Source organism: Cupressus sempervirens, chromosome 5 (genome assembly GCF_028749045.1).
Source record: "Cupressus sempervirens isolate cs-2001-9-10 chromosome 5, ASM2874904v1, whole genome shotgun sequence".
NCBI lineage: Eukaryota > Viridiplantae > Streptophyta > Pinopsida > Cupressales > Cupressaceae > Cupressus > Cupressus sempervirens.
This window is the reverse complement of record NC_143122.1, coordinates 866,090,804-866,379,161: the sequence shown is the minus strand read 5'-3', so window position 1 is coordinate 866,379,161 and position 288,358 is coordinate 866,090,804. Positions and strand designations below refer to the sequence as shown.

The 288,358-nt window shown below is 33.3% G+C and overlaps 1 protein-coding gene and 1 pseudogene across 1 annotated transcript; one reads left to right on the top strand and one right to left on the bottom strand.

Moving 5' to 3' along the window:
• Positions 1-14,731: 14,731 nt before the first annotated feature.
• LOC149558671 (L-type lectin-domain containing receptor kinase V.9-like) lies at positions 14,732-16,185 on the top strand (annotated as a pseudogene).
• Positions 16,186-53,219: 37,034 nt separating this feature from the next.
• Positions 53,220-53,765, bottom strand: LOC149558670 (uncharacterized). Its single transcript, XM_089830994.1, has one exon. The coding sequence runs from the start codon at positions 53,763-53,765 to the stop codon at positions 53,220-53,222; it is 546 nt and encodes a 181-aa protein (XP_089687120.1).
• Positions 53,766-288,358: the final 234,593 nt, after the last annotated feature.

Below are 288,358 nucleotides of genomic sequence, written 5' to 3'. Positions count from 1 at the left end.
CCTAGGACTACTAGGGACATATGTTGTGATGAAATCAGTTGAAAGGGGTCGTAGGTTATCCTAGGACCCCTTTCGAGCCATTTGATCGAACCAAATAGGTTCCTAGGTGCCCTAGGAACCCTAGGGAGGTATGTTTTCATGAAATACATTGAAAGGGGTTGTAGGTTATCCTATGAGCCATCTTGACACATTCAATCAAACCAAATAGATCTCTAGGGGTCTTAGGTCCCTAGAGGTCCAAGGACTCCCAGGGAAATATGTTGTCATGAAATGGGTCGAAAGGGGTTGTAGATTATCCTATGACCCCTTTATAAGTATTTGATTGAACGAAATAGGTCCCTAGAGACCCTAGGACCCCTAGGGATATATGTTGTCATGAAATGCATTGAAAGAGGTCATAGGTTATCCTATGACCCCTTTTGACCCATACGATCAAATGAGATAGGTCCCTAAGGGCCCTAGAATCCCTAGGGAAATATGTTGTGATGAAATGTATCAAAAGATGTTGTAAGTTATCCTATAACCCCTTTTGATGCATTCAAATGAACCAAATAGGTCTTAGAAGACCCCTAGGGACATATGTTGTCATGAAATACATTAAAAGGGTTCGTAGGTTATCCTATGACTCCTTTTGATACATTCAATTATGTTTTCATAAAATATGTTGAAAGGGGTCCTAGGTTATCCTATGACCCCTTCCAACCCATTTGATTGAACAAAATAGGTCACTAGGGGTCCTAGGACCCGTAGGGACATATGTAGTTATGAAATACGTCAAAAGGGGTCATAGGTTATCCTATGACCCCTTTTGACCAATTCGATTCAACCAAATAGGTCCCTATGTGTCCTAAAACCCTTCAGGGTATATGTTGTCATGAAATACATTGAAAGGGGTTGTAGGTTATCTTAGGAACCCTACAGAACTATTTTGTCATGAAATATGTCGAAAGGGATCATAAGTTATCCTATGACCCCTTTCGATGCAATCAATCAAGCCAAATTGGTCCCTAGGGGTCCTAGGACCCCTAGGGACATATGTTGTCATGACATGCATCAAAGAGGGTCATAGGTTGTCCTATGACCCTTTTCGACCTATTTAATTGAACTAAATATGTCCCTAGGGGTCCTAAGACTGCTAGTGATATATGTTGTCATGAAATATGTCAAAAGGGATCATAAGTTATCCTATGACATCTTTCAATGCATTTGTTCAAACCAAATAGGTCCCTAGGGGTCATAGGACCCCTACAAACATATGTTTGTCATGAAATGTGTTGAAAGGGGTCGTAGGTTATCGTATGACTGGGCTTTGGACCCATTCGATCGAAACAAATAGGTCCCTAGGGGTTCTATGACGCTTAGAGACATATGTTGTCATGAAATATGTTGAAAGGGGTCATAGGTTATCCTAGGACCCCTATCAAAGCATTCGATCAAACCAAATAGGTCCATAGGGGTCCTAGGACCCCTAAGAACATATGTTGTCATGAGATACATCAAGAGGGGTCATAGGTTATCCTATGACTCCTTGGACACAATCTATCAAACCAAATAGGTCCCTACGGGTCCTAGGATCCCTAGGGATATATGTTGCCATGAAATGCATCAAAATGTGTTGTAAGTTATCTTATGACCCCTTTCGATGGATTCAATTGAACCAAATAGGTTATTAGGGGTACTAGTACCCCTAGGAACATATGTTGTCATGAAATACATTGAAAGGGGTTGTAGGTTATCCTATGACCCATTTTGACACATTCAAATGAACCAAATAGGTCATATTTTATCATATATAATATAAAAATCATATATTTTAATGATATATAATAATAATCATATATATATTAATATATTATATTTATAGTTCATAATAATAATAATAATCATCATCATCATAATAATCATATATATTTTTATATTATATTTAATAATAATAATAATCATAATAATAATTTTATTATTATATTATATTTAGTAAAATACTAATATATAATAATATACAAATTTGTTACATTGCCCATAGTTTCTAAATTTTGATTTCCCTCCAAAATTTAGGCATCTATTTCGGGTAATCGATATCATATCTGGTATCTGATCTAGGATCAGATACCTGATATGGGATCAGGTACCTGATATGGGATCAGGTACCTAAAATAATGACATACTTTTTCCAAAATATTCTCTGCCACTACAAACCTAACAATCACATTTTTTGGCGCCATTTACATGGGTTTGGAGAAAAATGATTTCTTCAGGGCCATACGATCAAAAAAGTTTCTATAATGTGTGATCAGGTGTCCGATATTGTTTTCTGAGTGGGGAGTAGTAGTTGTCGAAAGGCTAAACGCAAAAGGAAGGTATCAAATGAAGATATTGTAGCATATGGGGAAAGAGATGAGGTAAATCATTGAGAGACAAGGTATCTTAAATGCAAGTCAAGTTGACGATATATTTATTGAAGGTTAAATCACAGAGTCAGATAATGAATATGTACATTTGGGGAATGAAAATGTACCAATTGATAATGATAATGTGAGGATTGAAAATTTAGAGAATGAAAATTTACTAGTTCATAATGTAAATTGCATGATTGACCATGTCAAAAATGAAAATGCATAAGAATGTTACATATGTCCTAATCATAATCGACATGAAGGTCCTAGAACACCAAAATGGATAATTAAAATTGATGAAATGATTATTGCCCATTTGGAAGGGAACAAATCACAAAGAGCCATTTAGTTATGGGCTTCAAAACTATATAAGATTTTTTCCAAAAACAAGACAATCATGGAGCAATGTCAACTTTTTATGCACTTATTAAAGATGCAAAAGATAAGACCTATGCTTTTGAAATTGAAGATTCGTGTCAATAAAAAATTGTAAAGAAATGACATTATTGGGAAGAATCTTTTCAGTGCTCTCAATAGCATTGGAAAAAATAGTAGGGAGAAGGATAAGAGATTTTCTCAAAGGGTTATTACAACCTCTTTGGTAAGTCATCACTTGATAAAGGGTAGATATATAAGACAAACTTGTATTCATTTGAACTTAAATCGTACTACTTTGAAACAAACACTTAGTAGACAAGAGAGAATTGATGATCCTCTTCAAAATAAAACATGGATTTTGGTGGGAGACTTCCACATTTTGATAAGAAGCTATTTAATGCTATGAAGGAATAAATTACATAGTTTTAGCACTCTAGCTCAAGAGTATCACCCAATGCTAAAGATGTGTTAAAGTTGAGGATTCAAATCAGAGACCGCATGCCACATCCTAAAAATTATTTCAACATAAGTCCAACTATGTTTTTCAAAAAATTTAGAGAGAGAGTCATCCAAGATTGCATATATCACAAAGGGCTTTTGAATATTTGAAGCCATTTAATTGTGTGCCACTTAAAATTTGAAATACATGTTGTTGCAAATATCATGTCGAGTCTTCTATGCATCATGAACTATTATGCTCCATCCATTCTACTTTTTATAGTAAAGAAATGTTGGAGAATTGTGGTGCTTGTTGGCATCCAAAATCATCAAGGGACTTTCTAGATCAATTTTTATGTTGTAGATTTGATGGTTGTTTCTTTTATCAAAATGCTTTCTTAAATGAGAAGTGTTCAAAATGTGGTGGCTTATCCAAGTTTGAAACATGTTTCCATTAGGGGTGCGAACAAAATCTTGGGAGGACAATAGTAAAAAAATTGGTATATGAAATAGTGAAATACACATTGAAGAGTGGTGGTAAGGGCTCTAGATGTGAATTGGTTGCAAAAGAAATCAGTGTGGCTAGTTTTATTTTAGATTTTAGGACAAATCTTTTCTACAAGTTTGCAAGACATAGTTATAGGTCTCAATGGTTGGATCAACAATTAGGAATGTGTAAGGAGACTTTTCCCATTGGCACTATTATATTAGTTGTTGACTTTGATGAGAGCTACACATTGCAGGCTCAAAATGAGACACAATCTGAATATTACAACACCATTTAGATTGTTATATTTGTCCACACAACATATAGACATGCCCTTGATAGTGCAAAAGATAATCAAAAGATTATTAGAGAGTACCATTTTTATATGAGTGATGATAGATCTCACTTTCATGAGTTTGTGCAATATTATTTCAAGAATTATTTTGATTTCTTACATGAGCATGAAATTGCCATCGATAGACATATCATTTGGTCAAATAATTGCACATGTCAATTTAAGAATGCTTGCATGTTTTATTGGTTGTGTAGGATGCGTGTAGAGAGGGTGGTGTCTCATATTTGGATTTTTTTTTGAGTCTGGCCATGGAAAAGGGGAACATAATGGATCAAGGGCATGTGTAAAGAGAGCTATAGTTAAAGAGCAATTGAAGATTTCAGGAGCAAAGCTTTTTGATGCTTGTAGCATTGTTGATTGGTGTAGTTTAGCATTATCACAAGGGGGACTCTTGATTTAGTAGTACATAGGTTCTTTTGGTTAGTTGATCAAGGGCCCATATGTGATAGATCAGATTGTGGTAGAGTTAGAGACTCATCAAAAGTGCATTCATTCCAGAGCTCTAACTCTAATACTCGTACTAAAGATTCTCCAAGGTGCTCTTAGTGTGTTTCGAGGTTGATCTTCTTAGGGTTGTAAATCGGAGCTCATGGGGGCTATCAATGAAATGTAAAATGCTAAAGGAAGGTCATGCTAAGGCCTACAATAACCTATCTCATTTTTGAGATATCACATTTTGTTTAGATTCAGCACATCGATCTAGCTCGATGCCAAAACTTGTAGTGTGCCTTAGTTCACAGGTGCATCATTGCATAACTTTGAAACTGTTGATCTTGGCATCAAATCATCAGTGCCATTATGTTTGGATGGGAAAGTGAGCCAAGTGACATGCTTGTTCTAGCCATGGAGAGCCTCCATCATTTGTCACCACCCTGTACTGAAGAGTCTCCAAGGCGCTCTAAGTGTATTTTGAGGTCAATCATCCAAGGGTCATAACTTGAAGCTTGTGCAGGCTATTGATGAAACATTTAATGCTACAAGATGGTCATCTCAAGGCCTAAAATAACCTATCTCATTTCTAAGAGATCACATTCCATTTAGATTCAACACAACGATCTTGGTCGATGCTAAAACTCACAGTGTGCTTTAGTTCATAGGTGCATCACTGTGTAACTTTGAAACTGCTAATCTTGGCATTGAATTGTCAGTGCCATTAGCTTCAAAGGGGTGGGTGAACCCTAGTGACACCCTTTTCTTAGCCCTAGAGAGCCTCCATCATTCACGGCCACCTTGTACTAAAGATTCTCCAAGGTGCTCTAAGTGCATTTCGAGGTTAATCTTCTGAGGGGCATAAATTGGAGCTCGTGGGGGCTATCAATAAAATGTCAAATAATAAAAGATGGTCATGTCAAGGCCTATAATAATCTATTTCATTTTTGAGAGATCACATTAGGTTTGGATTTAACATACTGATCTCGCTTATTGCCAAAACTCGCAATGTGCCTCAGTTCATAGGTGCATCACAGTGTAACTTTGAAACCACTGATCTTGGCATCCAATCATCAATTCCATTAGCTTTGGATTGGGGGGTGAACCCTAGTGACACTCTTGTTTTGGCTATGGAGAGACTCCATCATTTGTGGCCACCCCATAGTGAAGAGTTTGCAAGGTGCTCTAAGGGCATTTTGAGATTGATCTTCTGAGGGTCGCAACTCAGAGCTCATGGGGGCTATCGATGAAATGTTGAATGCTACTAGATGCTCATGTCGAGGCCTATAATAACTTATCTGATTTCCAAGGTGCTCCAAGTGCATTTGGGCAGGTGAACCATAGTGACATCTTAAGGGATTATAGAGATAATTTCAAATTAAACATATATGATAGCATTTCAAATTAAACATTGCATCAAAATTTGATAATAAAGGTTATTAAAATGTTATTCACAAATTATTGCATTTGAATCAAATGGAACAAACATGATCAAAATGAATGATATTCTATAAACATGAACAATAGACATGATCCGCAATAAATTGAACAATAATATACTCTATTAATATGTATATCATTGTGCACATAAATGAAGAAAAAAATATGACAAAATAAATGTATCCTTAGAAAAATTACACAAATATATATATCAAATTTCATGTATCCATGGAAAAATTATGCAAATATATATAAAAATACATAGATCCATATACAAAATGTGACTGATCATGCCATGAGAATGTGTATATTATCAATGTTTATGTATACAATGTGGCATATGCCATCTCAAAATGTCTCATGATGCATCCTATGACAACTATACTATCGTATGTTGTTGGTGGATGATCAAAATTTAGCATTTTCATTGCACTTGGTGGATTGGATGCCTCCTACATAAACAAAAAGGGAAATCCCAAAGACCACTAAATTTATATGATTATATGTATCTGACATTTAATTACTCAAATGCATAATGATCTTTTTTTAATGAATATTTATAGTATTAAACTTTCATCATAAATACCTCTCTCACTGACCTCTTGTGCTGGTCAAGAGTCCTCTCATATGTCCTCAACAATGGTTGAACGCCATTGATTGTGGCTTATGTATGTTCAAATATGTTTTTCAGATGAATCTACAACTTAAACGATAACATTATAATTCTTAGAATGCTAAATTTATAACATATAATCAAGAATTCAAACTATAACTTAGCTCTATCAATGAATCCTCTAGATATAATGGCTGCATCAACAAAGATACAAAACTCTGGCATCTAGCCTCCTATGCACTAGGTGTTTCCTATGAGATACAAAATACTAGTTGTTAATATCACAGAAATCAGTTTTGAATTTATTTATGAAAATAAGAAAAATAAAAAATAAATGATACTTATACATATGATGGGGCTCTCACTGCAAATAGAAATGCTAGAGGTTCTGCAACGTGGAATTTGCCTAGACTCATCACTAGTAGCTATACCCTGTACAATAAGAAATGTAATTAAATTTCATTACCACAAAAAGAATGCATTGTTATTTAATCACTTTAAAAGAACCTAATTACCTTTCCCTTGCAAATGTGTTGTGCCTCACCCCCTGCACTCTGCCCCCCACTAATAGGTGATACCTGCAAGAGAAAAGAAAGATTAGAAACCATATAGGCTCCAATATCAAATAGAAAAAATAATGAGAACACAACATAATGTACCATAGATGTCTCAAGGAAAAATGAAATAACCAAGAGTGTGACATTATCAAATTTTCTAAGCTCCTCCTCAGTCATCAAATAAACATGAATGGAGATCACATACATGTATAAGTCAATATGGGTTACAATTACTCTATTTTAAAGGTTAACTTTAAATCTCATATGTCATAACAAAAGAATGTATACATGTATCGACATAGAAGGATCCCATGCCTTTGCATACCCCTCCTCTCTCATGTTAGGGTGTGTAGCCTTTGTACATGCATCTGGTGTATCCTCCTCAAATACAAACTTATACTCAGAAAAATCACCTATGGGACCTAGAAAAATATTCTTGCACCTTATGCAAGTATGAGGCACACAAACATGTGATGAGCTCACCAATGATGAACTCCTACTAGCATCATCAATATGGGAGGAAAAAATAACCTAGCTTGGGATATCAATATGCTACTCAATCTATGGATGGCTCTAATGGTCTAAGAGCTAGCCTCTACAATGATATCAGGATATTGTACAAGAGGAGGGGGGGAGACATTAGTAGGCAAGAAAAAATTGCTAGCTTTCTTCCACTGGGCAAAGGGTCTATTCTAAGGAGCTCCTCCTCCTACACCCATGTTGCGCCTCATGCCCTAATAGTTCACCTTGAGGTGTAACATAAATTCAGCAAACAAATTTTTAATTAAATATAATGATACCTCTAAATTGTTGTGTGGAGGGTTGTCAAAAACCATCCACCAATGATCCCAAAAGTTTGCATGCATAGCCTCATTTGTGTACCATTTAATTGATAATTTGGGCTTTGTGCATTCTACTTGTTTACTAGTTTTTGGGTCTACAAAAAGGCTAACTATATCATCTTTAGTTATATCTAGGGTTGCAACCTCATCATATTTGGACCCATCATCAAACATGGCATGCATTTTTCTCATGCCAGTGAAGAGAAACATTTTGTTCATTGGTAAGTGTTTCAATATTATCCACTATGGTGTTTAATGTGGATAACATGAGAGCCAATGCAGGTATATTTTTATATGTGGTTTGCAAAACCCTCAATTCGGTGAGATTTTCAAATATCAAATCTTCAATTTGAGGAGGGTTTTGAGGGGGTAGGGAATCGTTTGGTGGATGGTTTTGAGGAGGTATTGGATCATTTGGTGGATGGTTTTGAGGGGGTATTGGATCATTTGGTTGAGGGTTGTGAGGAACATTGTTTCCTACCTTACTATCATCATTTGGGTTAGCCATACCTATTAATCTGCAAAACATAATCTCTATTAAAAATAACCTAAATTTTAACAATTTCTATTGAAAGGAACCTAATTTTTAACAAATTCTATTAAAAATAACTAATTTAATATAATTTTTATTCAAATTTTTTTTTTAAAAATTACCTTTATTTAATACCCATTCAGAAATTTGATACCCGAATGGAGCTCAGCAATAAAACAAAAGAAAATGCAATGCAAAATAGCTCTCAAGTTTTTTTTAAAAAAATCTGTCATAGGTTTCGGGTATCCAATATGATATCTGGTACCTAATTTGAAATCGGATACATGATTACCGATCAAATACCCAAAAAGGCTTGGTCCAAACTTTTTAGCCTTGGTATCAGGATGGGTGGAAAAAAATCAAAGTGGATTTTGAAATACTTTTAGATTTTTTCAAACTCCACTTTTTTCACATCACCACTTTTTGGCACACCATAATCCTACACATACCCTTATTCTACATTAGAATTGTACTTTGGTAGAGACATTTTTAATGTTTATCTATTTAGATTTTATTTATGACAATATATGTACATTTTAAAATTTTGACATAAATTTATGACAAAAAAATATTATTATTATTAAGTAATCATCATTCCAAAAACCTAAAATAGATATTTCAATACCCAAAATAAAGACGTGTGAGTTCATAGACTTCCCATCCTCTACACATTAATCATGTGATTGTGTGTAGCAATTATAATTTTTATTAAAAAAATAAAATATTTAAAGTAAAAAATTCTATATTAGTTTTACAAATCTATATGATAGTACATGTTTGAAATAATTTTATTAGATTTTGAATGATAGTATAATTTTTTTGTTATAATAGTACGAATTTATCTTATATATATATTGTATAGAAATTGTGCCAATATGGTTGAGAATGTTATTTTTTGTCTTTTTATAATACTAATAAGAAAGTGTCATATCATTGTAACCTTATTTAGATTTTATTAAATTATTCAATTATTAAACAAATTAAATAACTCAATTGAATACAACATACAAAAAAAAATAGTTAGTAAACTTTGATATTTTGTAAAATCATTAATAATCAATCAAATTTTCCAATAATCTTTCAAAATCAACATTTAGACATTGAAAAGTATCTTTACCTCTTACTCAAAGATATTAGGGCTATTTCAGGAGATGAAGTTTGGAAGATTCTAGTTCAACACTACATTTCTTCTGGCTTTCTTGTCAACATGCTTGCTTCGAAGGGGATTGGCTTCCAAACCCTTCTCATCATGTGTGAGCTCATGGTCATTTAGGGCTCATTCATCATCAAGAGCATCTGGAAAGCCTGGAAGGCTATTAAGCTTTGGCTTCAATGGGCTAGAGATGAATTCTGCAATGGCCTCCCCTTGAATTAGCAGAACATTTGGTGGTCTCCCTTGTTTTCCATTCAGGGTACTCCCATTGCCAAGACTCAAGGGGCCAATGCTCTGCATTTTTTTAGACGTGGCATCAAAACTCCTAAGGACCTCTTTTCAAGGGTCACGATGAGTTTCAAGACCTAGGAAGATATGCAAGTATAGTACCGCCTCATCCATTTAGACTGACATACTTTTGACCTACTGCTTTCTTCCATCCCTGTTCACTTAGTTCATAAAGTGGAGATTCAGTCTATTTTCCTTTGGTGACTTGATTGAAAGTGGTATCCTGCCACTCCTTTTTCTAATTACAAGCCAAGTTTGGGCTATAGATGGCTTTTGCCTCATCTTCCGATGGTGGATACACTAAACCACAGATGGCATTTGCAATCTTCTCTTTCTCAATGGAGAAAACACTTCAGTACCATATGGAATGTTATAACTAAATCCAAGATTACACATTTTACTTGGTGCCTGGCCTTCCAAGGTCTTCCCCTGAGGCCTTAGCTCAAACACATTGGGGTCCTTATCCTAGATGTTCCTTCTATGGACAACTAGAGTCTTTCTTGCATATTTTTTGGTTTTGTAAGTGTGCCCAGAATTATTGGCACTCAATTCATGATTTTTTTAAGCCATTCAGACCTGAGTCATTTTCTTGGCACATGATTTTATTGGGTGACTCTCCTAGACTTCCTCAAAAGTTCACCCAGATTTGGCATACCTTCAGGCTAGAGATTATGTTTTCTCTATGGAAAGATAGAAATGTTGTTCTTTTCACACAATTTTTTGGATGTTAACATTGCTATGTACACTAAGGCATGCATTTGTAATAATGTAATTATGTAGATTCAAGTGCAAGCTAACAAAGTTGCACTTGAGGTAGCTCACCTGGAGGAGCTACTGAATCACTGGGGCAATGCTCCATGCACTATTTCCAGAGTTCCTCCTGATGCTTCAGCGGAGACCTCGACACCTCATGGCCACCGTCCTTGGCGCCACTCCTCCGACCACCACTCGTACACCCTGCACTCTTAGGCTTCCCACCATCACTCTCCCAGTGGTGGTGATGGTAGATGGAGGTGCCACTCAACTTTCCCACCCCATGGTGGTTCTGGTTGGTCCCCAGCTCCTCCTCCTGGTACTCATCATGCACATTATGGGAAGTGGCCTCACCTGGACTTGATGATTTCTCCTCTGTGCCTAGAGGTTAAAGATGCGGAGGCTGCCACTATTACTGTTGTTGCTAATGATAGTTGGACTGTTCCCAGCCTGCCCCCCAATCCTAAAGATGATTGGAGTTTTCAAGACAAAGATGATCCACCACCCTTGGCTAGCACTGCTTTGGCAGCTTGAGGTTGCCTTATATATTTTTTTTGATGAATAGTTTCTATTTTCAGCTATGGCCGTGTTTTTAGTCCGATTTCGGTTGTGTGAACTCATTCATGGGGTGATCTTATATCCCTCAACCCTTTTTTTGTAAATTGTAATCTAAGTATATTTTATTAATAGAAAAGAGCACTATTCATCAAAAAAAAAAAAAAGATATTAATATAACTGAAACTGACATCTACCATAATCATCTTGACTCGGCCAAACTGAAGTAAGCAAGTTGCATAAGAAATGGGTAAGAACAGAATAAGTAGTTGATGAAGGGCCACACCACCCTTACTCACTCACAATCAAGAAAGCAACAATATGGAGACCAAAAAAAATGCTTCACAAGAATGCAACAATATAGAGATAGAGATGACAAAAATGCTTCACAAAACATCCATTAATACTTGAAAATTCACTACAAGAGCTTACACTTGAAAAGCTTCTATTTTTCGAACTTGATTACAAATGATAATAAGCCTTCCTTAAATAGGCACTTCTAACCCAAGACATTACAAACACAACCAATGTGGGATAAAAGGTAAATACAACTACCTTTAAATAAATATTAAATTCCCACCCAAATACAACTAAGCACCCAACAAATATTAAATACATGATTTATCCAAAATCTTCTAGAATTTCCACCTACACACCTCGATTAATGGAATGACAACTATTTTTATTATTTTCTATTTACGCCACCCATGCACCTTGAAAATAGAAATTCCTCTTTTCTCCTTTTTCCCTTATTTTATTTTTAAATTATTTTTCCTTCTATTTTCGTCACTTTCTCTCTCCTCCAGATTTTTTTTTTTTTTCTTTTTTTTTTCTTTTTTTATAATTTTAAATTTTACATTCAACATGTCTCCCCTTTATTTTGGATGCAAGATGCTCCTGCATCAGACTCCCCAGGTCCGAAAAGATGTTCTAATAGCTGGAAGAACATCTTTCAGGATTCAGTACATAAATCCCAAACTGGTTCTTCACATATATGTCCTCCAAATCTTCAACTTGCACACTCTTTCCCTTGTTTTTCTTCTTCTCCTTTACATCCACCATAGGTGTTCTATAGGTTTGCTTCCCATGTTGATTTTCAATCTTCTCAAAATTTGCCAACTCAACTCGACTGCCAACACTCAAGTTTCTCCTACCAAGTGCTTCATTCTGCAAAGGAATCAAGGAAAACTTCCTACCACCTTTCTCAATAGTAAACACATTCCTAACACAATCATGCATAGCCCTACAATCATACTGCCAAGGTCTACCAAGTAACACATGACAACTGTTCATATCCACAATATCGCACAATACTTGATCCTTATACTGCCCAATCTGAAAATCAACAAGACATTGCTCTCTCACTTCCAAAGCATGCTCACCTTGCAACCAGCCAATTCTATAAGGACAAGGATGTCTCAATCTCTTCAAACCAAGTTTTTGAACCATCTCCTCAGCAACAAGGTTATCAGTACTACCACTATCTATAATCACCTTGCAAACTTTCCCACCAGACTTACAACAAGCTTTGAACAAACTAGTCCTCTGACAAGAATCCAATGTCTTCTTACCCATTAGTACTCGCCGAGCCAACAAACTTTCTCCTTCCTCAGGCTGATTTTCCTGGACTTCAACCTCATTCACAATAGTAGCTGTCCTACCAATAGAACATTCAAAAGATCTATGCCCTTCTTGACCACACTTGAAACAATTACCTCTGAATACACCTCCACCTGTCCTTCTTCTTTGTTCAATAGGTTTTGGTTCACCTTCTACTTTTGGTTTAGCTTGTACCGAACTATCTTGCTTCTCCTTCCCTCAGGAACTACCTTGATTCTTCCTCTTTAGCTTCTCCTCTGCTCTCAAAGCATACTGATAAGCATCCTCAACTGTGGAAATATTCAGCATACCAACCTCATCTTGAATATTGAATCTCAAACCATTAATATACCGTGCTACCTTCTCCTTTGACAATTCTCTATGCCCAGACCGAATAGTCAACTTGTAGAACTCCTCAGTGTAATCCTTCACAGTCATATCCTTCTGTTTCAGATTCTGCAACCTCTTAAACAATTCAAGTTCATAATCAGCTGGAATGAACTTTGCCTTTAACTTGGTCACCATCAATTTCCATCTAATGATCTTCATTTCACCTTCCTCTTCTCTGTCTCTTTGCAGTTCCTTCCACCAAAGAGCAGCATGTCCCTTCAACTTAGTTTGTGCCAACCTTACTCTCAATGGATCTTCAATACCCTCAAGCTCAAAGTAGTCCTCTAATTCACCAATCCAATCAATTAGGTCTTCAGGATTCAAAGTACCTGAAAAATTAGAAACCTCCATCTTATGCTTCAACTTCAACTGAGATCTAGGTCGAGCAAATTGACTAGCCCTAATTCCAATAGGTCTCTCCTCATGATCACTTCTATCCTCACTAGTAGCTTCAAAGTCTTCAGCAACTTCGTGATATCTGTCTTCAGTACCCACATGCCTAGGTACACCACCCAAAGCACTCACAATTTCAGCAATCATGTCACTCTTTATCAATGCAATTTCTGATTTGACCTCTGCTCTTATCTTCTCTAAAATTCTTTCTTCCATCGCTTCACTAAGGTCATCATTTTCCTTGGGGTCCAATCTTCTTGGAGGCATCTTCCAAAAATTTAGCAAACCCTAAACAAATCCACCAATCTAAAAGATCAATCAACCACAAGATCAACCTTCTTTGCAAATCCTGGTGTAAACTGCCTCACGTTCGGCGATCTGTCCACACACTCAGGAACTCTCGCTCTGATACCACTTGATGAAGGGCCACACCACCCTTACTCACTCACAATCAAGAAAGCAACAATATGGAGACCAAAAAAAATGCTTCACAAGAATGCAACAATATAGAGATAGAGATGACAAAAATGCTTCACAAAACAGCCATTAATACTTGAAAATTCACTACAAGAGCTTACACTTGAAAAGCTTCTATTTTTCGAACTTGATTACAAATGATAATAAGCCTTCCTTAAATAGGCACTTCTAACCCAAGACATTACAAACACAACCAATGTGGGATAAAAGGTAAATACAACTACCTTTAAATAAATATTAAATTCCCACCCAAATACAACTAAGCACCCAACAAATATTAAATACATGATTTATCCAAAATCTTCTAGAATTTCCACCTACACACCTCGATTAATGGAATGACAACTATTTTTATTATTTTCTATTTACGCCACCCATGCACCTTGAAAATAGAAATTCCTCTTTTCTCCTTTTTCCCTTATTTTATTTTTAAATTATTTTTCCTTCTATTTTCGTCACTTTCTCTCTCCTCCAGATTTTTTTCTTTTCTTTTTTTTCTTTTTTTATAATTTTAAATTTTACATTCAACGTGTCTCCCCTTTATTTTGGATGCAAGATGCTCCTGCATCAGTAGTGAGTTAATTCAAGAGTGCATGCACAATATCCCTTATCCCTTAGAAGCTACATATGGATTGGAAGATTGTTTGTCTTAGAAGAAAAAAATGCTTGCCTTTTGCCAGCTATGCTCCTGGTGTATATTAATTTTGCCATGGTTATTGTCTAGCTCACACTTTGCCTAGCCAAGACATTCAGCTATGGGGAATTCAATGAACAAACATAATACTACTAATGGATGCTTCAATACACTCTCACCATGTGCTCACCCTAACCAATCAAACACGGGATTCAATGGGTCGTGTTTTGCATCCCAGCCCCATCAAAATAAAAGCCAACAATAATTCAATTTTACCCTTCACCACTACATTTGTTGTTTCCATTGCTGTTCCATCCAATTTCCATTGGTGTTCCATCCAAGGGCAAGAGCGCGAATGGGTTGGCCTTCATCATGGTTCCCAATAAGTCCATTGTGGGCGTCCAAGATTCCCAATACCTTGGACTCGCCTCTCCTAACACAAATGGTCTCCAATCCAATCATTTCCTAGCAGTAGAACTTGATACGGCATATGAACCTGATGTTGGCGACATAGATGGCAACCATGTTGGAGTTAACCTAAACGGCGTAAACTCATTTCAATATCAGCCGACAGCCTATTGGCTGGACGATGATGATTTTAACAACTTCAGTCTGAAAAATGGAGAGAAAATCCAAGCCCGGATTGAATATGATCATGTTGAGAGCCTGCTTAATGTGACTGTTGCAATGTATGGGATGGAGAAGCCTGTCCAGCCATTGATGTCTGTTGCAAAACTCAATCTCTCTGCAATTTTGGAAGAAGATGCTTATGTGGGATTTAGTGCCTCTACAGGATCTCAAGCTGTTGAAGACCATAATATTCTCGGCTGGAGCTTCAGTACTGAAGGTAATGTAAAATATAATATTGAAAAGGAGATTGGGGATACCCAAAAATCCTATGAAAGAGTTTAACCCTATAAAAGTTAAGATTGATGCTTTTATGTTTAATCCTATATGGCATCTTAAATTAATATAATCATATATCTTGTACTTCCAACTTCAAGTTGGATGTTTTTTTATCCTCTGTTGCTGTATTAATATGGGACATACCTTTAACCAGGTATATTGCTGCCGCTAGATCTCTCAGATCCCCCTTCATTGATCAGGAAAAAGCAGGCAACTAAATCCATAGCTTTCACAGCCGGTGTGACTACAGCATCTCTGGTTGTGCTCTTTGCTGTTGTTTCCTTTAATTTGCCTCACAAAATTCCCTACGAAGATCTGAAAGCTACCACACAAAACTTCAGCTACTCCTAGCTTGTGGGCTGCAGGGGTTTCGCAAGGGTTTACAAGGGAGTTCTGTCAAAAAGCGGGGATGAGGTAGCAGTGAAATGTATAACAAAGGGATCCACTGCAGGAATGAAGCAATTCATTTCAGAAGTCTCAACCATGGGTCGTCTTCAGCATAGAAACCATGTTTCAGCTGCTAGATTTGGTGAAGGATCTTTATCAAAATGGAAAACTCTTGCACGCAGCTAACCCGTGTCTTAACGGTTTGTTTGATGCAGAAGAAATGGAAAGATTACTGAAACTGGGATTGTTTTGTTCTCATCCTCAACCGGAAGAAAGACTTGGCATGAAAAGAGTAGCGGAAATACTCGAAGGACGGGCGCCACTTCCCTCTAATCAGTCTCTTTCCATCTCTTACGATGCGAGTTGCTTAGATTATGCGGCCACTACTTTTATTCATATCACAGATGAAGAAGTAGTTGCCGATCATTTGATTTCCGTTGGTGCAACCATGCCTCCAACAAGTCGTCCAACCACTTCAACAAGCGATGGTTTTGGGATTGATTCAGATTATGATGTAGCCAGATAGTTTTAGATGTCTCTTTCGGGTCATGTTTGTATGATAATTTTTGACACTGTGCTTTTGCTGTGGTAAGCAGCAATGGTTTTGGTTTGTTTCTCTGCTGGGAAGCCCTTCGCTTGAACCTCTGTACTCGTTCTACTTACTCTCTCTGTTACTGAGTAGGTTTAGAATTTGTTAACTGGTGAAGACGATAATATTTGGTCGAAGGACCACACGTTCAAATATCTAGACCAGGTTGGGGTGGGAAGTCACCGCATGTGCAAAAATTGATTAAGAAGACTTTAGTATTGACAGTGACACAACAACACTTCTGTAATGAATATTCTGTGATATTATTTTCACAAATTTCATTGTAGATTCATCAGTTTTGTTAAAAAATAATATATAAATCTTGATATTAATACTATAAGGAAATAAGTGTTATGTAGTGGGGGTAGTGGCCATTATAGTCCATTGTGTCGCAATCTAAGATGGAGGAAACTAAAGATAAAGTTATAAAATTATCATTTACAAAATAATTCATTGGACTAATAATGCAAGAGCGAAACAATGTACTAACTTACATAAATAAAATAACTAAATCCATTTTAAAGATTATCACTCTAATTTATAAGTTTGAAGCTTACAAACTTTGAAATTATCTTTTTTCATTTTTCAGGTTTGAAATATATATGGTTTTGTCAAATTTCCATATGTTAAATTTTAAATGTTAATTCATTCTTCCTATCTAGTTTAGGTTTTAAGAGTAAAGTTGTTAAAAAGATATATGGAATATCTTCTCCCTTTTTGTTTGACATAATTATATTTGGAACCTTCAATCAACTTATTTCTAATATGTGTTTTTATTTTCAAATAATAGCTTACATTCTAGTACAAAGTACAGCTAATACAAAAATTTAATAGCCTCCCTTTGGAGGCCATTTTGATGTTTGGTCAACTTTTTAATTAGTGGAATTTTTTTTTATTGTTAAAGATTAATAATTAATTGACAATCTATATTGAATGTGAAATATTAAAAATAAATTTTCTTTTATGTATAATCTTATTGACTTCCTTTTTAAGATTCAATAACATTAAAACAAAATGTTGACATGTCTTATCCTCTTTTATCGAAATTCCATCTATGCTAAGATTGTAGTAAGAGACAAGTGACTCAAGGTTCCTATCATGTTAGAGCATGATTGTGGAAACCTAATAACTAAAGTGATTTTGTGTTAATCACAAGGGGTATTACATTCCTATACTAAAGTTGAATTTAGGCTATACTAAATGTGGTAGCCATGGAAAGATATTACAACAAAGTACTTCTTTTTGAATTTCTCAAGTTAGACAAGAATGTTAATACCAAGGCCAAGTGTAGTTTAGAAAAGAGAGATGATGCCTAGTTTGTTCCCTCTCAAGCAAGCATTTTATATTTCTTTCTCCTCTAAAATCCATAGTATATAGTCCTAAAGGAAACCTTTAAATTAAATTGTAGTAAAAGGTGAACTTTCATTACCCTTTGCATTCTTGTTCTACCGACCTATAAAATATTATACGTGCCCATTAGTCCATGCTATGGTAATAGAATGATTTTATAGAAGCAACCTAAGAATCATAGAAACAAACAATGCAACAATTAAAAACCCAATTTTATATATTAACAACAATCCTCCTCTTATACGGTGAATCTTATAAAATATTAATATTCTCATTGTATCTAAAATGTAATTTCAGATCAATTTATTGTCAGTTGTAAGAAATGATAAAGAAGTGCATAATATCAAGGAAGACATGGCATGCTTTTAGTCAACAAATGTAATATGTTGTTAAGGAATCACTGGAATTCAAGGTTAAATTATGCATGCATAAGACCATTTTTTAGAGCAAAGATATGCACTTAATGTATATAAGTGCAATAAAACCATGAAGGATTTTCACTTACTGAGGAGACCACTTTTAGCATAAATGTTAATGGTATTTTTATGGGGGAGCATATTAGCATTGCTAGAGACATGATTCAATGGTTATGAGTTGTATTGATGACATTCTTTTTCATTGATGTCAACATATACCTTATCATGTGAAGATTATCAAAGTTTAAGACGATATTAGAAAATATAGTCCACTGATATAACTGGGGGGGTGTGAATCAATTATCCAACTAATATCATAATTATCAAACTTAAACAATCTTAACCATATGAGTAATATAAATAGAAACTACAATAAGATACTCATACACAATAACACCATATATGTTAACTAGGGAAACCCTTGATAAGAGGGAAAACCCCAATGGGGACGGTACCCAGAAGATGATGTACTAATATAAATATTCCTTGTTAGAGGATGGACCCTATTAGGAGTTTTTTAGGAGATTCCAACCCTTTTAGGAGTTGTGGAAGATAGCTAAACCCACTACCCAAATAGCTTCAAGGGCAAGATTAATGAACCCATTGTCCAAATGATCTCTATATTATTCCTCGTAGAATAATAAAATGGTGTTGTATTGTTGCTTCCTCTTTCTCTATCTTGTCAACTAGATCTCTGCTTCTTTTGATCTTGTAACTAGATTGCAAATATCGAATCCAATAATCCCTTCGATTGCTTACACATATTCAATAAGAACCCTGCTCCTTTTCACATTTCACACTTGAATACACATGTCATACTACTTACAATCAAGGAAAACATCTTTCCTTTATACCATATCTTCATAATAATTCCTTGAGCCGGCCTTGAGGCTTTCCCAATTAATTATAATAGGATAATTAATTAATTATAATTACAATAGCAATATCAACTCATAGTCTATATAAAACTTCATAGTGTGATAGTAGGTCTTGCACACTCGCTAATGTAATCAGTGGACTATCCTTTGTGACTACCTGAATGCACATCTCTTCATTACATCTAAGATGTAAGATATCCAAAAACCATTAGGATTTGGTTTCCTAATACTCTATCTTTGAACTGCTCTCTATAAATTAGGTACATGCTCGACTTAGACTCTACGCACTCACCCACATCATCAGGACACTATGTTGAACATGTTCATAACTACACATTACCAGACAATTAAACCATTGTCTATACCATCAAGATCTATGTCTTCTACTCAGCTAGTCCTTATAGAAATCATGCTATGTTGATATAAATGACAAACATAGTCATGAATGCAACATGTCAATACTCTCCAATCCTTAAGATTCTTCCCAAAGTACTATCATCAATATTCATGCTAAAAAGCTTCCCCTTTGGCATTCATGGAAACATAGATGAAAAACACCTAAATTCCAAGTGTTGGAATTACAATAGGAAAGGTAAATTTCTTTGGGGGGGGGGGGGTGGTGAATCAGTAGTTTAAACTTGGACCCATAAAATCTTTCACCACACATCCATCTCATACATTCAATGAGTAAACTAAAATAACATGTAAAGCATATACATCTAGATCATGTAAACACATAATCAATCATACACATATGACATGAGATATGATTAGCTAAAAATCATCCAATGAGAAGGTAAAACTTGGGTTAGGATGACACCCATGAATCTTCACTACTATAGTAATAAAGTGTATCTAATGAAGGTTAGAATGTTTTGACCATGAAATATGATCTACCTTGTGAAAGGCTTACAAAGATTATTAGGTCTCACCTTGTTAGAGGATTTTAACACCCTGTTAAAAGTGTGCCTTACTAAAAGATTTTAACTTACAACTACGTAAGCACCCTATTACAGGATTTCATATAGCCTATTAGGACTACTTTGTTAAGAGATTTTGACTAAAATCACCTCTTAAAATGTCTCAACTTTGATCCTGCGATTAGCACTTGCTTGCTTGATAACAGATCACCTCTAAACTAATGTCTTCTTAATCCATCTTGATCAGATGTCTCTTTTTTGTATCCTTTTCCTTTCCTTCATTTTTCTATAACTGATTATGTAATGTTGTTTCACTTCATAACTTCTAAGCTACCATGAATGCTCTATTTGCACATGCAAACTTGTCTCTTTGTTCCTTGAATTCCTTACACACTTGCTCATCTCTCTCTCTAAAGAGTTTAGGGCTTTTCCTCCTTATGAAGACTTAGGTGACTTAGGGTTAGGTGTGAATCTATGATTGAGATTCATCCAATTTTTTGCTTAATCCTTCCCATTTTTTGATTGGCTACATGTAATTGCATAGGAAATCCAACTAGAGATTCATCCTTATCTGCAAAATATCAAAATTTAATCTTAAGTAAACTTAAAAATGATTTACATAGTTGTTTGTGCATTTATAAAAAAATATGTCAAGATTGTCTTACTCTACATTTGAAGTGTTTGATGCTCAGCATACATTGTTCTCTCTGTTGTGACTCAACACTTGTATTACTTAGCATCCATTGTTTACTTGGCTCCAGTTTCACTTGGCATATACTATTTGCTCGACACTTGAGTGAATTAGCACATCAGTGAATCAGCACTCACTATAACTTGGCATGGTCTAATATATACATGTTGTGATCAGCATGCACAACTAGTTCGGCATGAACTAAGTAAATAACTTAAGTGTGTTGACACTCATTTGTCAAAACCCATCTAAGATCAACAATCTCCCCCTTTGACATGAGTGTCAAAAACACTTGAATATACATTAATATCCTTGATCTTACATGAATAACATATCTTAGCCCAACTTATATACAAAGCATCAAAATTTCAAAATTTTGTAATCACTTAGATACCTCAAAATTTGATAACTCCCCCTGAGTTGATATGGTTGTTCCATATCAAAAAATTTGTACTCTTGCTAAGTAAATGTGTCTCTACTAATACACTTTGATTTCATGTTATTCTTCTAATACTCTTTCATCTGATACTTCTGATATGTTTTGATGCTTTCTCCCCCTTAGCTAATTTTGGTGTTACTCTAGATTCCTCTCATTTCTTACTCTCCTTGTATCTCCCAAAAATTTTATCCTTTATTACTCCCAAAATTAATATCTCCCCCATTCTCTTATGCCATTCTCTCCCTTTTTTCTCTATTTCTCCCCTAAAAATACATCTCCCCCTTTTTTACACTTACGCCAATGGGCTATACGCTTATTGTGTTTTTGTCTAGAAAAGATTTATGGACATCTAATATCATCTTATGAGTTGCATCCCAGTTCTCACATGCTACATCCAATGACTTGATTTGGGTTGCTAGCTCAACAACAAGGTGGACTATACCATCTAAGGTAGAAATATTTGGGTTTTTCTTCATTGAGGTTTTTGCATAGCCTAACTCCTTGTGCAAAATTTTGATATGGGGAGTGACAGTTTCCTAGATGCTAGTTAGTTTGGCCCTTATGTTGGCCACACCTACTGCCAATATAGCTAATTGACTTTGTGTTGGAAGAAATTTCCTAAAATTCTTCTCACTCCAAGATAGATTCATTGGTATTATTGCATGTGGTGTAGTAATTTGGCTCTCTAGAGTCATAATGTGACTTATAGTTTCTTAGGTGAAGAGTGATAGATTGCACAATTTAGTGTACAATGAGAATATTTTCTCAAGTACCTTCTTCACATCCTCAACCTTAGTTACCAATGCAACTTGTGTTAGTGCTATATCACCTAATATTTTCTCATTCACTTTATTTTGAAACTTATTTTCTGACCATTCTAACAATTTTACATTAGTATCTAGGTCTTCATTATTGACCTTATCCACTATGTCTATTAGTTGTTCCATTAGTGGCTTGCTCTCATCAGGATTTGGCAAACTAAATTCATCTAAAAATATTATTTTAATATCCTATAATGCTTGCTTCTACCTGTGCTCCCTTCTAAGCATTTCCTAATGCTTTTTCCTTGCTAGGGCCTGCTACGATATGCCCATTTGTTCTATAGTCATGGTATCATAATCATACTTTGGAAAAATGATTTCTATATCAAGACTCAAATCTCCATATTGAATTACTTCTTCATCCTTTAATGAACTCGAGCTCGAAACTGAGATCTACAGTGGTGTAGCATATGTGCTCAACTTGTGAAGAGTATGACTTGATGGAGTGCTAGATACTTGTAAGGTTACCAGGGCTTGAATGGCAGTTTGCTCCTTTAGTTGTGGTGTCATCTCACTCTCTTCAGGCATACCTTGTTTTGCCACAATGACTTGACTTACACCTTATCCTTGTGTTGTAGGTGCAAATAAGTCTATCTAACCTATTTTGTGTTATTCTACAATAGCAACTTGCGTTTCCAGTATGCTTTTCTCTACACTATCAATCTTGGCAAGTGTCAACCTTGTTAGATGTATCTTCTATTATTTGGACCAAAGGTTGTACATTAGTGGCTAGAGGGATAATAGAAGTTGGTTCTTATGGATTCACATTTTTTCTTGCAACATTAGTCATAGACTTTTGTAGATCATCCACACTAACCAAAATAGGATTATCACAGAGCTTGGCCTATAGTGTAGACTGATCTAATATCTTCTTCAAATAATCCTCAGTAAGGGGATTGATGTTCTAAGCTAATAGACCAAAAAATCCTTGATAGTTACTATTCCAGTAGTCTCATTTGTGACATGTGGAGGACTGACACTCAAGAATTGTGTGTCTTGCACACTCTATTCTTCTGGCTACTTTGGCTCAATCATTGCCTTGTCATCTTCTTGCAATTCTCTTCCTCCTCCAATAGTGTCATTTTTATCATCATCTTCTTCATCATCTTTCACTTCAATGGGTTTTTTTTCTCCTTCCTTAACTATAGTCAACCCATAAGTGAGCTTTCACATCTATGTGGACTTCTTAATAACATCCTCAATATTGTTTTGCAAGATTCTAAAGGCTTTGTATTTAGGTGTGAACCTAACTAAATATTTCTTTACATCCTTAGTAGTCTATGCCTTAGTAAGTTCAGGCATCACTTGGGCTAGAGATGTTTCTCTAATTTTTTTCATCAAGTCTAGACAATAGTGACATTTTTGCTCAACTTTGTCACATAGACTCTTACGCATTGAGTTGGAAAGTTCTAGTGGAGTTGTCTTAAATTTTTCCACCATGGTATATATGGCCTTGTCCACTTGATTTTTCTCTACTTTACCCAAATTATCAAAATCAACATGACTAAATCTTGAAAGGTCAGGACTATTCTTAACATTTTCACATAAATTTTCAAGATCTCAAAGAGGATTATGACTCACCACCTTAAATTAGCTATTGTCAGCTATTGTCATTTGACTCTATTTTCTCTTTCATCAAACTCGACTTTTGCCACATATTTCTTTCTTGGTCTCTTCTACTCTTGGCCTTTTTTGTTTTTCTTGTTTTGTCTTTTCATTGGCCTTTTGGGTTATTTCATGTGTACTAGCTCTTGTAGTAGGTGGAGTAGGCTTGGGTTGGCTAGGCTTAGCTACCTTCTTAGCTTTAGTCATTGGTTGACCCTTAGCTTTCCTCTTCTTTGGCTTGGCAAGAGTAGGTGCTTCCTTGAAATCTTCTCCCTCGACACCTTTAGTCTCCTCCTCCTCTTGTTCTTCTCCCATACCCTAAGTTAATGCAAGTGGTGCTTGTGCTTGGGTTTCTTCTTCATCTTCATCCTCTTCTTCTTCTTCTTCTTCCTCCTCAGCACCCTCTCCAAACTTAGCTTTTAGTTTCTTCACTATCTTCTCCTTTTTCTTCATGGTAGAGATAGTCTTCAATTACATGGTAATTTTAGACATTACCATCTCATAATTTCCAAATACATTTGCAGTTTTATCTACCTCTTCTACTGGTAAAGTTGTTATAGCTGCATAGGCCTCATCCACATTTATTTCATAACTTAAGGGTCTCAACCATCTCACCCTTGGTGTAGCAGCTTGTACAAATGTATAATCAGCATCCACAAGAAAATATACATCATCATAGTGTTTCTCAACTAAGAATACTAGTATTCTCAATCTTTCCTTGATTGACTTCTTAAAGTCTTCAAAACAACTTGTCATCAAAGATTCAAAATTCTCTCCTAATTGCTCAATGTACTCACTAATATGTACTGCTACTAATCTATTTCTTTTCCATCCCATAGTGCCAAATGAGGGGAATGTGTATTTCACATAAAATAATATACAAATCAATATAGAACCAAATTTACATTGTGGACTCTTTGTCTTTCTAATTGATCTAATGTTCTCCATCAATTGTTTCAATTGTAGCTCTTCTAGATCATATGTCTGATCTTTCTTTACAATTTTGTATCCCACATCCATAGCTATACATGACACAATATTTATTCTACTAGATTGATAGAAATTGTGTGATATAACCCTTACAAAAAAGTCAATTAGTGGATTAGTAATTGTATCAATTGACATGCGTCTCTTGTTCCAAATAGCTCCAATATTCTTCTCAATCACATCATTTGAATCACTTTTTAGTGTCTTAGGCTAATCTAGAGTTGGGTCACTAGTAACCCTATGGATTAACTTCTTAGTAATTTTGATAGGTCCATTTTCTAGCCCTAATGAACCATCATGAATTCACCTAAGCACTATCCTAATCCACTCTATCTTGAATACATTTAGAAAATCTAGGGCTCGTGCTAATCCCTTCCTCTTAATGATTTTGAACTCTTCTTTCAAAACACCATTATCACAGAGTTTATTGTATGCTTCCCTAATTTCCATATCACCAATGCTACTAATTTCACAATTATAGCATTTTCTCACATCTTGCACCATTATCACATTTAGTGGAATCATTGACAATGCACTAAAAGGGTCTTGCTTGTATGCAATATTAAGAATAGCTTGGAAAATGGGTTACTTGACTTCATTACTTACTAACTAAACATTCAAAACTCCCTTTCCCTCTACATTCTTTGAACAAGATGCCATAATGTGAAACTAGGGTTTACAAAATTTAAATTGCACTGCTAAACTCTTGATAAATACCTTATGAAATCTATCAAATTGGTGTAGAATCACTACTAAAATCTTTTTTAACTGCTTGGAATCAATTTTAGATTGCCTTTCTCTTTTCTCTCTCTATCTCGAGTTTGAAATGATGAAAAATGAGCTAAAATAGATCAAATACACTTTGGAAACCCTGTAATAATTGTTGAGTGCTTACATAGTTGTAAGATTGGCATCAACCAATTTCAGGCTCACTTGGCATCCATTGAAATTTCAATCACTCGGCAACCACTATGAGCTCATCATCAACTAGCCAGACTATTAGCTTGGTGTCTTCTAGCATTTCACTGGGCACAAATAGGAAATATTTCATGCTTAGAAACAACATGAAAAACTTAAACATTTATCTCAGATATCTAATACCATATTGCATTTTTATTCATGTTAATGTAATCTTTTTAGTGCTAAGTCATTTTGGAATTGATGTATGATATAACCTTACAATATCAATCCCACATACCTCTTGACTGCCTAGTTTGATGAGGTGTGATCACCTAACCGATTGGGTGAAGTGATCCCTTCTCCATTTGATGTACTGCAATCATCCTTTATTTTCCATGTCTTATTCATTTCATCTCTGATGTATTCAGCATCCACCTTTCCTTTACCTTTATCAAATTCACAACTTGGTGCCTTTGACCTAGTTGGGCAATATCTACTGATGTGACTAGTCTTCAAATAGAAAAAAAATATGATTTGACTAACAAACTTTTGTAGTTACCACTGAAGTGTTTCCTAATACAATTCTTAGGAACATGTCTATATTCTTGACAATAATGACAACTATACCTTGTATTATAATCCTAGGTATAAGATTTTCCATTGTTCCTTACCTTTGCTTTCTTGTTTGATGACCATATGGGTTTGGATCTGTACTCAAAATCTCTATGTCCATACTTTTGATAGTTGTAGCTATATCCTTCAAATATTTGTGTATGCATGATCCTATTTCTGCATTCATGTGCCTAATGACCTAGTTGATTGTACTTATGGTAGTGAACCATGTTCTTAGGCTTGATATTTTGATTTACAATCTTACTCCTACACATATTAACAGTATGTCCTTTCTTACTATAATTATGACAACTAGGTTTTGAGTTCTTACCTTTGTTGTTCCTTTCTTCTACATGTTTGGTTGACTCTCCTTCTTTAGTGCTTGTATATCCCAGTCCAAATGTATGATTATTAGATCTAGAGAATATCAATAGTTCCTTAAAGTATTTGATGGCTTCATTTGGCTTGTTGAAACTTTCAACTAATTTCTTTTCTCTCTTTAGGCCACTCTACAATTGTTTGTTGTACAACTTCAATGTAGTTATCTCAATGTCCTTGACATTCAATTCATGGTTTGCATTCATCATTTTACTTAAAGTATCCAATTGTATGTTGGAAATCTTAGTTAATTCTGATGATTTCTCTTCCAGTCTATTGGCCAAAATTCTTTTGTCTTCTTCAATCATGGCTTTTTATTCTATGGCTTTCTTCTATTGTTCAATCACTTCACATAGCATTATAGTTTGTGATTCTTGCTGTAACTTGAGATTTTGAATTTCCTTAGCTTGGGCTCTATTCTTTTCCATTAGATCTGCAACTCTTGCATCAAATTCATTAGAGTGTCCATCTGCAAATAGCTTAGTAGTGTATATCTCTCTTTATTATGTGTCATTCTCTACAATAGAAGTTTCCTTTCTTATCTTCAAAGATCTCTTTAGTTGTTCTCTTGTTTCATCTAGTTAATGTAGAATGAGTTGTATTTCAATTCCCTAATTCTCAATAGTCTTTCCCAACTTGTAGACTTCCATTTCAAGATCTTTCCTCAAAGTTGCAAAGCTTGTCTTTCAAAGAAGAAAGATCTGATACCAATTGTTGGAATTACAATAGGAAAGGTAAACATCTCGAGGTGGGGGGCATGAACACATAAAAACTTTCACCAAACATCCATCTCATACATTCAATGAGTAAACTGAAATAACATGTAAAGCATATACATCTAAATCATGTAAACACATAAGTAATCATACACATATGACACCAGCTATGATTACCTAGAACCCATCTAATGAGAAGGTAATATTGGGGTGGGGATGACACCCACAAATCTTCACTACTGTAGTAATAAAGCATATCAAATTAAGGTTACAGTGTTTTGACCATGAAACATGGTCTACCCTATGAAAGGTCTACCCTAGTAAAAGCCTGCAAAGACTATTACGTCTCACTTTGTTAGAGGATTTTAACACACTATTAGAAGTGTGTCTTGCTAAAGGACTTTAACTTACAACTAAGCAAGCCTTGTTAAAGGATTTCATACAACCTGTTAGGACTACTTTGTTAACGTATTTTGACTAAAATCACCTATTAGAATGCCTCATGTTTGATCATGCAATTATCAATTCTTACTTGATATTAGATGAGCTCTAAAATTATTTCTTCTTGATCCTTCTTGATCCAATGTCTCTTTGTTGTATCCATGTCCTTTCCTTTGTTCTTCTCTAACTGATTCTACAATGTTGTTTCATTTCCTAAATTCTAATCCACCATCAATGCTCTACTTGCACATGCAAACTTCTCTCTTCACTCCTTCAATTCCTTACACATTGACTCATCTCTCTCTCTAAAGAGTTTAGGGTTTCTCTTCCTTATGAAGACATAGGTGACTTAGGGTTAGGTATGAATCTATGGCTAAGATCCACCAATTTTGTCACATAATCCTTCCCATTTTCTAATTGGCTGCATCTAATTGTATAGGGAATCCAACTAGAGATTTTTTCTTATCTCCAAAATATCAAAAGTTAATCTTAAGTCAGCTCAAAAATAGTTTACATCATTGTTTGTGCCTTTAAAATAAATATTTTAATATTGTCTTACTCGACATCTAAAGTCTTTGATGCTTTGCATACATTGTTCTCTCTATTGTGACATGAGACCTATATTTCTCGGTATCCACTATTTACTCAGCTCCTGTGTCACTCACCATATACTATCTTCTCAGCTCATGAGTGGCTTAGCACTCACTATGACTCAGCATGGTCTAACATATAGATGTTGTGCTTTGCATGTACTAATAGTTTGACATGAACTAAGTAAATAACTTAAGTGTATTGACACTCATTTTTTAAAACCAATCTAAGATCAACACACTATGTCATTAGGTAGCACAATCTACCTTGTCTCTAGGTTGTAATGATGTATACATTCATAGATTAACTCTAGGCCCTGAACTACAACTAGAAAACTAGCTGCCTTGAGTAACCCACATCGTCAAAGTTTCTCAGTGATGGGGTGAATTTGCTCATATTTTACCCTCTTTTGGAAATCTTCCATTTTGTAGAAGTGAACAAAAGTGTTAGTGAAATTCTACAATTGGGATTTGATCCCAGTCAATTTTTCAAAACCTACGAACCTAGTTGCCACGACTTTGAGAGTAAGATTTGAATTGAGAAAGTGAAAGGAAAGGTTAACGCAACAATTACTAGATTTTTCAAAACTTATGCACATTAACAAAATAGAAATTCAAAGAAAGAGATGTAGTTTTTTCAAATTTTTATGTTTCCATATATAAGGGAGCCTCAATTCACCCATAGATTTTCTGGATTTGTGCTACATGAATGAATTAAAGGAGATACCTATTGAATAGTAAATGCAAAGGTTTATTAGGCATCTAGGGTTATTTCCCTATTTAGTTGGGCTCAATGGTAACTTTCTATATCTTCATAACTTACTTTCTCATTTTCCTTTAAGTTTCATGGAGTTACCATTAGGGTACTCCATGGGAGACTGTCTACTAAGTCATGTATCCTGATCATTATCTCTTTTTCGCAATGGTTAGGTTTTATTTATCATCATTTTAAGATATTCTAAACATGTCTTGTGAACCCAATCTAATTGTTAACTTGATTCCCTTTGGAATTTGGGAAACTATCCTCATGGATTAAAAACTCATTGAGGAGAATATAGTTTCCATTTCCCCATTAATGTTCCCTTTCTTAATTTCACTTTTGGAAAATTGCCCCTCTTGAAGTCAAAAATGTCTAAATGAGGTGCGAAGAGCTTCTTGAGGAACACTTAATTTTCCTTTGCATTCCAAACTATCTTCATGGGTAGAAAACCCACCGAGGAGAAGACAATTTCCAAATTTCTAGAAGCATCAATTTTTAAAATAGTTGTAAATAGACATAACTTGTATTTGATCATTGAATGAGTAACATGAATCTCCATCAGACTAGGCACTAACATACCTATAAGATAACTCAAGAAAATGAAAAACCACCTAACTAGGAATGAGGAGAGGGAGAAAAGGGAAAATCCGATGGAGACCCACCTAACCTAAGATGACTTAGACCTAGACTCAAACAAAAGCAATAATTTTATCATTCATTTAAACACAAATATTTTCTTTTGTTAATCGGTTAGAGAATTAAAAGTGGGGCAACACAAACTAATCTTATAATAAATATATGTCCACAAACCATTATGATATCTTACAATTATTTCAATCTCATCATCCTCATGTTTAGAACTCATATCCAATCTATAGAATATTTTTGTGTACACCTTTACAATAGACTCTTTCTTCTTTAAATTTTCTATCTTCCCCAACAAACTAACTTGATAGTCATGGGACAAGAATTTACCTTTTACTTTGTATGCCATATTATCCCAAGAATTTATATTTTCCTTCCCTCTCCTCTATATGTAGGTTTTCAAATATTCTAAAAATAATGATGCATGTCCATTCAACTTAGTGCTAGCAATTTTTACCTTTCTATCTAAAAATTTGTGTACTAACATATTCAAAATAATTTCCCATCTCAGTAATCCAATCAAGAAATTCATATAAATCTAACTTACCATGATAATATTGTAAATTAAAATATGGTCTAGCATTTAATCTAGTTAGAGTTCTTAAGGATTATTCATCTCCTTATTCTAGTATAGGGTCAACATCTCCTAGAATTTATACTTCTTCAAGCCTAGCTATTATTTGTCTTAATATTTTCATTACTATTAGATCAAGATCTCTCCTTCCATAAATCATCCTTTAAACACTACATAATTCTAGGTAAAACACTACAACAAAATTCATTTAGGGATTTGTAACACATATTTGTATCAGAAATTGACAATAAAAAATACCTATTCTCCAATATCACTTGATAGAATCCCTACTTGGGCAGATCTCAAAGAGATCAATCCAAATGCGGAACAAGAACAATAAAATAGAAAATAAAAGTATTTGGAGAGAACTATGTAAGTTGAAATTTTACTCATACAAAATAATATGTACATATGTTTGTAAACTTTCCTTCTTATATGTTATTCCTCAATACATTCTTTATTGCTTCCAATCTCTATTTGATGACCTTGGATTTAATTCTACAAATATTCTTATGTATCTTATGACATTGACTACTAAATTGTTCTCATGAGCTACATTACATTAAACATTTAGGAATTATGACATGTAAGCCATCCTGAAGATCTAAAACATTCTCAAAGAGTAGGAAATATGTTACAACAAACAAATATTCTCACAACTTATAAGGAACACAAGATATGAACCATGTGAGAGGTTTCAATTCTAAATTTAGGTTCTTGCATGATCAACAATCATAGTTATAAGTTCTACCAAAGATCCATGATTGTAGATTTCTATTGTAAGATCAAAATATACCAACAATCATGATTCTTGCAATGATACATTACTTGAGAGACAATGAGTTATAGCTTAATAAATATGAAAATAGATTATGAACCTAGGAACATTGATGCAAGAGCATCCTAGGTGTAAGATAAATCCTGCATCACCCAAAAATATTTCCTTTTAGTTGTTTCAATAAGGGTTTTCTTAATGAAGAGTTGTTGTCTGTGAAGTCTTTCTACTTAGTAGGTCAATCATATGAGCTTAGAATGTTCTAATTTTAGAGGTGAAGGTTCATTTAAGATATATCAACTTGTCAATGCAGTTTCATAGCTAAATTATATGTATTTGTGAAGCTATCACAGATTTTTGGTGTGTAATTTTGGTATAAAAACTTTAGGCTCATTTTTTAAGGAATTAGAGGCCCCAAATGAGGTTTGAAAACTTGATGGATAGGTGCTTGCATTAATCTGAGAACTTAGATCACCATATGGGGTTTCTGAAAAGTGGTTATAATAGCCAATCAAACTAATGGTTCAAGAGTTATCGCTCTCTATAGTTGGGCTACCCAAAATCTCTAAAATAAATGTCAAAGGCATATTTGGTTGACTCTATATGTATTCTTAGGGTCCGTCGACCCTAGGTATTAAGTTTGAGTGTCTAGAACCTTCCCAAGTGGCATAAAATTGCCTATTTAAGAAATGCTTGGACATTGTCTAGGACAACTCTTGGTGATATTTTGCAACTTTGTCTTGCAGATTATTGTAATGAAGGCACCCATGTGGGTTACCATGTTGTAATTGTGAATTCTCTATTTCCATATTTGTAGTGATAATAAGAAGCCCATATTTCATTCTCACAAATTGTTGTTGTTTCTTTGTTTCTATTATGTGTTTTTTGTATTAATGGGAGCACCCTTCATCAAGTGGTATCAGAGCTAGAGTTCTTGAGAGTGTGGATAGATTTCCATCTATGAGGTAGTTAGCCTAAGGACCATGGTTTTTGCTAGGTGCATAGGTAGATTGTTTATTGTGAGGCAGTTTGCACTAGGGTTTCAGCAGAAGGGCAAGAATCCCTCCACGAAGAAAGCATGGCAAAAGAGTTGTAGGTGTTACATCTGAGGGTTTTAGAGAACTCCAAAGACAAATGCAAGCATTGGAAGAACAACTATGTAGAGGAATAAATATTTCCCTCAAAGATGAAAGCAATGATGATGAAGAAGAAGAAGAAAATACTGAAGTAGAGGAAGTTTTAAAACTAGAGGAAGAGAGGCTTTTTAAGGCCATCTTAAAGATTGGAAAAAGAGCTAAATTTGAGGTCCCCAAATTTTTGGAAAATCTTAACCCAGAGTAGCTAATCAATTGGATCAATGAATTGGAGGAGTACTTTGAGTATGAAAATATTGAGGATCCTAATAGGGTCAAGTTTTTGAAGGCAAAAGTGAATGGATACACAAAGATTTTGTGGTAGGAGATTCATTTGGAGTGAAATAGAAGAGGAAAGGATAAAATCACTAGATGGCATGGGATGATAGCTAAAATAAAGAAACAATTCATCCATGTGGATTATGAGCTTGACCTATTGAATAAAATGCAAGGGTTTAAGAAAGTGGGGAAAATTATTCATGAGTATACCAAATAGTTCTACCAAGTTCTTATTAGACCTAGTCATGCAAAAGATGATAAGGAGAAAGTGGTCCTCTATCTTAATGGGTTAAGGCCAAGCATTCTAGAGGAGATGAGTCTTGTTTGAGTGACCAATATTTATGAGGTGTACTAGTTTTCCCTAAGAGTTGAGGAGAACCTAACGAAAAAGTTTGGTAATAAGAGTAGGGGTAGAGGTTACGGTGGAAAACTTGGCAGATGATACTATGGAGGCCAAAATGATGATTAGAAGAACAATGATGAGGTTGGAAGTAGTAGTAAAAACTAGAGTATAAATAATTTCGATCATTTTCATGATCAAAATAATAGAGATCAGAGAAGAAGAGGAAGAGGGAAAGGATTTGGAAGAGGGAGTTTCTATGGAAAATGTTTTCATTGTGGAGAAGAAGGCCATAGAGCATTTGAATATTCCTAGTGCCAAGGAAGGATGAATGAAAGAATCCAATGCTAGGCCATAGTTGTACATGTTGAAAAAGATACCAAATCATCAAATTCTAAAGATGCAAAAAGAGGAGAAGTACTAGTTAATAGAAGAATCCTACTAAGTGGTGAGAATGAACTTTATCAAAGGAGAAGTTTGTTTCCCACCATGTGGAAATGTGAAGCTAAGTGTTGTGATGTGATCATTTACTGTGGAAGCATTGACAATCTAGTGTCAAAAATAATGGTCACAAAGTTGAAGCTAAAGAGGAAGAAACACTTGCATCTATACCATATTGCTTGGGTGCAAGATGAACATAAGGTTTTCATGTCCCGTTTTCAAATAATTAAAAATAACAATCTTTGCTAATGTAGGCAGGCCAAAAAATGTGAAGTTTCAGCAAAAGGGGATAATATTTGGAAACCAATGGACTAATAAATAAAAATTATTATTAAAATATGTTTTATTAACCCCTCTTGGACGTGAGTTAGGGTTATGGCCTCTTTTAAGGGATTTGGAGGCATTTTGGGCTCATTCCAGAAGTTGATTTTGCTCATTGCTTTGTTGTTCTTCAAAGGCTGCCAAACCTGTGGAGAAGGAGACCCAAGGATGGGAGTTTTCAGGTTTCTAGGAAGGCTAAGGATGAGAGTTTAAAGCCATTCCATGTGCAAGCTCATGCAGAGTTTTCCCTTGTGCTAAACAGTGCAGATTTGTCAATTTTCGGGTGTGTTTTTGTAAGAGTTTGGTGTTTTCGATTGAGCATTTCATATCACTTTGGGTTGCCACTATATTTCAGATATGTAGATGTTAAAATAGAGCTGAATATATGTATTGGGTCATGGTTATACTTATATGATAGATTATTAGTGTTTGTGTGGTGTTTCTGGGCTATTTGGTTTTATTTTTAGGAGCCCGATGAGCATTGTTTTTGTCCTCCATGGAGCTATTTTGTAAACTCTATAAAAATCTAGAAATTCCATTTTGTAGGTTTTTATGCTGGTGAAATTTCTATAAAAAATGTCCACTTTCAGATTTATTAATAATATGTGAAGCTGTGAAGTTTTTGGCACTATTTTGGGCATACCCAATTTGGGTTTATTTGAGAAATTGGTGGATCTTCGAAATATTGGTTTTTTGATTTTAAAAATCTGATTATAGACTTTACATATCATATAAAATTAAAAAGGAGACATTGTAGTGGTATCATAGCTATGATCTTGCCAACCTGAGGGTTTGTAGAAGTTTGCATGCAACTAAGTGAAAGAGAAAAGAGATATTTGCAGCGAGAAAAGAATAATTTTGATCAAACCTCTAGTTGAAAGTAAAAGTAAAAAATCCAAGGAAGGAAAAAGTATGGATGATCCAGATGAGACGGCAAAGAAATTCTTCCAAGACATCCAAAATACTCAAAAGCAAACAGTGGATAGTTTGGCAGAAACTAGAGAGGCTTTGTGAATATTGATAGAAAAACTACAAGGAGTTGCATATATTAATGAGAAAGGGAGCACTTCAAAGGAGCCAAGAAATCTGAAACCCACACCCTCTATTTCAAAAAAAACTACTTTCCTACCTACAGATGAGCCACCAGTTCCAAATCTAGCCCTTAATCCCGTGGAAGAGGTTATAGGTAACTTGATTGCATTAAGAGCTACTTACAATGGCTTAGATGATGACTTTCACAATTTGGTTCCTTTTAGAGAATATGTGAATATGATGAACACTTTGATGCCCAAGAAAGAGTACATGAGGGAGCATGACATAAGTGAAAGAGAGGTCAAAAATAAAATAAGCAAGTTTACAACACCTACTTTTGATGGAACAAATAAAATTTCTCTAGACCTTCTTCACACTTAACCCCATGAAGGAGAGTGATGCTGTTCGATTTGCAAGTCTACACTTGGAAGATGTAGCCTATGATTGGTGGTATCATGGAATGACTACTCAAGGTCATGATCACGTAACTACATTTGATGATTTCAATCAAAGAGTGATAGATAGATTTGACCTCAAGGATGATGAAGGGTATTTTAAAGAATTGTCAAAGTTGAAGCAAACCAAATCAGTTAATGAGTATATAGAAGAGTTTCAAAAAGTGGTTGTTATGGTACCTAATATGAGTGAAAAGAGGATTGTTTATCTTTTTTCTTGATAGTTTGGAAGATTCTGTTAAGGGTTTGGTTAAGACTTTCTCACCCTCAACCTTACAAGAATCTATCAAAAGAAGTTTGAAACTTGAAACTTGCCTGCCTATGAGACCAGTCACTAATCAAAAAGCCCCAAATGTTTGGAAACATAAGGGAAATTTTTAGAAAAAGAATTTTCCAACACCACCACCAAATGATGAGATAAATGTGGCAAAAAAGAAGGCAGATGAAGAGACTAGGAGAGAATTATGAAGGAAAAAGCTTTATTTCACTTGTAGAGAACCATGGGTTCTAGGACACAGATGTTTGGGGAAAGGTCAAGTGCACTATATTGAAGTTGCTTCAGAATCTAATTCAGATGAGCATAAGGAATTTCATGACACTAAGGAGGAGGAAGAAGAAGATAAAGAAAAAGAAATCAGCAAGGATGGCACTTTAGCAGCATTATCAGGAGTCCCAAGATACCATCCCTTTTAAATTCGAGGGGTACTAGCAGGGAAAAGGTTGACAATTCTTCTTGATAGTGGGGCAACTCACAATTTTATTGATGAGAGATTTGTCATGAAAAGAGGGCTTAAAGCAGAAGATTTTGAGGGATTCAATGTTAATATAGCTGATGGATTCACTATGCCTTGCACACGGGTGGTGAAACAACTCAATATGACCTTAGGAGATTATGAGTTATGTGATGACTTCTACGTTGTTGGCATTGGGGAGACAGATCTTGTATTGGGTGTTCAATGGTTGCACTCTATTGGAGGCTATTACATGAACCATCAAACTATGGAGTTTAAATTTTATTCCAATGGGAGAGAAGTCTTATTGAGAGGCTTATCAAATGGAGCACCTAAGGCGGTCTCTGCAAAGAGGATGGAGAGGACTTGTAGCATGGGAAGCAGGAGTCATAATCCATCTAACAAGCTCTCCAAAGAATCAAGGTAATTTCCATTTTTAAATTCAAAATATTCTTGATAAGCATAGTATAGTTTTCAATGACTTGCCTACAAGATTACCACCAAATAGAGGTTTCAAGCATGTTATAGAGTTAGAACAGGGTGCCAAACCAGTTATAACAACCCCATACCACCATCTAAGAGGTTATAAGGAAGAAATTGAAAAAACTATTAAGGAACTCCTAGACATGGGATTCATAAGGCCTAGCTCTAGTCCATTTGCATCATCTGTGGTACTTGTCAAGAAAAAGGATGGTACAATGAGAATGTGTATAGACTAAAAGGCTCTAAACAAGAAGACCATAAAAAATAGGTATCCCATACCACACATAGATGAACTCATTGATGAGTTACATGGTACTGTATACTTCTCAAAAATTGACTTAAGATCAAGGTAGCATCAAATCTGAATGAGGAGTGAAGATGTGGAAAAGATTGCTTTCAGATGTCACTATGGGCACTTTGAATTTCTTGCTATGCCATTTGGCCTCACTAATGCACCTGCAACATTCCAATCTTGTATGAATAAGGTATTTAGCCAGCATCTTCAAAAATTTGTTTTGGTATTTTTTGATGATATCTTGATTTACAGTAAAACATGGGAAGAGCATCTAAAGCACATAGACACTGTTTTGGGAATCTTGGAGCAGCAATCCTTCTATACTAAACTATCTAAATGTGATTTTTTTTTGACATAGATCCTATATTTGGGACATATTATAAGTTCTAAAAGAGTATAGGTTGATCAACAAAAAATCCAAGAAATTTTAGATTTGCCTCCACCCACTATTCTTACATAATTGAGAGGTTTCTTTGGGTTGTGTACCTACTATAGGAGATTTTCCAAGGGATTTTCTTAGCTTTCTGCCCCCTTGACTGATTTGACAAAGAAAGGAGCTTTTGTTTGGATAGAAGAGGCACAAAAAAAAATTGATAAGCTTAAGGAGGTAATGAGTTCACGCCCTGTGCTTGCAATTCCAGATTTCTCTTTACCTTTTGTTGTTGAATGTGATGCTTCTGGAGAAGGTATAGGGGCTGTCATAACTCAAAGGGGACATCCAATAGCATTTGAGAGTAGAAAACTAAATCAATCAGAGAAAGGTTACTCCATCTAAGATAAGGAAATGTTGGCAATCATGTATGCACGTCATAAGTTTAGACAATATTTGGTATGTGGAAAATTCATTGTAAAGACAGACCATAATAGCCTTAGGTTCTTCTTGAACCAAAGGGATTTGAATGATCATCAACAAAAATGGGTAAGAAAATTGCAACCTTATGATTTTGATATTGAATACATGAAAGGAAAGAATAATGTGGTTGTTGATGCTCTCTCAAGAAAGCCTAGTCTATGTTCCTTAACATCTATCTCTGCTTATTGGAAAGTCTCCATAATTTTAGAGTATGCTAAAGATTCCTTTGCCACCAAGATTTTGGATAAGTTAGTGGATGATAACAGGTATAAGGTTGTTGATGAATTGATTTATTACAAGAACATGATCTTCTTAGTGCCAAGATCAAAAACTAAGGAGAGGATATTGAGGGCCTTTCATGACACACCCTTGGCTAGTCATCAGGGATACTTCAAGACATACAAGAAAATTTGAGAGCAGTTTTCATGGAAGGGTATGAAGGAGGATGTCCTTAAACACATTAAGAAATGTATGGTATGCCAACAAAGCAAGAGTGAGAAAAATTTTCTTGCAGGGTTGTTGCAACCACTTCTTATTCCTAAACAAAAATGGAAAAATATTTCCATGGACTTCATCACTGGGTTGCCCAAGGTTCAAGGTAAGGATTGCATATATGTGGTGGTAGATAGACTAACTAAGTATGCACATTTCTTTCCTATCACATCTTATTTCAAGGCATCACAAGTGGCCGAATTGTTCTTCAAGGAAATTTTTAGATTACATGGCTTGCCTAGAAACATTGTCAATGACCGAGACAGTAGATTCCTCAACTCTTTTTGGAAGGAGCTCTTTCATTTGGCAAGAACTGAACTCACTCCCAATACTAGCTATCACCCTCAAACAAATGGACAAATAGAGATACTTAATAAATGGATAGAGGGATATTTGAGGAACTATGTTTCAAATCAACAACATGCTTGGGTGAAATGGTTGCACCTAGGGGAGTATTGTTACAATACATCTCATGACATGTCTATTGGTATGCTTCCTTTTCATGCTCTTTATGGTTATGATGCCCTTTCCTTTGTTGATCTAGTACTTTCAGATAGCAGAGTACCTACAACAAGTGATTTCGTCAAGCAAAGCCAAGACATAATAAGGTCCCTCAAGGATAATCTACAACATGCACAGAACCAACAGAAGTTGTATGCTGATAGGAAAAGGACCGAAAGATCTTTTGAGGTGGGAGATTTGGTATTTTTCAGGTTTTAGCCATATAAGAAAAGCACCTTGAAAAGGAGTGGGGCGGAGAAACTCAAGCCAAGGTTCTATGGGCCTTATAAGATCACCAAGAAGGTAGGAGAGGTAGCTTATGAATTGGAGCTCCCACCAAACTGAAAAATACATAATGTTTTCCATGTATCTTGCTTGAAGAAGGTTCTAGGCCAGAAAACCATAATATCTAAAGAATTACCACCTCTGGATGATGAAGGGAAATTAGTTTTGATACCAGAAGAGATTTTGGATACAAGAGAGAAAAGATTGAGAAATAGGAGCATCATAGAGCATTTGGTCAAATGGAAAGGATTACCACTAGAGGATGCAACTTGGGAAGGAGCGCATATTCTTGAGCATTCCAACCCTCGTTACTTGAGGACAAGAAATATTTGGCTAGGGAGGACTTGTCATGTCCCCTTTTCAAATAATTAAAAATAATAATCTTTGCTAAGGCAGGCAGGCCCAAAAAGGTGAAGTTTCAGAAAAAGGGGCTAAAATTTGGATACCAATGGACTAATAAATGAAAATTATTATTAAAATAATTTTTATCAACCCCTCTTGGACGTGAGTTAGGGTTATGGCCTCTTTTAAGGGATTTGGAGGCATTTTGGGCTCATTCGAGAACTTGATTTTGCTCATTGGTTTGTTGTTCTTCAGAGGCTGCCAAACCTATGGAGAAGGAGACCCAAGGATGGGAGTTTGAAGGTTTCTAGGAAGGCTAAGGATGGGAATTTAAAGCCATTCCATGTGCAAGCTCATGTAGAGTTTGCCCTTGTGCTAAACAGTGCAGATTTGTGGGTTTTCGAGTGTGTTTTTGTAAGAGTTTGTTGTTTTTGGTTGAGTATTTCATATCAGTTTGGTTTGCTGCTATATTTTAGATATTTAGATGCTAAAATAGATCTGAATATATGTATTGGGTCATGGTTATACTTCTTTGATAGATTATTAGTGTTTTTGTGATGTTTTTAGGCTGTTTGGTGTTATTTTTGGGAGCCTGATGAGCATTGTTTGTGTCCTCTGTTTGGGAGCTATTTTGTAAAGTGTATACAGATCTGAAATTTTCATTTTTTAGGCTTTTATTCTAGTGAAATTTCTGTAAAAAATCTCCACTTTCAGATTTATTAATAATATGTGAAGCTGTGAAGTTTTTGGCACTATTTCGAGCATACCCGATTTGGGGTTATTTGAGAAATTGGTAGATCTTTGAAATATTGGTTAGCCCAAAAGGCATGACTACCCTTGAATGGACCCAAAGAAAGTAAAGCCTACCATTGAATGGCCTACTCCTAATAGTGCTATAGAGGTAAGATCTTTTCATGGACTAGCCAGGTTTTACAAAAAGTTAATAAGAGGTTTTAGTAGTATTTGTGGACCCTTTATTGAAACAATGAGAGGGGATATGAAAGAATTTAAGTGGGTTGTAGGAGAAGATAAGAGTTTTAATTCATTGAAATAGAAAGTTATAGAGCAGCCTATTTTAGCACTTCTAGATTTTGACAAGGTGTTTCATGTAGATTGTGATGCTATTGGTACTATAATAGGAGCTATTTTGAGTCAAGAAGGTAGAATTTTTGCTAATTTGAGTGATAAATTGAATGATGCCAAAAGATAATATTCTATTTATGATCAAGAATTTTATGCTATACTTCAAGAATTAAAGAAGTGGAGACACTGTCTTCTTCCTAAGGATTTTATTTTGTATACTGATCATCAAGCTTTGCAATATTTCAATAGTCAAGGAAAATTAAACCAAAGGTATTTGAAGTGGGTTGATTTTTTTCAAAGTTATACATTTGTTTTGAAATACGAAAGTGGGAAGTCTAATAGAGTTTTAGATGATCTTAGTAGAAGAAAACTTTTGTTGACTGAAATGTAGATTTAGGTGGTTGGGTTTATGGAACTCAAAAATTTGTATCTAGAGGATCCTAATTTTGGTGAAGCATGGAAGGATTGTACATAACTTGTTACTCATGACAAGAGGAAGTGGTTGGATTTCATAATCCAAGATGGTATGTTGTTCAAAGGAAGTCAATTGTGTATCCCAAGAAGTTCAATAAGAGAAAATCTTATCAAGGAGAAGCATAGTGGAAGATTGGCTAGACATTTTGGTTGAGATAAAACCATTGCTTTGGTTACTAAGAACTATTATTGGCCATAATTACAACAAGATGTGAAGAAATTCGTAGAGAGTTGTAGAGTGTGTTAGATGGAAAAAGGAGTGAAGTAAAATATGGGGTTGTATCAGCCATTACTTGTACCAGAGAAACTATGGGAGGATGTTAGCATGGATTTTGTTCTTGGATTACCAAGGACTCAACGAAGGCATGATTTTATTTTTGTGGTGATTGACAGGTTTTCAAACATGGCACATTTCATTCCTTGAAAGAAGACTAGTGATGTTGTTCATGTGGCAAAGTTGTTTTTCAGAGAAGTTGTGAGACTACATGATCTACCAAAGAGTATAGTTATAGATTGAGATACCTAGTTGATTGAGTATTTTTTACATACATTGTGGAAGAAATTGAAGACATATTTGAAGTTCAGATCATCACATCATCCACAAACTGATGGGTGGATAGAAATTGTGAATCACAATTTTGGAAACTTGTTGAGATGTTTGGTTGGAGATAAACCAAAAGGTTGAGATTTGATTTTACCACAGGTAGAATTTGCATATAATAATTTTTTCAATAGAATTACTAGTAAATAATTGTTCTAGATTGTATATGGGAGTAGTCCTAGAAATGTTTCTAAATTGTAGTAGTTTGATAAAGGAGAGATAAGTAGCGGTAAAGCAGAAGATTTTTCTAAACATTTGAAGAATATCCATGAGGATGTGAGAAAGTATATTACAAAGATGAATAAATAGTACAAGGCTAAGGTAAATGTGAAAAGGAGGTATAAGGAATTTTATATTGGGGATGAAGTCATGGTTCATTTGAGAAAGGAGCATTTTCTAGTGGGCACTTACAATAAGTTGAAAATGAAGAAGTTTAGACTGTGCAAGATAGTAAAAAGTCATGACTCTAAAAATGCCTATGAAGTGGAGTTTCCTACTAAATTGAATATTTCAAATTTGATAGAGTTTTATGAAGGAGGTGATGGTGATGATGTTGCAAAAGAATAGTGGAGTATTTTAGCAGCTAGTTCGGCTACAAAGGAGATTAAGGAGATAATGGATAGTGGTGTTGGAAAAAGTACAAGAAACAAAACTTATGAAGAATACCTAGTCAAATGGAAACAGAGGCCAGTAGAAGATTTATTATGGCTAGCAAGAGAGGAGGTTAATTGTCTTTGTTTTCCTCTTAATACTTGGGATGTGATGGGTTCACTTCTCAAATTACCCTGTTCACTTCTCAAATTACCCTAGGTGTCTGATGTAGTAGCATCCTAGGTGTAAGAGAAATCTTGCATCACCTAAAAGTATTCCCTTTTAGTTGTTTCAATAAGGGTTGTCTTAATGAAGAGTTATTGTCTGTCGAGGTTTTCTACTTATTAAGTTAGTCATACGAGCTCAGAATGTTCTAATTTCAGAGGTGAAGGTTCATTTTAGATATATCAACTTGTCATTGGAGTTTTATGGCTAGATTTTATGTATTTGTGAAGTTATTATAGATTTTTGGTGTATAATTTTGGTATAAAAACTTAAAGCTTAGTTTTGAAAGCCTTAGAGCCCCAAGATGAGGTCCGAAAACTCAAAGAATGGGAACTTGCACAAATTTTTTCTTGTAGATCAAGAGTTGAGGTTTTTGAAAAGTGGTTATAATACCCAATCAGAGTAACGATTTGAGAGCTATGGCCTTCCAAGGGTAGGCTACCTAAAATTTTTAAAACAAATGTCAAAGGTGTATTTGGCTAACTCTATATGTATTTTTAGGGTCTGTTGGCCATAGGTATTAAGTTTTAGTGTCTAGAACTTTCTTGGGTGGCATAAAATTGCCTATTTAAGAAAGGCTCGAACATTTTCTAAGACAATTCTAGATGGTTATTTGGAGCTTTATCTTGCAGATTACTATAATGAAGGTGCCCATGTGGGTTAGCATATTGTAATTGTGAATTCTATAATTCTACATTTGCAACGATAATAAGAAGCCCATATTTTGTTCTCACAAATTGTTGTTGTTTTTTTTACTTTTGTTATGGAATTTTGGTATTAAGCGGAGCACCCCTCATCAAACATGAACAATACTAGGTTTAGATCATAGTTCAAAAATTACATATGATAACTTACACTTGAAAAATGATCACTAAGTTAACCAACAAACTAAATAAATTTGAGAACTAGCAAAACTAGAAGCATAATATCTTTTGGTTGATGCAAAATTGCTCCAAACCCAAGATGCTTGTACATCATTATATTCCTCATAAAACTTTATTAATGGAGAACATTAATTAGAAAGATGAAAGGATGACATAATTTAAGAAAGCATATGAACTATGATTACAACATGAAGTTGATAATGTAGAAGAATAAAGTTGATCCCGGTTGACTACGAGGCTTGATACTCTACTATAGAAAAATAATTCCTTTCTTTAGTGCTCATATCAAAAAAATGTAAGACATTACTTTATTTATGCATAAATATCAGGCTTCACCAAGCATCACTTGCTAAAACATTTATTTACCATTTAGATGACCTCTTAAGACAAATTGTAAAATGTGCAATATTTTTTTCTAGTTTGATCTTAAATTTTTAACTTATCTATGCATGAGGTAAGAGCCTATAATGGAATGGTTAAATGTGTGATTTTCATCTTGGAGATCTTGAATTTGATTCTATGTGAGATTGACACATAATAAAAACTAAATAGTATTAAATAATCTAGGCTTTCACCCATTACCCATTAGAAAAGTTTGGTAACTTAGATGTCATTAAATTTATAAATCAAGTAGATGCCATCAAATTTTGAATATTCATTAATAAAATTCAATAATCTGATACACAACAAGAAAATAAGTTATAGATAGATGTCATCAAATTTATGAGTTAGATAGTACATTCATGAAGGTTAACTGCATCACCAAAAAATCACAACATAACATTCATGGATTTGAATAACTTTCTTATATATATTGTCATGTCTAATTCCAATTTGGTAATAATTGGAATGAAGATAAGTTACAACCCCAATTACAAATCTATAGCTAATATAGAAATTCTCAATAGTGATAGAATCTATTGGTAATATGGTCAAATAGTTGTTCTGAGAGTTGTCATTTATGGCAACATATATTCAACATTTCATTTATGCATTTAGAGATAGAAAATAGTCTAAGTGTTAGATAGTTTGCAGCAAAAAAGAGAGAAGTTGTGATGTGTATGGATGACTCATTAAGAGTTATCTTATGTGTACTTGAGGAAAGCTCTATGATAGTTACATGATGACTTGTACCAATGCCTAGGTGTGTATAGATAGTATGACACAAGTTATGATTGAAATGTCGGTATGGGTATTTAACAGAGCAAAACATAGTGTAGCAGAGAATTGGATTGTAGACTTGAGGAAATATCTTGATGACAAAATAATTACTAAGTCATGATGAGTTGAATGTGTGGATATTATTCCATAAGTTATTTTATATTATTTCAAGCATGTGAAAGCATGTAGGCTGACTAAGCATGTGAGGTATAAGTAAAGATCCTATCTTGCAAAGATAAGTGTGCAACGTATGTATGATCTATGCAATATTTGTGATTGATGTGAAGTCAATGAGATGATATGTGAACTACATCTGATGTATGATTAGCACAATTGTGAAATACAATAGAGAGAAAGTATTGTGTGTATATCTATTCTTGTGAAGAACTGAATTGTATAATTGCATGTAAGGGAAGTGGGCTCTTCTTGCATACATTGTATTTGATCTACCAACTCTTAACAGGGTTCAAGCAACTCCTAATGGGATTGAGGCTTCTAGCAAGGCTTAGTCCTCTAACAATATGTATTTCATAGACTCCTAACATGGTCAATATCCTTAACAAGATCTTATTGTTTAGTGAATCATCTGATGGGTATAAGATTCCCCACTAGGGTTTTCCCTTGACCAAGGTTTCCCTAGTTAACAAATAATGCTGTTATGAGTTCTCTATGTGCATGTTTATGATTAATGGTTAGTATTGTTGGTTTACTTTCATATGCAACACTGTAAGAATTTGATTAAGGGCAAAATTCACCCAAGAACCAAGAACTCAAACACAAGCACACAGTAGACCAAAGAAGGATATGATCAATTAATCAGAGTATGTCCAAATACATTGCTTTGTTCAAAATGTGATTATAATACACTAGGAGTGCCTGATTATAAAGGCTACAGGAGAACTTCTAGAGTGCATAGAAGTTAGCACCATGAAGTGTCAAACAACCAAGCACATGTCCACAAGTTATGGATTATCCTTCATTAAGAACGGAAGTAAGTGCAGTGATGAGACGATAAGCCTACAAGGGTGGGACACAGAAAACAGTGTTGTAGACACCATGTGCTCAAATAAAGGTGCAGACTCCTGTGTTGTCAACATGACAAATCACAAGGTGGCACAAAATCCTAAGTGTTTCATAATAAAAATAATAAAAATAATGCAAAGTAATTAACTAATGCATTAACCTAAGTAAACTTAAGTAAGTGTAAATAGTGAAGTACTAATTTACACCAACACCCCCCCTTAAGTGCAAGTTAGGGGAATGCGCTTAAGCTTACGAGCTAGGATGAAGATGCAGAATGGGTCCCGACTACTAGGCCATGTTAGGTACCCATGTACATAATGAAAATGCAATGCAAATCTCCCATAAAGTGGGGAAAGAGGGAAAATCTCATGGGAAAAACCCTCCCCCAAAAAGAGAGATAAAGATGGATGCATCGATGGATGGAGTAATCAAGACCCCCCCATTACGACATACATCCAATATATACAAAAGAAAATGAAAGAAGGAAGAGAGACAGAAGAGGCTCCCCCACCCAAAAGAAGAAGGCCAATAGGTGAAGGCTCCTCTGATGAAGAAGCAGGTCTAGGAATGCAGAATGGTGTTCCTCCCCTTAGGAAGAAACAATTCCCAAAGTATAGTCCTGAAGATGTATGGTGGCCCTGAAACCTACTCAAGTATCCCTGTACTGATGCTAAAGTTCACCCTATCTAGCTGTGCTGAAAAGAATGAATGCAGATCTGTCAAGGATATCTGTTGAACCTATTCCACTAAACGATCTGTCTCCTCTATTGACAAAGAGACCTCCACTAATTGCTATTCATAAGGATCCACAATCACACCAACCTGTGAAGATTGATCATGTAGAGAATGGACATGAGGGTCAGAGTGAGCCCTCACAACAACTATAGAAGTATCATCATCAATGAGAAGATGTGTGTCCTCAAGTCTGTCTCCCAAGTCAAATGAAGCAGGAGCTGGAAGACGAGATGTACCATGCTGAGTTGGACCTTTCACTGTGGCAATATAAGCACGTGGACTAGACTGATGTGACCTCTCACTGCAACTGTCGACAGAACCCCACATATCTAAACCTATTGAAGAACTATCGCTGGTGTCACTATCAGTTTCCACTGTGTATGAAGTGCAGAGAGGAGTGGAGGACAAGCTCAGAGAACTTTCCTCAAAGTGAACATCCTTCTCCACAAAAATCTCATGTGTCTCTGGATCAAGAAGTCTGTAAGCCTTCACACTGTCTTCATAACCAATAAAGGTACAAGGCCTAGGTGTCTGTGCCTTGCAGCTCCTGGAAGAAAGGTTTGCCCATGCTAGACAACCGAAGACTTTAAGGTGACTCACAACTAGTTTTTTGCTGCACCAAACCTCAAAAGGAGTCTTTCCATCTAAGGCTGGATGAGGAGATTTGTTAAGTATGTGAGTTGCACTACTAATGGCTTCAACTTCAAGTGTAGGATCAAGAGACTTGGCCTTTATCATGCAACTTGCCATGGTCTTGAGAGTCCTAATCCTCATAGCTGCAACATCTGTCTTGTGCGGACTAAATGCTGGTGAGTTCTGAAGATCAATTCCCTCAATTTTACAAAAGTTCTTAAGTCTCCTGTCAACATATCTATTCTCATTGTCCACTCGTAATACTTTGATGGCTTTCCTTGACTTGTGTTCAACATGAGTCTTGAAGTCTTGAAGCTTATGAACTACTTCATTTTTATGATGAAGGAAGAAGACCCAAGTGAATCTTGAAAAGTCATCAACAAATGCAAGTATGTAGCGGCCTTGGCTGACTGAAGTCACTACAAAGGGTCCTGCTAATACCATGTGAACTAGCTGAAGAACAACTGGAGCTCGAGAAGACTTCCCTTTATCATACTTCTCCTTGAGATGCGTATCTACTAAACAAGATGAACACTCCCCCTTTGAAAAGTTGATGTTGGGTAGACCTTTAACCATGTGTTTTGAGCAAAGTTGCTGAAGGGAGTGGAAGTCAAGGTGACCAAACCGCTCACGCCATAAGTTGTTGTTTGAATTAGAGTGAGTTAACAAGGCTTGAGAAGAAATCTTAGGTACAAAATGGGAGAAGGAATAAAGCCTCCTGTCATCATTGACTTTCCCAACTGCTACCAATGAATCATCTTTTAGACTTCGCACCATCACTGAATCGGGAAGGAACTCAACCTTATGACCATCTCCAAGGTGAGTGATTTGGTAAATTGATAGTAGATTGAAACTTAGATTTGGAACATAGAGAACATCTTTGAACTCCCCATCTTCCATTTGAACATGTCCTTTCCCTTCAACTTCCATTTTTGCATCATCTCCCACGAAGATGTGTGGTACCTGTGACTGCTTCAATGAAGAAAAATCTTGCTTTGAAGAACCCATGTGGTAAGAGGCACTTGAGTCAAGTATCCATTCCAAAGAAGAAGTTGTGTTTGCCATAAGTGCTTGACCTTTACCCTTTGAAGAGTTAGGAGTAGAATCCTTGGAAGTACCTGGCACTTGAATTCTGTTCTTCTTGAGTAGATTTTCTAACTCATCAATTCTTTTTGTTTTGCAATGATGCTCATAATGATTTGGTTTTTTACAGTATGCACAAAAGAGTTTGTCCTTCTTGTCATTACTTCCCTTCTTATGTGAAGAAGAACCGCCTTGTTGAGAGGAATCATGTTGTGTCTCAGATTGTGGTTTTTGCTGCCACTGCTTCTTTTTGTTGTTTCTTTTTCCCCCTTGACTAGATTTTTGATCATCACGAGCTACTAAGGCTTTGGTCTTAGATGACTTGAGAAGACCACAATCCACCAAGTGAGATTGTTCAACAATCAACATGTCTGCAAATCCATCAAAGGAAGGCTTCTGGTAAGCAGATCCCATGGTTAACTTGTGAGTATTAAAACTCAAAACAAAGTTGGCATACTCTTGAGGTAGCTTTTTCAGGATGTGATGTATCAACCTTTCATCCTTCATGGGATTTCCACAATCTTTTAGAAGTGCCCTATACTCATTAACTTTGATGATATAATCCCGAATTATGTCATAATTCTTAGGATCTAAGAGAAGTAGATCATCCTCAATCTGAAATCCCTTTTCTTCATCCACTTTACCATACAACTGCTCAAGTTTATCCCAAGCTTCCTTAGATTCTGAACAATTTTTAATGTGGAAGAGAAGATTGCTATGGACACAATTCCTGATAACACTTAAAGCTTGTCGGTCTTGAAGCTGCCAAGTAATGAGTTCTTTAGCATCAGTAGGTTTAGTGATTGTACCATCAACATATAAACTATATCCTTTTTCCATTAATCTACTCCATGCAATATCTTTCCAAGTAGAATAGTTGCGTTAAGTTAGAGGAGGACATTTAAAAACCATGATTCAGAAATGAAGAGCACAAAATAGAGACACAAGAACACTGTACACACCCCCTGTTCACTCAATCAAAAGACCCCCCCAAAAGAGATGTTGTTGGCACTTTATAAGTAGTGCGTTACAAGGAGCCACTTGTCAAAAATGACAAAAGTGGACTTTTTCATTTGGCTTTTACAACTGCCTTATGAGGCTGAAATCTGTCACTTAAGCACTGTAGCTTAGTTTTACAACAGTTCTAAAAAAGAATGAAAGCGTACAATGCCAAAGAAGGCCTAATTTTGAAAGTGAGAAATTTGTCCACACAACCCTAGAATCTGACTTCAGATCTGAAAAGTAGATGAAAAAACATGCACTTTCAAAAAAAATAGAACCTAAAAAAGTGACCTGAGGTGCCCGTACGAAGCTTATGAACTTGCAAAAGGCAGGATTATGCAGGTACAGTCGCCAAAAAATGCAAATTCTGCAAAATCTATGAACCAAAACTAGAAAACAACACCACCTATGGAAAATTCAGGAAATTCTACCTGATTTCAAAAAAAATTGCACCTGAATCGGAGGTCGGATGCCCGAGTTATGACCTCGTGAAGACAGGCTGCCAAATTGAAAAGCAATATGGAGAGGGGTCTGGAGGAGAAACTGGGAAGTTAAATTTGACAGTCAAACAACCATCATCATAGTTATAAAATGCCCATAAATGACGTTCAGACGGGTGTCAAATTTAACACCATAAAGTGATGATGTCAGCAAAGAAAGAACACCATGTGCTGACATAGCTGTTGAGTCAACTGTCCGTACTGTACGGTTGTGTCCCGTGGCAAGTCAACTGTGTTCCACGGTTGACGTGGTAGTCGTGGTCTGTGTGGCAAGGATCTTTCCACGTGGCGCAGACAAGGCAAAACGAGTGTCGAAGCCGAGAAAAACGCGCGGGTGGGTGGGAAAACCAACACAGTACGACATCGGAATCAGTGCATGCGCTGTCAAAAAATGGTAAATCGCGCCCAAAAAATCTCTACGTGCGGGCGGGACTTTCCTTCGTAGCCAGAAAGAACAAGATGCGTGTTGCCGGAAAAGAAACAGCGACCAATGACGCAAGAGAACCTGTTGTGGGGGATGGAGAACCTGTTGCCGCCGGAAAACAAAAAGCTCGCACGGAAACCTTGACCCCGGAACTGTCTGCAGACTCCGAAAATGATGTCGGGTTTGTAGATTGCAGCCGGAGAACAGGATGCAGTGGGAGAGAGTTTTGAAAAGTCATCGCCGAAAATGTGTCTACGGGTGCCGGGGGTCGTGGATTGTGCCAAAAGCTGTTGCCAATGGGTTTGGTAAACCGCCTGGCCCGTAAAAGAATATCCTTCTGCAGCGAAATTGAATGTGGTACGGCCACGGGATAATGGAATTATACCCGGCAAATAATAGAAGGTACCTGTAATGTAATAATACCTTCCAAGTGGTAGATCCGGGGGTTGATAGCCCGGTCTGCTAAAAAAAATTTCTTTGCTGTGTGCCCATAGGGAAAAAAAGATTTTCGAAAATACTGACGAGAAAAAAATGGAAAGTACAGAGAAAATAAATGCAGATCAGAAAATCAATTAAATCTGCAAAAGATGATCATACCCATACTGCAAATCGGTACCTTCGGGTGCCGGTTTGCAAAAAATTTTTGCCTCACGATCAATTATGGGCCAAGGTAGGCGTGCTTATAGTCGATTTTCACTTGTTCAGCGTTCCAGACGCAATGGAGAGGTCAGATTTGATGTTGGACACTCTGAGTTTCTGTAGCACTCCGGATCCAGGCTGAGGTGATGAAGCAAGAGGTCTCGAATGACTTGTGAAGAGAAAGACTCCAAGCTCTGATACCATGTAAGAATTTGCTTATGGGAAAAATTCACCCAAGAACCAAGAACTCAAACACAAGCACACAGTAGACCAAAGAAGGATATGATCAATTAATTAGAGTATGTCCGAATACATTGCTCTGTTCAGAATGTGATTATAATACACTAGGAGTGCCTGATTATAGAGGCTACAGGAGAACTTCTAGAGTGCATAGAAGTTAGCACCATGAAGTGTCAAACAACCAAGCACATGTCCACAAGTTATGGATTATCCTTCATTAAGCACGGAAGTAAATGCGGTGATAAGAGGATAAGCCTACAAGGGTGGGACACACAAAACAGTGTTGTGGACACCATGTGCTCAAATAAAGGTGTAGACTCTTATGTTGTCAACATAACAAATCACAAGGTGGCACAAAATCCTAAGTGTTTCATAATAAAAATAATAAAAATAATGCAAAGTAATTAACTAATGCATTAACCTAAGTAAACTTAAGTAAGTGTAAATAGTGAAGTACTAATTTACACCAACAAACACTTTTCACTTCTACACCATGTGCAAAGTAATAGATAGAGAGGATATTAATTGATAAAAATGACACATAAAATACAGAGATGATCAATAATCAATGTTAATAGATCATTTTACACACACACACATAGAGGTTGTCTATAAAGATGTAAATTGATGAACATGACTCAATTCAAATCAAATCATAACAAATAAGACATGAGGATATAGGGTGACTAGGGCTCTCAAAAAAATGATATATTTTGTAATGTATTCAAAAATAAATCACACTTTAAAAGGATCCCATATAATCCCTAAAAATGATGAAATTTTCATGACATTATTTGTCATTCAATGGATATTCTTAGAAAATAATAAAATGGCCAAGGAACCACATTTTAAATTATATTCATACAAAAAAATTCACATCTCCTAATGAGAGGCTACAAAAGAAGAGCATAGCATATTGTTATTAATTTTTTTTTTATCTTTGATGAAAATGAGGAATAATAAAATATTAAACGATTCTAATAACATGATAAATTTACAAATCAAGAAAACCTACAAGAATTCATTGACAATAACAAGACATAAAAGAAAAACTATACATGATAATTAAACACTAAAAGACAAGGAAATTTCTGAATTAAAAAAATAAATAAATAAAGATTACTTTCGTTTGTTGATCAATATTTTTTTAGTTTTTAGTTTCCAATATAATTTTACTTTGGAATTTATAATGACCATTTTCCCACATTAAAAAAGTATAGCAATACATTTCAAACTATATTGATAGATTGATTAGAACTCGACAATAGTTAAATAAAAAATATATTACATAAAATGTTCTTTTTCCCGAATAATATGACTTTATTGCTCTTTCAAATTTTCTTATCACTGCACACTAATCTCTTATTTGAGAGGGACTAAAAATATACACCTCCTCAATTAGATATGGCACTAGGCGATAGCCTAAGCGCACCACAATCATGAAAAAAATCAATATTAACAAATGGAGGACAGAATAAAAATGGGGTAAAGAGTTGGATGGAAGAGAGCAGTAGCAAATAAGAACAGATTTAGTTTTGACGTATGCATTGTAGCGATCGCTTGGAAGTACGTCAAATTTCTTGGTATAAGCTCCGTAAGAGACGGAATGCAGATAGTCTATGAATTTTTAACCTTCGTGACGTCGAGGAGGATTATCTTGTATAGAATGTGCCCATCTCTTCAATTAAATGTTCTAAGAAGTGTGAATGGCGCTCGAACATATCTCCAATGAAATCTCGCAAGAAGTTGCACTGGGGTCCATTATATCTCTAATAAATCAAAAGAAGTTGCAGTGTTGATCCCATATATCTCGATTAAATCTACTCTCACAAGAATACGACTATTACACTCTAAAAATTGGATTGGATTGAATGGAAATGCACCGCAAAACAAAAAGGCAAAGGCAATGACATTGTTTTTCATTTTCATTGTCAGGATTTTCATTTTCGATTTGTGAATCTCTTTAATGGCTCAAAGGTCATACAGTTTGACCTTCTCAAAATAAATAATTGGACAGATGCCAACACTATTATCATAGTATAACTAGCACTTGTACCGGCTAGTACAAGGTTGTAGCCGATGTCATTTATCATACATACTCACAATATGAAGGAGCAACTGCATTTTATAATACAATTAAAATAAACATTTTTTTAAAGGATCATTCATTTGTGCCTTGGAAAAGCCAAATGCAATTTCTGCTATGTAAGACAAGCAAAAAACTGTCAATAATGAAAGCAAAAGGAGTTGAGATGCCATAGCATTCATATTACAAGCTCATAGAGTAATATTAAAAACAAATAACCAAATTCACAAGGTACATGCAACAAAACTATCATGATAACCTCAAGAACTATCTACAAGATCAGAGAGATTTCAATAATGAAAGGAATGTAGGGCAATAAGGGAGATAGATTTCATTAAGAGCTTTATAGTTTTAGTTAGGTAATAAACATGAAAGTATTGAAATATCCATATTGAAAAAATGAGAACATGTATGTGATTGCATATTTTAGAAACTCTGAGTACATTGATTTTTGCTCTAGCATGACATATAGAGGATATAGTGCAAAAATGATAAATTAATTAAAGCAAAATATGATGGAAGCATGTCTTAAAGAGTGGAACATTGTTTTATAAGTTGTGGAGACTTGCAGAAAAGATTCCCATAGTAAAAAAAAGTTTAGGAACAGTTGCCGGGAAGACCTGCACAAATCATGATAAATTTCATATCCTAAGAAAATTGTTGTGTTGTATTGTGGACCTTAGCAAACATATGAGGAGAATGTATATATATGTAGCATTGAGTGGCATGAGAAAATCATTGTGTTGAGTAATCTACCTTAGATTTGTTAGATAGACCATTGTTGCAATCGAGCTTCCTCTTTTTTCCTTGAGATTGTCTGTAAGTTGTCTTGCATTTTGGAGTATCTCTCATAGGAGAACATTGGTTGAATGCGAAGGTCATTCAATGTTCTAACTTTGGACATAGATGTGAATTTTAACCCCTGCCTTCCTGTCTTCCCAATGCCAATTGTTGCCTTTTGTAATGTTAGACGTTGAGATTTGTGTATGTTTATAGCCCATGTCATTGTGAGTGGTATTTGCCTTCGACTACCCAGTGACACATGACTTATGGGTACAATCTTTGGGTCATCTTTGTTCCATGGTGGTCCAGTATAATTATCGATCCTTGCAATAACATACATTGAAATATCAGGTGGTTTGGAACCAGGACTATACACAATATCAACTACCTCACCAAGAGATCCATTTACAAGACCTGCTTGTGTCCATATGTTTGTTGTGAGCATTATGTGTTGACCTTTACAAAGTAGCACTTGTTTCTCAAGTTTTTCATCACCAAATGCACTGTCCATTTTGTTCTTGGTGTTCATCGTGATACTTATTGCAATAGGGTAGTTCAATAATTTCAGCATTTTTTTGTTGTGTAGACTAACCAAAGAATTGGTGGAAAATAGGGGCATTGAGCAGTCAAATTCTTCTCTTTTAGATGACGTTACTTGTTTGTCTCTTTGGGTCATCAACAATTGCCAATTTTCTTGCCTTGGCTCTGCATTTTGTATGTTCTCTAACATTTGACAGAATTGTGTCTAGGTTGTGCTTTCACCTTGTTGTTGAAAAATTTTTTCTAAAGTGACAATTGTTGTGAACTGCTCCCATAGAAACCTAGCGCTAGTGTGTTGTGTAGATAGGTTTGTCCATCACAGTTGGAAATTGCACAAGGTCTCCAACTAAGATTATGGAGATTCCTCTAAAGCACAGGGGTTCATTGTAGGGGAATGCTTGCCACAGTCGACTATCTATTTTTAATAGTAGTTTTTCCACTATAAAACTCATTTCATCAATAAGAATGTATTTTATGTCCCTTAATGCTTCTTGGAATGTTATCAAAGCCTGCCCTTGCAATAGATGCATTTCTCTAATAGGTATTTTCAACACTGAATGTATTGTCAAAGCATGTATGTTGAATGCAGCAACTCCTGTAGGAGCTAGTGTGAGTAATTGGCTTCCTTGTTCTAGTGTCTCACTCTTGAGTGCATTTTGTAAATAGGTAATTAAGTAGGATTCTCCTGTACCAGCTATCCCTTCAATGATCATGTGAAGTGGTTTGGCACTTGAGCGATTCTTGTGGTTTGTAATCATTTTAAAAGTAATTTCTTGCTTTGTTGACAATGCATAGCTTGGGATGTCAAAGTTAGACAACATGCCTTCCTCTTGCCAGTTTTTTTTCTTTTCATTTATGAATTGTGTTGCAATTACATGTAAAGGTTTCAGTATCATAACCAAATCCCATCTATTGTTTTGATCAAACTCCCGTCTACTGAGCATGTCAAGTTCACTTACACTGACACTACTTGACGGCCCCATTTTTAAAAATAGTTGCCATTCATTTAGCTCTATTGTGTTGTCCATGTTGGTGTTACTGTTGCTTTCATCTTCTTCTAAGGTTGGTTCGTTCTAGGTGATGTGATTAACATGCCATACAAAATATCCTATTGCATTTATTTTCTTCCAATTTGTAATAAATTGATTCTTTGTAAGCCTTATTTCGATCTCTATATGATGGAAATGTTTATATAAGAGTAGCTCACTCCAGCAGAATATTTCAAATTACTCTGACTCCTCATCTGGGATGTTGTAGAACTTTGGGTAGACATTGACTATGGCTTTTACCTATCTCTTTTTCGGCTTGCTTTGTTTACGATTGGCAAAATAGATCTACGATCTTGCAGATTCAAGAAGTTTTAGTGTTTCAAGCTCTAGGGGTCGTTCAATGTAGGTATGCAAGTAGGTAGACTGCACTTGACTTTCACCCTTTTCCTTTGTGATCCATTGGAATACTTTTCGTCCAACATTCAAGGATGCAAAAGTACAACTACATACGACAAGTGGCAATTTTTGGAGCATCTAACATGTTTCTTGTGCCCCTATATCATGCTCTGCAACAATATCTATTATGAACTTTTGGTATGCAGTGAGGGCTAGCATGTCTTCTTATTGTAGTGTTGATATTCTTCTTAGCATATTTGTACAAGTATCAGATGCTTTCCTTGCTTTAGATGCATATTTGGTGATGTACTTGAGAACAAGGGCTCGTGACCTAACCAGTTGACAATCTATATTTGCTCTCTAGATCTTTCACATATCTTTGTTGTGTATGTTTATCCTACCATCGTTTCGTGCAAGTGCATATTTTTTAATGCCATCACTATCATATGATAGAATGGATACATCTTGTTCTTTCCATGGAGCTTTGTATTGACACTTTATTATTTTACCCTTCTTTCACAAACATGTTCCCTCTTTACATTTTGTGTCTCTAGACATGGTTAATAATTTCTTCATAGTCATGTACATGATCTGTAGTGAATATCTCAGTTGTGTTGAGCCTAAAATACTATATTGCTTCAATGAGCTGCATCTCGAGGGTTCCAAGTGCATACATACATGTCAAAAAAATTGTGTGCTTTTTCAACCTCTACATCAGTTTTTGTATCAATTTTTTCCATATCCGATGCATTTTTTTAGCCAAATAAATCCATGTATGTGTGCAATCCCTCTATGTTGCCATTCATATCTATACTAATAGTCCTTTGCACCAAGAAGTTTTCCAATCACCTCTTCACAAAATATTGTGAATCACTGATGCAAGTACAATGATGTGGTGTGGGGATTGTTTATTATGTTGTCCAAATGTTGTTTTCTTGACCACATTTTGATAGGTGTGTCATGTGCAAACAAACATTGTAGATCTGGCCACTTTGTGCCTATTGCACTTAATGTGAAAAATAAGGTTGGTGCTCCTAGTTGATTGATCATGTTTGTTAATTCTAATTGATACTTTTTCCAGTATGGTCTTGTGCCTCTGATTGAAGATTCAAAATGTATGAGTTTCTTGGCAAGTTTTGAGTCTAGAAGGTTTTCTAGATAATTGTGAAGACTTTTGATGGTGATTGGTATCTTCTCTTCAATGTTTCTCTTTGTGAAAACTACTACAAGGGCTTGACTACAATGTCGCAACATAAGATTGTAGATAAAATATCAGAACCGAGGGTGCCTTCCAAACCTATTGTCATGAAACCTCATCAAGTGCAATACATACTCATAGAATTGTACCTCTCGTAGTCATGGTTGCATGTGTTGTGCAAAACCTATTGGGAAGAGGGTAGGAAAGGCCATATCCAACAACCCCTCAGTGTTGCATTCATTTATTGGAGAAGGATCTATTTCAGGCCAGTTGATGACATCATCAATATTGTCCTCCAATTCCAATGTTTTCTTAATAATTTCTAGCTCGTGACATTTATTTGGCAATTTAGACATGAATGATGATGTGCATGGAACACTATTTTTAGTCAGATCTCCATCAATTTCCATCTCGTTATTTGGTATCACCATCTCTTCCTCTGTTTCAATGCTATGAAGCATGCTTGAAACATCTATTCTTATTTCTAGGATTTCCGCTAAGCATTCAACATCTATGGTGACATCACTATAATATGGGTCATGTTTGACTTTGTATTGTAGTGCATCTATGACATGACTTCTACTCACATAACAATCATAATGATGTCCTTGTGTATGTACTCTTCGAATAATGAGCATATCTAATTTGTATATTCTTCATGGAAGTACTTTTGCAATGTTTTTTGTGTGTCCACTGTATTTATATTGTCCCCCAAAACTATGGTTGACTTGCAGTACTAGATTGATTCTGGCAATAAGCATCTCTTCAACTTGGGTTAGTCTTTTCAACACCAAAGGTTGCTCTCCTGGGTCCATGTTGTTCATTGGTGAGAATTGATGTACCACTTTCTCATTGAAGCATCTCCTGCAAGATGGTTTGGAGCTTGATGACTGCAAAAGCATGCTTGGATAACATTCTTTGCATGTGGTACATATTCATAAGTTTGCCAGGGAGTCTATTCGGTGACGAAATCTTTTTAATGCTTTCATAAAGTTAGCATTTCCATCTGTTGGTGTTGTGATTTCTGACTCCTTTTGTTTTCGGGCTTCTCTATGTGACGCATAGTACTATTGATTGTAATCCTTTTGTCTCTATCTATCTATGCCTTTTGCACGTCTATGACTAACTATTTCATCTTTATGGCATGCATAGTATTCCTATTTTCCTTTGCGAGCTTTCTCTCTTTGGATTTCTATCCATTTAGAATCAATTTCAATCTTCTCATTGCAAGATTCCATCATTTGCATTTCGGAACTACATGTTATGCTCGATTTTCATCATAAGTAGATAAAGAATTAAGAAGCCAATTGTTATAGACTATGTATATTGTTATTTAATTATTATATCAATCTTATGTTAGGTAAATTAAAAATAGACATGTAAATTTCAAGTCCAATACTATATATGTAATTTAATCCACTATCAATAGAGAAAACCTAATTTTGTTTAATCTAATATATAATTCACCATCAAGCCTATATAAATTAGAAAATAGTGTAAGACATTTATATTACTAACATAGGTTTTTTTCATATATATTTATCTTATAATTCAAAGATAAGTAAATAAAGTATGATAATGTAATATTTTAAACCTATTTATACCCATCAAAAAATATGTTAAACCTATCTATAAAACTTTGATAAATTTTCATCATTGAAACAAGATACTCTATTAATGTTCTAAAAATAACATTTAATTTTCAAACCTACTTTATTATCGAGGCAATCACCCCTATGATATCCGATTCTCATTTACTCAGAGGCCCAGGCTATATAGTTTACTTAGAGAGTTCAATGCTACATGTATGGTAGTAGCCTATTTTCAACCCACTTAAAAAATAACATACAGGAAGTATGATAATTTAATATATTAAACCTATTAATACCAATCAAAAAATAAATTAAACCTATCTATAAACTTCCATGTCCATACCTTGTTCCAAAGCTCCTTATTTTAGAATGGACGGATTACAACACCAAATATGAACCCCTTGTAGGTAGAAATCTACAACACAAATCAAATAGATTACTTACATTGAAGAAGTATTAAATTTTATGGATAAAAATAGAAATATCTTTTTGATAAGATGGCTTAAGAAATTCCCAGCCAACAAAACAAGAGGTTTGTACTTAACAGGCGAAAGATGTGGAGGTAATAATAATTGGAAGATAATGTACTTAGAAATTCAAATCAGAGTAATGTAAAAGTAGAACCTTTTAATCATTGTGTACATTGGTACTCAATTGTTTCCTGTTCAATATAACGATTGTTTCATATATAATTATCTTATAATTCAAAGATAAGTAAATAAAGTATGATAATTTAATACGTTAAACCTATTCATACCGATCAAAAAATATATTAAACTTATCTATAAAACATTGATAAAATTCTTACTCGATTAATATTCTTAAAATAATATTTAATTTTCATACCTAATTTAGAATAAAACACAGCCTGAATTACATGCTCAATAGAATGCTGTTATGTCTATATCTTGTGAAGTACAGGTTACCAAAACCTATTAATCTCTCTTTTCTATTGAATGAAAAGGTAATATGAAAAACGGTAGGCTACTGTTACATTACATAGTCTCTGAGGTTTAATATATTACTGTAGGCAATCCTTTAAAAATTATAGGGTTCTCTGATCAAACAAATAGCGTTCTTTCAAATTATTCAGAGAGCTAATAAATCCAATGTTCAGTAATAGGTGTACTGGAAAGAATTCATGAGAATACTGTAGTTGCGCCATGGGTAAGAGCTGAATCTAAAAGTTTTAGAATGAGGCAGAAGCAATAAATACTACCAGCAAAATGATCTGGATATACAAGATGTTCTTTTCATAATTATGAACAATACCCGTTCGAGAGAATCCTTCTAAAAGATAACACGGTCAATGAATTATTTAAGAAAAACAAGCAAGTGCTTTCACATCAATTTGGTAGTGGACTGCAACAATTAAGCCTTACTTACATTATCTAGATATTCAAACCCCCACAAAAAAATCACAGTTCCCATGTAAACCGACTTAATGTACAGAAATCTATTGAGTTTAATGAACATTGAAGAATCTTAATTTAGATTTTAGGTTGAGTATTTTGTATGCAAGAATTAATCTACGTTGGACTGTAACAGGAATGGAAGAAAGGAATAGGCAGTATAATTGTTTCCTATAGTTCTTTATAGTTCTTTCGTTCTCATTATAGATGGTTAGTGTGCTCTGAAATGTAACGTCAGTATAATAAGAAATCTAATCTCCTAATAGAGTTTATGTGCCAAAATTCATCATAGATCCTACATTGTTATCTAGGAATGTTAATGCAACAAATATTTCGCAGTTGAATTCAGAAGTAAAAATACTAATCATAATATGCTCTCAAAATCCAATCAATCTGATGAAATGAACGATGTTTAGAAATTTTGTTTGTCTTCTCTGACAGTAGAGTTTATGTGTCAATTCTGATGATAGATCACAGAATATTATCTAGAATGTTAATAAAATAAAATAAACTCTCTCACAGTTGAATTCCAAAGTAAAAATACTAATCATAATATAAATCGAAAATCTACAATCACTCTAATGTCATGAATAATATCTAGAAACGTATGTTATCTAGAATGTTAATAAAAACCTCTTTCAAAATTGAATCTGAAAATAGAAGTACTGATCATAGTATACGCTGAAAATCTAATCACTCTAATGAAATGAAAACAATCTAATCACTGTGATGAAATGAACTACCAAGATCATAGAAACAGAAGCGTTTTTTCCCTTAATCTGTCAACATGGCTACTGAATCAGGTAATTTAGACTTACTCAGATTTCTCTTCATGAGCAAGTTTAGATTATTACCAGTACTTCACCCAATTTATATTGAAGCCAAAATAATTGTAGCCAAAATATAAGTAGAAGAAACAACGAAAGAACTGAGCCAAATAAAATGCAGTTTTCAAATTTGCTTTTGGATTGTTAATAGAATACTGCATTCAAACGCAAGCCTAAATTAATAAGGTTGCATAAGAAAGAATAAAATTTTACGAATGGTTAAAGGAAATCGAACTACCTGTGTCGATCACGACCGAACAAAGCTCTAATACTTCTAATTCGGTGACGAAAATGAAGCAGAGGCATAGGAAATGGGACGAGGATCTGAATGAAAGATACCTCCGTTCAAATGACACGTTCCAATATCGTGGCCGGCTGTCCCGTCTGCACATGCCAATTGTGTGGCCGGCCGTCTCTTCTCCACGTGCCAATCGTAGTCTCCTTCTTTCGTATTCTCAATGTTTATCGGCTAAAATAAATGCTTAAATGTGTTTAGCCGCTTGTCTAAAGTCTTCCTATCCTATCGGCTAAAAATCCGGCAGCCCACATGGCATTTACCAGCACAAGTAGCCGGCGTCTAACATTCAAAACCGGCGAGCGTCCTCGCACAAGGTAGCCCATCGGCTAATAATTATGTTTTATTTTAATTTGATTGTGAAAACTATGATGCATGCAATGATACCGAGAACTTAATAAACTATTGAATCTTTGTGTAGTACAAGTCATTTATATTAAATAGTCTATCTTTCACAAATTGTTCAAATTAGAGGAAAATCAAAATTTGATAATTATAAATGTATGATATTTTTTTACTAGAAGGATGTGTGGATATCTAGATAGAACAAATGCCACATAGTGGCATTTACTTGCCTTTATCTTATTAATTGTATTTATAAGTATGGAATACAGATTGTAGTTTGTAATAAATTTCTAATTAATTTTATTATGCAATGAAGTTGGTTCAAGGACAAGGATAGACAAAGATGATAGCTGATAAAGAAATCAATAATGATAATGAAATAAAATTTGATGATGAAATCAACACAGACAATCAATAAAAGATCATAGTGTCTCAAGTGGATATTGATCAAGGAATAATCATAGATGTACGGTGTCAAGATATTGTCTACTATCTTTTGCATAATCAATACACTAACTAGATGAATAGTTCCCAATGCAGAGGACTCAAGATGAAAAGTGAATCCTATATGCTTCAAGATAGAAAACTTTATAATAGAAACTATGAGGGAATTTATTTGAAGTATTTGGGACGTACAAAAGAAAAAAAGGTTTTCAAACAGTTTCAGGATAAGTATGGCATAGGACATGGATCAGAAGAGTCTACAACCCATATGATTTTGAGATCAGTTTCCTTTTCGTACAATATTTAAAGATACATTTGAACTTGTACGTTCTTTCCATGTTTGTCAAACAAGTGCCAACTGAGTGAGACATTCAGTTATGCCTCTACAACTAGTATTTGAGGTAACCCCATTTTCTATGTTGGGGCTAGACTTTATTGGTCCAATAACCCCACAATCATCAAGACATATGTTCATTTTCACAACTACTAACTATTGCACATGTCGGATAGAAGCTAAGACTTTCAAAAATTGCATAGCCAAAGTATTGATTGATTTCTTAGAAGAGCATATTTTTACTAGTTTTGGGACACCGTACTTCCTCATCGGTGATAATGGATCATCTTTTGCGTCAATATTCCTTATCTAGTTGGCATTGGATAATCAGGTTATAATAAATTTCTCCTCAAATTACTATCTGCTCAGTAATGGTGTGGTCGAGTCCACTAATAAGAACTCGATCATAGTGATAAAGTGCTTGCTGAAGGAAAACCCAAAAGTTTTGTACACTCAACTAAAATATGCATTGTGGATAGACTGAGTCAAGATCAAAAACACTTTGGGAACATCCCCATATCTACTCGGCTATGGATAGGAGCACATCCCCATATCTACTCAGCTATGGATAGGAGCCAATATTCACACTAAATCTCAAAATTCCAAGTTTGAAATTCATGAGCGAATATGCTAAAGATGGTAACAAAGTCCAAATCATATTAGTGAATTTCTTGGAATTGGATGAGAAAAGGAGAGAAGCTTTAGACCACATATCAAAACATCAGGCTATCATCAAACAATGGTTCGACAAGAGGGCCACAATCAAATCTTTTAGAATATTTGACCTTGTTCTCTTATAAGACAAGGCAAAAGAAAAGGTGGGCAGTCACACTAAGTTTCAATGCTTGTGGATTGGCCTTTACAAATTTGTTGAAATTTGGGAGAAAATACTTTTAGGCTAAGTTCTCTACAAGAGGAATTGGTTCCATTTCTAATCAATGGCCATTTTTTGAAATGTTACTTCGAGATTTAAAAGCCAAAAACATATCAATGTTTTTTTCTTTTTTAAGTAAATAAAAAATTGCAAGTGTGTTTGCTTTCCAGTTGTGTGTTTTCTTTCAGTTGTGTGTTTGCTTTGAAGTTGTGTCTACCTTTTCTTGTTAGTCTAGGGGTTAGGTGCAATCAAGAATCTTTCTTGATGCATCCAATAGATCACTCCCTTTGGTTTCGACTTTAGAGAATAGGCATTTCTTTGTCAAAGAATTTAGATGGTTATGTTTCTTATACCAACTAAAAAATTGATGTTACTTGTAGTTGTAAAGGACTTTTAGTTTTGAGAGTTTGCAAATTTAAAAATTAAGGATTGAAAATTAAGAATGTTCAAAATTGTTGTTATTTTGAGAGTTTAAAACTCTCAACACTTTACAAATTCAATGATTGACTATCTTGGTGATTTTTTAATCTATGTTGATAGTAGAGAGGGATTATCCAAACCTATTAGTTCAGACAAAGGGTCTTCTCAAAGAACTACTAGGATCATTGTTTGGCATGCGAGTTTTGCAAAGTTCAATAAAAGAGGAACACACGAGTTATCAAAATGAACAAAAATGACACCAATGCCTTGGCCACACAGTCTAAGCGTGATTAAGGTATAGAGAAAAAAAAAAAATTATAGATAGTGTTAAATTTAAAGATTCTAGAAGACCCTAAAAGGTAATTAGACAAAGCGGATATGTACTCCAAAATGGCTATCCATGATCTATACAAATCACTTCATGGATGAATCAGGTAGAAACATGTGAGCTCTGTGAATAAAATCAAAGAAGATTACTAAGGAACCAAAATGCAAAATTGATAACTTGTCAAGAGCCCTTTGGATGGATTATCTCATCTAGTTAGATAGTGATTGACAAATAAGTTTTACGAGGATTCCTAATGAATGAATCGATGGAGTAAAATTTTGTTTTTGAGTTTCTACAAGCTTATGATAGACTACACCTTGAGATGTCAAAGGAAATGAAAACACTAGGAACACATTGAGCTTGAAGATTTGAGATTCTAAAATTTTGACAATCAAAGAACTTGAAACTTTCTTGAAGTGTTCAGAATTCAGTTGTCATTTGAAAAATGGTGGAAGGATGCTTATAGATGAAGAAATGCCTTTGTCGTTTCTTCCCTTTTGTTGGGGCTATTTTTTGTGGTCTCACAATGCATACCCCATTTCTCCTAGAAATGGGGACCCCCTAGAAATTATTTTGTCTACTAGACTCCTGGTCCATAGTCTAGGTCACTTTTAAACTCCCCTAGGAGTCTAGGTCAAGCCCTAGTACCTAACTAGAGGTTTGAGGAATAGAGATTGGAACAAAAGATAAGTTTTTTTAAACTTACATTTGTGCGCTAGGCCTAGGGTCTATAGAAGACCCCTTGGCCCCTTAAAGCTTTTCACCTTTCTCTTACCTCTTCCTTTGCATGTACCTCCCCATTCCTAGTCCCTCTGCTCCCCATCTTCCATCAACAAGTTAAAAAGGTCAACATCCTCTTGTGAAGGTGGGCACATGTACACCTCCCTAAAGTACGCATGTGCACACCTTTCAACCTCAGCTAATACCTAAACCTAAAGCTAACTTAAAAGAACTAAGTAGCTAAGGAAGGTGTGTTAATGCCCACCTCAACAAGGTGCACATCTACACACCTTGCCTTACAAACTCAAGCAACAAAAGATAGTCAAATGCACATAACTATTAAGGCATTAGAGGTTGGCACATGCACACCTCCTCAATGTGTGCATGCGCACACCTCTATGATCATAAAAAAAATTAAAAACAAAGTCTTCCCCAATAGCACTACATAGCTACACACATGCACACACAAGGTCATTCAGAGGCTAAAGTGATGCAAAAGCATCTTGGGCTGGCTGACAATCCTACATGTTGGAGGGATTTTAGTGTGGAGTTGTGGTGCTTGGTCATTATTGGGCATAGCTTTGGCTGAGGAGCTCGACATACATTGTGGAGCTCGATATGCTATATGGAGCTCAACATGTTCTATGGAGCTCGTCATTCTCTATGGAGCTTGGCTTGCTCTATGGAGATCGACATGCCCTGGGAGCTTGGCATGCTCTAGGAGCATGACACTGCTTATGGTTTGGTTGATGCTCAACTTGGTCTTTCAGATGCTTGACTTGGTCTTGGCTACTATTAGTGCCAAGTTGTCTGTAAAATGACTTTTTTCATTCAATTTATGTATGGGTATTTAATTGTGTTGAAGCTAACTTGTGGCTCAATGTATATTTAATGTAAGGGATTTAATTTAATTTGTAAAGAACTAGGCCAACTTGTGGCTTAGTTGGGTATAATTAGGGGTCTTTTAGAGTCTTCATGAATTGTAATCATTTAAATTAGAGGAGAGGATGAAGGGTAGATGTGAACTTTGAATAGCTAGTAGTTGCAGCTTGAGAACCAGAGGATTGCTTGGTTGACCTGAGAGTAAAATTATGGATTCTTCATGGTGTTCTTATCTAGTTGTGGATCTAGAATAGCTGGGGTTGGGATTGTAAGTTGGATCTTGTGAGATTATCAAAATTGATATTGTAATTTTTGTTTGTATTTGACCCTAACCTGGAAGGCCTTATAGCTAGGCATATTGCATGTAATTAGTTACTTAATGAATAAAGAGTTGTGATTTAGTATTAGATCTTTCCCTTAATTTTTTGTTGTTGTGTTTCCAATGTATGGTTATATGCTGGCGGTTTGGACATCTCCTTTTGGGGATTCTCCTTCTTTGTGTTGCATCATAAAGCAATGCACATGCACACATCTAAGGGTGCACTAAGCATGCTAAAGTGCATAGTAGCACATTTTGGGGGGACTTGACTTTTTTGATTGCATTCTAATTGATTTTAACATATTGTGGAGTCAATTAGTTTTTTTATTATTATTGAAATTTGAGCTTTTTGATTAATGTTTCCTTTGTCTTGTGTAGATAAGATGGCATCATCATCATCTTCAATGGTAGAGAAGATATCTCCAAAATTAGTAACCTTCAAGTACCAAGGGGCACCAAGGAAATCTCGATTTCAAGATGGACTTACTGAGATTAGAGACAAAAAACTTGGGCATATAGACTAGAACACATTCCTCACAATTTGTATAAACTTAAACAAATATCTGCAATGGTGTCGGTAATCATCTGATCATGCCTTGTTAATGCAATATCACATCCAACATTAGTCCAATCTAAAGAACTCATAATGACTCTTGCACAACACTATGTGACCAAAGAGAAGGTCATTAAGAGTGTGAGGGGAGAGATAGTCCTAGACCTCCAACCTAGGAACATTGAGAAAGTATTCCATCTCCTAACAGTAGATCAGTATATACTGGTTTCCTATCATGGGTTAGAATGATGGTATAAGGATAATTTGAAAGAAGCACATGAGATAGTACCATCCTCCTTACTAATAGATAGAACACCAGTAGCCCATAGAGTTAGTAAAGTGGACATGACAAGGGAGTATATGAAGGATGACATCAGATATGCAATTGTGCTTTTGAGTAGAGTTATGGCACTTCCTACAAAGGGACACCATCAAATCTAGATGGTCCACTTTATAGAAACCATCAAAAGGGAAAAAATGCCAATTGATTGGGGTGCCATCCTAATTTACAGCTTGGATGAGTAAATTGTAGCCATCAAAGCCGATCTATGATTCTATATGACATCATACATGGTGTATCTACTAGTGGCTAGAATGACAGACTACCCAGGCCTCTACAAAAAGGGAATCATGCAAGATACAAATGCTTAGCCCTATGTGTTATATCCATAATTGGTGAAGAAGAAAATTTGACTACAAAGTATGGGATACAGGGTGGTAAATGATGGGTTCATCTTCACAATCACAAGGTAAATCAAAGGTGATGAAAAAAAAATAATGTGAGTAGAAGAAACTTCTAGGATCATAGAAATCAACACCTACAACATTCAGTTAAAAATGCTCACCTATCTTAGGGTAGATGCTACTCTACTATACGCAAAGAATCTCACAAGATACCCATATGATAGACTCATTCTACTAGAGATTGCATGCCAACTCATTTCTACATACGACAGAGTGAGAAGACAACATAAGAAGACATAGGTTTGGCCCATCACAATTGGCACTTTCGAGGTGAAACAAAAGAAAAATATTGTCACCTTTGATTCTTAGTCTAGGATCAATATTTCTTGGAAGAATACAACTCCCCTCACCCATACTTTGACAACATTGGAATGGTACAACACCTGGTAGGGAAAGAGTTTCTACATTAAGAAGCTTTGGAAGATCATTAGATGAATGATGTAGATGACTATGATTTTTGTATAAGGGACTATTGTAGAATGAATCTATACTTAGATAAGAAAAAGTGCTAAAGATGAAGATCCCCCTCAGGGTTGTGGAGAAGGATAATGAAGATGTAATGGATCCACTATACAATAGGGATAAAATCTATGACCGACCATTAATGAATGTCAAAATAGAGAGGGATGAGAATGTAGATATAAATCATTGGGCTAGGCATATAGTAAAATTGACAAAGGAATGGATCTTGTTCCTTAGACTATACCCTTATAGGCTACTACAAGGCCAATCAAAGGTAAAGGTTCAAAAGTCACAGTGCAAACCTTCTCTGATCAATCTATAGTAAGGCTAGAAATGGTACATTAGCATGAGAGGGTGGTTAAGTAGTTTGAAGCTGATAGGAGTAATAAGAGGAAAATAATATCTTTAAAGGCTATGAGGAAAAAAAACTAGGCCCAAGTGCCTCAAAAAGAATAGATCCAACCTAAACAAGCTGAGCCTACAGCTCAAGAGCCCATAGAAGAGCCACAAGCACCTTCATAGCTAGAATAGGTGGAGGAAGAAAATGAAAAAGAGTAGTGGGTACCACTAGTGGCTACATAAGAGAAAGAAGCCTTTCCCTAGGCTCCCAAAAGGGAATAGATTGAATCAAGTTTGGTGGGAACACAAAGGAGAAGATTAAAGAACAAGAACACTCCATCTACACAAGTGCCCAAGATAATCCTAGAAATGAAGGTAGAAGAAGAAGAAGGGGGCTAGATTGAATATGTCCCCTTAAGCCAAAGAACCTACTTGGCTAGGGAAACAAAGGAAGAGAGGAGAAGAAGTTCAATAGTGACACATCCATTTACTTCAAGGAGCCTATCCAAGTATCAACATTAGAGGATTAGTAGAAAAAATGGATAGCTAAGATGGAGGGTCAAGAAACTAATGTCTTCAACCTCTCTGACTTTGACTTTATGCCAATGGGTACCAAGATGGTGGGAGAGAAAATAAGTAACACTCCCATGAGTGAATCCTAAGGAGACGACTATAATTAATTACTACCTCTACCTCAAGGACCTCTAGGCATTTTTGGACAAGGGATCACTGACTCCACTTCCTTGGGCTACAAAACAAGAAGAACAAACAACTAAGGAAGCAGAACCCCAAAAACTACATGTTGATGAAGTATCTGGGGAAGGGAAAATACTTGAAGTGCCTCAAAAAATCCTCAAGATATAGAGGCTTGAACCATAGACTAACCAAATATATAGACTCCAATGGTAGATCTTTCTCAATGGGAAAAGGCTCTACAAAGGATTGATAAGGGAAAGGAGCCTACAATAGAAACAACCTCTTCATTTAAATACATGTCTCCCATGGGTACCACACTAACATGGCTAAAGAGAGAAGTCATGTTTCACCAAAAAAGGCAAGTAGACCTAATAGGTGAGGAGGGAATGAGAAAATTAGTGAAAGCAATCAAGAATCATGAACCACCTACTAGTGATGCGTGAACATTGGCCTTCATAATGAAGAACCAAAATTAGGACTTACTTGCACATATATCCATTCCTCCTCTACATGCTGAAACCAAAAACTTGACTCCTAAGGATTAAAAAATCAAGGAGGCAATGTTGGGGAGACCCATGGTAGACAATGAAAAAGTGATGATCACTATAGGGATGGAAGAAGTGTTTAGACACATGGACCAAGATGAGTCTAAATTTATAGCATTGTGGAAACAAAACTAGCTATTAAGAGGCTATTTGCATGAAGTTTTGGGCCCTACTGACCTTGATAATCTAGAGATCACTCTTGCAAAAACATTAGAGATAAAATGCATGGGAAAAACTCAATTAGACCCATTTTTGGAAGTATGTCAGTAGTCACGGGACAATTTTGAAGAGAAAGGTGTGCAAATAGTACATGGTAATTTGAATGTATTGTACCACATCCATTCAAGTGTCGACAAGTTGTTTTCTATAGTGAACCAATATTTTGTGCTAATGGATGAAGTACATACCTAAGATAGTTAACTACAAGCATTGACATCAATAAAGGGCTAAAGGTTCATACACTTGATGGAGGTACACACTACTAAGGAGCTAGACAATCTCAATGATTGGATTGAGAAGATATTAGTGGGAAATAAAGTAATGGAAGGATTATATGTAGAGGTCTAGAGGATCAAAGACGGGACTCAAGAGAAATTTTTGGAAGTGAAAAGGTACTATAACACTGCTTGGTTTGAGATTTTTTAAGACAAGTCTAAGACCAAGCTCATTGAGACACAATTACTGGTCCAACAATTCTTAGGAACATTCAAAGATGCTTAGTTAGATGAAAACATAAGACAAGTGTTTATGACTTAAGATGTATTGTTAGAGTTGGATATAAAGCTTGATGATTTTGTGGCTACTGAGGTTGAAGTATGTAATTATCAACTACCATTAAAGGAAATATATGGAGCTTTGAATTTTTCAGAGGCTACTCTAGAGGTAGAAATAATAGGGATGTTTTAAGAGAAAATATAGATACATCCTTTTGGTCTAAAAGGGAAGAAAACCTAGATGATGGAAATGTCATTTTAACACTTAGAAAAAAAATTATTTTTGGAACCTGTCACCAAGGTGTGCAAGTGTGTTTTTCACATAAGTACATAGATAGATTTGAAAAAGTAGCATTGCGCTGATGGTTAACTCTTAATTCCTAATTTAGAGCATTCCATACACCAAAAATGTATTTTGATGATAGTTCAAAACCAAGAAATTCCTAGAGAAGGCCGAGCTTCCATTTTTAGAACTTTCAAAGACTCCTAGATCATCTGCTAGTTGCATTCTTATCATCTTCTCATTCTACTTTTGCTTTTGTGTCATGTAAAGGCTCGTGCACCAATTAGTGAATATAAAAAAGGGTGGAGACTTACTTAGCACTATTTAGAGAGTCAGTTTGTATATAATTAGATTTTTTTAATAAATTTTTAGTACGAGTTTGCATTTTAAGAAGTCTCACTCCTAACACAAAGGGAGGAGGTGATTTCTTATAAATACATGGATGTTATATGTACACAAGACTATTATTTTGATGTAATAATATATGTTATTTTTCTTGCATAGCATTTTATCTCGCATGAGCACAATTTTCATTTCATTGTGATTTGATGAAATGTCAAACATCTTTTAGTTATGATTGAGTTCCCATCAACGATTGCATCAGTGGAGTTTAGGAAGTATTGCTTGTAATTTAATTGACTTCCTATGTGATCTTTTTGATGATTTAATTCCCATATGTCTTGTTACCATGGTTTATCTATGTTAGGAATTTATTTTTTAAAGTTATTTTCTTTAATCTCTTATCACTCTATCTTTTTTATTTTCTTTTCTAACACTCGGTTAAAATAAGAATTTATATAGCTGCATTGACAAATTGCATTCATCATTAAAAAAAAAAAACCAAAAATATATCTCTTTTGTGGTTACTTGTCAAAGAGCAAATAGATCAAACATCTTATCTAAAAAAATTTCAAACCAAAAAATGCCTCCTCATGAACATGTACGTTTATCTTCAATTGAGCAGATTTTAGTAGGTTGCAAGATCGTGTGGAGCCTTGGAGTTTATCATCAATTATCTTTTTAAGAGAGGAGTTTGAAACGATTTCTATCATTCAATATCATGCAAAATGATAGCTCAACACAACCCACATAGCATCTTTTCATTTAACTAGTCCTTGGATCAACCCTTGACCTTTCATTCCTTGCCTCTCTTTAGGCCTAAGAATGTTACTTTTGGCATACCCTTAAACTAATATCTAATACTAAACCCCCAATACCATCCTTACTTTGTCAAATAGATGATAGTCAATTGAACAGGTGGAAAAGTCACCTATCAAAGTACAAAATGTATTCTCCCACTCAGAAATCAATAGGGACACTTAATCCCCATAGAACAAAAATTGCCTTACCTTGGATGACCAAAAAAATAGGATTATCATGATTTTATTTTCATTAAAAACCAAGGCTATTGTTGAAGTTTTAATGACCATTAGTCAATCTATGGACGTTAGTTATCATCGATGACATGGCAACATCATCAAAATCTCATAGGATTTTGATGATATTTTGTCGATATTCCTACAAGGCCTATCATCAATGGCATGGAAAACTCATCAATAACCACTCCTAATCATCAAAGTTTCAACATTTTCTAGTCATGGTCTAATGCCACCTCCTGACAAAGATCGAGCTCATTTTTTATGGGTTTTCTGCTAATAAATAGATAGGCCTAGCTTTAATCAAAATTTCAACAAAATTACAACAATGGAATATTTCAACCATTAATAGTCGAAGAATCGACCAACCCTCGTTGAAAAATATTTCCAAATTTACTAGTTCCTTTAATAGGGTTCTCTCTTAACCAAGCTCACTTTAGAAGAGAAAAAACAGGTAGCATGTTACTTGGTGATTTTTTTCCCAAATTAGGGTTTTACATTAAATACTAGTGTCATATATGTGTGATGAATTCTATTTACTATTATTATTTTACTGTTGGTCAACATATACTAAATATAGAGTTCAGTATTGAACATAATATTAGGTTGTTGACGAGTTTCTATATGGACAAAGTTGTTTAATGTGATTGTTTAAGTTGTTTGAACTAGATAATGAAAGTTAAATTGGTACATTTGGACATGAGGATAACTAATTCAACCACCTCTCAGGTATTCTAAATATTCTAACAAATATTTCTATTGATTTTGAACCTTGTCCTTGTGTAGGTTTCTTTCTATACTCTTATTAGGATTGATACCCTTATTCATTTCACCAACTTATTGATTTGGATTTTTTTTTATTCTATCTTAGAACCTTCTTTGTGGTTACCACTTTATGGGTTCTTGGATTCTTTCTTAGTTGAAAAGACTTCTTTTCCTAATGCCAAGATTTATTACACAGAGAAAAATATATGGAAAAACTCCAAATTCTATGGGTCAGACCCATTTCCTCATCTTGGAAACAATATCTATAAAGTGATGAAGATTTTTTGTATTGACGAGTACTAACAAAGATTCTACCAAACTATTCCATTTTTAGTAGGTATCATGAAATCTATTGATAAAATCTAACAAAAAGTACTTGTTATTCTTCTAAATATGCTTCAGTATAAGTAGTGTAGTTGTAAGCCATGGAACCTAGTCAATAAAGAAGAACATGCAAACATAGAATTAGTCATATCAAGATTAAAGGACCTTTTCTTAAGAACTATAAATGATTTTCCAATCACCCATGGTCCACTTCACAATGTATCAAGTATATCTTCTCCACACAAAAGGATGAAAATGAAAGTTTTCCTTTTAGAAAAGCTAAAATCTCAACTTGCACCTTCAAGAACTACTTATTCCTTGTGAAATATCTAGTAATATTAATGTTGGTTCAAAGACCCATTAACTTTTAGACTAGTAAAACAGCCATATGGTATCCTATCTCCTTCCACATAGTTCCCAAGTACACTCCTATTTCAAATTTATTTGTACCATGTCCTATCTGATACTATCTTGTAACCCTTCCAACTTTTAGTTATAAGGTTTTAACATTAAATGCTCCAAAAAAAAAACTTTTATGAAGTTTATTTTTTTATGTTTTTGTGTTCTCTAGGGGGGCTTTTCTTAGTTACTACTAATTGGTAAAGATGTGTGTCTTATTATAGATGGTAGGTATTGTTCAATTTGACAATTTTCATCATTCTATGAATCATATATATGTGACATCTCTCTAAATTTATCAAAACAAATTAATGAATATATGTTTTCATGCTATATTCTCTATTATATAATATTTAATTCTTATCTACCTACTCCCAAATATCAACCTTCTATCTAGAAATATTAGAAAATCTAATATGAAGTGATACTTAATCTTATTAGATGAATACTTGATCTTGTTTGTCATGAAATTATTGTTAAAAGTAATATATTGCATAAATTTTCTATTTTCTTATGAATTTCATTTGAAGAAATTCAACATGTTAAAAAAATAAGTAAGATGAAGTCTCCATAGTTATTTTTAAGGTCAATCTATAAGGATTATCTTGTCATGATTGGGAGTAGGCCTAGAATTTGACAGTTGCCACTACTTGTCATATGATTTTTTTTTTTTTATAATAGTTTAATCATTTTAATAATGCATTTTATTTTACGTCTAATGAAAAATATTGATTTTTAGTTTTTTTCTTAATGAAAATACTTTAAATAAATTTAAAAATCTTATAAATAAGTAAAATAAATATTTATTATTAAATATTTGAAAGCAATTAAAGCTAAAATATAAACATAAATTAATAATATTTGTAAAATTATCAAATTCATTCAAAATAGTTTGAACTTTATATGTATTATTTGAGTTGGTGTAAATAATATTCACTATTTACACTTAAGTTTTACTTAGGTTAATGCATTATTTTATTATATTGCATTATTTTATTATTTATTTAGGTGAGACACTTAGGAGTTTGTGTACTATCATGAGTTTTCATGTTGATGACACAGAAGTATGCGACTCTAATTCAGCACATGGTGTCTACAACACTAGAGTTTGCATCATTTTTTGAGTTGTCATGTAGACAACATAGTTATTCGTACTCTCATTTTAGCACATGTTCTCTACCACATTATTTTGCATGCTACACCATTGTAGGCTTATCCTCACAGCATCAGACTTACTCCTGTGCTTAATGGACGATAACCCATATCTGGTGGACATGTGCTTGATTGTATGACTTATCATGTTGCTGACTTCTATGCATTCTAGATACATCTTAGAGGCCTTTATATACAAGCACTCGTAGTGTTTACAATCATCTGATCACATAGTGATGTATTAGGACACGCTATGATATATTGATCATAATCTTTTGGTCTACAATTGTGCTTGTGTTCGAGTTCTTTGATCTTGGGTGAATTTGTCCTAAGACAAATTCTTACATGGTATTAGAGCTATACCAAATTTTTATATGGTATTAGAGCTCTTGGAGAACTTCTCTTCACATAGCCATTCAAGACCATCTTCTTGCTTCAGCACCTTGGCCTGAATCTAGAGTATCATAGTCACTAGGAGTGTCTAGAGCTAGATCTAACCTCACCATTGCATTTGGAATGTAGATTCGGTGAAAATTAGCTATAAAGTTGCCTGCCCTAGGCCAAAGTTGATCGTGAGCAATATTTTTTTTGTAAACTGGCAACCTAAAGGGCCGATTTATGAAATTGTTATGATCATTTTAAACCTATACATTTAATTTTTAGAGCTATATTTTTATTCATCTACATCTCTACATTTTTTAAAGATTTGAGTAATTTTTTCTAGAAAAATTGGCCATTAGGCCTATAGGAGAGATTTTTTGCAAGTGAAGATTGAAGCTTGCTAGTGCAAATTAGATATTTGCATCACATTTAGAAGGTCAAAAAACTCCCAAATCGGATTTTTTTAAAATCCAAATCAGACATCTGAGGCAAAATCTAGAGCCATTTGATTTTTGGAGGTGCGATGGTAGCGATTCAGGAAAGATAATTACAATAGTGATTTTCAAATAGTGACATCTCCCTCATATGGACTCCTTTATGTGAGTAAGTTTTTGTTTTGTTTTGGGGGTAGAATTTCATGATATACACATTGGTGCAGGTGGTTTGAGATCTATGTTCCTAATTTTTTCTGCAACTCACAAATCCTAATTTTTTAAGTGCATTTTTTTTGTCTACTTTCAAAATATGTAATCAGATTAAAGATTTGGTGGATAGAAATACTACTTTCAGAAATAGGCTCTAAATTGGCAAGCAGTTATCAAGCATCGAATCATTCATTGGTGGGGCGGGCTTCTTTGATTTGTTTTGCATCTTTGGGGGTTACATTAGTCCATCATGGAAGAGGAAGATTTAATTATCTTTACACTAGACAACTATCAGGAATGGAGTCAATTGGTTATCCCATATATTAGTTAGTATAATGCACTACCATATGATATTTGGTGCACTCTTTCTCTATATGGATATGGAGGTTATGGATTCACTTGATGACTTGATGTCAAAATATTTATATAATATTTGAATCCATCTTTGATCGACGTATGGAGATTCACACATTCCTCCATTCCCCAAAGATCATTTATCTCTAGTTGCAGCTGTATCCTCTCTAGATCAGATCACACCTACAAATGCTCATGTTGCTCCTACTAATCTTGTTTTAGCCAAAGATGCTTTGGATTCAGTGCAATAGGACACTCCATGTCTTCCTACTTTATCTTCATGCAATAACTTCCTTCCGGACATCGCAGACATATTTGTAGAGTCTCACATTGAAGATGTGGGAGACATCCTTGATGATATTTATCTTCTCTTTGAGCTGAATTATTCATCCATTGCCATAGTGACTGATTCATGTACTTTGGCATGGCAGGATACACTTTTTCTTTTAGTTCCAGCCTTAGGTGATGACTTCTTGGTATAAATTTCAAGTTTTTTCATAGAGTCACACATAGCCAATTTGGGAGACTTCTTTGATGATATATCACTTCTCTTTGATGAGGATAATCCTTCTATAGTTGTTGCAAGGGCTCAATCTGACCCTCATGTTCATTCTTTACATGATTAGTCTTTACAAGCTAATGTGATTGTGGATCCTTATGTAGAGTAGTTGTAGGAGGTCTATCATTTGAAGAGACTATTGGTTCTTTGAAATAGGTTATAAAGCAATCCTTGCACTTCTTCTTAGCAATTTTGGAATGAGCCACCATCAACATTGACACAAGGATAGTTGAGCAAGTTTTAGAGATACCTTTGGTCATCGAGATTCTTTCCACACCTAGGGGAAGAATCTCACTAGTACCTTTGCCATTGTTTGTTCCAAAGGGGAGGAACATCATTCAACAGCCATGGATCAACTTCTTCCTTGGAGCATTTCTCATTGATTGACACACTACATTGTGGGGGGAGGGCTACATTGTCTCCTTCTTCTTCTCTTTCATGGGGGGGACTTTTTCCTATTACGGGGTTTTGTCCTTCTCATTCTTCACTCTTGTATATACTTGATGTATGTCATAATGGGGGGATCTTGATTACTCCATCCATTCATGCATTTTGTCTTTTCATCTCTCTTTTTGTGGGAGGGTTTTTCCCATGAGCTTTTCCCTCTTTCTCCACTTTATGAGAGATTTCATTTTCATTATGTACATGGGTACCTAACATGGCTTAGTAGCTAGGACGCCTTATGCATTTTATCCTAGCTTTTGTGAACTTAAGTGCATTCCCCTAAGTTGCACTTAAGGGGGGGTGTTGGTGTAAATAATTATTCACTATTTACACTTACTTAAGTTTTACTTAGGTTAATGCATTATTTTATTATTTATTTAGGTGAGACACTCAGGATTTTGTGTACTCTCATGAGTTTTCATGTTGACAACACAAAATTACGCAACTCTTATTCAACACATGGTGTCTACAACACTAGAATTTGCATCACTCACTAAGTTGTCATGTAGACAACCCAGTTATTTGCACTCCCATTTTAGCACATGTTGTCTACCAAATTATTTTTCATGATACACCATTGTAGGCTTATCCTCACATCATCATACTTACTCTCATGCTTAATGGAGGATAACCCATATATAGTACAGAGCAATACATAAGCACATACTCTAATATATTGATCATACTCCTTTTTGGTCTATAATATGTATTGTGTTCGAGTTCTTTGATCTTGGATGAATCTTTCCCTAAGGAAAATTCTTACAATTTGGAAAAAGATTCCAAATACATGATATTATGTAATACAATATCATATGATATATATAAAATTAAAACATAGATATAAATTAGTATATATACGAAAATCTATAAACATATGTTTAAATGATAAGTAGGAGATAATTTCCACAGCTAGTCAAATTGTGATATGAATATCAGGATTTAACTGTGTGATTTTTGAGTCAAAATCGATGACCCATATTTCATGAGTAGTGATTCAACATGAATCCATCTCTCATGAGAATAAATGGAACACTTAGCACTCATTGGATCTAGGTGATGCTCACAGGGGTGAAGCACCGGGACTTCCCGGGAGGTCACCCATCCCAGTACTACTCCAACCTGAGCGCGCTTAACTACAGAGTTTCCTCCATAGTTAAACCCAAAGCTTGCAACCCCATTTGCAAAACCTTCACCAAATGTTGTGCCTTATGCACCATTCATTAGAAAGCCCCTTAAGCTCATCAATTGATAAGTAGGAAATAATTTCCAGTCATCGAGTTTGACTCAAAAATCACACAGTTAAATCCTGATATTCATATCACAATTTGACTAGCTGTGGAAATTATCTCCTACTTATCAATTGATGAGCTTAAGGGGCTTTCTAATGAATGGTTCATAAGGCACAACATTTGGTGAAGGTTTTGCAAATGGGGTTGCAAGCTTTGGGTTTAACTATGGAGGAAACTCTGTAGTTAAGCGGGCTCAGGCTGGAGTAGTACTAGGATGGGTGACCTCCCGGGAAGTCCCGGTGCTTCACCCCTGTGAGCATCACCTAGATCCAATGAGTGCTAAGTGTTCCATTTATTCTCATGAGAGATGGATTCATGTTGAATCACTACTCATGAAATATGGGTCATCGAGTTTGACTCAAAAATCACACAGTTAAATCTTGATATTCATATCACAATTTGACTAGCTGTGGAAATTATCTCCTACTTATCAATTGATGAGCTTAAGGGGCTTTCTAATGAATGGTTCATAAGGCAAAACATTTGGTGAAGGTTTTGCAAATGGGGTTGCAAGCTTTGGGTTTAAGTATGGAGGAAACTCCATAGGTAAGCGCGCTCAGGCTGGAGTAGTACTGGGATGGGTGACCTCCCGGGAAGTCCCGGTGCTTCACCCCTGTGAGCATCACCTAGATCCAATGAGTGCTAAGTGTTCCATTTATTCTCATGAGAGATGGATTCATGTTGAATCACTACTCATGAAATATGGGTCATCGAGTTTGACTCAAAAATCAAACAGTTAAATCTTGATATTCATATCACAATTTGACTACCTGTGGAAATTATCTCCTACTTATCAATTGATGAGCTTAAGGGGCTTTCTAATGAATGGTTCATAAGGCACAACATTTGGGGTTGCAAGCTTTGGGTTTAACTATGGAGGAAACTCCATAGTTAAGCGCGCTCAGACTGGAGTAGTACTGGGATGGGTGACCTCCCGAGAAGTCTCGGTGCTTCACCCCTGTGAGCATCACCTAGATCCAATGAGTGCTAAGTGTTCCATTTATTCTCATGAGAGATGGATTCATGTTGAATCACTACTCATGAAATATGGGTCATCAAGTTTGACTCAAAAATCACACAGTTAAATCCTGATATTCATATCACAATATGTTTAAATGTTTCTAAATTTGTATGGATAAATAATTATAAATTAGTAATTTATACCAAAATATCAAAGCTGCAAGTTTATAATTTCATAATTTAATTTATTTTTATGTTAAAAATATTCTAAATTTTTATAAATATAACTTGATACATAAGATGAAAATATATAAAATAAAGACACACATTATATAAATAACATATATTTTTCGTAAATATACATCACACGGTGTACATGGGTCAGTGCAAGAAGTTGGGTCTCACTTTTGGCCAAAAAGTGGAAGTGTTTTTCCTATTTTTGAAATATTTTATCAATTGATGCGAAAATTTGAGCCATTTAGAGATTAAATATAAAAAAAACTTCAGAATAAAAATTGTAGTGCCTCGAATCTTCTTTCTGAATATGTAATTTATTTGTATACCCATATGATGAATTATTTTTTTGATATGGATCTTCAAAAACTACTTTTTTAAAATGTTTGTTTTAGGACCATACCACGCTCATGTACGGACACCATAATTTCATCAAAATTTCACTTTTCTCAAATTTTCTTTTTTTTTAACTTCAAAAGAATTGAATGTAGATTGATGACATATAAATTAAGTTAAGAAAAATTATAAAATAAAAAAGTTATTAAAGTTTTAATGAACATTGTTATTTTACATTTAGGTACCACCTTTCATTAAAAAATAATACAAAAATAGTAAATAAAATCATAACACTATAAAATTTATATTTATGAAATCAGGACAATGAAAGCTCTAATGAATTTTTATTTCGTAAAAAAATTTGATCGAGAAGACCCTCTAAAAATTATGCCAAGGCATGAATTTGTCAGTTCAATGTCTTAGCCAAATCTTGAGAGGCCAAGGCATAGGCTTGGTCTCACCAAGCTTGTCCCAAACAAAAAATCAAGGCAAGAAAAAAAAATCCTGCCTCATGTTGTAAGAAACGGGCACCCGTTATTTGAATTTCAAAAAATGGGTACCTGTTTTGAAAATCTAAAAGTGGCATGTAAAATCTACCAAACACTTAAAAAATTAAATTTTTAAGAAATGGGTGCCCATTTTTTATTTTTAAAAAATAGGTACCCATTTCTTAAAAATTCAAATTTTTAATTTTTTTAGAAACGGGTGCCCATTTTTTGAAAATAAAAAATGGGTACCCGATTTTTAAAAATAACAAGTGCCCATTTTTTAAATTTAGGGTCAGGCACCCGAGCCGAAAATGGGTGCCCATTTTTTAAAATCAGGTACTCGTTTCTAAGAGGTCTCATTCCGCGGATTTGACTTTTGTGAAATTGCAACCAAACTTTGTGCATTCACCCATACTTATATTATTGACTAGATATTATATTGTATATAATAAAATTTGAGAATATATTAATAAATTTTAGTGTCATATTTACCTTTTCTAAAAATTTAACATGTCAACTTATACAATCCAACATTTTTTTAGGTGTAATATTTAGCTAAAAAGTGCATAATGACCAATACATCTATCAAATCATAGGCATCATGGGAGAAGGTACTCTACAACCTAGATCAAATGGTTATGGTAAGGCAACAAATTGAATTTGAAATTCCAACTATTCTTTAAAAATTGTAACTCTTACCAAGGGCAAATCAACTAGCTTGTTGTTTATTATCAAAAATTCTGATAGTTGGATATGTATAGGATCATGGTTAACCAAACTATGCTCTTAAGTAGCAATAAAAAATCAAAAAATTAGGGTTATGTCAATTTGATGTGCAATTTTCCACTTGTTATTAACTTTATATCAAAAAGTTGAGAGAAAAGAATCTCTAGAAAATTGAATCTAGTTTCTAAACTACTAGGACTTATCTCAAAAAAATAAAAATTGATTGGTCAAAATTTTAAATTTTAATGCAATATTACAAAAATTTCAGAACAAAAATAACAAGTAGATGTATGTCTGAACACCTTAATCAAAATCAAATGATAATATTTTTAAATAATATTCTAGATATAAGTAGTAGACTCATGGTTGGATGTGACACATATCTATGGGTATTTTTATTCTAAATAAATAATTAATAATTAATTTTTGAATTTAGTATTTTTGGAATAAAAAACTCTAGTATTTGACCACCTTAACTAAGGGTAAGTGCACTAGGTTGTGGTGCCAAAAAGATGACACCTTTTTTTTTTTGAAAAGTGCGTACATGCTAAAATGTGTACGTGCTATAGCATGCATACACTATGGCTTGGGTATCCCAAGACATAGCGCGTACATGCTTTTCAAAAAAAATTATAAAGCACGTACGTGCTATTAAGAATTAAATTTAAAAAGCTTTAAATAGTGCATACGTGCTATAGTGTGTACTCACTATAGCGCATACGTGCTTTTCAAAAAAAAATTATAAAGTGCGTATGTGCTATTAAAAATTAAATTTAAAATGCTTTCAATAGCACGTGTGTGCGATAGCGCACACACTATAGGGTGCACACACTATTTAAAGCTTTTCATTCTACCAAGCCTAAGGTTTGGTTTTTCCTTGGGGATCGAACCCAAAGGTTTGGAGTTTGTAAACTGGTATGAGATGTGTTTTGCTGCAAACAGATAAAAAATGATTGATTTTTCTTATGTGCTCTCTTTCAAGTTTCCTCATGGTTGAACATCGATAAAATTAGGTTACATGACATTGTAGGTCTCTATATTAGCTATATAACCATATAATTTATTTTTTATTTGAAATATTTCAAGCCTTTCATCTATAAATTTTTAAAATGTATGTCCATTTTTTGTCAAAAATAAACATGTACTAATTGGGTTGTAGATTTTAGCTCATTCATTGAATTTTGCAAATACTTAGTTTTTTAGAAACTAAACTCCATTCTACACACTTTGAAAAAAAGAAGTTTTGATTTTAGATTAGATGTCAATCATTTCTAGAGGGAGCACATAGATATTTCATATTTTTGGGATGTGTCTAATTAAAAAATTCATTAAAAAAATACACATTATAAAATTACCCAAAAAATTTGGGACAAACTACATAGTGTTAGGTAACTTTTGACCAGAGCGATTAAGGAATTTCAAAAAAAAGTTAAAATTTTAGGGGGGCCACACTTTGTACTATGTTATATTTTTTTGGAACAAACATTACTGCTTTTTGTGGCCCCCTTTTTTGAGGACCTAAAACTAAACCATTTTGAAAAAAAATTAATAATTTAGAAACTAGATTCAAAGGACTACTACTTTTGTTTTTGTTATATCTTAAAATTTTGAGCATAGCTATCTTCAAATTCTTGTTGAAGTTCAAAACTTACTAATTTCAGAAAAAAGGTGTCCACTTATACCCCTCTTTTGGCACCACAACTTGGTACAGTTACCCCAAATTCAAAACTCTGCAAAATTCATTTTTTCATTTTTTTCCCCTTATAGTAGAAGAAACATAGAATGTGATGCATCTTTTGGATTTTAAAAATGTTGTACTAGTTATTTGAAAGTTATAGTTATTTTTCAAGTAGTGTGTGAGTCAGCACTTTATATGTAAATCCATTAGAAAATAAGTAATAATTACTTACTAAACTCATAATTTGACAAACCTTACATTTTTTAAAAGATAAGAACATTCTTAAAATACCTTTTCATTTCATCAAATTTTGGTGAAAAAATAGTCGTCAGCTACATGTCTAAAGTAAACGTCACATAAAAATAGGCCAAAAGCACATTTTTAGGATGTTTTTAAAGTTGACCATATAGGTTTGGTATCAAAAGATATAGTAGACCTTATAAAGATATTAATTGTTTTCATTTACTATCAGGGTGGGTGGGAAAAAAGTTGGAATATATTTTGAAATGGTTTGAGATATTTCAAAACTACATATTTTTTAGATCGCCACTTTTTGGCACACCATGATTCTGCACATGCCCAATTTTATGGAAATTGTAATGATTATATGAATTTTGAACATTTTTCATGACTCCCATACTTTTTGTTATAAAAACATGACACTTCTATAATAGTATTTTAACAACATGTCTTATATATTACAATTAATATGAAATATTTTGCTAGGTAGGGGTGAGCTTGAATTCTAGTCAATGACTATCCATTCAATTCATATGACTAGCTAGATGCCCATAACATGGATCACATCATGCACTATCAAATCCTCACCTATAGTTCCTTTGACATAATTGTTTCTACCCTATTCGCAAAAAGTTTTCCCTTATTTTGCATTAACTATAGGAAGTGACATGGAAAGAAAGGTTCATGTGAAGACTACTTGTTTTCTTTCTAATCCTTGTCTTCATGTCAAGTGCCTAATGATAAATATGTAACATTAGAAATACATTTTATTCCACACACCCACTTCTGATTCTACTAAAATTGCCTTTGCCATCTAAACAACTATACTGATTATTATTTTACTACTACATTCATAATATATATGAGTGGTCTCAACCTCTTCCATAGTCAATTTGGGCTCTTTAATATGTGTGTAGTAGTAAGAGGTGCATAATTTCACTATATTTATTGTGGGTAAAACATTTTTTTCAAATAAAGATCATATTTCATTTTTTAGTACTAGGTTCTTTCTTATGTGAAATTTTTTTTCTATTCTTTTTAAAACTTTGAGCTATTAAATTTTCTTACATTTAACATAATATCTTCTTTCTAGTACTGAGGTGTCAACATTTTGAGAGATTGCAATTTTCTTGTGTAATTCTTGTATCATTTTTATTGTATTTTTGCTTATTTTAGTCTACAATTATAAAATGTGAACACTTAGATTATAAATTTTAGAAATTTTTTTTTCGGTAAAATTAAACATAGAACACACATACCTGAGCTTCCATTCACTTTTCCCTCTCTTTCCACAATATTTTATTTCCTGTATAATATATGGGGGAAATTATATAGGCTTAAGACTAATATATGCACATGCTTAGCAAAAATCCCTCAATTGATCCTTAAATGCTGATTCCTCCACTTTCCATAAAAAGACTACTACACTAAAGCATATTCAATTTGAGGACCTAATCTCCCTGATATCAACTTTTTTGTTTGTTCCATTTTAGTAAGCATGTAACAAGTAGTTGTAACGGATAATTTTTAGATTAATTTAATAGCAATTTTAAATATTAAAAAATATATTTTGAAAATATACATCAACATTCCTGGATTTATAAAAATCATTTTTTATTTTCTACATAATAATAAAATAAATTGATAAACACTCTATCATCAAATAAAACTTAGCTCTAAAAATGTATAATTGTCTTCCACACTTTTTTATAAAAATATATATTCAACAACTTATTATAATAATATAGTTGTCTAAATTTAAAAACCTAACATTAAAAAATATTAAATTAGAAAATAAATAAACATTAAAAAAAAAATAGGACTTTACAAAGTGATTTTAGTTTAAAGTATATTTTACTAATTTATATTTTAAAAAATAATCACCTATATCACATCTCCACAAAATGCTAGGGGCCTAAATTCCCCTAGCAAGAAATTCTTGAAAAAGTGTAACCTAACTTTATTTGAATCAGAATTAATATTAATTCAAGAGACTAAACCAAGTAAAGATGAAGGAAGTAGATTAGATAAGAAATGGGGTAATTGGAAAACTACACTAGTTGAATCAAACAAGGCATCAGGTGGAATAGGTTTCATTTTGAATCCACAAAAAATATACTTGAAAATGATTACATCTAATACAAACTAGATGGGATGTAGAATTAAAAGCTATATATATAATCTTCAAGTAATCCTAATTAATGTTTATGGACCTACCCAAACAACAACAAAATTATGGCATGAGATTAGTTTCTTAATGAAAACCAATCACAGACAAGAATTTATTATTGGAGGTGACTTTAGTGCAATCTGAAACTGGAAAGAAAAGTATGGGGGATCTCGGTTGATAACATAGGCAATGTCAGATTTTAGAGAATGGGCTGGGAAAAATAGTTTATTGGACATAACGACTAGTAATGGAATTTATACTTGGAATAACAGAAGAAAAGGATTTTTTCACATAGTAGAAAATCTAGATAGGCGAACTTCTTCAAAGGAAAACAAAGTAATATTTATTTGGAACTTTAGTCATCGATTCTACCATACATAGGTTTAGATCATTACCTAGTTAGAATAGAACTAGTAGAACATGTTAAACCATCTATGAAGCCATTTAAATGTGAAAAATGTTTTTTTAAGATAATAAGTTCATGCAAAACATTAATCAATGGTGGAAACAACATAAATTTCAAGAGTAAAAAAATGTACAGCTTTGTTTCCAAACATAAAATGCTTAAAGAAAAGATCTTAAAATGGAATAAAACCCACTTTGATAACATATTTAAAGAAAAATTAAATAATGAGGACAAGTTTAAGAAACTAAACGAAGAAGTTATAGAAGAAGGTATGGATAACACAAAATTTAACAAACAAAAATAAATGTTAGCAAAACATGAAAATATTTTGACAAAAGAGGAGATTTTATGGAGATGAAAGTCTAGGGAAAAATAGTTAGTAGAAGTGAACCGAAATTTAAAAAAAAATTCATAACAACACTATTAAGAATCAATCAATAAATAAAATTACTAAAATAAAAAATAAGGGAATATAGAAGAAGTCCTACTAATATAGTAGAGATGCATGTAGATTATTATACTAATATCTTAAATAACTTTTATTTTTCTAATCGGATAGTGCAAGACAAGATACTAAAAGAAATTCCAAAACTAGTAACAATAGTGGATAATCATTTCCACAATAAACCCTTCACTATTAAGGAAATTAAAATGACCCTCTACAATCTTAACACAAATAAATCACTAGGATCAGATAGTTTTCAAGCATTCTTCTTTCATAAATGTTGGGAAAACTTAGGGGAATACCTTTGTAAGGAAATAGAAGCATCAAGAAATGTAGGATCACTAATGATAGAGATAAATCATAGTTTGTTAACTGTTATACCTAAAAAGACAAACTCTAAAGAACTTAGAGATTTTAGACCAATTGTATTATGTAATACAATATACAATATTCTAGCAAAAGCTTTAGGCTCACAACTTAAAAGTATCCTACCTAAACTTATCTCACAAGAAAAAATTAGTATTGTTCCTGGTGGGTCTATTTTAGATGGAATTTTGATTATACAAGAAACTATTCATTCAGCTTCTATGAACAAAGATGCATGTATGCTCATGAAACTGGATACACAAAAATCTTATGATATGGTGGATTGGAGATTTTTATGTAAAACACTAGAAGCATTTGGGTTTTCTCACCAATGAATTAATATCATATTTAAGTGTATATCGACACCAAAAATTTCACTCCTTATAAATGGTACTCCATAAGGATTTTTTAGTATCTCTACAGGGATACGACAAGGGGACCCTATATCACCCTTTTTATTCATAATCATGGCTGAAGCAATTGGCAGAACAATTAAAAAAGGTTATATAGACGAAAAAAGCATAGGAATAATTGTAGCAAAAAAATCCCAAACATTATTCAACAACAATTTACTAAAGACACAATACTACCAAGAGAAAGTATAATAGAAGAGGCCCAAAACTAGAAACAAATCATAAAAGAATATACAGAAGCATTAGGGAAAAGATTGAATGCATAGAAGTTAGAATTATTTTCCTCAATACACCATCAAAAATGGAATATCTCATAAGCAACAGTATGGGGTTCAGAAGGGGTGCTTCTTGTGTCAGTATCTAAGCATCCACTTAGAAAAAGGGGTAGGGAAAATGAAAGTTTGGAACAATATCTTAGATAGAATAGATAAGCAGAATGAAAGATGGAAAAAAACATGGTTAACTAAGGGTGGTAGAAGTATGAAAATCATAGCTATTCTTTTAGCTATACCTACTTATCAAATGTTGTGTCTCCCATTACCAAAAAAATATGAACATAAAACTAGAAGGAAAAATAAAAAATTTGTTTTGGAAAGGAACATAAGACAAAAAGAAAGCTCCATTGATTAAATGGGATAATATATCTAGACCAAAAGAGTAAGGAGGTTTAAGTATCAAAAATTTCAACTACCAAAACGAAGCCTTAGGGGGTAAACTAGTCTAGCGAATGTATAAAGAGAGAGATAGTTAGTTAGCCAAAACTCTATCTAATAACTATTTTTATGAGGCAAATCAAACATCATTACTTAGAATTAGGAATCCACCAAAAGGATTTGATGCTTGGAATTTGATGACAAATTTTGATTCAATGATCAGTAAATATGTTACTTGGGATATAGGGAAAGGAGAAGAAGCACTATTTTTGGAGGATTCTTGGGATGGATATCCTACTTTAGATAGTCTCAATATTCCTTTAAATATTCAAAACACTCTAGTTAATGTAAGGGGTAAATAGGTAGCTAATTATAAGAAACTAAAAAGGGTGAATGGGAAGGATATTTTGGTATGGAAATCTTTAGAAGGTATAGAACTAACTTCTAAAGAAAAGGAGACTTTTGAGAAAATACTTATTTAGCAACAGGACAATCATAAAAATAGAGAAGATAAACTCATCTCGGGGGCTTCAAAGGATGGGTTATACAGTGTGAAGAAAGAATACAACCTAATTTAATCAATTTAGAAAGACAAGAAACTATTAACATGTCTCTTGAGCTATGTTGGGATCTAGTATGCTTGTCAAAGGAAGGAAAATTCTTATGGGTTGCAGCTCAAAAGAGAATTGTAATAGTGCATAGATTTAGGAAGATGGGGTTCCAAGGCCATTCGATATGTAGTTTGTGTAAATAAAATGATGAAACAATAGAACATCTACTTTATCAATGCCCCTATGCTAAGGAATGTTGGTATTGGCTCTATCAAAAGTTAAAATGGATCTCTCCCCTTTTTTAGGATCTTGAGAGTCATCTAACTAGTTGGCCCAATAATATTAATTTTAAAATATATAATAGATTATGGAAAATATCTCCATCCATTCTTATATGGGAAATCTAGAAAGAAAGGAATATGTGTATATTTTGTGCTGTAGAACTCAACATCCTTTTTTTTGTAATAAAGTAAAAGCAAGCATAACATAAGTTATGAATAATTATTTAAGAAAATCAATTAAAGGAAAAGGGACTTATATTGAATGGTATGAAGAAATGAAAATCAATTGGGTGAGCCTAACCAACCATCCATTAGTTTACCATAAGAAAAATTAGAAATAAAGGGAAGAATGTAGATGGGAACCAACACCAATTGAATGGACCAAACTAAAATTTGATGGAGCATCTTGGGGAAAGCCAAGGAAAGTAGGCATAGGTTGTATAATATGCTCATATTCTAGAAATTAAATTATTAAGAGAGCTAAAGCATTGGGTATCACAAAAAACAATATAGTGGAATTAGAAGCTCTATTGGAGGGGCTTAGTTGGAGTGTACAATTGGGTATAAAGATATTATTTGTCAAAGGGGATCCCAAAGTTATTTTGAATTCTTTACGGAAAAGGAAGACTCAAAATTAGATTATGAACTCTAAGCTTGAGATAGTTCTAAACCTTATAGATAAGTTTGAGGAAACTAGATTACTCCATATATATCAAGAAGGGAATACAAAAGAAGACCTTTTAGCAAATAGGGGAGAGGAAAGTGAGGACATTACACTACAAGTAGTTGACAGACTTCTATGATGTGGGTAGTTAATAACAATTAAGTTGAGCCCATAGTCTATTTTATTTTCTTATTTATAGTTCTAATTTGTATTCCTTCATTCTTTATTTAAATTTTTCATTAAATCATATCTTCAAATCTTCGAATTCATAAGGGTAACTATCTTTTAATTAATCAATTTAACAACCAAAATTTAGGATTAAAAGTAAACTCAAAATTAGGAGTGTTTTCTAATAATTTTAGTAATCATTACTTAATCTTGTCAAGGGCTTTAGGTGAGAATGCTTTTAATTATGATTATACTTTGCACACCAATGAATCTGTTATAGGCTCTTTCATAATGTTTCTAGTAAGGGCCTATGTTGGCTAGTGGGAGATAATCTGCTTATGCCAAAATATCTTTGACTCCATCCGGTTAGAGGGTTTGGAACATGCAGTGCTTAGTATTAATTAACATATGAAAATTCCACTTGTAGAAGTTTATATGTCAAACCCTCTAAGAATATTAGGGCAAGCTAATGCTCCTATGCATCCAATTTTATATGTTAGAGATAACACTCAATTTTGTTGGGAAAGGCCTAAGATGGAGTCCAGTATCAGCTTTTCCGTTTAGTGGAGGGGAATTATGTTAGACCACAATATAGAATAGCTCCTCAATATCTATGTATATTTGATGCCTATATTAAACTAGGGGTGGAATTCGATGAGCTAGACAAATTGGTCCTTTCCCTTCCAAATTTGTATAAATCGCTTAGTGAAAAAATGACTTATGTCTTAGTTTAGGCTCCATGGTATATTGGAAAGAAGAGGAGGAAGCTTAAATTTGCTACCCTATATATTCCTTTTCTCCTCCCTAATTTATTTTGGTTGGTGAATGGGGACTATAGAATTCTTTTGGCAACTAATAATGATGAACTAGGAATATCAGGGACCTACACTCAAGAAAGGATCCTTTTTGTTCATAAGTGTCAAATTAGGGAATTTTTTGATAGGTAAGGATGTAACTAAAGAGTTAGATGAATTCATGAGAGAATTCCTATTGCTTGCAAGCCCTACTATGATGTGTGATCCCAATGATATGGTTAGGCATGGCCGAAGATAGATGAGAAAATTTAACTTGCCCAATAGAAAACCAAATTGGGAAGAAGATGTGATCATGAATTTCCTCAAGACAAAGGAATGCAAAGATAGATCACTAAAATTGAAAGAAATCATGAAGATTGAAGAGGAGATGAAGAAAAAGGATCCCTCCTTTAAAGGTTTCTATCATGAGGAGAGGCATGTAGACATATTTAATAAATGCCTAAATAATTTTGGAAATAAAATGTCTTAGGCACCCCCAAAGATTAAAGAAAAAATACCTCTTGAATCTCATGAGCAAGATGATATCATAGAGATTGATGATGAAGAGGAGAAACTAGAAAGTTCTTCATGGGCCCAAGGTGGTAAAAAAAAGAAGAAATTGTTAGAAATAATAGACATGGAAAGGGAGAAGGCCCTACAAATTATTCTTAGGGGAAGTACATAATTTCATTATATTATGCATAACTTCTTGATAAAGCAAGTAAATAAGAATGAATGAATCCCACATGAAATAGTTTCAAAAGTAGTGCAAAAGTTACAAGAGTATGATCAAAATAGTGAGACCCTCACTATAGAGGATGCTAGAGAGCTGGTCAAAAGAAGTGGAACATTGCTCTTCCCTAGATTAGAGCTAAGCTCATCTTTCATGTTCAATCAGGTAGGAGACAAACTATATCTATCTCATTTGAGTAGACTAACATTGCTGAATAATTGTAAGGGTTTGGGTTTAATATTGATACAAAGACAATGGCAATATGGAGCATGACACATGAATCTGAAAAGCCAACATTGATGGAAGTCAGAGACTCTCCCCAAGGAAATGTGATATTTTGGAATGTCACTACTACATCATGTGACCAGATACACAATATGATGAACACAATTTCACTCATGGGTAAGAGAAATATAAATATGTTGAAATAACAAATAATTCAAACCTATAGCATATCTATTGAAACAAGAAATAATATAACTAGGCCTATTACAAAGGTAAAAGATAAAGAGACCCAAATAGATGTTGATGCATCGAATATGGGTATGGATCAACAATTAGAGGTGAAAAATATGGAAGTAGGGAAAGAAGTAGAAGTCACAAGAATGGAGAGTATGCTCTCTCATAAAATTAATGTCCTCAAATAGGCTTCCCAAAATCTCCACAAAAATTCCAGTGCTTTGTAGGGAGCTAAGTATCAATACTCTAAAGCATTATCCATTCTTTCTCCACTATTTACTAAGGGGGGGCCATACATTCCATTTTTTGACTTGTTAATCCTAATTTTGACTCAAAAGAAAATTTCCCAAGGCGACCATCATTTCCACAAGGAAAATGTTAAATAGGGTCAAAGAATTGAAAGCATTATCTTCTAGTATGTTTCAATTAATAGATAATAAAATGAAGACCATTTCCAAGGGGACACTTTGTTTCATCCAAAATATTATTGATGATGAACATAAGTTTAGTGAATGGAAAGAATGGTTAGATTCTTTTGACAATATCTTGAAGAATGAAAGAATCATTGCATATAGCAATGGTGAAATAGGCATAGTAACAATTTTTAATATTTTTTATATTTTTTATAAGTTGGAGGCAAATATAAATAAAATAGTTGTAGTGGTTAGAGAAGTAACATATGCTAAATAGAATAAGTGTCTAAATGAGATGAATACAATTAGAGTAGACACCTAGCAAGAAGGGGAATCATATATTATGATCTAACAGGTTATAGTAGACATAAAGGCAATTCCATCTAGAGATAGTGACCAGATGAGTTGGGAAAAGTGAAAATAACATGAAGAGGGAGGACAACTATTTGATAGAGATGCACTATCTTTGCAGTTTACCTGCTTTGGGTATGCTCTCATTATAGTACACAACAAAGTTGATCTGTAACATCCTAATTGACAATTGTTCACTTTTAGCTATCTCCAACATTCTCAAGATTATGTAATTTTTTTTTGTCTTATATGGGTAAGTATGTTAAAAAATGATTGATACAAGTAAGAGAATGTGTTTCAATCATTATTTTGTCACTAATGTCAAAACTACTACCTGTTGGTAAGACAACTGCTTAGTTGATTTGAGTACTATCATTTGTTTGATTAATGAAGAGGATATTTTCAAATGTGATAAAATGAGAATCTATAGGAAAGGTTGAGATATGGTATATAAAAAGAGTACAAATATTAGTTGAGATAGTGATGATATAGTGTATTGATTATCTAATTAAGGCTACAAAGGATGGATACATTGATTAAGTCTAGAAGAACGAGTAAGAAGAATTGTGTCTACTAAGCTTGACCGAGTCCATAGTAGGTGCAGAGGAAACTTAGTGCAAGTCAAGCAGAAAATCAGTTGGAGCCAAGAAAAGTGAAGATTCAATGTATGTTGAGTGAACATAGTGTAAGCCAGGAAAAGTTTAGTTGGTGCTGAGCATTAGTATATTTTAGTATGTGCCAAGTGAATTGCTAGTGGATGTTGAGGAACAAATTGTGTACCAAGCATTAGAAGTTAGTTAATATTGAGTGCTAGCATTATGAGTTAGATCATGAATTCGATGAATCTAAGCTAACAAGGTTGACTTCTTGGATTGTGTAAACTATGTGGAAGATAAGCTTGACAAGCTGGTGGGATATAATTCAATTTAAACCATTTTGAGGTGAATTCATGGAGAATTCAAAAGGAAGTTTCTAGAGGGAGTTAAATGGAAAAGTGGGAAAATTCAATGAATCTGACCTAATCCTAGAATGGATGATCATGATTAAGCAGAAAAAGATCTAAATTCTTTTTATAAGTTGATATAAGGCATGAATCAAATGGTGAGATAGTTGGCTAGGTTGGCATGTACAAAAACCCAAGGTAGACAAGGAGTCTAGGGTATTGCTTCATATGGAGGTCAAAGTATAGACTTTTCAATTGGCATGCAAATCAAGAAGGGTTAAGGGGATGAATGGTTGAAGGGTGAACAAGCTATTACAACTGAAGTGAATGAAGCCAAGAATAATGGAGGATTGAAACAGTGATCTATAATCTGTATGTGATTTTTAATTTGTTATCAAATCAAGCCTTACATTTACTCTCTAATTATTTTATTAGTTTACGATAAAATCCTTTAGATTAAGGTTGACATAATAGTCATTTTAAAATTATTTAACCTAGTGGCATTCTAATAGAATGGCCTAAAGTCGTCTAACAAGGCTCACAACTAATAGGGTGAATGGAATCCTTTAACCAAGTCACATTTAAAAGTGTGTGTTGTAACCTTTGACATGGTTGAACTTTTATAGGGGATCACTTCAGAAGAGAGAGAATTAGTAGCATGTTACTAGTGGTTTTTGACAAATTGGGTTTCCATGTATAATCCTTGTGTCATATGTGTGAATGATTCTGTTATGTTTCATGTTTACATTTATGCAAAGTGATTTTGACCTAGGATAGTAACCTACAAGTTTGTGTTTTGAATGTTATGATGGATGCATGCAAGATATATGATAAGGAGATATATGTATAAGTTTTGTTAAGCATTGAAAAGTTTAATTGGGAGTTTTGGACCTTGGATAATTGATTCATGCCCCCCTCTCAGTTATTCTAAATCATTCCAACAATCGGTATTATAGCATTGGTTTCTTGTGAGATATAGTTTCAAGGTACTACAAATCAAACATCAAAATTCCTAAGAGAGAGGTATCCAAGCTTAATAAGGAGAACTTTCCTCAATGGAAAAGTTTTATGAAGCTACACCTAGGAGAACTTGGTGACCATGTGCAAACTACTATTATTGTTGAACATGTTGACCCTATTGGAGCCCTTACTACTGAAGATTTGAAAAAGAAGAAAGAGAACAATCAAGAAATGTTGGGGATTACATATTCCCTAAGTTATTCAAAATTGTGATATTGCAAAGAAGATGTGGGATGGTCTTCAGACCATCTATGGATGAGATGCAAATTTTTTAAGAGACAAATTTAAAATTCTTATAGGTAAGTTCGATGACATGAGAATGGAAGAAGGTGAGCACATTGTTTAATATTTCTTTAGAGTAAAAGTTGTAAATGTTATAAGAGGATCAACCAATAAGATTGATGATGATAATGTATTGAGAAAAGTATTGATGACACTTTTTCCCATCTATGTTATTAGTGTTTCTTCCATACAAGATCTAAGATATATACTTGGCACTAATCTAACTCATGATGGTTTTTTAGTTAGGCTTACTACCTTTGAACTCTCTAATTATGATAACTTCAAATACAAGAATGTTGAATATTCTTTTAAAGCTAAGATTTCATTGAAAACCCTAATGAAAAGAAAAAGAAAAAGAAAAAAAGAAAACATATTTTTAGTGACAGAGATACAGATGAGGAACATGTTGATCAACTTGAAGCATTTTTGGCTAGGATATTTCATAGAGGCAAAGGAGAATACAAAGATAATATGCCTATCATATGTTTCAATTGCAATAAAGTTGGTCATATTGCTACTAGATGTCTAAAGAAGAAGAACAATAGAAGTGGAGAAAAAATTAGAAACAAAAGAGATGAGAACAACAAAGACTACAAGGACAAAGGAAAGAAATTATACTACATTTCTGAAGAGGAATCCAAAGAAGAATATGATGATCAGGAGGATGACATTGTCTATGTTGCAATGAAGGATGAATCTAATGAATATGAGACGATTGCAATTGTATTTTATGCAAATAAGAGTGACAAATGGATCATTGACACTGTACATTCCAATCACATGATTGGAGATAAAAGTAAGTTCAATTCCCTTGTGCATTATTGTAGAAATAGTGTTAGATTTGGGAATGATGCATCATGTCTTATCAAAGGAAAAGGATCAATTAAGTTGACAGTTAAGAGGCAAGGGAAAATACAAAGGTAAGATGCCTATCACATGTTTCAATTGCAAAAAAGTTGGTCATATTGCTGTTAGATATCTAGAGAAGAAGAACAATAAAAGTGGAGATAAAATTAGAAACAAAAGAGATGAGAACAACAAAGAATACAAGGACAAAGGAAAGAAATCCTACTACACTGCTAGGGAGGAATCCAAAGAAGAATATGATGATCATGAGGATGAAGTTGTCTATGTTGTAATGAAGGATGAATCTGATGAATATGAGACAATTACACTTGTATTTTATGTGAATAAGAGTGAAAAATGGATCATTGACATTGGACATTCCAATCACATGACTGGAGATAAAAGTAAGTTCAATTCCCTTGTGCATTATGATGGAAATAGTGTTAGATTTTGGAACAATGCATCATGTCTTATCAAAGGAAAAGGATCAATTAAGTTGAGAAATAAGATCATTTGTGATAATGCTTATTATGTGGAAGGACCTAATTACAATTTTCTAAGTGTATCACAATTGAATAGTGTTGGTTGTAAGGTTGAATTTGGTCTAATGGGCAATAGTGATCAGACTAAAGGTAATATAAATTCTATCTCAACATGAATGATGCTAGTTGTCTAGTTGTACAATTTGATGATGTGTGGCTATAGCATTAAAGACTATGTCATGATAATTTTGATAATTTGGTCTATATTAGTAAGATAAAGAGAGTTAGAGGTTTGCCGAAATCGAAGAAACTAGATAATCTAATATGTAAACAATGTCAATTAGGCAAGATGACTAAATCATTTCTTTAAAGCAAGATTCACACTACAAAAGGAAATCTTGAGTTAGTTCATACTAATTTATGTGGACCAATCAATGTGCAAAGCTATAAAGGTGACAAGTAAATTATCCTATTTATTGTTGACTATTCTAGGATGATGATAGTTATGTTTTTGAAGCAAAAACCTAATGCATTTCCAATGTTTAAGTGATACTTGGCTAAAGTGGAAACAAAAATTGGCAAAAGCTCAGAATTTATGAGATTTTATAGAGGTGGAGATTTTGCATCAAATGAATTTGAGACATTTTGTAATGGTATAGGAATCAAAAGACAAACTTTTGCACCTAGAACCACTCCACAAATTGGGATTTTTGAAAGCAAAAAAATATATGTGATAGATTGTGCTAGAACATTGATGATGGAGAAGAATCTTGCTTTGAAATACTAGAAAAAAGTTGTAAGAACAACTATCTATACCTTGAACCATGTACAAGTCAAGAAAGGTACTCATTCAACACCTTTTGAATTATCATATGGATACTCACCCAATGTAAAATATTTTAAGGTATTTGGAAGGAAGTGCTATATTCTTAAGGACAATAGGAATGGAAAATTTGATGCTAAAAGTGAAGAAGGTATATTCCTAGGCTATTACATAAGGAGTAAAGATTATAAGTTTTTGAATACTAACACTGACAAAGTTGTGGAAAGTGCAAATGTGAAATTTGATGAATATACATAAGTACATGATGCTAAACCTGCAAAAGAACATTAAGATTAAAAATCTTTTGTGTATTTCTATGATGACATGATTGACAATGATGTTAAGAATCAAGTTGCAAATCAACAACAACAAGTTTTAGTGACTATCAAGTCATGTAAAATTAATGTTGAGCTGCATTTAGGAGCCGAGTTGCAAAATGAAGCTAAGGTACATTCTAATAATGAGATTAGTTCCCATGATAGAGATGTTGAGCTACTTGATAGAGAAGCACACAATGATTTTGAAGTTGAAAGACCTATTGAAGAAAATAGAACAGAACCAAGATTGTCAAAGTATGTTAAGGGACATCACCCTACTACACAAATTGTTAGAGATAAATAGGCTAGACCTATGACAAGAAACAAGTTGAGAAATGATCCATGTCTACTAAGCATACATGAACCTAAATCAGTTAAGAATGCATTGGAAAATGATGACTGGAGAAAATCCATGAGAAAAGAGATTGACAAAATTGAGAAGAACAAGACTTGGTCACTTGTCCCTAGACCACAGAACAAGAACGTTATTAGTACCAAGTGAGTGTTCATAAACATATTAGATGAAAATTGTGGAGTCATAAGAAATAAAGGAAGAATAGTTTGAAAATGGTATGCTTAAGAAGAAGGAATATACTATGGAGAAACATTTTCCCCTGTTGCAAGACTAGAACGAGTAAGAACTTTTCTTGCTTACTCTACATACAATGGTTTCAAAGTTTACCAAATGGATGTGAAATCTACATTTCTGAATGGTATATTAGAGGAAGAGGTTTAAATTCAACAACCTAAAGGATTTTTTGATGCTAACAATAGGAATATGGTATGTAGACTACAAAAAGCTTTATATGGTTTAAAGAATGCACCTAGAGAATTGTATGAGAGACTTCATAGTTATCTTGTGAAGATTGGTTTTGAGAGAACTGATTGCAAGACCAATTTATAATTGAAGACTGAAGGTGGTAGAGGTATTTTACTAGCTGGAATTTTTGTTGACGATATCATATTTGTGTTGGAAATATAAATGATAGGCTAAGTTATTGAGAGGGAAGGGGTCAATCAATAACCAATAAAACTTAATCTTTATTTAACAATTAATTCTTCATGTGAATTCTGATCTAATTCCATGCATAAGAAACTAAAAGCATTAAAATTTTCATAACACTTTGACAAACAACATGGTTAACTAGAAAGATTCCAAATAGAAAGTAAAACTAGGGTGGGGATAATACCCATAAGCTTTAGTATTGCAATATAAAGTTGGCCTGTTAAGGCTTACAATGATCACTTCCGATGATCTACCCTATTAGGAGCAATAAGGACTGCTAGGTCCACCTTGCAAAAGGATTTACAAACATAAAATGAAGTATGCACTCAGTAAAGAGATTTACAAAAGACTATTAAGTCTACCTTGTGAAAGGATTTAACTGATCCACCTATTAGGATGAAACAGTGGCTGATCTTTGATCTGTAACTTGGTTTGTTGAATGAGATTCCTTTGAGTGTAATGATCACCTTCTTATGATAGATAAATATTTACTACTCCTTATACTACTATAGAATTTTTACTTCACTCTTCTACTCTTTGAATTCACATTAAACTTATCTCATATATTATGTTTGGATGTGATACAATACATTACATATATATCAATCCAAATTACAATGCAACAAATTCAGCTATAATACAGGTTTACACAAAATACACAAAATTGGCCCCACTCCAGGAACTCAAGTTCTAAAGACTAACTCAGTGAGGTTTTGATACTTGGCATCCACTGTCAATGCTCAGCATCATCATGCATTCATAAGATGTAGAAGCTTGGTCCATACTAATCACTTCCAAGTAGTTTGAACTCGGTCTGCACTAATGATTTGGTGAATACTACAAAATTCAATATATAAATTGAGTCACTTGATTCACACTATGTAACTTGGTTAATGCTATCACTATGAGCTTGGTATAAACTAAATCACTTGGTTAACATTGAGTGACTCGGTCAACACTAGATTCACATCACTAAAACTGCAAACTCAGTAAGCATTGCACAACTCGGTTTGCACTAAGAAACTTGGTAAATACTAAGAAGCTCATTTTACACTGCTAATCATCATCATGGTAGAAACTACTTGATGCAAACTGAATACTATTCCTTGAACTTAGTAGCAATTGTAAAACTTGATAATGCCCTAAATGCTTGGCTAACACTATTAATTGTACAATAAGCTTGATAGTTACTTATTATCTAAATAAGTGTGTGTCACTAATAAAAAAATTGACTATAATGTTAACAATCTCCCCCTTTGTCATTACTGACAAAAACACTTATCAATCAAAACTAGATTTTCAAAAATTGAAAACAATCTTTATTCTCGAACTTGTATCTCTAACTTGGTAAAGTATTCTATTTTTTGAGATTTTTTCAAAATTTGTTTTTGTAAGAAATGTTTCTTTGAATATCTATACACATGTATAATATGATAGTGCTCCCTCATATATATATATATATATATATATATATAATATTCTTTATATCTTCTTACATATCCTCCTCTTTATGTAGTATACCTTATATACATCATCTCCTCCTTTACATATGCTATATATATCTTCTCCCCCTTTTTGACATAAATGCCAAAGGTGTATACTATACTATAATACTGAAATGTGACAAGAAATTAGAATGTACCTTTAGAATTAGTGTCATTGTCTTGTCCCAGTTTTCTTGCAACACCTTGCATGTATGCAATGCAATCTAAACTTCTACTGATAATTCTATCATGTGGTCAACAATGGAGAAGTTATTATCATGGATGAGCATTTTAGCATGTGCAATATGTTTCTACAATGCATCCATGTTTGGGAGAATCATGCCCTATATGTCTACCAGTGTAGCTCTTATCCTGGCTTCTCCTCTTAGCAATTCTATTTGCAAATTAGTTAGAATTATAATCTTTGTATAGTGGGTAGAGTTCTAACTTGGATCAAGTTGCAACTCATGTGTGCTTGACTTCAAATATTCATCAATCTTTGAAAGTTTATCTCTAATTTCTTTGGTTAAATTGCAAGTATCATAGTCTTTACCAAATAAAGAAGTTACATTGATGCAAGAGGTTTCCAAAGAGCCTAGAGTAGTACACAAATGTACTTTATGGATTATAATATTTTGTGAAATTATCTCCAAAACTTTATTCTAAAATTTCTTCTCCACTCTTTGCAATAATTTCTCCTATCCATTCAAATCTTCATTGAATTTCTAGACTACTTCTGCCAACTGAGCCAAAATTGGTTGAGAAGTATCCACCTCAGTGCTGAGTGCCTCAGCAAGAGTATTCTTAGCATCTTCAAGAACTTGAAATTCTTTATTCCTTTCATCTCTAAGCCTTTTCTTCTTAGCTTTCTTCTATAGAAGTTCTCCAATGATGTGTATTTGATCAAGATTAAGATTAGAGTTATCCTAATTTGGGATAACTATCTCCTCATCAAGATCAATTTCTTCTTCCTTACCATTGCCTTTACTCAAAAATATTGTACTTGATTGAGGCTTGGTCTCAATTTTCCTTATACCTATTAATTGCATGCTTGTAATGGAAACAATGGTAGAAAATAGTAGGATTGGCAAAAAAAGTAGATAGTGCACTTATTGAAGAAATACCTTGTATGACCAAAACTAATGGAGGAGTAGTATTGAATGCTTGGTAGATGAAGTTATTGTCACTTTTGTCAATGAAGTTCTAAGTTGAATAGGTACAAATATTGATTGAGTTCTTGTACTTGCAATGTTTGACACAATCAATTTTGTAGTAGCTTTCTCCAAGCTTGATGTTTTCAATGTTTTTCTTGTGGTTGGTCTCCTTAATTTCTGAACCTCAAGTAGATCTTCCTCAATAGCTTCCTATTTCTATTCCTCATCATCTATACTGTCATTATTTTTTTTCACTTCATCATTATTTTCTTCTTCTTCCTTGTCATCATCATCAACATCATCATCATCATCCTTGTCACTGACATTAACAACAAAATCACTTTGTTTATGAAGATTATAAATGTTTTTCCATGTGTTGGTAGCATTCTTTGCTACATGTTCAATGTCATTGATTAATATCAAACAAGTGTTAAACTTCAAGGTAAGTTTCTCTTCATTCTTCTTGATGGACTCATTAACTTCTCTATCACTCAAGCTTGACATGAGTTGCCTCAGGATCTGCTCATATATGTCTTTAGTAGTTTTCTTGGCCTATTCCCATCTTGGCTTAACTTTCTCCATCAATTCACTTAGAATCTATTGAACAAGGTGGTTAGGAGAGTATTTCCATTTTCCCATCTTAGACATAACCATATCTTCAATTTTCTTCTGCTCCTCTATAGTTCTTATCTCACACCTTAGTGATTTGAAACTTGCCATACTAGCTCTAGTGTCAATTTCCTTCAAATTTTACTTGGAATGAGGGTGGTGGCCTTTTGAAGATTACATCTCCTCCTTGTTTCTTCCTAGATGCCCTCCTTGTGAACACTGCAGCAGATGGTTTTGTAGGTTTGGTTATAATAACCTTAGATTTCTTCTTTACTGGCTCTTCTTCTTCTAACTTCTCTTCATCTTTTGCATCATCTTCCTCAATGTCATCTCCTTTTCCTTTAGTCAACAGAAGAGTGGAGCTAGTTTTCAATTTTACAATTCTCTTCTTTCCTTTATTGACCACTAGAGGGAGTTTTATTTCAAGTTCTATTCTTGCTTTTGCTTCATCATAAGTGCCGAAGTATACAGCTTTTGGGTTAAAAGGATCATTTAATAGTGCTTTAATAATTTCCTTAGTCTCATCAATGTTAACTCCATATCCTAAAGGTTTGACCCATACATTTATTGGTCTTACTACTTGTATATACACTTTATCACAATCAACCATGAAAAAAATATCATCTTTGTAGTCATCAAGAAGTTTTTTAGTGATTTTGAATCTATTATTCATCTTGTCTTTAAATACATAAAAATAGTTATCTAATATACTGACATAATTTTCTCCCATTTCAGCTATATATTCATTTATTTGATAGAGAATATGTACATATTTCCTCCACACAACTATACCTTTTGATGGGAAAAACTTTTGCACATAGAAAAATAGACAAGTTAAGAATGCGCTAAACTTACAAGGATTGTTCTTTGAAGTTCTTATGCTCTCCATGTTTTTGTTGAATTGATTCAACATCAACTCAGCTAGGTCAAATGACATATTATTCTTGACCACTTTGTATGTGAGATCCATAGCTTCATAGCATACACTATTTAGAAGAGTCAAGATGTATATCTTATGTGCGATGACATGTATACTGAATTTCAATTCCATATCCATGACACAACTAATCTACATTCCCCTTCTATCCCATTTGGCAAGGGTTTTCTACTATAATTCCACCCAACTTAGGGTTTCAATCATTTTAGCCTTTGCTAGCATTGGAAGCCCTATGATTTGATGGATCATTTTCTTTGTTATCACATTAGGTTGCTCCAACCACCACTTACCATTATGTGCATGGCTAAGAATAAATCTCATCCACTTAATCTAAAAATCTCGTGGCAATTGCAAAATGTTAATCAACCACTTCACTTCAAGGAGTTGATGCTCCAGTTTTAACACACCATTCACACACAATTCTCTCAAATATTAATCCATTTCAAGATTTCCTATGTCTTGAATCAAACATCAAATATGTGTGCAGATATCATTAATCAATAGTATCTCAGATGGAATCTAAGATTGAGTTCCAGTTGGATCTATTAATTTGTGGTGACTGATCAGGGAAGTACTATACATACTTCATAAGTACCCTACACACTTCATAGATCTGTTATGTTTCATGTTTAAATTTTTGCAAAGTTATTTTGACCTAAGAAAATTACCTACAAGTTTAATTTTTGAATAAGTTTTGTTAAGCACTAAAAAGTTTAATTGGGAGTTTTGGACCTTAGATAATTGATTCACCTATTGACATTCAGTCAACTTTGTTATAGTGACAAGACTTATTCAAATTTTGTATGGCTACTGAGATCATTGAATAGTCTACAATGTTTGCCATCTATTTTAGTAGCCACTAAGCAGTATAGGTCTTATCAAGGATTTTAGTGTTTACCAAGTGAATTTAGTTAGCATGAAGTCTAGCAGTTCAACCCAAGCACTCCAGTGGTTATCAAGCTTTTCATTTTCCACCAAGCTAGGAGTTCATGTAAAGAGAAATTAGTGTTAACCGAGCTATATAGATATTAGTCTTTACTAAGTATAGTTATGGTAAACAAGTAATTTAGTTTATACCAAATTGCACAGTATCTACATAGTTACCAATGCAGACCGAGTTCAAGATTACATTGAAGTGATTAGTATGGACCGTGCTTCTATTTCTACTAAGTGCATGGTGATGTCGAGTAATGATAGTGGACACCAAGTATCATAACTTCACCAAGTTAGTCTTTAGAACCCAAGTATCTACATATGGGTCAACTTTTTAATATTGGTGTTAACTTGTATGATGGTCGACTTTGTAATTATGTAAATTGGATTGACATATATATATATATATATTTATATAATGTATTGTATCATATCAAAGTGTGACAATAATGTGAAAAAGAAGCATGAAAATGTGAATCAACAATAGACAAAGTGTATTATAAGGCCATATCAGAAAAGGAGTAGCAGAGTCATATCTATCACATAAAGGTGGTCAGTACTTCAAAGAATCTCTATCAAAAATTTAGTTGTAAGTCAGAGATCAACTATTTCATCCTAATAGGTGGAACCAATCCAAATCCTTTCACAAGGTAGACTTAATAGCCTTTCTTAAATCTCTTAACAAAGTACATACTTTATTGTGTGTTTTTAAAACATCTAACAAGGTGGACCTAGCAGTCGTAATTGCTCCTAACAAGGAAGATCATCAGAATTGATCAATCTAAGCCTTAATTGGCCAACTTTATGTTGTAGTATTGAAGTTTTTTGGGTATCATCCCTACTCCAATTTTACTTTCTATTTGGAACGTTTCTAGGTCACCAAATTATTGTGTTCAAGTGTTATGAATGTTTTATGTTTCTCATGTATGCAAGTAGATCATATTTGATGAACTAAATAGTAATTGGATTATTATAATTAAGATCTAAATCTAATAAAGTTTTTCAGGTTACTAAGTCACCCCTCCCCTCTCAGTAACCTAGCTAGTCTTGAATATTTCAAATAATTGGTATCAGAGCTTTGTGGTTCTCAGGAGAAAGTTTAACAACTTGAGCAAAGATCAAGAATATGGAGATATTTAGACTTGATAAGGCAATTGACAATGAAAATTTGGATCTAGAAATGGCCATTACACAACTCAAGAAAGCTAAGGAGCAACTTTCCCAATCCCTAAAAACTTGAAGGAACTTGTAAATCAAATGAATGATCATTAGTACATTGAAGAAATAATTAAAGACTTTTTCCCTTCAAGAAGTTTAGATGAATCAAATGATGCAATCAAAGAACTCTTAGAGAATAATGGTTCCCTGCAAGAAGAAGTAAGAAAGCTTAAAAGAGAACAAGAAATTTAGTCAGTAAGGTTATGTGAAATCTTGGAATAGAGGAACAAGATGAAAGAAGAAATGCATGGAAGAAACAATGAGATCTAGAACCATTCCCTTGAACATGCAGATCTTATGGATGAAATCTCCAATGCAAATGAGGAAATCATGAGCCTACGATAGATCAATGAAAGATTAAGAAATGATCTAAATTTGGAAAGACAAATCAATGAAAGAATATGAAATGAGCTGAGATCTAAAAAGAAAATCAATGAAAGATTGAAAATTGGCCTAAACATTGAAAAGAAAATCAATGAAAGAATGATGAAATCCCAAGAAGACATGAATCAATTAAATCAACTGAATGAGTAAAATCTCTATAGAAAAAAAGGTAAAGTAGGAATTGGATACAAAGAAGAAGGTGAATCTTTCAAAAAATGTGCTCAAAGGAATCAAAGACCTACTTGCAATCACTATGGTAAGATAGGTCATACATAAAGAAAATGTTGGAGTGATGGTAAAGAAAAATTCAATAGTAAATGCTACAATTGCAATCAACATGGTCATAGGGCTAATGAATGCAAAGAGAAATCAAAATTTGAGGGCAAGTGTCACAAATGCAAGAAACAAGGTCACAAGGCATCTAAATGCATATCTAGGTCATTCAATCTAGCAAAAAAAATTATGAAAGCAATATTCGATTGGGACTACAACACTTGGTGTAGATGTCATTACTATGGAGAATATGGACACATTAGCATGAACTATATTAACCATCACACAAGGAGGAGTAATACCACCGTAAGATGTTTCACTTGTATCGAACTTGTTCATCTAGCCAAGAATTGCATGAATATAGCTAAAGTTGAAGATGAGAAGAAAGAAAAAGCAGATAACATTTGAAAGTAGATGAAGTAGCAATGGATTATTAAATCTACTGAGCATGTTATTTCAAGCAATGATGGTCATGTCACTCAAGAAGTGGGTGACTCCATCATTTCCAACTAAGTTCTTAAGGAAGAACGGGAATTGTGTTGTCAAGATCAAATCCAAATAGTTCCAATTAAAAGAAAGCAAAGATCCAAATCAGTATTCAAGATACAAAAGGATCATCAAGTGAGATCAGTATTAATTATCACCGAGTTAACTTCTCTACCAAGCAAGTTTGGGTCATGGACTCTACCGAGAAAAGTCAGGAGTAACAAGAACATGTTTTGTTACTGAGTTATGAAACCTTCACGGAGTAATCAATTGACTAGTGGATGAAAGGTTCTTGAGCATATTGGCAAGCATGATGTCAACCTAGCTACCTTTTCACTAAGCATTAATGGTGAAAGTTTTAACAAAAGGTCTAGGAAATTGAATTCATTTTCACCAAGAATTCTAAGTGTTATTGGGAAGTAGTGAATTGCAGAGAGACCAAGTGACTCCAAGAAAAATTTGTAGTTAAGTTATTCAAAAATTTTCATAGCTTACTGAGTAGCCATGACATCAAGCAGTAGCAAAAAAGAAAGGAAAAGGTTAGAGATGTTGGTCTAAGGAGTAGAATGGAAAGCACCCAATTTCAAACTTGTGTCGATGATTGCTGAAATCCTCAACCCAAATAGAGTGCAATCATAGATTCCTCCAAAGGTAATTCTCATTCATAATATCCAAATTCATTTCAAGTGTGCAATTTAGGAAATTAGAACCCTAGAAATGGATGATGCCCTAGAAGAATTGTGTGTTAATGGGATTCTTAAACTTGAGCATAAACATTTGGAAGACAAGGGTTTAACCCACATTCCTCACCTAACCCAAAGTTTCCAAATAAAATGGATCAGATACATCCCAAGCCGAGTTCACAATGGTCAGTTATGGCTTGAGCAACTAGTTTTGATTACCAAGAAAATGATTCATAATATCATCGGCCTCCCCATGCTCACTAAAGCCAAAACCACCAAAACCCTAGTTCGTGTGAAGTTGGAAAAGAAAACCCTAGTCGAGTTGGATGACAAAGATATGAAAATTAGTAGTGTAACTAATGCAAAACTGAAATTTGGTATACATGTGATAGCCCACAAGATTTATAGTTTAAGCTACTTTAATAGTGTGTCATTTTAAGCTGTTGACTTGGCATACAAGGTTATGAAGAACAATCTATCATATGACCTTGCAAATCTGTTGTTGAAGCAATTCAACAAAAACATGGAAAGTATTAGAACTTCCAAGAACAACCCTTACAAATTTGGCTTTCTATTAACTTGTTTATTTTTCTATGTTCTAAAGTTTTTCCCTTAAAAAGGCATGGTAGTATGGAGAAAAGATGTGCTAGTATTATATCAGATTAATGAACATATTTATGAAATGAGGGAGAATTTTGTTAGTACTATGGATAACTATTTTGATGTCTTCAAGGATAAAATGAATAATAGATTCAGGATACCCAAGAAATTGGTAGAAGATTATAAAAAAGTTGTTTGTTTCATGGTAGACTATGACAAAGTCTACATTTAGGCAGTAAAACTTTGAATTGTATGGGTAAAACCTCTTCCCTATGAGGTAAGCATTGATGAAACCGAAGACATTATTGAAGCTTTGATTAATGAGCCTATTGATCCAAAGGTATCACACTTTGGAACATATGATGAGGCAAAAGCAAGGATAGAGCAAGAGATTAAGCTTCCATAGGTGGTTAACAAAGGTAAGAGGAAGATAGCCAAACTAAAATCAAGCACACCTCTTATGTTGATCGAGGGTAAAGGAGAAGATATAGATGAAGAAGTAGAGGATGAGTTTGAAAAGGAAGAAGAAATAGTGGAGAAGAAAGGCAAGGTGATCATCACCAAGCCACCAAAGCCATCCACTATAGTTTTTACAAGGAGGTCCAGGAAGAAATGTACTAAAATTTTCTTTAGAAAACCTCCTCCCACCTTCTAAGAAAATTAAAACAATTGGAAGAAGGTGTAGGTATAGAAAACTTCAAATCCTTGAAGTATGAAACAAGATTAGAGGTAGAAAAGAAACAAATTGAAGAACTAGTGTTAACCAAAATGGGAAAATGGAAGTATTTGCCAGAACAAATAGCCTCCCAAATCTCTAATGAATTATTAGAGAAAATTAAGCCAAGATGGGACTTTTCTATGTAAATAGCAAAAGATATTTATGCAAAAACCCTGAGGCAGTTGCTTATTAACATGACAGATGTTGGGGTAAAAGAGTTCTTAAAGAAAAATGAAGATAAGATGAATTTTAGATTTAATACTTGTTTAATTTTGATCAAGAATATAGAGCATTTGGTTAAGAATTCCACAAGCATGTGGAAGAATGATTATCTTTTTTATAAAAAAAGTGACTTCCCAATAGATGTTAAGGATGATGATAGTGATGATGAGGAAGAAGAAACTTACACTGAGCCCACACATTTTGACAATGAGGAAGTTGAATAAGATAAAGAGGAAGAAGCTACCAAGGAAGACAAAGAAGATGATGAGGAGACTAGTCCTATGAAGATAGCAACCATAGTCATTGCCTTACTTCCTCACTCTCCCAGCAAACCAGCAACCATATCAACCTCAGAGATAGCTTCAACAAGTTTGATTGTGATCACATCAGATTCATCAAATGTCCAATCACTCTTTGCTCCCTCAAAACTTAGCACATCACTAATAGAAGTGTCTACTACTTCATCTACTAAGCTGCAACATCCCTCTTCTTCAACCACTAAGTCAACATCATCACCAATGAGTACAATATGTTCTACAATTTTGTGCTCTTATGCAGTGAGTACTACAATTTTGGATTCTACAATTGTGGCTACTATAGTTTTGGATACTTCTATAAGTACTTCAATTTTGGATTCAATAAGCATATCGGTTAGTATTCCATCTGTTGGCACTATACAAATTTTCACTGCTAGTCCTAATATCTCTACTATTATTTCCATTCTGGATTAAAATGCATTAAGTATAAGGAAAATTGAAGCCAAGGTTCAACCGAGTACAATATTGAGGAGATAGAAATTCCCAAATGGGACTTTGATAATCTCACTATAGATCAAATGCATATAGCTAATGAACTCCTTCAAAAGAAAGAAAAGAAACATAAATTGAGAGAGGAAAGAGATAGGGAATAAAAAATTATTGATGATGACAAGAAAATTTTGTCAGGGACAATAGGTATTGAGATAGATTCTTCTCAACCTATTTTATCGCAATTAGAAGAGGCAGTCCAAAAGTTTAATGAGGATACTAGCAGTCAAGATAAATTGATCGAGAAAGTAGAAAATAAATTTGATAATAAAATACCTGAGCACATTGCTCAAAAAATAGATATCCAAAAAGTGGAGCTTTAATAAATTCTAACCAATCTTGAAACCTCTTGCACAAATGTAACATCGGTTTTTGTGAAGTTGTTTGATGTTACCGAGTTCACAAAGGAGATAAAGAGAAAACTGACAAAGATTGATGAACATCTGAAGGCTAGTGCACAATAGTTGCAACTTGACTCTAGTTCAAGATCTTCACATCATATGAAAATTAGATTCTTGTTAGATATGCAAGTAGAGTTATTGAGAGAAGAAGCAAGGATCCATTCTACACTGATAGATATTTAGAATATGATACTTCCCATCATAGATACAATGTAGAAACACATTGTTTATTCAAAAAAACTGATCCATGACAATAATTTCTCTTTTTCATATCACATGATAGAACTCTCTATAGAAGCGCAAATTGCTCTCTATACATGCCATATTTTGCAAGAAAATTGGGATAAAACTCTAGTGCTTATTCTTAAGGTACATTCTGAGTTTCTATCTCATATTGGTTTCTCCATGTAAATAAGTTCTAAATAAATCTTTGGCATTATTGTCAAAAAGGGGAAGAGGCACTTAGTATGCTATATATGGGGAGAGATACTTGTTATGCTATGTATATTGTATGGGGGAGAATCATGTAAAGGGAGAAGATGTATATAGTAGAGGAGAATTTTGCAGATATAGTATACTATATATACTTACAAAGATAAATTTTGAAAAATCTTAGAACAATATACCTTACCAAGCTAGTATCACATTGTGATGTATACATGTTTTGGTTGATAAGTGTGTTTGTCACTAATGCCAAAGGGGGAGATTTTTGACATTCAATCAAGTTTGTTACTAGTGACAACACTTATTCAAATTTTATATGGCTACTGAGATCATGGAATAGTCTACAATGTTTTCCGTGCATTTCAGTAGCCACTGAGCATTATAGTTCCTACTGAGCATTTCAGTGGTTACCAAGTGAATTCAATAAGCATGAAGTCTCGTAGTCCAAACCTGAGCATTCCAATGGTTATCGAGCTTTGTAGTTTCTACCGAGCTAGCAGTTCATGTAAAGTGAAGTTAATGTTATCCGAGCTATATGGAGATTAGTGTTTACCAAATGCAGTCATGGTAAACAAGTAATTTAGTTTATACCAAGTTACATAGTATCTACTGAGTCACCAATGCAAACCAAGTTCAAGACTATATTGAAGTGATTAGTATGGACTGAGCTTCTACTTTTATCGAGTGCATGACAATGCCAAGTAATGGAAGTTGACGTCGAGTATCAAAACTTCACCAAGTCAGTCTTTAGAACTTGATTATCTACATATGGGCCAACTTTGTAATATTGGTGTTAACTTGTATGATGGCCAACTTTTTAATTATGTAAATTGGATCGATATATATGTAATGTATTTTATCATATCTAAGTGTGACAATAATGTGAGAAAGAAGCATGCGAATGTGAATCAGCAACAAAAAAAGTGTATTATAAGTCCATATCAAAAAAGGAGTAGCAGAGTCATATCTATCACATAAAGTTAATTAGTACTTCAAATAATCTCTATTAGAAATTTAGTTATAAGTTAGAGATCAACTATTTCATCCTAACAGGTGAAACCAATCCAAATCATTTCACAAGGTAGACTTAATAGTCTTTCTTAAATCTCTTAATAGAGTACATACTTTATTGTGTGCTTGTAAAATCTCTAACAAGGTGGATCTTGTAGTCCTAATTGCTCCTAACAAAGTGGATCATTAGAAGTGATCATTGTAAGCCTTAACCGGCCAACTTTACGTTATAGTATTGAAGTTTTGTGGGTACCATCTCGACCCCAATTTTACTTTCTATTTGGAAGGTTTTTGGGTCACCAAATTATTGTGTTCAAGTGTTATGAATATTTTATGTTTCTCATGCATACAAGTAGATTGGATTTGATTAACTAAATGGTAATTGGATTATTACAATTAAGGTCTAAATTTGATAAAGTTTTTGAAGTTACTAATTCACCCCTCCTCTTTTAGTTACCTTGTTAGTCTTGAATATTTCCAACAATGGGGGGGTTAATTAGTTACCACTAAAATAAATCCCAGATCCCTTAGATGTCAATAATAGAATTTAGACTAAGAAAACTGATTGTTGATGTCACTCGGTAAACACATAGAGAATGTAGTAACTTGGTATGTGTAGAGTGTGAATTACTTTTGGTAGATCTTAAAATATTAATAGTAATTAATTTACAAGAATAAGAGAAATAACATGAACACATGAGACATGAGGATTTAATGTGGAAACCCAATTTGGAAAAAACCACCAATGTAACTAGTTACTATTTTTTACTCTTCTAAAGTAAGCCCTATTAGGAGCCAACCCTGTTAAAGGTTATAAAACACACTGTTAGGTGTGACCTTGTTAGAGGGATTAATCACCTATTAGCAGTGGTCTTGCAAGAGGTCTTAAAACAATTCAATGGAATTTCCACCTTGTTATAGGATTTACAACTAATTGTTAAACTAACTTTGTTAAGAGATTTTAGATCACTGCTACAATAGTTAGAAAGTAACAATGAAATGACCTGATTGTGATGCAACTAAATTGTTGAATCCAAATCTCTTTTATTTTTATACTTGATCCTTCCTAATCAAATATTACTTTTCTACTCCACAAGGATACTTGCTTATCCTTCAAGTCTGCTCTCTCTCTTTTCTTTTCAATTCAATCAACACACATGCATACACACTTGAAAATCACAACTTGACCTTATATTTATATCATCCAAATTGTGAAGTCAGGTCATTACAAATTAGAATGACCTATAATCATTGCCATAGTCAGTTATAACCAATACTTGAAATAGTTAAGCTTCATTTTACAAAATAACAAAATCTTTCATTAGCTAACCCTACTTGGTAAATATTGGTTTTGATATAATTTCCTATGTTAACCAAAAAAAGCTCGGTTAACACTATGAACTTCTAAAAAATCTTTAGTAACTAAGTGAACTCAGTTAGCACTAACTCTACCCAACTTTCCTTTGTTAACCATGTGAACTTAGTTAACACTATTTTTTCCATAATTTCCTTCGATGCTTGAGTGAGCTTGGTAGACAATGTCTTCGTAAACTTTAGGAATGCTCGATAGACAAGAAAAACTATTTTACTGACCAAGTGAGCTTGGTAAACACTACTTAACAACTGATATGACATTTGTGTGACATTAAAGACAACACACAATTAGACAATTGTATCCAACAATCTCCCTCTTTGGAATTGATGACAACACAACCTATCATAGCACAATGAAATTTGAGAACAAGATTCTTTTGACAGAACATTTCTCCTTCCTTGATTTTACACAAGAACTTCTTCTTTTATGCAATAATGTCCCTCTATTAAGGAATTACATAACTTCTCCCTCCTTAAATGACACTTTCTTTTTTTAGAAAGATATGATAGTAATCTTCTCCCTCTTTAACAACACAAGCCAAATACAACACATGCCAAAATTTTATCAATGTACCTTGAGTATTGATTCATATGCAATATTCTCTTGACTATGCTACATCAACTAATTGATCTCCAACTTGGTTCTTGTTGATGCATCACTAATAGTTCATTTAATGAGCTTCAGATAGGGGAATGACCCCTAGCTTACCTCTTAGATATAGGAATGCATCCTTAGTAGTGGCTTGGTAAATATGTTTGCAATCTATTCTTTTGTATGGACATATTCCACTCTAATTTCTTCATCCTACATCAATTCTCTAACAAAGTGGTATTTTATATTAATGTGCTTAGTTTTGGAGTGCATCACTGGGTTCTTTGATATGTTAATTTCATTGGTGTTATCACAAAACATGATTACTGGCTCTTTGATTTCAACCTTCATTCCTTCTAGCAATTGTTTAAACCAAACAATGTTAGAACAATTCATTGTTGCTGCTACATACTTTGCTTCTTGCTTGTCCAAGATACCAACCTTTTTCCAAGAAAGAAAGCTCCACCACTTGTGTTTTTTTTATCATCAAGATTTCCTACCCAATCAGCATCAATGAATACCTTTAGGTCAAGGTTTCCTCCAAATTTGTACCATAAGCCATAGTCCTCAGTACCTTTCAGATATCTCAAGATTCTTTTGATTGTCATCATATGATTTTCTCTAAGTTTAGCTAAGAATCTTGCCACTATCCCAACTGCTAAGGCTATGTCAAGCCTTATGTGAATTACATATTGTAATTTTCCAATCATTGATTTGTAAAAGGTCTGATCTACTTCTTTGGAATCATCATCTTTGGTAAGCTTGAGTCTAGTACACATAGGGGTACAAACTAGTTTAGAATCTTCCATACCAAACATGGACATCTCAAACTCTTTATTCATTTTTTTTGAAAATGCATTGCATAGATCATCATTTGGACCTATAAATAGAGTATCATCCAAAAATATCTCTACCAACACAACTTTGTTATTTGGTCCTTCCTTGATGTACAAACTATTGTTATCATTTGTTCTCTAGAAACTAATCTGTATTAGGTAGTTATGTAGTCTTTCATACCATGCTCTAGGAGCTTTTTTGAGACCATATAGTGCTTTGTGTAATTTACAAACCATGTCCCTTTTTTTGGGATCAACAAAACCTTCTGGCTATTCAATGCAGACTTCTTCATCAAGAATTCCATTCAAAAATGTAGATTTAACATCCATTTGATATACTTTGAATCGTCTATGAATTGCATATGCAAGTAGGGTCCTAACACCATCTAATCTTTCAACAAGAACAAAAGCCTCACCATAATCAATTCCTTCTTCTGGAGAATAGAATTTACATATTAATTTGGCTTTGTTTCTTGATACTTGTCCATCTTCATCTAGCTTATTTCTAAATACCCATTTTGTTCCAATCATATTTTTATCTTTAGGCCTGGGAACAAGAGTCCAAGTCTTGTTCTTTTCTATCTATTCTATTTATTTGTTGATTATTTTCACAGTACCTTCTAATTTATCTCCAATAATTTGATCACGTGCATGATGCCTTCTAACATCTTTGGTCAATACAAGTTTTATTTTCCTTTTGAATGAATTGTACTATCTTCATTTTCAATTTCATCTTCAGGCTCAAGTCATTCAGACTTGGTAGGCATTGGCTTGGTAGCTTCAAAAAGTGACTTAGGTCCCTGAGACTCAGTTTGTACTTCTTGCAACTTGATAGCTATGGAGGACTTGGGAGGTGAAGTTTCCTTATTTTTAGATGTGCCTGACAATGTATCAGGTTCAAAGTAAACAAACCTTTTGTAATCTTTTGGTTCCCTTTTTCTTTCTTCTTCAATTTTTTCTACAAACTCATCAATTCTCACATGTGCATTTTCTATGATTTTATGAGTAGACAAATTCAAGCATTTATACACCTAACTTCTAGAGGAGTATTCTAAGAATATACCTTCATCACCTTTTACATCAAACTTGCCCTTTCTAGACTCTTTCGAGATATAACATTTACTACCAAATACTTTCAAGTAACTTACATTGGGTTTGTAGCCATACCATAATTCATAAGGAGTTTTATGTAAGTCCATCTTCAACTAAACTTGGTTCAAAGTATGAAATGTAGTGCTGATGGCTTCCTTCCAGTATTCGATACCAACATTCTTTTAAATCCTTAGAGTCCTTGCATAATCCATGATGGATCTATTTCTTCTTTTAGCTATTCAATTTTTCTCAAGAGTACAGGGGGCTAATACTTGCCTTTTGATTCCTCTTTCAATGCAAAAAGTATTGAATTCATTGAAGATGAATTCACCACATCTGTATGACCTTAAGAATTTCAATATTTTTCTTGTCTTTTTCTACTCTTGCTAGATACCATTTGAATTTCTCAAATGCTCTGAGTTTTCTCTAAGATACATAATAGTCATCATTCTTGAATAGTCATCAACAAAAAGAATAAAGAATTTTTCTCTACTATAACTTTTTATTCCAATGGGTCCATATAGGTCAGTATACACAATTTCCAAAACATCTTCAGGTTGATAGTTTTTGTTCTTAATACTAGTCTTTCCCATTTTGCTAATCTAACAATTTTTGCATAATCCAACATCTAGTTTCTTCAAACTAAGGATACCTCTTACATTTTTGAATTTTCTTATCTTGACCATATTATCAAAGTTTACATGACATAGTCTTCTATTCCATAACCAACTTTCTTCCATTTGAGCAATAAAACATGAGAAATCACTAAGATCAAGATACAATAGGTTACCTCTTGTTTGTTTACCTAATCCAATCAGATTCCCTTAGTCATCTAGCAGTCTTGTCTTTCCATGCATGAATTCTACCTTAAATCCAATGTTGATTAGTTCTGCTACACTTAGTAGGTTATGTTTTAGTCCCTCAACTCAATAGGCATTGTCACATACAAGTTCATTGGTTAATGATATGCGACCTTTCCCTTTTATGCAACAAGGTTCATTATTTCCAAACCTTACACTACCTCCATCATAGTTTTCAAAGTGTTCAAATTTTGTTTTGTCTCCAATCATATGATGTGAACATCCATTATCTATGATACATGTGTCATTTTTACTAACATGAGAGATAAGTTCCATCTAATCTCCTTCATCATCAAATTCATCTTTTACAACAATCTACACTATTTCATCTTCACTGTTATCAGAATCTTTAGCCATAAAACAAGTCTTCTTAACTTTTTCTTTGAAGGATTTGTGACTTTTGGATTCCTTCTTGCCTTTGTACTTGGCGCTCTTCTTCTCATCCTTTCCTTCTCTATTTGGGCACCTGGCAGTAATATGACCAATTTATTCACATGAAAAGTAGATTAAAGGAACTTTTCCATTGTACTTTCCTCTATAAGGAGATGCATGTATAAGTTTTGTTAAGCAATAGAAATATTAATTGGGAATTTTGGACCTTAGATAACTAATTCACCACCCCCCTCCCCCCCTATTGAGATTTAATTAAAAAGACCATTTTTGAGATATTGTCAAAACTAGATTGAGAGAGGGAGATTGTTGAAGAAAATTGTTTGTTTTAATTTCATTGTTTTGTCACTGATGTCAAACCTAATAATTTTTTGGTAAGACAACTACTTATAAGATTCAAGTACTATCACTTAGTTAATTGATGAAGATGATTTTATCAAAAGATGTAACAATTTAACACCTAGAGTAAAGGTTGAGTTATGATTATGTAATGCAGTATAAGAATAAGTTAAGATAGTGATGACATGATGTATTGATAATATACCTAAGGTTACAGAGGCTGTTTACATTAAGAAATATTAGAAGAAAAAGTTACATAGAGTTTGTCTACCAAGTTTGACCGAGCGGATAGTAGGTGCAGAGAAAAGTCAATGCAAGCTGAGAAAAAAATTAGCTGGAGCTGAAGGAAATTTTATTCTAGTGTATGCTAGGAATAATAGTGGATGTTGAGTAAAGTTTAGTTGATGTCAAGCACCAATAAAATTGAGTTCATGTCGAGTGATTTCACAGTGGATCCCAAGAAATGCAGTATATGCCGAGAATCTGAAGGTTGATAATGTTGAGCTACTGCATTATTTAAAAGATCATGAATTTGATGAATCTGAGAAATTTTATTTGATTTGATTATGTGAACCAGGTGGAAGATAAGGTTGATGAACTAGCAGCATATATTTCAAGGTAAACTATTTTTAGGCAAATTTAAAGTGAATTCTAGGAGAAGTTTCTAGAAGAGATATGGAATGTGGGATAGATACATTGTATCCTAATTGATACATACAAACCCTAATTTGGATGATGGAGAATGAGCGAAAAAAAGATATTAATTTCCTATTTATAGGAATGGCTAGTCATGAAGCAAGGTTGTCATGTGTAAGAACCTAAGGGAGACAATGAGTCAGGGATTTTTCTTCATCAAGTGACCTAAGAAAAGAGTCTGCAATGGCATGTTAAGAAAGAAGGCTTAAAGAGATGGATGGTTGAAGGGTGAAAAAACTATCAGAGTTGCAAAGTATGAAGGTCAAGAAAAATTGAGGACTCAATAGAGATTTGTAATCTGCAAGTGAAGTTGTAAGTTATATCAAATCAAAGCCTTACTGTTAATCTCTAACAATTGTATCTATCTATGCTAAATTATTTTGATTAAGGTTGACCTAACATTCATTTGTAAATCCTTTAACTAGGTGACATTCCAAGTGAATGGTCTAAAGTCCTCTCAACGCTCACTCCTAATAGGGTGATTGAAATCCTTCAATAGGCTCACATTTAACAGTGTGTATTGTAACCTTTAACAAGGTTGGTCTTTCATAATGCATCACTTTAGAAGAGTGAAAAGAGTAGCATGTTACTTGTGTTTTTTCCCAAATTAGATTTGTAAATCCTTTAACTAGGTGACATTCCAAGTGAATGGTCTAAAGTCCTCTCAATGCTCACTCCTAACAGGGTGATTGAAATCCTTCAATAGGCTCACATTTAACAGTGTGTATTGTAACCTTTAACAAGGTTGGTCTTTCATAATGCATCACTTTAGAAGAGTGAAAAGAGTAGCATGTTACTTGTGTTTTTTTCCAAATTAGATTTCCACATAAATCATTGTGTCAAGTGTGTTTATGAATCTATTTTGTTTCATGCTTTACATTTCTCCAAGTTGATTTGATAGTAACCTACAAGTTTTAAGTGATTGCATAATCTTACGGACGCATGCATGAGTATAAATGATTTATGGGCACACTAAGATGTGAAAAGTTTTATTGATACATCTACACCTTGGATAATTGATTCACCCCTCCCCCCTCTCGGTTATTCTAAAATATTCCAACAATTGGTATTAGAGCCATCTACTTGAGAGAACTAGTTTGAAGGTACTAGAAGCACAAAGATTGAGATGTCTAAAAGAGAAGTACCCAAGCTCAATAGAGATAACTTTCTTGCATGGAAAATTTTGATGAAGATACACCTTGGAGGACTTGGAGATCATGCATAATCTACCATTTTTGTGGATCATGTTGATCCTACTGGTGCCTCAACTGTTGAAGATATGAAGAAGAAGAAATAACACAACTAGACAATGCTAGAGATTGCCTCTACCCTAAGTTATGTCAAATTTGATGATATCAAAGGTCTTGATAGTGCAAAGAAAATGTGGGATACCCTAACCAATATCTATGGAGGAGATGCAAATGTTCTTCAAGTCAAAGCTGAAATTCTTGGAGGTAAGTTTGATGATATGGGAATGGAATAATGTGAGAATATTGCTCAATATGTTGAAAGGATAAAAGAATTTTTCAATGCAATCAAAGGAGCTACTAGTAATATAAATGATGATACTATTTTAAGAAAAAAATTTAGAGTACTGAACTACCTATATATGCTATTAGAGATTGTACAATTCAAGAACTAATATGTATTCCATGGAATAAACTATCACTTGAAGGTTTGGTAGGTAGACTCACTTCTTTTGAGCTATCTAACTTTGATAATTACAAACTTGAAAAGATTGAATCTACTTCCAAAGCTAAAGTGTCATTAAAGGAACCTGATGAAAAGAAAAAGAAGAAAAAAAAAAGTATGTGTGTAGTGACAGTGATACAAATGAGGAGGATATTGAATAGCTTGAAGCACTACTATCGATAAGATTCCACAAAGGTAAAGGAAAGTTCAAAGGTAAGTTATGTATCATTTTTTTCAATTGCAATGAGGTTGGTCATATTGCTACTAGATGTCTAGAGAAGAAGAACTACAAAGGTGGTGACAAATACAAGAGTAGAAGAGATGAAGACAATAAGGAATACAAAGAAAAAGGCAAGAAGTCTTGCTACATTACTAAAGAGGAAACAAAGAATGATTCTAACAAACATGATGATGAAGTGATGTATGTTGCAATGAAGGATGAATCTAATGAAGATGATGCAACTGCACTTGTGACTTGTGCAAACAAGAATGATAGATGGATCATTGACAATGTGTGTTCACATCACATGACTAGAGACAAAAGTAAGTTTATTACCCTAAATTGTTATGATGGAAATAGTGTAAGATTTGGTAATGATGCACCATGTTTGATAAAAGAAAAAGGTTATGTCAAGCTCACAGACAAGATTTTATGTGACAATGCTTACTATGTTGAAGGACTCAACTATAATTTGTTGAGTGTGTCACAACTAAATAATTTGGGATGTAAGGTTGAGTTTAAAAATAAGATTGCTAAGATATATGACACTGATGGGAAACTGATTGGAAAGGGTGATCAAACTAGAAGTAATCTATTCTATCTTGACATAGAGAATGCTACTTGTTTTGTTGTAAAATTTGATGATGTATTGCAATGGAAAAAGAGGTTATGTCATGTTAATTTTGATAGCTTAGTTAGTATCAATAACATGAAGAAAGTTAGAGGTTTTCCTAAGTTGTAGAAGCTAGATAATGTAATGTGAAAATAATGTTAGTTTGGCAAAATGATAAAGTCAAGTTTTAAGAGTAAAACATATATCTCTAAAGAAATACTAGAGATTTTTCATACTAACTTGTGTGGACCAATTGACATGCAAAGCTACAAGGGAGATAAGTACATAATGTTATTTGTTGATGACTATTCTAGGATGATGACAACTATATTTCTAAAACAAAAATATGATGCTTTCCAAATGTTTAAGTGGTACTTAACAAGAGTTGAGAAGGAAATAGGTAAAATTATGAAGTGTTTGAGATATAATAGGAGAGGAGAATTCATATCAAATGAATTTTAGATTTTCTATAATGACGGAGGAATCGAAAGACAAATATCTACCCCTAGAACCCCTCCACAAAATGGAATTGCTGAAAGGAGGAACAGATCTATAAAGGACTGTAATAGAACACTCATGATGGTGAAGAATGTTTCTTTGAAATACTAGAAAGAAGTTGTAAGTACAGCTCTCTATACCTTGAATCATGTACAATTCAAGAAAGGTGCTCATTCAACACTTTTTGAACTATGGTATGGATACTCACGCAATGTAAAATATTTTAAGTTATTTAGAAGTGTTACCTTCTTAAAGACTCAAGGAATGGTAAACTTGATGCAAAAAGTGAAGAAGGTATATTCCTAGGATACTCCACAAGAAGAAAAGCTTATAAGTGTTTGAATATTAACGCTTACAAAATTGTAGAAAGTACAAATGTGAATTTTGATGAATATATAGAAGTGTATGAGGCTGAACCTATGAAAGAACTTGAAGAATCCAAATAATTTGTATACTTTTATGAAGGAATGCCTACTAAGGAAGATGCTACAAATTAAGTTAGAATCCAACAACAAGTTTTAATGAATGTCGTGTCATACCCCATGAATGTTGAGATGCATTTAGGAAGAGAGCTACATTTAGATGTTGAGTTATAGAATGAAGTGGGAGTGCATTCTGATTTTGAGATTAGTGTACATGAAAGAGAAGCTAGACTACATGACAAAGGTGAACACAATGATTTTGAAGTTGAAAGACAAAATGAGGAAACTAGAGCTAGGTCAAGATTGTCCAAATATGTCAAAAGACATCATCCTATTACTCAAATAATTGGAGACAAAGATGCTAGACCAATGATAGGAAACAACTTGAGAAGTGAAACATGTTTGTTGATCATTAAGGAGCCCAGATCAGTAAGAGATGCATTAGAAGATGTTGAGTGGAATAAATCCATGGAAGAAGAGATTGAACAAGTAGAGAAGAACAAAATATGGAGTCTAGTTCCTAGACTAGAATAGAAAAATGTGATTGGCACCAAGAGGGTATTTAGAAACAAGCTAGATGGAAATGGTAAAGTCATAAGTAATAAGTAAAGATTAGTTTGAAAGGGATATGCACAAGAAGAAGGAATTGATTATGGAGAGACATTTGCCCCTATTGCAAGATTGGAAGGAGGAAGAACTCTACTTGCTTATTTTTCATACAAAGGTTTCAAAGTTTATCAAATGGATGTAGAATCTACATTTTTGAATGGCATATTAGAGGAATAAGTTTATATAGAATAACCAGAAGGATGTGTTGATGTTAACAATAAGAACATGGTATGTAGATTACAAAAAGATCTTTATGGTTTAATGCAAGCACTAATAGTATGGTATGAGAGACTTCATAATTATCTTGTGAAGATTGGATTTGAAAGGATTGATGATAACATCAATATGTACATGAAGATAGAGAAAGGAAAAGGTATTTTGTCATCTGAAATATTTTTTGATGATATCATATTTTCTAGTCAAGATTCTTTATGTAAAGATTTTGCAAATCAGATGAAGCAAGAATTTGAAATGTCTATGTTTGGAGAGATCAAACTTTTTGTGGGTTTACAAGTATATCAGATGAAATATTTTATAAACATCACTTAGTCAAAGTATGTCAAAGAAATATTGAACACTTTTGGATTGGAGGATTCCAAACTAGCAAGTACATCTATGGTGAGAGGACACAATTTGTCATAGAATGATGATTCTGTTGAGGTGAATCAAACATTGTATAGGTCTATGATTGAAATATTGCAATATGTAGTACATAGAAAAATTGACATAGCATTATCTATAGGGATAGCTACAAGATTCTTTGCAAATCCTAGGGAGAATTATTTAATGGTTGTGAAGAGAATAATGAGATATCTGAAAGGAACAAAAGATTTTGGTCTATACTATAAGAAGAATAAGAAATTTGAATTAATAGCCTACACTGATGCTGATTAGGATGGAAACATTGATGATAGAAAGAGAACTAGTGGAGGAGCATTTTTCTTAGGCAAGAGACTAGTTACATGGACTAACAAGAAACAAAATTACACCTCACAATGTACTACTAAAGCTGAATATGTTGTTTTTGTTGTAAATTATATGAACATTGTGCGGATCAAATAGCTACTCAAAGGAATGAAGGAAGAGATCACATAACTAGGGATACTATATTGTGATAATACAAGTGATCAAAGAATTTGGTGATGCACACAAAGACTAAGCATATTGCAATCATGATCATTACTTGAGAGAGTTAGTTCAAGATAAAAAGGTGAAGATGGAATATGTTCACACAAAGGTGTAAATTTTTGATATCTTCACAAAAGCATTACCTAAGGATGCTCATGAGTATCTAAGAGGTAAATTAGTGGTGATACCCCTATCAAAGGTTATCTAAGAAACAAGAAGAGTGCCCTGCATCAAACAAGCTGATTTTCATATGTTATAAATTGATGTAGATGATATTACTTTAGGAGTTGCCTAAAGTAATCAAAGATTTAAAATTCTAAAACAATCACTAGGAAGGTGATAGAGGGAGAAACTAAAAAAACTAAAAAAATCCTATATCTACATGTTTAAGATAACAAGTTTTTGGCATTTTTGTCAAAGAGGGAGATGATATTACTAATCAAGAGGGAGATTCTCTTAACCTAGTTAGTTTGGTTGAACAAGATGTTTGTCATTTGGGTGATTTGGTTGATTAGTTTGGTTTTCCATCAATGCTAAAGAGGGAGATTGTTGAAAAAGATTGTTTGTTTCAATCATTGTTTTGTCACTGATGTCAAACCTACTATTTTCTGGTAAGAGAACTACCTATAAGATTCAAGTACTATCACTTAGTTGATTGATGAAAAGGATTTTATCAAAAAATGTCACAATAGCACCTAGAGGAAATGTTGAGTTATGGATATGTAATGAAGTAAAATAATCAATTAAGATAGTGATGTCATGATGTATTGATAATATACCTAATGTTACAAAGGTTGGTTACACTAAGAAGGATTAGAAGAACAAGTTAAATAGAGTTTGTCTACCAAGCTTGACCAGGTGGATAGTAGGTGTCGAGCAAAGTCAATGCAAGCCAAGAATAAAATTAGTTGGAGCCAAGTAATAGTTCATTCTAGTGTATGCCGAGTAGAATAGTGGATGCATAGTAAAGTTTAGTCCATGCTAAGTGATTTCACAGTGGATGTCGAGCAATGTAGTATGTGTCGAGCATCAGAAGGTTGATAATGCTAAGCTGCTACATTATTTCAAAGATCATGAATTCAATTAATCTTAGTTGGCAAGTTTGTTTTCTTAGATTATGTGAATGAAAGTGAAAGATAAGGTTGATGAGTTGATGGCACAAATTTCAAGTTGAATCATTTTTAGGAAAATTCAAAGTGGATTGTAGGAGAAGTTTCTAGAAGAGATATGTAATGCGGTATAGATACATTGCACCCTACCTAATCCATCCAAACTCTAATTTGGATGATGGAAAATGAGGGAAAAAATATCTTAATTTTCTATTTATAGGAAAGGATAGTCATGAAGCAAGGTTGTCATGTGTGAGAACCTAAGGGAGATAAGGAGTCAAAGGTTTTTCTTCATCAAGTGACCTAAGAGAAGAGTCTACAATGGAATGTTAAGTAAGAAGGCTTAAAGAGATGGATTCTTGAAGGGTGAACAAGCTATTAGAGCTGCAAAGTATGAAAGCCAAGAAGAATTGAGGATTGAATAGAGATCTGTAATCTGCAAGTGAAGTTGTAAGTTGTATTAGATCAAAACCTTATTGTTACTCTCTATAATTTGTATCAGTAGAGGGTAAATCCTTTGGATTAAGGTTTACCTAACAGTCATTTGTAAATCATTTAATTGGGTGACATTCCAAGTGAATGGTCAAAAGCCCTCTAACAAGGCTCAGTCCTAACAGGGTGATTGAAATCCTTTTATAGGGTCACATTTAACAGTGTGCATTGTAACTAGTGGTTTTTTCCAAATTGGTTTTCCACATAAATTATTATGTCAAGTGTGTCCATAAATATATTACGTTTCATGCTTTTCATTTATGCAAGTTGATTTGATAGTAACCTACAAGTTTTAAGTGATAACATAATCCTATGAATTCATTCATAAGTATAAATGTTTTATGGGTTCACTAAGCTGTGAAATTTTTTATTTATACATCTAGAACTTGGATAACTAATTCACCCCCTAGCTTAGTTATTCTAAAGTATTCCAACACCCCCCTCAGTTATTCTAAATCACTCCAACAAAGTATTGTCGTATCTAGTTTTTGAACTTGTCTCCTCTGATATGAAGCTTGTTGCAATCCTTATTCTATAAAATGATATCCAAGATGTGGAGTGAGGGTTCGATAATTATTAGTTTGAATAAAGTCTTGTTCATTTATGAGTTGGTTCATATGTACCATAGATGCATTTTTCAAAGATGGAATGAAAAAAGACATCAATTGTTGATCTAATTGATTTTTCTTCTAATAGGAATTTGCATTCAATTATATCTACGTTTGTAAGAAATTAATGTAAAATGCAAAAAGTTGGTTGTTCATTTTAGATATTCTCTCTTCTTTTGTTTTCCATTTAATTCTCTGAGATCTAATAATAAAAAGTTCATTAAATTTCAATTATAATTCATTCAGAATTATATTTAGGTTTTATTTTGTTGATAGTCTAATGGCTTATGTAGATTCTTAATGTAAATTGAAAGAATTATTTGGCTTTCATTGAAGATTTTGATAAGAATTAGATCTAGAAATGAATATTGATATGCTTCTTTGTCATGCCCAAAAGTAAGGACAAAAAAACACACACAATTTTTTTTTTTGTGTTAAAACTTAAAACTATTATAAGCTTGATATGCTTATGCTCATAATATAAGAAAAGGTTCTGTACACTTCATCTAAGTTTTATAATCTTCACGCGTGGAATTTAACATTAATTTAACTTTCATAAAAAATGATCTTGAGCTAACTTCCAATTTCAACAATCCTCAATCATAAATTGAATTAGTACAACTACCTGAGAGATAATTTTAAGTTAAATTTGAATGAAATAAATCTAAACTAAGCATAATATGATGATTAATATTTAACGTATCCATTAACTTTCCTTACCAATGAGCACTAGAGTTATGCTAATTAATTAAACCTTTACTAACCACTTAACACTAATTCTAGGTTTATTAGAAAGTTAACTCCTACATACTCATAACAATCCAACTTACATTAATCTATCATTACAATTAAGATTGAAGACTAGGGTAATTCAATTAGGTCTAAGAGTCAAACTAAACGTTATTTAAAACTACTATAATTTTAGGTTCAACTTTTAAGTGCCAGTGTAGGGTTCCATCTAACTCTTCTCGCAATCTATAAAACCAATTATTAAACATTAAAATCATTCTAATTAAGATATTCAAATTTCCAAGTTAAAACCTTTAAAATAATTAATTTAATATTAACATCATTTGTTAACAAAACACATTACTTCCTAATGCCATCAAATTTCAAATCTAGTTTATCGATTAATGCCATCCTTGATTTAGAATATAACAGTCTATGACTTAACTAAACATCTAATACACTAACATGGAATACTACTGATCTAAATAATAATAACAACTAATCAACATTTATATTAACATACACCTGCAACTAACAAAACATAAAACATTAACTAGAACGAACCTTGATTTCTAAGATTAAATTAACTTAAATTAAATTTTAAACTATCCTAATTAAATATTAAGCTATAGATATATCAACTAAATTAAATTCAATTTTTAAATAATACTATCCTAACTAAACTTAAGATTGAAACAAACTTAATCTAATCTTAAATAATATCTATAACTAGTAAACAAAAATAAACTAAACCAAATACTAATAATATAGTATTGACCTAACATCTAAGCAAAACTAACATACTAACTAAAAAACTAACAATCTAATATCAATGAAATAATCCCTACCCTATCCTAGACTCAACCTATCGTCACTCTAACTAACCCACATCAACAATTCAACAATTACCCCTAGCCATAGGCTTACCCTCCCTCCCATGACACACATCAAGTGGGCTTGCCCCATAGTATGGTATGCTAACCAATGGACCTGCTCACTAACATAGGACTGTCAGCGCAGGTCTGCCCTCATCTCACGTAATGAGTGGAGGTTGGGGGAGTCAATGCTAGGGGGAAAAGGTCGAGGTATTAAGGGGATTATGCCCCACTTTAAAATGCTAATTTCCCCCTTGTTTAAACTTTCCTTGCATGACATGGAAAGGATTTCCATTGCCTCCCTGACATGAGTGGAGGTCATCCGTATGCCCGTGATGCGTGAGGATGGAACAGACTGATGCCAATGCAGGGTAAAGGAATGTGGGTGGGTGGATTAATGTTCATGCAGGGATTGGTGTTAATGTTTTTCCTCCATACACCCCACACTGACATGACCACTGTACTACGCGTAGGTGGCAAGGAGGGGGTGTGATTGTGTTAGTTAATGCATAAAGTTTTATAGTTGAGGGATGAAATTTTAAAAGCATTAACAAATATATATATATATATATATATATATATATATAAATGCTTTATATTCCATCCAATTAAAGTTGTATTGTTAAAAAATAAAATAACAATAATTTTAAATTGCAATGTAAAGAGGAATGTTTCAGGGAATATTCTCTGTAACATGGAGAATTTTAAGGCTTCTTCATACATTTTCCAGAGAGCCTTTTTGGCCTGGAGGTGCACATTTTTTTGGAAGCCAATTTTGGCTAAGTGCTGACATGTTTTCTTGTTAAAATTTTTTGATAAACAAGATGAGTTAAACATTCCTAGAGGCAATATGGAGTTATAAACTTCTAAATCAAATTTACACACAAGCATGCGAAGAATATAATCCTCTTAATCAAATTGATTTTATTCTTTATGAAGCTTAGCAAGGAATTATGATCTTATATTCAGAATTCAAAAAGGTGATGAATTAATCCTTATCAAATTTAATTGTATCACTATTGTAACTTAACAATGAAAGTGCTAGCTTAGTGATCACAATATAGGATTGATATTTTAACATGTTAATGTTCAAAACATTGAATTGAAACTTCAATACATCCATTTGCCTTTCATTATCATAATTGAAACTCAAAATTTCCCAATTCAAGACACTTACTATCATTCTAATTTCTCACATACGTATGCCAAAGTTTGGAAACACATGAGGGCATTGCAAGAAGAATTTCATAATCTTTTTTGTTTCCTTTATTATTCATCCTGGTTCAAGGCTCCATCGGGAAAGAACTAGTAAGAAAACCTGGTGTCTTTGCCACTACATCAAAATCAATTACAACTTACAAAATATTACAATTAAATGAGATTTATTCAAGGATTCCACAAGAGAACTTTTATCAAATGTCTACATTGCATCAAGGGTAAACATGGAAGAGACAAGAACCAACATGGAGATAACAACACAAGGAGATAAGAAAATTGAACATGCATTCCCACTCGGTTGCACAATAGGTCCAACAATGGACCAATATAGGGGAAAGGTGGATTTTCTCAATAGGAGAAGTCAATCACCATACCTTCACTTACCCTTTCGGGGCTAAAACTTCAAGAACTTCCATTCTTTCACAAGGCCCTTTCGAGGCTATATCCACAAGGATTTTCATTCTATTCCACATTCAAGAATTTTCAATAACAACAAGGTATGTGATGACAAGTAGGGGCCCATACACCCTACCCTTTCTCCCTCCTCTCACCATGAGAGGAGACTCTACACCATTGAGGTCCAACTAAGGCCCTTTCCCCAACATGGCCACTTCTTCCCTACCCAAGGGTAAGTGTTGCCAAAAATATCCCCATGAAAACTTCTCAAAAACAAACAAACATCAAGAAGGCATAACAATAACATCCAAGTAAAACAAGATAAAATCCCTCCCAAATCCAACCCCAACACACAAGAAAGAAATGCATAACTACACAATGTCTCCAACATGATTCAAGCAAGATTCAAAACATGAACACACATAAAGAACCATTCATGGAGTGAAGAACTCCTACCTTCATAAAAGAGTTATGGCAATGGTGGTTTGAGAAGAGCTTCCCTTTCTTCCTTCAATCTTCAAGACTTCCTCCAAAACAAGAGGATTGGGTGACAAAAACTAAACTCCCACAAAAATGCCTCTAAGTATGGTCCTTAACTCCACTAAGCTTCAAGTAACTCAAGATGGGGATTTGGTTTCACTAACCCAAGTAAAGAGCAACCCATTTTCGAAATCAACCTATAATAGGGTTTTTAAGAGACCCTAAGAGTCAACCTAGGAGGCTAAAGGGTTGGAAAGTACCCCAACCCATACCCTTACCCATAGGGGTACTTAAATTTAATGTTTCTAAGCCTTTAAAGGCTTATTTGGAACAATTAAAGGTTAGGATAATAGTAAGATCAAATTAAAACCTTTAAAGAATTACAATATAAAGTTAGCACAAAATTAACAAGTAGTTTAGCTCCGCTTTTTAGTTGAGTTGTCTTGGTTAATTTTCTTGCACACTCATTGCACACATCAGTAGGTCCAAAACCGCATGCATAATGTGAATTACATATTAGAGGAATTATATGAATAAAACATCCATTTCTTAATAAATAGTTGTTTATCTAATTCTACTCATATTTTTAACCTTTCGACTCGCATAACCAAATGTGTTAGTGTTGCATACATTTTCTTCATCATTATGCATATATATAAGCATTAAATGACAAAATCAAATAACTGAAGTAAACATCACACATCATAAAAATAGCTTAGCAATGTTCAATGTATCCAATAATGTTCTAACATAACGAGCATGAGTATCAAAATAACAATGTATCATCGGTGCTAGGATGGGTCAGGGCGAGGCCTCACATTCTTACAAAGTATTAAGATAGATCTGATAAATAAATGTCAAATTCTTGTGACATAATAGCCCAATAGATACTTGGTATTGATCATCTATTGAAGTTTGTCTATTTTGGAATATCTGTATGGTATAATTCTTATAAATAAATCCTTTTATGTTCTACTATTGTATATCTAAAAAGAAAGGCTATGCTTGATTCATGGATTTTTAGGGTTTGATAGATTAGTCATTCATTATCTCTCTTAGAGTCCTAGAAAATGAAGAAATAAGGAAATCATCTATTATATTAGATTTCATCTTGAGAGCTTGAATGTTACATGGATAAAGAGTGAATTCCTAAGTATACTTGCCTAAATTTTGCAAATTTCATAGTAGAGAAGAAAGTTCACAGTCTTGTTAGTTGGTCCATTTAATTTATGCCCCAGAATGGCCACCATGGTCTCTAGCTAACTCCTAGGTTTTTTCTTTTCCTTTAGAAGGTTCTTAAAATTCTGTCAAATCGGAAGCCAACACATCCAATGGAAGGAAATGTTATTATAAATTTTATTTTCAATGATTCCAATGCTTGTAGGGATCCGAGTGATATTTTGATGCTGATGTAACAAGAGAAATTGGAAGTTTTTTGTTTTAGTCAAGGAAGCGAAAACAAATTTGAGAAGTTGCCATGTACAAGCCATAGAAAAGAATTAATAAGTGTTCCATGGGCATGGAAATGTGTGGGGACCATGAGGATACCATCCTAAAGTGTTAAATAATTCATATGATCAAAGGAAAGAGTGGAAAATATGACTATCCTAAGTATGTTGCAGACTATCTAGAGAAGGAAGCAATAACAATGGTAAGATTTTTTTTTTTGGAGTCCTTAAAAATGTTTTGCATGGTAAATGATCCATAATTGGATGAGTTTTAGATTCCCTAAAAGTGTATGGAAAAATAAAAGGTTCCCTATGCACATTTTTTCCAAACTTGTTGATTGAATGTGACATGACTATGTAGATTTAAGTGAGGATAGTCATTGCGAACATTTTGTGTAATGGATCAATGCCATCAGTTTGTATCAAATAGTGTAAAGAACCAAATGGTCATATTAGAAATCACAATTCATGCCCTATTTACTATTCTCATAAGAGAGAAGAGAAGGATTATTACTACACAAACAATAGACCTCAAACAACTCACTTAAGGGTTACAACTTTAGAGGGAAGTGTAAAGAAAATTTAGCCTCTAGGAAGAGTGCTCTCAAAATATGACTAATTCATCCATAGAATTGAATTATAATATGATAATACATGTCTAGAACACTTAAATGGTATCCCAGGGAAATTTCTAGTGGTATTTTTTTCTAAAGGCATCATAGCTACAAATGTGTAGGGTCATTTTAAACCATTCCTGCCAAGCCCAGTAAATTCCATTACCTCAAGTTGGAACTTAGGATATATCTTATTTGAGTCATCAAAGGTCCCTTTTCCATCTTCAATTCTATTGAGTCTAATTGATATAAATTATCCCAATAGGTTATGGATGTAATGTATTTCATATAAGCTATCAAATTTCAATTAGCTATTAATGGAAGTAATAATTGAATAGAGTATTTTTATTTGATAACAATAGAGAAGAAAACTAGCAACAATAAAATGTCCAACATAGATGTATATAGTTGAAAATGTGAGATAGGAGACTTTAAAAACCTTTAGTGTTAGCTAGCACAACCTTGTAAGGACTGATAAATTTCTACAATCACCTACAAAATCACCTTCAAAGATTACTATCAACATCAAATGATCAACAACTAGGTATATGGCTGGGGTGGCATCTAATTATCTATGCTTCCTACAAGGAAGGATAGGAACCCACTATACAAATAGAAATGAAATTTAACATTGAATTATCCACTAAATATTAGGTTAATAGATATATAATTCTCAAATTGGAACTCAAACAAGAGCCTGCAATAAGTGTAGTGACATTCTAAGAATGAAGCATTGATTGTAAGATAGGTTATAAGCCCTTTTTTCATTTGTTCTAGAGTTTAATACATAGGAAACAACTATAAGATCAATTTTCCTTGCAAATAAATGTTGAACAACCTTGTAACAACAATAAAATTGTACCAAATGCAAGAATTCAAATCATACTTAGATTTTATTACAAAAAAAAATGATCCTTAAAATGGAATTTCAGCTATGATGATATTTGTTCCTAGATCCTCTAGGATGCTATTGGGATTTTCACCATCTAGAAATTGCTACAAAGAGGTTTCATCCTTTGGAAATTGCAACCATGGGATTGTTTCCTTTTTGGACTAATTTGAAATTTGAAATTTTTGCAAATGTTAGTTTTTCCTTTGCATGCATTTTCTATCAAATATAAGTTAGCCACATTACATCGAGTGTTCATGACCAAGGAATTTCAAGCCCAAAAATGCTTTTATATCCTATGTATATACACATCTAAAATATTGTTAGCAAAATTCTTGTAACAAATATAAACAACTTAGGTTAGCTTATACAAAACAAAGAGAGAACTTGGTAAAATAGTCTAATAGCTATAGAAGGACCATGAAATATTTTTCAAGTGATTTGGAAAAATGAAAGGGTAGCAATAACTTTCTTTGGGATATTAGCATTGTGACAAAGAAGTTTCGTTGGACATTGCTCACTTTGGAGAGTTGAGAAATGGTTGAATAGTGTTGTGTTAAATATGATTAAAAGTTTACAATGTGTTAAGATCATGCATGGACAAGAGAGTCCAAGGAAGGGGAATGTGGAAAAAAACCACATAGATATCATTAAGGGTGGAATTTTTTTTGGATACATGACCAGTAAATATCATATAATCAACCACTACAATCAAGGAGGAGTCTCAACGTACATTAGTGAACAACATTTAGTAATAAATTGAATGTGATATGCATCAATTTTTAAAAAAAAACTATCACAAAATTCATCTAATTAGCATCAATGTACATCTGACACAGAGAGGAGTCAAACCACATCAGAGCTCAACTCAAGGGATTGAACATTCAAGGGTACTCAATAATGGACAAGTTGACTAAACCAAACCATACACTCAACATCTCTTCTTGGTAGTAAACATATTTTTGAGGCATCTTACTCTTCCATCATTCAACATAAAAATTCATTAGAGGAATTCTTATTCAAACCAACTCTCCTTGTCAAGAAATCAACTAATGAACTCATTTCAACTCTCTTTACAATAGAAACTCTTCAAGCAATCAATGCAATCTATACAATGTTCATCAAGCCACATCAAACTTTCAAAATAACCCTGATCACAACTCAGGTTCATCTTTACTACACCTAAAATTTCACTTTATAGTTTGAACTCAAAGAAATTATATCTAGCATAAGACCAGTGACTTAAACTTAAATATTATTTATCCTTTCATTCAAATGTAGGTGATAGACCTCATATTGTGGTACAATCTATATGGTAATTTTCCAATCTACCTTGGGGATCCTTCAAACACACATCTATCTTAATCAAACATAATAACAATCAAACTAAATTTAATTCACAATGCTATCATCTACAAGATACTTCAACCACTGATTTCTACCAATGATTTAGTTTAAACCCATTCCCATAATGAAATTTTCTATTTTAATTCATTTTCTCATATTTTAGAGGATGTCAATTTTTATTCAACATTATATTGGTTATGGTTATAACTAATAACTATTTATAGAGATTGAATGTACCTGGTTTGGGATTCGATAATTCCAAAAACATTGATTAAACCAATGTGAATGGAGTACAAAATGATGGATTCCCTTGCTTGAATAGAGTGTGAAATATTGGTACCTTGGTACAAACACTACGTTGATGCTTGGAAATTGCTTGGCAGGACAATTTTCACTAATAACTATAGGTTCTATGCGTTACTACTTTGGGGAAAAAATTTTAGTTTTTTTTCCATTTTATATTCACACAATGTTTTTTTGAAATACCTTTAAAGCTCACTAAATGATAATAGGAGAACTATTCATAATCTATTAATTAAATTAAAAATTATATGGTAACTGATTTATAAATTTTATTATTGATTTGTAATTTAAATTTAATCAAAATTAGTGTATAAATGAGAATCCTATAGGATGTATTACCATTTCATCCACCGTCATTATAATTACTAATTATTTAATTAGTTAAATAATATATTTTATACAATTTAATCTATTAGGATATATATATATATATATATATATATATATATATATATATATATATATATATGTTTGTAAATAGCCTAAGCCTTGATTATATTGATTAAATAAACAAACTACATCAGAATACCTCCATTCAAACGGGCACTGGTAGGAAAGAACAAAGAAGAAAACCTCTAGTCTAGCCCAAGATCATGGTCCTTTATTATTACAACATAAAAGGGGCATACCCCAGTTAAATTACAACAAATTTTATTATTACAATAAAGTGGATTGTAGTCCACTGAATTCAAATAATCTATTGACTCTTATATCAAATAGAGACCTGTTGCCAGAGAACCATACTAGCCACTACAATATGCACTCATCCATTGTTGAAAGCTAAACTTACCACTATCTTACTATCTTAACAATTGGATTGGTTAGTAATAGCAATGAAATTAACTACTTGATCAGATATGAAAAATAAGATAACCTCAAAGGGATAAAATAGTATACCTTTTCTTTTAGACTTATTAGTTACTACATCCTACAATAATTTAAACAAAACCATCTATCTCATTAAATATTAACTATCTTACCATTCTTCATTTAATGAATCCATCAGGTCATCTACAGATTATTAGTAGGTTATGCCTTCCAAAAAATAATTTCACTTTGGGGTTGTAATTGAATTCAATACTTTCTTAAATAACCTTTCCCAGTATAGTGAGAAGTGTCTAAATTATCCCATTACAACATCTCAATTCCTATGATGTCCAAAGACAAAAGCTAAACCCCATCTTCCTCTAAAGAACACAATATATCAATCTCTTCCTACCAAGCTGCCAAAGAAACATAACTAAAACCTTGTGCTATAGACATAACAAAAAATGTTCAAGAAGGCCAAATAGAGCTAGTTGAGATAAACTTAAGCCAAAAGGGAAGAGCTAAGCTATATTTAAATCAATTCCCCGTATAACTATCTAATAAGACTTAAGACTAATACATTAAGCTTGATTAGGTAAATCAATGAACAATTGAATTGGATTGAAGAAGGAATACATCAAAATAAACCATGCAATTTAGGTTTTTAATAATAGAGTACTCTTTTGAGTGTAGATATTTCACCTTGCTATGATTAACAATGGTTATTAAATCTTGGATGCAAATAATTAATCTACTCAACTAAGAATCAGAATGCAACTTCTTAATTTTTCATAACAACTCAAATCAATCAAAGATAGATACTTTTGTCAAAATAACCAAATCATAATGAAGATCATGATAAACATTACAAAAAAGATTGTAAGTATCAAATGTCATAGCAATAAAACCTAAAGTATAACATACTATTCATTAATATCGACATACATATAATGATTACAATTAATTACAAGTATGTAAAGGCATCTTTAGAACAAAAGGAAACTAGTCTACCCATCCTCTAGATACATTTTGATATAGTATTACAAAAAAATTATAACCAAAACAAAAACCCTATTCAGGGATAGTAGATAGCCAACTAGAACAATTGGAACAAGAACTAATGATACTCATGAACTTATTGGAACTATAGAACTTATGAATATAAAAAAAACCAACCAAAGACTCTTGACCAAAGAAGGAAACGATAAACCAAGACCCAATCATCATATTGGAACAAGGCAGACCAAGAAGACTAGCCAAAGTTGGAATAGATTAAGACTCCCGACGCACCTTACTTCTTACAAAAAACCATGATGACTTTTGGAATGTTATTCCAATTCTCTGACTAAAAATGGGGAGGAAATTTGAAGGAGGACCTTTCCCTGCTAGACTTCTCGATATTGGGTGTACAAAAGTTCAGATTATCCAGATTACCAAATCCCACCCCCAAGTGGTATAAGCCTTAAAAAGGTTGATGTAATTACTAAGCCATTTGTATCCAATATGCTCCATGATCCTTCTCCATCATAGGAGGAAGTGAAAACAACATTACATTCTTGGCCACACCTTATTGAAGGCTACCAAATCCCTTATTGTTAATGCAGGCCGCCTATGTACAATTGCCACATCAAGGCTCCCTAATGGATGGTCCATGTAGATCTTAGGGAGGGGCACTCTTAACTTCTCATCCAAGATCATGATAGCTTCTACTAGTCCTTCACCCCAAATGGGATGAAAAATATTCAAATAGAGTCTCGCCATGTTCCATTTGTTAATCCCGACTCTAGCCATACATCTGATAAATATGCCTATGATGTTGTTGTTCATCCTCCAAGTTAATTCATAATTGAAGAAGCCTTCACCTATTTCCCCACTAGCCACAATGCAAGTCATCCCATCAACTAACTTGAGAATTTGATTCCAACTTTCTAGCTTAATTATGCCTCAAAAGGCCATTGTGTGGACCTCTGCTATGTGAAAAGTGTAGATTAACATGTCTATATCTAGGAAATGATTTTCTGGATGAAAAAGATAGGGAGACTTGTCAGCAAAAAGGAAGAAATCAACTCTGCAAAGGCTCTAGAAACACCTAGAGTCAGCCTACACTATATTAGAAGCTTGACGTCACCTAGAAATCATGATGCAAACAAACCCCAGTTAAGGGACATGCAGACATCATTGAAAGGAATAATGGTAAAACCTAAATATACTTTCCAAAGCTTACCATAAAATCTATCACTTCAAATTTGATAACAAATTAAAAAGTACCATAAAGTTAAACTAAATGAAGAAGTGTCTTAGAAGATACAAACCATTAACCTCCACCCACTCGCCTAACTACTATGTAACCAATGGTAAAATTATAAAGTAAGATGTATTATGAGCTACTCATACCCCTATATTACAACTAACCTTATATAGGGGCTACACAATCTTACTATCCTATATAAAATCTATAGCGTCTTAATGGGGTCACCCCAAATATAGAAGAGACTTAAAGCTTAAGGAAAAAACTATGGCTAGAAATTCATATCACATCTTTGTATTCCATGAAGTTTTCACCATCAGCTCCTTTATTTGTCAAATGGTCTTCCTTCTTATTACCTTCTTGAAAGATGCGATAGATCCTAATTTCTGCAAACCAATCTAGCAGTCTAAGAACTTCTTCTAACTTAGAATTGAGGACCTAGTTGAGAGTTTCTCGTTACCTTATTGCATTTAAGACAATTTGAGAATCACCTTCAATGATGATATTCAAAAATCCTAAATTTTGACATAGCTATAAACCTTCTTCTAGTGCTTCGAGCTCTGTCAGGTTATTGGAAGTTTGATTAATAGATTTGGCTTTTTTAGCAATCCACTGACCTATATCATCATTAATGATGCATCCAATACATGTTTTCCTTAGGTTGCATCTAGTTGCCCCATCAAATTTAAGCTTTTCCTAGCCCTTTCGAGCGGGAGTCCATTTACACCTTTCCCTTGCTTCCTTGCTCTTCTTAAAATATATGAGAGGAGGATTAATTAAGTTAGGCCACTTATTTTTAGTGTGACCATCCCAAATAGAAAAGGAGAATTCTACTTTTCTAAAATTCTTGAGATGGGAATTAGTTGTTTCGACTAAGCTAGCTTCTATTTTTTGGACTAACTCTTTTGGCTTCAACTCTATATCACAAAAAATTCTTATATTCCTTTCTTTCCAAACTTCCCACACATGGATGGAATGGAAAATGTTCCACAATTTACTATAGATGTGCTTACACAGGTTGTGGGCCAACCTTTGAGAAGATTGGTTAATGATTTAGGCAACAGGGAAGACCAACCTAAAATATGTATGAACCAATCCCAACAAACTTGAGAGTAAGGGTAGTTGTATAATATATTATTAGTATCCTTTTTGTTTTTCTTACATAACACACACCTTGAAGGGCCTTCAAAACCTAATTTACAGAATCTGTCTGTCGTCATAATCCTATTTGGAAATGCTAGCCATAAGAAAAATCTTGCCTTTGGTAGACAAGTGGGGTCCAACAAATTTTAAGTGGAATTTCCACTTCATCCCATCTTTGTGAGTGCAATAGAACTTTGTATCCATTTTTCAACACTATACTTTCCATCATTTGATGCCACCCAAATGAGCTTTTCATTCCTCTCAAGCTACTTAAATTTCCTATCTTGTGTGATCTTTTTGTATGCCTTTATTGCAGCTAGATCCACCTCTATTTCTTTTAGAGGTTTCCATATCCATTTATAAATTCCTTCCATAGTGATCTTTGTAATTTAGTTATTGATTTTACTACCCCTAAGATTGACTAATTTTTCTTTGAGATCCCTAGGGATTTGACTGATGTCTATTAGTGGGCACCCATCCCAAAAGTATTCCCAAAATAGGGCTTCATCACCCTTACCAAAATCCCAAGTTAGGTATTTTCTGACGAGGTGGCAGCACTTTACCATAAAGTTCCAACTCTCTAACCCTTTAGGAAGGGTCTTCATTCTAAAAATCAATAAAGGGTCATCTGCATTAAGGTACTTATTATACACAATCTTAGCCCATTTATGCTCTCTTTCCACAAAGAGGTACCATATTAATTTAGCCCCTAATGCTTCATTTTTCTAATGTAAATTCTTAATTCCTAATCCTTAAACATCCTAAGGTTTGCATATATTTTCCCATTTTATGAGAGCTATTTTTTTGGATTCTTCACAATCATTCCAAAGGAAATTTCTAAGTTTTACCTCAAACTTATGATGAAGATGCTTGGGTAATGGGAGGCAAGAAAGTAGGTAAGTTAGGATGGCTGATAAAATAGAACGTATCTTAATGCTCTTTCTAGCTTTCCTAATTCTTAATTCCTAATTCTTAATTCTTAATTCTTAGAAAGTGGTAACTACATATATTATTCAAGTATAATTCTCATTTATTCCTCCAATGCACTCACAACTATTATCAATAGCTATTCAACTACATTCTCAAATCTCCAAATGATCTATTCTCCACCTTCATTTTGACTTTTCATTTTCCTAACTTACAAGACTTCAACAACTATACATATGAGGAACTTTAGCACTTTCCCTCATTATATTTTCATTTAATTCTATAACCTTTTCTAAATAACTATTATTTAAAAAATGCCCCATTAATAATATATTTAACATGTGGGAGGAAATAATAGTATGATGCGTTCTATGGAGATAGGTATGGGTATCCAACCATGGAGAATTAATTCGAACATTTTTATGAATATTATAAAGATTATCTAGATTTTTTACATTTGGGATGAATCCATTTCTTTTTATTATCAAAAATTCTGACAATTCTCGAATAATTGTTTAACAAGCTATCTTTGATATGACATCTTAGCATTTGTGAGTAAGAAAATACATATTTAATGTTGACGTGTGCATTGTGGAGACCACTTGTAAGTACATAAAATTTCTTGATTCTATCTCCTATAGTGGCAATATGTATGAAAATGCAAATAGAATTTAATGAATTTTTAGGATTTGTCATGAATTGGGCGAGGATTCTCTTCTATTAAATCTATGGCGAAGGAGGATTGTGGTTGGACATATATCGATTAAATCTCCAAGGAAGTTTTAGTATATATTTATGTGGCATTCCATGTGAATGGTCTAAAGTCTTCTAACAAGGCTCAGTTCTAACAAGGTGATTGAAATCCTTTAACAGATCACATTTAACAGTGTGTATTGTAACCTTTAATAGGGTTGGCCTTTCACATGGAATCAATTCAAAGGAGTTAAAAGAGTAGCATTTTACTTGTGGTTTTTCCCAAATTGGGTTTCCATATAAATCATTATGTTAACTGTGTCAATAAATATGTTATGTTTCATGCTTTTCATTTATGCAAGTTGATTTGATAGTAACCTACATGTTTTAAGTGATTGCATAATCTTATGGATTCATGCATGAGTATAAATGTTTTATGGTTTCAGTAAGCTATGAAAAGTTTTATTTATACATCTAGACCTTGGATAACTGATTCACCCCTCGACTAAGTTATTCTAAATCACTCCAAAAAAGTATTGTTGTATCTAGTTTTTGAACTTGTGTCCTCTGATATAAAGCTTGTTGTAATCCTTATTCTATAAAATGATATCCAAGATGTGGAGTGAGGGTTCAATAATTATTAGTCTGAATAGAGTCTTGTTCATTTATGAGTTGGTTTGCATGTACTTTAGATGCATTTTCCAAAGATGGAATGAAAAAAGACAACAATTGTTGGTCTAATTGATATTTTGTCTGATAAGAATTTACATTCAATTATCATTTCTAAGAAATTAATGAAAAATGCAAAAAGTTGGTTGTTCATTTTAGATCTTCTCTCTTCTTCTTTTTTCCATTTAATTCTCTGAGATCTATTAAAAAAAGTTCATTAAATTTCAGTTGTAATTCATTCATAATTATATTTCAGTTTACTTTTGTTAATAGTCTAATGGGTTATGTAGATTCTTAATGTAAATTGAAAGAATTCTTTGGTTTTCATTGAAGATTTTGATAAGACTGAGATTTGGAAATGAATATTGATATGCTTCTCACAAAGTATTAAGATAGATTTGATAAATAAATGTCAAATTCTTGTGAGATAATAGCCAAGTAGATAAGGTATTGATCATCCATTGAAGTTGATCTATTTTGGAATATATATATGTTATAATTCTTATAAATAAATGCTTTTATGTTTTACTATTGTAGATCTGAAAACAAAGCCCATGCTTGATTCATGGATTTTTAGGGTTTGATAGATTAGCCATTCATTATCTCTCTTAGAGTCCTAGAATATGAAGAAATAAGGAAATCATCTATTATATTAGATTTCATATTGAGAGTTTGAATGTTACATGGATAAAGAGTGAATTCCTAGGTACACTCACCTAAATTTTGCGAATTCTATAGTGGAGAAGAAAGTTCAAAGTCTTGTTAGTTACAAATTCCTAGGTTTTTTCTTTGCCTTTAAGAGGTTCTTAAAATTTTGCTAAATCAGAATCCAACACATCCAATGGAGGGAACTGTTATTATAGATTTTATTTTCAATGTTTCCAATTCTTGTACAGATTAGAGTGAGATTTTGATGCTGATGTAACAAGAGAAATTGGAAGTTTTTTGTTTTAGTCAAGGAAGCAACAACAAAATTGAGAAGTGGCCATGTACAAGCCATAGAAAAGAATTAATAAGTGTTCTAGGGGCAAGGAAATGTGTGGGGGCCATGAGGATAACATCCTAAAGTGTTAATAAATTCATATGATCAAAGGAAAGAGTGGAAAATATGTCTATCCTAAGTATGTTGTAGACTATCTAGACAAGGAAGCAATAATTGTGCTAAGATTAAATTGTTTGGAGTACTTACAAATGTTGTACATGGTAAATGATCTATAATTGCATGAGTTTTAGATTCCTTAAAAGTGTATGGAACAATAAAAGGTTCCCTATGTACATTTTTTCCAAACTTGGTGATTGAATGTGAGATGATTGTGTATGTTTAAGTGAGGATAGTCATTGGCAACATTTTGTGTAATCAATCAATGTCATCAATTGGTATCAAATAGTGTAAAGAAACCAATGGTTAGATTAGAAATAATAATTCATTATCTATTTACTATTCTCATAAGAGAGAAGAGAAAGATTATTATCACACAAACAATAGACCTCAAACAACTCCCTTAAGGGTTACAACTTTAGAGGGAAGTGTAAGGAATATTCAGCCTATAGGAAGAGTGCTCACAAAAGGTGACTCATTCATCCATAGAATTGAATTTTTAATATGATAATACATGATTGGAACACTTAAAGGGTATCCTAGGGACATTTCTAGTGGTAATTTTTTCTAGACGCATGATAGCTACAAATGTGCAAGGTCATTTTAAACCATTCTTGCCAAGCCTAGTAAATTCCATTACCTCAAGTTGGAGCTTAGGACAAATCTTATTTGAATCATCAGAGGTTCCTTTTCAATCTTCAAGTTTATTGAGTCTAATTGATATAAATTATCCCAATAGGTTATGGATGCAATGTATTTGATATAAGCTATCAAAGTTCAATTAGTTATTAATGGAAGTAATAATTAAATAGAGTATTTTGATTTGATAACGATACATAAGAAAACTAGCAACAATAAAATGTCCAACATAGATGTATATAGTTGAAAATGTGAGATATGAGACTTTAAAAACCTCTGGTGTGAGCTAGCACAACCTTGTAAGGATTGATAAATTTCTACAATCACCTACAAAATCACCTTTAAAGATTACTATCAACATCAAATGATCAACAACTAGGTATACGGCTCGTTTGGCATTTGATTATCTATGGTTCCTACAAGGAAAGATAGTGAACCCACTATACAAATAGAAATGAAATTTAACATTGAAATATCTACTGAATATTAGGTTAATATATATATAATTCTCAAATCATATGATCAGCCTAGCCAAAAGACCATTGGTCCTATTGGAACTCAAACAAGAGCCTGCAATAAGTGCAATGACATTCTAAGAATGAAGCATTTATTGTAAGATAGGTTATAAGCCCCTTTTTCATTTGTTCTAGAGTTTAGGACATAGGCAATAGCTATAAGATCAATTTTCCTTGCAAATAAATGTTGAACAACCCTTTAACAATAGTTAAATTGTACCATATGCAAGAATTCAAATCATACTTAGATTTTATTATGAATAATAAATGATCCTTAAAATGGAATTGCAGCTATGAGGATTTTTGCTCCTAAATCCTCTAAGATGCTATGGAGATTTTCATCATTTTGAAATTACTATGAAGATGTTTCATCCTTTGGAAATTGCATCCATGGGATTTTTTCCTTTTTGCACTAATTTGAACTTTGAAATTTTTGCAAATGCTTTTTTTCCTTTGCATGCATTTTCTATCAAATATAAGTTAGAAACATTATATCGAGTGTTCAGGACCAAGGACTTTTAGGCCCAAAAATGCTTTTATATCCTATCTATATGTACACCTAAAATATTGTTAGCGAAATTCCTATAATAATTATAAACAACTTAGGTTACCTTATACAAAACAAAGAGAGAACTTGGTAAAAGAGTCTAATAGCTATAGAAGGACCATGAACTATTTTTCAAGTGATTTGAAAAATGAAAGGGTTGCAATAACTTTCTTTGGGATACTAACGCTGCGACAAAGAAGTTTCATTGGACACTGCTTAGTTTGGAGAGTACAGGAATGGTTAAAGAGTGTTGTGTTAAATAGGATTCAAAGTTTACAATGTGTTAAGTTCATGCAAGGAAAAGAGTGTCCAAGGAAGGGGAATGTGGAAAAAAACCACATAGATATCATTAGGGGTGAATTTTTTTTTGGATACATGATCAGTCAATATCATATAAACAACCACTACAATCAAGGAGGAGTCTCAACGTACATCAGTGAACAACATTTAGTGATAAATTGATTCTAATATGCATCAAAATATTTAAAACAACTATCACATAATTCATCTCATTAGCATCAAATGTACAACTGATGCACAAAGGAGTCAAACCACATCGGAGCTCAACTCAAGGGATTGTGCATTCAAAGGTACTCAACAATGGACAAGTTCACTAAACCAATCCATACACTTAACATCTCTTCTTGGTAGTAAACATATTTTTGAGGCATCTTACTCTTCCATCATTCAACATAAAAATTCATTATAGGAATTCTTATTCAAACCAACTCTCCTTGTCAAGAAATCAACTAATGAACTCATTTCAACTATCTTTACAATAGAAACTCTTCAAGCAATCAATGCAATCTATATAATGTTCATCAAGCCACATCAAACTTTCAAAATAACCCTGATCGCATCTAAGGTTCATCTTTACTCCACCTACAAATGAACTTTATAGTTTGAACTCAAAGAAATCATATCTAGCATAATACTAGCAACTTACACTTAAATCTTATTTATCGGGTATGTGCAGGATCATGGTGTACCAAACTATGGCCTTAAGTGGTAGTGAAAAACTAGCAAATCAGGGTTATGTCAACTTGACACATAATTTTAAAGTGGTTCTGGACTTTATATCAAAAAGTTGTAAGAAAATAATCTGTAGGAAATTGAATCTAGTTTCTAAACTACAAGGCCTTATCTGGAGAAAAAGTTATTTGATTTGTCAAAAGTTTGGATTTTAATGCAGTACTACAAAAATTTCAGGGCAAAAATAAAAGGTAGGTGTATGTCTAACCACCTTAATCATAATCAAATGATAATATTTTTAAATATAATTTTAGATATAAAAAGTAGACTTATGCCTGGATGTGACGCATATTTTTGGCAATTTGAATTCCAAATAAATAATTAATTATGAATTTTCTACTATACTATTTTCAGAATTAAAAAACTCCCGTGTCTAACCACCTTAACTACTTCAAAAAAAATCAAAATTAAGTTTTTCTTTTTTTTTCTTATACTAGTCAAAGCATAGAATGTGATGCATTTTTTGAATTTCACAAATCTTATACGGTTTGAAAGTTATAGCTATTTTTCAACCAGTATGTCAATCAACACTTTGTAGCTAACTCCATTAGAAAATAAGTAATAATTACTTACTGAACTTGTAATTTGACAAAACTTACATTTATGAAAAGATAATAACATTCTTAAGAAACCCTTTTCATTACATCAAATTTTGGTTAAAAAAAAGTCGTCAGCTACATGCTTGAAGTTAAAAACACATAAGAACATGCCAAAAACACATTTTCAGGATGTTTTAAAGATGACCATATAAGGTTGGTATTGAAAGATATAGTAGGAATTATAAAGATATTAATTGTTTTCATTTAGTATCAGGATGGGTGGGAAAAAAATGGGAATGGATTTTGAAATTCTTTGAGGCATTTCAGAACTACATATTTTTCAGATCGCCACTTTTTGGCACACCATGATCCTGCGCATACCCTATCCTTTCATTCAAATGTAAGTGACAGACCTCATATTGGCATACAATCTATATGGTAATTTTTCAATCTACATTGGGGATCCTTCAAACACACATTTATCTTAATCAAACATAATAACAATCAAATTGAATTTAATTCATAATGCTATCATCTACAAGATACTTCAACCAAAGATTTCTAATAGTGATTTAGTTTGAACCCATTCCCCCAATGAAACTTTGTGTTTTAACTCATATTCTGATGTTTTAGAAGACATCAATTTTTATTCAACATTATATTGGTTAGGTTTATAACTAATAACTATTTATAGAGATTTAATGTACCTAGTTTGGGATTCGATCACTCCGAAAACATTGATTGAACCAATGTGAACAAAGTGCAAAATGACGAATTCCCTTGCTTGAACAAAGTGTGAAATATTGGGTACCTTGGTACAAACCCTATGTTAATGCTTGGAAACTGCTTAGCAGGACAATTTTCACTAATAACTATAGGTTCTATGTGTTACTACTTTGTGGAAGATTTTTTTTCATTTTTTTTGGTATTTTATATGCACACAATGGTTTTTTGGAATACCTATCAAGCTGACTAAATGATAATAGGAGAACTATTCATAATCTATTAATTAAATTAAAAATTATATGGTAACTAATTTGTAAATTTTGTTATTGATTTGTAATTTAAATCTAATCAAAATTAGTGTATAAATGAGAATCCTATTGGATGTATTACCATTTCATCCACCTTCATTATAATTACTAATTATTTAATTAATTAAATAATATATTTTGTACAATTTAATCTATTATGATATATATATATATATATATATATATTGGTAAATGGCCTAAGCCTTGGTTATATTGATTAAATAAATAAATAAACTACATCAAAGTAGCTCCATTCAAATAGGCACTGGTAGGAAAGAATAGAGAAGAAAACCTCAAGTCTAGCCCAGGACCATGGTCCTCTATTATTACAACATAAAAGGGGCATACCCAAGTTAAATTACTAAAAATGTTATTATTACAATAAAGTGGATCATAGTCCACTAAATTTGAATAATCTGTTGACTCTTATATCGAACAGAGACCTATTTCCAGAGAACCATACCAGCCACTACACTATGCACCCATCCATTGCTGAAAGCTAAACTCACCACTACCTTACTACCTTGACAATTGGATTGGTTAGTAATAGCAATGAAATTAACTACCTGATCAGATATGAAAAATAAGATAATCTCAAAGGGATAAAATAGTATACCTTTTCTTTTAGACTAATTAGTTACTACATCCTACAATAATTTAAACAAAGCCATCTACCTCATTAAATATTATTTATCTTATCATTCTTCATTTAATGAATCCATAAGGTCATCATCAGATTATTAGTAGGCTATGCCTTCAAAAAAATAATTACACTCTAGGGCTGTAATTGAATTCAATACTTTCTTAAATAACCTTTTCTAGCATAGTGATAAGTGTCTAAATTATCATATTACCACATCTCGATTCCTATGTTGTCCAAAGACTAAAGCTAGACCCCATCTTCCTCTAGGGCCTATTTGGTTGTTGGAATAGGATTGGAATAGGAAGAGAAAATTAGAATATGTTTTATATTTGTTGTTTGGTATGCTCAATCAGAATTTGGAATAGGAAGACATATATCAATTTTGCCCCTAAAATGAGCATATGTCTATGCCAAAAAATAGTTGGAATTGGAATAGCCATTCTTATTCCCAATCTAACATTTTTATTAAAAAAGAAAAAATTAATAATTATTTTTTTATAAAAAAATTTTAAAAAATTTTTGAACTTTTTTTCAACATTGTTTTTAATATCTATTTGTTTAAAAAAATGAAATAAATAAGGAAAAATGAAAATAAATTAACCTTTTTATCATTATTGAAAAAATTAACCAAAAAATAATAAATAATAAATTAAAAAAATTAAGCGAAATATTTTTTATAATACAAAACTTAACCTTATTCCTATTCCATTTTTGTACAACCAAACAACAGATTAACATATTCTCAATCAAATTCCAAGTGAACCAAACTAGATTGGAATTTCCCTTTTCTATTCCTATTCACTATTTCCATTCCCATTCCATTTTTTAATTCTAATATTCAATTCCTATGCTAGCAACCAAATGGGCCCCTAAAGAACATAATATATTAATCTCTTCCTACCAAGCTACCAGAGAAACATAACTAAAACCTCATGCTGCAGACAAAGTAAAAAATGTTCAAGAAGGCCAAATAGAGCTAGCTGAGATAGACTTAAGCCAAAAGTAAATAGCTAAGCTATATTTAAATCAATTCCCCATATAACTATCTCATAAGACTTAAAACTAATACACTAAGATCAATTAGGTAAATCAACAAATAATTGAATTGGATCGAAGAAGGAATACATCAAAACAAACTATGCACTTTAGAGTTTTAATAACAGAGTACTCTTCTGAGTGCAGATATTTCACCTTGCTGTGATTAACACTGGTTCTTAAATCTTGGATGCAAATAATTAATCTACTCAACTAAGAATCAAAATACTACTTTTGAATTTTTCAAAACAACTCCAATCAATCAAAGATAGATAATTTATTCAGAATAACCAAATCATAATAGAGATCATGATAAACATTACACAGAAGATTGTAAGTATCAAATATCATAGAAGACAAACCAAAAGTATAACATACTATTCATTAATATCGACATACATATAGTGAGTACAGTTAATTACAAGTATGCAAAGGCATCTTCAGAACAAAAGGCAACTAGTCTACCCATCCTTTGGATACATTCTAATATAGTATTATAGAAAATTTATAGCTAAAACAAAAACCCTAGTAAGGGCTAGCAGATAGATAATTGGAACAATTAGAACAAGAACTAATGATACTTATGAACTTATTGGAACTATAGAACTTATGAATATAACAAAAACCAACCAAAGACTCCTGGCCAATGAAGGAGATGACAAACCATGACCTAACCATCATATTGGAACAAGGTACACTAAGAAGACTAACAAAAATTGGAATAGATGAAGACTCCCAACACACCTTACTTCTTCCAAAAATCCATGATGACTTCTAGAATGTTATTCATGTTCTCCAACTGAAAATGGGGAGAGAATTTGAAGGAGGACCTTTCCCTGCTAGACTTCTCGATATTGGGTGTACAGAAGTCTAGATTGTCCAAATTACTAAATCCCACTCCAGGGTGGTATAAGCCTTAAAAAGGCTGAGGTAATTACTGAGCCATTCATATCCAATATCCACCATGATCCTTCTCCATCGTAGGAGGAAGTGAAAACAAGATTCCATTCTTGGCCATACCTTATTAAAGGCTACAAAATCCCTTATTATTAATGGAGGCTACCTACGTACAATTGCCACATTGAGGCTCCCTGATGGATGTTCCATGTACATCTTAAGTTTTCATCCAAGCTCATGATAGCTTCTACTAGTCCTTGACGCCAAATGTGATAAAAAATATTCAAATAGAGTCTCACCATGTCCCATTTGTTATTCCTGACTCTAGCCATACATCTGATAAATATGCCTATGATGTTGTTTTTCATCCTCCAAGTTAATTCATAATTGAAGAAGCCTTCACCTATCACCCTACAAACCACAATGCAAGTCATCCCATCAATTGGCTTGAGAATCTGATTCAACCTTTTTGGCTTAATTATGCCTTGAAAGGTCATTGTGTAGACTTCTGCTCTATGAAAAGTGGAGATGAACATATCCATATCTAGGAAATGATGTGCTAGATGACAAATATAGGGAGTCTTATCAACAAAAAGGAACAAATCAACTCTGCAAAGGCTCTAGAAACACCTAGAGACAGCCCACACTATCTTAGAAGCTTGATGTCACCTAGAAATCATGATGTAGACAAACTCTAGTTAAGAGACATGCATACATCATTAAAAGGAATAATGATAAAACCTAAATATACTCTACAAAGCTTACCATAAAATCTATCACTTCAAAGTCGATAACAAATTAAAGAGTACCATAAATTTAAATTAAATGAAGAAGTATCTTAGAAGATACAAACCATTAACCTCCACCCACTCACCTAACTACTATGTAACCAATGGGAACTTTATAAAGTAAGATGTTATATTATGAGCCGCTCATACCCCTATATTAAAACTAACCTTATATAGGGACTACACAATCTCACTATCTTATATAAAACCTATAGCATCTTACTAGGGTCACCCCAAATATAGAAGAGAGTTAAAGCTTAAGGTAAAAACTATGACTAGAAATTCATATCACATCTTTGTATACCATGAAGTTTTCACCACTAGATCCTTTAATTGTAAATTGTCTTCCATTTGATTACCTTCTCAAAAGATGTGATAGATCCTAATTTTTGCAAACCAGTCTAGTAGTCTAAGAACTTCTTCTAACTTAGAATTGAGGACCCAGTTGAGAGCTTCTCTTTTCCTTATTGTGTTTAAGACAATTTGAGAATCACCTTAAATGATGATATTTGATAATCCTAAATTTTGACATAGAGATAGACCTTCTTCTAGTGCTTTGATCTTTTTCAGGTGATTGGAAGTGGGACTAATAGACTTGGCTTTATTAGCAATCCACTGACCTGTATCATCATTAATGATGCATCCAATACATGTTATCCTTGGGATTCCTCTAGCTGCCCCATCAAAGTTAAGCTTTGCCCAACCCTTCGAAGGGGGAATCCATTTACACCTTTCCCTTGCCTCCTTGCTCTTCTTAAAATAGATGAGAGGAGGATTAATCAAGTTAGGCCATTTCTTTTTAGTGTAACCATCCCAAATAGAAAAGGAGCATTCTTCTTTTCTAGAATTCTTGAGATGGGAATTAGCTATTTTGACTATGCTAGCTTCTATTTTTTGGACTAACTCTTTTGACTTCAACTCTATATCACAGAAAATTCTTCTATTCCTTTCTTTCCAAACTTCCCACACAAGGACGGAAGGGAAAATGTTCCACAATTTACTATAGATTCCCTTACACAGGTTATGGGCTAGCCTTTGAGAAGATCAGTTAATGATTTAAGCAACAAGGAAAACCAACCTAAAATATGTCTCAACCAATCCCAACAGACTTGAGAGTAAGGGCAGTTGTATAATAGATGATTAGTATCCTTGCTGTTTTTCTTACATAGCACACACCTTGAAGGGCTTTCAAAACCTAATTTACAGAATTGGTTTTTCATCATAATATTATTTTGAAATGCTAGCCAAAAGAAAAATCCTGCCTTCAACAGACAAGCAGGGTTTGGCAGAGTTTAAGTGGAATTTCCACTTCATCCCATCTTTGTGAGTGTAATAGAGCTTTGTATCCATTTTTCACACTATACTTTCCATCATTTGATGCCAACCAAATGAGCTTGTCATTCCTCTCGAGCTATTGAACATTCCTATCTTGTGTGATCTTTTTTTATGCCTTTATTGCAGTTGGATCCACCTCTATGTCTTCTAGAGGTTTCCATATCCATCTAGAAATTCCTTCCATGGTGATCTTTTTTTTTTAGTTATTGACTTTACTACCCCAAAGATTGACTAATTTTTGTTTGAGAATCCTAGGGATTTGACTGTTGTCTATCAATGGACACCCATCCCAAGAATCTTCCCAAAATAGGGCTTCATCACCCTTACCAACATCCCAAGTTAGGTATTCTCTAACGAGGTTGGCGACACTTAACCATAAAGTTCCAACTCTTTGACCCTTTAGGAAAGGTCTTCATTCTAAAAATCAATAAAGGGTCATCTGCATTAAGGTACTTACTATACATAATCTTAGCCCATTTATGCTCTCTTACCACAAAGAGGCACCATGTTAATTTAGCCCCTAATGCTTCATTTTTTTAGTGTAAATTCTTAATTCCTAATCCTCCAGCATCCTAAGGTTTACATATATTTTCCCATTTTATGAGAGCTATTTTTTTGGATTCTTCGCGATCATTCCAAAGGAAATTTTTGAGTTTTTCCTCAAACTGATGATGAAGATGCTTGGGTAATGGGAGGCAAGAAAGTAGGTAAGTCAGGTTGGCTAATGAAATAGAGTGTATCTTGATGCTCTTTCTAGCTTTTGAGAGCCATTTATCTTTCTAGCTACCAATCCTAGCCTCCAATTTCTCCATAGTACTATACCATACCTTACTAGACTTAACTCAAAGCCAAGGTACTTGCATGGGAACAAACCTTTTTTGTATCGCATAATATGGGAGATCTATTTTTCCACCTTTGGTTCTATATTAATAAAATATATCTCAGATTTCAATTCATTCACTTTCTATCCAGATGCATTCATGTATTGCTCTATGATGGATTTTAAAACTAGCACCTCTTTCACTATGCTTTTGCCAGGTAGAATCATGTCATTTGCATATTGTTGATGAGTAATGTAAGGAATATTCCTTGTGATAGTAATACCTTTAATCTCTTGGTTGTTATAAGCCTTAGTGAGAGATCTCCCAAAGGCTTCAGCCAAAAATTATATAAAGAGACAGAGATAGAGGATCTCCTTGTGTAATGCCTCTAGAAGTTTCAAAAAATCCTTTGGGGGTCCTGTTAATGAGAACTGAAATTTTTGTAAAGAAGATGCATTTATAAATAAGGTTGAGCTTCTAGAGTTTTTTAAAGGAACTACCAATCAACCATATTATAGGCTTTTTGGATGTCAAGCTTCACAAACATGCATGCCTCTTTGTTCTTATAGGCAGAGTGAATAGTTTCTTGGATGGTAAGAATGCCATCAAGAATGGATCTACCCAGTATGAAGCCTATTTGTTCTTCGAATACAATCTTTGGAAGGATGATTTTTAATTTGTTTGCTAATATCTTGAATAAAAATTTATAAATAGTATTACATAGCGTGATGGGCCTAAAGTCTCCTAGACTCTCAAGCTCTACCTTTTTAGGAATCAAAGTGAGAAAGGAATAGTTGATTTTGGATAGCAATGATCCACACTACAAATTTTAAGTTTGAATTTCAGTCTAATCATCAATTAAATAATTAGAATATCCTTATTAAATATTATTTATTAAAAAATATATAGATATTCTATTAATTCTCATGAGAGATGAGTATGTGTATACCAATATTAGCCATGAAACATTGGTCAATGAGATGATCATCTCAAAAAACTACACAGTTGAATCATTATAGCAGTAGAAAAAATGAAAAAATATGGAAAACTAGTTCACATATTTTTATTTTTAATTTATTTTTGTTCTTATTAGATCTAAGTGGTGTTTATCAATATTAAATTTTAAAATCACAAGAAATTCAATTTTTTCATGTTAGCGAGGTGTAGATGGATTTCTCATGCAACAATCCTATTAGTGAATAGTCATTTCTAGTGAAATGAAACTTCTAATTTATATTTTTTTTTATGACATGTTATTATAAATAAGTAATAATATTGTATTCATTCATTTTTTTAAGTAATTGATTATTTGTAACTAACTATTTGGTCATTTATATAGTAGGTTTCATTTAGGTGACTAATTATTAGAGACTAATTTTTCAGTCATCTATTTAGTCATTTATTTGATAGTTTATTCAGTCACTTTCATTTGGATGATTTGTTATTGTATTTGATGACTAATTTAGTCACTTATACAATCACCTATTATTTTCAACTACAGAGAAATAGTAGAATGTGATCAATTTTGGTCATGTGACTAAATATTTAAGTGGTGTGACTAAAATATTTAGTCACTTAGTCACATATTTGCCAAAATGTACTAGTGACAAGACTAAAGACTCAAGAGAAAGTTGTAAACAATATCACTCATTTTAGCCCTATTAATTCTACATGGTTGGATACCTTTCAAACATACAATCGGATTTAATTGCTACAATTATAGGAAAGGAAGTTTTAAAATGATAATTGTTTCCTGCAAATGACTATAAAACTAATTATAGATACAATAATAAAAAGTGATAACTATCCTTTGGGTGGATCTTTCCTACTATACTTCTATACATTTTACTTTACCCTTCTATTTATTACTATTTAAACTTCCAATTTTACTTACATTCTAAATTGTGAAGTGTGTAGTTGGAAAAATAAATTATTATAGTATTTATATATTTAATGTTTGTCATGATTCTATTATATTTATATATTTAATCTTTATCATTATTCTAATGTATAGTTTCAAATAAATTTTATTCACTTTTGTTTGATGAGTAGTAGTTTCATACATTTTAATTTTTTTCCTTTTAATTAAATTATAAAATAATAGATTAATAAAAGTACTAAGTTTAATAATATTTATATATTTAATTTTTATTACTAATTATTCTTTAAATATGTATAAAATTTACATATGATATATAGTTTAAAATTAGTTAAAATATAATAGTACAACTATTATTAAAATAAAATATTAAAAAGACTAATAAAATAGTAATTCAAATTTCTAAAAACATATATTTATTGAATGTTTTCTTAATCTAAAATAAGAATTATTTGTCAAAATGCACAAATTAGGATTTAGAATGTAAGTAAATATTATTAAAAATTAAAATTTTTGAAGTTTGAATTTTTTTAAGTAGAGCAACAAACTAAAACCTAAAACGTGCATAAACATTCTAGTGAGAAGGATTCAAGGAGGATAGTTACTAATCTTGTAAGATTTCTTTACTATTAGGTCCTTAAACGAAGGTAACAATTAGAATCATAAGATGCCACTTTATGTTTTGAAAACCAAGCAAATTTATAGATATTTTATTCTTTCTTATGTTTTCTAAAGTTCCATAATTTCAATAATTCTTTTAAATTTAAATAATATTATTTCTTGGGAATCCTATTGACCATGATTAAAATAGGCAATGAAAAAATGAAATTTAATTTGAAATTAAGAGTTCCAAAAATAGAAAGGGTTAGAATATCATTTAATATTGATATTAAAAAATGTGAAACAAATTCCCTCCTATCTAGTCTGTTTCAAAACATCTAATCTTTATGTTCTCATGATGTCAAATAAATCTTACAATATAAATTGAATTGTTTTTAAAATTAATTGCAGTTATAAGAGCTATGCTATGTATATCTTCTCTTTAAACTAATATTTTAAATTATCAATCTTTTTCTATATACAACCCTTCCTTATTTATAATATTTAATTATATAAAACATAGATTTCACTGAGTGTATTGTTTCCCAAAAATGTTTGCTCACTTTTTTATTTATAATTAATATAGAATTCTTAGCTACTAAGGTTTTAAGTTAAGGATGAAACTAGTTAGCTTATGAATAAATAGAAAAAGTTCTATTATTTTATTAAATTAATTTCAATTTATTTAATAAGAAACAAAACTATTATTATTTATAAAAATATATTTTGTAAATCTTTCGCTATTGAAAACAAAATACATTTTTAACATAAAGTCTCTTAATTCATGATTTGAATTAGGTCTTCTTTTAGGGTTCGTTTGGTTCGTAGAATTTAAAAAACCTAGATTTCCAAAAACCTTGGTTTAGCCAAATCAAGGTTTTGTATATCTTCATTCCAATTTTTGGGATTTTACTGAGAGTGTTTGTTTCACTCAGAAGATGCGTGTAAAGACACATTTTTATGCATAAGCTTGGAGTTGAAGGCAAATTTCAAAAAGTACTCCAATCTATTGTTTTTATACTCCTTAAAAAACAAAACCAGATTTTGATTTTCAATTAATACTTTTTTTAGGAAGTTGGAAAACCTAGTTTTGAGGAAAAATTGGAAGTCTCGTATGCTAATTCCATTTTTCAAATCTGGGTTTCAAAAAAACCAATTGTTGTCATCTTCTAGAAACCAAATGGACCCTTATGTAAGAGTTTTCTCTCTCTCTCTCTCTCTCTCTCTCTCTCTCTCTCTCTCTCTCTCTCTGTGTATGTGTGTGTGTGTGTGTGTGTGTGTGTGTGTGTGTGTGTGTGTGTGTGTGTGTGTGTGTGTGTGTGTGTGTGTGTAATAAGAAGTTGTGTATTTACTTTATTAAAGTGATGGATTTACTTAAACGTACCTGATCAATTATTTATAAAACTTTCTGTAGCTAGTAAGTTTAAATATTATTATTTCTAAATAGTGAATAAATAAGTTGATTATTCAATTTCCTTGGGTATAGTTAACTAAGTTGTTTCATGCATAAAAGTCCTTAATTAATTGTTCATTCTACATTTGTTTGATTTCAAAATTTTAAAAAATATGTACTTCTATAAATCGTGTTGAAGTTAAAAGCAATTTCCACATACATACACACAATTGTGGGTCTTTTGTCAAATATGATAGAAAGGAGTTCAAGAAGGTGAAGTAAATATGGAAGTGAAGCAACAATAGGTTAAAAATACTTCTGCCAGCTATTAAACCAAAGGAAACTATTTTGTCTAGTTTATATCGTTATGCCTATTATCTATTGGATGTATTAACTCTACTTGAAAATTAATTTGTCAAAGAAATTACCATTAGCCATTATTTTAGTGTATTTCTATGCAACTTAAATACTATTAGCCATTATTCTGGTTTTCTGGTAGTCAAAAGTGCAGTTTGATTCACTATGTATACATAGGTTAGAAAGTGGTAACTACATATATTATTCAAGTATAATTCTCATTTATTGCATTTATTCCTAACTTACAACACTTCAAAAACTATATATATGAGGAACTTTAGCACTTGCCCTCATTATATTTTCATTTAATTCTATAACCTTTTCTAAATAACTATTATTTTAAAAATGCCCCATTAATAATATATTTAACATGTGGGAGGAGATAATAGTACGATGGGTTCTATGGAGATAGGTATGGGTATCCAACCATGGAGAATTAATTCGGACATTTTTATGAAAATTCTAAAGATTATCTAAATTTTGTACATTGGGATGAATCCATTGCTTTTTATTATCGAAAATTTTGACAGCTCTTGAATAATTGTTAGTCCCTGCTTATATACAGGTAGGGTATTAATGTTTTTGTTTTACACCCCCCCCCCCCCCCCTCTGCTAATTTGTGCAACCCAAAAAAAAATACTAAGTTCTAAAGTTCAACAAACTTTATATTTTTAAATTAATTTATATTGATTTATTACCTTTTTCTAATTGGTCTGTTGCATTTTTGGTGGGGTTTATTTTATTTTCCCACTTCAAAAAATAAAATACTTTCTAACATGCATTAATGATTTCATTAATTATAACTCTATCTTTTACATATTTGTGACAAGTTCATTATTAATTACAACTTTATCTTTTGCATATTTGTCACAAGTTCATTAGATTTCTAAAAAAGTCATGTTTTTATCTTCCACAACAAAAATAATGTCTTATCAATATTAATATGACAATTTTTAGTTTTCAAAATAGTTTTGAAAAATGTTAATATATTTTAAATTATTTTTAAATTTAGTTTTATATAAATCAATAATTATTAAATTTATTTTTTTATTAAAATATATTATTGCTATTAAGAGTTGCATTGCTTTATATATACACACTTTAGTATAGATTAATTAAAAAAAATTTAAAAAATTAATTTCTAAATATAACTTATGTAATAAAACTCTAAAAAAATTAAATTTCTTGGTTAAAAATCTATTAATTCAAATCTTGTGATTTTACAATGCATTACGTTAAGTTGTATATTTTTAGACAATGGCTAGTTGCCACATTATTGTATAAAACTAACATTTAAAATATAAATTAAAAATCTAAATTAAATTTGCTAAAATTTATAACTTCTCTTTTCAAAACCATAATTTTAAATATTACATCCAATTTGTTTCAATAGAAACAGGGACTCTAGCTTTCAAAGAGCTCTTGTCTAACAATTTTTCTTCGATATGATGTCTTGGCATTTGTTAGTAAGCAAATACATAAGAACGTCAAATTTCTCGATTCAATCTTCGGTGGCGGCAATATGTATGGAAATGCAAACAGAATTTAATGGATTTTTAGGATTGGTCATGAACTGGGCGAGGATTCTCCTCTATGAAATCTACAGCGGAGGAGGAATGTGATCGGACATATATCAATTAAATATACCTCGAAGTTGGTCTTGGTTGCATATATCTCACAAGAAGAGACAAAATGGTGATTAGTAATTAAGTCAGAAAAATTGGATAGGTTTGGGATTTCTCAAGAATAGAAAACAAAACGGCAGGTCAACTATATATTCGTCAAATCTCAAAGTAAGTTGGAATGTTAGTCCCTCACATCTGGACTAAATGTAATGTCACAAGAAGACGGAATGTGTGGGACTGCGATTACACTCTATAAATGGGATTGGATTGGACTGGAATTGCAACACAAGTACACAAGACAAAATGGCAAAGGCGATGACGTTGTTTTGGGTGCTGGTAATAATCGCAATGGCATTGGTAGTGGACACGGCAGGTAATGAAAGGATCTTCATTACTTACTTCACTGTGACCATTTTGGTTCTGATTTCGATTTTGGTTGTGCAGCTTTGGACGCTCGCTGCAATAATCCCTGCCTCACGGATGGTGATTGTAGCACTGACGAGTCAAGTGTGTGCTGCAAGATCGGAGATTGTCCTCCTGACAATTCAAGGGGATGGTGCACGGATTTCTATTGCCACACGACTGACGACTGTGGCGATGGTTTTACATGCCAGGAGATCGGACAGTGTGGTGACGACCGAGGATATTGCGCATAAGTTTCTCTATTTGCTGCAGGGGGACTCTGCTCATCTTGACAAACGCTTATGAACTCTTTTTTTAAAAAATAATTACTTTATTATGCTCTTCGGACATATGACGATACTATTATTATAGTTTATACTTTATTATGCCTTTCAGACTTATGCCAACACTCTTATCATAGTTTAATTACGTTTTACTTTATTACCCAGTGAAAAATATGATGCATGTGTGTTGGATGTTGTTACAGAACTTTTAAACTATAGATTTTCGTCTTCTTTGGGTATAGGTGTTTGCAGAATATTATTATTATCAATTATTTTTTTTTTTGTAGTTCTACTATTTCTTTTTTATTATTTATTAGTTTTAAATTATTTTGTTTTAATCTTAATTCAATTTTTATTATTATTATTACTATTATTTTTGTTTATTATTATTATCTTGATTATACTTTTATTTACTCATTTATTAAGTTATCAATTCTTATTATTTCTAAATCATTATTTATTTATTTTTATTTGTTTGGACTTATTAGTTCCGATTTTTTTTGTAGGAATGGTTTTCAATCAATTTTTTATATATTTGTAAGATTAGAGTCATGTCTTGTCACCTTTGTACTTTTTTCTCTCTCCTCACCCAAATTACCCGCCTTCCTTGTTCCTTTTAGTGGTCTACTAAATTATAACACAAATCTTTTTCATCAATCAAACAAATGATAGTACTCAAATTTTCTAAGTAATTATCTTACTAGCGAGTGACAAGTTTGACATCAGTGACAGAACAATGATTGAAGTTACACATTATCATACTTGCGTCAGTATATTTTCAACAATCTCCCTCTTTGGCATTGATGGAAAACCAAATTTAATCAGTACAACCAACAAAATAACAAAAAGAAAATAATTCTCTGTATTGAAATTTCTCCCTCTATCAACAACTTTTATCTTCTAAATAGGTTACAAAATTATGTTTTGATCAACAAACAATCAATTAACTCATCCTTATGACTCCCTCTAGATCATTTCTTATATCTCCTTTGATATTAACTACCTCTTACTAGTTATTCCATGTTTCTTTTGTATTTTATTTCATCTCCCTCTTTGACAACAATATCTCCCTCAGTAGTCAAGATTTCTCCCTATTTAACAACAATGCCAAAGACTTGTCATCTTAATATGTAGATATGAACATTTTTAGTTTCTCCCTCTATCACCTAGCTTGTGACTAATTTGTAGCTCCAACTCTTTGATTACTTTAGGCAACTCCTAAAGTAAGATCTACTGCATCAATGTGTAACATATATGAATCAACTTTTTTGATGCAGGGCACTTCTCATGCTTCTTAGATAGCCTTTGATAGAGGTATCAACCCTAGTTTACCTCTTAGATACTCATGAGAATCCTTAGGTAATGTTTTTGTGAAGATATTAGCTATTTTCTCTTTTGTGTTGACATATTCCATCTTCACCTCTTTATCTTGTACTAACTCTCTCAAGTAATGATACTTGATTGAAATGTGCTTAGTCTTTGTGTGCATCACATGATTCTTTGATACAATTATAGCACTTTTATTATCACAATAAAGTATCATAGGTTCAATGATTTCCTCCTTCATACCTTTAAGTAGTTGTTTAATCCATACAATATTTGTACAATTTACTGTAGCAACAACATATTCAACTTCAATAGTAGATTGAGAGATGAACTTTTATTTCTTTCTAGTCCATGTAACTAGCCTTTTTCTTAAGAAAAATACTCCTCCACTAGTGCTTTTTTTGTCATCAATATTTCTACTTAATCAACATCAATGTAGGGTCTTAATTCAAATTTCTCATTTTTCTTATGGTGTAGACCATAGTCTTTTTTTCCTTTCATACATCTCATTATTCTCTTAACAACCATCACATTATTTTCCCTAGGATTAGCAGAGAATCTTGCAACTATCCCAATAGATAACACAATATAAGGTCTATTGTGTACTACATAATTGTAATTTTCCAATCATGGACCTATACAATGTTTGATTCACCTTAGCTAAATCATCATTCTTTGAGAATTTATTTCCTATTACCATAGGTGTGCTTACTAGCTTGGAATCTCCATATCCAAAAGTTTTCAATATCTCCTTTACATACCTTGATTGTGTGATGTATATAACATATTTCATCTAACGTACTTGCAAACCCACAAAGAACTTGTCTCCAAACATAAACATCTCAAATTCATTCTTCATTTCATTTGCAAAAGCCTTACATAAATTATCTTGACCTTCAAATATGATATCATCAACAACAAATTTAGATCGTAAAATACCTTTTCTTTTCTACATCTTCAAGTACAAATTGGTGTTATCATCAGTCCTCTCAAATCCAATCTTCACAAGATAATTATGAAGCCTTTCATACAATGCTCTCAGTGCTTGCCTCAAACCATATAAAGCTTCGTGTAGTCTACATACCATGTTTTTGTTGTTAGCATCAATAAATACTTCTAGCTATTCTATATAAACCTCTTCCTCCAATATATCATTTAGAAATGCAGACTTAATGTCCATTTGATAAACTTTGAAACCTTTGTATGCAGAGTAAGAAAATAGAGTTCTTATCCCTTCTAATCTTTAAAAAGGAGTGAATGTTTTTGCATAGTCTATCACTTCTTCTTGTGCATATCCTTTATAAACCATGCTTGCATTTTTTCTTGCGACTTCACCATTTTCATCTAATGTGTTTCTATACATCCACTTGGTACCAATCACATTTTTATCTTTTGGTCTAGGAACTAGAGTCCATGTCTTATTTTTCTCAATTTGTTCAATCTCTTCTTTCATGGCTTTACTCCAGTCCACACCTTCTAAGGCATATTTCACTATTTTAGGTTCATTCATGGTAAGAAAACATGTATCATTTCTCAACTTATTCTTTATCACTAGTCTAGCATATTTATCTTCAATCATTTGTGGATTAGAGTGATGTCTCTTGACATACTTAGATAGTCTTGGCTCTGCTCTATTTTCTTCATTTGGTCTTTCAACATCTGAATCACTATGTACATCTCTATTAGGTAGCTCAACATCTCTTTCATGTGCACTAATCTCAAAATCAGAATGTACCTCAATTTCATTCTATAACTCAACTCCTAAATGTAGCTCGGTTCATGAATGCAACTCGACATTCATAGTATATGATTCGACACACAGTTAAACTTGATGTTTATTTAGAACTTGATTTAAAACATCTTTATCAAAAGGAATACCTTCATAAAAGTATACAAATGATTTGTATTCTTATGGTTCCTTCATAGGTTCAACCTCATGTACTTTTGTATGTTTGCACTTTCCACAACTTTCTTAGTGTTAGTATTTAAACGCTTATAAGCTTTACTTCTTTTGGAATAACCAAGCAATATACCTTCTTCACTTTTTGCATCTAATTTACCATTCCTAAAATCCTTGAGAATATAGCACTTAATTCCAAATACCTTAAAATATTTTACATTGGTTGGGTATCCATACCATAGTTCAAAAGTTGTTGAGTGAGTACCTTTCTTCACTTGCAAACAGTTCAAGGTATAGACAGTTGTACTTATAACTCCTCTCTAGTATTTCAAAGCAATATTTTTCTCCATAATGAGTTTCCTAGCATAGTCCATTACAAATTTGTTCCTCCTTTCAGAAATTCCATTTTGTGGAGGGGTCTTAGGGGCAGATGTTTGTCTTTTGATTCCTTTGTCATTACAAAATATCTCAAACTTATTTGATGTAAATTCTCCTCCTCTGTCAAATCTAAAGTATTTTAGACCTTTACCTATTTCCTTCTGAACTCTTGCCAAGTACCACTTAAACATTTGGAAAGCATCAACCTTCTATTTTAGAAACATAGTTCAGTAATCATTCTAGAATAATCATCAACAAATAGCATAATGTACTTATCTCCTTTGTAGCTTTGCACATCAATTGGACCCAACAAGTCAATATGAACAATCTCTAATATTCCTTTAGAGGTATGAGTCTTACTCTTAAAACTTAACTTTGTCATTTTTCCTAACTGACATTGTTTGCAAATTATATTGTTAGGTTTCTTCAACTTAGGCAATCCTCTGACTCTTCTCATATTATTGATACTAACCAAGTTATCAAAATTAACATGACATAACTATTGCAAGCATGAATGATGATGATATTCCTATGGGGGAGTATTGTAGATATGTTGCTATGATGGTATTTTATATTCATGACTGAGTTTTTTATTGATATCAACATAATAGTTTTTTGTGGTATCTAACAGAAGAACAATGAAAAGTTATTCAATTTTCAAGGAAAAAGATTAATGTTATCACTAAGGGTAACATGTTCTTATTATGGTCCTATAATGATTAATTGAGAAGGTCTAACAACTGACTCAAGGCATTTTTTTATGGACTAGGTATAAGAGAAGGACATTTTCCTTTATCTAGCATGGATGAGAAGGTATAGTTTTGATTGATGATAAGAAGCAGTAATAGCAGAATGAAAAGTTGAACAAAGTAGTGTGGACGTGAAGAAAACTTCATTGTCAAGGTTTTGCTAAGTCATCTGAGGTTTGATATTTGGATCTAAGATTTGTGACCTAGTCTACAATGTTTGACAATGATTGGTTTGGTTAATAGAATAATGGAAAGAAGAACATAATAGTAAATTACTTGTTTGAGAAATGAGCTCTTCTTGTAGTTGAAATTGATTGTTTGGGCAGTGGGCTCTTCTTGCATACATTATACTACAACTCCTAACAAGGTTGAAATCTCCCAACAAGGACTTAAAGTCTTCTAATAGAGACTCTATGTACTTAATTTTGTAATAGACTCCTAACAGGGTCCATCCTCTAACAAAAAATATTTATTTTAGTACATAATCTTGTGGACATCGTTCCCACCAAGGTTTTCCCTATGATCAAGGGTTTGCCTAGTTAGCATATCTAGTGTAATTGTCTATGTCCATCTTATTATGGTTGTTGTTTATTTTGGCTAAATGGTTAAATTTTTTTAAAGAAGATAAATTTTTTAATTGTTGGATAACTGATTCACCCTCTCCCCCCCCCCCCCCCCCTCCCTTCTCTCAATTATCTTGGTGGACTATTGTTTCTAACAATTGGTATCAGAGCACGAGGTCCTTTAAGATAAAGTTTAACAAATTTGGGAGATCTATTGTGAGCATGTTCAAGAAACATGGTCTTACATTTGACAAAAGAAATTTTGACACCCGAATGGTTGAAATTCTTGGTGAGTTATCAGATTTGTGTAAATAGTAGAGTATTGAGTTTTGAGATCTAGAATCCTTCTATTGTATAAAAGGGAACAAAAGTACAAGCATAGATAGATCCAGATCCAAAGAAGACATAAAGATAGAGGAAGATATTGATTTACTTACAAAGAGAGAACTAGGAGGTACACATTTTTGGGCAAGTGCAAGAAGTTGGGTCTCACTTTAAAAGTGGAAGTGTTTTTCCTATTTTAAAATTTTTTTGTCAATTGACGTCAAAATTTGAAGCATTTAGAGATTGAATATAAAAAAACTTCAGAATAATTTTTTTTGTGTTCGGAATCTAGTTTTTGAATATATAATTTATTTGTATACCCATATGATAGATTTTATTTTTGGTATGGATCTTTAAAAACCACTTTTTCAAAATTTCTGTTTCAGGACCATACCACACTCATGTACGGACACCATAATTTGACACAAATAAATAAATTTTCATAAATCCTTTTAAAGGGAGTTACCTAATACACTGAAAATTGATGACAATATTTTTCATTAATTTTTTATTGAATAATTTTTTTATTATTAATTATTAATTGGCTATAAAGGTAAATTTTAAAACCTCTCGTGTACGGACACCATAATTTGATAAAAATTTCACTTTTTTCAAAAAAAAAAAAATTTTAACGTCAAAAGAATTGTATGTAGATTGATGACATATAAATTAATTTAAGAAAAATTATAAAATAAAAAAATTATTAAAGTTTTAGTGAAATTCACTATTTTACATTTAGGTACCATCTTTCATTAAAAAATAATGTAAAAATAGTAAATAAAATCATAGCACTATAAGATTTATATTTCTAGAATCACGACAGTGAGAGCTCTAATGGGTTTGAAGACCCTCTAAAAATTATGGCAAGGCATGAATTTGTTAGTTTCATGCCTTAGCCAAATCTTGAGAGGTCAAGGCATAGGCTTGGTCTCACCAAGCCTATCCCAAACCAAAATCTAAGGTAGGAGAAAAAAATCCCGCCCAATGTTGTAAGAAATGGGTACCCATTATTTAAATTCAAAAAATGGGTACCTATTTTGAAAAAGTCAAATCGGCATGTAAGATCGCCCCAAAAAATAAAATTTTAAATTTTTAGAAATAGGTACCTATTTTTTACTTTTAAAAAATGGGTACTCGTTTCTTAAAATATAAATTTTTTATATTTTCAAAAATGGGTACCCGATTTTTTTAAAAACGGGTGCCTATTTTTTATATTTTGGATCAGGTGCTCGAGCCTAAAATAGGTACCTATTTCTAAAAGAGTACGATCTCAATCCACAGACTTCCACGGAATTGAGACCCAACTCCTTGCTTCTACCCTTTTGTTTTTTGTTAGACATGTACAGAATTTGGTCATTTTTCATCAAGATGTCCTAACAGAGTAAGGAAAACTAGAAAGAGTTTACTTTCTAGTCAAGTTGAAGAATTAGAGAATGTATGGAAAGATCCTTGAAAGATTATGATAATGAGGCTAAATTGATTAATGAGAAGAAATTAATAGAAGAGAACTTTAGTGACTATTATGGGAAGTCCAAATGTAAGAATTGATGAGAAATTCAAGATACAAGAAAGAATAGTTGATTATAATTCAGATGATGATGTTGTTGCTAAGATAAGGAATGATGAAGTATTTCTTGAGACTAACAATGATTTGCAAAATGAAGGAGAGCCAAGGTGGGAACAAAGCTTGAAACCTTTAGTAGAACCAAGAGTTGAGTTATCAACTCATGCTTCAAGAAAGAACATGATAAAGAATCACCCATCCAAGTAGATCATCAAAAGTAGAGATAAAGGTGTAATGATGAGAAGAAAAGTGAATGAAGAACTATGTTTGATATCTCAAGTTGAACCTAAGAATGCAGACAAAGCATGTAAAGATGATTATTAGAAACAAGCTATGAAAGAGGAATTGGATCAAATAGTAAAGAACGAGACATGGGAATTTTTCCCCAGACCAAAAGACAAGAATGTGATAGGAACTAAATGGGTATTCAGGAATAGGATGAATGACCAAGAAGAAGTTGTAAGGAACAAAGCAAGACTGGTATGTAAAGGTGACTCATAGCAAGAAGGAATAGATTATGATGAGACCTATGCTCTAGTGGCTAGAATAGAAGTACTAAGATTATTCTTAGCCTATACATCACAAAAGAACTTCAAAGTATATTTGATGGATGTCAAGTCAGCATTTCTAAATGGAGAACTTGAAGAAGAGGTATACATTGAATAGCCTGAAAGATGTCCTTTGACAGATGATAAGAACATATTATAAAAATTGAAGAAAGTAGTATATGGCTTGAAACAAGCACTGAGAACCTGGTATGTGAGGTTGGACAAGCATTTGACAAAGATTGGATAAAGCAAAGAGATGGCAGACTATAGTCTATATTGGAAAGAAATTGATAATGGTTTGATGATTTTAGTAATATTTGTTGATGATGTCATATTTGGAGGAAATGATGAGTAATGTGAGAAGTTTGTAGAAGAAATGAAGAAAGGATTTGAGATGAGTATGATAGGAGAAATGAAATATTTTATAGGATTATAGATTGTACAAAATAAAGAAGAAACTTTTATTTCTCATAATAAGTACTTGATAGATTTGTTGAAAAGGTTTGGTTTGGAAGCATGTAAACCCATTGGAACACCTATGGTAATAGGATACAAGTTATCTACAAAGGATGAGACACCTATTGTTGAGTAGAAGAAGTATAGATCTATGATAAGAGGATTTTAATATTTGACTCACACAAGGCCAGATATAGAAAATGTAGCTAGAATTATTCCAAGATTCCAAGATGATCCTAAAGAAGCTCATTGTGTAGCAGTTAAAAGGTATTTAGGTATCTAAAGGGAACATCTGAGTTTGGATTATGGTATGACAAGTCTAATGATTTTACTCTAAGTGCTTATGCTAATGTAGATTGGGCAAGCAATATGGATGATAGAAAGAGCATAGTGGTGGAGCCTTCTTTCTTGGAGGAAGATTGGTTTCTTGGTTTAGAAAGAAGCAAGATTGTATATCACAAAGTACAACAGAAGCAGGATATGTTGTAGTAACAAAAAATTGTAATCAAGTTGTTTGGATGAAGTAGATGCTGAACGATATAAGGATTTAAAATTAGTGAGCCCATTGTCATACATTGTGACAACACAAGCCCGATAAATATGAATAAGAATCCAGTGTTGCATTCAAAGACTAAGCACATTTCTATTAAGTATCACATGTTGTAGATAAGTAAATTAGATTGGAGTATGTGAGCACTAAAGAGCAGATTGCAGATATATTCACTATGACTCTTCCCAAAGAGACTTCTAAGTATTTTTGAGGTATGTTTGGTCTTATGCCCCTTCCTATATTAGAGTAGAAGACGCAAGGAGTGCATCAGTCTAGTGTAACAGAGCACCATTGTTGTCTAGACTAAATGTTGATGCTTCCTATATGGGGTAGTATTTTTTGATGGACAGAGTCATCTAGGACTCTTGTTGGATATTGTTGTGAATAGTGTCTTTTGGCACTTGAGCTAAGTAAGAATGAGTTGTTGTACAGCTTTGATGTAGAAAAGTTGGTTGTTGAAACCTTTGACATTGATGTCAATGGGGGAGAAGTATTACATGAAAAAACATCATGGGGAAGAACCAAAATTTTTTTTTTTTTGGAAAAACATCATGTTGGCGAGAAGGAAAATAGTATGTACAATATGATGATTGGAGAAGTTTGGCATGAGTACAATAAGTTTAGAAGAAGAATAGCATGGAATGATAGTTTGACAGAAAGCACATTGAGGTATACCAATGGGGGAGAATGATTGTGAAGAGGCTTTGAAAAGTAAGATGAATAGTTTTTTGTTGGTATTCTTGGAACTAGATATTTTTCATCTATGTTGCAATCAATGCTAGAGGGGAAGATTGTTGCAAGCACGAATGTTGATGATATTCCTATGGGAGAGTATTTTAGATATGTTACTATGATGGTATGTTACATTCATGACCGAGTTTGTCATTGATATCAACATAATAGTTTTCTGTGGTATTTGATAGAAGAATAATAGAATGTTATTCAAGTTGAAAGGTGGAAGATTAATCTTATTTCTAAGTGTAACATGTTCTTAGTATGGTCCTATAATGATTAATTGACAATGTTAACCTCATAATGGTTTTTGACACTTGAGTGCCAATACACTTACCTACTTTCTATATTGGAGCCGAGTACACCATGCATGCTGAGCCACAAGAAATGCCGAGTTAGGAAAGACTTCAGGTGCCAAGTGATCTTCATGTGCCGAGTGATCTTCATGTGTCGAGTAGTTTTCAGATGCTAAGTGAAGATGAGATACCAAGTGTTAACAAGTGCCAAGTAACATCAGATGCCGAGTGTTAACAAGTTTCGAGTAACATAAGGTGCCAAGTGATACAGTTTTGTTTAGGTGCCGAGCTATCCAGGAAACAACATGTGCTGAGTATCAGCAATACTTCAGGAGCCGAGTAACTCAGAATATCAGCATAAGAGTTTGTAATTGCACAAACTATGATGCAAACACTTTTTTCAACCGACATAAGGTAAATCTCGAAGGATTTAATGATAAGATCGAATCTTTTATTTTTCCTATGCAATCTACATGCATCCAATAAGAAAAATGATGAAGGCATGCAACCAATAGAAAAAGTGCAAATAATAAGAGAAAAATGAAGATTGAATATGGATCGTAGATCCATACCTAAACCTAAATTCTCAAATGTCTTTATAAGGAAGACGAAATTTCATTGTAAAAAAAAAAAAAAAAGTGAGTGGACATACAAGGGTGCACAAGGAATTCTATTTTCAGAAGCAAGGGTTATCATATCACAAAAGGATCAAGATTAGAGAAAGCGGAATAGGTGCCTGCATTCAGCAATCAAGGATTGTAATCTATCAGGTTCATTATACCTAATACTTTCTAGCAATTGTATTAGAATGAAAATCCTATGGTGGTAGGTTAGCTTAACAGCTACTTCGTAGATCCTTTAATTAGGCGATTAAATCCTTTAATAGGGTGACACTTCATGTAAAGTGTTTGTAAAGCCTCTAAATAGGTCACTATTAATACAGTGTAAAGCCTTTAATAGGGTATGCCTTTAACAGGGCAAACCATCAGAAGTGGTTGAACAATATTGCTACAGTAATTTTTGTGGGTATCATCCCCACCCCAGTTTTACCTTCTTATTCCTAGAGGGTTTCTGGGTTACCAAATTCTAGTTTTATGATTTTTTGATGCATGTCTTAGTTTCATGTTTACTTGATGTATTTACATGCATGCAATTTACTTTCAGTTAAAATTTTTATTGGTTAAAGTGTGATACTTCTGATTCACCCCCCTCTCTCATAAGTATTCTTTCCATATTTGAATATTCCAACAAACAAGGTCTCATAGCTCACTAAAGGAATTTTTTTATGGACTCGATATAAAGTAAGCACATTTTCCTTTATCTAGCATGGATGGGATGGTATGGTTTTGATTGATGATGAGTAGTAGTAAGAGCAGAATGCAAAGTTGAGAAGAGCAGTGCAAAAGTGAAGGAAACTTCATTGTTGAGGTTTTTCTAAGTGATTTGAGGCTTGATATTTGGATATGAGGTTCTCGACCTTGTCTACAAGGTTTGATAATGATCTGTTCAGTTAATAAAACAAAGGAAAGAAGAACATAACAATAAATTACTTGTTTGAGAAATAAGCTCTACTAGCAGTTAAAATTGCATATTTGGGAAGTGGTCTCTATTTGCATACATTGTACTACAACTCCTAATAGGGTTGGCACAACCCCTAATAGGGTTGGAATCTCCTAACAAGTATTCAAAGTCTCCTAATAGGGATTCTATGTACTGAGTGTTGCAATAGACTCCTAATAGGATCCATCCTCTAATAAGAACTATTTATATTATTACATCATCTTTTGGGCATCATTCCCACCGAGGTTTTCTCTCTGATCAAGGGTTTCCCTAGTTAACATATCTAGTGTACTTGTCTATGTCCACTTATTATGATTGTTGTTTACTTTGGCTAAATGGTTAAGTTTTTTTAAAAAATGTAAATATTTTAATTATTAGATAATTTATTCACCCCCCCCCCCCCCCCCCCCCCCCCCCCTCCCTCCCCTTGCCCTACCCTCAGTTATCATGGTGGACTATTGTTTCTAACAATAACCACTTTTTCCATAGCCACACATCATCAAATTCTACAACTAAAAAAGTAGCATCCTCTATATCAAGGTAGATAGATTACCTCTAGTTTGATCACCTTTTCCAATTAGTTTTCCATTAGTATCATATATCTTAGCAATCTTGTTCTCAAACTCAACCTTACAACTTGAATTGTTCATTTGTGACACACTCAACAAATTATAGTTAAGTCTTTCAACATAATAAACATTTTCACATTAAATATTTTTTATGAGTTTGATATAACCTTTTCCTTTTATCATATAGGGTGTATCATTACCAAACCTTACACTATTTCCATCATAACAATTCAAGGTAATAAACTTACTTTTATCTCCATTTGTGTGATGTGAACACCCATTATCAATGATCCATCTATCATTCTTGTTTACACAAGATACTAGTGCAGTTGTCTCATCCTTATCAAATTCATCCTTCATTACAACATAAATCACTTCATCATCGTGATCATCATATCCATCTTTTGTTTCCTCGTCAACAATGTACCGGGACTTCTTTCCTTTGTCTTTGTAATCTTTGTTGTCTTCATCTCTCCTACTTTTTTACTTGTCTCCACCTCTGCAATTCTTCTTCTCTAGAAATCTAGCAACAATATGACCAACCTCATTTCAATTGAAACACATGATAGGTAACTTACCTTTGAATTTTCCTTTACCTCTATGAAATTGCCTTGCTAGTATTGCTTCAAGTTATTCTACATCCTCCTCTTTTGTATCGATGTCACTGGACACATATTCTACCTTTTTCTTCTTCTTCTGATTAGGTTCCTTCAATGATAGCTTGGCTTTTAAAGTAGTTTCAACAATGTCAAGTTTGAAATTATCAAAATTAAATAGCTCAAAAGTAGTGAATCTACCTACTAGACCTTCAAGAGTCAGATTAGAACCTAGTACACATCTTAGTTATTGTATTATAGAAACAGTAATAGCATTAATGGGTAGCAATGTCCTCAAAATATTTCTTAGTACAGTGTCATCATCTATCATACCAAAAGATCCCCTTATTACATTAACAACATCCTTTATCCTAGAGCAATATAGGGAAATATTGTCACCTTCTTGCATTCTCATATCATTGAACTTACCTCTAAGACTTACAGATTTAGATCTTAGAACATTTACATCACCTCTACAAATGATGTGTAGAGCATCCCTTTGAATAGTTACAACCTTTCATGTCATCAAACTCAGCATAACGTAGTGTAGACATAGTCTCCAACATTGCCTAGTTGTGTTCTTTCTTCTTTTTAAGATCTTCAATAGCTAGGGCTCTAGAAGGATCAACATGCTCATTAGAAATGGTAGATTGTGAATGATCTCCAAGACCTCCTAGGCATAGCTTCATCATACTTTTCCATGTAGGAAAGGTATCTCTATTAAGCTTGGGTACCTGTCTTTTTGACATCTTGATCTTTTTGCTTCTAGTACCTTCAAACTAGTCCTCTTAAGTACATGGCTCTGATACCAATTGTTGAAATTATTTAGAATAACCAAGAGGTGTGGTGAATAATTTATCCAAGGTCCATATATAAAAATTATTTTTTTCAAAAATTAGTGAACCCATATCAATAAAACATTGTCTTCATGCATGCATCCACTAGATCATATAGTCACTTAAACTTGTAGGTTACTATCAAATCATCTATACAAAAATGTAAGCATGAAACATAATAAATTCAATAACACATTTGACATAATAATTTAATGTGGAAATCCAATTTGGGATAAACCACCAATAACATGCTACTAATTCTCACTCTTCTTAAGTGATGCCCTATGAAAGGCGAACCTTGTTAAAGGTTACAATGTACACTGTTAAACATGACCTATTTAAAGGATTTTAATCACCCTATTAGTAGTGAGATTTGTTAGAGGACTTTAGATCATTCACTTGGTATGTCGCCCGATTAAAGGATTTACCCTAGACTGGTACAACAATTAAAAATTAATAATAAGGCTTGATCTGATAACAACTTACAATACACTTGCAGATTACAGATCTCTATTTTAGTCCTCCATTCTACTTAGCTTTCACACACTTTAACTCTAATAACTTGTCCACCCTTCAAGCATCCATATCCTTAAGCTTTCTTGCTTTTCTTACCAATGGAATCTCTTCTCTTAGGTAACTGAATGAAGCAATGCCCTAGACTCCTTGTTTCCCTTAGGTTCCTGAACATGACAACCTTTTCTTCTATAAATAGAAAATTAAGATCATTTTCCATTCAACCTCCATTGTCCATTTTAGGGTTAGGTTATATTAGATAGGATTTAATGAATCTACCCATCATTTAATTTTATTCCCTTCTAGAAACTTCTCCTTCAATTATCTTTGAATTTGCCTCAAAATGGTTCATATTGAATTTTGTGCCACCATCTCATTAAGCTTATCTTCCATATGGTTCGCACAATCCAAGAAATTGAACTTGTTGGCTTAGATTCATGAAATTCATGATCTTTCTCATAATGTTGACACTTGGCATAAACTTTCTTCTAATACTTGACAGACATTGTGTTACTCGATATCCATTATCAAAACACTCGGTACGAATTAAAATTTACTGATGCTCAATAGCAAATAAAGTTTACTCGGCATACACTAAAATCAGCTTTGCTTGCCTTAGACTAAGTTTTCTCAACACATACTATGCTGATTGTTAAGCTTGGAAAACACAATTTGTTTAACTTGTTCTTCTGAACTTAATTAGTGTATCCATCCTTTGCAACATTAGGTAGATTATCAATGCACTATAATATCACCGTCTTAACTGATCCTTGTACTCCTTTTCCATATCATAACTCAACCTTTCCTCTAGGTGCTATTGTTACATTATTTGATCAATTCCTCTTCATCAATCAAACAAATGATAGTACTCAAATCTTCTAAGCAATTATCTTACCAGCAAGTGATATGTTTGACATCAGTGACAAAAGAATGATTGAAGCTCATTATCATACTTGTATCAATCTATTTTCGAAAAAGTAACCTATTATTGTAAAGTTAATTTGTGCATTTTCCTTTTTCCAAAATTTCAATCTCATGGCCAATTCCGAAGTTAGAGGTTAACCAAAGGAAACCCACCATCAACAAAATAAAAGAATTTTTACTATAGTTTGCAAATCTTGAAAGTCAAAATACAATACATAATCATATACCCTTTTTGTAGAGATTTAGATATTCATAAAACAAGTTTACCTTTATAAGTTTACCTTTAGGTGAAAAAGGTTAGGGATATAGTAATACCTTGACCTTTTCGATCAACCCTAACTCTGAGGTGAGAGATTTTTCGGTTCTTGAAACTTCACTTTTTAAGTTTCCTTTATAGATTTGTTTCCTATTTGTTGACAAGATGTTTTATGCATCCAACCCTTAGAGTAAGAATTGTCATTTTACTAGAATGTTTAGCCAATATCATGTGAAAAAATAGGAAGCAAATACTCTCCAGTCCCAAGCTCCCTAATGACTAGGTCTCAGTTGTGTAAGAATCGATAAAGTTGGATGAGAAGCTGACTGATTTATAATAAGGTGAGCAATAGCTTCATCGCTTCCCTTCGTGTTTGGTCAAGAATTGGATTAATTAATAGTGCTAGGAAAATATCTCATAATTGAACCATGGAGAACAAGGAAAGAAAATAAATATAAAGTAAAGATCCTAGAAAGTTAGATATTTAATCTATCTATAGTCAACTTTTTCCACTATTATTATCAATAATAGAAGATTGAATGATAGGACTAGTTAAACATTAGCTCAATTAACCAATATAACATACGTAAGTATTGTACATGAAACCAATAAAAAAGTAAACAAAGTGATTTAGTTTTAACCTAAACAAGGAAGATAATCACGAAAAAATAGAAAGATCTAACTATTTTCAAATGTAAATTATGAATCCCATTGAATGTACTCCAAGATCCTACTCAAAACTTAACTCTTATAAATACTAGCAATAACTAGTTGATACAAATGATTTCTAAAAAGATGATATTGCTTCCATTAATAAAGTTTTTTGTTATATTAGGATGGATGATAAATATTACCTTTACTAGCCCTTGAACAATCATTATTTCTTCTTATTTGTAGATAAGTATATACATTTAGGGTGGGAAAATAATTTTCAATCTTGAGTAACTCACCTACAACCTTAATTATAACTATTTAGTGTTATCTATACATAGAAATATCCATAGAATAAAATAAAATTACACCAAAGCCATGAAATGGGAAAAAAGAAGCAAGGAAGTGAAAATGGGGAATTCTTGAAGGAAATTTGATGCAAATTGTAATATTTACATTCTTTTTTCTTCAAGTCCCTCCTAGATATCTCCATGAGACACCCAATAATTAATAAGAGAACTCCACTTCTCTAACAATGTTAAATGTATTGTGTACATGGGGAGAAGCGTAAGATTTAACAATAAATAAAAATTATCTACCATCATTTTCTGCCTACTTGCATCAATAATAAGTTTTCTAGCCAACAATAGTGGAATATAGTTGGCATCTAAAGTAATTATAGCACAAATGGTTGTGTTATAGAATGGCTTTATTTTCAAGACCTTCAGGTCTAGATTTTGGAGTGATGAATATTAAAAAATCCAATCTCACCCAATCAAGTTATAGGAAAGAAGGAATCCCAGACATAGAGATTCATCATGTAGATTCATGGTGGTTTTGAATGTATGTGAATCTCCTAATAAGGTAGTGAATTAAATCAAGAGGACACATTGATGCTGATTTTTTTTTCTTGTAGTGGGGCATTCTTTCTGCATTGTTCTACATTATGATGTGAGGTGTATCAGACATAGAAGGGGAAGCTTCACTTGCCTTATAAGATAAATGTTTTGGACTACATCTCATGCTTTTCTTAACATATGACCATCCTTCCTTTCATTAACTAACCACTTTACTAGCTTAATTTTCCTTGACATCTCTCATCCTATGTTGGCAACTGGTTCTTCCATGATTGGGATCTCAAGACCCAGCTAATGTAGAATCCTTGGGAAATTATCTTATTGTCTTTTCACAAAGATGCTTATCTTACAACGTAAAAACTATCTTCTCAAATTTACATTAGTTCATAGAATCCTATGATGCATGAACATCTTTTGTGGTCCTCTAAAGGCAGTAGCCATTAACACCTATGAGGATCGAACATTAGTTAATATCATGACCCTTTTGAAATAATTAATTTTAGGAGGATTAAGATTTATGGTTCCCGAGATCTTGTGTCCTTCGATCATTTCTAGAAGATGAATATGCTATATAGGAGAAGACACAAGACTTGAGAACCAAAAATAAGTAAGATAGTTTTTCATAAAATAGAAAATTGGTATTTAGAAACCATAGATTAGAACCACAAAAAAATACATCTTACCATAAATAAAAAATGGGATCTCTAAACCCTAAGAACATGTAACATTTTTAACTTATTGATGGAAACTTATAGTTAGAATAATTTTTTTTCTCCATTGATGTCAAATATATTTATAAGACATATTTCTACCTAATCTAAATGTCATATCTATTTTGATTGATGAAGAGGATTTGAGAAGTTTATCATAACAATAGCACCTAGAGGAAATGTTGAGTTGTGGAAAGGTAGTTACGAAGGACATTCGATTAGATAGACCTTGATAAAGAAAAGTGATTGTTTATATCATTAAAGCTAAGGTAAGATAATAAATAGAGAAAATAGACAAGGAATGTCAAGTAATGCTAGTATAAATTGACTTATAATTAGTGCTAAGCAATCCTAGTGTTGACCGAGCATTAGCATCAATCAAGGCCGATAGTTGATGCCTAGGTAGAAAGATCTACATCAACTGAGTAATCTATTGATGAATGATTGACAATATGAGAATGAATTCAAGGAAATTGTGAGATCAAGATGACACAATTGATTTTGTGGCAGATGTAAACTATGTTGAAGAGAAGATTGATGAATTGGGTCATTAAATTTAAGGCGGGGATTAGGTGAAGACCTAACAAGTGGATTCTAGAGAAGTTTCTAGTAGATGATTAAGAAGATGTATAAATACAATGAATCATATTGATCCTGGTCATAAACCCTATGATCTATGGTGATCTTGAAAAATAGTAAAGCAAGAATAAATGGCGATGTGTGTGCATGTATGTGTGAGTAATGCATATGAGAAAGAAATAGAGACAAAAGTGGATCATAGGCACACAAAAGTGAACAAAAGAGTGTGTTAGTGAATGCAAAGATCAAGAAGTAAGCTTGCATAAATGTTGCAAATATCGATAAGTGAATGACTTAAGAGTTGGTGAAGTGAGAAGGATGATGACTTAAAGGGCTTCCAAGTGAACTAGAAACAAAGATGATTGAGAACATATTAGCAAATTAGCACAAGGACTGAATAGAGATCTGAACTTTCAAAAGTGAGTTGTAATGACATAGACCAAACCTACTATCTATTTTCTAGTCATTGTAAATAGTTTGTATTGAAATTTTTTAACAAAGGTTGACCTAATAGTCATTTGAAGACTTAACAATCTATGTAAATCCTTTAACTAGGTGACATTCTAAATGGAATGATCAAAGTCCTATAACAAGGCCACTCCTTTGGGATGATTAAATCCTTTTAAAATGTTACATTTAATTTTCTATTGTGTAAACCTTTAACAAGAATGGATCCTAATAGGGTTGACTTTGAAAGAGTGAAAAAGTGGTGACACGTTGTTGGTAGCTTTTCCCAAATTGGGCGTCCACATTAAGTCCCAATGCCAAACTATGTTGAAGGCTTTATATTTTTTTTAATATTTGATAATATTTTCAACAAGCAAAGAAATTCATGTTTTAGACCATATGTTTACACTAGAGACCAAGCAACAATAGGATACGAAGAATAGTGAGTGTTTGTGTTTTAATGTTCAAATGGTATATATGGACCTTTTGTATTTGATTCACCACCCCTGTTAGTTATTGTAAACATTTATAACAATTGTTATTAGAGCTTAGTTCTTACAAGGAAAATTTTGAAGGTACCTAATGCCAAAGATCATGAATCATAAGATAGATTTACCTAAGTTCAACGAGGAGAACTTTCCTATGTGGAAGACCTTGACGAGGTTGCATATATCAAGTATGATTGATGGTGCTATCAAATTTGAAGAAAATGAATATGTAAAGGTAAAAACTACTCCTCTAACACATGAACAACTAAAGCATATTAAAGAACAAAGTCAAGCAATGTTAGAGATTTCCTGAGCCCTAAGCTATGTTGAGTTTGATGGCCTAAAATAATGTGACAATGCAAAGGAGATGTACGACAAATTGGAAACCATATATGTAGGCAATGATAATGTCTTGAGAGACAAATCAAAGAGCTTAAGAGGTAAATTTGATGACATGAGAATGATGGAAGGTGAGAACATAGTGCAATACTATGCAAGAGTCAAAGAGGTGGTCAAATCCATTCAAGGTGCAAATGGATAAATCAAAGATGAAACAATAATAAGAAAGGTATTTAGAACTCTAATTCCTATATATGCTAGTAGAGTTTATGCAATCAAAGTACTAAGATGCACACCAAGTAACACTTTGACCTTAGAAGGTGTAATTGGTAGACTTGTTACTTTTGAAATGTCTAACTTTGATAGCTACACACATGCTACTATTACATCTACTTTCAAGTCACAACTAGTTCTTAGAAAAAGAAAAGGTAAACATGTGAAGAATAAAAATGATAGTTTTGATGATGAGATTGATGAACTTGACACCCTTATTTGAAAAAGATTTGGAAGAAGTAGAGGTAAATACAAAGGTAAATTACCTATTTTTTCTATGCAACAAGGCTAGTCATATTGCTTCTAGATGTCTTGATAGAGAGGATAAGGATGAAAGAAAGGAAAGCAAGTACAAAGGAAGCAAACATGAAAAAGACTACAAGAGAAAAAAGGATGAAGAAGGTAAGAAATCTTGCTATATTATTGAACAAGGAATAGATAATGAATCTTATCTAGAGTAATGATGATGAATTTTTCTAACTTGATATGAAAGAAGACTCTAATGAAGATGTGAAAATTGCACTAATCTCATATGTGAACAAAAGTGGCAAATGTCCATAATTGACAGTGCATGCTCCAATCATATCATTGGTGATAAAGTTAAATTTTAAGATATTGGTCTATACAAAGGTAGATGTGCTAAATTTGGTAATGATATCCCATGTGTTTTGAAAGGTAAAGACATCATTCAACTAAGTGACAAGATATCATGTGACAATGTTTACTGGGTTAAAGGACTTAACTATTATTTGTGAGTGTTTCACAGCTGAATAGATCAAGTTATAAAGTTAAAATTCTAAATAGGAAGGCCAAGATACATGATGTTGATGGTAAGCTTATTGGAACTAGTGAGCAAACAAGAGGTAACTTATTCTATCTAGATTTATCAAATGAGACATGTTTGTTTGCACAACAAGAAGATGTTTGGTTATGGAACAAGAGATTATGTCATGTGAACTTTGACAATTTGGTGAATATTAGTAAGATGAAGAAAGTAAGAGGGTTTCCTAAACTAAAGAATCCTAACAATGCTATGTGTAAATAGTATCAATTTGGAAAAATGACCAAGTTGAGTTTTAAGAGTAAAGCATATACACCAAGTGATATTTTGGAATTGGTTGATACTGACCTATGTGGACCCATTGATGTTCAAAGATATTGTGGAGATAAGTATTTCATTATATTTCTTGATGAATTCTCTAGGATGATGTATGTGATGTTTCTTAAAACTAAATCTGATGTTTTTTAGTTATGTAAATGGTACTAGCTAGAGTTGAAATAGAAATAGGGAAAATTTTGAAGTGCTTGATATCTAACTAAGGTGGTGAATTCATTTCAAATGAGTTTGATACATTATGAAATGATAGAGTAATCAAAAGATAGATGAAAGTACCAATGACCCCTCCTCGAAATGAAATAGCTAAAAGGAGAAACAAATCAATGATAGATAGTGCAAGGACATTAATGATGGAGAAGAGTGTATCAAAGAACTATTAGAGACAACAAGTCAGTACAATTTTCTATACCCTAAATAGAGTACAAATCATGAAAGGTACAAATGCTACACCTTTTGAACTATGTCATAGTTTCCCAACAGATAGGAAATGATAGAATGCAAATAAAATTTTTTGAGTAGGAGAGAGTGGGTGTCAAGAAATAGACTAAAGATGTTGAGTCATAGATAGGCAATGTTAACCATTAGATAGCAAGTGTCAAGCATGCAAAACATAAACCAAAACCTAAAGAAGAAAGAGAAAATGAGCTTGAGATTAATTTTCATGATGAACCTATAGAAGAACAAAGAAGGAAACTACCTGTGCTAGCAAAACATGAAAGAATATATCATAAACTTGAACAAATTATTGGTAACGCTAAATCAAGCATTACAACAAGGAAAAAGACTCAAGGATGAAACATGCTTATTTTTTGACTTTGAGTCCAAATCAACAAAAGATGCTTCAAAAAATGAAGATTGGATCCAGACAATGACTGAGGAAATTGACTAGATTCAGAAGAGCAATACTTGGATTTTAGTGCCAAGACATAAAAACAAAAATGTTATTGGGAAAAAAAGGATTTTCAGGAACAAACTCAATGAACATGGAGAAGTAACAAGGAAGAAAGAAAGACTAGCATGCAAGGGTTATACACAAGAAGGAGTTGATTATGGATAAACATTTTCTCCTATGGAAAGACTTGAAGGAGTTAGACTTCTACCCACATATTCAGCCTAAAGAGATTTTCAAGGTATATCAAATGGTTGTCATATCTTCATTTTTGAATGTAATACTTGAGGAAGTGTACATTGAACAACCTTAAGGATTTGTGGATCTAAACAAGATGAACATGGTATGTAAACTAAACAAAGCTCTTTATGGATTGAGGCAAGCTCCAACAACATGGTATGAAAGATTACAACTTTTTGGTGAGTAAAAGTATAAAGTTCTATCAGCTTTCAAGTCAATTTATTATAACAACTAAATTTGAGTATTTCTATCTAAAAGTAAATTCAATTCAAACATATGATCTAGAAAAATTTATTCTAGGTAAGTTATATATGGTGTCACACTTTTCCAATTGGAAATGTCTACTAAATGAATGTTTTATACTAGTTTTTATCCAATTACTAAGGAAATAAAATTATTTCAAAAGATTGTCATTTCAATAACTCTTACTATTTTATATGATATATTTTTAATAACATATAAATACCATTTTATAGAGCTCAAAGTCAAGAATATTCTCATATAGACTTTATAGTATTTTAATTAGATATAGTATATTTTAATTAAAAAATTCTATAAGTACATATTTTAACACTTGGGAATATATCAATTTTGACAAAGGAAAAAAAATTAAAACATATAAAAAAAATTTAAAATAACATGACGTTTTATAGGAGAGAGTCCTCTTCAAGAATGTATAATTTTTCTTTTGGTTAGAATAGATTTGTTTTGAACAATGTGGTGGGAGATGAAAACTATCAATTTCATGTGAGTTGGAATTTGAATCGTTATAAAAGAAAAAATATAGGTCTAAAGCCAATTTTTATTTTTGATTGTTCTAGCTATATATGTTATCTATAACATAATATATGATCGAAGTGAAATAAGTTTATTTCTATACAGTTTTGTGGTGGGAACTACATCCCTAACTTTCAGCATATTCCAGAAAGTAAAAAAATTCTTTAAAAATTAGGAAAATATGTCAATTCTTATTCCAAATAATTACTAAAAATTATAATCCTAAACTTCATACATTTCTACACATTCCTTTAGTTCACTTCATAATCAAAGTCTAAATAATACTACTAGTTTTATGTCATCCAAGATGAGGAGTTATACCTTTGTTAGCCTTTTCCTTTATAAAAGGGTGACACATGTTTGTGCTTTTACCTTGGTAAAGATTGGTTTTGAAAGGAAAGATGATAACAATAATCTATAATTGAAGAATGGCAAGAACAATGAAGTACCATTATCTAAAATATTTGCTGATGATATTATATTTAGAGGAAGAGAAGCATTATGCAAATCATTTACTGATGAAATGAAGAAGGAATTTGAAATATCTATGTATGGTGAAATCAAATTCTTTTTTGGATTACAAGAATGTCAAATGCAGCATGGAATTTTAATTACTCAATCTGAATACCGCAAGGAGATACTATAGAATTTTGGTATGGAGGACCATGGGCCAGGGAATACACATATGTCTACAAGACATAAGCTATCTAGGATTGATGATCTAGATGAAGTGAACTAGACCTTATACAGCTCCATGATTGGAAAACTATAATATTTTGTTTAGATCAGACAAGATATTGTTGTAGCAATTGTGATAGTTGCTAGATTTTAAGAAAATCCTAAAGAGAATCACATGATGACAGTTAAAAGGATAATAAGAGATCTAAAATGTATATAAGACTATGGATTGTAGTACAGGAAGATTGATAGATTTGAACTGATGGTTTTTACTGACTTAGATTGGGCAGGAAATATTGATGATAGAAAAAGGACTATTGGAGGTGCCATCTTTTTAAGAAAGAGATTGATGTCATGGAAACGAAAGAAGTAGAATTGTATTTTTGAATCAATAGTTGAAGTTGAGTATGTGGAAGCTACAACGAACTATTCAAATATAATGTGGATTAAGTAATTATTGAAAGGTATGAAAGAAGAAATTATAGATCTAGTTTTTATCTATTGTGATAACACAAGTGCTATCAACATTTCAAAGAATCTAGTGATGCACACTAAGACAAACCACATTTCTAGCAAGTATCACTACTTGAGGAAATTAGTTCAAGACAAAAAAAATGAAGCTAGAATTTTTGAATGCTAAGGAATAGATTGATGACATATTTACAAAACCCTTACCTAAAGATTCTCATGAATATCTTAGAGGTAAATTAGGGGTAATTCCTCTACACAAAGCTACTTAAGGAGATAAGGTGAATTGCATCAAATTTGCTAATCAAAATATCTTACACATTGGTATGATACAACTCTACTTTGGGAAATGCCCAAGGTAGGTAGTCAAAGACCAATATATATATGATCAATCATAGAGATAAGACAATGAATAAGGTAAAAATGGATGTATAACAATGACGTAGGATGTTCACCACTATTAATTTATTTTTTTAGAGTTAATATGAAATAAGTAATAGAATATACTTAAAATTTGATAGGATAAGATACATACCTCAAAATGGAATCAATATGAAATTGCGTATTTTATGATGCCCGTGCATAGTTTCTAGAAAATCTACAATTGGTTTCAGACTGGAAATATCAAAACAAAGAAAACTAAGAAACATTTTATCTGTTTGAAGGGAGATTAAGCTTCACCTTGTTGGTGAGGTAAACTTGTGCCCTAAAAAGTTGACCTAGATCTTTTCTACTCTAATGAAAATTTCATTCACAAATTTTGGAAGTTTTCCAAAAAGGGTATCCAAATCTACACTTTGATCTTCAAGAAAACACCTGCATATATCTAAAAATAGGGTTTTGTGGTGACTATATATGGTTTTGCCTTAGTCACACCCCTATTTTGGTGATTTCCACTTCCACAAATAGTCGAATATAATAGAATGTGCATGTGTATGGAATGTGTAATGCAAAGATTTAATCTACTAGATTGAAACCCTAGCATGAATATATGTATATGTATGAGAAAGTAATAGATGTATTTGAATAAGATTAGAAATAAATGCCAATAATATCTCATTATAGATAATTTATTAACCAAATATTTTCCACCAAAATGCCCTCCAAAAGAACCAGAATGAGCTTCTCCTAAAAGCTACCAAAATTTCAGTTCTGTTGAGACATCTTAATAACAATCCTTCATAAGAGAGATTGTAAAGCATATCTCCTAAAATGATGTAATGTGCTACAAGTTTCCTAATATAGCTATGTGTATTTCTCATTGTCGATACAAGAAAAGAGCCATCTTTCAAAAAATGAAAAATGTGATAATACCATTCATCCAAATGCAAGTTAAAACAATTAAAGATAATCCTTTTAGAAATTGTAGGGTTTTAAGAGTTTGTATAGTAAATTGAAAGTTCTTTACAATATTTTCATGACATATGAAAGAAGTTGCACTTTCGATGGTGTTTGTATGTTGATTATCTTTTATAGGTAAGATTTGAATAGTATACAATGAGAATTGTGAAAGCACATCAAGAACCAAATCTCTATATGGTGGCATTTTATCATTCTTAGTTTTATAACCTCCTTTAACTTGTTCAACAATCAATTGTTAATCTCCATATACTTGCAAGTGTTTTATGTTAAGGAATGAATTTTCTTGTAAACTAGCTATAAGAGCTTCATACTCCATGATGTTATTAGTACAAGGAAAATTTGATTTGTATGATAAAGGGATTGGCATTTTCATAGGAGGAATTATGATTATAGCAACAACAAATCATGTCTTATATTTAGATCTATCAAAATATAATTCCCAAATGTCATGTTGTTAATAGTGAGAATATTATCATCAAAAAATTCTATTGAATTAGAACATTCTTCTGAATGATGACAAGGAGCTTCAACTAAATAATCCTTTAAAGCTTTTCCCTTAATAGATTTTTGAAAAATGAAATTAAGATCAAATTTTGTAAGTAACATTACCCACTTTGCCAAATGGCTAGAGAGATTAGCTTGTGAGAAAAGATGCTTCAAAGGATCAAATTGAACAATCACATGGGCTTCAATATTTATAAGATAATGCCAGAGTTTTTGACATGCATAAACTATAGTGAGATATTGTCTTTCCAAATCCACGTATCTTTTTTCATAGTCAAGTGAAGTCTGAGTAATGTAATACATAGGTCTTTCCTTACCATCATCATCATTTTGAGCTAAGGAGGCACTTACCACATTCAAAGTCACTGAAGTACATAAGTAAAATGCCTTATCAACTTTAGTTGGTTACAAGATAGGAGGATTTTAAAGATACTACTTAAATTTATCAAAAATTTGTTTACACTCATCATTCCAAGAGAAAGTGGTATCCTTTCTAAGCAAGGAAGTAAAAAGAATTGTTCAATCAACTAACTTAGAAAAAAAGCAATGAATAGTTTGTATCTTTCACTATAAATTACATAACTTAGATATATTCTTAGTAGGAGGAATATTAATAATAACATCAATCTTTTTAATATCAACTTGTATCCCTTTCTTAGAGATTAAATCCTAATAATTTACTAGAGTCAACTCCAAAAACACATCTCTTAGGATTCAATCTCATGTTGTAACTTCTAATCTGTTCAAATATTTTTTGTAAAATAGTAACATGCCCTTTTATTTGTATGTAATTTTCTAAAATATCATCCACATAGTCTTCAAGAATCATATGGATGTAATCATGAAAAATCAAAGTCATATAGCATTGATAAGTTCTTCGTGCATTCTTTCATCCAAAAGGCATCATGACCCAAGAAAATGTTCCCCAAGGTGTTATCAATGCAATTTTAAATTGATCTTCTAGAGGAATAATTATTTGATTATTTCTAGAAAAAAGCGATCCACAAAAGATAACAAAGCATGACTCATTGTTGAATCCACAATTAGATCAATATTGGGTAATGGGAAATGATTTTTTAAGGATGCTAAGTTTAAATCTTTAAAATTGAATGAATAAATCCAAAATCCAATAAATTTTTAGTTTCAATTTTGAAAAATAAATAAATCTAAGGATTCATCTTTTGAATTTTCTACTTTATAAGTTTCATATTTGGTTTTGAAACAATATTATGAGTAACAATCTTAGAATCAATACTTGACATATCCAAATATGTCCAATCAAAAATATGTTGGAAATCTGATTGAAAAGCTCATTGATGAAGATCAAAGAGGGAGGTTGTTGGAAAGAAGGAAGATTGTTATTTTCAATCATTTTTTTGTCATTGATGTCAAACTTTCTATTTGTAGGAATGACATTTGCTTATAAGATCCAAGTACTATCACTTAGTTGATTGATGAAGAGGATTTGATAAACAAGATGTAATAAGACTACCTAAGGGAAAGGTTGAGTTATGATGCTGTAATTAAGTGCAAGGATTAGTTAAGATAATGGTTAAATGATGTATTAATAACATACCCAAAGATACAGAGGTTGGTCACACTTAGAAACATTGAAGGAACAAGTTGTAACAAGGTTTACTGCAAAGCTTAAACTAAGATCATTAGTAGGTGCCGAGAAAGTTAGTTGAAGCCAAGAAAATTCTTAGTTGGAGCCAAGTAATAGGAAATTCTAGTGTGTGTGGAGTGAAGTTCAGGCATTAAGCATCAGAAAATCTTAGTTGGTGCCAAGTGATCTTCAGATGCCAAGCATTAGGAAAAACACGGTATGTATCGAGCACGAGTATTTCAATAGTGCCAAGCTATTGCATTATTTTAAATAATGAAGATTTTCCAAATCTGAGCTAACAAAGTGGTTACCTTGAATTTTGTGAACTAGTCGGAGGATAAGGATGATGAGTTGGTGGTACAGAATTCTATGTAAACTATTTTTAGATGAATTCAAAAGGATTATTCAAGAAGTTTATAAAGAAAAAAAATATGGGTTAGATGCAATTAATCCTACATTATCCATATGAATCGAAATTAAAGAATAGAAGAATCAAGTGGGAAAAAGGAACTCCAAGACTTCTATTTAAGAATTCATAGACCAAGAAGTAAATGTTGCTGATGCTACTGTTGCCAAAGAGCCAAAATTGCAAAGTGGTTAGAAGGTTGTCAAGGAGAAGACATCTAGAAGAAGGAAGAGCATAGAGTCTTTTCTTTTACAAGTGGTCAAAAAGAGATGATTGCATTGGTACATTGAGAATGGAGACTCAAGGAGACTAAGATTGAAAGGAAGCCAAGCTATCAAAGTTGCAAAGGTTGAAGGCCAGACAATGGTATGAGCTAAGAAGTGATTTGAGATCTATAAGTTAAGTTGTGTGTTGTAGTCAAGTCAAAGATTTTCTAATACTCTTTAGCAATTGTATTAGATATGAAAATCTTATGGACTTAGGTTGGTCTAATAGCCATTTGTAAATCCTTTAACAGGGTGTCATTTCAAGTGAATGTTCTAAAGTCCTCTAACTAGGCCCACTTCTAATAGGGTGGTTAAATCCTCTAACAAGGTCACATTTAACAGTGTGTTGTAAGCCTTTAATAGGGTAGGCCTTTCACAAGGCATCACTTCAAAAGAGTGAGAATTGAGTAACATGTTACTAGTGGTTTTTCCAAATTGGGTTTCCAAATAAATCACTATGTTATGTCTTGATTTCTTATGTGTTATGCTTGCATGTTGATTTATAGTAACATACTGGTTAGAAAAGTTAAAGCTTGGATGAATGAATAGTTGAATAGGCTCACTATACTAAGTGGAAATTTTTAATAGGACATTTGGACCTTTAACTAATTCACCCCACTCTCATTTATTCTAAAGCATTTCTAACAAAATATATTTAAATTCCAGTAATAGGGAAGTCAAATTGATCACACTTATCTAGATTCAAACATTTCCCAATCTTTATTATCTTCTGAAGATTATTCTTAGCCATTTGAATATCAATAGTCTAAATTATTAATAAATCACTATGTATCAAAGAATCCATCAGTAAGGAAAGAATATCCTGATTATCATGTTCTCCAAAATAATCATTTGTATTTAAACAATAAGGCTTTCTTCATTTGTGGGTTATGATACTCAGTGAATTTGACATCCAGTGTGTTGAACGAAAAGCCATCAAGGGACAAGAAATTGTAGATTAGTTGGCAGATGCACCTATGCAGAGTCTCCTACCAATGAACATTTATTTCCTTGATGAGTCAATTCTGAAACTCACACATCAAACATGGGTCATGTTCTTCAATGTGTCCTTCACACAACAGGGATCCGGTGCTGGATTTCTCTTCATAACACAATAGAGATATTAATTGCCCAAAGCATACAAGATTTGGTTTCCTTGTACAAATAACATTGTTGAATATGAGTCTTTGATCAGTGTCATGAAAATTGCAGCTGAATGGAGAGTGGATCAATTAGACATCTTTGAAGACTCTCAACTCATAATCAACCAAGTTAATGATGTGTATCAAACAAAGGATGAGAAATTAATTCCTTACAAATGCATGGTTGATGACTTGAGGAATTATTTTGCACACATCACCTTCCAAAAGATTCCTTGAGCAGATAATAAAGTAGCTAATGCTATGGCTACTTTGGCCTCCTTGCTACAAATGCCTAAAAATGATCTCCGACATGAGTTCTTGGTTGAAGCATTACACTATCCAGCCTACAACACCCCTTATTCTAGGATGATATGTTCTATTGTAGGACAAGACTCATCCCACTACCATCACATCTATTCCTATCTTCATAATCAAACCATTCTAGAAGGTTTGACCTAAATGAAGTCCATGGAGTGACATATGTCACAATATCATAACAATTAGGTTTTATCATTTCAATTGTTTTATTAATTGAAGTAGCAACAGAATTACTTGTTAACTCTTCAAAAAGTGGAAAAGAAATAAAAATTACTTTCTTAAATTTTGTTTTTTGCTTCATAAATTCCAAATTAGAGACCTTATACTCTTGAATAAAAGTAGGATTCAAGTCCAACATCCCCCAATCATTCTCTGTCAGAGAAGAAGATGAAATTTCTAGCTGTTGAATCTCAGGTTGTTTTATCTCAGGTCATTTTTCAATCTCTTTACTTGGTTGGAGAATCTCAGATATCTTAACATATTGAGAATTTAAGCAAGGATTTGGCATATCATCCACATGTAATGTATACATTAAGTTGTTATAGATAAACTAGACCTTCTAATGAAGAGTAGAAGGAACTACATGCATAACATGTAACCAAGGTCTTCCTAATAGAACATTATATTTGAGAGGTCTACGAATAACATCAATAGGTGTACTCAGAATAACTAGACCAAATTTAATAGGTAAAGTAATAATTCCCAAAGTTCACTTCACAATATTATCAAGTCCATGCATAGGAACAATATCAGGTTGAATAGTAGTAAGATCAACCTTTTTTTCTGTAAGCATTTCCATGCTACAAATATTAAGCCAAGGTCCATTATCAATTAATGTTCTTCAAATGATACACTTATTAATAGAGTCAATTCTATCAAAGAAATCCAAAGGTTGTCTAGGTTTACTCTTAATCGTTATTTGAGGACATCCTTTAACCATCATCAAAGGTGTAGGATATATCATCTTAGGTTTGTCAATGTTGCATTTAGTGTAACATGAAGGTAACCATGCACACACACTATGGTAAAGGTCAATAAGAGAAGTTGTGGAGGAGAGTGAAATAGTAATAGGATCAGTAGAGATCTTATCCAAACCATTTTCAATCTCACTTCCATGTACCTCATTAAGGGATCTATCCTTTTCACAATAAAAAAGTCATCAAAGTATTCCAAACAAGAATCATACATATTGAAATACAAAAAAAATGAAAATGTAAATCTAATTGTATTTCTAAATATTTTTTGCAATTTTTTTGTATTTTTAAAACATATAAATAAAGGAAATCTAATTTACATTCAAGATCTAACACTAGATGCCAATCTAACACAAAAGAAAAGAGTTGTCTATCACAGGTTCACCAAAATGAATATGGTAAAAATGGATCTGTAATGATGCATAAGATTTTCATCACTGTAAGAATTTGGCTTAGGTTAGAATCCACCCAAGAACTAAAGAACTCAACACAAGCACACAGTAGACCAATAGAGAGAGAGTATGATCAAAATGATGTTATTCATTCAATATGCTAGCTTGTGAGTACACTACGAGTGCCTATGTATAAAGGCCTCAAGAGAGCTCCTAGAATTCATAGAAGTCAGAAACATGATAATTCATACAACCAATCACATGTCCACCAGATATAGGTTATCCTCCATTAAGCACAAAATTAAGTGCAATGATGTGAGGATAAGCCTACAATAGTGTAGCAAGAAAATTAGTTTTGTAGACAACATGTGCTAAATGAGGAGTATGAATAACTATGTTTTCAACATGACAACTCAGTGAATGATGCAAACTCTTGTGTTGTAGACACCATGTGCATAATTAGAGTTGCGTACATCAATGAGAGTACACAAACTCTTAAGTGTCTCACCTAAATAAATAATAAAATAATGCATTAACCTAAATAAACTTAAGTGTAATAAGTAAATACTTATTTACGCAAACAATCACTATTCATTTATTTGTTAGAGTTAATATGAAATAAGTAATAGAAAATACTTGAAATTTGACAGGATAAGACACATACCTCGAAATGGAACCAATACAAAAATACCTATTTTCTAATGCATGTGCACAGTTTCCTAAAAAATTATAATTCATTTCAAACTAGAAATGTCAAAATAGAGAAAACCCAAAAATATTTTGTCTATTTGAAGGAAGGTTGACCTTTACCCTATTGGTAGGGTACAATTATGTCTCATGGTATAATTGTGCCTCAAAAATTCAACCTTCAAAGTGTATATCCAAATTTGCACTTTGATCTTCATAACAACACCCACACATATATGAAAATAGGGTTTTAGGGTGGCTATATAGGGTTTTTCCTTAGTCAAACACCCATTTTGGTGGTTTCCACCTCCATGAATAGCTAGATATAATAGAATGTGTGTGTGTGTGTATTGAATGTGTAATGCCAAGATCCAATCTACTAGATTGAAACCCTAGCATGAATATATGTATATGTATGAGAAAGAAACACATATATTTGAATAAAATAAGAAATCATACAAAGCCCTCAAGGCTAAAGCACTCCTACCAAATTCATAATTCATAATTAGTACCCCATGATTGTACCTTTGTCTACTTGAATATTGATAATGTTAGATCAAGTAAGCTTGAATCACTCTTGGTCCAAATAGATGTCCAAAAGCATATAAATATGCTTGATATCCACAATAGATTAATTTTCTATATCATTTTCTTGATATCTTGCATCTTCATAGTATTGTCTCTTGATTGTAGCTAGTCTCTAGTTATTGTGTTCATGTTCTAGTTGTATATAAAGGATTCAAGCTGAGGCTTCTAGAGTAATGTGAGGACCCATAATTTAAATTTCACATCAAACTATGGTCCAATCAACATAACCAACTAAGAAGAGAAAATAACTTAATGAATCTTGAATTAACCCCTTCTATAATAAAATATGAAAACCTGACACTAATTTTAGAGCCTTCTAGGACCAAAACTAAAAAAGGGGATCAAACTCCTAGAGAGGTCAAGGATGACCTCAACCATGACTTAAGTCAAGGTTAACCTCAACCTTGCCCCAGGTTCATTTCGAGGATGCCCAAAAACTTAGAAATGATGTCAAAACAACATTAAATGCCCAGAATAAACATAAAATCATATAAAGAATATGATAAAAGCTGAGAGGACCTATTCCTATGTCCTACCAAGAAAAATAAAGCCATAGAGGAGGTAAATTAAGGATAACCTTTGAGATGCTAACCCTAATTTTGTCTAAAATGAAGGACTCAAGCACAAAATGCATCCTAAATACAAATATATCATGATAAATATTACTTAAAGAGATTGATAAACCTACCAAGATGGAACTTCTTCCATTTTGAGATGATACATACAAAAATCAACCAGACATGAAAAACCTACATAATTCAGGTGTATGAAGAATTTGAAGCTCAAATAGCTAAGTGTCTTTGGCATTGTTGTCAAAGAGGGAGATATTACTAGAGAGAGAGAGAGAGAGAGAGAGAGAGAGAGAGAGAGAGAGAGAGAGAGAGAGAGAGAGAGAGAGGGAGGGAGGGAGGGAGGGAGGGAGGGAGGGAGGGAGGGAGGGAGGGAGGGAGGGAGATACTAAACAAATTTAGGATTGAGGGAGAGTTATACAAAATCTACAAAAAGGAGATCTATCATTTCAGAGGGAGACGATCAAAGAAGAAGAATCAGAATGAGAGTAACAAAATCTTTTTGATTGTATGGTAACTAAGCTATTACTAGTTTTAGAGGGATATTTTTAGAAACTGGCAATTGAAACAATTTTTGCTTTGTCATTTTTATCAAATCTATCTATACAACATATTGCTACCTCATCTAAATGTCATATCAATTTTTATTAGTGAAGAGGATTTGAGAAGTTGCTCATAATAATAGCACCTAGACAAAAGGTTGAGTTATGAAAAAGGGGCTACAATGGACATTTGATTAGATAGACTTTGATAAAGAAAAGTAATTGTTTATATAAAGAAAGCTATGATAAATTGAGAAATAGAGTAAAAGGCTAAGGAATGTCGAGTAATGCTAGTGTCAACCAAGCTACAATTGGTGTTAAGAAACTATAGTGTTGACCAATATTTAAAATTGATGGAGCAAGGTAGTTGATGCCAAGGAAACAGAGTTTATAATGACTAATTAATTTAGTGATGATTTAGTGTCAGAATTTAGAGATTTTCAAGTCTCTAAACTATGTTGAATATAAGATTGATCAATTGGATCATTAAATTCAATGAGAGGATAAGGTAAGGACCTAATCCTTTCAAAGCATAGCCTCTTACTATTCAAGAATTTCCAAACTTGTTGATCTAGAGCAAGGAGAATGCATCATGTTCAATAGAACACTCTTGAAGATTTCATTGAAGAAGGAGCCACCCCAAAGGAAAACCTTATTTAGGACACATTTCAAGGTAAATATCAAGGTTTGTAAGGTTATTGTTGATTCTAGTTCCATGAAGAACTTAGCATCAATAGATATGATAAATAAGCTTGGTTTGAATAAAATTCCACACCCAAACCCCTACAAGGTGTCTTAGCTAAATAATGATCAACAAGCCATAGTAAATGTAAAATTTTGGGTAGAATTCCAAATAGAGGAATACAGAGGAAAGGTATTGTGTGAAGTAACCAACATGGATGCATGCCATCTCCTTTTAGTGAGACTTTGGTAGTATGATGTTGATTCCCAAAATGAGCGGAAGAAGAATGTGTATACTTTGGCCAAGGATGGGGTAAGTTATACTATGACACCCTTACCTAAGAGTGAAGAGGGAAGAGCCTTGAGTAATAATGAGACCCTAGTTGGGGAGAAAGAATTTTTGAAAGACCTAAAAATTGAGAATGTTCCATATTTTTCCATCATAGTGAAACCAAAAACAATAGAAATCCTAGTAAAGAGAGTGGACCCAAAGGAAGTTGTAGACCTGTTAGACCAGTACAAAGGGATAATTGTTGATGAAAGGATAAACACCTTACCACCTATGAGGGAGATTAGTCACTGTATTGATCTCACTCCTAGCTCCACATTTCCTAATAAGGTTGCATATTGAATGACTCTAGAGAAAAATGCAGAAGTGGTAAGAAAAATCCAAGGTCTATTGGAAAAATGTTTCATAAGGAAGAGTGTCAACCCTTGTGCCATTCCACCAGTACTAGATCCCAAGAAAAAAGTTACACGAAGAATATGTACTAACTCCAAAGAAACCAACATAGTAACCATTAGATGTAGGTTCCTAATGCCTAGAATAGAGAATCTCATGGATTGTTCAAGGATTGGAAGGTATTATTCAAAGACTGACTTGAAGAGTGGCTACAACCAGATTAGGATTAGAGAGGGGGATGAATGGAAAACTATCTACAAAACAAATGAAGAATTGTTTGAATGGGTTGTGATTCTCTTTGGCTTATCCAATGCTCCTAACACCTTTATGAGGTTAATGAATGAAGTCGTCTAACCTTTCATAAATATTTTTATTGTCATTTACTTGGATGATATCTTTATTTAGGATCATCTAATGCATCTTAATATGGAATTGAAGAGGTTGGATGAGGAACAATTGAAGATCAATTTGGACAAGTATGTGTTCTTGCAGGATGAATTTTTATTTCTTGGTTTTGTCTTCTCCAAGAGCAACCTAAAGATGGATCTTTGAAAAGTTGAAGCCATAGCAAATTGGCCTACTCTAAAATATGTTGGTGAGGTAAACAATTTTCATGGACTTGCTAGCTTTTATAGAAATTTTTTTTAAAAATTAGTTTGATAAGTGCACTTATGATTGGTACTAATAAAGGGGGAACAAAAAAATGCCAATTTAAGTACACTAAGGATGTAGACTAGATATTTGAATACTTGAAGACAAAGGTAGCACAACAACCTACACTAGTTTGGCCCAATTTTAAAAAGGTCTTCACTATAGAGTGTGATGCTGGAAAGAGGGCAATTAGTGGTGTCTTGAGTCAAGAAGAAGTTTGTTATTAATGACACACACTTATTTAGATTATATATAGCTACCAAGCTCATTGTACAATTCACCTTATTTTCCATGTATTTCAGTTGTCACTGAGTTCTACAGTTGCTATAGAGTCCTTTGGACAAATCTTAGTGGTTATCGAGTAGTCACAATTATAGTGAAGATCAGCAGTGTAAAATGTGCATCTCAATGTATGCCGAGTTTACTAGTGCAAGCCAAGCTATGTAGTGTTCACCGAGTTCACAATGTATGTGATGCAAGTCCAATGTCAACCAATATTCTTAGTGTTAACCAAGTGACTCATTTTATAGAAAGCTCAAGGTGATAGTGTTTACTGATTCATACAATGTAAATCAAGAGACTTAGTTTATATGATGAGCTTCATAATATCTACCAAGTCACTAGTGCAGACCGAGTGCAAGACTACTTGGAAGTGATCAATATGGACCAAGCTTCTTTGTCTACCAAGTGCATGACAATGTTGAGCATTGATATTGGATACTGAGTATCAGAACCTCACTGAGTCAGTCTTTAGAACCCAAATGTCTTGATGTGGACCAACTTTGTAATATTTGTGGTAACTTGTATTGTGGTCGACTTTGTAATTTATATAATTGGATTGATATATATGTAATGTATTGTATCATATCCAAACTGTGCATACTTGGAATATGAGTGAGGAATCAATGTAATCATTAGAGAAGAGCACAAAGAGTGAATTGAAAAGGCTACAATAGTATAAGGAGAAACAAAGACATATCAATCACAACAAGGTGATTAATACATAAAGCAATATCATTCAGAGAACCAAGTTGGATGTTAGAGATCTTCTATTGTTTCATCCTACCAGGTGGATTAGTCAAATCCTTTCACAAGCTATACCTAGTAGTCCTCATTGCTCCTAATAGGGAAGATCATCAAAAGTGATCAATATAAGCTTTAACAAGCTAACTTTATACTACTGTACTAAAGTTGTTGGTATCATCCCCACCCTAGTTTCACTTTCAATTTGGAAGCTTTCTAGGTCACCAAATCTTTGTATCATAGTGTTATGAATGCTTTCATATTTTCAATTTATTATGCATGCAAATAGATTAGATTATATGTGATGGATTATATACTAATTGGATTTTTCAATTAAGAGTTGTAATTGTTGAAGTTTTAGAAGTTACTGATTCACCCCTCCCCTCTTAATTGTAATACCCTAAAATTGGCTCATTGCCATGATCACCAATTCTAGTCTATTTGGATCAATCCTAATTCCTATGTCACTAAGAAATTCTTATTCTACTAACTTGCTACTTGACTTAATTGTCAAATGCAAAAAACCCTAAATTTGCATTTATCATATTCTTTATTTAATTCCTAATGTATTTACTCATATTAGTCACATTAAAACCTATTAATTAAGATTTAATTGAATTTGGAGTATTTATACTTTAATTAAATTGAACTATATCCTAAGGCTAATGTACTAGGGAATTAAAATATTTAATTTAATATTAAGCCCATTTTAATTAATTGAATTAGATTATTCAATTAAATGAAAAAGGTATTTGTGAGGTCATATCTCACCTATTAAATTAAGTAATATCTTCAAAATTATCTTTTCAGTCCAAAATGGAAACTTTGAGTGAACTAATTCTCGAAACTAGAATCAATCTAGTTAACTCACTCTCACACTTATGACAAGTTTAGTTAACTACTCATTACACTCAGATTTGAAACAATTCACTTCACCTACACAAGGAAGTTTCCATCTTAATTGAATATTTTGTCTAATCTTGATCGTTGATCTGAGTTGATCTTAACTGTTGCTCGATTCCAAGGATTTTATTTAAGGGACCCATACTTCCTCATTACAAAGTTTGAATGAAATTGATACCAAATCTCTGCTGAATCGTGCACTCAATTTTTCATTACTCTTATAAGCTTTCATTTCTTAGAATAAACATCATTTAGATTTAATATTCATACATCTAGTTAATTTTACTTTATATGTTCTTAGATTAAATGCATATCTCATTTAGATTACTTGCACACTCATATATACTTAATTGCATTAAAATCCTTCATTCTAGAATGCTCTAGTTGCCTACACCTCAAAATTTGAGAGCATAAATAGGTAAAATCCTTCTAGATACAAGGCAATAGGTCATCTTGTAGGACTCCTCTTGGGTGAACAATCTCATTTTCATTTTAGGATGAATCCACATACAAGGACCATGTTGAAGTGTGTGTGTGAAGTCTGAGGCCACATTCTGCATATACATTTATGACGCCCATCATGGGGCCAAAAAAATCAATTTTTCTAGCCACATCTAAATTAATTTCTGTTATTTTCATTCTTCTATCGTACTATTTCATATAAATTGTCAAATTTTCGTGCGAGAAATTTCTTTTTCATGCAAATATTTGAAGGGTCTCACCCAAGTCTATACACTTTCTCACACAAAAAAGTGTCTTATTATGCAAGTCTTCATACAGCACCTCATTCTCTTGCTCAGATCGATGAAAGATTTTGCTAGTCCTACACAAGATTTTTCTTGAAATTGTGAAATAGCAAGGTTTATTTTATTTTATTTAGCATGTTGTTTGTTATCTTTTACAAATGTGTTTTCCTCTGAAGCATGACTGTTCTATTTTTCTAGTTTTCTATAGCTTAATTGTTATCTATAGGACATTTGACAAAGATTCCTTTACATAAACCATTCAAACATGAACTAACTATTTGTTGTAGGATGATTGTTGAAGATACGTTTATTGAAGATCAAATCTTAAAACCCACAAAACAATGTGTTTTCTTTCCTACTTTCAAAACATAGTCTAATTAGGGCTTGTGAACTTCCTATGGTGCAAGACATAAGAATAGGGGATTATGCTCTTTACCACTTAGAGGTCATGACTAAGGGTGAATCAAAAACCTAGATGCTTTTGAAAGATGACATTTCAAAGAAGGCAAGCAACTTAGTGGTTCTCTAGTGTTAATTATTTTCTATGATGAGATGATGGTTTCCTTTCAAGGGAATCAAAAATTTTAGGAAGAATAAGTCTAGATTGTTTTAAGCTAAGTTGGTAATTAACCTATTTTGGATGTTTGGGTGAGAAAGTAAGGCAGAGGAGTATGCTCTTTCCCTTTGAGAGAAATCAAAAACTTTGACACTTGTGTTCAAACCACCAGCCTGAGTCAATCCTTTAGAGGACCTACTAGAGTGATCCAACCTCTGGGAATGACGCAAGTGAGCACACTCCTTTCACCAAAGATTCCAACTCACTATAATCAAGATGCTTTGTAGAGTGAAAGACTCCAAAGCCTGATTAATTCCTTTCCCTTGATTCTTGATATCGCTTATCAAGGGGAAGCTCTATCTGTTGCACTGGCTAGCATTGGCCTTAGTCTTGCTAAGCAAGTGTGTGCACTCTTAGATGGTGGTGTGGGCTGCTAGTCTCAACTCTAATTATGGAGCAACTAAGAATTAATATGAACAGAAGCCAAGTAAAAACCTCTTAGCTAGAAGCTACTTGGTTCACCTCCAAAAGGAGGCATAATCTTTGTACAAGGAGGGGGAAGAATCTCTCCTGTAGAACTCACCATAGGCATGCTACTGGACATTGAAAGGTTTTATACATGCTTATCCCCTACCACAAGGGTGCTCATTAAGCATATACTATTGAGTCCTTTGAATATACCAAAAACACGGGCACTCTCTAGGGGGGTGACATGGTTGTGTGAAGTACACACATGCACATAAGATGTGGGACAAAGGTTTTGCCTTCTCTACCATTTTTTGTTTCTAGGGATAGAGCATTTTTTTTATTGAGTCATAAACAGTCCAAACCTATCTAAAACAAACAAAAGGTCAAGACTCCCTTGTCCCTCTGAGTTGCTTTGCCCTTAGTTGGATTGTATTTGACTACTACTTTTTTTCTTGCATTCTACTGAAGACACTTTGTCTTGCTATGAAATCCAACATCAATTTCACAAGTCTAAAAATCAACCTACATTCTATCTATAATTGGTCAAACAAACCTAAAATCTATTTGAGAACATCTAAAACTATTGAAAATTTCTTCAAAATCCAACTCTATTGTCAGTTTTGTCCTGAATTTCATGCACAGTCTTGCATTTCTTCATGTGAGAACTTGCATATGCTTGTGCAAGATCTTTCCAAGTGTCTTTCTTGAACCTGTGAGTTCTTCACACAACCTGAAGCAACTCTACATGAGAGTTTAAATTTTTGTTCTGAGATTTTGCATCCCCTGGTGTACTTTCTCATGCACCTCGCAGAGGATCTTCACATGACACCTTGTTCTAAAACCATCAAATTAGCTTATTCAACCAATCTATGATTTGTGTTTAGTCTATTTCCTGATTGAGTTGTCCCTTCCCTATCTGTGAACAATCCTAAACTATGACATTTATCTTAGCTAAAGATTTGTGATCCATACTTTGACTAGTCTTGTCCTTTAGTTGTCTTGATTCTCGTTCCCTAGTGCTTGTCATACTCTGCATTATGATAGTCATAATCATTGCCTGTTCTAGCCTTCAAATCAAACTATTCATGCCTTAGTATAAAATGCTCTTATCTTGTCCTATTGAGACTAAGTTCTAGTGCGGTCCTTGTCCAAGCTCTTACTTTTTGTCCTTGTCTATAATTGTCACAACAAGGAGTGGCAATGTATTTTATCTTCTTAGATGTAGGCAAGGTCAGGCTAGGGATTGTAATCATAGCAAAGGTCACCTTCCTTTTGTTACATGGTTTGTATCCAATTTTTATAGTGAGGCATCTTCATGATCTCCCTCACTTCTCAGGTCACCTTGAGTCCAAGGAATATTCTCTATAAATTTGCAACAAATCAAGAACCCTCTGTATCAAGTAGATCCTGAGACTAGTAGAGGTCATGTATCTCTAAATGAAATTTCAGACTTCCTTTTTAGAGGACCTTTCAATTCACAATGTACCAAAATTGAACACATTCCTATAATTACTGATCACAAACCTAAACATGGTAGTCATAGTAGACATCAAGAACCACCTAGGAATGACAAAGAGAAAGACCATGACATCGATGAGGAACAAGAAGAGGTGGAAATACTTCCTGAACACATAGTGAAATGTTGAAGAGACAAAAAATTTCAAAAGGTCATGGGAATCCTACTCAATGAAGAGAAAGAAAGTTAATTTCTCCAACTTGCCCAAGAGGGAGCTAAGCTACCCTTTCATTTCAATATAGAAACCATCATCACGCCTGAAGAGGAAATCAAGACTTCAAAACTCCAAAAATAACTAAAAATTATGCAAGAGAAAGACAAACCCACTAAAACATACACCTTAGATGCTCTTTGTCCATTTCCATTTGACAAGAACACAGACATGCCTCCTTTAGCAAGAGGAGTAAAACTACCTAAGTATGACAAATATTTTGGAACCACTGATCTCCAAGATCACTTGCTAGAATTTGGGGCATTATCCATGGAATTTATGCATAACCAGACATATCTCATGCATTTATTCCCCAGAAGTCTAGGTGGTCAAGCTTAGGAGTGATTCTCACACTTACCTCCCAATATCAAGACGTTTGATGAAATTGCTAACTTGTTTGTCAAGCAGTATTCTCATAACATTCAACACCCTGTCAATATTCAAGATCTATGTCACCTTACGTAGAAAGTTGGGGAGCCTTTCCTTACATTCCTCCAATGGTGGAGAGAACTTTACACTAAGTATTCATTCAAAATTATAGAAATGGAAAAGCTTGACATTTTCACTAATAATCTCCTACCTGATTTTGGGTATAGAGCCCAACTTCAAGGTCCCTGTACCTTTGAAGACATGATCACACAGGCTATCTATATTAAGGAATTTATGGTCAAAAAGGGTGAAATTACTCTTTAGAAGGACATGAAACAAGGTTCCACCTCCAACAAGGATAAAACCAAATATGTCAACAAGAATCGAGAAATTGTAAATGATGGGGTTGTTGACACTGTCATGCCCAAGCCTACTAAGGTGGCATTTAATCTCACAGATAGTCTCAATTCAACCAAAATGCTAAGAAACATGCTCCTGACAACAAGATGTCTGAGAACAAACTAAGAACCTCATGCGCTACATGCCTTAAGCACGAGTGTACACCCTTGGGTGAACCTTTGGATGTGGTTTATAAAACATTGTTACAACACAAGCTTATTTCACTACTGGACAACCCTCACCCCTATCATCCACTACCACAACCACCATGGTGGAACAAAACCTCATTCTATTAGTATCACCAAAATAAGGGGCACAAAACTAGCAACTACATAAACTTGCACCACAAAGTTTAGGACATGATTGATGCTGGTGAACTTCTAGTAGATGGACATAACAAGAACTCAGATCACAAGGCCTTCAAAGAGCCTTTCCTGACTTATGAAAAAGGAGAGAGTTCAAAACCAAAACCCAGCAACAATGTCAACTATGCATACTCCAATGATGACAATGTAATCAACATGGTTGAACCTGTGAATTCTAAATACTATGATGTAATTACCATTAAAGGAAAACAAGATAATGATAAACCCAAGACACCATTTGTCTTAAGGGGTCCTACTTGCAACACAATGTATAACACACCTTCACAAAAATGTGCAAATGTTGTCATGTGCTCTCACACCAAGTTGGTGCTTGAAGACCCTATGCCTTATACTCTCGATCCTGAACAAAATAAAGACAAAGCCCTAGCTAGTCTATCTAGAAAAGGTGCAAAACTCACAATGAATTTAATAGCGACAAGTTATAGTGTTCTCGATCAATTGAAACAAACTAATGCTCAAATCTCCATCTCCAAGCTACTTAAAATCTTGCTTGCGCATAGGTAGATTATGGACAAAGCCCTCACTGAGGTGAACGTTCCTCAAGATCTTGATCTTGAGCAATATCAATCCATGGTAGGTCACTTGAACTCACCTTATTTTGTGTCCTTCTCTAAGGAATATGATAACTCACTGATTCACCCACACAATCAACCTTTACAAATTAGGTCATGATACATTAGGCATGTGTTCACTAGGTACTCATCAATAATGGCATTGGCTTAAACATTGTCTTTGTAGCTTTTCATAGACAATTGAATTATTTTGAGGACTCTATTGATTATCGGTGCAAGATCACCATCAAAGCATATGACAAAATGGAATGAAAGTCTCTAGGTCTTGTGGTCTTACTTATTCACATTGATCCTGTAGAAAGGGATGTCACTTGTCAAGTGCTCGATATTCCCTTGGCTTATCACATTCTACTAGGATGACCATGGATACATGAGATGCGTGTTGTGCCATACACATATCACCAATGCATCAAATTCCCATTTCATGGCTCTGAGGTCACTATTCCTACCACTACTAACTATACCTACAATATGCTCAAAGTTGCTGAAAATTTCATCCTTGCTAATAGGGAGTCCACTGATTATCATGATAATAAGTTGAGACAAATTGAGTAGTCATTCAAACTGATAGAAACTAGCATGGGAGGTACCATATTGAACCAGTGCTATCATTAACATCTCTTCCAGAGTCTCCTCATCATTATGGGAGACCCTTAGAGGCAAAGAAATTGTTTTTGCTAATGCCTCAAACCAAGTATAATGGCACTTTTGTCAAGGTTACAATTCCCCTAGAAGATGAAAGTGAAAACAAAGCCATTGCTGCATGGCTTTATAGAGAAGAGACTCCAGTAGACTTAATAGAACAATCTTGAGAAATCACTCCTGAGAAATGTGTGCCTAGTCTTAGGCTCATGAAGCATTTCAGCTACAAGGGAACTGGCCCTATTGAGTGCAATAACAATAGCCTAATTGATCCTATCAAGACAATAGCTTGAAGCAACAATGATACAACTAGTCTAGGACTTAAGAAGGTTCCTTTTCATTTGGGACCTAATAAATTCATATTAGAACCTGAGAGTTCATCTAGAAATGAGTCACAAGCTGACTTAGATACTCAAGAGGAACAATTTGATGATGAGGATCCCTATCCTTATCCTATTCCTCATGATCTCACTAAATTCTTTTCTGATCCAAATGACTTTGTGACATGTGTTAGCACTATGGATGATACTAGTGATTCTTTTGAGGACAATACTAATCAACCCAAAGCTCATTCAGAAAAGGGAGAGTCTAGTTAGTCATTGTGTATTGAGTACCTATGTAAGAACCCAAATGATGAAGGTGAGTATGTCCCTATCACTATTGGGGATTTCTACAGTCTCTCTCCATGTAGCACTGATTCTAAGGAATATGAGTTTGACTCTCTTTCAGAGGTGACTGCTGATAGATATATTGACCAAGTTCATGCCTATGAAAACCAAATTAAAGTGCGTGAAATGTCTAGGGTTAGGTTAGATGGGTCTAATCTAACTAGTTTCCTAAAGTCATCAATTACTAACATCAGTACTCAAAGGCATTCAAACACACCTATGGACGAAGTCATCATAGGTCTTGAATTACTGGTCCAAGCACTTAATGACTATACCATGAACACAATCAAACCCATCACTACTCTTTCACTCACACATCCTAAGCTTATAGACTACAATCCTAATGCATCTAGTGAAGTCCCCATGTTCCAGAATGACTATGCTCTTTCCTACTACCTAAACACTATCAAACATGTAACGTCTTCCACCAATGAATAGAGCATCAACATTAATAAAGCTGATATCAAATATCTTAGTCATACAATTAAAAGGAAAAAATGAAAAAGGTTCAATGGTGAAAACCACATTTTGGTAGTGTCGAAACCAAAAAAAAGTAAAAACAAAAGATGTATCCAAGGGTGAAAACCTCTTTGAGGTGCCCATGAATGAGATATTTGATGCACTTCCAAGTCACTTTAAAGAGAGATCATCAGTGTTAATGGAGCTAACACAACCAATCAACCTAGGTACAAAAGAACATCCTCATATGATACATCTGGTGCAATCACTATCTCTTGAGGAAATGAAGAGTTCATTTATTTTTTCAAGAGAAGAAGATAAACTTTTCTTGGACATATTCTAACATGCTAGGACTGGATCCTAATCTTATCATGCATTATTTTTCCATTGCACCAAGCATTAAAATAGTTAAACAAAAACTTCAGAAAATGGATCCTCATGTTGCATTGCTTGTCAAAGAAAAACTAGAGAAACTTCTGAAAGCAAGATTCATCCATGCAATTGATTACACTGAATGGATATCTAACATTTTTCTAGTCTCTAAGCACAATAAATCTATCAAAGTTTATACTAACTTCCATGATCTCAACTTGGCATGTCCTAAGGATGAATTTCCAATTCCCAACATTGATATGATAGTGGACATGATGGTAGGCTATGAGATGTACTCACTAATAGATGGGTTTTCTAGTTATAATCAAATAAAAATTGTGCCAGAAGATCAGGAGAAGACATCTTTTACATGTGCATGGGGAACCTTTTGCTATAATGTAATGACATTTGGCTTCAAAAATGCTGGTGTAACCTATTAGAGAGCAGTAACTACAATCTTCCATGATATGATGCATAAAACCATGGAGGACTACGTGGATGATACCTTGGTCAAAAGTGCCAAATGAAATACTCATTTGCAAGATTTAAGACCCATCCTAGATTGCATGGAAAAATTTATTTTATAGCTCAATCCTAAGAAATGTGCATTTGGTGTCACATTAGCAAATTTGTTGGGATACATCATGTCTACAAAAGGAATTGAGGTGGATCTAGAGAAAGTTCAAGCAATTATGGATATGCCTCCACCTCAAAACATTAGCTAGATGAGAGGTCTACAAGGAAGACTCCAATCTATTCATAGGTTTATATCATAGTTGGTGGATAGATCAAAACCCTTCACAAAGACTTTACATAAGGATGCAAAATTCAACTAGAGTTAGGATTGTGAGCAAAACTTAACACAAATCAAATAATATCTTACTAATCCACCAATCTTGATGCCTCCTAGCTATGGGAAGCCTTTGATTTTGTACATTTCAGCAACTGAATCATCTTTGGGAATTCTATTAGCTCAAGAGGACAATGATAAAAAGGAGAGAGCTATTTACTACTTGAGTCACACACTGATATCTTATGAGAGTAACTATAGCATCATTGAGAAAGCTTTCTTGGTAGTCGTCTTTGCTTCCCAGAGGTTGAGACACTACATGCTTTTGCACACTATGTGACTCATGGCTAAAATAGATTGACTAAAGTACTTTCTCAATAAGGCATCTCTCATAAGAAGATTGGCTAAGTGGGTTATGATACTTAGTGAATTTGACATCTAGTGTGTTGAATGAAAAGCCATCAAGGGACAAGCAACTGTAGATTAGTTGGCAGATGCACCTATGTAGAGTCTCCTACCAATGAACATTGATTTCCTTTATGAGTCAATTTTGAAACTCACACATCAAACATGGGTCATGTTCTTCAATGGGTCCTTCACACAACAGGGATCTGGTGTTGGACTTCTCTTCATAACACAATAGAGATATTAATTGCCCAAATCATACAAGATTTGGTTCCCTTGTACAAATAACATTGTTGAATATGAGGCTTTGATCAATGTCATGAAAATTGTAGCTGAATGGAGAGTGGATCAATTAGACATCTTCGAAGACTCTCAACTCATAATCAACCAAGTTAATGATGTGTATCAAACAAAGGATGAGAAATTAATTCCTTACAAATGCATGGTTGATGACTTGAAGAATTATTTTGCACACATCACCTTCCAATAGATTCCTTGAGAAAATAATAAAGTAGCTAATGCTATGGCTACTTTGGCCTCCTTGCTACAAATGCCTAAAAATGATCTTCGACATGAGTTCTTGGTTGAAGCATTACACTATCCAGCCTACAATACCCCTTATTCTAGGATGATATGTTCTATTGTAGGACAAGACTCATCCCACTACCATCACATCTATTCCTATCTCCATAATCAAACCATTCTCGAAGGTTTGACCCAGAATGAGAAACATTACCTTATCCATAATACTTCATAGTATGTCATTATAGATGATGATCTGTATAGGAGAGGTCTTGACGGAACACTCCTTAGGTATGTAGAACCTAAAGAGTCCAAATGCACAATAACTAATGTTCATGAGAGCATTTTCAAATCTCACTCAAATGGTTTGACACTAGCTCGCAAACTTATTAGAGCTGGTTACTATTGACCTAAAGTGGAGCAAGAAGCTATCAAGTACACTAGGTCCTCTAGGAAATGTCAGCTCCATGGGAATCTAATCCATGCTCCAGCTAGGGAGATGATTCCTTCTACTACAACATGGCCATTTCAACAATGGGCCTTTAACTTGGTGGGTCAGATTCACCCAACCTCTTCTAATGGACATAAGTTTATTATCACAGCTACAGACTACTTCACAAAGTGGGTAGAGGTAGTACCTCTTGTAGTCACCAATGGAAAATTGTAGCTCTTTTTATCACAAACTACATCATCTATAGGTATGGTGTACCATCCTTAATCATCACTAATAATGGAGGACAATTCAAAAATAAAGACCTCAAGGAATTATGCAAGAGATTCAAAAATCATAGAGCATTCATCTTCCATCTATTACCCCCAAGGTAATGGCTAGGCTAAGGCTTCTAATAAGGTGATCCTCAAGATCCTTCATTGAACAGTCAAAAAATCTAGGAGAGACTAGCACCTCTAGATTAATAAGTCTTGTGGGCATATAGGACAAGCATCAAGACTCCAGTAGGTATGATGCCCATTGCTTTGGTTTATGGAGCAGATGTTGTGCCTCTAATAGAGGTTGAGATTCCTACCTTGAGAATCTCTATGAAGGGCCTTATTATTGATGAAGATTACAGGATAGATTGGCTTCAATAACTAGTGTTACTAGATGAATGTTGATAAGTGGCATGTGATCATCTACAAGCTTATCAATAGTGAATGTCAAGAAGCTACAATCGAAAAGTTAGGCCACGTGACTTCCAACTGGGTGATCTCATCCTGAGAGAGAACTCTAAGAATCAACAACACCAAGTCCAAAAAGGGAAGTTTGAACCAAACTAGCTTGGCCCTTACATCATTACTATAGTGTATGGATCTAGTGCTTACCATCTTTCCACAGCTGAGGGAGAAGTGCTCAAGGAACCTGTCAACAGTCTCCACCTAAAGTAGTTTTACAGTTGATCTGATCTTAGTAGCTCTTTGTACATATCTATATGTCTTGAAAAAATCATAAAAATTAGAAAAAGTCCTAAAAAATTGTTACCCTAGTGAAAACCTAACAATATGCACTTTTGTAACACCAAAAAAATTGAAAAATCCAAAAAATACCAAAAAAAAACCAACAAAGAAAAAAAACAAAAAAATTGAAAAAACAAGAAAAGTGCCATTGGTGAAAACTTGGAAATAGGTCTCATGGTATCAAAAAAATGAAAGCTCTACCAACAAGGTGAAAACCTGGTAAACAAACACCTCTTGTTCCCAATGCTCCATCTCATAGCACATCTTCTGGCTTTCTATATAGTTGCTTTACTGCTTTTCTTTCTTTTTGTTCATGTATCCATGGATTGAGTCTTCTCACAACCCAGGGGTATTCCCCTTTAGTGTCACTCTTGTTCAAGATTCTCCTCATAGAATCTCTTGCACATCAATCACCAGTGGTCCTCACTGCATCTACCTATTGTTGCTAGTGCCACTCTTTTTTGATATTCTCCTCATAGAATCTCTTGCATGAAAATCACTAGTGGTCCTCACTATTTCTTCCTACTATCACTAGTGTCACTCTTGTTCGAGATTCTCGTCACAAAATCTCTTGTGTGACAGTCACTAGTGGTACTCACTACATCTGCCTACTATCACTAGTGTTACTCTTTTCAAGATTTTCCTTATAGAATCTCTTTTGCAACAATCACTAGTTGTTTTAGCTATGTCTACCTACTATTGCTTGGGTCATGTTTCTAGATTCCTTTATGGAAGATCTCTCTTACATCAGTCACCAATAGTTCTGGTTTTGTTTGTCTGCTATCTCTTGGTCCTCTTAGGTTCTTCACTTTGAAGATACCTCTTTGACCTCAGTCACCAATTATTCTGACTGCATCTATCTACTATTGTCTCCCTACTGAAGATATTTCTTTCAACCATGTTCTAGACATTGATACTTGACATCAATCCCAAAGACATTGAACTTAAAATGACATACTTGGTTGGACATGCTGAGAATTTTTCTTTGTTTTTTCTACTTTCACTTTATCATGTCTCCTCAAGAAAATTGATGATTTCATTTATGACTAGAGAAGTAATGACTCGGGGCATGGTCTTTTCTTTGTTTTCTATTTGCAGTTTAGTTCCAAAACATTGACATATTCCTAAAAAGAGGGGTGTCCACTATAAGAGCCTCCATCTCACATTGGATGGTTGGGTGTACCTCAAATCCTTTTATATGGATATGTCAATAACATTGGTTCTTCTCCTTGTTTGTTGGAGTGAACTCTTCATGCTATAGTACATACTAATACTCGTCCTACTAAGTGAACATATGAGTCACTACAAGTATACCTAGTACACTTCTGTCTCAGGTTACAAATGTAAGGGTCGTTGTGGATAGAATACTTACTAAGTACTTAGCATAAGATGGATCTCTTGTGTGTTTCATGGGTCTACCATGCAAGGAACATTTTGGTCATCCTAACATTTATGTTTTGATGCTTATGTTAATTTTCTACAATAAAAGGGACAAATTTTCAAGTCATTCTTGCTTCTTGTGCCTTGGATGCTTACATTTAATCCTAACAAATCTATAACATATGTCCTATTCATATTCCCATGATTGCATCATTAGTGAGAATTGTATGTCCTATGCTCAGTGATGATAAATTGTTGAGACTTCATAACCAAACCTGGGGTTGCATTTAATAGTCTTGCATTACATACTTCACTTGCATAAGCATGCGATTCAATTACAACTCTATTTCCATCCTTTGTGATGGGGGATTGTGGATCTCTTCAAATGTATCAGGAATCTCCATGGCTGCCCAAGTGTTTGGTTCTTTAGTTCATATTCATGCACTCCTCGAGGGGATACCTCTCACTATAAAAAAAAAACATACAACACTTCATGAGATGTTAGTTCATTTCCATATGCATTACATCCATACATATATCCCATCTACATGAGCAATTCAATTCAAACATACATTCATGCATCCATTACATCACATTTTGCATCTCATAATCATCATATAAACATCTCATATACATCAAAATAAAGTAAACACAAAGATAGACAATGAAAATGACATGAACACAATGAAACTCAGCTCCATAACATCGTATATATATCTTGAATAATGTGTTAGTACAAAAAAATGAGCGCTACTCGAGTGCTATCGATAAAAAATGATACAAAATGGTGTTGGCACACCAATCAATACATAGCTAGAATCAAAATCTACAAAACATAAACCTCGATGGCCATGCTCTTCCACTCATGATACACAATCTTGTGCATCCCATAAAACATGTGTGCCAGCATGCACTAGCCCCATCCAAACTGCTTAGAATAATCAAGCACACACTACAACATGATCCCCCATCCACACTCTAACCTGTGCATTCCTTTGTCTGGTACTTGGAAGTAGCTAATGAATATGGCCAAAATTGAAGCCAACCTATGCATCTACCCATATGTATGAATGAGCTCATCTCATCAGATGGCTTGCCCAATCACTAGCTATCTCTAGAAAATGGCACACAAAGCCTTTATACCTTCCCGAGGAACCATGTCATAGGCCACTCTCGGCCCATGGAAGGGGATCCGTATAATCCTATAGATGTCCTTAGGGGTGATGGCCATCTCTCCCTAGGGTAGGTGGAAGGTGTTCATCTCTGAATGGAAATGCTCCACCAAAGTTGTCAATAGGTTGTGATTCACCAGCACTATTGGGATCCGACATAGAGAAGTGAGACCCAATCTATCAATGTGGGCCATGTCAACTGCATCAAGGCTTTGCAACAAAGCTCCATATGGCAGATAATGTGATGTGAATGAGACATCATCAAATACCTCATGCACACATGAACAACAATAATGTGCAAACAGTAAGTACTCGCTTGGAAAGTCAAAATGACAAAAAAATCAACAAAAAATCAAAGCTAAAACATCAAAAATGCAATTTTTCATTAACATGCTATTATAGATTTTTGCATGAAGATGTATTTCCTCATGCAATAATTCATTACTCCACGTGAGATTATGCATCTTCACATGAGAGATCAAGTCCTCGCATGAAGAAAGACTCTCTCGCGTGAAAGGTGACAAAAACTTAAGCAAAGTTCGCCCAAATTCTCTTGCATTTTGTGCAAGAAGTGGGTATCTCCCATGTGAGAACTCCCACTGATGTGCATAAAGAAACACCAGCTTGATGAATCTTCACATGAGAAGAAATTGGCTTCATGCGAGAAAGGGTAGTCTCACATGAAAATTGATTGTTGACCTCCTAAAACATGCTAAAAAATGCAATAAATGACCTCAAAAAGCATGAAAATGAAAGTACAAAGTAAGGTTATCAACTACTCATCGGTGGGTCGTAGTCCACGAGCCGACTATGTCATCAAGAGTGCTCAAAATGCTGATATCTCACATTGACTGTCATCTTACTCTCAAAGCTCTTATTCACTAAAGACAAATGGTTCAAATGATTTTAAAATGACCCCTTGGGCCCTTATATAGGGTTTGACCTAATTTTTCAAGGTGCTTTGATTTGCAAAAAAAATCACCCCCTAGCTAATTTGACCATTCTGAATCTATTTTCGGGATCAAATTCAAAATCTGACACACCTAAGTAGCTCAAAAATGTGTTTTAAATTTTTGGGACTGACGCGATCCAATGCCTGTGCAATCCATCCAATCTTTTCTGATACTTTCTAATTCTTGGAATCTTATCAACCCAAAATTCTTCATGTTTTCAAAATTTATTTTGCAAAAAAGTCAACTGTGGTAAGATTTGGTCAACTTTTGGTAAAACTTGGTCTTCTAGACCTCAAAATCACTACAAATCAATTTTGAATTTTCTTTTGATCATTCTGATCTCTCGTACATTTTGTTGAATCTTGGATTTCTTCTGTATCTCTTTATATATTGCTTCACATCACATTTCTAGTGTGTCATCTTTCAAATTAACTCCTGAGGGGGTAGGATGATCACATCATTGAATCAATCTAAATCTTCATTTGTTGGGGCATCTTGTTCCCATCCTATGTCCTCATCACTCCAGGCATCTTATTCTCCTCTTTTCTGGCATCTTGGTCATTTACTGCATCTTATAAAGAGTCTTATGGATAGGTATCGAGACAATCTGAACCTTGACTCCTGAGAATCAAGCTTCATTCTGGGGATGATTCTATGACTCATATTTTGATCTTACTATCTCTTATCAATTTTGGTATCTAGATGTTCTATCTAGATCCTTAAAGGTTAAGCTCTATTCTAGAGACAAACTTTTAAATGCTATCAATTCTCAAGTATCTAGGTGTTCTATCTGGATCCTTAAAGATTAAGCTTCATTTTGGAGATGATCTTTCAAATGCTTATCAAATTTTAGGTATCTAGATGTTCTATCTAGATCCTTAAAGGTTAAACTGCATTCTGGAGATAATCTTTTAAATGCTTGTCAAATCTTAGGTATCTATATGTTCTGTCTGGATCCTTAAAGGTTAAACTTCATTCTGAAGGAAATCTTTAAAATTCTTATCAATTTAGGTATCTAGGTGCTCTACTTGGATTCCTTGGGATTAAGCTTCATTCTGGAGATGGTCCTTAAAAGCTTATCAATTGGTCTTTGTATCACCAACTTCGAAAACAATCTCATTTTTTGATCCTTGCATCATGCTTTCTAATTTTCTTTGAATCGAACGTGTTGCTTGTACATTCATTCAAAGAGGGGCAAATTTTAATACCCCAAAATTGGCTCATTGCCATGATCACCAATTTCAGTCTATTTGGATCAATCATAAGTCCTATGTCACTAGGCAATTCTTATTCTACTAACTTGCTACATGATTTAATTGTCAAATGCAAAAAACCCTAAATCTGCATTCATCATATTCTTTATTTAATTCCTAACGTATTGACTCATATTAGTCACATTAAAACCTATTGATTAAGATTTAATTTAATTTGGAGTATTTATACTTTAATTAAATTAAACTATATCCTAAGGCTAATGTACTAGGGAATTAAAATATTTGATTTAGTATTAAGCCCATTTTAATTAATTGAATTAGATTATTAAATTAAATGAAAAAGGTATTTATGAGGTCATATCTCACCTATTAAATTAAGTAATATCTTCAAAATTATCTCTTTAGTCCTAAATAGAAACTCTGAGTGAACTAATTCTCAAAAATGGAATCAATCTAGTTAAATCACACTCACACTTAAGACAAGTTTAGTTAACTACTCATTACACTCAGATTTGAAATAGTTCACTTCACTTGCACAAGGAAATTTCCATCTTAACTGAATCTTTTGTCTAATCCTGACCGTCGATCTGAGCTGATCTCAACCATTGTTGGATTCTAGGGATTCTATTTAAGGGACCCATAATTCCTCATTACAGAGGTTGAATGAAATTGATACCAAATCTCTACTGAATTGTGCACTCAATTTTTCATTACTCTTATAAGCTTTCATTTCTTAGATTAAACATCTTTTAGATTTAATATGCATACATCTAGTTAATTTTACTTTATATGTTCTTAGATTAAATGCATATCTCATTTAGATTACTTGCACACTCATATAGACTTAATTGCATTTAAACCCTTTGTTCTAGAATGGTCTAGTTCTCTGTACCTGAAAATATAAGAGCATAAACATGAAAAATCCTTTTAGATAGAAGGAAATAGGTCATCTTGTAGGACTCCTCTTGGGTGAATAATCCCATGTTCATTTTAGGATGAATCTACATACAAGGACCATATTGAAGTGTGTCTGTGTGTGTGTGTGAGAGAGAGAGAGAGAGGCCACATTCTACATATACATTAGTAACTTAGCTTAGTCTTGAATAGCTCCAACAATTGGTATCAGAGCATTGTGATTCTCAAGAGAAAGTTTAACAACTCAAGCAAAGATCAAGGCTATGGAGATATTTAAACTTGACAAAGCTATTGATAATGAGAAGCTAGATTTAGAAATGGCCATTGCCCAACTCAAGAAAGCAAAGGAGCAACTCTCTCAATCCATAAAAAGAATAAAACAACTTACAATTTAAATGAATGATTATCTCTACATTGAAGAAAGAATTAAAGACCTTCATTCAAGAAATTCAGATGAAGCCAATGAAGCAATCAAGGAACTCCTAGAAAATAATGGTTCCCTATAAAAATAAGTAATAAAACTAAGAAGCGCACAAGAAATTCAGTCAGTAAGGTTATGTGAAGTCATGGAATAGAGAAACAAGATAAAAGAAGAGATAAATGGAAGGAACAATGAAATTCAGAACCAATCCCTTCAGCAAGCAGACCTTATTGATCAACTCTCCAATGCAAATGAGGAAATAATGAGCCTAAGATTTGAAAATGAAATAATGAGGAATGATCTAAATTATGAAAGACTAATCAATGAAAGATTACAGAATGATTTGAACTCTACAAGGTAAGTCAATGAAAGAATGATGAAATCTCAAGTAGACATGAATCAATTGAATGAGCAAAACTTCTATAGGCAAAAAGGAAAAGTAGGAATTGGATATACAAAAGAAGGAGAATCATCCAAGAAAGGAGCTCAAAAGAACCAAATACCTACTTGCAATCACTATGGCAAGATAGGTCATACATCAAACAAATACTGGAGCAATGGAAAAGCAAAATTCAATGGAAAATGCTACAATTGCAATCAACATGGTTACAGGGCTAATGAATGCAAAGCTAAACCGAGATTTGAAGGAAAATGTCACAAATACAAGAAACATGGACACAAGTAATAAAAATGCAAAACCAAGGCATTGAATCAAGCAAAGAAAATTGTGAAAGCAATATTTGGTTGGAACTACAACACCTGGTGCAGATGTCATTATTGTGTAGAATTTGGACATATTGGAATAAATTGTGTAAAAAATCATTTGAGGAAAAGAGACACTACTAAAAGATGTTTCATATGTACAAAAATTGGCCATTTTTCCAAGAACTACATGAATACTGGTAGAATTGAAGATGAGAAAGAGGCAAAAGTTGATAACATCCAAAAATAAATGAGACAGTAATAGGTTCCTAAGTCTACTAAGGATATAAGTCTAATTAATGATGATTAAGTCACTCAAGAATTGGGTGACTCTATCATTTCTACTTGAGTTCTCAAAGGAGAAACTAGAACTATGCTATCAATGAAGACATCCAAAACAGTTCTATATTGAAAGAGAAAAATGATCCAAATTAGTATCCATGATACATAGGGATCACCAAGTGCAAGTATCTATTGAGTTATCTTCTCTACCAAGTGAGGTTGGGTCACAAACTCTACCAAGCAAGGTCATGAGTGATAAAGATGCATATGGTTATTGAGTCATGAAGACTTCATTGAGTGTTCAACACAAGCATAATGGATAATAGTCTATCAATATGATGTCAATCAATCTACCTTTGTATTGTGCATTTATGGAAAAAATTTAACAAAAAGCATGGAATCAAAGTCATTTCGTACCATGAAATTTCAATTGCTATTGCAAAAGTGTGATCTTCAGAGCATCCAAGTGAATGGAGTGAATTTCTAGCAAAAGTTTTCAAATTCCCCCAAACCTTACCGAGTGAAGATGGCATCCAGCAGTAGCAAGGTTAAGCAAGGATCTGACATGTTGGTTCATGGAGTGGAATAGTAAGCACCTGATGTTAACCTCACTCCTATGATCATCAAAACCCTAGATCTGAGTGGAGCACAATCTCAAATCCCTCCAAAGCTACTTCTGGTTAATGATATTAAAGAAATTGGAACATTGGAAATGGATGATGGCCTAGGTCAACTGTGTGTAAATGGAGTTTTGAAACCTAAGCACCAACACCTAGAAACCAAAGGGTTAACTCATATCCCTCACATGCCCCATGAATTTCAAGTTAAATGGATTAGGTTTATCCTTAATTGGGTGCATAATGGTCATTTATGGTTGGAACAACTAGTATTAATCACAAAGAAGATGATTCATCAAATCACTAGCCTCCCAATGCTAGCCAAGGCCAAAATAACAAAAACCCTAGGGCGAGCAGAGTTGGAAAGAAAACCCTAGTAGAATGGGACAAAAGAGGAATGAAAATTAGCAGTATTTCTATTATGGAATTAAATTTTGGTATTCACGTTATTGTACATAAAATTTATAGCTCTAGCAGGTTAAACAGTGTGTCATGTGAAGCCGTAGACTTGGCATACAAGGTGGTAAAGAACAATTTGTCATTTGACCTTTCCAAGCTATTGCTAAGATAGTTCAACAAGAACATGGAAAGCATAATAACTTCAAAGAATAACCTGTGTAAGTTCAGTTCCTTATTGACTTGTCTATTCTTTTATGTTTAGAAATTTTTTCCTTCAAAAGGCACTATAGTATGGAGAAAAGATGTGCCTATGCTTTATCAAATAAATGAGTATATTGCAAAAATGGGTGAAAATTATAATAGTATTATAGATAATTATTTTAATGTATTCAAAGAGAAAATGAACAATAGGTTTCTAATCCCCAAGAAACTAGTTGAGGATTATAAGGATGATGTATGTTTCATGGTGGATTATGACATAGTGTATATTTAGGTAGTTAAGCCCAGAATTGCATGGTTAAAAACTCTTGGTTATGAGATCAATATTGATTAAACTAAACATATCATTGAAGATCTTTTCAATGAGCCAATTGATCCTAAGGCTACATATTTTGGATCATATGATGAAGAAAAAGCTAGGATTGAACTTGAAATAAAGCTTCCTTAGGTGGTAAACAAAGGGAAGAAGAGAATTGCAAAACTGAAATCTAGTTCAAACCTTTTATTAACTAAGGGAAAATGAGAAGATGACGAAGCTAAGGATGTGAGAGTAGAGGAGGAAAAATATGAGGAAGAAGAGCCACTAAAGAAGAAAGGAAAGGTAATTTTTATCAAGCTAGCCAAGTCATCCACTGTAGTTTTTACAAGGAGATCTTCAAGGAAGAAATCTAACAAGGAGGAGACATTGTATTTAGAAAACCTCCACCCACCTTCCAAGATAGATTAAAAGATCTTGAATCAGGGGTAGGAATAACAAATTTTAAATTATTATTTAAATATGAGATTAAGATAGTAGAGGAGTAGAAGGCGATTGATGACCTAGTGATGAACAAAATGGGTAAGTGGAAATACTCACCAGGCCAACTTGCTTCTCAAATTCTTAATGATTTGTTTGAAAAGATAAAGCTAAGATGGGATTTTTCCATGCAAACTATCAAAGACATATATGGGAAAAACTTGAGGTAGCTATTACTAAGCATATTATATGCTGAGGTAAAAGAGTCATTGAAGAAAAATGAAGAAAATTTGACTCTAAAGTTTAATACTTGTCTAGTTTTGATTAAGGACATTGAGCATGTTGGAAGGAACACAACAAACACTTGGAAGAATATTTATCTATTACATAAACCAAGTGATTTTCCAATCAATGTCAAAGATGATGATGATGAAGAAGATAAGGAGAAAGATGAAGAAGAGAATATTGAAGAAGTATCTCATTTTGACAATGAAGAAGATGAAGAGGATTAAGGACAAGAGGCTAGCAAGGAAGAAAATCTAGATGATGAGGAGACTAATCTAGTTAAGATAGATGCAGTAGTCATTGCCTCACTTTCTCACTCTCCAAGAGAACTAGTAACCACATCAAGCATGTAGATAGCACCAACAAGTTTGATTGTGACCACCAATGCCAATCCAATCATCTAATCACTCTTTGCTCCTACTCAACTTAGCACATTATTGATAGAAGTGACCTCCACTTCATCTACCAAGCTACAAATTCCTCCTTCATCTATCAAGTTGAGCACTCTAGTTTTAAGTACTTCAATTTTGAGCACACCATTTTTGGATTCTTCAAGTATTTTTGTAAATATTCCTTTAGTAAGTACAGTATCATTTTTTACAACTAGTCCTAGCATATCTACAATTGTTTCTATTTTAGGTACAAAAGAAATAAGCATAGGGATAGTTGAGCCCAAGGTTCAATTGAGCACACAATTTTTGAGTAAGGGAAAAGACCTAGAGGAAGAAATTAATCTAAATGAGGAAGTCATTATCCCTAATTGGGACATTTCCAAGCTTACCTCAAACAAAATGCAGTTATTTGGTGAACTCCTCTAGAAGAAGGCTAAACAACACAAACTAAGAGACAAGAGACAGAAGGAATTTAAAATAATTGAAGATGTAAAGAACATTTTGGTAGAGGCCATAGGTATTGAGGTTGACTCTTCTCAGCCAATTTTGTGTCAACTAGTAGAGGCAGTATAGAAATTCAATGTAAATACTAAGGGAAAAGAAAAGTTAGTACAAAAAGCAGAGAAAAATTTTGATAATAAAGTGTTGGAGCACATTTCTCAGTAGATAGCCATTTATCAAGTAGAACTTTCTACAATTTTGGGCAATTTAGAAGCATCTTGTACAAATATATCATCACTTTTTGGAAAGATTTGTGATGTTTCTAAGTTTACAAAAGAAATAAAGGAAAAAAATTTCAAAATAGATGAAGATTTGGAAACTAGTGCTCAGTAGCTACAACTTGACCCTAGTTCAAGCTCTGCACATTTTCAAAGGGTAAGATTTTTGTTAGATATGCAAGAAAAACTACTTAGAGAAGAAGCAAGAATAAGATCCACATTGATTGATACAAAAAATATGATTCTTCCCATCATGGATGCACTATAGAAACATATTGTACATTCAAAAATCCTCATCCATGATAATAATTTTTGCATTGTAGATCATATGATAGAATTATCAGTAGAAATCCAAATTATACTTCAAACATGCAAGATCCTGCAAGAAAATTGGGATAACACCTTGGTGATCATTTTCAAGATACATTTAGGTTTTCTATCTCATTTTGGTGTTACCATGTAAATAAATAGAATAAATCTTTTGCATTAATATCAAAAAGGGGGAGAAAGATACATGTATGGAGAAAATCATATTTTACGAGGGAGATCATGCAATGAGTTGAAAAATCAATGTGAGAGTAAGGTATGCACAGAGAGATATATTGTACATAGAAAAATGATGTATAGTATACTGTATGAAGGAGCCTTACCATGTAAAGATATATCCCTTACAAAAGCAATTTTGAAAAATCTCAAAAACAGTATACTCTACCGAGCTAGTATTACAAGGAATGGATTAAAAGTATTTAGGAAACTTTTTGAATTTAGTTTTGGCTGATAAGTTTTTTTGTCACTAATGTCAAAGGGGGAGATTTTTGACATATTTGTCAAGTTTTTTATTACTGACACAAAATCAATTCAAATTGTATATAGCTACTGAGCTCATTGGATAGTTCACAGTGTTTTTCATGTATTTCAATTGTCACTAAGTTCTATAGTTTCTACTGAGTCCTTTGGACAAATATCAATGGTTACCGAGCAGTCATAGTTATAGTGAAGATCAATAGTATAAACCATACATCTTAGTGTATGCCAAGTTTGCTAGTGCAAGTTGAGCTATGTAGTGTTCGCCGAGTTTGCAGTGTATGTGATGCAAGTTCAATGTTATTCTAGCTTCCTAGTGTTAACCAAGTGACTCATTTATAGTGAGCTTGAGGTGATAGTGTTTACCAAGTCATAAAATATAAATCAAGAGACTCATTTTATAATATGAGTTTCACAATATATACCAAGTCACCATTGTAGACTAATTTTAAGACTACTTGGAAGTGATTAGTATGGACTGAGCTTCTACATCTACCAAGTCCATGATGTTGTTGAGCATTGATAGTGGATGTCGAGTATCAGAACCTCACCGAGTCAGTCTTCAAAACCTGAATGTCTTTATGTGAATTGACATTGTAATATTTGTGGAAACTTGTATTATGGCCAACTTTGTAATTTGTATAATTGGATTGATACATATGTAATGTATTATATCACATCCAAAGTGTGCATAAGTGGAATATGAGTGAGGAGTCAATGTAATCATCATAGAAGAGTAGAAAGAGTGAATTGAAAAGGATATAATAGTATAAGGAGCAGCAAAGACATATCTATCATAGCAAGTTGATTAATAAATAAAGGACTCTCATTCAAAAAACCAAGTTCTAGATCATAGATCTTCTATTTTTTCATCCTAATAGATGGATCAGTCAAATCCTTTCACAAGGTGGACCTAGCAGTCCTCATTACTCCTAATAGTGTAGATCATCAGAAGTGATCAATGTAAGCGTTAACAAGATAACTATATACTCTAGTACTAAAGTTGTGAGTATCATCCCCACCCTAGTTTTACTTTCTATTTGGAAGGTTTTTGGGTCACCAAATCTTTTTGTCATGATGTTATGAATGCTTTCATATTTTCAATTTCTTATACATGTAACTAGATCAGATTATATCTAATGAATTATATGAAAATTGGATTATTAGATTAAGAGTTGTAATTGTTCAAGTTTTAGAAGTTACTGATTCACCCCTCCCTTCTTAGTAACTTAGCTTAGTCTAGAATATTTCCAACAAGCCTATGGTCTTTTTTAGTGAAAAACTTAATGAGGCAAAACAAAAATTCTCTACCTATGATCTAGAATTTTTTGGAATGGTTCAATCCCTTAGAGAATGGATACATTATTTGTTACCTAAGGAATTCATTGTTTACACTATGTTTTATAAATAGACTAGAAAATTTTATCCATAGGCACATCAAATGGATGGAGCACTTACAATCATACACCTTCTCTATCAAACAAAAGAAAGGAGTGGCCAAAAAAGTAGATGACACTTTAAGTAGGAGGAACCTAGCTACTCAAGAAATCTAGTTGGAAAGTGTGGGTATCCCTACTTTAAAATACATCTATTGCAATGATGAAGATTTTAAAGATGCCTACCAAATTTGTTTAGAATTAGGGGATATATATCACACTAATTTTTAAGACTATATCATTCAAGAAGACCTCTTGTTTAAGGGGATTTAGTTGTGTATACCTCAATGGTCTATAAGGGAAAAGATAATTAGAGAAAATCATTGTGGGAGCCTGGCTAGTCATTTTGGCCTTGACAAAACTTAGAGTTAGTTAGGAGATTCTATTCTTAGCCTAGAATGCAAATTGACATCAAAAAGTTTGTAGAGATTTTCTTGATCTTTTAGAGGTCTAGAGGAACAAGTTCTAATAATAGATTATACACACTATTTCTTATACCTAAAAATCCTTGTGATTTAGTTAGCATGGACTTTGTCCTAGGTCTCTCTACAAAAAAATGTGGATATGACAATATATATGTAGTTGTGGATAGATTTTCCAAGATGGAACACTTTTTTCCTTGTAAGACAACACATGATGCTTCAAGTATTGCCAACCTACTCTTCAATGAGATGGTAAGACTTCATGGACTTCCTCTAACCATTGATTTAGATAGGGACCCTAAGTTTGTGAGACATTTTTGGCCTACCCTATGGAAGAGACTATGAACTAACCTTGCTATGTCATCTTCCTATCACCCACAATCTGATTGATAGACTAAGATCATTGATAGATCTTTGGGTAACCTTCTTAGATGTTTGAAAAAGGAATATGGTGGTGTTTGGGATATTATTTTTCCTCAAGATGAATCCTTCTATGACTCAAAATTATAGGCCTCAGCCCTTTTCAAATCATGTATGGCTCTCATCCAAGGGGTGCCTTTGAGCTCACCTTTGTACATAACATTGGTCAAAGGAGTACCTTGACATATAACTTTGTAGAAGTGATGAAATATATCCACCAATAGGTGAGAGATAGGTTGAAACAAAGTTTTTAAAATACAAATAGGAAATAAATGCAAAGAGGGGAGAAATATATTTTAAGGTCAAGGACATGGTCATGGTCCACCTTAAGAAAAAAAGACTTCCTCAAGGGATGTATACTAAACTACATATGAAAAAGATTGGGCCTTTTAAAATCCTCAAAAATTGTGGTCCTAATGCATACAAGATTGATATACCTCCTGATATAGGCCTTTAAAAAATATTTAATGTATATGATATTTATGTATATAAGACTTCTAGTCCTACTGACATTGGTGATGCAGTTCTACTAATGTACTTTAAGATCTAGCAAGACACAAACGTCCAAGCATTGAATGCATCTTAGAAAAAAGGGTCAGGCAATAGACTAGAATGCATACATATTATGAATATTTGATCAAATGGTAGGGTAAACCCTTGGAGGAAGAAACTTGGGTGTCAATTATAGATATTGAGAATATTGGTGTCAAAATTGTAGACATTCCCACTCAAGGGACTTGAGTGTCTTTTGGCTAGAGGAGTATGGTGTAGGGCACCAAGGTCACATAACTAGTAACAAGGTGGATATAACTAGTACCAAGGTGAATATGGTGGCATATGGTGATGATTCATGTTATGGAAGACATATGGTGATCCATATCATAAAGTTGTTTGGTTTTTATTTGTGTGTATAATAAGAAATAATCATATTTGTATGGTGAAGGAACTTTGAATGTGCATATAAACCTAAGTTCACTGAGTCCAAATGATCCTAAGATTGCATATTTTGAGTAATAAGGTGTCTTTGACATGTTTTCTAAATATTTTTACCTTAATAAGGTCTGAGAGATGGTAACTACTCAAATACAAAGGTCTTGAGGTGAAATATTGTAAAAGTTTCTTGTTAGCAACTTTTCTTGATAACAACTTTTTGTCAAAAATTGTAAATTTTCATTGAAAGGTCCCAACCTTTAAAATATCATTTCTAACCATTAGGAATGATGTATTTAGGCCTAAACACCTTGGAAACATTTAGAGGTGTGATATTTTGTAGAAAAAAAATAGTTTCGAAGAGGAATAAATAGATTTTCAAAGCATTTATTACTAGTACAGATTTGTAGCAATTGGTAGAGTAAAAATAATGACATGATTGGAAAAATATCTAAGTCCTTGTTCTATTACAATTTATTTTTTAAAATTTGGTTAATCTTGAAGTGAGATATTGTTGTTTTTATGTGACTAGGTCAAAAAACCCTTAAATTTAAGGTGTCAATGGATTTTTGGTCCTAACATGCAACTCCATGGTTGGAATGCAATGACCTCCTTAATTTTTCAATTTTAGGAAATGTATTAATAGATTCAAAAATTTTAGAGTTTTCTTAGAAGATTTGAAGCTCCTATGATCGAGCCCTAGGTTGAATATCTTTATGTATTCAACCAATTTGGTGAGGGTTTGTGGGGTGAAAAAGAAGATGAAGGGATAGACCTTGGTAAGTAGTTGGTTCATGTTGTAATAAGTGTGTGAAGACATTCCAATTCATTTCTTAATACCTACGAACCCATTCCTAACCTTTACCAAGTGTTCCAAGCCTCATTTTCTCAATTAGGCCTATGAAGCATATGTGAGTTCAAGGGTGCTGAAGTAGGTTGGAGAATTTAAAGTTGGAGGATAGATAGAAATCTCAAAATATTATTTGATGTTAAAGATTTTAGCTATGATAGGGATCTTTATCTCTCAAAATCTTGACGTTATTACCATTATTATTATGTTCAACTGAAAAAGACACTTAAGTTTAACTTGTAATATTAAATGTATATGACATGTGTCATTCTCATGTATTGAGGCATTGATATTTGAAGAGTTATTATTAATTATATGAGTTATAGGAATCTCAAGAGACCTTTCAGTTATAATGTGAAGAGTCTCTCCTATTGTTATATATTTGCATCAAGCAAAGAATATTGTAAACTTGAAGTTTATTATCAATAAAATGATCATTTTGTTTTGTGGCTAGGTTCTTCCCTTAATTCTCAAAGAATTTTCCTAGGGTATTTCTATGTGTCCCTTGTATCTAATTTGGTTTTCCTTATTGTTGTTTATCTCTATTTTCTAGACTAAATTTAACATGGTATCAGAGCCAGTATCAAGATTAATTTACATGTGTTCTCTTATGGTCTTTTGTGAGTTGCTTCTTTCATATTTTTCTTTTCATTGAGTTAGTATGATAGGGCTCCAAGTGTGTTGAAGTGGATCATTTTTGAAATATGACATGATTTAAGACTTATTATGATGTTGATAATTGCATGGGTTTGTGGATATATATCAATCATAGTATTAAGTTTTATTGCAATAATGGTAATGGTGGGTAGAATGAAGAGGAAAATGGTTGTTGCGTTCTTTCATCCCTATACAAAAAATGGTGGTGGACATAAAAAGGTGTTTTGGTGTGTAGTGAAGGTCATTTAGGAAGAAGCCCCTCATCTAACATGTTTTATTAATACCAACAATGAAGATACTCCTCAAAGTCTTTAAGCTAGAGCTCTAGATCACTTCTATGTAACTCTTCTTTTTCTTCTTCAAGTTTGCAAAGGGAGTAGAAGACTACAATTTGTATGAAAATGAAAGAGTGGAAGGAGAATGAGCATGAGCATGGAATTGGTTGTACATCAAACTCTAATGTAGGTTTTTTTTTGTGCAATATATACTTCTCAACGTGCAGCTAGGGGGGAATAGAAAAGGTGGCTACATATTTTCTTTCTGGGAACACAAGTAGAAGTAGTGCATTTAATAATTATTTGTGTCTAAGTGTTGGATTGGAATATTCATTAGATTTGTAGCTTCATAGAAATGGAGTATTTAGTTGGTGCTTCACATAGTTGAATGGTGTTGGCATCATTCTTGTATCTCTATCTCTATCTGTATCATGGCTAATGCTTCATACGAGATGAGCAAACATCTATAGTATCATGCACAAAAACCAATTATGTTTGGAAAAACATTATCAAAAAATAAGTGTTTTATTTTTAATTTTACAATATATGAGATTCATATTCTTTTGAAACCTCTTATCATTATTCAATAACCAAAGGGTGTTTATTTCTATTGCTTTATCGATAGGGGTTTATGGTACAACACAAAATTATCACATGGCCCATTTCTCGCTAAAAGTCATCATCTTTTCTAGAGGATTATATTTGCATATTTTATTGTCTTGTAACTAACCTTACCTGATTTATCATCTAATCTTAGTATTATAGTAATCATTAAAATTGTAACGTCAAGGCAGACTAAATGTTTCACCACCTCAGTAAATAATGATCACACCGGTTGATAGCTTGAAAGTCTCTTCTATTCATATCATGTGACTAAGGTGAATTATGAGGTATTTTTTTAAAGAAATCATGAAATCCATTTGTAAAATGTGTGCTTGATTTCACCTATGAAATTGGGGAATATTTTTGGAGGCATTCAATTTGGTGTTAGCTAATTGGAAGAGGTTATTCGGTTTTAATTTTTAATGAATACATAGTTTTACCCAAGAGGTCATGGTTTTGAATGGCATGGAATTTCTTCAAAGATTGATCAAGCCTTTGTATATTAGGGTCTCTAATGATCTTGATTGCATCCACCATAATAGACATTACTTATTATGTAGTAATTATTACAACGTATGGCCCTCAATTATTTCACAGAGGTTTTGAAGTGGTAGTAGCATTTTTCATTTTTTTTGTTTTCATTTATTGTTGGTTATGTTGATATAGTGCTACTTTATGGTGGTCTTGATAGATCCTAGTGTCATCCCTTCAAATTGGAGACCAATAATAGATGAAGAGGATTTAGAGGCACACACAATGGCCGTGTTTGAAACTCTAGCACCTGGTTCAAATGTGGTGAACTATCCATAGCCACTGGGAAGTCTGAAAAGGCATCTTGATATTTGGAATTTTGTTCAGTGGCTCTTGGATAGATTCAAGATGAGAGGCACAATACTCATATATGAAGTTGGCTTGCAATTCAATGGTGAAAATCTTATCTCTTGTACTTGAAATGAGACCCATAGATTCTTAGTTACACTTCTCTTGCACATCAAGGAAAATTTTGAGACAAAAATGAGATAAGTTTTCATATTGTTGAATATTAGTAGAATACACTATTGTTTGGTATCTTTGACTAATTGATCTCTGATCTCTAATCATTATAGTTGTAAAAAGAAAGCCAATAGGTTGCTTTAGAAGATACTAATTTTAGAGGAAGGATTCATAATTAAAAGGGAGTGCTTATTAAATCCCTTTTGTTGTCATATATGCTTGTGATGCTTGTGGTATTTGTAAAATTTGAGACTTAAATGGAACTAAGTCTTGTTATGCCTATTTCTATTCTTGTGTGAATAAATGAGATTGTAAGATCAGCTATGATAACTCTTTCACTATGTTATAATGAACAACATGTTCAAAGAATCCATGATGTCATCACATTGAGAGATTCCACGATGGGAGTTGAATGTCATGTTGAGAGATTCCATGATAGTTCATGTTGAGAGAGTTCATGAACAAAGGCTTATTTGTGAGTCTTACAAATCATTTCATGTTAAATGATTCCATGAATATGATTGATTGTTACAGGTTTTCATGTTGAGTGATTCCATGAATATGATTGATTGTTATAGGTTTTCATGCTGAGTGATTCCATGAATATGATTGATTTTTACTGGTTTTCATGTTGAGTGATTCCATGAATATGATTGATTATTTCATGTTTTCATAGGATATATGAGATGAGAATTTATCATTGACATTTTTTGGTTGTAGTTTTATGTGATTGTTCAACTAAAGATCTCTCTTTTGCTAAGTGGGAGTGTTAAAGTTTGTAGCTATGATAGAGATCTTTATCTCTCAAAATCTAGATGTTATTACCATTATTATTATCTTCAATTGAAAAGGACACATAAGTTTAACTTGTAATATTAAATGTATATGGCATGTGTCATTCTCATGAATTGAGGCATGAATAATCAAAGAGTTATTATTAATTATAGGAGTTATAGGAATCTCAAGAGACCTTTCAATTATAATGTGAAGAGTCTCTCATATTGTTATATATTTGCATCAAGAAAAGGACATTGTACACTTGAAGTTTATTATCAATAAAATGATCATTTTGTTGTGTGGTTAGGTTTTTCCCTTCATTCTAGAAGGGTTTTCCAAGGGTATTTCTATACGTCCCTTGTATTTGATTTGGTTTTCCTTATTATTGTTTATCTCTATTTTTTGGGCTAAATGTAACTGAAACTATAATTTTTTTACCATGTTCTTTGGAGAAATTCTAAGTTGTTTCCCTAAAACCCATAAAAGTACTACTAGGAGCTTTTAGACCTCTTAGTTCATTTTTTTGTTGTGATAGTTGGTGAATTCAAAATACTGTGGAATCTTGGTCTTTGTATGTCCCTTGAAGTGTTCCCAAATTTGGCTGGAATCAAGGATTGGGTAGTGAACACTTCTAAGTTTGTGCCCTAGATCCAAGGTTGCCTTATAGAGTCAATCTATGAAAGATAGTTTATGAAGTTTAAAGAGTTGTGTTAGAACTTGTGGTAGGTTGTAGTGGTTTTAGAGGAGTCTTGGAGATCCTTAAAGGGTAATATAGGTAAAGGATACCTATAGACATTTGGAGTATTGGACTTATTACACTTTTGTTGAAGACTTTTGTCCCAAGTGCTATCAAAGCCATTAAGTTCTATTGGGAAGACAAAATGGCAAAAGAAGATGTCCCCTTGATGATCAATAATAAATATTTAGTAAATATAGTAAAGGATAAGATGGTTAAGAGTAGATCCATGAGGGAAGAAAATAGATTTATGAGAAGAGAGATTCAAAAATTGAAGGGGCAAGTACCCAAGGGAGATTAAGGAGAGTCTTAAGGAGAAGAAGAGGAGGAAGATGACTTGCCTCATGTGCCTAAGGATTGGAGCATGATTTTAGCAGCCCTACAAAGGGTAAAAATGAGGGACAAGGGGGAATTACACATGTTTGATGGGAAGTTGGAGCTAGAAGCATGCATGGAGTGACTAGAAGCACTTGAAAACTATTTTGAATATTAGGAGATCCTTGCAAGTGAAAAGGTGAAGACAACAAAGTCTAAGATGTGTTAGTGTAGTTTTTTATTTTTCTTATTTTGCTAGGTTTTTCCTACACTTTTAATAATCTCGCTTAGGTTAATAAAGCATGTCTTATTAGGTGAATGGTTGTGAGGTGTCACCTTCCTACATGTGAGCATCAATTAGCTATCTTAGGAAGATACTTTGCTATCTTTAGTCCAATAGATGGTTGCTCCTCATTGGTTGGTGTTGCCACCTCCTCCCTCTTCCTAGCCTATATAAGCATGCTACCTAGCTTGTATTTGTATCTCTTGTTTTTGCATCCTCTTAATGTTATTTTTGCTTCCAGCATTTGCATTACTCTCTTGGAGACTATCTCTATGATGCTATTTTGATTTTGTATCATTTGCATTCATAGTTTAGATATCTACTCTTTGCACTAGTTTTCTGGGTTATTAATCTTTTCAGATTCTAACATGGTATCAGAGCTTTTCTATGTGCAAGAGTAGATTTTAGTTTCCTTATTTGAGAGATTCGGGGGGGGGCAAATAAACTTTATTGTAGTTTTTTGAAAAATGAAGTATGCTCTTCTCTTGCATCTTTGGATGATCCTGAGAATCAGAAAAGTTTTGACAAAAACAGTTTTTCTTTGGGGTTTCAATCTCAAATCTAACAACCAACTTGCATATTTGGAGTTTTCAATCAGTTTTGCAGGTTCCAACATGCCATTGATGGACTTGAGAAGCTGATCCAGCATTTGCATGTCATATTTTGGTTGCTGGGGCCATTTTCTGATTTTTGGAGCCATTTTTTACTGTTAAAGGCGTCTGATTTATACTATAGCAACATTTTTTGTTCATTAGCAAGAAAAACGCTTTCTGGGTTTTGTTCGAAGCCCCGAAAAACCATCTAGGTATCTTTTAGATTTTGCATGCAAGCTGTATATTTTTTAGAATCGAGCATGCAAAGCTACAGCCATACCCCTCTCCGTTGGCAGCTGCAGATTTGAATGCAGTTTTCAAATGTCTCGTTCTTGCTCATACGAACTTTGATTTTTATGATTCTTGTTATGAACTTGGCTATTTTTTTGTGCTCTATCCACTAGTGGAGTTATTTTTTGATTTTCATGCATGAATTCTTCAAAAATTACAGATTCTCAGCCGTGACTGTGCACAATTCTCGTTTTGGAAACTTCGAAGGATCATAACTTTCTCATACGACCTCCTATCGAGGTGATTCTTTTTTTGAAAGTGCATGATTTTTTGAGTAGATCGTAGTGGTACTATATGTTTCCTTGATTATTATGCCCAAGTTTCACTTTTAGCATATGCTCTTCATGAGGAGGCCCTATCAGTTTTTCTTCCGTAACTTGAGCATACGGACGTATTTTTTCGATCCGAAAAATGCATCAAAAAGCTAGTTCTGAGACGGAGATAATGGTATAGGTGTTTTTGATTTTTGCTACAGTCTGGTTGCCTATTTTTGCAGTCAAAGCTAGATGTTCTATTTTTCCTTCTGGGAGCCATATCTCGCTCATTCAGACTCTTTTCTGGGCTTGCCAGATATCATTGGAAAGCTGGTTCTGTGAGTTATTCAGTTACAGAGATCTTTTATCCAGATTCTACTCCAGGTTCTTTCTCCTCTGATTTTTGCACTTTCGCACTCTGGTGGATTACTTGGATTCTACAGGTCCTAGAATCTCTTCTTCTGTTCTTTTGGCTCACTCTTCTTTCTGACTTCTGAGCATTGTATGCTTCTATTCTGTTGCATTCCTTTTTCTGTAAATGCACTGAGATAAAGTGCCTACTTTTGCATATCTGGGATCTTGTACACGTTGTGTTTGTCTGTATTCGCACTCAGTTATAAAGTGCCATGGGGGGTTATGATGTTTTTCCATTTTGTGCTCATCCACCTTTGTCAAGTGAATTTTTCTTCCACGACATTAGCCCATGCAGTGTGTTGATGACACCACCCTTTATCATGTGCTTGTACTTCTATTGCACTATTGGTGCTCCTGATTCTTCTTCTTGCAGATGTTTTTGGCATTGCATTTCAGTGTTCCTGTCACCCCTCTCCCTGTTCAACATTATGGGGGGGTTCACTTGTTGTTCCATGCTTCTTTGGTTGATGGTTCATGCCTTCTATTTCCATGGACGTTCTACAGATCAACATTTTGACAGAGTTTGCAGCTTCATTCTCTTTTTTGTTCCTCTCTTTGGGACATTTCCTAGATTGGAGGCTTAGTTTCCTTCATCTAGTTCTTTTTCTTGTATTGGGTACCTGATCAGGCCTTGTTGCCGGGACCCATTTCTACATCCACCTAAGCTTCGCTTATGGGGGGGTGTTAGTGTAGTTTTTTATTTTTCTTATTTTGCTAGATTTTTCCTACACTTTTAATAATCTCGCTTAGGTTAATAAAGCATGTCTTATTAGGTGAATGGTTGTGAGGTGTCACCTCCCTACATGTGAGCATCAATTAGCTATCTTGGGAAGATACTTTTCTATCTTTAGTCTGATAGATGGTTGCTCCTCATTGGTTGGTGTTGCCACCTCCTCCCTCTTCCTAGCCTATGTAAGCATGCTACCTGGCTTGTATTTGTATCTCTTGTTTTTGCATCCTCTTAATGCTATTTTTGCTTCCAGCATTTGCATTACTCTCTTGGAGACTAACTCTATGATGCTATTTTGATTTTGTATCATTTGCATTCATAGTTTAGATATCTACTCTTTGCACTAGTTTTCTGGGTTATTAATCTTTTCATATTCTAACAAGATGAAAGGAACAGCTTTGAGTTGGTGGAACTTCCTTCTAAATGAAAGAATGGAAGATGAAAAGAAAACCATATCCACATGATAGAGGATGATGGAAGAGATAATGAAGGAACTTGTTCCTGATGACTATGTGGTAATGATCCACTAGAAGTTATAGAACCTCAAACAAAAAGATATGTATTTAAGTACATATACTCAAGAGTTTCATACATTAGCTCTCAAGGCTAAAATATATGAGAATGGGAAACAAAAAATTACAAGTTACATAAATGGCCTCAAGTACAACATACAAGATGAGTTGACTTTGGTATCAATGGAATTAGTATACAAGTGTTATAAACTTTCTCTAAAGATTGAAGATAATTTCAAAAGGAAGAGTGATCACAATAGAGGAAGAGGAGCTAATTTCATAGGGAGAGGAAGACTGAAAGGAAGGAGGTTAGTACCAAGACCTCAATGAGAATCAAGTAAGTAGGATATTGGAAAGGAGAGGAGTTCTAGAGGAAACTTCAAAGAGGTAGATGAAACAATAGATGAAGATCAAATAGAAGGGGCACTCATGTGTTCACTAGTAGATTTTTTTCCTTCAACCAAGTAGGTCATCAGTCCTTCAGATGTCCAAGAAAGAGTGGAGCTTACACAAGTCATCAAAGCAATCATAGGAGGGTACAACTTACATAAGAAGAGGACTTTCAAATCGTAACCTCTTACCATTCAAGCATTTCCAAACCTGTTGAACTAGAGCAAGGAGAATGCATCATGTTTGATAGAAAACTCTTGAAGATGTCATTGTAGAAGGAGCCCCCCTAAAGGAAAATCATATTCAGGACACATCACAAGGTAAATGGAAAGTTTTAAAAGGTTATTGTTGATTCTAGTTCCATGAAGAACTTAGCATCAATAGATATGATAAATAATATTGGTTTGATGAAAATTCCACACCCAAACCCCTACAAGGTGTCTTGGCTAAATAATGATTGACAAACCATAGTATATGAAAAAAATTTGGTAGAATTACAAATAGAGGAATACAAAGAAAAGGTATTGTGTGAAGTAACCAACATGGATGCATGCCATTTCCTTCTTGGGAGACTCTGACAATATGATGTTGATTCCCAACATGAGGGGAAGAAGAATGTGTATACTTTGACCAAGGATGTGGTAAGTTATGCTATGACACCCTGACCTGAGATTGAAGGGGGGGAGCCTTGAGTAATAATGTGACCCTAGTTGGGAGAAATAATTTTTGAAAGACCTAAAATAATAGAATTTTCCATGTTTTGCCATCATAGTGAAACTAAAAACAATAGCAAATCTAGTTAGGAGAGTGGACCCAAAGGATGTTGTAGACCTATTAGACCAGTACAAAGGGATAATTTTTGATGAAAAGATAGACACCTTAAAACCTATGAGGGAGATTAGTCACTATATTTATCTCATTCCTAGCTCCACATTGCCTAATAAGGCTATATGCTAAATGACTCTAGAGGAAAATGTAGAAGTGGCAAAAAAAATCTAAAATCTATTGGAAAAGGGTTTCATAAGGAAGAGTGTCAACCCTTGTGCCATTCCAAGAATACTAGCTCCCAAGAAAGAAGGTAGATGGAGAATATGTACCAACTCCAAAGCCACCAAGAGAATAATGATCAGATATAGGTTCCCAATTCCTAGAATAGAGCATCTCATGGATTGTTTGGGGATTGCAAGGTATTATTCAAAGACTAACTTGAAGAGTAGCTACTACTAGATTAGGATCAAAGAGGGGCATGAATGGAGAGCTATCTTCAAAAAAAATGAAGGATTGTTTGAATGGGTTGTGATTCCCTTTGGCCTATCCAATGCTCCCAACACCTTTATGAGGTTAATGAATGAAGTCTTCAGACCTAAATTCATAAATGTTTTTATTATTTTTTACTTGGATGATATCTTGATTTTTAGGAAGGATAAATAGGAACATCTAATGCATCTAAATATTGAATTGAAGAGGTTGCATGAGGAACAATTACAGATCAATTTGGACAAGTGTGTGTTCTTGTAGGATGTACTCATTTTCTTGGTTTTGTCATCTCCAAGGGAAAACTAAATATGGATCCTTGAAAAGTGGAAGCCATATTGAATTGGCCTACTCTAAAATATGTTGGTTAGGTAAAACATTTTCATGGACTTTCTAGATTTTATAGAAAATTTGTAAGAAATTTTAGTTAGACAAGTGCACCTATGATTGATACTGCTAAACAGGGAAGGAAATGCCAATCTAAGTGGACTAAGGATGTAGGTTAGATATTTGAATACTTGAAGGCAAGGGTATCACAACAACCTATACTAGTTTGGCCTGATTTTAACAAGGTCTTCACTATAGAGTGTGATGCTAGAAAGAGGGCAATTGGTGTTGTCTTGAGTCAAGAAGGTAGGCCTATGGGTTTTTCTAGTGAAAAGCTTAATGAGGCAAAAAAAAATTCTCCACCTATGATCTAGAATTTTATTAAATGGTTCAATCCCTTAGAAGATGGAGACAATATTTATTACCTAAGGAATTCATTGTTTACACTGATAACCAAGCCTTGTATTTTCTAAATACATAGGAAAAGTTGAACCATAGGTACATCAAATGGATGGAGTACTTATAAGCATACACCTTATCTATCAAACACAAGAAAGGAGTGGTCAAAAAAGTGAATGACACTTTAAGTAGGAGGAACCTAGCTATTCAAGAAATCTAGTTGGAAAGTATGGGTATCCTTACCTTAAAAGACATCTATTCCAATGATGAAGATTTTAAAGAAACCTACCAAGTTTGTTTGGAATTAGGTGATATATATCACTCTAATTTTTAAGACCATATGATTCAAGAAGGACTCTTTTTTAAGGGGATTTAGTTGTGTATACCTTAGTGGTCTACAAGGGAAAATATAATTAGAGAAAAACATTGTGGGAGCCCAACTAATCATTTTGGCCTTGAAAAAACCTTTGAATCAGTAAGAAGATTCTATTTTTAGCCTATAATGCAGATTGGCATCAAAAATTTTGTGGATACTTTCTTCATCTTTTAGAGGGCTAAAGGAAAAAGTTCTAATAATGGATCATAAACACCATTTCCTATACCTAAAAATCCTTTCGATTTAGTTAGCATGGACTTTGTCCTAGCTCTCTCTAGAACAAAATCTAGATATGATAGTACATATGTAGTTGTGGATAGATTTTCCAAGATGGAATACTTTCTTTTTGTAAGACAACACATGATGCTTCAAGCATTTCCAACCTATTCTTCAAGGAGATAGTAAGACTTCATGGACTTCCTCTAAGCATTGTTTCAGATAGGGACCCTAAGTTTGTGAGATATTTTTGGCCTACCCTATGGAAGAGACTATGAATTAACCTTGCTATGTCATCTTCCTATCACCCACAATCTGATTGATAGACTAAGATCATTAATAGGTCTTTGGGTAACCTTCTTAGATGTTTGACAAAAGAATATGGTGTTGTGTGGGATACAATTTTTCCTCAAGATGAATTCTCTTATGACTCTCAGAATTATAGGCCTTAGGCCTTTTCAAATCATCTATGGCTCTCATCCAAGGGGTGCTTTTGAGCTCACCTTTGTACCTAACATTGGTCAACAAATTGCCTTGGCATATAACTTTTTAGAAATGATAAAATATATCCACCAAAAGGTGAGAGATATGTTGCAACAAAGTTCTCATAATACATATAGGCAACAAATGTAAATAGGAGAGAAATACATTTTAAGGTCAAGGACATGGTCATGGTCCACCTTAAGAAAGAAAGACTTCCTAAAAGGAAGTATACCAAACTACATAGGAAAAATATTGGGCCATTTAAAATCCTCAAACAATGTGGTCCTAATGCATACAAGATTGATTTACCTCTTGATTTAGGCCTTTAAAAAATATTTAATGTACATGATATTTATGCATATAAGACTTCTAGTCCTATTGACATTGGTGATGTAGGTTCTACTGATGTATTTTAAGATCTACCAAGACATAAACCTCCAAACATTGAATGCATCTTAGAAATAAGGGATAGGAGGTAGACTAGAAGGCATACATATTATGAATATTTGATCAAATGGTAGGATAAACCCTCGAAGGAAGAATCTTGGGTGTCAATGATAGATATTGAGAGTATTGGTGTCAAACTTGTAGACATTCCCATGCAAGGGACTTGAGTGTCTTTTGGCCAGAGGAGTATGGTGTAGGGCACCAAGGTCACATAACTAGTAACAAGGTGGATAAAACTAGTAAAAAGGTGGATCTGATGGCATATGGTGATGATTCATCTTGTGGAACACATATGGTGATCCATATCATAAATTTTTTTAGTTTTCATTTGTGTGTGTAATAAGAAATGATCATATTTGTATGGTCAAGGAACTTGAGATGTGCATATAAACCTAAGTTTTCGTAGTCCAAAGGATCCTAAGATTGCATATTTTGAGTAATAAAGAATCTTTGATATGTTTTCTAAATATTTGTACCTTAATAAGGTTTATAGAATAGTAACTATTCAAATACAAAGGTCTTAAGGTGAAATGTTGTAAAAGTTCCTTATTAGCAACTTTTCTTGCTAACAACTTTTTGTCACAAATTGTAAATTTTCATCAAAAGGTCCCAACCTTTCAAATATCATTTGTAACCATTGTGAATGATGTATTTAGGCCTAAGTAGTGCCCTTGAAAAATTTATAGGTGTGATATGGGGTACAAAAAAAATAGTTTTGAAGAGGAATAAATAGATTTTCTAAGCATTTATTACTAGTATAGACTTGTAGTGATTGGTAGAGTAAAATTAATGACATGATTGGATAAATATTTGAGTCCTTGTTATATCACACTTTATTTTGTTTAATTTGGTTAATTTTGAAGTGAGATATTATTTTTTTCTATGACTAGGTCAAAAAACCCTAAAATTAAGGGTTTCAATGGAATTTTGGTCCTAACATGAAACTCGATGGTTGGAATGCAATGACCTCCATCATTTTTAAATTTTAGGACATGTATTAATAGTTTCCAAAATTGTAGATTTCTCTTAGAAGATTTGGAGGTCCTATGATTAAGTCCTAGGTTGAATATCCTTATGTATTCAACCAATTTGGTGAGTGTTTGTGGGGGATAAAAGAACAAACCTCTATCACTCTTTTGTAAAGGAAAATGCTAGCAAAAGTATAATTATTCACCTTCAATGACATAAAAATAGTATTATTATTTAGAATTTGAAAATTATGTAAAATAATGAGATGTGTTGATATGGATGAACTTTAGGATTATAATTTTTAATTATTATTTGGAATAAGAATTGATAATTTTTTCTATTTTTTATAGATAATTTTTTAGTTGCTCAAAAATGCTAAAAATTAGGGTTTAAGTTCCCACCCAAGAACTATATGGAAATAAACTTATTTCCATTTGAACTTAGACTATGTTATAGATAACATCTATAGCTATAACAATCAAAAATAAAAAATTCTTTAGACATATATTTTCTCATTTATAGTGATTCAAATTTCAACTTTCCTGAAATCGATAGTTTTCTTCTCCCACCACATTTTTCAAAAAAAATCTATTCTAACTAGAAGAAAAATTATACATTCTAAAAGAGGACTTTCACCTCTAGAATTTATTATAATTTTCAAATTTTTTGATATGATTTAATATTTTTCTCTTTCTTAAAATTGTCATCTTTTCAAATCTTAAAATACATGCTTGTAGAATTTTTTAATTATAATATACTAGATCTAATTAAAACAATATACACTCTATCTGAGAATATTCTTGACTTTGAGCTTTATAAAATGATGTTTATATGTTACTACAAAAACATCATTAAAAAATAGTAAGAGTTATTGGAACATCAATTTTTCTGAAATAATTTTTATTTCTTTGGTAATTGGATACAAACTAGTATAAAACATGTATTTAATAGACATTTCCAATTGGAAAAGTGTGAAACCATATATAACTTAGCTAGAATGAATTTATCTAGATAATATATTTGAACAAAACTAATTTTTGGATATAAATACTCAAATTTAGGCCTTCTAGTAAGTCTGCTTGAAAGGTGACACAACTTTGTTCTTTTACCCCAGGGTACACAAGAAGATTAAGGAATAGAACTTGGTTAGTAGTTGGTTCATGTTGTAATAATTGTGTAAAGACATTCTAAGTCATTTCTTAACACCAAGGAACCCATTCTTGACCTTAACCAAGTTTTGTAAGCCTAATTTGGTTAGTTAGGCCTGTGAAGCCTATGTTTGTTTAGGGGTGTTGGAGTAGCTTGGAGAATTGAAAGGGGGAGGATAGATAGAATTCTGAAAAGGGTATTTGAAACTATAATTTTTTTCTCAAGTTCTTTGGAATAATTCTAAGTTGTTTCCATAAAACCCATAAAACTACTACTAGGATATTTTAGGCCTCGTAGTGCATTTGCTAGTTGTGATAGTAGGGGAAGAAAAACTATTGTGGAATCATTTTCTTTGTATGTCCCTTGAAGTGTTCCAAAAATTGGTTGGAATCAAGGAGTTGGGTAGTCACTACTTCCAAGTTTGTGCCCTAGATCTAAGGTTGGCTTATACGAGCTCTTTGTGAAAGATAGTTTGTGAAGTTTAAGGAGTTGTGTTAGAACTTGTGGTAGGTTGAAGTGGTGTTATAAGGAGTGTTGGAGTCCATTTAATGATAATATAGTTATAGAATACCTAGAAAAATTTGGAGTATTGGACTTATTACACTTTTCCTAAAGACCTCTACACCATAAATAGTTTGTATTGAGATCCTTTTAATAGAGGTTGACCTAACAGTCATTTCAAGACTTAACAGTATCTATAAATCCTTTCACTAGGTGAAATTCTAAATGGAATTATCAAACTTGTCTAAAAAGGCCACTCCTAAAAGGGTGATTAAATATTTTAACAAGGTCACATTTAACTATGTGTTTTGTAAATCTTTAATAGGGTTGGCTCCTAATAGGGCTCACTTTGAAAGAGTAAAAAAGTGGTGACATATTTCTTGTAGTTCTTCCCAAATTGGGTTTCCACGTAAAATTATAGTGTTAGACTGTGTTGAATTCTTTATGTATTTTTATATTTGATAATGCTTTTGTTAAGCAAAGCAAGTCATGTTTATGACAATATGTTTATAGTAGAGACTAAAAACCAACAAGATAAGAAGAATAGTGAGTGTTTTTGTTTTAATGTTCATATGGTGCATGTGGACCTTGAGTAATAGATTCACCCCTTCTCTTATTTATTCTAAACTATTATAACAATTCTTGCATCAAAGTAGGCAATTTCAATCCTAAAAGATATCTATTATTTATTCTTTGTTAGAATCCCAAATTTAATTTCTCAGATAAATAATTTGACAATGTGGATTACAATGTTGAGGTGTCCTTATACTATTAAAAATAATATTATTATATATTTATTCACATGAAAAATGGGACTAAAAATGTTGTGTACATTGGATGTGCCAACCATTTAAACCATAAATACTAGACACCTTGTTGTCAATGATGCAAAACAGCAAAACTCAGGGAGGGTAATGCATCTTGATGAATAATGAGAGCTAAGAACCACATCTTACATTTACCCTAAACCTTGAAAAAAGATACTAATATAGTGCCAATAAGCCATTACCAACCCACAAGAATTGAGGTCATACATGTAATTTTAATAATGACATCATATCTCACACTTGAACTTTTAGAGCCAAAGCCACTAACAAACACCCATAAAGGCACACCTTCAATCTCTTGATTGAGCCAAACAAACCATATAAATATATGTGATCAAACCCATTGGAAAACCAAGGACAAAATGGACCTTACAAGATGCCCAAGATGTAAACCATTTTCTCAACAATGCCAACACCTAGAAAACTTGAAAGAGATAAATTGAACAACTAATCAAATAAACAAAAAAAAAAGAAACCAATGGAATTAAGAAAACCTTCCTATGGTGGAATGAAATCTATGTTGATAAAAAATGTTGAATCCTATATTGTCTTTGATGTTACACAAAATCTCATATCTTTACCAGTCAGTGTCTTCTAAGGTCACTCAAGCAATGAAGACAGTTTCTAGTAACTACTGAGCATTTTAGAGTTTACCAAGTTCAAAAGATAGTGTCTATCAAGTTCACTTGAGCACCAAAGAGAATTTTTTTGAAGTGCAGTGTTAACTGAACTTACTCTATTAACAAAGGAAAGTTGGCATGGAACTAGTATTAACCAAACTCACTCATTTACCAAAGGAAATTTATGAAGTTACAGTGTTAACCAAGCTCACTTGGTTAACATAGGAAAATTATTTTAGAATTAGTGTCTACCAAGCTAGGTTAGCTAACAAAGGACTTTTTTGTTTTGGCATATTGAGTTTAATGAATTTGTTTGTTGGTTCTAGCTAATTGAAGAGATGAATATTAATTGTGTTAAGTTGTATTCAAGTAGACTTGACAATGTATATGATATAAGTATAAGGTCAAGTTGAGGATTGAAGATGTGAGAATGTGTGGAAGATAATAGAAGCTAAAAGGAAGAAAAGACTAAGTTGATCATAAAGGATTGAGTATCCAAGATAGAATTGAGAACTAAATAAGGAAAGATATTTGCATTAGCAATTAGGTCAAGTCATTGTTACTCTCTAACCATTGTAGTTGTGAATCAAATCTCTTGATAGAGTTAGCCTAATAGCTATTGTGGAAATTCTCTAACAATGTGGAATTTCAAGACTGACATGTCTAAAGACCTCTAACAAGGCCACTCCTAATATGGTGATTAAATCCTTTAAGAGGGCCATACCTAACAATTTTTTTTGTAACCTTTAAATAGGGTTGGCTCCTAATAGGGCTCACTTTAGAAAAGTGAAAAAAGTAACTAGTTGCAATTAGTGGTTTTCCAAAATTGGTTTCCACATTAAATCTTGGCCTCACTTGTGTTCATGCTATTTATTTTATGTGTATAAAACTAAGATAATTAAGGTTAATCACACTTAATATCTTAAGATCTGCATGTTCAATATTTGCCGATTAACAATTGATTTTATAGTACTTGTCAAGTGAAAGTAAATTGTTATTATTTACCGAGTGCTTTGACATTAACCAAGAAACAACAATAATTCAATTTCAATAGAGTTTTGGTTTTAATTTGTAGTGACATCTAAGAGATCTAAATTTTTTTTTTGTGGTAACTAATTCAACCCTCCCTTCTTAATTACTCCTCTTCTATTTTCAACAATTGATATTAGAGCTTTTGGTGCTTGCAAATAAGGTTTCTAGGACCTAATCTAAAGATCAAGACGTCTTACAAAAGATAGATTCCCAAGTTGAGCAGAGACAACTTTGAGGTATGACAGGACCTTATGAAGCTACATTTGGAAACCATTAGTGACTTAGGTCTACAATATCTAGACAACCAATATAAGGAACCTTCTAGAACTTTGATTGTGGAAGAAATTTCTGAAAAGAAGAATCATAACATAATGATGATTGACATTGCATCCACTCTTAATTATGTTGAATTTGATGAAGTCAAAGATTGTCCTACTACTCATGAAATGTGAGTCAAGCTGAAAGATAGCTATGGAGGTGATGACTGTTGGAAATATAAGAGGAGTAAATGAGAGGGTAGGGGTGAATCAGTTACCAGAAAATAAATCCTAGATCCCTTAGTTGTTAGTACAAAAATAACTCTAAGAAAACTTTACTCTGTCGATGCTCGACAAACACAAAAAAATGTTGTAACCTAGTAAATACTGAGAAGCTCCGCAAATATGTAACATAAAAATTTAGATGTTATCTATGATTACTAATTACGTTATCCTAGTTGCAAAACATATAAAATAAATATCATAAACACATTTGACACCAAGATTTAATGTGCAAACCAAATTTGGGAAAAACCACCAATTGTAATTAGTTACCAATTTTTACTCCTCTGAAGTGAGCCTTGTTAGGACCCAACCCTATTAAATGTTAGAAAACACACTCTTAGGTGTCACCCTATTAGAGGATTTAATCACCCTATTAAGAGGGGTCTTGTTAGAGGTCTTTAGACAATTTAGTAGTACTCTCCCCTTGTTAGAGGATTTACAAATAACTGTGAAGCCAACTCTGTTAAGAGATTTAGATAACTACTATAATGGTTAGAGAGTAACAATGTGTTGAATACAATTGATTAATTGTGTATTACCTTTGATGTTTCATAAAAATGTCACATCATTACTAGTTAGTGTATGTAGAGCTCACTCAGGCATTGAAGGCAGTTTTCTATGGCTACTGAGAAATCCAAAGCTTGTCTAGTTCAGAAGGTAGTGTCTACAGAGTTCACTCTAGCATCAAAGGAAAAATTGTAGAAGATAAGTGTTAATCAAGCTCACTTGGTTAATGAAGGAAGTGTTGGATAGAACCATTGCTAACCAAGCTCACTTGGTTACCAAAGGATCTATACAAAGTATCTAGTGTTAACCAAGTTCACTTGGATAACACAGAAAAATCATTTATGAGTTAGTGTCTATGAAACAGGGTCGACTAATGAAGGATTTTCTTATTTTTACATATTGAGTTTAATTGATTTATCTATTAGTTCTAGTTGAATGAGGCGATAATATTAGTTATTATAAGTTGTATTCTAGCCAACTTGACAATATAAAAGATATAAGTATAAGGTCAAGTTGAGGGTTAAAATGTGTGAAGTGGTGTGTGAATGCATTGAATATTTAATGATGGTAAGAGGAAGCAAAATAAAATGATAAGTAGAATATCCTTGTGGAGCTAAAGAGATATATTTCATTAGGTAGGATCAAGTATACAAGCCAGAATTGAGATCTATAATCAGCAATTAAGTTGCATGAGAAATTAGGTCATCTCATTATTACTCTCTAACCATTGTAGCAATGACCTAAATTTCTTAATAGAGTTGTCTTAACAATCTTCTAAAAAAGTGGCAATTACATTGAATTGTCTAAAGATCTCTAACAAGGCCACTCCTACTAGGGTGATTAAATCCTCTAACAATGTCACACCTAACAGTTTGTTTTGTAACTTTTAACAAGGTTGGCTCCTAATAGGGCTCACTTTAGAAGAGTGAAAAATAGTAACTAGTTGCAATTGGTGGTTTTTCCCAAATTGGGTTTCCATGTTAAACCCTAGTGTCAAATGTGTTCATGCTATTTTCTTTTATATTCTTACAACTAAGTTAAAATAATAATAATCATAGATAAAATCTAAAGATTTTCATGTTACGTGTTTGCCAAGCAATAAAGTTTTTGCCAAGTTACAACATTTCTTTATTTTTTGAACATCAAGAGAATTAAGTTTTGACAAAATTATTTTGTACTGACATCTAAGGGATCTAGGATTTCCTTTTTAACTGATTCACCCCTCCCCTATCAGTTACTCTTCTTATATTTCTAACAATTGGTATCACAAGTTTTTGATGCTTGTAGATAAGGTTTCAAGGATCTAAGATAAAGATCAAGATGTCTTATAGAAGAAAGATTCCCAAGTTGAATAGAGACAACTTTGTAGTATGGCAAGAACTTATTAGTTTACAATTGGTGACTATTAGTGATTTAGGTTGTAAATACTTTGATGCTAAATACAAGACCCCTACTAGAACATTATTAGTTGAAGATGTTGCTAAAAAGAATAATCATTACATCATGATGATTGATATTGCATCTGCTCTTAGTTATGCTGAACTTGATGAATTAAAAGACTATTAAATAGTGCATGAAATGTGGACTAAATTGAAATACATTTATGGAGGAGGTGACAATGCAAGAAGAGCTAAAGCTGAAAGTCTAAGAGGTCATTTTGAACATATGAAAATGAGAGAAGATGAAAACATTGCAAAATATGTGGAAAGAATCAAAGCAAGTAAGATTGCAGTCAAAGCATTTAAAAGAGACACTGATGACAAAAGAGTTGTGAGAAAGGTACTTAGAAACCTTCTTCCTATTTATACAATCAGAGTATCTACTATTCAATGAATGAGATATGATCCAAATAATAAAATATATTTATATGCTATAGTTGGAAGATTGAAAACTTTTGAGTTGGATTACTATGATAACTATGTTCCTAGTTCCAAAGGTATTGAGTCTGCATTTGAAGAAAAACTCTCACTCAAGAAAAAGACTAAGAAATCAAAGGCCAATCAATCAAGAAGTTTAGAAGAAGAAACATAAGAAATTTCTAATAGTGATCTTGGAGTTGTTGAAGCCATACTTGAAAGAAAATATTCCAAAGCAAGAGGGAAATACAAAGGCAAGATTCCTCTAACCTATTTTTCTTCTAAAGAAGTTGGTCACGTTGCTGCTAGGTGCCCAAATAGAGAAAACAAGGATGAGAAGAAAGAAATAAGCACAAAGGTGAGAAGGAATTCAAAAACTACAAGGACTTCAAGGACAAAGGTAAGAAAACTTGTTTTATGGCTAAAGATTCTGATAACTGTGAAGATGAAATGGTATACATTGTTGTAAAAGATGAAGGAGATAATATAGAACTTACCTCTCATGTTAGCAAAAATGATACATGGATTATTTTCAATGGCTATTCACATCAGATGACTGGAGATAAAACAAAATTTTAGCGCATGGAATACGATGGTGGTGGTAGTGTGAGATTTGGAAACAATGAACCTTATAACATAAAAGGAAGATGGTGTATCCCTTTGACTAATGGACTTGTATGCAATAATGCTTATTGGGTTGAAGAACAAAAGCATAATCTATTGAGTGTAGAACAATTGAATAACATTGGATTCAAGGTAGAATCCATGAATGGAAAGGACAAACTACTAGATGGAAAAGGAAATTTTGTTGGATTTGAAAAGCAAACAAAAGGTAATCTATTTTATCTTGATCTCAGTGAAAGTTCATGTTTTGTTTCTCAAGTACAAGAAAGCTAGTTGTGGCATAAAAGACTATGTCATCTTAACTTTGATAATCTGGTTAAGATAAGAAAACATAAAAGAGTAAGATGTATTTCTAGTTTGAAGAAACCTAATATGGGTCTATTGAATAATTTCCAAATTGGTAAAATGGGAAAGACTAATTTCAAAAAAAGAACTATCATTATGAAGAAGTATTAGAGCTTGTGTATACAAACTTATGTGGACCTATTGGAATAGAAAGTTGCAATGGGGAAAATTTTGTCATTCCTTTTGTTGATGATTATTCTAGAATGATGACTATAATGTATCTAAAAGAAAAATCAGAAGCTTTTCAAAAATTCAAGTAGTACTTGGCAAGAGTAGAAAAAGAAACTGGAAAGAAATTGAAATGTTTAAGATCAGACAGAGGTGGAGAATTCATCTCCAATGAATTCATTAAAATTTGCATTGAAAAAGGAATTATTAGACAAGTATTAACCCATGGTACACCTTAGCAAAATGGTATAGCTAAAAGAAGGAATAGATCCATCATAGATTGTGCAACAACATTGATAATAGAAAAGAATGTTGCAATCAAATACTAGGAGGAAGCAATCAGCATTGCAATTCATACATTGTACATAGTACAACTGAAGAAATGCTTAAATCAAACTCCTTATAAACTATGGTAAGGCTATAAACCTAATGTAAGTTACTTGAAAGTATTTGGTAGAAAATTTTATATCTTAAAAGAATATAGAAAAGGTAGATTTGATGTCAAAGGTGATGAAGGCATATTTCTAGGATACTCCTATAGAAGTAAAACATACAAATGTTTCAATCTAACTCATAAAATCATAGAAAGTACACATATGAGAATTGATGAGTTTGCAAAAAAAGTGAAGAAGAAAGTAACAACGTGTCAAAGGATTACAAAAGATTTATTTACTATGAACCTAATATCCTACTAAGTCTATCTGAGAGAAAGGAGACTTCACCTCCCGAGTCCCCAAAATCTCCAACGACTACTGAGTTGCAAACTATGTAACCTAAGTCATAGTCTCAAGGTTATGAGTTAGAGACTACTGAGCTAGAGAAAACTAAGTTTGAAGGACTTGAGTCATAGATAGTGAGACTCAAGATTGATATTGGAGACAAATCAGATTGAACAATGGAAAGAAACAAATTGAAAGGTACATACTTACTTGCTGAATTTGAACCTAGAAATGCTAAATATGTTTTGGATAATCAAAGTTGGATTAAAGAAATGAATGAAGAAATAGAATAGATAGAGAAAAATAAAATTTGGACTCTTATTCCTAGACCCAAGGATAAAAATATAATTGGCACAATGTGGGTGTTCAAAAACAAGATAAATGAAGATGGAAAATTATCTAGAAACATAGAAAAGTTGGTGTGTAAAGGCTATTCTCAAGAAGAAGGTATTGATTATGGTGAAAAAATTTCTCCTATTGTAAGATTAGAAGGTATTAGAACTCTAAAAGCATATGTAGCTCATAGAGGATTTAAAGTGTATCAAATGGATGTAAAAAGAAACATTCTTGAATGGAATTCTTGATGAGGAAGTCTACATTGAAAAACTAGAAGGATTTGTAGATCCTAGCAAAAAGAACATGGTTTGAAAATTACATAAGGTATTATATGGTTTCAAGAAATCTCCTAGAGCTTGGTATGAAAGACTTCATAACTGCTTGATACAAATTGGTTTTCAAAGAACAAATGATAATAGTAGCCTATATATCAAAGAAGGACTAGACAAGAAGATTGTGTTGGAAAAAATATTTGTTGATTATACCATATTCATAGGAAATGATGACTTGTGCAAAGTATCTTCAAAATAAATGAATAAACAATTTTAGATGTCTATGTTTTGAGAGATAAAATTCTTTGTTGGATTATAGATTTAGTAGAAGAAAGATGGTATCTACATTACTCAATCCAAATATATCAAAGAAATTGTAAAGAAATTTGAAATGGAAGATTCAAGACCACTTGGAACCCCTATGATTCCAAAGAGGTAGATTAGACCACTTATAGATCAATCATTGGAAAAAAATTGTATGTAGTACACATAAGGCTTGACATTGCATTAGTAGTTGGTATGGTGGAATGATTCTCAAAAAATCCCAAAGAAAATCACATGATGACAATGAAAAGAATCATGAGATATCTAAAAGGTACTAAAGAATATGGTTTATGATATAAAATAGGAGGCAATTTGGACTTAAAAGTATTTATAGATTCTGATTGGGTAGGAAGTATTGATCACATAAAAATTAGTAGTAGTGGAGCATTCCTTCTTGGTAAAAGACTAGTGTCTTGGAAAAGCAAGAAACAAAATTGTATCTGTTAGTCCACAACAGAGGCAGGATATGTGTCAGTAGCAGTTACTTGTTCTAACATTGTTTGGTTCAAACAACTAATGATAGGTATGAAGGTAGAGATCAAGGATCTAGTAGTTATATACTGTCATAACACCAATGCAATCAATATATCAATGAATCTAGTGATGCATACCAAAATAAAGCACATTGCTATAAAATATCACTTCTTAAGAGAGTTGGTACAAGATAAAGAAGTCAAATTGGAATATGTAAATACTAAAGAGAAAATTACATACATATTCACCAAGCCATTACCTAAAGATGCATTTTTGTATCTAAGAGGTAAGCTAGGGGTCATTCCACTATCTAAAGCTCACTAAATGAAGTTTAGTGATGCATCAACTCAAGCATGTTGAATATCAATCAGTTGATGTAGAATTGGCAAGGGCATATTGCAAATGAGTCAATACTTGAGGTACATTAATATTCACTGAGTATTGTCTTTGGCATGAGATGTCAAAGAGGGAAAATTTTACTATCATATCTCATAGAAATTTTGTTGTTAGTGAAAAGAGCGAGAAGTTTGTTGTCATAAAAAGAATTGTCAAAAAGGGAGAATGAACTTGGTAGATGTTCTAGAAGACAAAATTTTTTTGATAGAGGGATAAACTAAAGGAAAAGAGAGTTCACTTTGATAGAAGGAGTTCTCATGGATGAGAATTAGAATGAAACTAAGCATATGTTCCTTACTTTATTCTTAATCCCAAAATTTCATTGTATTATGACATGTTGTGTTTCCATCAATGCCAAAGAGGGATATTTTTTAATACAATTGATTAATTTTGTATTGTCTTTGATGTTATACAAAATGTCATATCATTACCAGTTAGTGTAGGCCAAGCTCACTTGGGCATTGAAGACAATTTTCTGTGGCTACTGAGCAATCCAAAGTTTGCCTAGTTTAGAAGGTGGTGTCTACCAAGTTCATTTGGGTGTCAAAGGAAAGTTTGTGGAAGATGAAAATTAACCAAGCTCACTTGGTTAATGAAGTAAATGTTGGATGGAATCAATGTTAACCGAGTTCACTTAGTTACCGAAAGATCTGTGCAAAGTATGCAGTGTTATCCATGACATCAAAAAATCTTACTAATTGAATTTCTTGTTCTCTTTTCATCTTTCTAATTTCTTCTTGAGATGCACCATTCTTTTCTAATAGTTCTTCAATTATTTCATTAGCTTCATCTAAGTTTCTTTATCAATGAATGTCTTCAATTCTTTCTTTAATGTAGTGTTTTTCATTCATCTAAATTGCAAGATATTTTCTTCTTTTCAACGATTGAGAGAGTTGCTCCTTTGCTTTCTTAAGTTTCCCAGTAGCCAATTCCAAATCTAGCTTTTCATTGTCAATAGACTATCAAGTCTAAATACCTCCATTACCTCTAATATTTGCTCAAGCTATTAAAAGTTTTTTTTGAGAACCACAGACCATTGATACCAATTGTTGAAAATATAAGATAGGCTAAGTTACTAAGAAGGGAGGGGTGAATTAGTAACCTATAAAACTTAATCTTAATTCACCATTGAATCCTTCATGTGTATTCTAATCTAATTGTATACATGATAAAAAGAAAGCATTAATATATTCATAAAACTTTCACACACAATACGGTCACCCGGAAACCTTCCAAATAGAAAGTAAAACTAGTGTGGGGATGATTTTCCAAGTTAGGAGAAATAAGGATTGCTAGGTCCACCTTGCAAAAGGATTTACAAACACACAATGAAGTATGCACTCGGAAAAGAGATTTACAAAAGATTGTTATGTCTAGTCTCTAAAATCACTTTGATTTCCTTGAAATCTTCTCATAAGCTCTTTGATCACTTGGTGAATGAAAATAAATGTCCAAATTTGATTAATACCTTCAAATTTTCATTTTAGGTCTACAATTAATGTCTTTGTAGTTTGTTGGTGTATGATAGCCAACAACTCAATCTCCACCTCATCTTGCTCATGGTTACTCAATCGGCCATAACTAATTCCTTCAATCAATGCATTACTTTCCTTGATTACTTAGTCTATTCTACAGAGCTTGGTCAATAAAGATTGTACCATTGATGTTTTGTACTTTATGATTTTCATTTTCTAATAGTTCTTAATCAATATTTACTTATACATATATGAACCTTTATCACTTCTATGTTGGGAGCTAATGTAAAGTATAACATTGAATATTTAGTTCCTATATACCTTCTTTCTTTAGTAAGATATGGTGTGATCACTTGACCCATTAGATTGAGTGATTCTATTTTCATCTTCACTACTACTTCCAACTCTTATTATCTCTTTCCATATTTTCTTTCCTTCACGTTTGTCACTTACATTACTTGGTACTAGTTTTTTCATTCGGGTTTTGTAATTTCTATTAGTTCATCCAACTTTGAGACAACTAAAACATATTATCTCTCTTTTTAGCCATTTCTTGTAATTTCCTCATAAATGAGTTTTGATGCAATTCTTTGGAATGTATCCATATTCTCCACAATAGTGACAATTGTAGCATATATTATAATCTCAATTGTAGAAATCACCTTTCCTTGATGTATGAGATTTTTTTTAGGTAACCAGTTTGACATTTTCTTGAATCTCCACTCATGAGCTCTATGTCTACACTTTTGAGAATTGTAAAAATAACCTTGGAATTTAGATACCTTTCTAGTTGATTCATTTTTCTTTGATCTCCATTCATGTTCTTGATATCCTTATTTCTGCCAATCTAAAGAGTTACCATTTAGTTTAGGTTTAGGAGTTTGCATAACACTTTTTCTTCTACAAATGTTGGTTGTGTGAGAAATTTTCACAAAGTGGTGACATGTATATTTTCCTTTTGATTTTTCATTTTTTTGTTCTCCACTCTTTGATGATTCACCTTCTTCAGTAGACAAAGAGTTATTATTGTATCCAAGTCCATAGGTGTCTTTTGTTCTAAGTGACCTCATGATTTCTTCAAAGTGTTACATCAGTTGGTTTAATCAATCTTTCCATGAGTTTCTTTTCATGCCTTAATTCACTTTTCAATTGCTCATTCTATAGCCTTAGATTTTTTATCTCCAAATCCTTTCTATTTGCTTCCTAGTTTGTAATTACTACTTTATTTGTCATATCTAGCTAATTATTGGTAAGCCAAATATTTAAGTCAACCATCTTTTTCCTTCTTCATCCATGAGCTTCTCTTCCATTTCTTTCTTCTTTTGTTGCATTGCTTCAATTAATGTAACTCCAAATTTTTTGTTCTATCTTGAGAGCTTTTACTTCTTTTGCTAGGGCACCATTGTTACTAGTCTTTCCACTACCAAGTAGTCATTTTCTATAGACTTCTTTGTATTGAGTATCATTTAGCTGAATAGCTATCTCTTTTCTTCTTTTTGATGGTTTTCCTTAACTCCTCTTTTGCTAGTTCTTATTACTGCAATTTGATCTAGATTTTAAGTACCTAATTGTGAATAATTTTTCTCATCTTATACATTTCCATCTCTATGGCCTAATCCTCTCAAGCTATTATGATTCCTAATAGGAGAATTGAGCTCTGATACCAATTTTTGGAATAAGTAGTGTTGAAAATAGATTGATACAAGTATGAGAATGTGTTTTAATCATCATTTTGTCACTAATGTCAAACCTGCTACTTGGTGATAAGAAAACTACTTAGATGATTTGAGTACTATCTTTTATTTGATTGATGAGAGGATTTGATCAAATGAGATAAAAAAACCACTAAGAGAAAAGGTAGAGTTATGGTATGTAAAAGGGAGGACAAAGATCAGTTAATATAGTGATGATATAGTGCATTGATTATCTACTTGAGATTGCAAAGGTTGGATACATTGAAAAAGTCTAGAAGAAAAAGTAAGAAGTATTGAGTCTGCCAAGCTTAACTGAGTGGATAGTAGGTGTTGAGAAAAGTAAGTGCAAGCCAAAAAGAAAATCCATTGGAGCTAAGAAAAAAAAAATTAGTTTATGATAAGTAATACAAATAAGTTGAATAAAGTTTACTTTATGCCAAGCATGAGAAAAGTTTAGTGCTTCCCAGGTTATCTAGTTGATGATGAGAGGAAGAATATTATGGAAGCCGAGTGACAACATATTGATGTTGAGTGCTAGTATTCATGCTAAATCATGGATTTGATGAATCTAGGCTGATTATTATTTTTTCTTGAATTTTGTGAATCATGTGGAAGATAACTATGATGAGGTGGTGGCACAGAACTCATGGTAAATCATTTTGAGGCAATTTCAAAGAGGGTTGAAGGAGAAGTTTGTAGAAGGAACTAAAATGAAAATGTGGGTAGATTCATTGAACCCTACCTAATCCTCAAATGGATGATTGATTATTATATTGACATTTATGTCATGTTTGTTCATTAGTGAAACATACACTTAATCAGATAGTTAATAGTTGTCAAGCTTATTGTATAGTTAATAGTGTTAACCAATTAATTCAGGCTCTACTGAGTTCTATAGTTGCTACTGAGTTTCAGGAACAATATTTAGTTTGAACTAAGTAATTTCTAGTAGGTTGGTGATTATCAGTGTAAACTGAGCTTTATTGTGTTTACCAAGTTTCTCAGTGTAAACTGAGTTCTTCAGTTCTTAACGAGTTCACATATTCAAGAATGTGAATCTGGTGTTGACTAGATCATATAGTGTCAACCAAGTGATTCAATTTATATTAATCTTGTAGTGATAGCATTGACCAAGCTATGCAATGTGAATCATGTGATTCAGTTTATATGTTGAGTTTCACAGTATTCAACAAGTCACCAGTATAGACCAATTTTAGACTACTTGGAAGTGATTAGTATGGACTGGGCTTCTATGTCTACTAAGTGCATGATGATGTTGAGCATTGACAATGGTTGCCGAGTATTATAACCCCACCAAGTTTATCTTCAAAACCTAAATTCCTCCAGTCATGTTGAATTTGTGTATTTTGGTGAAACTTATATTGTAACCAAATTTGATGAATTGTAATTTTGATTATTATATATGTAATTTAATGTATCACATCCAAATATATATAGTATAGCAATGACAAGAAGAGTCTTAAGTAGAAATGTGATGTAAAAGGCTAAAATAGTATAAGGAATAGCAAAGATTTATCTATCATAGAAAGGTGATCATTACACTCAAAGGTATCTCATTCAACAAACTAAGTTGTAGATCAGAGATCAACCACTAGTTCATTCTAATAGGTGACTCTACAACACACCCAGGATCAAATGTAAGACCAAGATAACTTCCACAAGAGAATGACAAGACAATTTCTTGAAGATGCAAGAATGCTATTATTGATAATGGACTTGATTGAAATCCAATGGATTCATTTGAAATGTACATAATAGGCCTCCTTATATAGGAGAGGTGATAAGAGACAATGATAAGGAGAAGATAAGCTATCACCAACACAAGGTGGAATCACATGTCCACCATAGGTCGATCATCCTCCATTATGCAATGAAGTATGCACGATGATGAGGATGATAATGTGATAAGTACACTAAAGGTGGAATAAGATAACAACTATGACCACCCAAAGTGAAATTCTCCTAGACCATGTGTTTAATTAAGGTGCAAACTCCCAAGTGTCTCAATCAAAAACTACTATGAAATGCATTATCCTAAGTAAGCTTAAGTAAGTGTAATTAGTGAATATTTGATTACGCAAACACCCCCCCTTAAGTTAAATTTAGGGGAATTCACTTAAACTCACAATGCAAGATGGGTCCCAACTACTAGGCCATTTTACATACCTATGTACATTTTATAGTGTAATATGTGAAATGTAATATCTCATAAATTAGAGAAAGAGAGAAAACCTCATGGAAAAAACCCTCTTCAAAAAAGAGAGATAAAAACAAGATGCATGGATGGATGGAGTACTCAAGACCCCTCAAAAATTCCATATATCGTGAATATACAAAGAATGATCCCCCCATAGGAAGGAAATAAAGAGACATGATATCCCCCCCCATAATGAAGAAGCTCCAATGTAGATAAAGGGTACCTACAAGAAAAATATAATCCAATGCCTACAAGAAACATGTATCTCCTTCGGAATAGATAAATACATCAAAAGATGGAGAAGCCACTCGATGTAAAAAGTGAGGAAGGAGGAAGAATTTATCGATGTATGCATCTCTAAAGATTAAATAGTTGTCTCCAAGCTCAATGATTCTATCACACCATCAAGTTTACCTATGAGATGTGAAAAACTAAGAGAACATGAAGATTTGGGAAATTCAATCTCCAAAGAAGGAGAAGAAGTATCTCAAAGAGAAACCTCCTCATATGTATTAACCAAATCTACATTATGAGACTCATTTGAAAGAGCATCTAGGAATTCATCCCACATTGCAAGATCTAAAGCATAAAGACCATCTTGCTGAATTATAGAACTCATGTTTGAAGAAGAAGGAGGTGGAGAAGTAGGAAGTTCAACACTTGTCTCAAGAATAAAATGATTCAAGTGTCCAATGTTCTCCTCACATGAATTATTCACCCTTGATAAAGGGTTAGGTACATCATGAATATCATCATCATTATTAAAAAAAATCTGCAAAAGAATACAAGTGTGATGTATGATCAATGACTCCCATAGCTATGACATATGTAGTCTCCATGTCCCTAATATAGACATAATCAGGAATGAACTACTCAACAATTTTACCTTGTGCCTAGGATGAGTAATTTCGTACAAATGGAAAGGATATTAGTGGTCAAGAATGGTACACAAAGAACATCATTAAATGTACCCTCTCCCATAGGAATAGAACCTTTCCCACAAACCTTCATGTATGTATTATTACCTATCAATATACATGGAGAAGTGAAAGGCTTAATAGAAGAAAACATATTCATAGAAGATGTCATATGATGTGATGCACCTGAATCAAGAAGCTATTTACCTTTTCTTAGGATGTGTAGAAGCAATGAGTGCTTTTCCTTTACCTTTAGATTATGATGTAGATGTAGGAGTTGCCTAATATTGAGAAGAAGGAGAAGACACTAATGAGGGAAACTAGATATTATTCTTTTGAAGAATTTGGGTAAGCTCCTCAATCTTCTTATGGAAACATTTATGCTCCTGTCCTAACCTTTTGCAATAAGCACATTTATCTCTCTTTCTTCTAGATGTTTCCTCTCTTGAAGAGGACTTGGATTCAATAGTATGTTGTGAAGGAGAGTCATCACCTTTGTCATGTTTCTTAGGATCCTTGTGTTGTTTGTTTCCCTTTCCTTTTGGAACCTTTGGAGAGGAGTCATTTTCAACCAATGTTTGATACTTGGAAGGATTCAATTGACCCATGTTTTCTAACCTTGCTTGTTCCCTTGTGAGTTGAGGTGAAAATTCATCAAGAGAAGGAATTTTGTATGCACTACTAAGAGCATCCATAGTAGCATAGAATGTGGAAACAAAGATTGAATATTTCGGACCTAGCTTGGCAAAAATAGATTATATCAATTGCTCATCATCTTTAGTAATACCACAATTAGGAAGCTCCAATATAATGAAATTGAACTTAGAGAAAAAGTATTAAATATTGTCAAAATCACATAGACTTAGACCTATAAGTTCCTTCTCCAATTTGAATTTTCTTATTCTATTAGATTTACCAAATATTCCTACCAATGTTGTCTAGCCATCATGAGGATGTATGCAAGATACAATATGATATAGAAAATCATGAGAGATGGTAGATCTAAGAGAGCCAAGTGCTTTATCTCTTCTATCAAACCATTTCCTTCTTTTTGCAACACTTATAGCTGGTTCTAGATCCTATCCAAGAATCATTCTAAGCAATCCAATACTCGTCAACTGATTAGAAACTACTTGTTTCAATTCATGATAGTTATATGGAGTGAGAAATGGAACATTTGAAAAATCCATAATGAAATCAAATGATGACTGAAATCAATTGATAACTCCTTTAAATTATTAACTCAATTAAGAAAATTGAAATCCAAGTATTCACCAAGTCCAATTATTGCCAAAAAAAGACATATTTTTGAAAGTGATATGTCCACTCCAAAATCACTAAAATCTAATTATAGATCTAGAAAGTAGAGGAAAATTCATGCACTTTCAAAAAACAATTACACCTAAAAATGTTAATGATGTGCCTAAACAAAGCCTTGAAAGTTGCAAAAAATGGATTTGTAATTTTCAAAAAATCAGATATAGAGATCAAAAATCACCTAAACCACTATGTAGATCATGAAATTCTACCCCAAAAAAAAAAAAAAAATTCTTTGAAAAAGGAGTCCATATGAGGGAGATATCGCAATTTGAAAATTGTCTCTAAAATAATTTTTTTTGAATCACCTCCACTGCACTTTTAAAAATCAAATAACCATAGATTTGGCCTCAAATGTCCAATTTGGATGAAACAAAATTTGATTAAGGGGTTTTTGAACATCCTCTATATGATGCCAACCTCTAATTTTCTCTAGCAAGCTCCATTTTTTTTCTACAATAGAAGGTCACAAAATACAACTCTTAAAATCTCCTACAAATTGTGATGTCCAAATTGCAAATATTGCACCAAAAATAAGTCATGCCAAGATTGCACTTCTTGATAATAGGTCTTCACACCATGAGAGCTTTGATACCATTTTAGAGTTTCAAGTGACTCTACAACACCCCTAGCATCAAATGAAAGACCACGATAACTTCCACAAGAGAATGGCAAGACAATTGCATGAAGATGGAAGAATGTTATTATTGATAATGGATTTTATTAACATCCAATGGTAAAGGTGGATCATCCTCCATTATGCAATGAAGTATGTGTGATGATAAGGATGATAATATGATAATTACACTAAAGGTGGAATGAGATAACAACTATTACCACCCGATTTGGAATTCTCTTACATCATGTGTTTAATTGAGGTGCAAATTCCCAAGTGTCTCAATCATAAACTATTATGCAATACATTATCCTAAGTAAGCTTAAGTAAGTATAATTAGTGAATATTTAATTACACCAACACCTTTCATAAGGTAGACTGGACTATATTTTGTTAATATCTTTACCAAGTGCATACTTCATTGTATATTTGTAAATCCTTTTGCAAGGTGGACCTAGCAATCCTTATTGCCCCTAATAGGGAAGATCATCAAAAGTGACAATTGTAAGCCTTAGCAAACCAACTTTATATTGTAGTACTAAAGCTTGTGGGTATCATCTACACCCCAATTTTACTTTCTAATTGGAAGGTTTTTGGGTCACCATATTGTGTGTTAAAGTGTTATATGGATGTTTTCATGCTTTCCTTTTATCATGTATGTAATTAGACCAGAATACACTTGAAGGATTAATTGGTGAATTAAGATTAAGTTTTATAAATTGCTAAGAGGTGAGGAGTGAATCAGTTTTGGTGGCTTTTTCCTTGGCAAACATTGGAAGTCTTGTGATTTGATGAATTATTTACTTTGATATCAAAATAGGTTGTTCCACCCATAACTACCCATTATGCACATGGCTAATGATAAATCATATCCACTTTATCTAAAAATCTCGGGACATGTGTGGAATGTGGGTTAAACCCTTCACTTCTAGGTGTTGATGCTATGGTTTCAACACCCCTCTCAAACACATCTTTTGCAAAGTTTTATCCATTTCTAGGGTTCCTATACCTTGAATTGAACATCAAAAATATGAATGAATATCATTTACTAGAAGTACCAATAGATGGAATTTGAGATTGAGCTTCAATTGGATCAAGGGTTTTTGCAATTGCCAGACTCAATTTGAAATCTGGTGCTTTCCATTCAACTCCACAAACTAACATCTTAGACCCTTTCTTTATCTTGCTGCTAGAGAATGCCATCACTCAATAGGGTTTGTGAGAACAAGGAAAACTTCTACAATAATTTGCACAAATCACTCAGATGCATTAAAATCATTTTTCTCTAGAAATTCATAGTGACAAATGAATTTGATTTTGCCTTTGTTAACAAATTTCACTTTCCAATCGTTTGAAATTCCTGGTACAATCACTTTCTTAATGACAAACTATCTCCCACTTGGCTTGCATTAATTTCTTGATAGGAACATCCATGACTTGGTGTCCTCACAACAACTTAGTAACTCTTGACCTTGCTCAGTAGGGTCTTTCAACCCAATCTTTCTTGGTAAGGTCCAAAATTCCTTTAGACACTTGGTGATCCCTTTGCATCTTGAATGCAAATATGGATCTTTCCTTTCTACTAATTGGAACAGATGTAGGATTTTTGTTTTAGAACCTTAGTTCCAATTATCCTTATGGTAGATCAAGTAGAGATTCTTAAGTCACCTAATGCTTGAGTGACATGTGCTTCATTTCTTAGACTTGCATTCTCAAAAGATTTTGGAATCCATTGTTGTCTCATATCCTTTCTAATGTTGTCATCCTTAGCTTTCTTTTCATCTTCAATTCTTCTATTTCTCATATAGTTCTTGGCAAGGTGTTTGAGTTTTGTACAAATAAAACATCTTCTAGTGGTGTCTCTTGTCCTCATTTGATGCTTTACAAAATTTATTCCAATCTGTCCAAATTCTCCATAGTAGTGGCATATGCCCAAGTGTTGTAGTCTCAACCAAATATAGCTTTTACAATCTATTTTGTTGGATTCAATATCTTATTTTTGAATTTAGAACATTTGTGTCCATGCTTGTTGCATTTGTGACATTTTCCTTCAAATTTAGGTTTCTTTTTGCATTCATTAGCTTTATAAGCATGCTTATTGCAATTGTAGCATTTTCCATTAAATTTTGCTTTACCATTGCTCCAATATTTGTTTGATGTATGACCTAACTTACCATAGTGACTGCAAGTAGGTCTTTGATTCTTTTGAGGTCCTTTCTTAGATGATTCACCTTCTTTTTTATATACAATTCATGCTTTTCCTTTCTATCTATATTGACTTTTCTCATTCAATTGATTCATGTCTATTTGAGATTTCATCATCCTTTCATTGGTTCTATTTTCAATAGTTAGACCATTCTGCAATCTTTCATTTTATGATCTTAGATTCATGATTTCTTCATTTTCATTGGTAAGGTGATCAATTAAGTTTGTCTATTGAAGTGATAGATAGTAAATTTCACTACTCTTGCCTTCTATCTCTTCTTTTATCTTGTTTTTCTCTTCCATGACTTCACACAATCTTACTAACTGAATTTCTTATTCTCTTTTCAGCTTTCTAATTTCTTCTTGAAGTGTACCTTTCTTTTCTAATAGTTCTTCGATTGCCTCATTAGCTTCATCTAAATTAATTTTTGAATGGATGTATTCAATTCTTTCTTCAATGTAGAGTTTTTCATTCATCTATATTGTGAGATCTTTTATTCTTTTCATGGACTGAGAGAGTTGCTCCTTTGCTTTCTTGAGTTGCTCAATAGCTTATGATCTTTGCTCAAGTTGTTAAACTTCTTTTCTGAGTACCACAAAGCTCTGATACCAATTTTTGGATATGTATGATAGGCTAAATTACTAAGAGGGGAGGGGTGAATTAGTAACTTAGCCTATTATATATTTACAATAGATTAATGACAAAAGATCTTAATTTTCTATTTATAGAGATGGCTGGTTAAAAGCAATGTACAATCAATGTTGGGGAACCTAAGTTAGAAGAGAGCTCTAAGGTATTGCTTCATTAGAGACCAAATAGAAGAGACAACTATTCGAAATCAAACAAAGAAGGCTTAAGGGTATGTATGCTTGTAGGGTGACTATGCTATCGGAGTTAAAGTTTTGGAAAGCTAAGAAGAATAGAGGACTGAAACAAAGATCTGTAATCTGTGAGTTATAAGTTGTTATTAGATCAAGCCTTACTATTACTTTCTAATCATTGTACTAGTCTATGGTAAATCTATTAGAAGAAGGTAGACCTAATAGACATTCATTAATCCTTTAACTGAGTGGCATTCCAAGTGAATGATCTAAAGTTCTCTAACAAGGCTCACTCCTAACAAGGTGATTGAAATCCTTTAACCAAGTCACATTTAATAGTGTGTATTGTAACCTTTAATAGGCTTGGCCTTTCACAAGGCATCACTTTAGAAGAGTGAGAATTAGTATCATGTTACTTGAAGTTTTTCTCAAATTGGATTTCCACATAAAATGGTTGTGTCAAATATGTTATTGGATCTTTTATGTTTCATGTTTACATTTCTACAAAGTTTCTTTTATAGTAACCTACAAATTTAAGTGATTGTATGATCTAATGGATGCATGCATGATGAATTTTTTTTTTATGGATGTATGTTCACTAAGCTACAAAAAGCTTTATTTTTACATCTAGACCTTGCATAATTGATTCACCCCCCACTCAATCATTCTAAAGAATTATAATAATTGGTATCAAAGCTAGTTGCTTAAAGTGGACTTGTTTGAAGATAGTAGAAGAAAAAGATCAAGATGTCAAAAAGAGAGGTACCCAAACTTAATTGAGATAAATTTCTAGCATGAAAAAGTCTTATGAAGCTACACCTAGAATTTCTTAGAGACCATGCATAATCTACCATCACCACTAAGCATGTTTATCCTGTTGGAGCTCTAATTGCTAAAGATCTAAGAAAGAAGAGAGAACACAATCAAGCATTGTTGGAGATTACCTCTGCCCTAAGTTATGTTGAGTTTGATGACATCAAGGGTTGTGATAGTGCAAAGAAGATGTGGGATGCTCTTCACACCATCTATGGAGGTGATGCAAATGCAGTGAAAACCAAATCTAAAAGTCTTAGAGGTAAGTTTGATGATATTAGAAAGAAAGAAGGTGATAATTTTCCTCAATATTGCTTTAGGATAAAAGATGTTGTTAATGCCATAAGAGGATTTACTGATAAGATAGATTATGAGACTGTACTGAGAAAAGTTTTGAGAACACTACTACTCATTTATGCTATTAAAGTTTTTGTAATAGTGTAAGGTTTGGTAATGATGCACCATGTCTAATAAAAGGAAAAAGTTCTATCAAACTCACTAGAAAATATTTTATGTGACAATGCTTATTATGTTGAAGGACTTAAGTATAATTTGTTGTGTGTGTCACAAATGAATAGTGCAGGTTGTAAGGTTGAGTTTGACAATAAGATTGCTAAGATATAATACTAATAGAAAACTAATGGGAAAAAGTGACAAAACAAGAGGTAATCTATTTTATCTTGATATGAATGACACTACTTGTCTAGTTGTAGAATTTTTTGATGTGTGGTTATGGCACAAGACATTATGTCATGTTAATTTTGATAATTCAATTAGTATCAATAACATGAGAAGAGTTAGAGGCTTGCCTAAGTTGAAGAAACCTAACAATATAATTTACAAATAGTGTTTGTTAGGAAAAATCACAAAGTCTAGTCTTGAGAGTAAGATTCACAACTCTAAAGGAATTTTGGAGATTATTCATACTGACTTATGTGGACCAATTAATGTGCAAATAAAAAAAGGTGATAAGTACATTATACTATTTGTTTTTGAAATAGAATATGATGCTTTCCAAATATTTAAGTGGTACTTACCAAGAGTTGAGAAGGAAAAAAGTATATGTCTAAAATGTTTGAGATTTGATAGAGGATGAGAATTTCCATCAAATGAGTTTGTGATTTTTTGTAACGACATAGGAATCAAGAGAAAATGAATCTCAAGCCTTTACAAGAACACATAAGACTTACTATGGCTGGTGCTTTAAGTTTTTTTGAATTGGTTGAATCTCTATTAGGTGCAAAATTGGAAGGGGAGAATCTTATGGCAAGTACTAATCCTAGTGGGATAGAATGTCAAAATGAATAAAATTTGGCAAATTCGAAAAGAATTCTAGATGTTGGTACCACTAGTTGTGGGGTTTGGGACCTTTCTTTGGATTCCTTTAGTATAAATCATGTGCCTAGTCAAGTATTCGAGAATGAGAAGAATCCTTTGGAGAATTTGAAGGTTAATAATGATAGGAAAGAAGAAGGTTCTTAGAAAGGGTTAGGTGATCAAAGGACATGGCCCTCCCTATTTGGTAGGAAAGTTGTTGGAAAATCATGTTTCCCTCCAGTTACATCAAAATCTTGCTCGAAGAAAGGTGAGTTTCAAATATTCATTCTGGATCCAATTGTTGATTTCTTTGTATCTTCTATGGAGTTTACTCTTTTGGGAAAATTCATGGGGGCTAGACTAGATATAGAAACTTTGAAAAATAAGATTAAATGAAAATGTGTTATCTGTGGTCAAGTTGATATAGCTCCTATGTTGAATGGATTATGTTCATTTTTTTTTAATTGCAAAGAAGATATGAATATGGTTCTTTGTGGAGGTCCATGGCCATTTGGAAAAAGTACTCTCACTATTAAAAAATGGGAGCCAAATATAGATTTATCTTATGCCTTCTTCTTAACTACTCTGATATGGGTTAGACTTCCTAGTCTTCCTTTAGAGTTTTGGCATGAAGATATCTTTAAGGAAATTGTTGGTTCCTTTGGGGAACTAATCACAATGGATCATTAAACAACATCAAAATCTAAACTTCAAAGTGCCAAATTATATGTGAAAGTGGAAAACTTGAATCTCCTCCTTAAAAAGGTGGAACTAATTTCAAAACTGGGGAAAAGAATGCAAGAAATTATAAATGAAGATCTCCCAAATACCTATTTTTCCTATAAAAAAATAGGACCATAGGGTGAAAAACTATGCTAAAAAAGGCAAGAACAATCCTAATACTGATAAGGAAGACAAAAAGAAAGAAGCAAAAATCCATAAGAAAGTTTGGAAACCTAAAGTTATTCATGCAAAAGATGTGAAGGATAACTTGAATCTAGAATTTTAGGGAATTGATATCTGGAATTTTAGGGAACTGGTAAACTGCCAAATTCTACCTTGAAGGAAAAATTGAGTTGTAAAAATTAGGATGTTGGGGTGATGTTAGACTCTACCTCACATGAGAAAAATATAGAGAAATGGTGGATATGAAGAAGCAATTATTTATTTATCAGAAGATTAAGAGAAACTGGGAAGACCTAGTTGAGATGGTGGAATTAGAGGAGGGTGAAATTATATTAGATACTAGTAAATCAATGGTCATGGAAGAGTTCCAAAATTTCTAGTTGATTGAAAATTAGAATGTTATTCCTAAGCCTCTTGAGACACCCTTGTGCAAAGAAATTGTTCTCTTTAGGAATGATTTTGACTTTGAGGAGAAAAATGAGGAAGGTAAGGTTTTGAAATATACACTAAGTCAAAGGAAAAAGATGGAAAAGAAGAGTAATACAATTCCTAAAGGAGTAGAGACTCATAGTAGTAAATTTGAATAGTAAGTCAAGGTCAAACCAAATGTTGGAACTTCGGAGAAACCTAGAAGGAAATCCTCTAGAAAAACCAAAGAAATAGAAAGTATGCAAAATATTGTTGAATGAAGATAGGAAACTATTCTGCATTTTACCCCTAAAAAATAAACATGAAAATAATTACTTGGAACATTAGGGAATTGAATAGTAGTCATAAACTTGACATTGTTAGGAATTTTTTTAGAGAGCATAAAACAGATTTTCTTTTGTTGCAAGAAACAAAGATGGACAAGGATAGAGCTAAAAAAATCAAGTCTTTTAAAGATTATTGTTAAAAAGAAAGTAGTTCAGATGGAGCTTTAGGGGGAACTCTAAAGTTATGGAAGAAATCCTACTATTCAGGAATTATTTTAAATGCTAGTAAATACTTCACGGTGGTTAAAATTATTGGCATTGGCCATAATAATGTACGGTATACTGTTAATATGTATGCTCCAAATATAAAGAATTCCAGGAAAAAGGTATGGGACACTCTTTCTCATATAAAGAGTAAAGATTACTTTGGTAGATGGATCTTCATGGGGGATTTTAATGTTCCTCTTTATAACCATGAAAAAAGGGAGGTAATGTGAGCGAACTGGATGGGAGATTGGAACTTATGGATTTCATTAATAAAGAGGGTTTAATGGATTTGGATCTTCATGGAATTGAGTTTACCTAGAGTAATAAGAGGCTATGTAATGATTGTATTTAGGCTTGATTGGATATAGCTCTTATTTCTCCTGATTAGAATAAAGAGTTTATATGTAAACTAGAGCCATTACAAAAAAAAAAAGGTTTGGATCATTTCCCTTTGATTTTTTATACTAAAAAGATTAATATCAAAAAAAAAAATTCCTTTTAGGTTTGAAAAATTGTGGATGCAACACTCATAGTTTGAGAGTAAATTGGCTTAATGGTGGAACACAGATGTTGAAGGAACTGCTCTTTTTAGAGTGGCTTCAAAATTAAGAAATGTTAAAAAGGAGATTAAAATATGGAATAAAAGATGTTTTGGGAATATTTTTTAGAGTGAAGCAAGTATTAAGGAAGAACTCCTAAGTATTCAGGGAAAGATACAAAAGGAAGGTTATGTTAGAATTGCTTTAGAATAATTGATGGGTGAGGGGGTCTGAGGGAGGTGGTGAATTAGTTATTCAAGGTCCAAATGTCCTATTCAAACTTTTCACTAATTATAGTGAGCACATTTAGCCATTTATTCATCCAAGTTTTAACTTATCTAACCAGCAAGTTACTGTAAATCAACATGAAAGCATAACACACAAGAAATCAACACATAACACAATGATTTAAATGGAAACCTAATTTGGAAAAAACCACCAATAACATGCTACTAAATTCTCACTCTTCTGAAGTGATGCCCTCTGAAAGGCATGCCCTATTAAAGGCTTACAACACACTATTAAATGTGACCTTGTTAGAGGATTTAACCACCCTATTAGAAGTGGGCATGGTTAGAGGACTTTAGAATATTCACTTGGAATGCCACCCTATTAGAGGATTTTAAAATGGCTATTAAACCAACCTAAGTCCATAGGATTTTCAGATCTAATACAATTGCTAGAGAGTACTAGAAAATCTTGACCTGACTACAACATAAAACTTATCTTGTAGATCTCAAATTACTTCTTAGCTCATACTTGTGCCTAGCCTTCAAACTCTACAATTCTAACACCTTGTGCTCCTTAAGTCTCCTTACTCAATGTACCAATGCAATCATCTATTAATGACCACTTGTAGAAGTAGAGCCTCTGTACTCTTCCTTCTCTTAGATATCTCCTCCTTGACACCCTTCCAACCACTTCACAAATTTGGCTCTTCAGTAGCAATAGTATTAGTAGCTCTTTACTTTTTGGTCTATGACTCCTTAAATAGAAATCTTGGAGTTCTTGTTCACACTCAATTCTTCCATTCTTTAATTTCAATTCATATAGATTAGGTAGGATTCATTGCATCTAACCCATATTTTGTTTCCTCTAAAAACTTCTTCAATAATCCTTTAGAATTCACTCAAAAATGGATTACGTAGGATTATGTGCCACTAGCTCATCATCCTTATCTTCCAACTCATTCAAAAAATTCAATGTAACCATTATGTCAACTCAAATTTGGCAAATCTTCATCATTTGAAATAATGCAACAGCTTGACACTATTGAAATACTGGTGCTTAGCACATACTGTGTTACTCAGCACCCACTGTGTTCTTCCTAACGCTTGGCACCTAAAGATCACTTGGCACCAACTAAGAATTTTTTGATGCTCAACTCATACTAACAATTTTCTTAGCTTCAACTAATGTTCTCATCACTCACTAATGATCTTAGTTTAAGCTTTGCATTCCACCTTGTTACAACTTCTTTCTCCAATGTTTCTAAGTGTGGCCAACCTTTGTATCTTTGAGTATGTTATCAATACATCATTTAATCATTGTCTTAGCTGATTCTTACACTTCATTACAACATCATAACTCAACCTTTCCCTTAGGTGCTCTTGTTACATCTTATTGATCAAATCCTCTTCATTAATCAACTAAGTGATAGTACTTGAATCTTATAAGAAAATGTCATTCCTACAAATAGCAGGTTTGACATCAATCACAAAATAATGATTAAAAACAACAATCTTCTTTCTTTGTGACAATCTCCCTCTTTGGCATTGATGGCAAACCAAACTAATCAACCATCAAAATAAACTATTCAACCAAATGCTAGCTAGGTTAGAATAATAAAGCAAATGCCAAAAAGTAAGTTGTAGCTTCTCATCTCCTTCTACTATTCTGATTACTTCATTTTTTCTTCACCCTCTTTGCTATTTTATCCTTGTTACTTATCTTTCTCCTTCTATATTGCTCATTTTCTACTGTTCTGATCAACCTTTGATTATTTCTGTCAATTTCTCCCTCTATCTTCATTTGATCAATTTTTTGCTATTTCTTGCTCTTGATCTTTCTCCTATTGATTAGTTTCAAACATCTTCTCCCTCTTTGAAAACAATGCCAAAGACATATTAGTATCTTAAAATTCAAGTGTAGCTTTTATAGGTCCATTCAATGTCTCTCTCTATCAAATTGCTTGTGACTAATTTGGAATTTCAGCACATCTACTACTTTAGTCATGAGTCCTAAAGTAAACATCCTTTGAATCAATGTGTGAAATCTTCATTAATCAGCTTGTTTGATGCAAGGCATACTTTCTTGTGCTTCAAGTAGCCTTATCTAGGGGTATCACCCCTAACATACCTCTAAGATAATCAAAAGCATCTTTAGGTAGTGCTTTTGTGAAGATATCAGCAATATGTTCCTTTAAGCTAACATATTCCATCTTCACTTGTTTGTCTTCCACCAATTCTCTAACATAGTGATACTTGATTGCAATATGCTTGGTTTTGGCATGCATTATGGGATTCTTTGATATGTTGATAGCACTTTTATTATCACAATAAAGTATCATAGGCTCAATTACCTCTTCCTTCATAACTTCTAGCAAATGTTTGATCCATACAATATTGGTGCAATTTAGAGCAGTTGCAACATATTTAGCTTCAGCAATGGACTGTGAGGTGCAACTTTTCCTTTTACTAGTCCATGTAATCAACCTTTTTCCTAAGAAAAGTGCTCCTCCACTAGTGCTTTTTCTATCATCAATATCACCTCCCCAGTCTACATTAGTATAGACTCTCAATTCAAACTTTTCACTCCTCTTGTAGTACAAACCAAGGTCATCAGTTCCCTTTAGGTATCTCAGTATTCTCTTTATCGTCATTAAGTGATTTTCTCTTAGATTTGCAAAAATTATTTCCACTATTCCAATAGCTAATGCAATGTCTAGTCTACTATGTACAACATATTGCAACTTTCTAATCATTGATATATATAATGTTTGATTTACTTCAGTAGATTCATCATTCTTAGATAGCTTATGTCTAGTTTCCATTAGTGTGCGGATTGGTTTTGAGTCTTCTAACCCAAATGTTTTTAGTACCTCCTTGATGTATTTGGATTGGGTCACAAATATTCCATGTTTCAATTGATGAACTTGTAATCAACCAAAGAATTTGATTTCTCCAAACATTGACATCTCAAATTCATGCTTCATTTGATCAGAAAAATCTTTTCAAAGTACATCTTTTCCTCAAAATATTATATCATCAACAAAGATTTCTAAAATCAAAATGTCTTTACCTTTTTCAACTTCGATGTACAAGTTACTATTGTCATTTTTTCTCTCAAATCCTATCTTTAAAAGATATTTGTGCAACCTCTCATATCATGCTCTAGGTGCTTGCTTCAATCCATAAAGTTCTTTGTGCAATTTCTAGACCATGTCCTTATTCTTCTCATCAACAAATCCCTCTAGTTGTTCTATGTAGACTTCTTCTTCCAGTATACCATTTAGAAAAGTAGACTTCAAATCCATTTGGTAGAATTTGAAACCATTGTATGCAACATATGCAAGTAATGTTCTTACTTGTTCCATTCTTGTAACAGGGGAAAATATTTCTCCATAATCTAGTCCTTCTTCTTATGCATAGCCTTCAAAAACTAGTCTAGCTTTATTTCTGATTATCTCACCATTCTCATCAAGTTTGTTTGTGAACACCCATTTGGTACCAAGCACATTCTTATCAGTTGGTCTAGGAACTTGAGACCATGTTTTAATCTTCTTAATCTGATCTATCTCTTCTTCAATGTCTTTATACCAGTCATCATCTTGTAGTGCATCTTTCACTATTTTAGCTTCAACCTTGCTCAGTAGACATGGTTCATTCTTGAGCCTATTTCTTGTCATTGGTCTAGCATCCTTGTCACTAATGATTTGATCTGCAGGGTGATGTCTTCTCACATACTTGGCTAATCTTGGTTCTATCCTTCTTTCCATGTTTGGTCCTTTAGCTTCATGGTCATTTTTCTCTTCTTCATTTGGCACTTCATCATTCCTCCCATGTATACTATTTTTAGAGTTAGAATGAGCATTTTCTACTTTTTGCAACTCAGCTTCTGAATGTAGCTCGGCATTCACTAGTTGAGACTTGGTAGACACTGAAGTTTGTTGTTGATTCCCAACTTGATTTGTAGCATTGTCTTCAACAGTCATTTTTTCATAAAATTATACAAAGGATCTATAATCCTCTTTTTTGTTGAACTCATCAACCTAAACTTTTGCATGCTCATCAAAATTTACATTTGTACTTTCCACAATCTTGTTAGTGTTAGTGTTTAAACACTTATATGCCTTACTTCTAGTGGAGTATCCAAGGAATATTCCTTCATCACTTTTAGCATCAAACTTGCCATTTCTAGTATCTTTTAGAATGTAGCATTTACAACCAAATACTTTGAAATGTTTTACATTAGGTGAGTGACCATACCATAATTCAAAAGGTGTTGCATTTGTACCTTTCTTGACTTGAACTCTCTTCAGTGTGTAGACTACAGTATTTATAGCTTCTCTCCAATACTTTAGTGCAACATTTTTCTTCATCATCAGCTATACCATTTTGTGGTAGAGTTCTTGGTGGTGATGTTTTCCATTTGATATCTTTGTCATTGTAGAATATTTCAAACTCTTTTGATGTAAACTCACCTCCTCTGTCTGACGTTAGGCATTTCAGGTTCTTTCATATTTCCTTCTCAACTCTAGTCAAATACCACTTAAACATTTGAAATGCATCAGATTTTTTCTTTAAAAACATAGAAGTCATCATCTTGGAATAATCATCTTTAAATAGCATTATGTATATATCTCCTAGCTAGCTTTGCACTTCTATTGGACCACATAAATCTGTATGGACTAACTCTAGTACTTACTTGGAAATGTATGTTTTTCTTTTGAAACTAGACTTAGTCATCTTCCCTAGTTGACATTGTTTGCACATTGTGTTTTTAGGTTTCTTCAACTTAGGCAACCCTCTGACCTTCTTCTTCTTGCTGATACTAATCAAATTATCAAAGTTGACATGACATAGCCTTTTATGCCATAGCCACACATCATCAAGTCTAACAACAAGACATGTTGCATCTTCCATATCTAGGTAAAAGAAATTACTCCTAGTTTGTTCACCTTTTCCTATTAGATTTCCATAAATGCCATAGATCTTAGCAATTTTGTTTCCAAATTCAACATTGCAACCTACATTGCCTAAATGTGATACACACAACAAGTTGTAGTTCAATCCTTCAACATAGTATGCATTATCACATGAAATTTTCTCTGTGAGCTTAATAGAGCCTTTTCCTTTGATTTGACATGGGGAATCATTACCAAATCTAACACTATTTCCATTATATTGAGTAAAGGTAATGAACTTACTTTTATCTCCTATCATGTGATGTGAGCATCTACTATCTATGATCCACTTGTCATTCTTGTTCACACAAGTAACCAATGTTGTTTCTTCATCTTCTTCTTTATTTGATTCATCTTTCATAGTTACATAGACTACTTCATCATCATTCTCATTAGAATCTTCTTCAACAATATAGCATCTCTTGCCTTTCTCCTTGTAGTCTTTGCTATCATCTTCTCTCTTGTTCTTGTACTTATTTCCTTCTTTTTAGTTCTTCTTCTATGTACATCTTGCAGCAATATGACCTACTTCATTGCAATTGAAACATATGATAGGGAGCTTAAATTTGAATTTACCTTTGCCTCTATGGAATCTCCTAGCTAGTAGTGCTTCTAACTATTCCACATCTTCCTCATCTGTGCTGCTATCACTGGATGCATATTTTCCTTTTCTTCTCTTCTTGCTTGATGTTTCCTCCTTAGTGTCTTTTATTGTCATCTTGGCCTTGAAAGAAAATTCAAAGTTCTTAGGTCTGTAGTTATCAAAATTGGATAGCTCAAATGCAATAAGTCATCCCACTATTCCTTTAAAGGTTAGTGTGTTTCCTTGTACATACCATAACTCTTGGGTGGCTAAAGCTCTAATCACATAGATAGGGAGCAGAGTTCTTAAGTATTTGCTGATTGCAGTTTCTTCTTCCAATTGACCACCTAGACTTCTTATTACACTTACCACTTCTTTTATTCTTGTAGCATACTAGGCAACATTTTCACCTTCCTCCATTTTCATGTCATCAAACTTTCCTCTTAGGCTATCTCTTTTTGCTCTCTAGACATTCTAATCTCCTCCATAGATTTTGTATAAGGTTTTCCACATTTTGAATGTAGTGTTACAATCTTCATGTCATCATATTTTGCATAATAAGTGTAGAGGAAATCTCCAGCATTTCTGAATTGTGCTCCTTCTTTTTGTTCAAATCATCTGTAGTAAGAGGTCATGTTGGATTTACATGTTCTATTCCAATTGAGGTTTGTGCATAGTCACCTATTGATCAGAGGTGCAATTTCATCAGACTCTGTCATGTGGCAAAGTTGTCTTTGTTGAGCTTGGGAACTTCTCTCTTAGACATCTTGATCTTCCTACTTCTAGTACCTTGAAACTAAATCAGTAGATGGATCTAATACCAATTGTTAGAATTGCTTTAGAATAACTAAGAGGGTGGGGGGGGGGGGGGGGGGGGTGAATTAGTTATTCAAGGTCCAAATTTCCTATTCAAACTTTTCACTAATTATAGTGAGCACATTCAGCCATTCATTCATCCAATTTTTAACTTATCTAATCATAAAGTTACTGTAAATCAATGTGAAAGCATAACACACAAGAAATCAACACATAACATAGTGATTTACATGGAAACCCAATTTGAGAAAAACCACCAATAACATGCTACTCAATTCTCACTCTTCTAAAGTGATTCCCTCTAAAAGGTCTGCCCTATTAAAGGCTTACAATGCACTATTAAATGTGACCTTGTTAGAGGATTTAACCACCCTATTAGAAGTGGGCATGGTTAGAGGACTTTAGAATATTCACTTGGAATGTCACCCTATTAAAGGATTTTAAAATGGCTATTAAACCAACCTAAGTCCATAGGATTTTCAGATCTAATAAAATTGCTAGAAAGTATTAAAAAATCTTGACCTAACTACAACATACAACTTGTCTTGTAGATCTTAGATCACTTCTCAGCTCATATCCTTGCTTTGCCTTCAAACTCTGCAATTTTGACAGCTTGCCTCCTTTCAAGCTTAGTCTCCTTGAGTCTCCTTGTTGAATGTACTAGTACAATCATCTCTTCATGACCACTTGTAGAAGTAGAGCCTTTGTGCTCTTCCTTCTCCTAGATGCCCTTGACACCCTACCAACCACTTCTCAGATTTGGCTCTTCAATAGCAATAGTATCAACAGCTCTTTGCTTCTTGGTCTATGAATCCTTAAATAGAAGTCTTGGAGTTCCTTTTTTTTTCTTGATTCTTCCATTCTTTAATTTCAATTTGTATGGATTAGGTAGGATTCATTCCATCTAACCCATATTTTTTTTCCTCTAGAAACTTCTTGAATCATCTTTTAGAATTCACTCAAAAATGGTTTACATAGGATTCTATGTCACCAGCTCATCATCCTTATCTTCCAACTCATTCAAAAAATTTAATGTAACCATTATGTTGGCTCAGATTTGGTGAATCTTTGTCATTTGAAATAATATAGTAGCTCGATACTATTGAAATACTGGTGCTTGACACATACTGTGTTGCTTAGCACCCATTGTGTTTTTCCTGATACTCAGCACCAACTAAGAATTTTTTGATGTTTGGCTCCTATTGAGAATTTTCTCAGCTTCAAATTAGTTTCTCGACACCCACTAATGGTCTTAGTTTAAGCTTTACATTCCACCTTGTTACAACTTGTTTCTCTAATGTTTCTAAGTGTGACCAACCTCTTTATCTTTGAGTATGTTATCAATACATCATTTAACCATTGTCTTAACTAATTCTTGTACTTCATTACAACATCATAACTCAACCTTTCCCTTAGGTTCTCTTGTTACATCTTGTTGATGAAATCATTTTCATCAATCAACTAAGTGATAGTACTTGAATCTTATAAGAAAATGTCATTCCTACAAATAGAAGGTTTGACATCAATGACAAAACAATGATTGAAAACAAAAATCTTATTTCTTTGCAACAATCTCCCTCTTTCATCTTCAACAGTGAGTTTTTCAATTAAATTTCCAACATGTTATACTCCTCACCTTATTAGATAAGACAATGAAAAATTGGTAGAGTATCATGACATTATCACTAAAGAGGAAATTTATTGGAGGCAAAGATCTAGATCAATCTAGGTGAATGAAGGAGATAAGAATGCCAAGTTTTTTCATCATTCTACTCCAAAATATAGAGCTAAAACTTGTATCTCATATCTTAAGAAGGGTAATTTGAAGATTACTAAGGAAAAGGATATTTTGAAAGTGATGGTCTCCTTTTTTTCTTCTTTAATGACATCTAACTCTAACATCGATTCTACTCATCAAGTTGAAATTTTAAAGGTGATTCCTTCTCTAATTACTAAGGAAGAAATTAAATTATTAGGTGTCATTCCTAAGGAAGAAGAGATTTTAAAAGTTGTCTACTCTAGGAGGGGATAAGTCTCCAAGACCAAGTGGCTTTCCCATGTTCTTTTTCCAAAAGACATGGAAACTAGTTGGAAGAGGTGTATGTGATGTTGTTAAAGAATTCTTTGGAGCTAAAAGAATGCTAAAGGAGATTAGTTCCACCTTCCTTTTCCTTATGCCTAAAAATATTGGGGTTGATTTTGTAGACTAGTTTAAGCCTATAAGTCTTTGTTTTATAATATTATCTCAAAAGTCCTCACATCTAGGTTCCTTAATGGTTTTATCCTAGTAGGAAAATTCTTTACTCTGTTAATGCTACTCATGAGAATATGCATTCTTAATCTTTCTCTAACTATCAAGGTTTTATCATGAAAGTTGATATTGTGAAAGCCTATGATAGAGTTGAATGGGTTTTTCTTGTCAAGATATTATAGTCCTTTGGGTTTAATCATAAGATTGTGAGGGCTATTTATCAATTGATCTCTACAACTTCTATTGTTTTTTTTGGTGAATGGGTGCTCTATTGAATTCTTTAGTGCCTCTAGAGGTTTGTGATACAAAGACCCTTTATCCCCTATTCTTTTTATTATTATGGCCAATTGTTTGGGGAGATATATTGGGAAACTAGTTTTGCAAGGGGATATTAAAGGTTTGCAACCTTCTTCTCAACCTCTTACTTGTTCTCATAGTCAATTTATTGATGACACTATTTTCATGGGCAAAGCTGAGATCAAGGAAGTTAGAAATCTCATGAAAGCCCTTAGTTTGTACTCTTCTACTTTAGGTCAGTTGATAAAATGGAATAAGAGCTCCTTGTTTTTTATTAATACCCCTGCTCTAAAATAGAATAAAATTACTAAAATTCTAGGGTGTTCAATAGGATCTTTTCCTTGTATTTACTTGGGTCTCCCTTTGGGACCCAAAGCTCTAGATTCTTTTTGGGAAGATCTCATAAAGAAGTTCAATAAGAAATTGGCGGGTTGGAAGGGTAACCTTTTGAGTCAAGCTGGTAAAATTACCCTCCTTGAAACTGGTCTCCAAAGCATCCCCACTTATGCTTTGAGTCTTTTTAGAATACCAACAAAATTTGCAGCTATTATTGATAAAATCCAAAGAAATTTTCTCAAGTCTGGAATTGAGGAAAAGAAGAGAATGGCTCTGATAGCTTGGGATCAAATTTGTAAGCCTGTCAAGGAAGGTGGATTGGGAATTAGGTCAATACAAAGTATGAATAAAGCTCTTTTAGCCAAACAAGGATGGAGATATTATCATGATGATAAGGAATGGAGTACTATATGGAAACATAAGTATCTTCTTAATGCTCCTTCATTATCTGATTTTTTGTCATATCCTTATGTTCTTTCCCCGTCTACTATTTGGGGGGTTGCGCTGGGAACTAAAAATACCTTAAGTAAAGGATGTTCATGGAAAGTTGGAAATGGGTAGAAGGTCATATTTTGGGAACATATTTGGATAATGGGTCATTCCCTATTTGAGGATTTTGATGATGGGACCTAAATTGATAGATGTAAAAATTGTATGGGACTCTAGTGGGACATTACTAGCATAATAACAATTGGGTTAACCTTGTTGATGTTAACCAAGTTTTTCATAACATCTAGATTATGTTGAATACCTTTTCTTTGTAACATCTTCAAGAGTATAAGATGATCTGGAGTGCGGATCCTAGTGGCCATTTCAAAGTTTCCTCTATTTTCAAATCTAAGGAAAAAGGTAACTAACCTTTATGGACAAAAGCTTGGATACAGGGTCTTGTACCAAAAATAAATATCTTTTATTAGATCTTTCTTCAAAATAAAATTCTTACTCGGGACAATTTGCAAAAGAGAGGCATTAATGTGGTTAATAGGTGCAATCTATGTAAAGAACGTTATGGAGATAGAGATCATTTTTTTTTAAACTATACTTATAATCAACAAGTATGGAGCGTTATTCTAAACTACTAGAATATTACTTGGGTTCATCAAAATAATATAGAACTTTGTTTTAAGAGTTGGATCTTCCCATCTAAGGATACTAATTTTGATTTCCTATGGAAAATTACTCTTCCCCATCTTTGGTGGGGTATCAGGAAAGAAAGAAATAACAGAATCTTTAGAAATAAAGAAATGCCAAAGTGAGTGCTTGGCCAAAACATTGTCAAGGCAATAAAGGAAAATTTTAAGTTTAAGAGAAAATGTAATAAAGATTTTCAAATTGACAATCCAATATTTTCCAAAGGTTTTAATATAAAGAAAGAAGACCCAAGATTGAAGACTAGATGGAAGGCTCCTCCTATGGGATGGCTTAAAGGGAATTTTGATGGTGCAACTAAGGGAAACCCAGGCAAAGTGAGTTGTGGAGGAATTCTAAGAGATCATATAGGTAATATAATAGATGTTATTGCTATACCTATTGGTATTTCTAATAGCCATAAAGTTGAGGCTACTGCAGCTCTATATAAGATTAGGTTAGTAGTGGAAACTAGTTTCTGGTACCTTTGGATGGAAGGAGATTCCTTAAACATTGTGAATATGCTTAATGGTAAAAGTTTGATTATTTGGTCAATCAAACCTAGTGTAATGAAAAGTAAATATCTAATGGATAAATTTGAGAAAGTATTTATATCTCATTCTTTTTGTGAAGGTAATGTTGTGGTTGACTGGATCGCTAACCAGGCTATCCAATGAAAGTGTAAGATGACATGGCATGATGACTTAAGTAGGAGTGTGGATTTGAAAGCCCTTATGAATTACGATAGAACTCACACAACGAAGGGAAATATTTGCTAAGATTAACAATTTAATGATATATGGAAGTGGTTTTACAAAAGTTAGTGTTATTTTCTCGAGAAAGTACATTAATGTGATTTTTATCTTGGCTTTGCATGTATGTTTTTATGAGTGCCTTAGTTGTTTTCATGAATACCTTGGCTTTTATTAATACTTTATGTCTATCTGTCCACTTGACTTTGGCATTTTGCAATGAAACAAATTTTTTGGAAATGGGTGGGGAACCAATTAAATAAGAACCTGAAAATTGTAAAACATGGAAGGCCAAAGCCTCTAGTTGGAAGACTCTGTAAAAGGGTAATGTCACCACTTATCTAGAATGATTTCATGGTTATAAACCACATGTCATAAAGGAATTCTTTAAAAAATGGATTGAGGATAGGGTTTCTATGCATGGGGTGACAATGTATTTGTCTAAAGATTTCATAGCCAAGGTGATAGGTTTGCCTAAGGAAGGCATAAAATTTAGTAAGGAAACTAGTATTTCAAATGTTGCATTTAAGAATTTTCTAAAAAATAGATGAGGAGGAAAAGAAATTGGAGAAGAATGGTGACTTTTATGAGCTGGGTCAAATTAAGGTTATCTAGCAGGACATGCTCTCTTGCATCTATGAGTATTTTATTTTAGATGGTAGAGCTAAGTATGTTCCTAAATCACTTTAGGCACAAGGATAGGATCTCATTTCCTTTTTATCTAAAATTTTCTTTACTCCAAAGTCTTCAAGACCATAGGAAATAATAGTCCTATCCAATTTTACATGAAGGGTTAATTTTACTAATTGAGAATTACTATAAGAACAAGGTTATTGTGTCTTCCCCTCCCTCTGAAAAAAAAGAAGGGCTCTATTACCAAAACCTACTCTAAAAAGAGTAAGGATGAGGAAGGGGTTAGTGGGAGAAGGAGGAGTCTAAAGCAAGAAACCCCTTAGAAAATTGTAGAGGAGATTACTGAGTCTGATAACTCAGGTAACAATGATGGAAAAAATATGGAGGAGAAGAATACGAATGTGGGAGATTTCAGTTCTAACTTGGAAGGTTACCTTGGCAGTAAGGGTGAGAGTGGTAAGGATGAGGTGAATGAAAGCAATGATAAAAACATAGGGTTGGATAATATTGGAGAAGAGGAAATTAATTAGAGAAAGCATACCCAGGGAGTGAGGGATGAAAAATAAGTAATGGTGAAGGAAAATGAGGACTTCACTAGCAAGGATGCTATGAATTTAGAGGAAGATACAAGGAAAGAGAAGGATGATTCTACTAGTAAGGAAGAAATGGGGAAGGAGAAGAATGAATCTACTGGTAAGAACACTATGCTTTCTTTCCTACATACTACAAAGCTTAAGGCTGATTCCTCTCTTCAAGATGACTCCTAGATGTATAACAAGTTAATCAATTTGAAAAGAAATGTGGGAAAGATGCAGCAGGACTAGGAAGTTGACTGTGCAAAAATCATTTAGATGGAAGTTTAGGTTGGTAATATACCAGATAAATTAAAGGAATATGAACACAAATTTTTTCTATTGATCAAAGAGAGTGGAAATAAGATGGAGTAGGTTACTTCTAGCATTTGTGCATCTGTTGCAAGCTTGGGGAAGATAACTAATGAAGAAATCATGTCTCTAGGTGGTCCAAGTAAAAGAACCAGATAGAGCTCAAGAAAAAAGGTAGCTAAGGTAACTAGGGAATTTTCCACTATTACCATCCAAAGCATTGTGTGAGCAAGAAAAGAGGTGGTGAAAATGATCAAAGAGATGCGGTAGCAACTAGTGGTGTCTTTGGTTTCTAGTCTCTTTTTTGGTAGTGGTCCTGGTAATTGGTCACTACTCTAGGTTTTTTAACTAGTTTTTGTTCAAGTCTATTTTAAAAACTAGGTTCTAGATCCTTGTAAAACCTAGTTTCATTTTATGGTCTTATTTTGTGGTTGCAGGTCCCTATAAAACCTAATTTCATAACTTTTAAACTATAGTTTTTAGGTCCTTGTAAAACTTGGTTGTGCTTTCTGGTTTATCTTTTTCTTTTCTATTAAGGGTTTTGGGTACCCTTCAAAACCTATTTTTACCTTAATCTAAAACAACACATGAATAAAAAAAAAAACATCTACCCCTTGAACCCCTCCACAAAATCAAATTGCTAAAAGGAGGAATAGATATGTAGTGGACTATGCCAGGACACTCATGATGGAGAAGAATGTTGTTTTGAAATACTGGAGAGAGGCTATAAGTATAGTTGTCTATACATTAAACCATGTGCAAGTCAATAAAGGTACTCATTCAACACCCTTTGAACTATGGTATGGATACAAACCCAATGTAAAATATTTTAAGGTATTTGGAAGCAAGTGTTATATTCTCAAATATTTCAAGAATGGTAAATTAGATGCAAAAAGTGAAGAAGTTATTTTGTTTGTCTATTTCACAAGAAGAAAATCTTATAAGTGTTTAAATACTAACACTAAAAAAGTTGTGGAAAGTGCAAATGTGGAATTTGATGAATATATATAAGTACATGATGCAAACCTATAAACAAACTAGAGGAATACAAATCATTTGTATACATTTATGAAGGTATTCCCATTGATGAAGATTTTGTAAATCAAGTTGCAAAGAAAAAAAGTTTTAGTGGCTTTTGAGTCACATACAATGAATGTCGAGTTGCATTTAGGAACTGAGATACAATTAGGTGAAAATTTCCCAAATTAATTTGAGGCACATTTTGATTTTGAGAGTAGTGTACATGAAATAAATATTGTATTACCTAATAGAGAAGTACATAGGGATTTAGAAGTTGATAGACCAAATGCAAAAAATAGAGTAGAACAAAGATTGTGAAAGTATGTCAAGAGACATCACCTTGCTACACAAATTATTGGAGATAACAATGCAAGACCAATGACAAGGAACAAGTTGAGAAATGATACATGTATTCATAGCATGTGTGAACCTAAAATAGTGAGAGATGCCTTAGAAGATGTGGACAAGACTAATGTCATGAAAGAAGAGATTGAATAGATTGAGAAAAATAAGACATGGACTCTAGTTCCTGGACCAAAAGATAAAAAGGTGATTGACACCAAGTAGGTGTACAGAAATAAGTTAGATGAAAATGGTGAAGTCACAAAGAATAAGGAAAGAATAGTTTAAAAGGGTATGCACAAGAAGAAGGGATAGACTATGGAGAAACATGCACTCATGTTGCAAGATTGGAAGGAGTAAGAACTCTTCTTCCTTTGCATACAAAGGTTTCAAATTTTCTCAAATCAATGTTAAATCTACATGTCTAAATGGCATATTGGAAGAAGACGTTTATATAGAGTTTTATGCTAAATCTACATTTTTGAAAGACATATTGGGAATCATTGACTACTAGATGAGGTAAGACATGTTCTAAGGTTGAGTAGAAAATTAATTGCAATAGGGCAATTCGGTGATGAGGGTTGTGCAGTTACTTTTAATGATAAAAATTGGAAGGTTTCAAAAGGTTCCCTTGTATTAGAAAAAGGTGTGAAAGTAGGCACCTTATACCTTTTTATATATCATATTGTTCCTTCTACTTTGATTATTTTAGAGAAAAATAAATTTTCAGGAACAATTGCTGCAGTTGAGTAGGGAGAAAAAGTAACTATTGTACATTCTGACATAGTGTTGTGGCACAATAGACTTGGGCACATGAGCAAGAAATATATGAAAGTATTTCATTCAAAGAAAGCTTTACTAGGTTTAAAATGTGTTAATATGGATTTTTGTGAAAGTTGTGTGTGTAGAACAAGATTTAGTATGCAAAGAACATTAACAAATAAAGTAAACATTCACAAACCAAAAACTAAATTCACATATATGCTTAGACAAAGAAAGAAAACAAGAAGTGTAAACCTCACAAGAGAAAACACTCCATGCTTTCTGGATTCTGTAGATGTGTCCTTTTGCTGTGGATGTATGCTCAAGATGCTCAAAAGCTGCTTCAATGGAGATGGGTAATGGCAAATTGGTAGCTTTGTGAGCTCTCAATTTGGCATTATAAGGGTAAGATTGATGGCTTTGGTTCTCAAAATAGCATGGTAACTTTAGCTCAAAGATTGTTGATGAAATGGCTTGGGATGGGATTCAATTTATAGGCTAAGGGGTAGAGAGATGGAGGGCTTAGATGCAAGGATGGATGAAGGCTTAAGGAGGGCTAAGATGCACTCAAAGGGGAGCACATGGATTGTGCTAGTTTAGCACCAATGGGAAGGTGACACTTGTCACAAGGAGGATGAGTGTGAGAGGGTAGGGTAAAGGGTTGGTTAAAGGCATGATGAGTGGGGTTGAGTATGTAAGAGGGATGTAAGAGGAATGAGTGTGGAAGAGGGAAGAGTGTGGAAGATGGGTGTAAGAGTCTTTTATGTTTTGTAAGAGCACTCATGACTTAGTGGTTGGGTTTTTTGAGGGGAGACTTTGGTTTGGATTAGGAAAGTCTTAAACTTGTTTAAGGAATGTGACAACATTAGGGGGTGGATTAGGCTTGGGTTTAGGATTAGATTAGAGATGTTAGAGATGTGCAAGTGGATTGCATTAATGAAGGTGGGTGAGTTAGTGGCTAAGCTTGGTTAGTATGGGTGGATGGGGTGGATTAGACTAAATGGAGGTTTAGAGATAGGTTAGGGGTTTTTGAATTTGAGGATTTCATTTATCAAATAGATTTATTTAATAAATGGGGATTTTTGGAATTAGATAGGAGAAAAGGATTTAATTGATAAATAATAGATTATTTGATTTATCAATTAGGACTATAGATGATTAATTAAATTAATCAACTAGGGGATGACAAAGCATTAATTAAATAGAAATTTAATTAATAATGCCTTTTTAGATAACTAAATAGGATTACTAAAATAGTGTAATCAAATTTAGGTGTCTACAGTGTGCATGAAAAATAAAAGAGAGTGAGTTTTGTGAAGTCTAGGAAGGAAAAGAAAAACAAGAGATTAGAGCTTGTGCATACAAATGTATAGGGACCAGCTTAGGTATCTTCCCTTGGTGGCTCTCATTATTATGTTACATTTATTAATGATGCAACTAGAAAAGTATGGGTTTATTTTCTTAGACATAAATTTGATGTATTTCAAACTTTTAAAAAATGGAAATGCTTGGTTGAAGATGAGACTAGAAAGAAATAAAAATATCTCAAATCTGATAATGGTGGTGAATATTGCAATTATGAATTTGAAGATTATTGCTCCATTAATAGTATTTGTAGATAGAAAATTGTTCCAAGGAGTCCACAAGAAAATGGAGTGGATAAACACATGAACATGACTATAATGGAGCATGCAAGAAGCATGAGGTTGCGTGTAGAGTTGCCCTTAAACATGTCGGCAAAGGCTATTAATACTGATGTATATTTGATTAATAGAGGTCCCTATACTCTTTTAGTATGTGGTATTCTAGAGGAAGCATGGACTGCTAAGAAGGTGAGTTATTCTTTTCTCAGAACCTTTGGTTGTGAAGCATTTGCTCATATAGATTCTGAAAAATAGAACCAAGCTAGAAGTTAAGTCAAAGAAATGTGTATTTATTGGATATAGCATTAATGAATTTTCTTATAGGCTTTGGGATTTTTTAAATCATAAAATTATAAGAAGAAGGGATGTCATATTCAATGAGAAAGTTTTGTACAAAGATTTTTTGTAGCAACATGAGAAGAAAAAAAATGATTATGTAGTGTTGGACGATACTCCAAAAGCTGATGTTCTAGCAATTCCTCATGATGTGCAACAATCCCAAAAATAAATACCACACACCCCAATGAATGTTAGATGGTCATCAAGGCTAAGTAGACTTCTAGAGAGGTTTTCTCCTTGTATTCTATTTTACTTACTGATGCTGGTGAATCTAAATGTTATGATGAAGCTATGTAGGTGGATACAAAGATTCGGTGGAAGTCTACAATGAAAGAAGAAATGAACTCTTTTCTGAAAAATAAGACATGAGATTTATGAAAAAAATTTGGAGGTAAAAAGGCTTTACAAAATAAGTAGGTTTATAGGTTGAAAGAAGAGGATGGAGGTAAGAAAAGATTTAAAGTGAGGTTAGTTGTAAAAGAATTTGCATAGAAAAAGGGCATTGATTTTGATAAGATGTTTTCTCTTGTTGTTAAAATGAATTCTATTCACATTGTTTTAGGTATTGTGGCTACTAGAGATTTGCATTTGGAGCTACTTGATGTTAAAAAAGCTCTCCTTCATGGTGACTTGGATGAAGAGATATATATGGCTCAGCCAAAGGGATTTGAGGTCAAAGGTAAGGAGAACTTAGTGTGGAGATTGAGGAAAAGTTTATATGGCTTGAAGCAAGCACCTCTACAATGGTATCTAAAATTTGACAAATTTATGCATGAGCATGGATATAGTAGGTTTCATTCAAATCATTGTGTTTATTTTAAGAGGTTGGATGATGAAAAGTACATTATTTTATGTTTATATGTTGATGATATGCTTGTAGTTGGGTCTAACATCAATCATATTAAGGGACTGAAATGTCAATTAGCACATGCATTTGCTATGAAAGATTTGGGGGAAGAAAAATCAATCTTTGGTATGAAGATTTGTAGAGATAATAAGAACAAGAAATTGACATTATCTCAGGTTGATTATATTGAGAAGGTGTTGTAACATTTCTCTATGGAGAATGCTAAAGCTATCATCACACCTTTACTTGGTCATTTTAGTTGATCAAGGAGATGTGTCCCAAGACACAAGAAGAAGAGGACAAGATATCTAAGGTACCTTATGATTCAGCTATAAGAAGCTTGATGTATGCTATTGTTTGTGTTAAGCCAAATATTGCACATGCACTGGTAGTTGTTAGCAGGCATATGAGTCATCTAGGGCTTGAGTATTGGAATGCAATTAAATGTATTCCTAGATATTTGAAAGGAACATCCAGTAAGTGTTTACACTTTTGTGGCTCTACTACTAATTTATAGGGCCATGTTGACTCAAATTTGGTAGGGGATATTGATACCAGATAAAAGCACTATAGGTTATGTATTTATTATTAGTGGGGCAGCCATGAGCTAGGTTGCTAGGTTATAAAAGGTTAATGTTTTGTCCAATATAGAGGTGGGGTATGTTTCTGGGACACCCTCTAAAGGGTAATTATTTGTTTATAGATAGTCAAAGAGCCATTCATATTGCAAATAATTCAGCTCTACATCCAAAGACAAAACACATACAATTAAGGTACCATTTCATTTAGTCAATTTTGGATTATGGACAGTTAAAGCTATAGAAGATACATAGAAATTATAATCCAGTAGATATGTTTATCAAGGTTGTGACTATAAGAATTTTCCTTAGGTAAAAATTCACCCAAGACCAAGAAGCACAATAACTAGCATAAATAGACCAACAAATTATGATTAGAATAACAATATGATATTCAATTCATTGTATAGTACACTAGGAGAGTGTGAATATAAAGGCCTTTATGATGCATCTAGAATGTCTAGGAGTTAGCCATATGATAAGCCTCACAACTAAGCACATGTCCACTAGGAATGGGTTATCCTCCATTATGCACAAGAGTTAGTGTGATGATGAGTTGATAAGCCTACAAAGATGTGTCATGTAAATTTATGTTGTAGACATCATGTATTAAATTGAGTGTGTGAACAACTATGTTTCTACATGATGACTTAGTTGTTTATGCAAACTCGAGTGATGTAGACACTATGTGCTAAATTGGAGTTGCTTACTCTTGTGTTGTCAACAAGACAACTCATATGAGTATGCAAACTCCTAGGTGTCTAACTTATAAAATAATAAAATAATGCATTTATTCTAAGTAAACTTAAGTAAACTATAAATAATAATTATCTACACTAATAGTGATAAGGGAGAAGTTGAATTCATCTTTGGCTTTGGTTGGTGTTCTAGACTAAATAGAATAAGAGAACAAAAAACTCTAGGGTAGTTTGATATATTCTAGTGGGAGATATAGGTTTAGTCATGCTATGATCAATCTCCAAGTGGGAGGTTATTGTTGTGGAGTCTGATTAGTCTCCAAGTGGGAGATTGTTGTGATATGGAGCCATTCAGACTCGTAGGTTTATTTAGCATGGTTTTCTCTCCATATTATATTTATGGGGCTTTGGGGGTAGTGACCAAAAGACAAGTTCAAGGGGAAAAAACCCTACAGGGTCATAGGGTAATGCTCTAGGGGCACTCCCTATCAGAGTATAGGGTGGCATCAGCTACTATTTTTTATTATTCTAGCCCTACTTTTGTAAGCAGCAAAAAACTTGTATAAAAAGGCTTAGAGTTAGGCATTTTTCATAATGTGTGATGCAAAAATTAGTTCTTGATCCTAATAATAATACAAGTGTTATAAATATATCAGATAACCTTGTGATGCATACAAAGACAAAGCACATTGCAATCAAGTATCATTACTTGAGAGAGTTAGTTCAAGATAAAGGGGTAAAGATGGAATATGTGAATACAAAATAGAAAATAGGTGATATCTTCACAAAAACATTACATAAGGATGCCCATGAGTATCTTAGAGGAAAACTAGGGGTAATACTCCTATCCAATTCTATTTAAGAAGCATGAGAAGTGATGGAGTGCGAATCCAAATGTAGCACAAAATGAGGTGATCTAGAAACTAACAAACAAACACATAGTGGAAAATGAGCAAGAAGAACAAGATTCAAATCTAAAGAGACAATATTCCATTAATTCAAATCAAGGATTTTACATCCAACATGCCCAACTTTACAACCTTTTTGGTTACACCTAGTACGAAGAAGAATACATTATTCTAAAGAAGAAAAGATTTTTAAACTTAAATGCGGACTTCTATCTCCAAGCTACTCCATGCTAAGACTCCTTAAAGAAAAATCACTTCTCCATGCTTGAATAATAATGCCTAAGACTCTACCCAAGATCCTTTTAAATCCTTGCATGGCCATAAGTCAGCCTATTAAAAATTATCAACTAAATAAGCCCTTATATTAAATGAATAACCAAGCCACATGTTATCTCTCAAAAAATACTAAATATCCATCATGAAATTAAACATGGAAAAGGTTGGCCCAAACTAGAACTAGACATAGACAACTCAGTCAAAGAAGGACCAAGATATATAGTGGCACTTGGAACATACAAGAACACTCGATACCAATAGGAACACTTGGCTAATATTAGATAACCCAACCAATATTGTAACTTGGAAAACACTACAATAGACCAACTCGACACTTGAAATATGACTTAATCGATACTAGAAAAATAAATGGGATAACACATTAACCATAATGTTAACATGATGTCAAAAAAATTTAACCTAGTCAATATTGACTAACTACAAGGACTCGAATATGTCTATAACTCATCAGAAACCAAAAAAATCAGTGATATAATGTCATGTCCCCTTTTCAAATAATAAAAAAAATAATAATCTTTGCTAAGGTAGGCAGGCCCAAGAAAGTGAAGTTTCGAAAAAAGGGGGTTAATCTTTGGAAACCGTTGGACTAATAAATAAAATTATTATTAAAATATGTTTCATTAACCTCTCTTGGACATGAGTTATGGTTATGGCCTCTTTTAAGGGGTTTTGAGGCATTTTGGGAGATTTGAGAACTTAATTTTTGCTCATTCTTTGTTATTCTTCAGAGGCTGCCAAACCTGTGGAGAAGGAGACCCAAGAATGGGAGTTTGCAAGTTTCCAGGGAGACCCAAGAATGGGAGTTTGTAGGTTTCCAAGAAGGCTAAGGATGGGATTTTGAATCCATTCCATGTGCATGCTCATATAGAGTTTGCCTTTGTGCTGAACAATGCAGATTTGTGGGTTTTCGGGTGTGTTTTTTGTATGAGTTTGGTGTTTTCAGTTGAGTATTTCATATCAGTTTTGGTTGCTGATGTATTTCAGACTTTAAGGTGTTAAAATAGAGCTGAATATATGTATTGGGACATGATTAAACTTCTGAGATAGATTATTAGTGTTTTTGTGATGTTTTGGGGCATTTTTGTGTTAATTTCAGGAGCCCGATGAGCATAGTTTTTGTCCTACATTTGAGAACTGTTGTGTAAAAGATATATGGATCTAGAAATTTCATTTTGTAGGCTGTTATTCTGCTGAAATTTCTGTAAAAATTTCCACTTTCATATTTATTAATAATAGGTGAAGCTGTGAAGCTTTTGGCACAATTTCTGGCATACCCGATTTGGGGTTTCTTGAGAAATTTGGTGGATCTTTGTGATATTAGTTGTTTGATCTTGAAAATATGATTAGAGGTTTGGAATATCATATAAAATCAGAAAAGGGACATTTCAGATAACATGACAAACAAGATACTCCTATATTAGACTATTGGGGTAAATAGAAAAGACCTTAGATGCTCCTCCATCAGACTCCCTAGGTAAATAGAAAAATATCTCCCACATTTTTCTTCCAAAATAAAATCATCCACTCAGATTCATCTTCACCAAATGTTTCCACTCCATCAAAAAAAAAAGATCAAATACAAAAATCAACCATCTATGCTTCATAGATTCAAAAATCAAAATTTGATCTGACCAATCAACATACAGACTCAACTAAAAATCACAATGCTCCATCTATAACTTATCACCACGATCATCCATAACTTCATCTTGATACATGGAAACTTGATCAACAATAATATCCAAATCACAAACTCAGTCAGAAACAACATATGAACTCAAATCCAATATAGTAGAAACATATAAATCAATAATAACAACATTATATATATTCAATTATCTGACAACATATAGATCAACAACATCATCCATATCCTTGAACATCTCAACAGAAACTTATACATTCATATCCATATTAGAAACAAAAAAATCATGTAAATCTACATCAATAATATCTTTAAAACCCCCAATCATGTTACTAGTAATAAAATCCATCTTCTTACCATGAGCAACATCCAGATCAACAACATCCATAACAAAATGAACATATAACTCTAGATCAGCAAAGACAACAATAGATAAGTCCTCAATCACATCCAATTCAAAATTAACATGATTATGAATAATAGAAACTTCTAATTCCTTACCAACATAAGTGAAACTCTCCTCTTCCACAATCTCATTGTGCACAACATGATGCCCTATAATTTCATGTGAGATCTATCCATCTGCTCATGAAAACCATAGCATACTTCATCAATTTCAGAAAAGTCATCATGCACTTCTACAATCTATCTTCTTCTCTTCATAATCTCTTTAACTAACCAAAAAACCTTCTTTCTAATCCTAAGATGCCAACTAAAATTAGATGCTTCTAGATCATCAATCCTTTCATGTAACACATCCCAAAAAGAATCATACTCATTGCTCTCAACATTATTAAGATGTCTTCCATGGTCTTGCACTAACTCAATAGCTTCTACTCTAGCTACAAGTTCCTTCAACATGTCAAATAATTGTGGATCAACATCTCTCCTTCCATGAATCATCTTTTCATAAACAATGATCAAATGAAAAGTCTTCTGTAAGTGCAAGACAAATCCACAGATTTGGCACCCTACACCAAATTTGCCAATGAGCTAGGAGTTTCAAAGTCAAAATCTTCTCAAATAAAATTCACCCAACCAAGGTCCTAGTACAAACTACCTCACACTTTGGTGATCTTCTTGCACACTGAAGAACAACTGAGCTTTGATACCACCTAATGCAACATGAATCTAGATGTACCCCAAAATGAAGTGATCCAAAAACCAACAAACAAACACATAGTGGAAAATGAACAAGAGGAACAAGATTTCAAATCTAGATAGACAATATTCTATATATTTCAATCAAGGAGCCAACATGTCTGGTTGTATGGCCTTCTGAGTTATGACCATTACAAAGAAGAATGCATCTTTTTAAAGAAGAAAAGATCTTCAAACTCAAATGTAGACTTCTATCTTCAAGCTACTCTATACTAAGACTCCTTTAAAAAAATGACTTCTCCATGCTTGAATAATAATTCCTAAGACTCTACCCAAGTCCCCTTTAAATATTTTCACAACTACAAGTTGGCCTATTACAAATTAGCAACTAAATAAACACTTACTTTAAATGCATAACCAAGCCACAAGTTAACTTTCAACAAATATTATATACCCATCACAAAATTAAATATGTTCAAGGTTGGCTCAAACTAGAACCAAACATAGACATCTTAGTCAAAGAAGGACCAAGAAAAATATTGGCACTTGACGCGTATAGGAATACTCAGCCAATACTGGATAACTTGTCAATTACTAAGACTTGGAAAACACTGTAACTAACCAACTTGGTAGTTAAAATATAACTTGTTCAATACTAGCAGAATAAATGGGATAAGACACTAACCATTATGTTAACACAACATCCAAAAACATCAACTTAGTCTATCATAAATAACTAATGGCACTTGGAAATGTTTGTAACTTAGTAGCAACCAATAGAATTAGAGGGATAACATCACCAGCTAGATGCTCCTACAAAAGGAACTACCTTGCATGAACTAAGATAATTGATATATGTTATACATTTATGTAGTGGATCTTACTTTAGGAGCTTCTTAAAGTAACCAAAGATTTGGAGTTGCAAATTAGTCATAAGCTAGGTGACACATGGATAAACTGAAAATGTTCATATTTGCATATTAAGATGACAAGTCTTGGGCATTGTTGTCAAAGAGGGATATATTATAGAGAAAAGGGGGAAAGAAATACAAAAAAAGAAGAAACATGTAATATCTACTCAGAGAGACATAGTGTACTTGATGGTTAAAAGACATATGTCAACAAAGTAAGAGGGGGATCTTACTAAGGGAGATATAAAAAGTTGAATAAAGAAAAAGTGATCAAGAGGTAGTCATAAGAATGAGTTGATTGTTTGTTGATTAGAATGGAATTTTGTAACATATAAATAAGTTGAATGATGATATAGGGAAATATTTCAATACAAGGAATTATTCCCCTTTTGGTATTATTGATAGGTTGTACTAGCTGTACTAGTTTTCCATCAATGCCAAAGATGGAGATTGTTGAAAATAGATTGATACAAGTATGAGAATGTGTTTTAATCATTTTTTTGTCACTAATGTCAAACCTAAAAATTTTTGGTAAGACAATTACTTAGATGATTTGAGTACTATCATTTATTTAATTAATGGGGATGATTTGATTAAACGAGATTAAAAAAGCACCTAGAGAAATTATTGAGTTATGGTATGTAAAAGGGAGTACAAAGATCAGTTAAGAGAATGATGATAGATTCCATTGATTATCTACTTGAGGTTGCTAAGGTTGGATACACTAAGAAATTCTAGAAGAGAAAGTAAGAATTGAGTTTGTCAAGATTGACTGAGTGGATAGTAGGTGCCGAGAAAAGTTAGTGCAACCTAAGCAGAAAATTAGTTGGAGCCAAGAAAAGTCAAATTTAAGTATATACCAAGTAATATAGTAAAAGTCGAGTAAAGTTTAGTTTATTTCAAGCACCAGTAAACTTTAGTATTTGTCAAGTTATCTAGTTGATTATGAGTGGAATAATAGTATGGAAGCTAGGTGACAATATATTGATGCTAAGTGTTAGTATTCACATTAAATCATGGATTTGATGAATCTAAGATGACTATTTTGTTTTCTTGAATTTTTTGAAGTGCATGGAAGATAACTATGATGAGTTGGTGGCACATAATTCATGGTAAACCATTTTGAGGCAAATTAAAAGAGGATTGAAGGAGAAGTTTCTAGAAGAGACTAATATGAAAAGGTAGGTGGATTGATTGAATCCTACACAACCCTAAAATGGAAAATAGAGGATGAATGAAAAAAGATCTTGATTTTATATTTATAAAGATGGTTGCTTAGAAGAAATATAAGATCAATGTTGGAGAACCTAAGTTAGACAATTGTTATAAGGTATTGCTTCATCGAAGACCAAATAGAAGAGACATCTATTGGAAAGAAAATAATAAAGGCTTAAGGTATGGATTTATGAAGAGTGAACAAGTTATCAAAGAGGAAATGTATGAAATTCAAGAAGAATGGAGGACTAAAAATGAGATTTTTAGTATATAAGTGAGTTTTAAGTTGTTATCAGATCAAGCCTTATTGTTACTTTCTAATCATTGTACCAGTCTAGGGTAAATCCTTTGGATTAAGGTTGACCTAAAAGTCATTTGTAAATCTTTTAACAATGTGACATTCCAAGTGAACACTCTAAAGTCCTCAAGTAAGGCTCACTCCTAATAGGGTGATTGAAATCCTCTAATCAGATCACATTTAAAAGTGTGTATTATAACCTTTAACACAGTTAGCCTTTCATACTGCATCACTTCAAAAGAGTGAGAATGAGTAGAATGTTACTGCTGATTTTCCCAAATTGAGTTTCCATGTAAAATTATTTTGTCAAATGTGCTATTGAATCTATTATGATTCATGTTTGTAAACAGTTCTGCAAAGTTGATTGTATAGTAACCTACAAGTTTAAGTAATTGTATGACATAATGGATGCATGCATGATGAATATGTATTATGGATATAGGTTCACTAAGCTATGTAAATTTTTATTTGTACCTCTAGACCTTGGATAACTGATTCACCCCCCTCTCAGATATTCTAACTAAAAAATTATATCAAGTAGTTGGGAAATAAGATACTAAGAGGGGTGGGGTGAATCAGGATCTTAAACATTAACTTCAAAACCAAATTCATAAATCCTCACCTAATTCATCTTATATAATAAATCTACCGTTAAAAGCATAATGTTAAAAAATAAATGACATACATCATATACATAAAGAGTTCAACACATAACATAGTGATTTGGTTACCCAAAAACACTTCAAGATGAAGGTAAAACTAGGGTGGGGATGACAAAAACAAATCTTCATTGTTGCAACAAGAAACTTGACCTATTAGGGTTATAATATTTGATCATAAGATATGGTCTACCCTATTAGGGGTCTACCCTAATAAACACTTAAGAGATTCTTAGGTCTCACCTTGTTAATAGATTTTACACTCACAATGAAATAAGAACTCTATTAAGAGGTTTACATAGGTCAGTTAAAATCATTCTATTAAGAGATTATCCCTATCTCAATTAGAAATTATTGATTCATTAATTGAACCTTAGTTTTTTCTATGTTTTGACACTACTAAGTAAAAAATTCTTAATACCAAGATGGTGAAGATCACAATAACCTAAGGATTAGCTATTTCCATTAAACAACTATAGGTCTTCAAATCTAGACCCAACTTCAATAAAATCATGGAACATTTTCTACTCTTTTGGTTCTACAAAACCAAGGTGGGTGCACCTTGTTGGAAATATATGTGAAAGGCTAAGTTAATGAGAGGGGAGAGGTGAATCACTAACCTATAAAACTTAATCCTCTATTAGCAATTAATCCTTCTTGTATATTTTGATCTAATTGAATGCATATAAAACTTAAAGAATCAAAACATTCATAACACTTTTGACACACAATACAGTGACCCAAAAACCTTCCAAATAGAAAGTAAAACTAGGGTGGGGATGATACCCATGAGCTTTAGTACTACAATATAATGTTGGCATGTTAAGGCTTAAAATGATCACTTCTAATGATTTTTCATGTTAGGAGCAATAAGGACTACTAGATCCACCTTGCAAAAGGATTTATAAACATAGAATGAAGTATGCACTCAACAAAGAGATTTTCAAAAGATTGTTTTTGATTAGATAAACAGGTTTTATAGGGATCTTGAAACTCGAGAGTTAATACAAATTAGGCTAAAAATAAGCGTTAGAAGCCCAACCACAAAAGAAACAAGTCTAAAGGCTGAAATAACACAAGGCTTAGCCATATAAACAAAGGCCAAAGAAAAGGCCAAACTAAAAAGACAAAACAAAACGGTCAAAAGCCAAAATGAAAAGCCAGCCAAAAAGGAAAAAAATAGGAACTACTCCTCGATCTTTCTTTCTAGCTCCTACATGACCTGTTCAGCCTCCTATGCCATCTTGTTCTCCTCGACCTCCTACTGGTGAATCCTATGATCTTCCTAGTCCAGAGTAGAAAAGGTGATACTAGTGGTATTATCTTCATTAGATCTGGCTTTACCCCTGCCTTTTCCTTCCACATCCCCTTGCATGCCTCTATCTTTAAGCCACTCAATTAAAGATAAAATGTTGTTATTGATCGAGTTGAGCAGTGAGATCATCTAGCTTGATAGATTGTGATTATAATTTTCTAGATTGTGGATACTCCTTTCCACTAGGTTATGCCTATCATCATAGTTTGTCCCTTTCTCTAGGCCCTTAAGATTCCTGGCTCCTTCCATTTGAACCACCTTCTCCTTAACCTCCTCTAGCTTGTGAAAAGGCCACTTGATTGACTTGAAATTATCAATCATGTTGTTGCGAGCATTGTTCAAGAGGTTCATCCCAAATTCCCTGGCATTATTAGAGATAGCCACAATCATAGGATTAATGAGCTCTTCAAGATGTGGTTCCTCCTAATTGTGCACCAGGATCTGGGGGTTCATCACTTCCCTAAAAATACCCATTTTTGAGGTCCTCACATTAAAATTTCTCCATGATTTCCTCATATCTTTGGCTAGCAGCTCCCCATGCTCAGCTCCAAAACTATCCTAAGTCAGCTCCTTTGGATGGGCCTAGGGGTGCATAGGGGAGAGAGGGATCGAGGAAGAGTTTAGGTCCTGCTACAACCTCTCATCCTCCATGCCCACCATCTTGCATTTCTTCCCACCTTGAGAATCCATTTTTTCCTCTTGCCTTTCCTTTTCCTCATCTTCAAACTCCATCGCCTCCTCTTCATCAAAGGTGTCATGTTCCTCCTTCTCAATCTCCTTTTGACCATGATCTCTAGGGCTAATTCTTCTAGGGATGATGGGGGAGGGAGACTTCTTAACATTTGGCGAAGCTTTTTTACCCACAAAGGTAAGCCCTCCTTCCTTAGAACTAATTCTTTGAATATCATCTGAGTCAGAGGAATAGCTTGAGCTTTCGATTTCCTCATTCCCAACCTACAACAAGATGTTACTAATTGTCTAAGCCTTGAAGTGCTCATAGATGTGCAGTAACAACCCCTCATGTAGAGAAAGGTTAGCAGAGGGTTTCTTTTTGAAGCTTGACACCACCTTACTCATAGAATTCAACAAATAGAAAGGGCAAGAAACTTTTCTATCATGATGAAAATGATTTAGAAGAACAAAATGGTGGGTGCGAACACGATCAAACCTAGGGTCAAGAGTTATATACTCAATGAAAAAACATAGAACATACCTCCAAATCTTCATTATAGACTCCAATCATAAAACATGTCACTTTTTTTAGGGCATTCAACTCCTTAAGGTTGTTGGATAAGTCATTCACAACACTAGCCAAAAGCTTTTTATCCCTAAAGAACTTAAAGCCCACCATTGGAATCTCAGTCACAGCCAAGATCACCTCCTCCATTATCAGAAAAGCTATCCCATTCACCTTGATTCTACCATCCTTCCATGAATTGACCATGTTGTCAGTTGCATTTTGGTCCTAGCCATGTAGCTTCATGATATACCTTGAAATCCTACCCTGAACCAGCTTCTCCCAAACTTTTTACCTGCTTCTCCTTTTCTCCATTTTTCCCACCAGTTCTTTTATATACCTTTCTCCCACCATTTTAGTACTTTTCTCTCCCACAATTCTCTTAAGCACATCTCTCTAAAGCCTCACCACCTAATAGGGTTCTCTGTGTCTTTGAGGGTAGCTGAAAAAATAGTCCTCGTCTTTGCTCAGATTATAAATGCAACAAAAGACCCATGAAGCATGCCAAATAAAATGTAATAATTCCCACTTCTTGCATTTACCAATGCAGCCTTTATGAGTTTTACCCTTTCCCCATAAGCCTTTCCTATTCATAATAGTAGATTGATCTCCTCCATACTCCCTTGGATCTTATCCAGCTTGATCAAACTCTTAACATTTGCCAAAAAACTCTTTCCCAGTTGCCAGGTCATTTTTCAGTCAAATTGGACACCATTATTTGCAAACCAATCTATCATTGGGTTAGCTTCCCAGAAAACATGAGTGACATAGACTCTTTCAAATTTAGCAAGAGTCTCACCTGTCTCATTAATAAGATTTGTAATCGATGATGAATAATGAGATTTTCCATTTAAACTTTTAATAATATTATTCGAGTGCCCTTCAAGCCATAAATTGGTAACTCCAACTTCAAAAGCCAGATTCACCACATGAAAAGCCGCACTTGCTTTCGTGAAGTGATTAGTTTAGAATCCAAGTGGGAGAGAGAAGGCCACAACTCCATCCCCGAATTCATTTCTAATAATGCCTCCACATCATGAGGAGCAAACATTTCCCTTTTAGGCCCCATCAAAATTGGCTTTATGCCATTCTTATGGGGGGGAAAGCCACTTGGCTTTCGGTCTTTTTAACAATATTTCTTTTTCCTTCTCCATTTTCCTACCGCCCATTTCGATATCTCCCCCCTTCCTTACTAGGTAGTTTTCCTTTATATTTTTGTTAATCTTTTTCCCAAGAACAATGGTAGGTTCCTCTCTGTCTTTGAAGATTATATTATTTCTCTCCTTCCATATGCTCTAGCAGAAGTGGGGTAAGATCCAGGTACCTAAATCCTACAAAATAGGGGAATAGAACAAGGATTTCCATTGGCAAAAAAAATCCAGGAGATTCTCTAGCATGCACCAGCTAATCCCTAAGTCTTGGCTCAAGAAGTCCTAGACCTCCCTAGAGAAAGGATTTCCAAAAGATTTTTAAGTCTACCTTGTGAAATGATTTAACTAATCCACCTATTAGGATGAAATAGTGGATGATCTCTGAGCTACAACTTGGTTTTCTGAGTGAGATTCCTTTGAGTGTAATGATCACCTTGTTGTGATAGATAAATCTTTGTTGCTTATTATACTACTATACCCTTTTTGACTTTCCACTTTTTTCCTTCTCTGGTTGTTACATTACTTCCATACTATATATTGGATGTGATCAAATATATTACATATAAGAAAATCCAAATTATAATTCAAGAAAGTTGGCTACAATACAAGTTTACACAAAATGCTCAAATTTGGCCCAACTATAGGAACTTAGGTTCTAAAGACTCAGTTAGTGAGGTTTTGATACTTGGTATCTACTATCAATGCTCAACATCATCATGTATTCGGTAGATGTAGAAGCTCAGTCCATACCGATTACTTCCAAGTAGTCTTAACTTAGTCTGTACTGGTGACTCGGTGAATACTATGAAACTTGGCATATAAATTGAATCACTTGATTCACACTGTATAGCTCAGTCAATGCTATCATAATGAGCCCAATATAAATTGAATTACTTGGTTAATAATAAATGGCTTGGTCAACACTAAATTCACATCACTATAACTATGAACTTGTTAAGTACTACACAACTTAGTTTGTACTGAGAAACTTGGCATACACTAAGATGCTTAGTTTACATTGTTGATCACCAACTTGGTAGAAACTACTCAGTGCAAACTCAATAATGTTCCTTGAACTCAGTAAAGCCTAAAATGTTTGGTTAACACTATTCACTATGAAATATTCTTGATAGATACTATCTCTCTAAATAAGTATCTATCACTAACAAAAAACTTGACTGTAATGTCAACAATCTCCCCCTTTAGCATTAGTGACAAAAACACATATCAGTTAAAACTGAATTCAAAAAGTTCAAGAACATCTATTATTCATCATCTTGTGTCTCCAACTTCATAGGGTACTCTATTTTTGGGATTTTTCAAAATTTCTCTTGTAAGAGATGTTTCTCTGAGTATCTGTACATGTATGATATGATCATTCTCCTCATACATACATACATAAATACATACATACATACATATAATATAGTTTACATATTTTCACATTTGATATATACATTTTTTGTGTATACTACATCTTATATTATATCTTCTTACCTTCACAATATACATCTTCTCCCCCTTTTTGACATTAATGCCAAAGATGTATGCTATATACTATACAGTAATGCCAAAATGTGACAAGAAATCTGAATATACCTTTAGAATCAGTGCCATTGTCTTGTCCCAATTTTCTTGTAACACCTTGCATTTGTGCAATACAACTTGAACTTTTGCTAAAAGTTCTATCATGTGATCTTCAATTGTGAAGTTTTTATCATGGATGAGGTTTTTATTATGTGCAATATGTTTCTCCAATGCATCCATGTTTAGGAGAATCATGCCCTCTATGTTTACTAGTATAGCTCTTATTCTAGCTTCTTCTCTTAGCAATTCTGCCTACATATTAGTTAAAAATATGATCTTTTTGTAGTGGGTAGAGCTATAACTCGGGTCAAGTTGCAAGTTCTATGCACTTTCCTTTAGATCTTCATCAATCTTTGAAAGTTTATCTTTGATTTCCTTGGTGAAAATTGACGTATCACAGAGTTTACCAAATAATGAAGTCAAATTGTTGCAAGAGGTCTCCAATGAGCTTAGACTAGTAGAAAGATCTACTTGATGAATTACAATCTTTTATTTAATTAGCTCCAAAACTTTATTCTCAAATTTCTTCTCCACTCTTTGCAACAATTTCTCCTATCCATTTAAATATTCATTGAATTTTTGGACTACCTCTACTAACTAAATCAACCTTGGTTGAGAAGTGTCAACCTCTATGTTGAGTGCCTTTGCAAGAATGTTCCTAGCATCTTCAAGCACTTGAAATTCTTTAATCCTTTCTTCTATAAGCCTCTTCTTCTTAGCTTTATTCTAAAGTAGCTCTCCTAATATATGCATTTGATTAGGATTAAGATTGGACATGTCTAAATTCAAAATAACAATATCCTCATCAAGATCAATTTACTCTTCCTTCTCTTTGTCTTTACTCAAAAATTTTGTACTTGGTTGAGTCTTGGTCTAAAGTGTCCTTGTACTTATTATTTGCATGCTAGGAAAGGAAATAATGGTAGAAATAGTAAGGGTGGCTAAAAAAGTAGATATTGCACTTATTGAAGAAATACCTTGTGTAACCAAAACCAATGGAGGAGGAAGTGTTGACTGCTCAATAGATGAAGTGCTTGTCACTTCTGTCAATGAAGTACTAAGCTAAACAAGTTCAAAAATTGATTGAGTGCTTATACTTACAATGTTTGACACAACCAATTCTGCAGTAGCTTTTACTAAGCTAAATGTTTTCAATGCTTTGCTCAAAGAATGAGGAATTAAGGCTATGACCGCTACTATAATTTTCTCTAGGTCAATCTCCTCAATGCTCTAAACTTTAGGTAAATATTCCTTGGTAGCTTCCTATTCCTTCCTATTCCTCATTATCTATGTTATCAT

What these genes read in the sequence shown, in the direction of transcription:
- LOC149558670 (XM_089830994.1), bottom strand. Translation starts at nt 53,765, where the DNA reads ATGAACACCAAGAACAAAATGGACAGTGCATTTGGTGATGAAAAACTT.